At 36.7% G+C, this 288,358-nt stretch overlaps 2 protein-coding genes across 10 annotated transcripts; both read right to left on the reverse strand.

Moving 5' to 3' along the window:
- Window positions 1-35,530: 35,530 nt before the first annotated feature.
- TTC21B (tetratricopeptide repeat domain 21B) lies at window positions 35,531-99,628 on the reverse strand. Of its 3 annotated transcripts, none has more exons than XM_037523449.2 (29): window positions 99,513-99,628; window positions 95,896-96,025; window positions 95,694-95,804; window positions 93,319-93,485; window positions 90,579-90,701; window positions 86,902-87,059; window positions 84,470-84,554; window positions 82,942-83,040; window positions 80,847-81,039; window positions 80,367-80,464; window positions 79,876-80,076; window positions 76,978-77,107; window positions 74,335-74,492; window positions 72,242-72,466; window positions 69,852-70,090; window positions 69,378-69,450; window positions 68,688-68,798; window positions 67,799-67,937; window positions 66,738-66,844; window positions 64,448-64,636; window positions 62,930-63,040; window positions 61,296-61,377; window positions 52,851-53,001; window positions 52,441-52,602; window positions 49,683-49,878; window positions 45,998-46,222; window positions 42,460-42,580; window positions 37,735-37,802; window positions 35,531-36,628 (listed from the first exon to the last, which is right to left on the reverse strand). In XM_037523449.2, exons 1-29 carry the CDS (start codon window positions 99,531-99,533, stop codon window positions 36,551-36,553), a joined length of 3,951 nt encoding a protein of 1,316 aa, XP_037379346.1. In that variant the 5' UTR covers window positions 99,534-99,628; the 3' UTR covers window positions 35,531-36,550. The 3 variants fall into 3 exon arrangements, with proteins under 3 accessions (XP_037379346.1, XP_054555795.1, XP_037379347.1); XM_054699820.1 differs by lacking the exon at window positions 99,513-99,628 and adding an exon at window positions 96,877-97,261; XM_037523450.2 differs by lacking the exon at window positions 37,735-37,802 and having other exon boundaries at window positions 36,589-36,628.
- A 16,948-nt stretch (window positions 99,629-116,576) lies between these two features.
- Window positions 116,577-237,444, reverse strand: SCN1A (sodium voltage-gated channel alpha subunit 1). 7 transcript variants are annotated; one of them, XM_037523452.2, is made up of 27 exons: window positions 236,625-237,444; window positions 196,357-196,669; window positions 182,609-182,727; window positions 180,456-180,545; window positions 178,658-178,786; window positions 176,447-176,538; window positions 175,321-175,590; window positions 171,194-171,257; window positions 170,610-170,751; window positions 169,521-169,727; window positions 167,455-167,739; window positions 165,859-166,239; window positions 164,470-164,602; window positions 163,387-163,625; window positions 161,106-161,279; window positions 159,788-160,144; window positions 157,566-158,048; window positions 145,404-145,524; window positions 141,972-142,126; window positions 140,282-140,455; window positions 137,905-138,027; window positions 130,199-130,480; window positions 127,765-127,818; window positions 125,992-126,129; window positions 124,687-124,791; window positions 122,582-122,852; window positions 116,577-119,817 (listed from the first exon to the last, which is right to left on the reverse strand). In XM_037523452.2, the coding sequence occupies exons 2-27, from the start codon at window positions 196,618-196,620 to the stop codon at window positions 118,640-118,642; spliced, it is 6,030 nt and encodes a 2,009-aa protein (XP_037379349.1). In that variant the 5' UTR covers window positions 196,621-196,669; window positions 236,625-237,444; the 3' UTR covers window positions 116,577-118,639. The 7 variants fall into 7 exon arrangements, with proteins under 7 accessions (XP_037379349.1, XP_037379352.1, XP_054555798.1 ...); XM_037523455.2 differs by lacking the exons at window positions 180,456-180,545; window positions 182,609-182,727; window positions 236,625-237,444 and having other exon boundaries at window positions 196,357-196,615; XM_054699823.1 differs by lacking the exons at window positions 182,609-182,727; window positions 196,357-196,669; window positions 236,625-237,444 and having other exon boundaries at window positions 165,892-166,239; window positions 167,455-167,736; window positions 180,456-180,685.
- Window positions 237,445-288,358: the final 50,914 nt, after the last annotated feature.

A 288,358-nucleotide genomic window follows, 5' to 3' on the forward strand; every position in this document is an offset into this window, starting at 1 on the left:
TAAACCCACAGAGGTTATTAGTTTTGCAAAACAAGCTGTCAGCAAAGCTGTGAAAGAGAGAAATATATCCTCTGGTTACTATTTTTCAATCTTCTGCACCCTTTCTCAGGTGCCAACCTCTCTGATTGATCCTTCACCCCTTACAGACTTCTCCAGTCCAACTCTGTTCCATAAAGAAAGGACTTTTAGGGGGAACTCCACAGATCATACTATCCTTACTCTCCACAACCACTGAACACTGTAGTCTGACTTCATTTATTTAGGTCATTCCTAAATAATATTTACTTAGGGTCTCCCAGATAGAGCACGGGATTAAGCGTCAGCACTATGAAGCAATCTGAAGCTACTACAGCACGAGTTCAATCCCCAGCCAGGGAGCTAACCCACATGGTGCAGCAGACCTCTCCTGTCTCTCCCGCTGCTCCCCTCAGCAGTGTATTTCAGTCAGTCTACCTGTTCTGTTCCCCTCTCTATCTCTGGTGAATCCTCTCAGCCCCTGCCCCATGTCTCTAGCCTATACCCTAGCTCTTGTATGCATAAATAAGTAAATCTTAAAAAAAATAATATTCACTTATCTGATGAACTCTTTGAACACTAATGATTGATGGGAGTTCAGTGTGTCAATACTGTTATCACAGGCTGTGATACAAGAAAACAGCAACTTCAGGCACAGAGAGTGAGCCTGCCCAGGTGTTGTCAGCCATAATCAAGCAGAGATAGAACCTGTGAAGCAACCCTGTGGTTTTTGCCCACCAGGGTTCTAAACCTCCATGCTGCTGCCACCAGAACAAACCAGACCCACATGTCCACACACACATACACAATCCTTTAAGATAAAAGAAAATATATCACTTAGTTCTTACATTTCTCACACATAGACTGCATCTGACCACAGAGATAATGATCCCCTGGATATAAACAACATATTTCCTTTCACATAGAGATGTTAAAAGATCACCATATTCTTGCTTTTGAAAAAAATATTTTGTTACATTAACACATTAATGAATTAATCAAGCCTCATCTGTCACAACAGTTTATAAACTGTAAGGTACCTTAGGGCAGGAGGGGAGCAGATGGTCTAAATTTTCTGTCAGTCTGCTCTCATCCTTGACTTTAAAAATAAAGTTCCTTTATTTACCTTTTTTCATTATAGTGGTGATTATTATTTTTCAGTCAACAGGTTGTGAGAGTAATTTAAAAGTAATCTTTACAGTCCCTGAAAAGAAATGTGGTATGTAAAGGGAATTCAGGCTTCTGAAAACAGGATGCTTTCAGGTAAATTTGCAACCACAACAAGTGAGGCCATAGTTATGTCTCTATTCACAATGACAGATACCTGGTAGAGAGATACTGATAAATATTATTTTAGCAGAGTTTTAATTTTATTTAATTTTTAATTTATCAAAGTAGTGTATAGGCATACTTTTTAAAATAGCACTTTACTTTTAATAAAAACAGCATGCCCTGCTCCATTGCCCAGTTCAAAAGTAGGATTTTCAACACTAGGTTTGTAATATAAATCCCCAAATTTCTCAATTACCTGTTCATTCCAGTAACTTTTCGATTTGAGATATTGTAGGGTAAGTGATTTTCAGGCTTTTCTGCCCTCCTGCCGTTAGGATTGCCCTGCCTGATAGGGCACCTGCATTTTGTTACATTGTTAGAAGTTGTGTTGTTTATTTCTGTGGGCCATGGCTGCATTATTGATATATTGCCAATATATTAAGCAGAGGCAGGAGAGAGAGAGAGAAAGAACAGGAAAAAGAAGTGGAGAAAGAGCACCAGAGAGCACAGAGTGAAGACTTGCTGGGGGCCAGAGGCCTACCAACCTCCTGGCATACCCCCCCCCCAACCCCCACACCCCTGCCTGCCTTATACCTGGTTGCTGGACTACATGTAAAAGCTCAATAAAAGCCTGAGAAAGCTACCAAGGGCCTGCAGGGCTCTCCTTTACCCCATCTGCATAGGTTCTTAGAAAACCTGCACTGCGACCATCCTGCCACTACAGATATCCAGTTGATTTCCCTATGTGAAAAACAAATATTAATGTGATCAAGGTAAAATAGCTACATTTGTTTCAAATTATAGAGCATAAAAGAAAACAAACAAAAAAAACTTATTGAAACTTTTTTCTGAGTCATGCTTTCACAGACACAGCAGAGCCTGGAGACTTATTGACTAACCTTGAACAAACCCCAAGAACAGAGCTGGAGACATGCAGAAGAGGGAGACAAGAGGTGAGGGGTCCAGCAACAGAAACTCAAAACTCCAATTGTCTGAAAAAAAGCCTCTTCATATGTCTTCATGTATGAACTGCCCTGTAAATAGTCAGTGAACTTTGTCCATAATCTTGTTTTCAGTCCACAAATTTTTATTCCTTTGTGCTCAGAGCTGGTGCCCCGAAATCTATGCATAGTCAGGTAGCAAACCCATTGCTGGTAACAGTAAGAGATGACTCATTCCTCCCACGACCACACACCACAAATACATGTCTCTCTTCCCATCTTCCCACTATATTTATAGAACACTTTGGGGTTAAATCACTGTTTAATATTTATATTATTACAACTATGCCTATTGGGCCTCCCTGGTAGCTCAAGGGGTTAAGCACAGCACTGTGAAGCTATTGGCAGCCACTGCAGCATGAGTTCAATCCCTGGCCAGAGAGCTACCCACATGGGCAGCAGACCTCTCCTGTCTCACCCGCTGCTCCCCTCAGTAGTGTGTTTCAGTCAGTCTGGCTGTTCTGCTTCCCACTCTGTCTCTGGTGAATACCACCACCCTGGCACCTCTGGCCTGTACTACAGATCTTGTATGCATAAATAAATAAATCTTAAAAAAAACAACTATGCCTATCACTCAGGGCTAAACCACACTGTGTTTTGTAATTTACATTTCATTTTTTGTCTTAATTTTTGTTTTTCCTAAACTTTTTTTTTAAAGATTTATTTATTCATGCATACAAGAGCTGGGGTACAGGCCAGGGATGTGGGGGATTCACCAGAGACAGGATTCACCAGAAACAGAGTGGGGAGTGGAACAGCCAGACTGACTGAAATACACTACTGAGGGGAGCAGTGGGTGAGACAGGAGAGGTCTGCTACGCCATGTGGGTTGCTCCCTGGCAGGGCAGGGATCAAATTCGTGTTGCAGAGGCTATGGATTGCTTCACAGTGTGGCGCTTAACCCCTTGTGCCACCAGGGAGGCCCTTTCCTGAACTTTCAGATAGCCCTACATGCTATGTTTACATACCCTCAAATTTTCTGATACTGCTTTTTAAACTCTTCATAAAATCAGACACACATTAGGGGAGCCATCAGCACTGTTTTCTTCATTAAGATAGTGTTTCTGGGACCGTTGGTCCCGCTGCACTCCACGCCTGCCTACAGTGCTGCAGCCCTGGGAATTTTCTCTGCATTTATCCTGAGTATTTCTATCATTTCCCACTTGTAATCTTCCCCTTATAATTTGGATGTTTTGCCTTCCTCTTTTTTATTAATGCTTCATTTTCAAGAAGCAAATGTTTTAGTTCTTAGGAGGTAAATGTGTTGAGGAATTGCCTATCAGAAAATATCTTTATTGTGATCTTAGGTTTGCTTGTGGTTTGGTATCGTACAGAATTAAAGGTTGGAAATCATTTTCCCACAGAATCTTAGAGGCAGTGATCCAACTGGAACATGTTGTATTGCTTTTTAACAAAATCAATGCAGTATCTTCTGATTCTAATGCTTCTCATAAAGGCTTCTCTCTTCTTTATTTTTGACTTTTTTGTTGATGAATCTTAATATACATCTTTCAGCATTTATTGGGCTAGACCCGTGATAGTTTCCTTTAATTTGAAAGTGTATCATTCAACTCCAAATATTTTTGTTCTATTACCTCTTTGATAATTTTGTATTTTTTATCTCTTCCTTGTCTATGGAACTCTTACTCATTACCTATGAAGCCTCTTTTTTTTGTATTTTCTATCATACTTTCCATTTCATTGTTTTTTTATTTGAGTACCCCATAATTTGTATTTCAATCTTTCTGTTTTTATTTATACTATTGTATTCTTTTTAATTTCAAAGAGCTTACTTTTCTGAGTATTTTTTCTTTTTTTTTAAAGATTTATTTTTATGTATTTATATATATAAGAACTAGGGTACCGGGGGTTAGAAGATTCACCAGTGACAGAGTGGGGAGCAGAACAGGTGGATCTACTGAAATACACTGCTGAGGGGAGCAGTGGGTGAGACAGGACAGCTGCACCATGTGGGTCAGCTCCCTGGCTGGGGATCAAACTCATGTTGCAGTGGCTGATGAGCTGCAAATTAATCCCTTGTGCTACCAGGGAGGCCCTGAATGTTCTTTTTAAATAGTATTATTTTCCTCCTTCAAAGCTGTAAAATTTTTTGCTGCTTCATTAAATGGTTTCTATTGTATAGTGTAATGGTTAGGACTCTGCAGTCAGTTGAAATGTCAGTACTTCCACTGACTATGGTCAATGACCTTAGACAAGTCATTTCACCTCTGTTTATCAATTTTCTCAGTAAAATAGAAATGATATGATATGCATTGCACAGGGCTGATGGGAGCAACAAATAAGATTAATATGTAACAAGCACATAAAGTGCTGGAAAATAGTAATCTGGATATAAGTGCTGGAACCTAAGTGCTAGAAAATAGTACTTGTATCCATTTCCTCTGTATTCCTTTTAGTTTTATTTTATTCTTTATATTTGTGCTAGGCACTTTCTTCCAATGTCTCTTGATTTGGGGCAGGGTGCTCATATTTAAGAATGAAGAGTTAGAGTTGATTAGTTCTTTGCATGCCTCAGGAGTTCTGAGCTCCCATGTTGGAAATCTAATTCCTGGTGTCATTGTGCTGAAGAGATCATATAATGGTAGTGAGAGGTGCTTGGGTGTGCTGGCTGTTGAAATCACCACCAGCACCCATATGAGACACCTCGACAACAACCTTGCTTAGTCCAGTTACCCTCCAAAAATATATAATCATCATCATCATCATAATTTATGATTGCTGTTGTTTTATGCCACTAAGTTATGCGACACTATATAAATAATACATAGGAGGAAAATAGGATCCAGAATGAATAAGCAAATGACCTATCAGATCTTGGGACTTCTGGGTTGTTGTTCAGAAATAATATCCTGATCCCTACAATTTTCAGGTCTACTAGATCACATCCTTTTTGATTCTCTATAGACATTTAAAACATTTATCTCTATTCAAATTCAAATAGATCATAAAATCACAGCTGGGGGAATATTAGAGCAGATGTCCCTTTAAGACAAAGCGATTTGTTTTATAAAGTGTTAGGATAATGCATAATGATAAGCCAAATACAACAAAGACAATGCAACTGCGACCAGGAAGAGCATTTTCTCCTCTTTGTGTCTAATTAGTTCTCTCACAAATCTAAATTCATTCCTGTACCATAAACGGGGTTTCAGGTAAAAGATTTCTTTGCAGGGCCTCACTGGTGGCGCAAGGGGTTAGGTCTCATCGCTATCAAGCTATCAGCAGCCGCTGCAGCATCGGCTCCATCCCTGGCCAGGGAGCTAACCCACCTGGCGCAATAGCAGACCTCTCCTGTCTCCCCACTACTCCCCTCAGCAGTGTATTTCAGTAGATCCGCCTACTCTGCTCCCTACTCTGTCTCTGGTGAACCCTTCACCACCCCCCACCACACACACACCCCTCTGGCCTACACCCCAGTGCGTGCATGCATTAAAAAAAAAAAATTCCCTTGGGCCTCCCCTGGTGGCGCAGCGGTTGAGCGCAGGGCTACAAGGCTGCCCACAGCCTCTGAAGTGCCAGTTCGATCCCCCGCCAAGAGCGAGGGGCCCACCCAAAAAAAAAAAAAAAGATTCCTTTGCAAACTCAGAAGAGTATTTCAAATTCAGGGGAAAGTGAGATGAGATAAGTGTACTAGAGGAAACTTCTCAGAAGCTAAAACAATCATTTGAAAAGAGAGACCAACAAACATTAAGGCTTGGCTTTTAGAAGTAGATAAATCAGCATTAAATGATGTGCAACATAATTTCCAAGAGTATATTTTTTTAATCTAGGGTGCAGCTTACATTGTGAAGAGGGATTCTGGACTTTGAACATCTTGACAGAGACCTTGTGTCTAAAACATATTTCTCTCAAGTCAATGGATATTGTGTAGATTTCACTGCTCATTTTATTTCCACCATTGAGAGATTAGACTTCCCCTAAAGAAGTCATTACTACAAGAAAGGCTAAAAGCATAGAGTAGTCAAGGAGATCTCCCAGGGGAGAAGGTAACTAAGCATCCAAATTCAAACACTTAAATCTAAACAGCTGTAAACCATGAAATTGTTACAGGGCAGGGAGAGGGGGCACCCCAGATCCCTGCAAACTTGCCTGCTCTAAATAGGCTCTGCCATCCGCTGCATCAACACAAAACATATGAGACTTTAATGGGAAGGAACTTTAATACAATTAGGAAACAATACAGGAAAGGCAAAGAATCTAGTTTCTAAATCAAGCACCCAAAGTTACCCGTCCCCTCGTGGGTAAAACTCCATCCAAATGGGATTGGCCCAGAGCAAGGCCCCAAAGCCTGCCACAAGTCCAAAGCATCTCCCAGTGGGGACCCACAGAAAAGGATCAGAAACCACCACACAAGCCTGGAAGGAAAAGAGCAAAATCAATATCAAGATAAAAGCTGCCATTGTCACCTCCCCATGGGTCTCACCCACATCTGTGTCACCCAGTCCACAACCAAAAGGCAAGCATAGTTTCTTCACGTGTCTCTAGGCTCCGTGCGCCTCCTTTAGGTCTCCTTGCTCTCCATCCTGCTTTCTCCCTTCCTCAGTCTCCTCTTCAGCTTCTCTCCCTGCTCAGCTCCACCCTCCATTTGGGTGGGGCAGGGAACCTGGAACCTCCCCCTTTCCTGGGGACCACCCTGTTACAAAATCAGTCATTCAAAATGTAACCATCAAATTCAGTTACTTTTATTGAAATTTTACCTTGTGGTTTTTTTTTTAATGTTTCAAAACTCTAAGTTTAAGATCAGTATTATATTAGGTTAGCAGGGGAAATTTTGTTCTAATTTTATTCAAGTACAGTGAACTATGGGAAGCTAGTGTAAGTTGCCTGGGAAATATTTACCGAAACTACTGTCATCACCATTCACAGGTTGATCTTTAATCCTTAGCAGTTAAGTAGTGCGTAAGAACATACAAAGGCTGAGTTTCAATACTTTAAATGATTTATATTCAAAGAAGAAAGCCTTCTGTCTTTCAAATCTTACATTGCCTCAAAAAGAATTCAGCCACTGTTATAGTGGGTCACCTCCTTGTGAAGTGGGTCTCAACCACAGGTTATAGTTCAGGCAGTTGTAAACTGGAATAGAGCGGTGGTTTCAAAGTTGGGCATGCTTTCGAATCACCTGGAGGGCTGGATGAGCCAGTCCCATGGTATTTGACTCAGTAAGTCTGGCTTGGAGCCCAAGAATTTACATTTCAAACAAGTTCCCAGGTGATACTGCTGCTATGGTACAGGGCCCTCTCTTTGAGAACCACTGAAAGAGAACATCAAAATTATCACTATGAGACTCCCTAAATACTGTGTGTTTGTAACTGGAGGGATTAGGGAGCCATTCCTTTTCTGAGCTTCAATTTCCTCAGGTTTCAAATGAGTATCAAAACAATCCTACTTCACAAAGAATTAAAGAGATAACTTTCACAAAGCTCCTGATCATTATCACATGTGAGAGAATGCATTCCAAATCACTAAGAAGGGAACTTGAAACGAGGCTGTCTGGTTCAATTTGAATCTAAAGCACCAGATAAGAGCATCAGACAGAACGCTTCACCAGTTCAAAGGAGGGGACAATTTGTTCCTCCCTATTGTCCCCACCACCTAGAGGCAATGAGACATGTTTTGAGAAATAGTGCCAGTGCAGTAAAATCAGGTAGTCAGGCCAGCCTTACCTTCTTCCTAGAGTCATGCCCCAGAGCAGCCCCTTTGTGATTCTGCCAGGTAAGAAAAAACAAACAAAAAAAAACCCTAGAAGTTCATGAAGATTAAAGCCTTTCCTTTTTTGATAAAGACATTTGGCAAGAACCCCATATAGTTCAAAAAGCATTAGTCACTGAAGGATCTAAATCACTGGAGAACAGAGAAACCTGTTGATACAAGTTTCTTGTCAGGCATGAGTTGGGCTGACCAGGCTGGCTCGTCTACTTAATTTGGCTGTTGGTTCTCAAAGATGTTGGCTCGTCTACTTAATTTGGCTGTTGGTTCTCAAAGATGTAAGCTTTTAGAGGCATGCTTAGGTCATGGGTACATTTAAACATGTCAAAGAACCAATTTTGACAATATTTTAACATTCAAGGATAAGATTTGTGTGCATTTGTCCATTTTATCTATAAAGAGAATGAGCAAAAAACTGTGGTGTGCCTGGGACATTGTAGGTGCTCAATAAATAAATAAATAAGAATGCCAATGAAAACCCATGAAATGATTTATGAAATCATAGTTGGGAAATTTTAATATAAATGGAAAGTATGGTAAGAACTAAACAGAATAACAAGAAATAAATCTATAAATTTATTATGTTATTGAACATAATTTGAAGATATGGCCAACATATCTAGGAAAGACAGTAGTGCCCCAGAAGTCTGCAGAGAGCAAATCATCCAGACCCACCTTATCACTGCGTTAGTGTTAAGACATTGTTTCTTTATTGCTCAAATCAGTTTCTCTGTTATTTACAGTGAAAAACATCATACTTGATTCAACATCAACACATTTACTTCCACTAACCAAAACTCTTTTCAATAACTAGAAATGCATTTATCTCCCACTCCAGACACTTCTTTCTATTTTGGAAGATCTAGGAAGCCCAATTAGTCATCAGAAGTTTCTCTCCCCATCCCCATGTCTATCACTCTGCCTACATCTAGGTCTCTATCTCTCTCTTCCATAAAGGTGGAATCCTTTAAAAGAAATGAGATCATTTCCTAGAGGATTTAACTAAGCAAGCCTCCAGAAATCTTACTGAAATATTGCTACTCAGAGAGTGTCTTTGTAGTCACTGGGGAATTCAATGAACTCCAGAGAAAGACTTTTTTCCTTCCTGAGAAATGGAAGAGACATTGTCCTTGTCTTCCTTCTTTGTTTCTATAAATCATCATTGTTTGACAATTTTCAAAGAAAAAAACAAACATTACTGAAATTTATGTGGAACCATTAAAGTCCCAGAAAAACTATCACAATCCTGAAAAAAATAAAAATAGATACACAGACCAATGGAATAGATTGAGAGCCCAGAAATAAATTCACACTTATATGGACAGTTAATTTATGACAAAGGACCCAAGAGTATACATTGGAGAAAAAGGTAAATCTCTTCAACAAATAGTGTTGGGAAAACTGGAAAGCCAAATGCAAATGAATGACATTAGACCACAATTTCGTACAATATACAAAACTTAACCTAAAATGGATTTGAAGACTTTGATGTAAGATCTGAAAACATAAAATAATAGAAGAAAACATAGGCAAACACTGAAACATTGGCTTCTGTGATGTCTTTGGAGATTCAACTCCATCAGCAAGGAAAATTAAAAAAAAAATGGGATTACATCAAATTTAAAAAATCTTCTGTACAGTGAAAGAAAATATCATTAAAACAAAGACATAGAACATAAAATGAAGACACTCTATTGAATGGTAGAAAACATATCACTTATTAACAGGGAAATGCAAAATTAAAACCAAAATGCAATACCTCCACATACCTGTGAGAATGGCTGATAACTTAAAAGGCCAGAAACAACAAATGTTGGTGAGGGTGTAGAAAAAAAGGAAACTTTGTACACTTTTGGTAAGAATGTAGAGGGTACAGCCTCTATGGAAAATGTTATGGAGATTTCTCAAAATACTAAAAACAGAGCTACAGTATGATCCAGCAATTCACTACTGGGTATCTACCCAAAAAATACAAATACACTGATTTTAAGTGCACTAACTTTAAATGTCCCTGTGTCCATTGCAGCACTATTTACAATGGCCAAGTTATGGAAACAGTGTAAATGCCCAACCTAACTTGACAGCATTAAGAAGCTGTGGTATATATACACACAATGGAATACTATGAGGCTTTACACCAGATGAAACCTTGCCATTTGACACACATGGATGAAACCAGAGAGGGTTATGCTACCAGAAATAAGCCAGAGGAGAAAAACAAATACCAATGGCTTCATTCATATGTGGAATATAGAGAAACAAAATAAAGGATCAGATAAAATGAAACAAAACAAACCTTAGAAATGTGGCTGTAAAATTGAGGCTATAAGATGAGGAATGGAAGGTGTGGAGAAAAGGGGGGCAAGGGTGCCTAATATACTGTGGTGGAGGACCATAGGTGTCTTTGTGGTGGATGTAGTGCAGTAACATACATCTGAAGAAATGGGAACCTAAACAACTAGATCATATACAGTGTTATAAAGCAATAAAAATGAAATTATAATTGTTGAAAATAATGTAATGTGAACCTTGAATATAAGCAGGGAATATTTCTAGTAGTCACATTTGAAAAAGGGAAAAATAGGTGAAATTAAATTCAATGTTTAATTTTTTAAAAAGATTTATTTATTTATACATACAAGAATTAGGGTACAGGCCAGATGTGTGGAGGGTGAGAGGACTCACCAGAGACAGAGTGGGGAGCAGAACAGGCAGATGGACTGAAATACACTGCTGAGGGGAGCAGCGGGCGACTCAGGAGAGGTCTGCCACGCCATGTGGGTTGTTCCCTGGCTGGTCGGGGATGGAAACTGTGCTGCAAAGGCTGCGGATTGCTTCACAGTGCAGTGCTTAACCCCTTGCACCACCAGGGAGGCACTTAATGTTTAATTTAATGCAATATATCTACAATATCATTTTAGCATGCAGTCAGTATAAAATTGAGTTAATTTGTATTCTTAATTTTGTACTTCCACAATCGATATGTATTTTATACTTACAGAACTGCTCAGTGTGGGTTAGCTATGTTTCAAGTGACCGATACTGCAGTTATAAGAGGACATAAATTTCCTTTATTCCAGTTAAAATATAGGATACATCAACACATAACACTTGATTATTAACTGTATTGCCTTGTTATTGCTGACATCATTAAACTAGTGTTATCCATTTACTGCAATGTCATACATGTCAGAGTTTCTAGTACAAGTCACAGTCTTATTAGGTTCAGGGAAGGTCACTTCTCTTTAAGGAAATCCTTGTTATTTTTTACTAAGTGTAACTTTTACAGTTATTAGATGAAAGTATTATCATTCACCATAGAAACTCCTACTTTTAAACTATGTATTTTTTGGGCCTCACTGGTGGCACAAGGGGTTAAGCACCACACTATGAAGCAATCCACAGCCTCTGCAGCACAAGTTCGATCCCCAACCGGCCAGGGAGAAACCCACATGGTGAGGCAGACCTCTCCTGTGTCTCCCGCTGCTCCCCTCAGCAGTGTACTTTGGTCAATCTGCCTGTTCTGTTCCCCACTCTGTCTCTGGTGGATCCTCTCACCCCCCACACCTCTGGCCTGTACCCCAGCTCTTGTATGCATAAATAAATAAATCTTAAAAAAATAAATTATGTATTTTTTAAGAGTCTTTTTTTAAAAGATTTATTTATTTATAGACATAAGAACTGGGGTACAGGCCAGAGTTTGGGGGCTGATTCACCAGAGACAGAATGGGGAACAGAAGAGGCATATTGACTGAAATACACTGCTGAGGGGAGCAGTGGGTGAGATAAGGGAGGTCTGATGTGCCATGTGGGTAGCTCCCTGGCCGGGGATTGAACTTGTGCAGCAGTGGCTGCGGTGAGCTTCGTAGGTTGCGTCTTAACTCCTTGCGCCACCAGGGAGGCCCTAAACTATGTATTGACACAGAGTAAACATGAGTGTATGCTTATTCCTGGTATGCAAAGATACTTAGACCAAAAGTAAAACTTTGCTGGTCCCCCCTGGTGGCGCAAGGGGTTACGCACAGCACTGTGAAGCTATCCACAGCCTCTGCAGTACAAGTTTGATCCCCCACACCTCTGGACTGTACCCCAGTTCTTGTATGCATAAATAAATAAATCTTTAAAAAAAAAATGTTCATCCATCTGCCAGTTAGTAAGGTAGCAAAGAAGTCATGGTGTTTTTAGGGCATTTGGGAACCTAAATGAACCCTTGCAGGAAGGAAAGCTCCCTACTGGGTGGAACTCACTGATCCTTTGAGACTTGTGAGGCTTTAAATAAACTCAATGATTCCTGAATAAACACCAGGCAACCAGTGACCATCCTACCCTGGGGAGATGAATCACAGGGTGTGGGGAGGATAGCAAGTTCCTGGGAGGAGCCAAGGGTGTCTGAGGTCCCTGGAAGGAGACTGTTGCTGAGTGATGGCTCTGGGGCAGAGGAAGGGCTGTGAAAGCAGCTGTCACCCAGAATGGGCAAATGGTAAATCTAATCAGTGACCTGCACCTTGTAAATTTAATAATTTTACCCTTCAAATATCTTCCATGTAATTAATACCAGAGCCTGAAAAAAGACTAGGCTAGGGGGATAAAAAGAAATGGATTTTGAAAATACAAATATAGAATTATGCTTTAAAAAATGTTAGGAGTCCAGGTAAATATTATTAAAAGTAAATCCAAGAGCCCCTCACATCCTAAACAGAAATGCTCAGGAATTTACATGTATCTGCAGTTGGAAGTAATGGTGGAAAAATTACCATTAGATTCTCTTCCAGGACATTTCTGATTTTGTGAACCAATCATAATTGGATCAGAAATAAAACTGATCTTAGGACAAACGTATACTTTTTTTTTGCTCTGTACAGGAGCATTCAAAGCCCAAAGCCTCGAAATCCATTTATCACTGCTCTTGAAAAAATTCTGTGCCTTGAAGAAAGGGTGACTTTCTATAATTTGTCCACCAGGAGAGGGAGCATTTTGATAATTCACACAAAGGCTTTGCTAATGCAGGTATTGCTTGAACTGATTGACTCAGACCTGGATCTCAGCTGAAGTGTCTTCCAATACCATCATGCCTGTTTCCAATATGACTCTTACAATTCAATTCTATAAACTCATAGAATCATGGAATTTAGAACCATTTTCATACCTTAGAAATCATTCCTTCCAAATCATTTCATAGATGAGAGAATTGAGACATAGAGAAGTGAGGTTTCCTTGTTTAGATAGCTTATAATCATACTTTTTACTTAATGGAATAACATAATTTTTATGAGTTTCTTCATAGACCTGGTTTTCACAAATGCATCTCTAAAATTTTCTCTATAATCTACTTACTGATTGAGGTTTGAGCTATAATTTCAAGTAGGCAAGTGAAAATAAAGGCAATTCTGTGTGCTATTTATTTCATAAAATTATCTTTGGTCCTCAGTGTAGACTTTAACATTCTAGATTTTTAACTAAGATGGTGTGAAAAAAAATGGTGTGGTCACTCTCCAACCAATGGTGTGCAGGTTGTGGGACCTGCATGTTCAGGTCCAGGTGAATACCCACCTCAACAAAGCAGAAAACACTAATGGGGGCTTCCCTGGTGCTGCAAGGGGTTGAGACACAACCTCTGAAGCTATCCGCAGCCACTGTGGCATGAGTTCGATCCCTGTCCAGGGAGCTACCCACATGGTGCAGCAGACCTCGCCTGACTTGCCTGCTGCTCCCCTCAGCAGTGTATTTCAGTTGAACTGCCTGTTCTGCTTCCCACTCTGTCTCTGATGAATGCTCTTATGACCCTCACCTCTGTCCTGTACCCCAGTTCTTGTATGTATAAATAAATAAATCTTTAAAAAAATAAAATAAAATGTAAACATCTTCAGTATAATTTTCTAGTTTCACAGTAAATGGAAATTTCTACCTGTAGGTGTAGAATCTCCAGATATCCATCAACTATTTTACTGTGATGTAAGGTTCACCTGTGCCCTTGGATTGTGAGGACACGGTGTTATTTATACAAATAGCCTCAAGCTCCCATATGTTTACACATTCAGTTTCCTTCTACTGGTATCTTCTCTTTCAATCATTTGTCATTACTTCCTGCCGTGACCTGTTTTTTTTTAGCTTTTTCACCCTCCACTGGTCATCCCTGTGTGGAACACAGCCACATGTTCTCTAGTGCAGAAATAATCCACAGCTTTTGTGAGAAACCATGCAAAGAGTTGTTTTCTCCCTACTTCTGGGTGTGTGCATCCAAATCAAATACCTAAGGGAAATTCTAAAGGCCAAATGGTATTTAGAGAAAGGAATCCTTTATGTACAAGTTAGTTTCAATCAAACTGTCATAATTTTCATTAGGACTTTCCTGTCTACTAGTAGATATTTGTGTCCCATTGGAGTTCATTTCATTCTACAAGGTGATTAACGGAAAACAAAAGATAGAATGCTAGTAGTATTTATTTTATTGTGCAGCTAGCTTTGTTTATTTTCTTTTATTAACTCCAAAATTTTCAGAGGTTAATGACACATGAATCTTATTTGTTCCTAGTTAAAGCAGGAACAAATTTTCACACTGAAAGATTAAAAATTTGTTTAATCTGAAGGGATAGGAAAAGGAAAAAAATCTTCGCAGACTTTTTTCTCATTGGAATGCTACTCTGCAAATGCATAGAGCAAACCTCATGAATAAGGCTTTGTCTACACACTCAGCAGCAGAATTGTAACAAAATTATAGTAACCAGCTTGTCTTTGGAAGTCCTCTCAAGTGACCTAGTAGCATGACCAACAGTGCTTACACTGACCTGCAATTCCACAGCTTTCTAAACACCAAAAACCATGCCCTGTTCGTAGTAGTTTCTTTATAAATACTTCTTTTCGCTAATCCTCAAATTAGCCTTGCCTTTTTTTAAAAAGATTTATTTTTACTTATTCATGCATACAAGAACTGGGGGGTAGGCCAGAGGTGTGAGGGGTGAGAGGATTCACCAGAGACAGAGTGGGGAGCAGAACAGGCAGATCTACTGAAATACACTGCTGAGGGGAACAGTGGGCGAGACAGAGAGGTCTGCTGTGCCGTATGTGGGTTAGGTCTCTGGTGGGGGATCAAACTTATGCCATAGTGGCTGGCAATAGCTTGATAGCGCTGAAAATTAACACCTGTGCCACCAGCGAGGGCCCCAGCCTTAACATTTTATCCCATTCTAAGAATGAAAACAACAACAGCAAAAACAATAATAATAATGATTTGGACTCATCTGGTCACTATGAAAGGAGATACATTGATCTACCCACACTAGTTACAGCAGCTGGGTAGTAAAACCAATTCTGAATTGGTCTGTATTTTCTCAACTTAGAGGCTCCCTTTAAAATCAGCCTCTATTCCTTTTTTGCAAAAAGTGCAGGTGTCATTGTTGAGAAAGGGTTGGGTGTCTGGACTCTGCCCATGTCAGATACAACCAACCCAAGCAAATGACTGTCACAACAGCATGGAGACAACTGAATGATTTCATGAGTGATTCTCAGTATATGATCACAATCAAGGGGTACAAAGGAGCAACACTTAGAAGTTCTCAACAGCATAACCAAGAAAATTGTGGCCTCCTACTGTCACATGCTAATTCAGTAATGTCTTCCTCAAGTATTAATGGAAGATCCTTTTTCAAAGGTTCACAGGTTGTTTTCCTCACAGGAATGAAAAATGCTGTAAGATTATATTCTAATACCTATCTTCATTTCTCTAATATTATTAAATAATAATTCAAGTCAACCCTGATGTCACACTGAAACAATATTTCTATGTAAATCTAATATCTTCACTACACTTTCAAGTAGTAGATAAGATTTTATCACAAATCGACAGGCAATGGAAAATCCCCAAAGAAAGAACACCATTCCTTAAAATGTGAGAAAGCATTCAGTCATATTTCTGAGCAGAACATTCAAGCCAAAATCATCAACATGTGATAGGTGATAATGGAAGACAATTGTCAAAAATAATCAAATCAATTCACCATTTGTGGGAGAAATAAAATAATCCATACTTGATGTATTCTATGATACAATAAAAGCCTTTCAATAATTGCATATGTAAAGAAGAAATGCATATATATCTATTTCACTTCTGTTATATAAATAAGAGGAACTATGAGGGCAATTAAAAATTAGTTTAATTTTTAAACTTTATATAAGAAAGTCCAGTGAAAGTCACTTTTATAATATGATAATAATTAAATATCTGGAATTCATTAAATCCAAGAAGTACTACATCCTTATGCTCTCCACCTTTTTTTAAAAAAAGATTTATTTATTAATACAAGAACTGGGGTACAGGCTGGAGGCATGGGAGGGTGAGAGAATTCACCCGAGACAGAGCGGGGAGCAGAACAGATAGACTGCGGAAAACATTGCTGAGGGGAGCAGCAGGCGAGTCAGGAGAGGTCTGCTGCGCCATGTAGGTTTCTCCCTGGCCGGCCAGGAATCAAACCGGCACTGTTGAGGCTGTGGACAGCATCACAGTGCTGTGCTCAACCTGCTTTCCACCTAAAAGGTCTGCTTTCCACCTAAAAGGTCAACAATTAATTCACATTATCATGATTTATTTCACAAATTGTCTTAATTTAACTCTTGCAAGATTAACTTGTCTGCAACTTCCCTTTAGTATTCTAGGACTCAAAGTTCTTCCTGGATTATTGGAAATATTGGCATTTTTCTCTCTTTAGATATATAGGAGGAGTTATTTTTTTAAAAGATATATGTGAAATTTGAGTGGACATCAGTTATGCTTATTTTAAATTGGAAGGGAATGGAGGGAAAATACTCACCAAAACATTACTGTCAGGCGTCCTTGGTGGTGCAGGGGTTAAAGTCTCAGCGCTATCAAGCTATCACCAGCCACTGTGGCATGAGTTCGAACCTGGCCAGAGAGCTGACCCACATGGCACAGCAGACTTCTCCTGCCTGGCTTGCTGCTCCCCTCAACAGTGTATTTCAGTAGAACTGCCTGTACTGCTCCCCACTCTGTCTCTGGTGAATCCTTTCTGCCCCCCACCTCTGGCCTGTACCCCAGAGGTGTGGGGGGTGAGAGGATTCACCAGAGACAGAGTGGGGAACAGCACTGGCAGATTGACCAAAGCATACTGCTGAGGGGAGCAGTGGGCTAGTCAGGAGAGGTCTGTTGCGCCATGTGGATTGCTCCCTGGCCGGCTGGGGGTGCTGGAGAGGCTGCGGACAGCATCATAACCCGACTTAACCCGTTGCATCCCAGGGATGCCCAAATAAATCTGAAAAACAAAGAAAGAAAAAAACCATACGTGCCATGCAGAGTCTTCATTTAGTTCATTTTACATTTTCTTTTTTTCCCTTCTGTAATAAATAGAAAGAAAGTAAATCTTTGGCATTCCAGGGAAACGATCTCTGAAGTGTAACCTCCATCAGGTTATTTAGATGCAATTGTCTGATATTATCACACTAATAGTAAAAAATAGTTTTTTAAAAAAGCAGATGAAAAGGAAGAGTTTCCCTCAGTGGTCTAACTGAATCTCATGATTTAGACTCTGTAGGTAACACCTCAAAGACTTGAACACTGAAAAACAATGAAAATACTGTATAATCAACTAGGACTACATTTTTTAAAAAATCACAACAAAGTACTTTCATATCATAAAAGAAATTATTATCACGAGGAAAGAGAAATATCACTGTTGGATTTAAAATGCAATCAGAGAAAAAATTTTAAAGAAAATAAAAAATATCACCATCCTACACCAGAAAATGTTAAAAGCACAAGGAAAAACTTCCAAAGGAAATATAAAAAGCTCATAGATGAACAAGCATTTACACAATCCATTTCAAGATGTACACTTTGCTAAATAATCTGCAAAATTAGAAGAAGAAACTGATTCATTGTAGAAATGCACTATCTGAAGAGTACACAGTGTTCAGAAATTCTGTTACTTCTTTCATCAGAAGCAATATGAGGTTTGTTTAGTAAGGATGGCAAGTGATTTCTTTTTTTAAATAGGAAGAGGAGAGAGGGAGAACCAGTATCAAGGCAAGAAACAGAAGGAGGCGTCCACAATATTTATTTCTAGTGTGTAGAGGGAACTATAATGAAGTGCCATTTTTTCCCCTTCAGGTAATACATGAGTTAAAAACTTCCAGTACAATGATGGAGGAGGGGCCTCCCTGGTGGTGCAAGGGGTTGAGATGCAACCTATAAAGCTATACACACTCACTGCAGCACCAGTTCGATCCCCAGCCAGGGACCTACCCACATGGCTCAGCAGACCTCTCCTGACTCGCCCACTGCTCCCCTCAGCAGTGTATTTCAGCCCGTTCTGTTCCCCACTCTGTCTCTGGTGAATCCTCTCACCTCCCACACTTCTGGCCTGTGCCCTAGTTCATGTATGCATAAATAAATATTTAATAAAAAAAATGATGGAGTGCTATGGGTGTCTTTGTGGTGGGAGTGGTGTGGTGACATAGATCTGAAGAGGTATGATCCTATACTCCTAAATCATATATTCCTAAATCATATAAAGCATTGCAAACCAATGTTACCTCAAAAAAATTACAATTAAAACACATATCTCTGGGGGCCTCCCTGGTGGCACAAGGGTTAAAACACAACCTATGAAGAAGTCCGCAGCTGCTGCAGCACAAGTTCAATCTCCAGCCAGGGAGCAACCCACACGGCGCAGCAGACCTCTCCTGACTCGCCTTTGCTCCCCTCAGCAGTGTACTTTGGTCAATCTGCCTGTTTTGTTCCCCACTCTGTCTCTGGTGAATCCTCTCACCCGCCACACCTCTGGCCTGTACCCCAGCTCTTGTATGCATAAATAAATAAATCTTTAAGAAAAAAAAAAAAGAAAATACCTATCTCCATGACTGCTGATAAAAGGTTGCTTCTACGAGTGATGACCTCTTTAAGTACTATTCAACAGCTGTTGTTGAAATTTGGCTCATGAAAAAGCTGCAGTTATATTTTTCATGTGGCAAAAATGCATATTGGTTAATGATGAATGCCTTACCATTGTTTTATTTCACATGCATGTGTCAATAATTTCATCTAGCAACAGTGATGATTGTCTTTTTATGTCTCAATACATCTGATATAAATTTATTCTCCCATCAGTAATAGTAATTCACCACAGAGATCATGAAGCTTTTTGTAGGAAACAATGTTAAGTGTCAGAACTTTTCTCCTGGGAAGTTGAGAAGGGATTGCAGAATTCAGCACCTTCTTAGGAGATTCAGATATTATCCGGAGGTTGTAAAATCATTCTCCTTTTGAGACTCACTAATCTCCCCACTGATTTTTTAATTAATACAAGTAATATATATATTTTTTCACACATTCCAACAAGCTTCTAGAACATTGTGTACATATGTCAGACTCACCAAGCACTTTCACTAACCCTCATTTTGGTAGGATTTGTACTTAGAGATCTATATCTGTATCTATACACACTTTTTTTATCTTATGTCAATGAAAGATTTATGCCTATTCACCTCTTGGTTGTGATCATCAGCATAAGCTTTTCTGGGGTTAAGGGTCTAGACAGGCCATGGGATAGAATGAAGTTCACTTTGACTTATTTTCTTAGGAGTTCTAACAAAAGCTAAAACACCATAGATCAAAGCCACACATTGACAGAAATATTAATGGCAACATCAGGTCTAAATAAATTGTTCGGGTCTTTTGCTCAAATGTTTGACTGTTAGGAAGACAGAAGAAAGAGGTTAGGCCAAAACTATAATTTTTAAGTGCTTCATCACTATCTATGCCAAAGTGTAAAAATTGACAAGATCATCTTCTTACAGGTAGGCCTTGCCATCACAACAGGATGCTGTGGTGGACTTCCTCTCGCTATGCAGGAGCAGGAATTCTTTCCCATATACCAGGAATAATGAATTCCTCTCCAGGATTTGTCCTGGGTCTTAGATTATATCCCCTTCTTGGGTTGGGGGGAGGGATAGAGGCAGCCTGCATTCAGCACAGGGTTAGAATGAGGTTGCCTAATTTTTGAGACATGATAAAAATCTCAGTAATCAAGACAATCTCTTAATGGCTATTTTTAAAAATAAAAAATACAAAGATTCCATGAGGATCAAAATATCAAAATTTTAAATAAAGCATCGGTAATGACCATTTTCTCCTTTTGCTTTAAGTTCTGATGGGATCCACGTAGCACTTTTGCTGGTCCTGACTTTATTAAAATTTTTTTAATATTTTGTTGATTGTGTATTTTTACAATGATTTCGGTTCAAAGAAACAGTGCATTAAAATATCATGTACTGAGTATTTTTTAAAAGATTTATTTTCTTTATGCATACAAGAACTGGGGTACAGGCCAGAGGTGCAGGGGGGTGAGAGGATTCACCAGAGACTGAATGGGGAGCAGAACACCCAGATCTACTGAAATGCACTGCTGAGGGGAGCAGTGGGTAAGACAGGAGAGGTCTGCTGAGCCATGTGGGTTAACACCTTGGCTGGGGATTGAACTCATGCCATGGTGGCTGGCAACAGCTTGTAAGCACTGAGACTTTAACCCCTAGCCATGAGGGAGGCCTCTATCCACTGAGTATTACACTCAGTGTAACATCACTGAGTATGTTGGCATCTCAAAATTTTGCCTTTGAGGTGGATCTCACCCTAGTTTCAGTCTGACAGGTGGCACAGTGCCTATCTTGTTGGCCCTACAGAGGAACGATGCTGAGGGGCTCTCCCAAGAGAGTTCCTACAGAACCAGCTGAAGTCTTTCTTCTATCTTCATCACTGCCAAATCCTACTTCCCTCATTCTTCTTAGTGTTGTTCATGTAGATAGAGCACTCAGGTAGACAAATTTGTCTCTGAGTCTGTTTCTTCTAAATCATCCCATAGAAGAGAGGTGAAAACAGAAGGCCAGAGAGACTGAGGGGGTTGCTCATGTTCTCAGAGTTCCTATGAGGCTGGATGACTAAAAGCTGGTGTTTCTCATCAGAACATCCTATCAAGTGGGACCAGAATTTGGGACTATAGTCAAATAAGTCAAAGATCAACTCCAGCTGCCAACAATCCCCAAGCACTCTCCTGATTGAAATTCCTAATTATGGATGGAAATTAGGCTCTTTAGTACCCAGGAAGTAAGTCCTAATTATGTCAAATGCTGTGGTAGACAGAATGATGGCCCTCAAAGATGTCCATAGCCTAATTCCCAGGACCCATGAAGATGTTGTTAACTTATATGGCAAAAGTGAATTTGCAGGTGTGATTAAGATTGCACTGCATTTCTAAGGAGATCCAATATGGACACAAAGGTTCTTATTAGGAAAAGATGGAGCCTGTAAAGTCAGAGAAGGAAATATGATGAAGTGGAGTTCAGAGCCCAGAGAGTGTGATCATGAGCCAAAGAATGTAGGCAGCCTCTGGTGGCTAGAAAAAGTGAGAAGCAGACCCTTCCCTCGAGCCATGAGAAGCAACACAGCTGTGCTCCTGTGCCACTATGCCACTAGCTTCATAAGACCCATCTTGGACTTGTGAACTCCAGGAGTCTAAGAAAATAAATTCGTGCCATTTTAAGTCACTCCTTTTGTGGTCATTTATGACAGCAGCAATGGGAGCTCACATAGCCCCTGAGGCAGCATCTCTACCCTAACTTTATGGAGTCATTCACATTGCTCTTAGTTGTAAGGTATCCCTAATGGAAATCAAACAGAACTGCTAAAGAAACATTTAACAACTTCTCAGTTGTATTTTCCTTTTAATTAAAAAGAACTTGGATCTGTGGAAGGATTGATGACTGTTCTGACTCCAGATGGTCATGTTCTGATGACAGATGGCAGTCCAGGACAGGAGGGGCCCATCTACACGAATAAAGGAGAGAAATGATTGATAGAGGAAGGCTAGCAAGATCCAGAAATTCTGTAAAGCATATTCTTTACTTTTCTGATTCTTCAGTAGTAACCTTTGAATTGTGGAAATTACATTCCATGATTTTAATATAGAACCAACTGTTTTTGTTTTTCCTTTCTTTCCTCACTGTACCTGAAGAGTTGAGTTTATGCTCCTCCTGCATTTGAGCTAAAATAGGTCTTTTTGTTGTTTTTGATTAAACATGTGGGTTTGATGGATCATCAAGGTTTAATATAAAAAAGCTGAATATTGGAGAGATTTATTTGTAGAATAAGAAAGAGGGCAAAAACTTTGGCTAGAAGCCAGAATAAAAGAATTTGGGGCACCAAAAATGTCTTGAACAGAAAAAGATGGGAACAGGGCTTCTTGTAAGCAAAGGAGTGGTTCTATCGTGGGGACAGATGAAGAAAGAGGAAATTAACATGTATATATGAGTCGGGGGTAAGGGAAAAGGAGCAAGGAAATTATAGCAGAGCAGATGGCACCTTGAGCAGCCTTTGTAGTGATATTCTTGCCCCAAGTATGTGCCAGCAGGATATGATGCCAGCGATGTCACGGTAGCAGAGTCATCCTGAGAAGGCTTAGCTTTTATACAACTGAGCATCTCCTGCTCCTGCTGCTTGGGACTTAGCTATACTTGCCTTCTGTCTGTCCTGCAAATTTCCACTCTGCCAGTGAGCATCGTGTTTGGAGTCGCCACGAAGAATTGATGCCTATTCATTTCCTAAAATTGTGTTTGGTTTTTATCTGACTTATTGTGAGTCCAAGAAATGGGCTGTAATGTTACAGAGCAACCCCGATATAAAATGGGTTGTCTGACTGGCTCCTCACCACGTGCTTAAAAGGGACTTATTAATGCTAAACTGCAGACACACACAAAAGCTTGATAAAAGGTTTATTTACAAGGCATGGGGAAGTGGAGAAATGAGTAACTCAGGGAGAAAAAGAGGGAGATAAGTTTGTAAATGCATCCTACCCATTCAGCTGAACTGGAATCCCAATGGCCCGTCAAACTGGTGAAAAACAGAGCATGCAGCGTGGCCAAAAGGGCGACCCCCGGCCACATGGTCAGTTAAATACTCAAACCAAGAGCCTAGTTGTGTAACTCCACCCTCAGGTCCTCACAACCTTCCCTTTGGTAATCATGGGATTTGTAGTTCCCAGTGTCTTGATGGAGTGGGGGTGGACTCTACAAAGCCTGTATGGAGTTTGCTCAGGACATCCTTTCCCCCTAACAGTAACCTTGGGAACCAAGTGGAAACTACCTGGTTTGTCCCTCTTCCGACATTCCAGCAACCCCCTGTCATTTATATGAGCTGGGGAGATAATGGTTTCCTTTTGCATGATAATAAAATAATGTGTAAATATAATAGCAGTTTTGTCCAGAAGCAGGAATAGAAAAGTATGGGTCTTGTTACATATCAACCTATTCTTTGGAGTAATTTCCTAATCAATATGGAGGGTACTGCTCTTTATGGCAATTTCTTCTCTGGTTTGGAAAAGTCTAGGCCAACTTGTTGAGCTTCTCAGCAATAAAGGCCTTTACTAAACTCTTGGTCAATACTGAAGTAGTACAACCCTTGATATGTCCTGGACTGGGTTTTTAAGACTTCTGACAGAAAGAAAACAGACAGAAGTATTATGATGTTGAGCAAATAATTTGAAATTATTTGTTGAAATAACATGTAGAAAATTACTTTATCAATGAAATGAAAATTGAGTACTTTCTCCTTTAGAGAGCTGAAATTTGGGCTTTTAAAAATGTAGTTGCCAGCTATTCTAGAGCTTCAGTGCCCATCATTTTGGTAAATGTTAGAATAAGTGCTGTAAAGGGAGAATAAAGGATCAGATGGTTTGTCTGCAGTGAGGCCTTTGGACCTGTCTGCCTGGCAATCTCTGTCCATACAGGTAGACCTGGTAACCTGTTTGACTGGGTGGCCTCCCTCTGGCCAGGTAGGGGAAACTAGGAGTAGGAGCTGCATATCAGTCTCTGTGTATGGCTAAGCCTAGAGCATGGCAGGAATGAAATGTCTGTGAGACCCGGAGTAGAACATGTTTGCCAGGTATGAAGGCATTGCCATTGCTTGGCCCAGAGCCTGGTGTAGAACAAGTCTTCAGTCAGTAATTGTTGAATGACTTGATTTAGTAAATGGGTGGACAGATGAGTGAATAGTCATGCAGAAAGGAGCAAAGGAAAGTATGAGTTCAGCCCACATTCCAGTTCTAGTTTCTTCCTCCCACTTAGCTCCAGTCCTGGCCTTAGTAGGCGCTACCAAGTCTTTGAAAACCAGCGTGTAACTCAAGCCATCATATGTTGGTTTCAATCACTTGTAAATTTATAATCACTAGTAATGGGGAATTTTGAATCTATTTTGAGAGAAATGTGAAAAAAAAATACATCTATAGAACTTATTCTCTGTCTTTATATGTATTTGAGTGTACACACATGTGCAAAAAAGTCATGCACATGTATATACACAGATTATGTATATGTGAACATATACACAAACATATATAGACACACATTCACATTCCAAATGAACTGAATAAATTAATCTATGTCCTTGAACTCTGTCCCTTATATCTAAAATGTAATTAGACTAAATGATCTGAATCTTTAAGAGGGAATGTTTTCTAGGAACTATGTCAATGATTTTCTGGGAAATCACCAGAAGGTTTTCCATTGCCAGAAGACAGCTCAGGGAGGCCCTTTGGGAATTCGTATACTACTCATGTTGTGCCATTCCTGAAACAGTTTGGCAGCTCTTTGGGGAAATACATTCAGATGCAGCCACACGTATTTTTAGCTCCCTCCATAGCAGTGGACTCTAGTCTGATTATGGTGACTAAGGGTGCTGATAACATCAGTCTGAGTAGAAAAACAAAATTTGGCTATAAAAAGCAGGGAGACTTCTCCCTGTGAATTTTGCTGCAGGCAGACCAGAAGGAGTGCCAAGTCAGAATGGATGGAATATTGGTGAGAATGACACACAAAATTGAAGTGTCCCAAAGGTAGATAACCTGCAGTAGTACCCAATCCTGGCTGCCCTTTTTGTGGCTGTAACTGCAAATCCCTTTTCCATCAAGCACAATGCTGAGCCTATCATTGGTGTTCAGTCAGCACTGGGTGGCTGAGGCAAATTCATAATAAGTTATTAGTGTTTGGATGGACCCTTGTTAATACCAATATATGTATATATGAAATATGTGTGTTTATATTTATAAATTTATTTCGTGCTATCAAAAATACTCTATTTAGTCTTATTTAAAATATCAGGATCTCAAGACTCAAACTCCTAATAAGTGGTAGAGGATGCAGAGTCACTTGTCCGACTCCAAAGCCCACTAAGCTAAACGCCTCTCTTGTCTCCGCCACAACTGGAGGCAAGTGAAGGCACAAAGCATCTTGCTTATTTATATGAGACTTAACTACAATGATAAAGACTCTCTGTAACCTAATATTGATCTAAACCATGATGTTCTCCGCAACAGCATTGTCTGCCTCGAAAATAAGATTAGGGGATCATAAACAGTTCAGAAATTCGTATGAAAGTACTTTTGCAATGTGTAAACACATGCGTGTCTAGCTGTGACTTTCCCTTTGTATTTTCAGGGCAACGTATCTTCCATAGCTCTCTTCTCTACATCTCGCATCTGTTCACGTGGGTTTCACTGGCAAGTATCATTGTCTCCCTTCTCCTCTGTGCCCTAAGGTAGGCCACTTCTGCCACCCACTGAAGTTCAGTTCTAAAAAGCTAATAGCTTTCGGCTAATAACGGCGGGGTCAGTTATTTTTTCAAGATATTTGTGGGAAAAAAGAATAGAGCAGGTTCTTCCCAAACGCCTGATTTCTAGTCGGCATGCTGCTTGAGTCCCGGTCGAACACATTTCAGCCATCCTGTGCCAGAGGAGAAAAACACCACCCCTGCCTCACGTCGCTATGGTAACTGATGCTCGGCAGGCAGTGGCAGTTTCAGTTAACGTAACTGGCTTTTAGAACTTGAGGGGAAAGTATGCTTTCATGCTAGGGAAAGGGATAGACGAGTGGCTTAATTAATGTGTTTCGATTTAACATAGGGAAGCAGGTCACTTCCACTGTTTGACCATAGCTTGTGTAGCTTCATTTTGTATCTGTATCTGATCTGAGGCATCAAAGGATGGAATTTGTCTCTCATCGTGTGTGAAGTGCACAAAGTGGGCAGAAAAGGAGAGACGGGTGTTGTGTTGGACCCTTTGCGGAAGGTTTTTCACGTTATAAAACCATCTCAGCTTGAGAGTGTATAGAAGAATTGCTTCCTCTTCTGCATCCACAAAGGAGGCCTGAGATGTGTTGCTAGGCAACCTCACGCTGAGGACTGGAGCGCTTTGAAATTAACATAGCTGACCTCGCCATCATCTCTGTAGCTCTGCTATTCGAAACCATTTTGTGAGGCCATAGGACTTGAGAAAATAGATGTGAAATGTAAATATAAAAATAAAGAATAGGGGAAATCTTACTTTTTCAAGCAAAGACCAGTTTTCACTCAATGAAAAAAGAGCCGTTTGAAAAAAAATAGGTTGAGGCAAATATGGTGCAGTTGCTATAAACCAGAAACTTATATTTTGAATAACCTAGGAATAAAATTTTCCTCACCACATTGCTAGAGATATTTATAACTGCCATTACACTATCACAGCAAAGGGTCTGAAAATACTCAAGTGTAAACAAAAAATGAATCAGTCTTTGATAATATAGGCCTATTACGTATTTTTAACAAAAAGCTCAACTCGCAATTTTCAACGCATGATGTTTTGCTTAAGCTGTGGAGTCCCTGCTCTCCTTCCTGCATCATTCGTCTGAGACTGGCTGGTTTGGAAGGGATGGTATTTCTTTTGCCAGTCGATGAATATTTAGAAGGAAACTGCAAAGCTGGTGTATGAAGCAGAGCATGCAATCTTGTCAGCAATAAATTATTTCACTTGATTTTTAAAATACCTCTTACCACTGGGAAATGCTTATGGTAACATTTTAAGATAGGTTGTTAAATGTATCAATGTTAAAAATCAACTGAAACTGGCTGTGTTGTGGGAGGTGGAGGACAGTAAACAAATCTTGAGCTCTTTTTAGTAGGTTTGTTTTTTATTCTGCATTTGGGTGCAGCAATTCTGGAACTATTTTAGAGGACCAAAGAAATGAGCAAAAATGTTGAGGTTGTTGGGGTACGGGGGGAAGAAGGGACAAGCAAATAACAAAGGCGCGGGGGGGACGGGGGAAGGAGGGGGGGGAATTCTTCCTAATAGCAATAAGCACCCTTAGCACTCAGCTTCTGATCTCTAATAGCAAAGGAAGCCAGGGTCTCTCAGATATATGGCGGATGCCAGGACTGGGCACAATAATTAAAAGTTGAACCTGGGATCTCTCCTTATGCTAGAAAGTAGGTAAGTGCTGGGGAAAAAAAAAAAGAAAGAGGGCCTCCCCGGTGGTGCAGCGGTTGAGCGCTGGGTTGCGAAGCTGCCCGCAGCCTCTGCAGCGCCGGTTCGATCCCTGGCTGCTCCCAGGCCACCAGAGGAGGGTCCCGCATGGTGCGCCCACCTCTCCTGCCGCCCGCTGCTCCCCTCAGCAGTGTACTTCGGTCCTTCTGCCTGTTCTGCTCCCCGCTCTGGCTCTGGTGAATTCTCTCACCCTCCTGCACTTCTGATTGTACCCAGTGATTGTATAAATAAATAAATCTTTAAAAAAAAAAAGAAAGAAAAGAATGATGAGGGCATGTCACAAGCACACAGGAGCCAGCCTGAAAGAATTCCTGCTGGCTAAATCTGAAATGATTTGAGCTCCAAAATATTTAAGGATATTACTGAATTATGAATCATAAAAATGTAGGAATTCACAAATCCATATACTAACAGATGAATTGAATATATAAAAAAGCAAAATAAAATAAAAGTGAGGGGCTCTTGCTTACATAAAATGCTGAAGGCTAACTGACAGGTTCAGGTAGAGAAAGTGGTGCTGTTAGAACATTTACCCTTCACAACCATAATGGTAAAGATTAGATCAGGCAAGAATCACACTAATATAGGGGACATTTTTGAACAGGAGCACAATGGGAAAGATCCGCTCATAGGTTGGTTATCAGTTGCAGGGGAAAAATAACTATGTAATGGAAAAATTTGACTGAGTGATCAAAATAAATGGAACAGTGAGGGCAGATGGGCATTGTATGATACCTGGGGCCACAACATCCAACATCACTTGGAGATGACAGGAACACTCAAATGAAATAGAATCATAGGAAATACCAGACAAAGCCTAACTGAGGAATGCTCTACTAAAAAGGCAGGGACAAAGGACTATGTTTTTCAAAAATGGCTATATTATAAAAGAGAGAGAAAGGCTGTGGAAATGCTCCAAATTAAACAAGATAAAGGAATATGATAAGTAAACTCAATACCTAAATATGTGCACAAGGAGAGGAAGCAAAGTAACATTGCACTTTATAAGCACTGTTGTTGTAAGTGGAAAAATGCAATGTCTTAAATAAAACTATTTAAAATTGGCATAAAAAAATAAATAAACTCAATACCTGATCCCAGAGTGAACTTGACGAGAGGAAGCTGATGCTGTAAAGGACATTGGATCAATTGGCAGGAAAGATTAGTAGATTAAAAGTGTTATCATGTTAAATTTACTGAAGATCATAGCTCTTCTGTGATTATACTGGAGAATATTCCTATTCTCAGAAAATACACACTGAAGTACGAAGGAGCACAGGGGCATGTGTGATGTATGCAACTTATACTCAAAATGTTCTGGAAAAACAAGTGTCTGTATATATTTGTGTGTGTGTGCACATAAATAGATATATAAAAATTTGTGTACATGTACAGAGAAGTAACAAATGATAAAGCAAATGAGAGAAAATATTAACAATTTTAACAATATTTTAATTGATATCTGGGTAAATGATTTGTGCATACTCTTTGTACTTTTCATATTCCTGCAACTTCTGAAAGTTTGAAATGATTTCCAAATGACATGTTAGAAAATTCAACCCCCCAAGGAACATTTTTCTTGTTTGGGAGGAAACAAAGCAATCTTCACTGGTACTATAAATACTTGGTATTTTAAGAAATCTATGAAAGCAACAATAACCCAACACATTCAAAAAGAATTTACTTTATAAGAAGCAGTAATGTGTTTAACACAGAGAAGTGACATCAGGGTTCAGACACACCTCATTGGTTCCGCTTTTCCCCTTGCCTTTTTGTGTGGTATGTGTTCAATCATTTTAACTTTGCTCTTGGGTTTTCTCAATATCCTGGACTTTCCCCTACCCCAAATCCTCCTTAAACTATCCTTTGCAAATGTGTGAATTAAGTAAATGTGAAAAAATGGCCAGAATTTTTTTTAAGAGATTATGTATCAGGAAGAAATCTTCATTCATTAATTAGAGCAACTTCAAGTATTTAATTGAAAAGAGCATTGATATAACTGCTTAGCATTTTAGCATATTTTTTGCTCCATAGTTCTAATGCATAGTGTGTTTTTCAAAGAAAGCTTAATCTCTAACTGAAACTGGACATAAACCCCATCCATTATAAATGAGGATACTACCAAATACATCACAGCGCTGTTCTTCATGTTTCAAGTGTTTTTTAAGGTTCTTACATCATATACCCATTAAAAATAAAACTAGCCTGCCTTTGGCGGAAACTGAAATAGTAATTACCTTCTTAAAATACCCTATGTTTTTTTTTAAAACAGAGTTTCATTTACATTGCCAAAAGATTTTGTTTAAAGAAAGATAAAAATAACATACACACTATTTGAAAACAGCCTGGCTTAAAGATTGCCATAGATTCTAAGGTTATCTCACCCGGAAGGAAGACATTTAGAACCTGCTCATTACTCAGCTTTCCTCATTTATGGGATCAAATTGCTTTAATGGGCATTATGCCAGGCTCATTTATGTGCACTGGAAGGCAGATTGTAGAGTGAAGCATTTCTCTAGAAAACATCTGGTTCTTAAGGAGTGTATTAAAAGGTGGGTAGCACTCTTTTTGCTCATAACTATGATTTATGATGTTACAGTAACCCCCTCTAATCTGGCAGGCAGACATCCAGCAACCACAACCAGGAACCTGGAAGTAAGTGAAAAATACTTCAGCGCCCAAGGAAAACAGAGCTTGAAAATTCCATGCATGTGAAGGAGTGGTATTGCCCTCAGGTCAAAGTCCATTCTATTTATTATAAAAGTATGGCAGCCAATTAGCATAAGGACTCAGAGGCCACCTTTATATGCAGGGCCCTCTTCCACACTTGTTTTGTTCCTTTACTCTCCATACAAAAATCACACTCCGAATCTTCCAAAGGTTCCCCAAGACTCTACCCTTTCCCTGAGCAGGCTGTCCCCTCTTTTTCTTACATCTGCACTAGCTGCTGGCTTCTCCCATAAATAATCCAAGATGCTTAAGTAGTTCCCATGGTTAAAAAAACAAAACAAAATCTTTCCGTATCCCTCTGTAGCCACCACTCTATCCCTCTTCCCCTCAGTCCTTTAGCTAGACATTTCCTACACTGTCTAGTTCAGCAGCTGCTACGCACAGGTCTGTCACTAACACCTACAACGAGACTGTTCCCATTAGAAAGGAGGCGCTCTTCCCAGGGCTGCATTTGTGGGTGCTGGCTCTCAGCCTCTGTGGGCTCCCTGCTGAGCAGGTGGCACTGCTCAGGACACAGGAGACTCAGCACACCTTGTGACCCTGTATGATTTCAGTTGAATCCACCACCTTCTTCATTTAATTTGGTAGGGTCATTATGAAAACTGTTACTAAAACAATGGACTAAAAATATGGACAATGGATTTGGTCCTCATTTTTTCCTGAAGTTGCAACAGATACTGTAGGTAGCTCCTTAGTAACTCCCATGTCCTCCTGTTCCTACTGCTCATGCAATAGTACCATTTTTTGGTCTAGTGTTTTTCTGACTTCTACTTCCTGAATCTTTTTCTCTGACAATTGAAATGCATCAGATTACCTTTTGTATAAACAATTATTAAAGTGTGGGTATTAAGAGCAGTAAGAAAGTCAACTTTTACTTTTTTTTTACACACTTTTGCTCAGCAAAACAAACAGCAAAAATCAAGTTTGAGAAGGTAGTCTCTAAAAGAAGGAAAAACTCCTATTTTTAGTGTATATGTTCATTGCCATTAACTTGTAAAATGGCAAGACACACAAACTCTGATATTTCACATGACCTAGATATAACTGTTAAAAATTGGGTTAATTTTATTTACTTTTGTATGTATCTACATTTATGTATCAATTTATATATTCATTTTTACAAATGTATTACATGAAGTTATGATTCCTGCTTTTTCACTTATTATTTTGTGAGAATTTTAGCAGTTAATAATCTTTTTTTAAAAAAAGATTTATTTATTTATACATACAAGAACTGTGGTACAGGCCAGAAGTATGGGAGGTGAGAGGATTCACGAGAGACAGAATGGGGAGCAGAACAGGCGGATCTACTGAAATACACTGCTGAGGGGAGCAGCAGGCAAGAGAAGAGAGATCTGCTGTGCCATGTGGGTCACCTCCCTGGCCGGATCAAACTCATACCACAGTGGCTGGTGATAGCTTGATAGTGCTGAGACTTAACCCCTTGTGCCACCAGGGAGGCCCAGCAGTTAATAATCTTTGAAAAAAGTTAAAAAAACCCCAACTCTTTAAACAGTAAAACAGTTTTTGATGACTACATAGTCCCCCATTATTGGGTAAACTTCTATATTTTGGAACACTTCATTTATGTTGAATGTTTTGGTAACAACCAAAAAAAAAAAAAATCAAACGTTTGGCTTTTTTAAAGCAAAGCACTTTGGAAAAATTCCTGAATATCTCCTAAGATAAATTTCTGTAAGTGGGATTACTCAAAGGACAAGTTCTTAATTCACACCAGCAATTGCCCTTCAAGAAGGCCACACTAAATTTCTACCAGCAAAAGTATGAATGCCATGGTCTCTTGTGACCTTTGCTAATCTTTCAAAACAAAACCAAAACCATTTGCTACTTTATCAGCACTGGCACTTATGTTTTCAGGCTATTCACGTGACCTCTCTCTTCACAAACTGGAATAGCTCCTATTAGTCCTAATTGGTCTTTCCGTTTCCATAGTGATTTCATTATCTACTTTTATCCTAGTGTGAAGTTTCAACCTAGCTTCCTCCAGGGTTCAGGTCTAAAACCCTTCCAGATTTGCTGTAGGTTCTAGGCCTGTGGGGAAGAAAATTATGTTCTCACTGGACCCAGTGTAACATACTAGCTGCAACTACTTCCTTACCATGAACAAGAAAAACATCAATGCTTAGTAAGTACTAAATAGTTTTTAAAAGATATAACAGGATAGTGGCTTTAGATTGTGTACCTGGACTTGGACAAAGCCTCTCAGGAGGTGATAATAAATAGATAATGAAGTGAAAAGAAAGAGTAAATCTTGAGAGGGAAACTTAGAGACAGGAAAAGGGGGTGTAGTGTAAAGAGCAGGAAGAGAAGTTCATTCAGAGAAGGGGAAGGTGAAAAGTATGTTCCAGATGGCTGAAATGAGACTATGCTTGTAAAAAAGTGCATCATGATTTTTGGTGACATGAAAGAGAAATAGAGAGGGAAAAAGAGAGGGAAGAAAAGAAGAAGAAAGAGAAATTGAGGGAAGAAGGAATGGGAAAATGAGTGAGAATCCTATAGGTGGAGCTGTCTAGAGCAACTTGTCCTCTTTGTCTAATCTTGGACTGCATTTTCTCTTTTTTTCTGTGTAGGTTCTTCTCAGTGGCAATTACTCCCTGGCCCTCTTCTACTTATAATAAATAAGTAGAGCCATTATTTTTTAAGCACCTAAGTGAGTCAGATTCATAACAAGCTTTATATATGTCCTCTCATTTAATCTTTACAACCTAAGGCAGGTTTATTATCCTTATATGCTTCTCAGATGAGAAAACCGAGGCTCAGGAAATCTATATAACCTGAGAAAGAAGAAACATCTATTAAGTGTTAGAGTCAAAATTTTAAACCGAGGCCGGTCTGACTTCAAATCCATGTTTTTAACTGCTACAGTACACTGCTTCTTGCTTAGATTTCTCTTTGAAAGTGTCTGCATCTGTAAGAACTGTTCATTCTACTCAATTCCTCTTGTTCCTCATCACTTGTGATATTATGCGACAGGCTGCGCCTCCCATGCTGTCTCTTGACATGGTCCGGGCATTGGGGGAGACCCCTGAGAAGCGGGGAGTTCCTGTGCTCACTGGAAGAGGGAAAGTTGTACTTCCCAGAAGAAGGGAGTTCTTGCACTTCCCAAAGAAGATCTGAACTAGGGAGTCTCCATGGCAACGCCTGCTAATGCTCTCCTCTTTGTTCTTGGTTAATGCTGAAGTAAGTTAGTTATTAATTGGCATGTGAAAACCTAATTCGGACCCAGGTGACAATTGGCTTATTGTTCTTACGCATGAACTATCACCAAAGAAGTAAAAATTGTTAAAGATATAGTTAGGATAGAAATGCCCTGGCCCTGATAACTATGGAGAACAAGCTGCCCTGAACCAGCTGTGCTTGGAAACCATAGCCTAACCTGGGGGGTACCTGTTTGCGGCAACAGTACATCTCCTGGTGTATGAGAAAAGTTAACAGTTCGCAGGTTGTGTGGAGATTAGGTATTTCTAGTTAAAAGTTAGATTTCTGTAGAACTAAAACAGTATTGATGAGGTACTTTAGATCATTTTGAAGTAATTGATAATAGGCTAGATTCATTGAGTACTAGGGAATGGGTTAATATTAGTAATACAGCATAACAATGGACTTTCATGTCTACTCCAAAATTAGGAAGGCTTGACAGGATGATTGATTGTTACTGAACATTGCACTGTCTTAGACAAATGATTATGTTAGAAAAAGAGTTGTACCTAGGAGAGTAATTGTCCCTGTTGATTTTCTCAATCAGATTAAGGAACTGTCCTTTTGTAGTATGAGATCAAGTGGGTCTTTGTATATTCATGAGAAAATATGTAATGATTGTCTCTGTTCTGCTTTGATGCTTATGCTGATGTCATCTCACCGCTTACCTCAAGGTATAAATAAAGACCCGCTGAGACTCTCAGTAGGAGATACTTGCACGAAAGAAGGTATCTGTGTCTACCTCACTCCTGCCTCACTCCACTTCCCCTCAGTCCTCCGAGAGAAAACTTGGCCAATGCCGTCCTCTCTTCTCTGAGACCCCTGACACAACTTCTAGCTGGAGCTGTTCTCCAGCAATATTACTTCTTGTAATAGAACACTTATTTTTATCTGCTAGTCAAATGCAGACAAAAGAATTTTTCCTGGAGCCTCCCGGGTGGCGCAAGGGGTTAAGATGCAACTTATGATGCTGTCTGCAGCCACTGCAGCACGAGTTCGATCCCCCGGCCGGCCAAGGAGCTATCCACATGGTGCAGCAGACCTCTCCTGGCTCACCTGCTGCTCCCCTCAGCAGTGTACTTTGGTCAATCTGCCTGTTCTGTTCCCCATTTCGTCTCTGGTGAATTCTCTCACCCCCCACCCCAACTCTGGCCTGTACCCCAGCTCCTGTATGCATGAATAAATAAATCTTTAAAAAAAGAGAGAGAGTGGGCCTCCCCGGTGGCGCAGCGGTTGAGTGCTGGGTTGCAAAGCTGCCTGCAGCCTCTGCAGTGATCCCCGGCCACCCGGCGAGGGTCCCACATGGTGCGCAGACCTCTGCCGCCCGCTGCTCTCCTCAGCAGTGTACTTCAGTCCTTCTGCCTGCTCTGCTCCCCGCTCTGGCTCTGGTGAATTCTCTCACCCTCCCGCGCTTCTGACTGTACCCAGGGCTTGTATAAATAAATCTTTAAAAAAAAAAAGAGAGAGAGAATTTTTTCTTACAGACAGTCTCGGAGTTGAAGGTATCTTAAAGATACCCTATGGGAGGGTATTTTTAAAAGAGATCTCTAAAATTGCCTGGCCCGGTATGGAATCCAGATTCTGACACTTTTTCTGTGAATTTGGGTATTTAGTTTGAGTCTCATCTTCCTCTTCTGAAAAATGAGAGTATTATTTCTCTGGAGAACTGAGTGAGAATTAATGGGCATAATGTAAAGAAAGTTCCTAGAATAGTAACTAACAAATGACAGGTGCAAAATAAATGGTTAAGAAATAAAAGCAAACCCTACATTTTATATACAGGAAAACTGACTCTGACATATCTTGCTGGGCAAACAGATATTCTACTTTCTCCACCCAGTTTCCATGATTCTAGTACTCCACAATACAAGTTCACTGGCAGCTAAAGGTATCCTGTTATATGATGTTCTTAACAATAATCCTTTCAGGTGGAAACATTTTTTTTCCCACTGAACTACAGAGAAAGAGATAATCCATTGCAGTTCCAGAAATGCAAACAGGGAGAATAATATTTATATAATAGGGTGACAGGATCAATATATTAAGACATGTGGAAGTATTTTAACAGATATGAAGTATTTGTTTACAAACGCTATTCTTAAAAATTTTCATGAACATTTTCATAAACAAAAGGTAGGTAAAAAACACTGATTAGAACTTTATAACACAGAATTAGAATTAAAATGTCTTTGGAAAACTGGAGAAGTTATCACAAAAAAGAGAATGTAGGTCAAAAGAAATAAACATAGGACACCAAAAAAAGCAGTGACTTTAAAATATATTGTGTTTATTAAAAATTGAAATGAAATCGAAGACTGTGATTGTATTTTAAAGAAAATGAAAGATGTAAATGATGTTAGAAATAATGCTAAGATCTGAGTTTATTAATACTAGGTTTAATTTCATGTAAAAGAGTCTAACTGCTATACCAAGGTGGTATTAGGCATAGCAGAGTAAGTAACTGCTTTTGAATGATGTGCATTGTGAGTTCCTGCTGCCCAAAATTTGTTGTCACCCTTTTCTATTAGATTATAGTGTCTGAAGTTACACCAAAGACCTAGTCCTGGGGCAAAAATGAAATATTCTTGTAAAGGTTTACCTATATAAGCTGATTTCAGGTACTGATATTAAGGTCACACTGGTATTGAGAGTAGCAAGAATGAGTTCAACAAAGGGAAAGGACACTCACAGCTTCTACTTTTCAAAAAGACTTTTTTAGGAGAGTCATACTTTTGGCAATACTATTTCATCAATATGCTGCCTCAGGAACACGCCTTAGTTTTATAAGATAAACCATGTCTTTTGAGTTCCAAAAGGAATACAAACCATAACTTTATAAAATCTTCACTAAAATCTGTTTTCTTTTCACATATCATTTACAAGGAAATTTACTCAAGCCTCTAAAACAAAAGAAAATGTTACAAAATATTGAACAGACAACAATAACATTTTACACACATTTCCTGAAATAAAGAATATTCCTCAGAAAAGATCAGATACCTAATTACCTCGATTTTAACAACATATTCTTTATATAGATGGGTTATAGTCTCGAGCACAGAGACACCAAATAAACCAGCTCTCAATCACCTTCTCCACAGAAAACATCCATTTGACATAGCATTTCTCTTTATATATGCAAGAGCAGCCTCTGCTGGAGAAAGAGAACTATGTTCCTATTACAAAGTATTAACTCAAACCTATTTTGAACTGGAAGAACTCAGATTTCTTTCATTTTCAAGGTCTTAAAGATGTACGGGCCTTATCAAGTATATCCTTTCTGATTTTTGGATAAGTTGGATGTGCTTCAAGAACCTGTAAAAAAAGCAAAAACAAAAAACAAAAGAAAAAAATGCAAGCCACACTAAAATAAAAAAAGCATAAGAACTTGTAATTACTTACCAGGAACTGGGAAGTTACAAAACTTAGCAGAAATGAACATTGCATTAATACTACAATGCAACAATACTTTTTAAAGATGACATGAAATAATAATACCTAATTATTGTAGGAAAAAATACGTACCAATGATATAAAATATATTTGCAATTTAGCTATTGATATACGTTATTTAATAAACAGGTACTGAGTTATTTTTAACCATTAACACATATCAGATTTAACCATTAACACATATCAGATTTAACTGGAATGATTTTGAAACATACACATTTACAGGCCTACTGAGTTTCATTAAAAACAAGAATTCCACAAATGATCATAATGTATAATCTTATGTTAATGTACAGCTGTAACCTTATGTGAAATATTGATGTACAGAGACTCTGATCAATAGCAATCACCAAGGTATTACTATAATGAAGCTGACACAGCTATCTGGGATAAGGGACATTACATAATTCTTTTCTAAGTAGTCTTTTTTTTTTTGGAGTACCTAAGTTTAACATAAAGCCTTATATGGAATATCAATAGGCCACTGTATATATTAAAAAATTACAAATTACAAACTGTAATATTTGTCATTTTAGTAAGGGATCATTTAGTCGGGTATCAATTTGAGTGACTTCTAAATATTCATTAACTTATGAATCTGAATTCCCTAATTAGCAGCTTTAGACACACATTCACAAGAACTTCTATTCAGAACAATGGCTTAGAGACTCTAATAATCCTCAAATATCTTCTGATTTAAAGATTAAGTCTCATTTAACATATTTCTCCTCTATTCTGATTTAAATTTACTAGACATCTTGTTTTTGAATTAAAATTAAAAATTTATGATTGGCTTAAGCAAATTATTTTCTAAACTTCAAAAACTGCTAATGTCTCTAGGATATGTTTGATGAGTCATTTAACCAAAACGGTAGATCCTCTATCTTCATTCTTGGAATTTTGAGAGTAACTAAAAGTAGGGCATTATGCACCTGAAAAATTTTAACAAATCTAAATTTAAGTGTTACCTGGTGACATATGTCAATTGCATCCACGTATCTTTTTGCTTTTAAGTAATTAAATGCCAGTTTGTATCCTGTTAAGACAAAACACCACAATGATACAGTACTATTCTTAAAGCATACTGGCTGCTTGCATTACTTTTCTTTGTCTATGCTTTTGTTTGCTTATTCATTAGAGAACTCATAACAGAGGATGGTGACCATACAATGATGGAGAAATGATGAGATAATAAGAGGATGCTTACATGAAAGGAGAATAGGCAAGAAAGAAAATGAATTTGAAAAAAAGGCCATAGTGGATATACTGTTGTGTTAGATTCTATCCCACAGATGTGACTGTTTCAACTTATTAAAAAAGTCTCACTTATTTCAGATTATGATAAAGACTCATCATAGGGCAGTTAATAACATAGCTTATTCATTTATATTGTATTGATTTATTTAGCACTTAACATGACAGGCAAACTGGTTCCTACTATCATGAAGTTTATATTATGAGGAGGGAAAAAAGTGCATTTCTTAAGTAATTATGTAAGTAAATGAACAATTTCAAAACTGAGATATATGCTAAGCAGGACCCTGTAACAAGTCTTGGAAAGGTATAACAAGAAACTTAGTTGGAGAGGGTGGATGCCAGATGATTTTGGAAAACTGAAAGATAAACATAAACTAGGCCAAGGTGGTTATTACTCTGTGATTCGGAGTAAAAGTGTAAAGACCAGTGGTGGACAAACAAATAGGCAATTGCATCTAGAGTACAAGGTGAGTGGGCACAGCAGGTTAGAGAGCAGCCCAGAAGGGAAATGATTAGTTATAAGATACTCCAAATCAGTGATTAGCAACAATAATCATAATTACTGATACTGAAAGGTCATGCTCCAAATACAAAAAATTCCAAAGAAAGTTTTAAGACGTTTCTTAAATGATTATTATTCTGCTATGAGAATGCTCTAAGAGTAAGCAAACTAAGGAGACAAGAAAAATGGCAGTGTACTCAATAAGATATAACATGACATAATATTTCAATTTACCTCTAAGAGATTTGAATAGGGAAATCTGAACGCTGCCCTTGGTCTCTAATCAAAGTTCTAGAACAAATTTTAAACAAATGTTTGAAAAGAACTACTGGGCAATGTAATCATGTGGTAGCAAAATGTGAAATACGAATTATGTCTTCGATACACACGTACACACATGCACATAGAACTTTCAAATATAAAACAACAATCCTCAGAAAGGTAAACCTGACATCATTATGAAGGAATTTTAAAATGTACTAACAAGTAGTTTGAGATATTTGAAAAGGAAAACAATTTAAGATGTCATTCCAAAAATACTTTACCTGAAATTAAGAGCCAAAAAACCTTGATTTAAGTTTTGGTTTCTGCCTTTCTGATTAGCTTTGAGACATTAGGCAAATCATTTGAGCTGGTTAATTTCAAGTTCCCACATCCCAAAACGGAGATAAAAATTCCTTTCCCCAAACCTTGTAATTCTGAAGACCAAATGAAATACTAAAAAATGTTAAAAAACTTTGGAGTAGCACACAAATACCAGCAATTTTTTTCTGTGCAAATTCTAAATTAGAAGTACAAAGTATTAATGTCTGAAGAAACTTGATAGATGATTTTGTTTAAAAATTTTGAGAGGAAATAAAGGACTAGAAATGTCAAAGAACATGTGTACAGCAGCTGCATTATACCTGTCAAGCTTGTAAAAATTCAGCTCTGTAATCAGGAGACAAATGAGAGAAAGGGAACATGAGAAATTAAATAGTCTAATGACTGTCATTTAAGCTGAGACTGTGTGTGACGGGAGAAACATGAATGTGTTCTCTCATTGAACCTCAGTTGCTGTTCATTGAGAACACTGTAACATTACTCAAGCCTGAATCCCATAGACAGAATGTGACCATGATTTTTTTTAAGTATATCCTGACAAGTGAAAAACTATTTGTATTATTAACTTGACCAGGCAGATTGGGGGTGTAATGGATGGAATGATAATATTAATAAGGAAACTAAAGAATCAAGAATCTCAGAGAAATGTTTATTTACTAAGGAGAAGTTGGAATCACTGATAAAAAACATCTATAAAATACAAAGATGACTCAATGAAAAGAAATAGTAATTTGGAATCTCTATATTTGCTGAAATTTTTCAAGGAACAAAATATTTAAATAATAACTTTTAAATGGGGCCTCCCTGGTGGCACAAGGGGTTGGGCACCGCACTATGAGGCAATCCGCAGCCTCTGCAGCGTGGGTTCAATCACCGGCCGGCCAGGGAGAAACCCACATGGCGAGGAAGACCTCTCTTGTCTCGCCCGCTGCTCCCCTCAGCAGTGTATTTTGGTCGGTCTGTCTGTTCTGTTCCCCACTCTGTCTCTGGTGGATCCTCTCACCCCCCAACCCCGCATCTCTGGCCTGTACCCCAGCTCTTGTATGCATAAATAAATCTAAAAAAAAAACTTTTAAATGAATCTTTTCTGTGGAATAAACTGTCAGAATTACATATATTTTAAAGATGCTAAGGAATTTTCACTCTACAAGCTGACTTTATTCTGTAAGATGGACAACACCTAAGAAGAAAAAATGCTATTAACAAATTTTACTTCCTGTGCTCTATACAAATCTGGTCAAACAACAGGCTCCTGAAAAATACAAGGTAGGGGGAGTCCTAAACTGACAGCATTTAGCGTAAAGATTACCTGTCTGAGTGCAAATTAAATCTGAGTCCATAGTGTGACATGGCTGCTAGAAAGACAAATGGCATCTTAGGCTAAACTAACAACCACTAAGTATACTTAAAAAGGAGCTTCATTACACATTCAACTATTTCTTACATCATTCTTAAGAACTTGTTCATTTCTGGTACAACACAACAGGATTAACAAGGACAAATATAACGTTTTCCAAATTAAACTTATCTGGCCATGGAATCTCATACTCAACTCTTTCAAACCACCCCCACCCCCCCCACCATTTTACTTACAGAAATAGTTATTAATCTCATGAAGTATGAGAAACATTATTTTAGTTTCCAGAAGAGGGCATCAAGGAAGGTAAAAGACTCAAAAGTAAGTTTCATGCTTTAATTCAACTTCTATAAACTTTAATTCATTTTTATACTGTTGTTAATTTTTGGACAATATTTAATTTCTCCCCTCAGGTGTAGTTCCCATAGTTCTACCACCCAGCACTTCTACTCCTAGAAATCTACTCATTGGACACAAAAACACTAATTTGAAATGAAACTTGCACTCCTATGTTTATTGCAGCACTACTTACAATAGTCAAGATATGCAAACAACATAAATGCCCCCAAATAGATGAATGGATCAAGAAGATGTATATATACACAATGGAATACTACTCAGTGATCAAAAAAATAAGTAAACTCATGCCATTTGTGGCAACATGGATGGAGCTGGAAGGGATTATGCTAAATGAAATAAGTCAGAAGGAAAAAATAAATATCGGATGGTTTCACTTATGTGCAGAATATAGAGAAACCGAACAGAAAGTCAGGAAAAAGACAGAACCTGCAAGGTGACCACAGCTCTGAGGCATACAGGAGGAAAGGAGGAGGGAGAGGGGTCAAGATAGGGAAGGGAAGAGCACAGGAGACTGTGGAGATAATTCAATCTTTTTTATTAAAAATATGATTTAAAAAGAAAAGAGTGGCCTCCCTGGTATTGCAAGGGTTAAGACGCGACCTATGAAGCTATCTGCAGTGACTGCAGCATGAGTTCCATCCCTGGTCAGCCAGGGAGCAACCCACTCAGTGTAGCAGACTTCTCCTGACTTGTCTGCTGCTCCCCTCAGCAGTGTATTTCCGTTGATTTGCCTGTTCTGTTCCCCATCCTGTCTCTGGTGAATCCTTTCACTTCCCCACACCTCTGGCCTGTACCCCAGCTCTTGTATGCATAAATAAATAAATCTTAAAAAAAAAGAAAAGAGGTTTTTTCTTAAAAAAAAAAAAAGAAAAAGCAAGTCTCAGAAAGAATGGGAATGTAACTGAGGATGGTTTGAAAAGAAGCCTTAGGAGAGTTTGCAATTAGAGGGTCACTTATGTAACAGGGAAAGGACTCTGTTGATTGCTCCAGAGAACAAAACTGGGCATATTTCAGCTCAATATAAAGACAGAGCAGAAGAGTATGGGGATGAAGTCTCTCACAATGTGTGCTGAGGCTAGTCACTAAGTATATTCTGGATGCCACCTTGCAGAAATCATTTCTCAAGTTAATAGTCTACCACTGGAACAAGATCATGCTTGTAGATGTTTAGGAGGATAAAGAAAGTCCACAGTCAAATTACTATGGGAAACATGTCCCCTCTGTGATATCCATAACAATATACATCAGGGTTTAAAAGCATGGAGGAGTTCTTCAGTGAAGAAACCTGTGGAACTTGAATCCATGCTTTGTCTTCCTAATTTACTTGATAGCACTGCCATTTTGGAAATAGCAGAGGGTGAAGGGAGAGAAAGGGGAGGAATTTAGTGAGATGTCCTCTGAGGGGACTCAGGAGTTTGAATCTCAGAAAATTATACATAATAACTATTAGTAGTCAATAATCTACTATGAATATAAATTCTAAGGAGTGACAAAGAAAGTTGACTCAATGTATATTTTGTTCTTAAAAAGAAAATCAAATGCATATAAGTGATGATTTACAAATAAAACACAAATTTTCCTGTGAAAATCTAGTATTTAATATGTCAAACTCACCTACTGCTGGATGTGTCTGATTGCCATGTTTCCATGCCATCTCATAGTTTAAGGCAGCATCTGTATATGCCTGCTCTTTTTCCATAATATATCCCATATATTCATGAGCTTTGCAGCAAGACTGAAGAAAAATGGAAGATGTATCAACAGATTTAACTTGATAACCACTTTACACTTGATACTAAGATATTTATAGGGCGCTTATAATTACAGCAACCAACTTCATTAACTTATTTAAATGGCATATAAAACAGTTTTCAACCTTGGCTATGTAATCACATCATCTATGGGACATAATAAAAGGTTCTGTTGCCAAGTTCCAACCATAAACCCATAGAACCAAGATTTTTGGGTGAGAGGCAAAGACATGTATATTTTACACATGCACCTATATACTTTTTATTACAAGTTATATCAACACATAAATATAGAAATAATGGTATAGCGAATCTAATCAACCTAGAACTTATCTTCAATAATTAACTTAGGGGCCTTCCTGGTGGTGCAGGGGTTAAGACACAACCTATGAAGCTAACTGCAGCCACTGCAGCACGAGTTGGATTCCGGGCCAGCCAGGGAGCTACCCACATGGCGCAGCAGACCTCTCTTGACTTGCCTGCTGCTCCGGTCAGCAGTGTATTTCAGTCGATCTGCCTGTTCGGCTCCCCACTCTGTCTCTGGTGACTCCTCTCACCCCCAACGCCTCTGGCCTGTACCCCAGCTCTTGTATGCATAAATAAATAAATCTTTAAGAATAAAAATAAATTAACTTAGGACTAATACTGCTATACTTCTACCTCACCTGGCATTCTGTATTATCAGAAAAAAATACAGATATTATATCATTTCATTCATAAATATTTCAGTGTTCCTCTGTAGGAAAGAAAAAATACCTCTCTAGGTATTTTCTGGGAAAAAATACTGAAAATGCATTTAATACACTTAACCTAACTACCAAACATCATAGCTTGGTCTAGCCTGCATTAAATGTGCTCACAATACTTACATTAGCCTACATCTGGGCAAAATCATCTAACACAAAGTCTATTTTACAGTAAAGTATCGAATATCTCATGTAGTTTAAGACAACCCCAGAAAGTTGTCTTGCCCTCTCCTCCCAATGCGCAGCTGGCAGCCTGCAATCCTGCAGAGTCCTCACCAGAATGCAACCATGCTGGCACCCTGAACTTAGACCTCCATTCCAAAATTGTGACAAATGAAAATTCTGTTGTTTATAAGCCACCAGTATATGGTACTTTGTTCTAGCATCACCAGTTAACTAAGGCAATTACTGAGATTTTAAGTACTCCTTTAAACTGTGGACCCAAAGTAAGTATTTTATTTGTTTCTCCCTGGTCTGGCACTGTCACAGATGGCATGTTCTTCCACCATGAGGCACATAATATCAGATTCTCTATGATATTATATCCATTCATTTATTCATCAAGATTGGAAAATGGTAACATTCCATCAATTTTTCATTTATTAGCTGGAAAATATCTATAATGAGAAACATTTCTTTTTCTACTATTACCCAGTAGTTCACACAAAAAGCCAAGACAAATGCTTCACTGTTTCTCTTTATTTGCCAGATTTAGAAATAATGGTCAGTGCATTAGTACATTTCAGTGGTGACCAATGAGGGTTTTTTCCTTCTTATTTTGTTTTTGTGAATTCATGGATTTAAATATATTTGGGATGTTTTGATTCAATGCATTTATTATTCTTATTGATAATTAAAATGCCACAACTTCAGCTAATGGAAGCATCTTCATGTTGGCTCCTGAGTACTTGATATAACTCTAATCATTTTTGATAGCTTCCTTGCCATCTGGTTTAACAAGATGGTCTAATGTCATCTTGTACATTTCCTGCCCCAGATCTGGAAGATCTCCATTTTTTAATTTTATAATTCAAGGTTTCTAATCTTTAGTTCCTGAATTTTCTGCTTCCAATATGAGCATGCCCAGTCAGCAGGGCTGACACTTCTAAAGTAACCGTCATGTTTAACCATGCAGCTTACTGCTGTCAGTGTGCAAGCAAACTGAAATTCTGTCTGCATGGAAATGTTAAATCCCATGCAATCTTGCTTAATCCCACATTAGCACGTATGGGCTAACTACTAGCAATTTAGATTTTTCAAAGCCTATTAATGAATATTCTGCTTTTTAAGGTCAATTTAACCTAAAAGTAGATGAAACAGATCACTCAGAATAGTCTATAAATTCATAAATGGCTTGCTGTTTTAGGTTCTAAAGATTCTAAGAAAATAAATTGTATTAGATTATCCTCTTTAAAAAGGAATCATTTTTTTCACCCACAGAGTATAAACCCGAATCTCTATTGTAATTATGATTCAGAATTAACTGATATGAATCCATCAAGACAAATATCCTCAAGTTTCCAAGCTGACTATAATTCCTTCTCAACAAATAAAAAAATCTTTACTTAAAAAAAATAAGACATCCTTTTTTATAATTAAACACTAAAATGCCTATTAGTAGAAAGTTTATATTTTAAGGATTTTAATTTTGTACCTAAATATCTTTAGGTACAAACATATTTTTGTTAATAAACAAATCAAATTAAATACTAAGAATACTTCTCCCCACAAAATGTATTATGTACATTGGATTCTAATATGTGCAAACAACATGCAGCTACAGTAAATTCAAGAATATTTCTTTTTTTTTTAAAGATTTATTTATTTATTTATGCATATAAGAGCTGGGGTACAGGACAGAGACACGGTGGTGAGAGGATTCACCAGAGACAGAGTGGGGAACAGAACAGGCAGATCCACTGAAATACAATGCTGAGGGGAGCAGTGGGCGAGTCAGGAGAGGTCTGCTGCGCCATGTGGGTTGTTTCCTGGCCAGCCGGGGATCGAACTCGTGCCGCAGAGTGCTTCCTAGTGCAGTGCTTAACCCCTTGTGCCACCAGGGAGGCCCCTCAAGAGTATTTCTTAGTTGAGGGACATATGTCTGTAGTGATCTTTTGCTATTTTCATTGGTTCTGGGATGACATGGGTAACATTCCAAAAAATATCTTCTGTTATTTGGAACACCACAGCTGAAACTTGAGACTGCATAAATCTCTAATTTCTCTTTTTGTTAATGTGTATTTCCTGATTACGTTGAGAATAAACATTTAAGGGCCTCCCTGGTGGTGCAAGGGGTTAAGATACAACCTATGAAGCTATCTGCAGCCACTGCAGCATGAGTGACCCCCGGCAGGCCAGGGAGCTACCCACATGGCGCAGCAGACCTCTCCTGACTCGCCTGCTGCTCCCCTCAGCAGTGTATTTCAGTCAATCTCCCTGTTCTGTTTCCCGATCTGTCTCTGGTGAATTCTCTCACCCCCCAACACCTCTAGCTTGTATCCCAGTTCTTGTATGCATAAATAAATAAATCTTTGGGAAAAAAAACATTTAATTTTCCAAAAAGACACAGAAATTCTTAGAAATGGACCAACACTAATCCATTTATTATTGAAAACTTACACAACTAACGTTAACAATAACTTTTTAATCACCTACCCTATTATGACGCAGGCACCGTTTTAAAAGTTCTTCTGCCATGTCATATTTTGCTGATTGAATATAAATATCAGCAAGTAGCAGCCAACTCTTCTCAAAGTCCTCTGCATCAATAGGATTCCAGTTCATTTTTGCAATCCGTTTCAGCTGGTTCCTGGCTCTTGGAGTCTGTTTTAAGATCATATAAGCTGTTGCCATTCCCAATAGTGCTGGAATGTGATCCTTCTGTAAGAAAATAAAATTTTAACCCCTGGATACAAAAACATAAATGTCCTATGTTTAAAAGGAAAACACATGTTAAGTAGCAAGTGCTACACGAAATAAGAATTGCCGGTGTATTTTATTTCTGGCTCCACACAGATAACTGTGAAAGTCATTATTTAACACATCAAGTGACCTTAAATTTGGGCCAGGCACCATATGGAATCAAGATAATTCAATAAGTATCTAGATACCATAACCACACATTTTCAGACAATTAAGGCAACTGATTGGCTGTTAAAGTTTTGTATAGAAACAGAAATCAAACAATTTCTTTTTCAGTGGAATCCTAATTAAGCATGTGAATTTCAAGTTTAGTATGCTGGTTCCTTAGTTCTTTCACTTAAAAAAAAAACAGGAATACACAATACAGGAATAAAATTATAGTCTTTATCTATATTGACAATAAGTGCTCCTTTGCACTCCCTTCTCATTTTAGTCAAAAGCTTCATCTCCCAATAAGATTTGACCAATAAAGTATTACAAATGAGGCATGCAATTAATTATTTGGAAATTATATGAAATAAACTCATGCCTTAAAAATGATTTTAGATTTTGTGTCTGCAGCTTCTTGATAGTGTCTATAAAAATGGTCTTTTAGACAGAGTTCAAAGTCAGAAAAAAGCCACTCTGAAATCAACACGCTAATAAGAATTGGTATAAAATGGAGGCCATTAACAACCTATTGAGAAAATCAACTTACCTAAGCAATAATGTGTATGTCCCTGAAAAAGTTACAGTACATCTTAATTTTGGAAAGGGACTGTAATATTTTTATAAAGAAAAAAACTTCAGTTTAAAATACAAATAAAAGATGAGAAAATATGATTTAGAAATTACAATATTATGCCTATAATAAAGGTAAGGTAGCAAGTTTGGGTAGCTAATAAGTAATTTTGCAAAAGGAGAGTAGAGTGGAAAAATATTGAAAATCCAACACTATTCATGGTTCCAAGTCAGGAAAAAGACCCTGAATAGAACATCTCATTAGAGGTTGATGAGATCAGCTTTTAGGAATATAAAACTACAGTACCGTGGCTGTAATTCTATGTGTAGCCATAAATTTCTAGTATATCATTTGTTTCCCTAATTAAGGAATGGCAAAAAAGTTTGAGTGACACATCTGATCAAGTGATAGTAGATTCTGTAGCTACATGAGTATTATTATCAATTATTGAGCACCAGCCTCACCCCAAGCGTGCTAGAGAGAACTGAAAACAGAGGCTTTCTATGTCTTTGTCAGCCAAGTCCAATACAGCCCAGAAGAGTTCTGTTTAACACTGCCCACGTTTATTCACATACTGAAAACATCCTACACTATACATTTAAAAATAAGCTTCTTGATTTTAAAATCACACATCTTGAGTTTCATTAGAATGAGTCAATTCCTCCCAGCTTCATCACTCCCTAATGCACTGAAGAATAGTCTCTAAAACTGCAAAACTGATTTCTACCATCAGCATTAGCCCACGGTAGCTTTTCTGGTGCAAACATCCTAGCCAGGGTCAGCCAGTTTCTCTCTTTCCATCTCATTCTCTCAATGCTGCAGCGACCTCTCTTTCTATCTCAATCTCTCAACCCTGTGACTTATGATCACAAAAGGACTATATAATGCAATTGAAAACAAGATACTTTTATGGTTCCAGGTGAGAGGAAGAAAGCAAGTGGAAACATGTTCCTTGGGTTTAATGTATCTTTTACTGGCTCCTCTTGGGACATCCTGTCACCTCTTTTTCAGTCCATCTGAATACTACATCATGCTGAGAATTTACTCTTTGCTTTCCTGCCTCTCCATACCCTCCCTTAAAACCAGAATGCATTTCTACATCTCTGCCTGTGAGAGTGTAACTTTGCCTGGCACTTCTTAGACCATACCATCTCCACAAAAGGTACCTTCCTTACACTTTCTCCTATGATACTTTTATTTGCATTCTAGGACAGAATGTAATACATTTTGCTTTGTACTACAGTCACTATGCATGTCTCAGCTTCTCTAGATTGAAGAAAGGCACTAGACATTGTTTATTTTTGTGATTTCCACTGGGCTCAGCACCACTGGCTGCTTAATGAATATTCACTATATTTAATGTATGCAGCGTATGAGTTAAAAGAAAAACATAACATTAAAATTTGCTGTTTTTGAAATTTCAGTTCATATATCAGTCTTTGGAAAGTATAGTCAGTAAGGATTTAAGGATAGTATATTACTAATCACATATAAAGAAAGATAAAAAATAATGCACTCGCCCAAAAGAAGTTGCCCGTCTTTATAGAAAATAATGGTGATGTCACTCACTGTTTTTGTTGGTCTTTCAAATATCATGGCTGACATTCTCATTACATGATAGAATGCCACTTTACAACATTTGGTAGCTTTGACACCTTACTTGAAATACTGCTTCATTGTGTTTTTACAGATTTTCTTAGTTTATGATGGTCCTACTGCTGGTCTCTGCTCAATCACCCATTTGCTGTCACCCGTCTGCTGCCACACAGACAATTTGACAGAGCACTAGCCCTGAGAACATTACTTCAATGTCAGCAGAAGAGCTCTGCTCTAGGACACTCGTACCCCAACAGCATTGGGGACTGTGGGCTTCCCAAAGGCTTCAGAGTCTTGAAAGGCAAGGAGAATGGGTTAGAGTAGGAGGTTTTTGGTAGTATAATGCACCACTATGACCTCTGAACCACAGCAAAACTCTGTATATCCTCTAAGAAACACAAAGTTAGGAGTCTTGGGTGGGCTACAAATACTGTTGAGTGGAGGAACATGAAATCCACTGAATATCAAGCAATTGAAGAAATACTGCATTGTGTGAGAGAAGGAAAAAAAAGACTACCAGAAAGAGAGAAGGGAGGTAGATCTGAGTGGGGTAAAAAGAGAAGAAAGCCTTGATGTAATAACAGCAACAACACTGTTGTTATTACCATTATGGCCACGTTTTCTCAGTGTTGCTAAGGAACTCCATTATTTGCATGGCTGAATTATAAGTTGTCGCTGTCAGTACAGATCTCACATAGCCCTAAGTGTTGGAAAAATGTCAAGTTCACTTAAGTGAGAAGGGTGAGATCACAAGGCAGCCAGGTATTTATTTTTATTTAGTAAGTTAACCTAGGTTGCAAAACAAAACTCTTGAGAGGATAAAGCTGTTCCCTTGAGAATTAAGTTATGCTCTTTGGAAGAACTTCCTTTCTCTAATGGAGATAAAAATATCAATAACACATCAAAATAGTAACATTGTTTCTTTTCCAACAAAGGTACACTGTGTAAAATTATATCAAACTGTATCTCTAATTTTTAATAATAGCAAGTAATTACACTAATTTTCAGAAAACTATTTTGAAATAGAAAACTATTTCAAATGCATATTGTGTACAACCAAGGAAAGATAATGCATGAAGGTGATAAAGAACATCTACTAACCTCAGAGGTGGCTATTTCAGTAAAGGTGTTCAACGCTTGCTCAACATTAGATTTCTGTTTGGTAGCCATCAGGCAATAGTTTTCCATTATTCGAAGCTGTACATGACCCTGAACAGTCTGAGGTTTTAGTTCTTTAAGGAGTTTTTCTGCTGTCCTTACTGCTAATTGCACAGATTCTTGCTTCTCAGTTGAATTACTGTTTACAATTAAAAAGAAATTTCCATGTCTATTACTCATGAAGTAAAATTCATTGAGGTTAGAATGAACTCTAGGGTACACTGGTTTCTTTTTTTGTCACTAATTTAAAAGTAATCCTTTTTGAAGAATGTCATATTCTCTTTGAACACAAAGTGAAACACAGTTATAATGCATTTTTAAATGAAATTAATATATTTCAATAAAACACCATTACACATTTAATCACTCTAGACGAAAGAAAAAAATTAGACACTACATGTGCAAGTGTGTTCATTTCGGTGAATACAAAATGAGAATCAGGAAAAGTAGACTCAGACAATTATCACCTATTGAGAAAATGCAAGGGAAGAAAGGAGCAAAAAGTAACTAGCTTTGTTGAAGAACACCCCTCCCCTCCCCAGCTGCCCCGCCCCTTGCTAATAAACACTGTGTTACTCTCCTCAATCTATGCAGAATCCAATTTATATATGAGAAAACTAAGATTCCAACTGGTGAACCAACTTGCCAAAGGTCACACAACTAATAAGGTAAATATTTGATTTTAATCTAAGCTCATTAGATATATAAAGTATACTTCATTTTCATCACCCAATTGCCTATCAGATTCTCAGAAATTATATATGTCAAAAGGTCATAAATTTCAAGTATAATAACAATTTGAATATAGCAATGTTCTTATTTTTCTTTAATATTAACTAATTCAACGGAATTTAAACTCTCAAAAGCCCAATCATTGAGCCATTGATTTTTTTTTTTTTTAAAGATTTATTTTTATTTATTTATACAAGCACTGGGTACAGTCAGAAGCACGGGAGGGTGAGAGAATTCACCAGAGCCAGAGCGGGGAGCAGAGCAGGCAGAAGGACTGAAGTACACTGCTGAGGGGAGCAGCGGGCGGCAGGAGAGGTCTGCGCGCCATGTGGGACCCTCCTCCAGTGGCCGGGGAGCAGCCGGAGATCGAACCGGCACTGCAGAGGCTGCGGGCAGCTTCGCAACCCAGCGCTCAACCGCTGCGCCACCGGGGAGGCCCGAGCCATTGCTCTTTTTTCTCAGGCCTTAGGCTTCTATTTTCTTTCAAACATTTTTAATGTTGGCTTCCTTCTTCAAAGTTCCTATCCTCTGGATCCTGTAACACATCGTTTCTCTTTGTACTGTAGTGATTGTCTTTTTCTAACCTTCACTTCTCTATCAGTCCCTCCAAACGTTAGCATGTCTAAAATTTTACTCCCATTTTACTTCTATTACATTTTACTCACAAAGAGACCATTCATGGGGTTCCAATTATCTACCATGAGCACCTGACTCCCAAATCTGTATCTCTACTTGTGACCTTCCTGCTGAGTTCTAGCTGTGCATTTTCAACTGCTCGCTGAAGATTTCCATGGGGACAGTCTTGAGTTACATAATAATACGTTACCTGAATCTTCCTAAAACAAACATTAAAAACATGCTATTTCCCTGCTGTAAAATTTTCAATGGTCTCTATCATCCAAGCCTTAAAATCTGCTATTGAAACCTCTCAGGTTTTAGTTTTCTCTCACGTTACCCTGACACTTTGTACTGTTAACGATTTCAATGATTTTGCACAACACTTAATATCCATTTAAACCACTTGTTTAGTTGGAGTTGAGTGATTTCAGATATCATCTTGTCTCCTCAGTAAATTACATGCTCCTGAAGGCAGAGACCACTTCTTTCACATCTATGTCTCACACACCCCCACCAGGCCATGCCCAATTCTGAAGACAAGTAGCAAACACAGGTTTATAACCATTTGCTAGCAGTGCACCACAGTGGCTGATAGCAGGGCCTCTGCATCCAGGTAGAACTCAGCCCACAATCGTGCATCCACCATTCACCCACTGAATCACATTAGACACATTAGCTCTGAGCTTCTTTCACAATATTATTATAGGGAATAAATAAGAATGCATATAAAGTAGTCAGCACAGGGGCTGGCAAACAACTACCATTTGTTAAAGACTTAACTAATACTGTTTGGAAATTTTTGGCTAAAATAATAAAATTCTGTAATTTATACTATCTTCTTCAGAGCATGTCTATCCTTATTTAGGAAACCTAAAAGTGTTTCATCCTTGTTTCAGAGAACAGTTATTCTAATCGTGTCTTATTCATCTGACCTTTTATTATTAGTGTTATCCTAAAATTTAGCATTTTTTTTTTAAAGTCAATTTTTTTTTTTTTTTAGATTTATTTATTTATTTATGCAAGCACTGGGTACAGCCAGAAGCGCCGGAGGGTGAGAGAATTCACCAGAGCCAGAGCGAGGAGCAGAGCAGGCAGAGGGACTGAAGTACACTGCTGAGGGGAGCAGCGGGCGGCAGGAGAGGTCTGCGCGCCATGTGGGACCCTCCTCTGGTGGCCGGGGAGCAGCTGGGGATCGAACTGGCGCTGCAGAGGCTGCGGGCAGCTTCGCAACCCAGCGCTCAACCGCTGCGCCACCAGGGAGGCCCAATTTAGCATTTTTTTGGTAAGATATCCTTGCTTATTATGCCAAACAACTGTTTCCAAAAAAAAGAATTTGTCAAACACTACTTACCCCAGGTCTTTATCCAGATTTTCAAATACTTCACCTCCAATAGTTTCATTATCTGGATTCAAACAGATTTCTATCATGTTATAAAGGGCATTTTGGCCCCAGTCACTATCTTTCCGAGCTTTATTAAAGTGTCGAAGAGCATCATTTGGTTCTCCAGTGTACCTTGTTATATGTAAAAAAAAGTCATTTATTTTAATCAGTTACTACAAATTTTAATTTGTTTATAATCTGTAACTATGATTTTGTTTGTAATTTGTAACTATGAACATATTTTTAAAATATAGATATCATTAGATACATTTTAATAAAAAGAAAACCTTACTGAATTTCTTAACATAAAGAAGAGCTTATCCTACTTTAGCCACAATGAGAAACAAAATTATGTAGGATATATTTGCCAATAGATTTACCAAAGATGTAATCCTTTACAGTACTGAAATCCTGGCTCAAATTTTGCTCTGGAGTTATGTTTCTCAGCCATTAAAAAAAATCTTGGAACATCCTCGAGTTTTCCACATCTTCTTAAAAGATCAATTAAACGAGATAACGTCATATAGTTATCTGGAAACAAATAATATTTCAGTTATTGGCAATATTTTATAGCTTTTGTTTCGATGGTTATCCTTATTTCCTTAGTATCCTTTACTTCAAATAAAGAGTAATTTAAATATAAGTGAAGAAATACCTGAGCAATTTTTAGTCCAGAGACTACATGGGTAAATGGATTATCTAAATGATAAAGTTTGGACTGGTCTGGTCACAGTGAGAAAGGGTTGTATACAGGTAACTCCATAAAAATGGACATTTGTTGCAAGTGCTTTTTCAACAGTTCCTGAGATAAAAACCTTCTAGAAACAGTCTCTGCATAGATAATCTAAACTCTCACTGCAAAATTCAGGAAGATTAGCTTAATTACATGGAGTAAGTCTATCTCGGAGACCTATTTTCCCACTTACTGCAGCCAGGAAGAGGTGAAAACAATACATTTTAATATTTGGGGTGGGCAATTAGAAATTTCACTTTAGAGTTTCCTTTAGGAAACTTATAGTGTAGACACTAACTTACTGTACTACAAACTTAACATTAGTGCCAATATTTGAATCCTATTTTATTTTCTACTAAGGAAAAAGAATTGATTTAGTTACTTGATTTTAGGTATTATTTCCTAGAAAACCTTCTACTCCTAATTCTTTACAGTTCTTTCTCATCACTAAAATACTAAGGCTTTTTTTTTCAATTAAAATGCTACATTATATTAGTTTCAGAGAGTAAAACATAAATTGCTAGATATTAATATATATTATGAAATGATCACCACAGTAAGTATAGCTAACAGCTATCATCATACATATAAAATATGTTTTGAGGATAATTTCATATATTTTTTAAGTTTGTAAAAATGATAATTTACAAAAATATGCATAAATGAGACACAAGTAATATAAATAAGAAAAATCTCACTCATTACCATTAGCTAGATATAACCACCTTTTAGTAATTTCCTTTCATATATTTATGAGTGAAAATCAATCTATAAATATTTAACACTAAGCAAAGAAACTCGTTACTTGCTTACACAAATACATAATTGGAGTCACACCTGGGCTTTCAATTTTGATTCAACATTATTCAGTGAACATTTCCCAAATGTCACCACATGTTCTTCAAAACATGATTTTAATGGTTACATTAATATTGTATTTTATTGATGGCTTGCTTATATTTAACTTTTTTGTAATGGTATTTTTTTTAAAGATTTATTTATTTATGCAAAAAAGAACTGGGGTACAGGTTAGAGGTGCAGGGGGTGAGAAGATTCACCAGAGACAGAGAAGTGAACAGAAGAGGCAGATTTGACTGAAATATACTGCTGAGGGAAGCAGCGGGAGAGTCAGGAGAGGTCAGCTGCACCATGTGGGAGGCTCCCTGGCCAGGGATTGAACTTGTGCTGCAGTGGCTGAGGATAGCTCCATAGTTTGCGTCTTAACCCCTTGAGCCCTGGGAGGCCCTGTAATAGTATTTTTTAGGTGCATGAGTTCTCAAGTTTCAGTTAGCACAGAATACTCACCAAGGGATTTATAAAAACTCTTATTATATAAGCTATTCTGATCATTTTCATAGAGTGAGTCCCCAGAATTAAAACACACACACACTTTTTAAATCAATTTATGTTTTTTAGAATTATTTATTATTTATTTTTATGCAGAAGAACTGGAGTGTAGGCCAGTGGTATGGGGAGTGAGAGGATTCACCAGAGACAGAGTGGGGAGCAGAACAGGTGGATTTACTGAAATACACTGCTGAGGGGTGCAGTGGGCAAGACAAGGAGAGGTCTGCTGCGCCATATGTGCATTAGCTCCCTGGCCGGGGATAGAACCCAGGCTGAGACTTAACCCCTAGGCCAACAGGGAGGCCCTAAAACAATTTATCTTTAAGTCTACATTCTGAAAAAAGAAAAGATGCCATATGATCTAGCAATTTTACTTCTGGGTAAGTACCCCAAATAACTGAAAGTAGGGAGTCAGACAAATCTCTGCATATAAGTATTCACAGGAGCATTACTCACAAAAGCTAAAAGATGGAAACAAACCAAGTCCATCATGGGCAAATTGATGGACAAAATGTGGTATGCACATACAATGGAATATTATTTAAAAAGGAAGGAAACTCTGATATGCTGAAATATGGATGAGCCTTGAAGATAATTACACTAAGTGAAGTGGGCAGACACAAAAGGACAGCTACTACAGGACTCCACTTATATGAGTTACCTAGAGTAGTCAAATTCATAGAACAAAAAGTTAAAGTGCTGGTAGCCAGGGATGGGGGAGGTGGGAGTTAGTGTACAGAATTTATTGGAATGATGAGAAAATTCTAGAGATGGATAATAGTGATGGTACACAACAAAGAATATGTAGTTAATGCACTGAACTATACACTTAAAAAGACTAAAATGGTAACATTTATATTTTGTATGTTTAACCACTATAAGAATTATTTTAAAAAAGAATCTTTTTTAGTACTTTGCATCTACTCTATTATATGACGTGAAAATAATCCAGATTGACCTTTTGCCTTTTTTGACCAATAACCTTGGGTCTCAAGATTTTGTTCTTCCTGCCTTTGGTTATCACTAAAAAGTAGAACATAATAAGAATATGGCTTCAGAAAAGCAGGATTGAGTTATAAAATAAATAAGTCATGGGGATGTAATATCTAGCATGGTGACAATAGTTAATAATACCGTATTGCATATTTGAAAGATGCTAACAGATGAAAGTTCTCATGACAAGAAAATAAATTGGAGCTATGTGTGGTGAAAGATAGTAAATGAATTTACTGTGATCATTTTACTCTGTGTGTGTGTATATATACACACAAATGTCAAATCATTCTGCTAAGTACCTGAAACTAATATAATGCTACATGTTAATTATATATTAATTTAGAAAAAAGAAAAATAGGATTTGAATACTGACCTTGTCCTCTAGTTGTATGAAAACAGGCAAATTACAAAATTCTCTAAATCTAGGAGTATACTTACTTTCTTAAATTAGGATTATAATACTTAGTAGTGCCATGGAAACCAATTAAAATAAAGGCATTGCTAACATTATAAAAAGTCAACATAGGGAGGCCAGTTCCTTTAATAATTATTCCTTATAATATCACTGAAATATATTAATTACTAATTCAAGTTAGAATTACCACTGATTAAATGATATTCACTTGTCTTTTGACAGACCCTGAAATTTGACAGAAGGCAAATTTCTACACTGAAGGAATCCACTGAAAACTAAAATGTATTACATTCTTAAAACAAACTTAGTTAATATTCATTAATGGACAGTGAGAATGTATCAAAATAAGTATAGAGTGATAAGAAAGGAATGAAGTGCTATGGAATTGTAATACTCAAATTCTTCTTTGCCTGGGGAAGCAGGAGAGGTTCCACACAGGATCAAATCTTTGCGCATCATGAAGGTTAGGAGAGGACCTTGCTAGATAGGGCATTCCAGGAGACAGATGGCATGTACAAATATGGAGCAGAGAAGAATATGGGGAGTACTAATTAGTTGATGCAACTAGATATTGAAGGGAAAGATAATTTGGATGGCATTATTATCAAAATCATGGTATTTTAGAGTTTACCTTGGAGAGCCATCCTAAATTTTAATCAAAGGGATAGCTGTTGACTTTCAGAATTTTTTTTAAAAGATTTTTTTATTTATGCATACAAGAACTGGGGTACAGGCCAGAGGTGTGAGGGGTGAAAGGATTCACCAGAGTCAAGGTGGGGAACAGAGCAGGCAGAATGACTGAAATACACAGCTGAGGGGAGCATTGGACAAGTCAGGAGAGGTCTGTTGTGCCATGTGGGTATCTACCTGGCCGGGGATTGAACTTGTACTGTGGAGGCTGCAGATAGCTTCATAGGTTGCATCTTAACCCCTTGTGCCACCAGGGAGGCTCGATTTTCAGAATTAATATGATAGTCCTGTGATGGACTGGAGCAGCAAGAGCCTAGAGTCTGCAAGATTAGTTGGGAAATTCTGCATTTATCTGGGTGAAAGGTGAGTTGGTTTTAATTAGAGCCGTGGGCTAGAAGACAGATTTGATGTGATAGCTGTTAAGCAGATGTAACTGATGGGACATTTTAACCAATTAGTGTGAGGAAAAGGGAGAACTCAGGATAACTTAGAGATTTTGAGAGATAAAAGGTGTAATCTATCAAAAAAGCAGTAATTAGATCTAAAAGGAGAATTTTCAACTGGCTAGGTTAAGTGGGACTGTACATTTTTGAAGTAAGCTAAAACAGTCTTAAAAGTACAAGATGTGCTACTGAGGATGACCAATAGCACAAGTATAAAATTAGTTCAGATGTATAGGTTTGATAATGATTCTTGAAAAATAGTTCTGTGGGTAAATGTGCAAAGTCCTATTAAAAGTAAAGCATAGGGGCCATCCTTGTAATGCAGGCGGTTGAGCGCCGCACTGTGAAGCTGTCCGCAGGCTCGGCAGCGCGGGTTTGATAGCGGCCAGCCAGCGAGAATCCCACATGGTGCAGCAGACCTCTCCTGTCTCGCCCACTGCTTCCCTCAGCAGTGTATTTCATCAGTCTGCCTGTTCTGTTCCCCACTCTCTCTGGTGAATCCTCTCACCCTGCCATGCATCTGGTCTGTACCCCGGATCTTGTATAAATAAATAAATAAATCTTTAAAAAAAATAAAAACAATAAAAGTAAAGCATAGACTACAAGACTAAAAACATAAAATATCACATAGATTATAAAAACCTCACATTTTTAAATGACTTGGTATTTTGAAGACATTTGATGATCCCTTCAACCAATTAACATTTACTTTGCACCATCTATGTACTGGACTGTGTCTGAGGCTAGGGATATAAGAATGTGATTCTATCCCTGCAAATTAAGGAATTTGCCCATTATGTAGATGACAAATACAAACATTTTTAGCAAAATGCTAAAAGTGATAAATAAGTATGGATGAAGTGACTCATGATAGGGTGACTAACCCATCCCAGTTTGCCTGAGACTTTTTCTTTTAGCACTGAGTCCTACACCCTGGGAAATCTATCAGTTCTGGGCAAATCAGGGTGGACTGTCACTCAACCCAGCATCACCTAAGGCATCTTACAATGTAGGTGGTGGTCTTTCTTTTCTTTTTGTTAGGGGTGGGTATATTTTAGATTACCTGTGAGGCAAGACAGAGAGAAGGGCAATGTACCTTATGGCAAAAGGAAAAAGACCATGCAAAGAATGTCATTTGGTATTCTGGAGTTATAAGGTGATAATCCTGAATTTATAAATAATTTGCTTTGTTTACAAATACTCCAAATTAATCAGTCTACTAAGGCAATTTTATGTGGTTGGGAAAAAATATGCTGATGTCAAGTAACATGGTGAGATAAAAACTCATGTGAAAAATAAGGGCTTCTTTAAGTCTTAAATTTGAGGGCACTATTGCCATTGCTGGCTTAAAAATATTCACAAGGGAAGGTGTCTATTTCTTTCTTTTTTTTGTGTGTGTGTGTACTTTTTTTATTTTATTCAATGCTATGGATTTTACTTTTATAATTTTAAGCTAATGTTAAAGACCAATAGTAAAAGGTAAAAGAGAATATATACAGTGAAATAGAAACCATCCAACTCCCCTCTCAAAAAGAAGTTACAGAATGTAGTTTCTTGTGTAACTTTTGAAAGATATTGTATATATTTTTTAAAAAACACATTCTTTGGCAACTTGATTTTTCCGATTTAGCAGTATATCATGGAGATGGTTCTGTTACAGCATCTTCTGAATTGCATTTTCTATTTAACGGCTGAATGATATTCTCGTGCTAGAATATACTACGAATAGCTCCTTTAAACTTCTGCTTTTGTTGCAGTGCTAACATGTATTTCTTTATACATATATAAATTTACAAAATAGGCAAACACTAGAAGACAATAATTACTGGGTGAAATCATTTGCACATTTTAAAATTTGAGTGATTTTACCAAATGACCGGGAAGGTAATCTATTACTTAAGTAACCAGATTGGACAGTACACTCAAAGGGACATGTTGAAATATGGGGACAGCCTGAGAGAGAATGAAAAAATTATGTGTATATCACCTTAAGTGTCAGTTCAGAGAAAAGGACAAAACAGAGTTAGAGAACACAAGGTGGAAATGATAGAAAGAAAAAAACTTAGGTCTCAAGAAATTAAAAGTAAGGTTTTAGCACCTGAGGTGGGGAGATGGGCATCCTATTTGACAGGTGGTAGGGCAAATGCCAGTACTCTTTTTAAGTAGTACTTACAAAGTTACAAACATTTTGCTTCCTTAACATTTTCCATATTTAAACAATGGGTATTATACAGAATATTCATAAGCAAAAGATATGCCATGTTTTAAGTACTTAATAGCATTCTTTTAAGTAATATCTCAGTATATTGTTATGTACTGCATTATATTATATTTTATATATATAATATATATGGTAGAAAATAAAGAAATGGTCTGAGGTAGTCCAAAGTCAGGAGAAAATGTTAAGACATAATAAAAAGAAGTTACAACACTGATATCACCATAAAAAGTCAGGATTTTTTTCATTTCAATATTTGCCCTAACTGGGGTTTTTTATTGATAAATAGAAAGTAGTCTCAAATTCAAACTTTCAAAAACTAAAAACATTAGTAAATACAACATGTGGAATAATCTGGTATTTTGTCTGTACAGCTACCTCTGTCCACGCTGCCCCATCCAGTGGCTTTTGTGAAGGGATTAGGGTTTAAAGAATTGAATGAGAGATCGAGGATGTCCTCTGAGATTTCAAATTATTTTTAGTAACACATATAAGTAACCTAGTACATGGTTTTCACCTCTTCCTCTCTTCCCTTTCCTTCACCTCCATCCCTCCCTGCCACCCCCCCCCTTTTCTCTTCTCACTCTTCTTTCCATCTAATATTCATGGGGCACCAACTCAGGCAGACACTGATCTAAATCCTAGAAATAGCTGTGAAAACAAAGTTCCTGCTACTTGATGCTTATATTTTACTATTTACAATTTTTCCTTTCCTTTTTACAAGGGTGATATAAAACAAACAAAAAGCATAATAAAAGGATCACAAGCAATAAGAGGTGTTATTGACGCAGGATGCCGGGGAAGGACACCCTGAGGAAGAGGCAATAGCAGAACAAAGACATGAATAGCACAAAGTAGCTGCCATGAGAATATTTAGGAAAAGCATATTCCAGGAAGAGGAATAGCAAGTTATATTTTCAAGGCAGTAATCTGCCCAAGCTGTTGGCTGCCTCCTAGCTATCGTCCCTTCCTTTCACTATCAGAATTCTGATTTTACTCAACACGGCACTGTGTTTAGCTAAAAGATGACTCTTGACACTATCTTTCGTAGTCATGGACGTACCCTTAGAAAAGGACTTTTTAGGGGCTTCCTTGTGGCGCAGGGTTTAAAGGCACAGTGCTATCAAACTGTCGCCAGCCAGTGCAACATGAGTTCGATCCCTGGCCAGGGAGCTAACCCACATGGCGTAGCAGACCTCTCCTGACACGCCTACTGCTCCCTTCAGCAGTGTATTTCAGTCAATCCACCTGTTCTGCTCCCCACTCTGTCTCTGGTGAATCCTCTCATACCCCGCAACTCTGGCCTACACCCCAGTTCTTGTATGCATAAATAAATGAATCTAAAAAAAAAAAAAAAGAAAAGTGAAGGAGAAGATTTGGAGGGAAGGAAAAGATCAAGCACTCTATCTTAGACATGTTAAGTTTGAGATTCTCCTAGACATGTGAATGGGGATGCAAACAGGCAACAGTGTATATGAGTTAGGACGAGAGATAAACGTTTGGCACAGTGAACACAGGGAGAAGCTGGCTGCAGAAGGGATCACTGGCCAGGGAAGGACAAAGGCTTGGGAGTAGGCAGGAGGTGACAGGAGGACTGAGGTGTTCTCTTTCAGTTTGCCCATAGTTTCTCAGTGAAGTAGGAGTCAAGGTTTTCACTTGAGGGCAAGGAAGGGGGAAGTGCTATTAGAGGCTCCTGGAGATGGGAGAAAGTAAAAAAAGTTGGAGTGAGTGAATTCATTAGAGAAATACAAGAGGATTACAGGCAGCATCTGAGGGCCCATTTAGAGTCTGAGGTCCTAATTTAAAATGAGACCAGTTAAAGGTGCTGTATTTTCCTTGGAACCATTTTAGTTACTCAAGTGCAGGTGTGGAATAAGCAGAGAGTTGAATTCAACAAGGGTTGGGGTTTTTCCAAGTATAACAACTGAATAGAGGAGAACGGGGGTTGACTGCATTAGAAAAATATGATCAGTGGCTATTTACCTGGTTTGCGTTCTAAAAGCTGCTGTAAATGAAACACTGCTTGTTCATAATCTTGTTTTCTGAACATGAGATCTGCCATCATCTGTAAAGGTAAAAGCTGGTTCTAAAAAATTGCCATATATTTTACAAAGCATATTCTTCTTATTAAGATTCAGTGCTATGAAAACATGTAGGAAAAACATTAGGAGGGTAGAATTTTATAAAAAGGAGCCAATTGTACAAATTCAAGCACACCTTAGGCAAAGTAACACTGAGATCAGTATAACAAGATAGCCAAGGCTGTGAGACAGATTGTTCTGTTCACAAAACTATATTTTTAGCAAAAAATATGCTTCAAGTGGTTATTTTGAAAGCAGAAATTTAAAGGAAATTGCACACTCTATGTGCTATCATAGAAAAGATGCCTCACTGGATCTGACTAAAATGACAAGAGTGAAAGTAAAAAACAAAGCACTCAATATTTTATTTTATTTTTTTAAGATTTATTTATTTATGCATATAAGAGCTGGGGTACAGGCCAGAGATGGGTGGGGGTGAGAGGATTCACCAGAGACAGTGGGAAACAGAACAGGCAGACTGACTGAAATACACTACTGAGGGGAGGGAGCAGTGGTTGAGACAGGGAGAGGTCTGCTGCACCATGTGGGTTGCTCCCTGGCCAGCAGGGGATTAAACTAGTGCTGCAGAGGCTGCAGATTGCTTCCTAGTATGGTACTTAACCCCTTACGCCACCAGATAGGCCCCACTCAATATTTTAATGGAATTAAAAATGAACAAAATGTATTGAGATTTTCTTATTGTATGCTTTAAAAGAGACTTCTTATATTTCTTTTCTAGACACAGCAATAACTTTCACATGAACCTCAAAAAACTCTCATTTATGTAGCTGTTTGAAAAGCTAATGAAGACCTCAAGCCAGGTAAAAATGAGAAAGAAAAGCAAAACTAAAATTCACAATCTGAGAATGATATTTGAAGTTTATTTCTGTAACTCCACAACTCCCACAGCAACTTTTAAATTAGCCCAGCATGTCTGAATAAGTACTCAAAAGTTTTTAGCAAATTATAGCTTTATCACATGGACTCCACATGACCAAGCATCCTCTTAGGCATAAAGAAAAATTAACTATGCCTAAAAGGGCAAGTAAAGGCCTGACCCAGATTGACCATTCTTATAAGTAAAATGTTAACAATTCTTGGTCTTTATTGATAAAACTAATGTTAAAAATGTTATTTCCTTCAAGAGTCAACATAAGTCAGACCTCTCATCTAGTATCAGTTTTGCTAGGTAAAATTTGAAACATCCACATGGAATATAAAACACAATTGGGGCCTCCCCAGTGGTGCAGCCAGTTGAGCGCAGAGCTGTGAAGCTCTCCACAGCCTCTGCAGCACTGGTTTGATTCCCGGCCGGCCAGGGAGCAGCACACATGGTGCAGCAGACCCCTCCTGACTCGCCCACTGTTCCCCTCAGCAGTGTATTTCAGTCAGTCTGCCTGTTATGTTTCCCACTCTGTCTCTGGTGAATGCTCTCATCCCCTGCACCTCTAGCCTGTACCCTAATTCTTGTATAAATAAATTAATTAAAAAAAAAAACACAATTGACTTTATAGCACTGAAGTCTCTGAGACTAACCATGGCGGCAGCTTCATTGTCCTGGTCACTCTGTAGAAGTAGAGCACAGTGCCGCAGGCAGGAGTCAGGATCGTCTTGTGCCAGGTATAATCGTGCCAGCTCCAACATTATCTGTAGAGGAAAAGGGTGAGATTTATCAGAAAACTGTAAGGAGCAAGAAGTGAAGGAGGAAAATATCTGGATACAGATAAAACTTACTTGACCAACAGTTACTGCAATAAAAATGCCAAGCATGATAGGCAAACACTACAGGCACACATCTCTATTTGCTCTTACACTGGCCAAAAGTGGAATGAGGGGTAACTCGAAAAGTAGACAAACACAGAGCATTATGAAAGTCGTGCATCAGTAGACTCAATTCTAGTCTACACTTCTCTCTGGTGATACCAAATCTCTTTTACCTCGCTAAACCTGTTTTCTCACTTGTACAATAAAAAGCTACAAACAGATCATCTTGCAGAGAAGTTTCAGATTTAAAACGAGATTCCAATTCCTTTAGACACCACTGATCAAGGTACCTCTTTGGTTATGGCTTAATAAAGGTTATTTTTGCCCTTCCTCTGAAAGATAGTATTAATTTAAAATTTATTGGTCTTAAATTTTTAATTCAAATTATGGTTGCTTTTGTTCTGTATCACTTATTTTTTTTTAAGATGACCTAATATGACCTACTATGTATTTATGCATACAAGAGCTGGGGTACAGGCCAGCTGGGGGAGGGGTGAGAGGATTCACGAGAGACAGAGTGGGGAGCAGAACAGGAGGACTGACGAAATACACTGCTGAGGGGAGCAGCAGGTGAGTCAGGAGAGGTCCGCTGCACCATATGGGTAGCTTCCTGGCCAGCCGGGGATCGAACTTGTGCTGCAGAGGCTGCGGATTACTTCACAGGTTTCGTCTTAACCCCTTGCGCCACCAGGGAGACCCTGTATCACTTATTTTTTAATTCACTTATTAGATACATAAAAATAAATTTGACCACTTATCAATATCTAAGAGAATGACATTTTAGTCTATATAACCAGCCATGGTTACATACATATTTTTATATAGATTTATATATACAAATTTTATAATTTATATATTTAAACATTTATATATTTTATATATTTATATAATTTATATATTATATATTTAGTCATATAACTTTTCTATAAATGTTATCTTAACATTTCTTCTACTGTTGTAGGTAATTCAATCCCATCACTCCTGTATGTCTAGCATTATATTCATATACCTGAGATAGAGAAAGTGATTACAATGATTATTAAAGAAGATTCATATTTAAAAACAAAGAGTTTACAGATTTACATTATTTTACTTATTCCATATTAATTTTAGGCTAATATTATTAATTTAAGGTACCATATATTTTGAAAGATTTCTAGAAACACTATTAGTTTTTTAACTTGTGTTTAAGTTTAAGTGTCTGTAAATAAGGTGGTAAGAATTTTACATTTGGGGAAATAAGATGACATCTGGAATAAAAGGTGCTTAACATTTTATAGAAGTACTGACCTTATTATCTGTTTCACAATGAACAAGAGCCTCTCTATAAAACTTAATGGCTTTTTCATAGTCTCGCTGAGCAACAGAATGTTTTGCAATCTCTGCACAAATTTCAGCTGCTAAATGTTTCTGTGCAGGAACTGCATCTGGCTGTTCCATCTGAACACGTTTTAGTACCCGAGCTTGTAATTCTCGAGCCTAGAAAAAAAATGAAAAAGACAAAGATAAAAAGGAACTGAAATAACAAAAAAGTGATTAAACAATTCTCAATAATTTCACATATAGCATAGTTTCACAGAAGATTTATTTAAGCATTATTCATCATTGGTCTACCAAAGCCTGATCCAAAGAAAATGTCTTAATTGAGGCCTTAAATTATGTACTTGTTTGCAACCAAAGTATTTAAAATTACGGAGTCTTTTCCTACAAAGAAGCTCAGTAAGAAGGAAATGCAACCATGCAACAAACATTTGGAAAAGATGCAAACATGCTATATTTAAATAAATGAAAAATTTCAGTTTATTAGGCTAAATAAAGTGGCATTTAAAAATTATTAAATAAATATTATTAGGTTTCAGGCAATAAGTATATCCATATATTGCTGATGGATTATAAATAAACCTAATTCTTCTGGGGGGCACCCAAGCAAAACATGTTAACTGACTATTAGGGACACAACTTAAGAGGGAAAAAGGAAACAACATCAATAAAAAAAAAAAAACAAATAATTTGGAAGCAACTGAGATGTCCAGTGAATGGAAAATGGTTAGAAAATTGAGGGTGTTTACATATGATCCTAGGGGAGTTCCTCAGGGTAGAATATATGGTAGTTGGTAAAATTGAATGAGTCTTTCTACCCACATGTCTAGTTTCTGAAACACTGAGACCTTCCCTTAATAAGTGACAGAGAACTATCCTTTAGGCTTTCATAATAAAACTTAACTTTGAGCTTGAGATAATCATTCACTAATGCATTCATGCATTCACTTAACAAAAAGTAAATGGCCACCATCTGCCACACATTATGCTACATACAGGGAGCCCTTCTGGGGATGCTTGTCAAAATGTTGGTTGACAATTGGTATTTGATGAAGATGATCTAAAGTTGAGGGTTTTTTTGAAACCATGGGTCACATTTAGGGCATCATAATAAGCATTACCTTGGAAATGACAGAAAAAAGTTAGAAATATTAGTGCATATAGCATTTGAGAAAGGTTAACATAATTTGATAAAATCTTTATTTTGGTTATATCAATGTGTTTGTGTACATTTGTGTGTACATGTATATGCATGTATTTGTGTGCATGGTTTTGCATGCATATATACATACACACACTCTCTCATGGTCAAAAAACTCTAAATAATTAGTTTAAATAGAATGACTATTCCACCATCTGGCATAACCAGTTTATACCTGTCAAGTCAGCTAAATTAATACTGCTTTCTTTCCTTCTTAAGCATCCTGGCTTGAATGATAAATTACATGGTCATGCTAGGTCTAAAAGACATATAATTCATTTTCTAGATAACTTGAATTTTATTTTCTGCATCAACTAAATCTCTACAAAGTCATCAGCTTTGCTTCCTAAAGAAATAAACATGAGTCAGATTTTCATGTTATGCTTTGTCATTTTCCTAAAGATAAATAATCGGGGGATTTTTTGAGCAAAATGACATTTCATAAAAGAAAGCTCAATTTCTCTAAGCCCATTTTTAAGGGTTCAGCTAAAATATGCTTGACTCCTGATCACAAATTGTAAGAAAATAAATGTGTTTTATTTTCATGGAGTAAATCTGTGGTAATTTATCACATAGCATAGTAAAGCTAATATGACCTACTATGAGCCTAGCATTTATGCCTACAATCACAGACATTCTAATTTTAACTTAAAAATAGATAACAGCAAATTGTGTAGTGTTTTAGGGCTGGAAATACTAGTTACCATGGGAGCAGATGACTGGAAGGACACCTAACCCAGTCTGGGAGATCAGGTGAGATTTGAAGAAGAACTACTGGTAGATATACACTTTTGAGTTTGGAAGAAAGAAAGGAGATGGAATGGAGAAGATATGGAGAAATGCATGGGAAGGAAAAATGGTGTAGGATACAATTGCTTGTTTAGGAATTAGGAGAAAAAAATGGCTGGAAAGATAGAATTTACAACAGTAAATCTGAATTTGTATATCCTAGAGGCATTATTTTCTGTGACAGGTGAGTCAAAAGAAATTAGCTTTCTCTTTACATGTGGCATATCCCCTCTGCACCCCACCAGCACACTCACAAAGAACTGCATTTACCTGTTGTAATGAAGTGATTGCATCACTAGGTCTTTCCATTTTACTATAAATTTTTGCTAGAAGAACTTGAGAACGTCCATCCTCCATTAGAGATGACAGTTCATTTACTATGAAAGAACAGAACACATTGGGAAAGTATATTCATTTTAAATAAATGTTTACAATTTTGTACAAGTTCTAAAACTGGCCTTTAGAAAGAGTGATTTTGAAAAGTGGTGAATACAGTTAAAATTTCTCCATCAATTAACTGAAGAGTGATCAAATAAAAAAAAAGATTAAGGATAAAAAACGGCTAGAAGAAATTAAATAACTGGATAACAATCGGAGGTTTTGCTTAGACATATATGAAAAGATAACAATGCAACAACATAAGAATTTCCATTTTCTTTCTTAAATGTACACAAATTTCTGTTTATTAAAGTTATTGAAAAACAAGATAGAGAGGGAGCGGGAGGAGGGAAAGCAGAGTGTGAAGGGGGTCCAATGCACTATGGGGGAGGACTATTGGTGCTTTGGCAGTGGATGTGGTGTGGTAACACACACTAGCAGGGTGTGATCCTATACCACTAAGCCATACACAGCACTGTAAATCAATGTTGCCTTAATAAAACAGAATAAAAAAAAAATGTCTACCAGTGAATGAAATACAAGTACATTCATTATAGCATGGTTTATAATATCAAAAAAATGGAAAACTTTAAATGTCCAATAGTTGGTGAAATGTTAATAACTAATGGAGTTAAGGAATATTATGATGCCAGTAGGAAGAATGATGTTAATGTCCTGACATCAAACTATATTTTGCACATATTATATGTGGGAAAAAACTGCACAGAATAGTAAAAACAATATATTTGAAAAAGGAAAATTATGCACATTACACTTATATATTTACTTATGTATATTATACATTAAAACACAAAAATTGGTAGTGACATTCTGATAAATGAACTATTATCACATATGGAATATTGAGAATATATATACAAACATATACAAAATAAAACTAAAATAGATTGGGTATATCAGGTACTTCTTTCAAATCATAAAGACTTGCATACCAGGGTCATGAGCTAGAGCATGTTGAAGAACTTTTTCAGCTTTGTCATACCATTTCAATTTTAACAAAAGCTCAGCCAGGTCATAGCAAAGATAATTTTGTTGTCCACTTTTCAGAGCCGCTTCATAATAAGTGATTGCCTAAACAAAATCCATTTCAGTTAGTGAAAAAGACATTGAAATGGCTTTCAAGCACAGATATTTTACATATTACAGACTTGAATCATATACATAATTGGAAGTAACCTAAGAGAAGATTATGCAAATATCTGCACTGTCAGAAAAGTATGTCATTTTTCTTAGAAAAACAAAATATCACACAAGGCATCTAGCATTTCTTATGATAATTAAAGAAAAGTGCTTGATAAAATTTTTTTACTGGTTTTATTCCAGAGGCCAGTGAAATTTATTGAAAGCAAATACTCTGCAAGCTACTGTATATATGATCAATAGTTATCAGGAATAGACCTGGAGTATATAATAATATATAAAATCCATTATCCCTACTGAAAAAAAGAAAAAAAATCTGTGGGCATATGACTTACTATCAACAAAATGAATATCTTTTATGCTCTGTCTTTACACTAGGTCATATAATAAAAGAGATGTAACAATATCAAGTTTATCATAACTGATTTAGCAGTGCTAATTCAGGCAAAAGATGAAGCCTGAAGTAAACTTGACAGTCCAAACAATTTTTGCAAAATGCAGCAGAAACGTATGAGACACTGAGAAAGCCTTTAACACAAATTCTAGTTTGTGAGTTCAAATTTGAAGTTACGGTGTTTACAACCACTAAGATACAAAAAAATGCTTGCTGAAGACCTCTCATTGAGTGGGATTTGAAAAAAATTGATGCAATAGATGGTTTTCAGACTATAATATACTCACCTTTGAATAGTTGTGAGTTTTGACAAGTGCTTTCCCAATTTTGGTAGCCAATGTTCCATCCTTTGGGTTCTGATTTAAAGCTTGCTCATATGCTACTATGGCTTCTTCAGGCTAATGTTGGCAGATGCAAAAATACAAGTACTATTGGATTCCAGTAAATGGCAACATTTCTATAATTCTTCATTTGGAATATTTAATGAGACTAATAAAGCACCTATGCAAGTCCAGAAACTAAATTTCAGAGAGGTGATAGTAGCACAGTTGTAACTCATTAGTATAATCCCACCCATGTTAACTGTGCCCTTGTCTTCATAAATAATACTGTGAGAATTAAGAGACAATTTCTTGACTTTCTATTTCTGCAAGTCATTATAAAACTCAGAAATAAAAGCCAGAGGATTGCCTCTCCTTTGAAGAAAACATAATCTTAACCAGTAGCGATTTACATCCTCCTGATTAAAGGAGATTCTTAACTTGCTGTTGACATCATCTCTATTTTAAATAGCAATTGTGCAGAATTACTGGATCTCAATTTGATGAAAAATTTGTAATGGCTGCCTCTTATTTATTGTGATGACTAGACCTTAGACTATTAAGTCAATATTCTTTTAAAAAATTCCTTTTAACAAAATGTTACACTAACCACAAAGAATTCCCTCCCCCCTAAATTTAGCACCATAGGAAAATTACCTCTTGAATATTCATGTATGCATCACCAAGGAGAAGAAAAGAACGAGGACTGGGCATTCTCTCGGAAATTTCTCTGGAAATCAGACCAACTCTTTAGTATGTTGAATACAAATATTTCTTTCTTAACCAATTAAATAAAAGAGAAGTCCATCTATTTCAATTAACTAATACTTTTCAGAGAACATTCTACATAGGCAATAGTGTAATACAGTAAAAAGGTAACCCATTCCCCAGAATGTTTATGTAAGATCAAGTATTTTTTTCAACAAACTCTCCAGTTTCTGAAACACATGTAACAGAATCTTAGGAGAGTAAATAACTTAGGTGATTGTGATTGGTGGGCGGAGGAAGCAAGAACACATTAAGAAAGGAATCTATAAAGTATTAACAAAGCTGTTGAAAAGAAATATAAATACAGGAATTAACTTTAAGAGTCAAATGTATCAAACATAATGGGCTGAATCAATCACTTACCTGTAACAAGTGATATATAACATTTTCTCTTTTCTGTGCTTCAGATATATATCTGCCATCTTTTCCTTGACCTCTATGAAATAAGGCTGTTCGGATGTGACATTCCTAAGCATGTTTAAAGCCCGTTCGACATCTCCTTGAGCCAGAGCTAGGTCTGCGTTAGCAATAGTAACACGTAGTTCTTCAGATGTCCCAGAGAATTCATGGATGGCATCTTGTAAAACCTTTGCTGCCTCATGCTGTAAAGATGAAATTAAAATAACATCCTTTAAAATATTCAACAAATTACTCTAGAAATAAGGATTTTCTACCAATAAAGAATGAACAAAAATGATTTATGAAGTTTGGTAAATTTTTGAGAAGTACAGAAATTTAAAAACCAAGCTTAGAGAACAAATTCAGATGATAAATATTGGTTAGCCATAAAGTGTTTTCAAAACTAGAACAACAGCAGTTACTATACAAGAGTCACTGTTACTATAATTCAATATGCATTTACTCTGTACCCAGGATTGTGTCAACCCATTCATTTCCCACAATATTCCTGAAGAGGACCTCACTGGTGGCACAAGGGGCTAAGTCTCAGCACTATGAAGCTATCAGCAGCCACTGAAGCATGAATTTGGTCCCTGCCATGATGCAGCAGACCTTTCCTGACTCAACCGCTGCCCCCCGCAGTAGTGTATTTTAGTACATCTGCCCGTTCTGCTCCCCAGTCTCGAGTGAATCCCCTCATCCCCCCACCTCTGATCTACACTTCAGCTCTTGTATGCATAAATAAATAAATCTTAAAAAAAAAAATCCTAAAGACTAGTGACCTTTATTACCCCCACCCTGGAGTTAGGAAAACAGGATTTAAAGAGTTAACAAATGATAGAACCAGAATTCAAACTCAGGCAGCCTAACTGCAAGATCTATGTGTTTAGCTATTTTCATTACTGCCCCCTTGATGGGATCCAGTCCATTCCCCCATGGTACCCACTGACTCTTTGTCAAGCAGGAGATTACTCTGTTACCTCTGCTAGGAAAACTTTTTTTTATATCTCAGCTAAACATACTACCTAGTTTCCAAATCTGTATCTCAATGAGTCTAAAATGTCATTAAAGGTTCATCTCAACTTTACAGATAAGATATTGTGATTTTAGGGCCTCCCTGGTGGCGCAAGGGGTAAAGTCTCAGCACTATGAAGCAGCACAAGTTCGATCCCTGGCCAGCCAGGGAGCAGCCCACATGGTGAGGCAGACCTCTATTGTCTCACCCACCGCTCCCCTCAGCAGTGTTCGGGCCTGCTCTGTTCCCCGCTCTGGCTCTGGTGAATTCTCTCACCCTCCTGCGCTTCTGACTGTACCCAGTGCTTGTATAAATAAATAAATAAATCTTAAAAAAATATATGAAAATGAAAGGTTAGTGACTCCTGGAACCAGAATAATCAGATATAAATGACATTACATTCCTCCTTTTCTACAAGTTTTAATTTTTCTCTCAGAATCATATGCTTGATTTTTATCTATCAATTATCTGTATTGTTATTTTTTAAAAGTACTTCATTTTATGATGGTCCTGTGAGTTCACCAAAGCAGTAGTCATCAAATGGTTCTTTTGTTTTCTCAACTATTAGAATTTCAAGTTGGTACTTTCATTTTATTCTTGTAGTTTTTGTATGTGTGCATGTGTGTGTGAATCATTCTAGGAATTACCTTATTACCTTTGGTAATAATATATTTAGTCAAGGTAATCATATATTCTTGCATTAATCAATAAGATTGCGTTATTACTATGTTATGACATATACTAATATACTAATATGTTATATTACATATATTATAGCTTTCATAACATATTATGCATATATTATACATCATTACATTTCATAGTAGTTAACATTAAGTCCAGTGATACAAAGTCATTTATGGACAAATATGTTTATCTCCAGCATCTTGCAAAGTACAGGCTTTGGTGCAAAGTAATGAGAAATAAATAAATTTTTAAAACTTTAACATTTGGTGAAGGGAGTAATTTAAAATTTTTGTTTTGTACTAATGTATGTACTTTAATAACAAAGTTCAGATCTGTGTCACTGAATTAAGTGTTGACTTACCTGGGCCTCCCTGGTGGCACAAGGGGTTAAGACGCAACCTATGAAGCAAGCCACAGCCACTGCAGCACGAGTTCAATCCCCGGCGGGCCAGGGAGCTACCCACATGGTACAGCAGATCTCTCCTGACTCACCCACTGCTCCCCTTAGCAGTGTATTTCAGTTGATCTGCCTGTTCTGTTCCCCACTCTGTCTCTGGAGAATCCTCTCACCGCCCCCGACACCTCTGGCCTGTACCCCAGTTCTTGTATGCATAAATAAATAAATCTTAAAAAAAAAAAAGAGTTGTCTTACTTGCTCTCCATTTAAGCGATGGACCTCTACCAACTCCAGAAAGATTGATAAACGATGGCTTGTATCAACTTCAGTTTTTTTGTTTTTTGATTTCGAGGGAGCTCCAATTCTTCTCATTCCGGGTAAACTCATTGCCATATGCAGAGTTTTAATTGCTTCTGATATTTCTCCCATTTTCTTTTGTGACTGAGCTTTTATCAAATGATATAAAGGAAATTCTCTTACCTGAAAAAATAATATTTAGAAATATTTCCTTGGAATGCTAACAACATAAACACATAATTTAGAATCCATCAAATAATCTACCTGTGATTATAAACATGACTGCTATTTCTGTCTTCTTATTAACTTACTGACTTATTTATTATTGTATTAAATCAAATACAGGAGGCCTGCCACTCTGGTGTTCTCCTAGATGGCAAGTTAAGTGCTTCTACTATGATAGAAAAGAAAACTCAAAGTTTATAATGCTACCATATGTATTCTCAGGAATTATTTGAGTGATCAGAAAAGGAATTTATCTAGGAATTTCACTACACCTTTATTTTTTAATGTTCACTGTATGTATGTCCTCTGTAAGGCTTTGGTTCTAACTCTTAGTATAAACACTCATGCTTATTCTCTTCTCTCTGAGATTTTGATTCAGTGGGGTAGGGTACTGGCACTGGGCTTATGATAGACTATCAGTATTGAGAAACTACTTTTCTAAGAAGCAGCATTATCTTGTGTAAACTGTAGCTGTAACTTGAATTTCCAGCCCACTTAAAGGTTTTCACCGAGTGGGCTCCAAATTGTGTGAACCAAAGCAAAAATTTGAGGATCTCCTCCGTGACCTTGGATAGTTCAGGAAGCAGGTGGACCTAGGATTTCACCTACTCCTAAGGAATATGGGATGTAACATACAGAATACCATGGATAAAAACCTACACGCTTGCCTTATTTCATCATGCTTCACTTTAATGCACTTTGCAGGTACTGCTTTTTTTTATAAATTGAAAGTCTGTGGAAATCCTGCATGAAGCAAGTCCACTGGTGCCATTTCCTAATCTCATTTCTTAATGTGCTCACTTCCTAATCTCTGAGTCACATTTAATTAAGTCTGCACATTATTTTTGTTTTTATTTTTTTTTAAAAAAGATTTATTTATTTATTTATTTATTTATTTATTTATTTATTTATTTATTTATACAAGCACTGGGTACAGTCAGAAGCGGGGGACGGTGAGAGAATTCACCAGAGCCAGAGGGGAGAGCAGAACAGGCAGACTTGATGAAGTACACTGCTGAGGGGAGCAGCAGGCGGCAGGAGAGGTCTGCACGCCATGTGGGACCCTCACCTGGTGGTCAGGGATCGAACCGGTACTGCAGAGGCTGCAGGCAGCTTCGCAACCTAGCGCTCAACCACTGTGCCACCGGGGAGGCCCTATTTTTGTTTTTAGACATAATACCACTGCACATGTATTAGACTACAAAATAGTGTGAATGTAACTTTTATATGCACTGGAGAACAAAAAATGTGTGTAGCTTGCTTTATTTTGATATTTTTTATTGTGTGGTCCTGATTGAGCCTGCAATATCTCTAATGTATACCTGTAATTTGTTTATATCCTCAAACCAAATATTAATTTTGAAAATGACAAGGGGTTCCTTTGATGATAACTCTGGGGAAAATGTCACTAATACAAAAATTCAAGAATGAACCAGGCAATAAAATAAATTTCTTATATATAAGAACATTTGGCATACTACTCTAAATTTTTAAATTTCAATATATACTCACTATTGCATTTAATGTTCACTCTAACTGCAAGGTATTATTATGTGAGTTTTATAGAAAACTAAGGTTTATGTAGAGATGGGGGGAAAGAGCTGACATTGACGTTGTCTTGTGTTGCTAAGAGTAGATAGTTTTTTAACTACACAACAGTTGTCTCTATTTTTCCCCCTACTGCTTGAATCTAAAATTGTTCCCATTAAAAAGTGCATTTATCCACAAAATACAAGCTGAAATAAAAAAATTGTTAAATATGTAAGCATTTTCTGAAGGTTCATGGAGGCTGGTAAGTCTTACTCACTTGAGTCAGGACTACTTACGTTAAAATTATAGCTCAGACAAAGTTCAAGAGACTGGGAACACAATTTTAATTTTTCCTGAGACAAATAAACCTGAGCCAGTAGGAGATGAGCATCTGCATAAGAAGAATTGTGTTCTAGGCAATGTTGCAGGTTATTATACGCCGCTTCAATATCACCTAATGAGGGAAACAAAGCACCACTGTTATAATTCAAATGACTAGGAGATGGAGATCTGAGAGAGAAGAGGAAGCAAAATAGCTTATGGATGGCTCCAGTTTTTGAATTTAAGGCCCTCAATTCATAGAATGTGATTTAATCTCTACCTGTACTAATTAGTTTCCTTTTAGTCTGCATGAGAATATACTTGTAAGGCCAGTCCTTGGTCATAAGAAGCAAACCAGGAAATGACAGTATGTAAAAAGATCAGTCAAACACCATTACTGAGAGACCTATAAATTTACCTATATTTTTGTCAAAATTTTTTTTTATTTATTGCTTCAATAACATGAGTTATATAAAACATAGAAATTTAAATAGTTAGCATGTTACAGTGTCAGTTACATTAACAAAAAGGATTTAGTCCAGTAATCATTCTTGACCAGAATTTGGCAAGCCTTTGTTCAAGTTTCCTGGGAGAGAGCCTCTAAGCCTTGGAAACTCCAAAGTGATAGGAATGTATTTATTTGTGATCTTGATGATCTATGCTAACAATTAGGGGCAGGGAAGACCTGTTCTATCACAAAGACTACCTACATGATTAGAGGCTTTGGGCTTTGAGTTAGGCGATATTAGTTTGAGCTTAGGGGCTTAGTGAGGGCTGAAAAATGAGTTTAATCACATGTCCAAGCAGTCAATTCATGCTTATATAATGAAACCCTAATAAGAATTATGGGCAAAAAAAAAAAAAAAAAAAAAAAAGAACCCTGGGCATTGAACTGAGAGTGAATTCCCCTGGTTGCTAATGATGTACATATTGGCAGACCTGTATGTGGTAGAAAGGTGCTGTGTCCTGACTCCACAGGAAGCATCACATTTGGGACCCTCCCAGACTTCACCCTATGCATTCTTCCTTTTGCTGGTTCAGATGGGTATCCTTTTGTCATAATAAAATTCTAATCATAAAATACAGTGCCTTCCTGGGTTCTATTAGTCTTTCCAGTTAATTATCAAACCTAAGGGGATCAGAGGAACCCCCCAATTTGTAGCCAGCTAGTCAGTGTGCTGGTATCCCTGGGAACCCCTTAAGTTGTGGCTGGTGCCTAAACTGATGACTATGTGTAGGACTGTGAGGTTTAGTCCAACTGTAGGTAGTTAATTTCAGAAGTCATTGTGGTCCGCTAGTCAGCAAAAATACTGCTACTTAGACATGTGCCAGAGCTATTTAAAATTATTTAAGGCACTATTTTTATAAAATGGGAGTAATAAATGAGAATTTCATGCCTAGAGACTTTGGCAATTCAATATTGCTATACTAGACTTATTTATATAAAATTTCAAAAATAAATAAAGAATATTTAATAAATAACCCAGACTACTTAATCATTTAGTAGGTGATATCCATTCTAATTGGGAAGAAAGTAGAAATATGTGGTGCAACAGACCTCAGTTAGAAAAAGATATTATAGAGTCATTTCTTACAACTAGATTATTTTAAAGATAAAAAAACTGTTACGATACACTGTTTTTTTAATAACAATTAAAGCTGAGATTAAAAAAAAATTAGCAAAGTCATTTCCTAACTCTCTCTACTATGTAGCAGAAGTAACTGTTGTTTATGAGACTATTATGAAGTTGATTTGTACCTGTGGGACTTTACAAACTTTTGCATAACATTTAGCCAACAAAGGTACATATCTGTAACAAACATATTAATGAACTACTTTTATGTATCTACTCATACATTTGTGTGCTAAGCTAAGGTTATAACCCAGGTTATTTTTTTCTTAGTTATATTTAACAAGTCACAGAAACTAGACAGGAACTAATCAATAAATACCATAGGGACTGAAACCTGGTAAGCATCCCCTATGGTTATGCCAACAGATCAACAACTGTGGATTTATGACCATAAATTGTTATTGCCAGTCTTAAGTACCATCTGATGAACTTTTAAAAAAGTAGCACAGTTGTATTTCCCAGTAAGTCTTTTGAATCACAAAAGTTTATGGTAATTTTTTAAAGAATTAAATAGTAAAAGAAATTATGTAATTTTATTTTGGATTAAAACTTCTTATTTGAGGGCCTCCCTAGTGGCGCAGGGGTTAAAGACACAGCGCTATCAAGCTATCACCAGACACCGTGGCATGCATTGGATGTTCGATCCCTAGCCAGGGAGCTGACTCACATGGTGCAGCAGACCTCTCCTGTTTCACCCATTGCTCCCCTCAACAGTGTATTTCAGTAGATCTGCCTGTTCTGTTCCCCAATCTGTCTCTGGTGAATGCTCTCATCCCCCACACCCCCAGCCTACACCCCAGTTCTTGTATAAATAAATAAATCTTGGAAAAAGTAACAAAACTCTTTATTTGAAAAAATAAAATAAAATCCCTTATTTGTACACATGTAAAATGTAGATTTTATGAGATTATTTCCAATATATATGGAATGCTTATTTACTTCTTCAACCTCTGAAAACAAAGGTTATTTTAAGTTATTTCCTACCTGACAAATACTTTACTTTTGCAATTAGGAAGATAGCTTGCAGAAGACCTGGTACAGTTCTTACTACAGTCTCCAGAATTGAGGTACAACGTCTGAGAAGTGGAGAAAGTGGTTGCCCAGGACTTGCAGGCTAAACAAAACAAATTAGCACATTACTTTATAAATTATAATAGCATTTAGCTAAAAATAAATGCATATTAATTTTAATGTAAATAGCAGAACTTTGTTTTTCTAAAATTTTTCTTATCCTATTTGTTCTCCAATAACTTTTCTGTGATCATACTAATGCTAATTTATATTCCTGGGATCAATGAACAATGTAAGTAATGGCTTTAGTTCAGCAAAATAATTATGTCACTATTATAAAATTACTGATTTGATAACATATGAAAGGAGCATATCTGTTCAAAGACTTTATCAAGGAAACCTAACTTTTTAAAGGATATATAACTGACAGAGTTTCTCAATATAATTGAGAGTCAGGGCAATATGAATTCTAATTCTATACATGCCTTGTGACTTATAGACTTATTCAATTCAGTAACTTTCGCTACTTTCTGGTCTCATCCAAACATAACAGTTATGAATAGATTAAGCGATGGAACTATTGTACAAGAGAGTTCTTATGAATCTTCTTTTCTAATTATTTCTCAGAAAAACAGCATTGTAAAGGTTAGATAATCATGGTAATAAAGGTCATATTATAGGAAAAACAGAATGTCAGTGGACTAGGGACCCAGTTACCACTCTATATTTTTTACTCCACTTAGTTTACTTAAACCCAGCTACAAGAAAAATTCTTTTAAACTGTTGAACTATATCATACTGGAAACCCTATTGCTGCTTCCTACTTCACTCAAAATTTAAGGCAGACAAACTGCAACTGATCTGGTTTCCAGTGCTAAGACTTCTTTCTCCCCTTTTCCTCATTCTGTCCCAGTCACACTCATTATCTTGTGTTCTTAATGATGCCTTCAAATTTTGTTCAAATTTTACCTCTTAATGAGGCCTATCAGATCACCTAATCTAAAATTACAGCCCCTGGTTCTGCTGTTTTCTTAAGTGATCTTCTAAGATACTATATTATTGACTTGATTATATTCCTACTAGTATACATAAAGGTTACAAGAGAGCAAGGAAATACTTTGCTTTTACACAATTATTTTCCTAGCTCAGTTTCCCAGCTCAACAAACTCTAAAAGCATTTGTTGAATGAATTCTGAATGCTGAGTGAATACTGAAAATGCATTCCAATTTCTAAGCAACTGAAAACAGACCAGGACTGGGGAAAGTGTTATCAATCAAGGTATGATTCCTGCAGGGGTAAAATAAGAAAAAATTATCTAAGTCTGGAAAAAGACATGATGATTAATAAAAAAATCAGTTCCCAGCGAAAGGTTATTATCCCCCTTTCCTTGTTAACAGTTACTGAAGCTGTAGATCAGAGATTGCTGACAACTATGGTTTTAGCAAAAAGTATCTGATAGCGCTTGTCATGATATCCCTGTGTTGAACTGTCAGTTGAATATAACGAAGTTAAGTCATCTGCTTACTCTCTGTAATAAAGAGTCTGATCCACTCTGATGTGTTGACCTACATCAATTTGGAAAGAACTCTCTGGTAGTACAACACATGCTCCCATCGCTTAGTCTATTCATAACTGTTAATGTTTGGATGAGGCCATCTTGATTGTCTCAGAGCTAAATAAAGGAGATGATGAATGATAATAAGGATCCATATAAAAGAGATAAGAATCCAAAAAAATGATGATAATCTGGAAGGAGGTGAATCTGTGAAGATAAAATTTAATAGTGATAAGTGTAGAGCCATAAACCTGAGTCCAAAGTTGCAAGTAACAGTTCTAAGACTTTAGTTAATTGTTTATTCAAAAGGGATCAAAAATGTAACTTGATTCACAAAAAGAATGCTGCATGGATATCCAGAACTGGTGAGGAAAAAGAATCTGTTCTAGGTATTGCAGGCCAAACTCATATTTGGAATAGTGAGTTTAATGAAAAAAGAAAAAAAAAAAGGGCTTTCCTCAGGCTCACCACTGTTGTCACATAAAAAATAAATGGTTAAAAATCTGGAATTGTTTATGAGGACAAGAAAACTAATTTCCAAAACTGGAAGATCTGTTTCATGAATGAGGAATGATCCTTGCATTGTTTAAGTAATTCTCTGTCACTCCAGAGAGCAAAAGGGGATCAGTAAATGTGGGTGGCATTTTTTAACACAAAGCAATCTGACTTAACCTAAGAAATGCAGTTTAATAATCATAGTTACACAAAAAGAATTGAATTTGTGAGAGCATCCAGAGATTGTAGGCACGTAATAAAGATGTTACAGGATATATTCAAATATAACATAAGTGAATTAGGTGACTTCTAATAGTTATTTGAATTAAACATTTTAAGATTTTGGGCCTCCCTGGTGGCGCAGGGGTTAAAGACAGCGCTATCAAGCACTGCTGCATGAGTTCGATCCCCATCAGGGAGCAACCCACATGGTGTAGCAGACATCTCCTGCCTCACCTGCTGCTCCCCTCAGCAGTGTGTTTCATTCAATCAGCCTGTTCTGCTCCCCACTCTGTGGTGAATCCTCTCACCTCCCCTCACCTCTGGCCTGTACCCCAGTTCTTGTATGTATAAATAAATAAATCTTTAAAAAAAAAAACATTTTAAGATTCTATAAATTACAAATGAGTATTTGTAAATGGATACAATCATTAGTTGACAGCAGACATTATTATAAATATTATGACTAAAAACCAATTTCAACTAATATAGACAAAAATCCTACCATTTTAGGACAGTTTAACATGTAAAAGTTAATTTATTAACACCTTTTATAAAATATCATATAAAAATTATCTTTGAAAATAATTTCCAGGCTTACCTGCATTGGGCAGAAATTCAGATATTCTGTAATAATTTCTAACAAAAAATCAGGATTTAATTTCTCAAAATACTGTATGCCAAGAGGTAAATCTTCTAACTGTGAAAAGTGGGTGTCCAGGACATCATTTAACAAATTAATAACTTCCTCTTGTTGTTTATTTTTCTTCATAGCAAGAACTGCATGTAGATAGCTTAATTCCTGGGGAAAAATAGATTTCATAAATTACTTATCTCTACTTATTTTTCAAATGCATAAGAAGTGCTATTTATGTGCAATATTTGTTCAAACTTAAATATGAGTTTGGAAGGACTTTCAGAATCTTGTAGAATATTTAAAGTATAATTTTGCACAGGATAGACCAATAAATGCAAACTTATCAAAATCAGTATATAGAAGTCTTTTAAGTCATTCCTAAATCATAATATTTAAAATTTGATATTTTATAAACAGTAGCTAGGATCTAAATCTGATAAAATAAAATACCATACCGCAGATTTTCCAAGAGACTGCTGAATTTCACTAAGAAATTCAAGCTGCTGATCTGCATCCTGTAATTGCCCGTCTATTAATTGACAACGGATAAATCCTAAAACCAAACAAGACAATTAGCCAAATTTACATAACTGCAGGTGCCATTTCTCCCAAAATGCATCAGTTTTAGATTAAAAAAAAAAAGAAGAGAGAGTAAAGAGAAAAAGAAAATAAAGTGGAGAAATTTGGACCTGTATCAAATCATCTACTAAAGAATTCTTAACATATATGAACTAACTCTTAAGTCTATTTCATCAAGATATTATTTAAGAAATAAAAAGTTATTTTTAAAGATTTTTTTTTCCTATTGCTGATAATGGAGAACAGTTTAATTTTAGAAAACCAGAAAACACACTTTCTTATTCTTCAATGGTGGTATTAAAAGCAATTTTTACTGGCATCCTTATGAGAAACATTTATAGACATAGTTGTCATACCAACTAGTGCAGGGACACTAGTTTCATCAAGTGTCATGGCAGTCTTAAACCACTTCAATGCCTCTTTCACTTTTCCTTGTAAAATCATTTGGTGTCCAAGTTCTGTAGCAAATTCTGATTGCTGAGGATTTAAATTAAAAGCTCTTTCTAGTAATGTTTGAATTTTTTGAAGAATGAGTTGACTACGTCCACACTAAAAAGAAAAAAAAATGTTATTCTAGAACCTTTCTACTCAGATGAAAAAGGTATTTTTTCTTTCTCTATGAAAAAAAGTGAAATGACTTAATAACCAAAGAAAAATACTGTTATTTATTATTGAAACAATGTTGCAAGAAAGTTTCCTAAACTATCAGACTTAAATATCCTAATGAGTAATGCTTTTTAAAAATAGCTATCTTGGGGCCTCCCTGGTGGTGCAACAGTTGAGTGCTGGGCTGCGAAGCTGCCAGCAGCCTCTGCAGCCCTGGTTTGATCCCCGGCCACCACAGAGGGTCCCACATGGCGCGCAGACCTCTCCTGCCGTGCCCCTCAGCAGTGTGTTTCGTCCATCTGTCTGTTCTGCTCCCTGCTCTGGCTCTGGTGAATTCTCTCTTACCCTCCCACACTTTTGACTGTATTCAGTGCTTGTATACATAAATAAATAAATAAATAAATCTTTAAAAAAAATAGCTATCTTGAAAAGTCCACTTACTATAATGATGTTGCTGCACAAGCATATTTTTAGAACTATTTTTTCAAACAGTCTCATCACTGAAACAGTAGACTATGTAAAAAATATACACATTGTATTTGCTTAAAAAACTATTTGAAAAAAGTTTTAAACTGAATAATAGGCGACATACATATTGAATTAAACACTAAGACAGGGATCTGCTTTCCCCTAAGGGCAGGTGTACCACCAGTGAGAATATTAGAAAAGATCATGCCTTAGAATCTTCTTGAAAAAAACTCCAAAAATATTTCAAGAAATTTGTCAAGGCTGTTAAAATAAGTATATTTTTTGAAGACAAAAACTTTTAAGAATAAAACACTAGAGGCCTCCCTGGTGGCGCAGCAGATGAGCGCTGGGTTGCGAAGCTGCCCGCAGCCTCTGCAGCTCCGGTTCGATCCCCAGCTGCGCCCCGGCCACTGGAGGAGGGTCCCACATGGCGCGCAGACCTCTCCTGCCACCCGCTGCTCCCCTCAGCAGTGTACTTTGTCCATCTGCCTGCTCTGCTCTGCTCCCCGCTCTGGCTCTGGTGAATTCTCTCACCCTCCCACGCTTCTGACTGTATCCAGTGCTTGTATAAATAAATAAATAAATAAAAATTTAAAAAAAAGAATAAAACACTAAACTGCATGAATTTTTGTAAGTTGATCAACACAATGTGTATGCCCATAGGTAGATAAAATACCATCCTTAAGTCAAACTTTTGTAATGGCAAGCTTTTTCCCTCAATTTCACACAATATTTGTTTTAAACAAGAAGATTCATTTTATTCATTATTACATATAAGTTAATTATTCATTAACAAATATAAGTTAGTAGCTTTCATTTTTTCTTTCAATTTTATATTTATTATTTTGCTTATGTGTACTTTTTTCTTTATTTTTTCTTATTCTAATAAATGTTTAATCCTCTCATTCTAAGTATTGATTATGAGATTCTACTTATTATTCTATTTTATTAGGGATTACCTTCTTTCTATTGGATGCTTGTAATAAAAACATCTTTCCTATTATGAAAAATGAGATGTTATTTCACCCACCAAAATATTCTCTTATCCAATTTAAAACCTATTTTTTAAAAAGAAGCAAATACAAAAATAATCCTGGTCATAAATCCTAAGTACTGGTTAAAATAAACCACTTCCTATTTGTTTTATAGGAAGGAACTTTCCTGTCCTCATAGGTTCAACTAGTGCCACTTAATTCATGAAGCTTATAGTCAGAAACCACATCTCCTTTGAACTGCCTTCGTTAGCAATGTATCACATGTTTACATATAAATGTTTTTACTCTAGGCCATATGCTCTTTGGTACCTCAACTTTTATGACTTATTTTATATTCCCAGCTACAGATAACAGAGCTCTGATACATTGGAGGCATTCTTACAGTTCTGCTGAAGGCTATTGTCATAGTAAAATAAAGTTGAGCATTCTGTGGTTCCATGATGTCCAAAGCATTTCCTAAGTTTTCTAGCGTGGTAGAAGCCTAGAACAAAAGTATGTAATATAATTTTAAAATAAACTAAGGCAACAAGAACATAAATCATAACAGATACTAATAAACATTATTATTATTTTAAGAGATCTTTGTTTTTACAAATACCCCCTTCCAATTATTTATGTTGTAAGATGTATAAGGAGGTCTTTTAAAAAAGCTCAATTAATTACATAAAGAATTGAGTTTTAGAGTGTATTTCTTTAATATATGTTATTGAATGAAAAGTTTGGGGGGGGAAAAGAAAACCATAATATTCAATTAACTCTACACAGGCCAAGTTCCCTCTCCAATAATTAGTTCATGACACATGTGAGCTGCGAATGTGGCTCACATATGCACAAATATTAGTATTATTTGAAGATGTAAGTAATTTCAATGCCTGGAAAATTTACTCAAAAGTTGCTTCTTCTAAGATTCTTTTACTATTTCTGAAGTATTTATTAGGCATTGTCACAATTACCAATTTAACCAAAATAAACACAATCTAAATCTATGATTTGTTGTATTATTTACTTCAGACTGAATTTTGGCATTCCATAATCCAGTACATAGTCAATGTGTTCACTACCAGAGAAACATGTACCTTATTACAAGGTCCAGCGTGATTTTATCATAACCCTGTTTAACTTATGCAAATGCAATTAAAATGTGTATTATTCATATATATTATTACATGGGAAATGATTTTATTTATTTCATTTTGGGGTAACGTTGGCTTATTGTTGTTTGTATTTTGGCAGTATAAGACCCCCCCACTTTGTGTGATGTGACTGTGGTGTTCCCAGCACCGAAGTACCCACAGTCCACCTCCATTGTACTTCCTCTCAACTTGGTGTTCACCCCTCTCTCCCTATCCACTCTGAATGTCTCAAATCTATAGTCAACTTTCAAGTACTAGTTTTGAGTTTGGCTTTATCGGACTCTTTTTCTGCTTTCTGTATATTCCACATATTAGTGACACTATCTGTCACCTTTCTCCTTCTAACTTATTTCACTTAGCATAATCCCTTCCAGTATCATCCATAAATGGCGCCAATTTATCTCTTTTGGTGGCTGTATAGATTCCATCGTGTATATATACCACATCTTGATACACTCATCTGTTTTGGGGTACTTAGGATGCTTCCATAGCTTGGCTATTGTAAGTAGCACTGCAATGAATATGGGAATGCAAGTTTCTGCATGGGAAATTTATATTGTAAATCATAATGTAAGGAATTTTCATGGGTAATTTTAACTAGATGACATTTTTGTTTAACTTGTTGATGTTAGACGCTCATCTCTTTACTAAGGGATATTTCTAGGAATCAACTAAATATTACCATATATTCTAAAAGAGTTTCTCAAGGCTCTACTGTGTGCTTACAACTAAGTACATGTTTAATACTAGAAACATAAATAGCATAGTCCAACTTACCTTCTCTAGATCCCCCTCCCGACACAAATAATAAAGAGCCAGCATTCTTAGAGCTTCCACATTTTGATTATCTTGAAGCAGTAACCTGCAGAAAAATATTTCACTTAATGTTAAAATAAACTTACATATTTTCTTTTAGTTGAGAGCCTGAAAAGTTGATTTGCCAATCTATTTCACTGTCATTTTCATTAGTGAACATTCTTTATGAAGCTTATCAACTTCATTACTTAAATTAAAAAGAAACTATAGATTAATTCCTAACATATTTAAAAAGGATATGTAGAGATTGTACCAGTTTCATGAAATTCTGTACCAATCCTGAGTAAAATATTAGCTAACTATACCCAACAATCTATTAAAAGAATAATTAACCTTAAACCAGACAGATTTATTACAAAAATTCCAGGAATGTAAAGACAGGTTGAGAATTAAAAATCTACTAATGTAATTCAAAACATTAAAATAGACACGTCATAAAAACGAATTAGAAAATACTGTGGAAAAATATACTACAAATGATAACAAAAACAAACAGTAAGAAATTTGCAAAAAAACTATAAAAATTCCTATCAAGCTTTACTCAAGAGTATTTAGAAAAGGAACTGATGGAATGGGGTAACAAACTAAGTTTCTTATCAGGGATGATGTGCTAAATGGAAATATTAGTCCATTTTTTTGACCCTTTCTGAATATGTGCCTTCTGCCATATAATTGAGCAGTTATCCCTACAAATGTTGGTGTGTACTTAACTGCTCATTGACTATGGACTCAGATGTTTTTCATGCATTGGCCGGTGAAATGTGGACAGGAGTAGCAGAGTGCCATTCATAGGCATCACATGTTTCTACATGTCCTCTTACATCTCTGCCATGAACATGAAATGAGATTACTCTGGTAGCTGCTGCTCTTTAGCTTAGCCCCAGGGAACAACACTTATTTACTGAGTTGCATTCTTTTTTTTAAACTGTATTACTTCAAATTTTTTTCTTTATTGAGGTAACATCGGGTTACAACACTATATATGAAGTAAGTATGTAAGTTCACAATGCTTCAGATGCACATTACCACACCACACCTACTACCAAAGCACCCACAATTGCTGAGGTGCATCTTTACTGGGGCAATGAGGTGCCATACCACCCAGCTCATATAAGTTTACAGCAGAATCCCAGATAAGCCTGGTCCAGATCAGCCAATCCTAGATGACCCAAATGAGCATGAGAAATAGTGCTTATTATTATATGCCTCATAATACTCATTTTTGGTTTAAAAAATTGTCCCTAAGCAATCTATAGATTTAATCCTAAGTCTATAGATGGGGTTGACTGCAACTCAAATCTATACATTGGATTGAATGCAACTCAACCTAAAACAGGATGAAATACTGGTTTCTCTAACTTAAAAAAATAACAGAGCACAAAAAAGAAGGGGGAGAAGAAGAAAGAGAGAGAGAAGGAAGGAGGGAGAGCAACTCTCCACTGACTTCACATTTCATAAGAAAAACTAAAGAAAGAAATCCTTTTTCAGAAGGAAAAAAATCTTTACAAAAAAAACAAAACTTTTGAGTTGGCACCTTTGCTCCCTTTCATCTTTCCATATTGACTTCATTACCTACTTTTGTAATCCTTTCTACTACTCTAACAAATAACATATTCTACTTGCTTTTCCTCCTCTTTGCATGGTGTGCTCCCTTTGTTCAAATGCCATGTTCTGGGCCTCCCTGGTAGCACAGGTGGTAGAGCGCAGCGCTATGAAGCTGTCCGCAGCCTCTGCAGTGCCAGTTTGATACCTGCCAGCCGCGGAGATACCCACATGGCACAACAGACCTCTCCTGTCTCACCCACTGCTCCCCTCAGCAGTGTGTTTCAGTCAGTCTGCCTGTTCTGTTCCCCACTCTGTCTCTGGTGAATTCTCTCACCCTCCCGCACATCTGACCTGTAACCCTGTTCTTATATAAATAAATAAATCTTTAAAAATAGATATTAAAAAAAAATACAAAAAACAAATGCCATGTTCTTAGTGAGGTCTTCCCTGACCCATTCATAAGATAGAATCCCTCCTCCCCACTTCCTACTGCATTTTGCTGTTTTATTTTTTCTCCAAAGGATGTGCAACTTTCTAAAATATTACGTAACTTATTTGCTGTCATTACTATATGGTTCCCTTCATTAGAATATAAGCTTCATGAGGGCAGGGATATTTGTCTGTTTGCATGAAAGTGTCTTAAAATCAGTCCTCAAATATTTATGTAAATCAGTACATTCCACTTTTATGAACAGTGCAATGTTATGTTTTTCCTCAATTCTATCCCACTTGGAAAAATCAAATTTAAAAAAAATCTTATGGTAAACAACAGCAGCATAGATTTCTTTTTTTTTGGAAAATTATACCCATATACAAAGATACTTGCATCATGTATATTTTTACTTAACCTCTGTGCTGTCTCAACTGTCTGGTCCCAATCCTGCAAGGCTAGCTGTAATTTCATTTTCTTTACAAAGGCAGGAAGGAAATTTGGAAAGTTCGTGATTATCTGGTTCACAGTCTCCAGAGCACCTGAGTAATTCTGGCGCATCTCAAGGCATTGTGCCTAATAGGAGAGAACAAAGGGCCATCAGATGGAGGTAGGTCTACTAAGGCTCTTACCACAGGTATCCCCACACAGGTAGGATACTAGTTTTTAAATTTTTCTATATTTTTGCTTTCTTACTTTTCTTGTAAGTCACAGTTATCACCTTTATAGTGAGAAAAAAACATTTCTAACATATTACATACCTAACTTGCTATGTAATTTCTTATCAATGCAAAGTTTTAAAATATCACAGAACAATAGAAATATTTTATATAAGTGACATTTTGTTTTAAAATGCCCTTTAAATAACTGAGAAATATGATTACTAGGATAAATACATCTTAATGTTTTTAAAAATGCCATAAAATAAAGAATGCTTCTTATTTAGAACAGAAGATATCTTTTAAGATTAAAATATTTTTAGGATATTTGTTAAGTACCATCTAAAATTAAGAGACTTAAACATTATTAAAATGGCCATCCTACCAAAAGCAATATACCGATTCAATGCTATTCCAATAAAAATTTCAATGTTATTCTTCAAAGAAATAGAATAATTATTGATGAAATTCATATGGAATCACCAAAAACCCCGAATAGCCAAAGCTCTCCTGAAAAAAAAGAAGGGAATGGAGGCATCACACTCCCAGATTTCAGGCTATACTACAAAGCCATAATCATCAAAACTGCATGGTATTGGAACAAGAACAGACACACAGACCAATGGAATCGAATAGAAAATCCAGAAATAAACCCACAGATTTATGGTCAACTAATCTTTGACAAAGGAGCAAAGAATATGCATTGGAGCAAAGAAAGTTTGTTCAATAAATGGTGCTGGGAAAACTGGGTCGCTACATGCAAAAGAATGAAGCTTGACCACTACCTCACACCATACACAAAAACCAACTCAAAATGGATTAAAGAACTAGACATAAAACCTGAAACCATAAAATACATAGAAGGAAATATAGGCGAAACACTACGGGATATGCACATCAAAGACATCTTTACAGACACATCACCCAAAGCAGTGATAGTGAAGGCAAAGATAAACAGCTGGGACTACATCAAATTAAAGAGCTTCTGCACAGCAAAAGAGACAATAACAAAAACAAAGAGAAACCCCACCAACTGGGAGAACATTTTTGCACACAACACTAATGATAAAGGACTGATGACAAAAATCTGCAAAGAGCTGATGAGACTCAACAACAACAAAGAAAATAATCCAGTCAAAAAATGGGCAGAAGAGCTAAAAAGAAACTTCTCTGAAGAGGAAAAGCAAATGGCCAACAGGCATATGAAAAAATGTTCAACATCACTTGTAATCAGGGAAATGCAAATCAAAACTACCATAAGATACCATCTTACACCAGTGAGAATGGCCCATATTAAAAAAACTAGCAACAACAAATGTTGGCGAGGGTGTGGAGAAAAAGGAACTCTTCTGCACTGTTGGTGGGAGTGCAAACTGGTCCAACCACTATGGAGAGCTGTGTGGAGATTTCTGGACCTACTGAACATAGAGCTTCCATATGATCCAGCAATTCCACTCCTAGGTATTTACCCAAAGGTCACAGAAACATCAATTCCAAAGAACACCTGCACCCCTATGTTTATAGCAGCACTATTTACAATAGCTAAGCTTTGGAAACAGCCCAAATGCCCAAAAATAGATGACTAGATCAAGAAGATGTGGTACATATATACCATGGAATATTACTCAGCATTCAAAAAAGATAAACACATGCATTTTGCAGCAACATGGATGGAGCTGGAAGGGATCATGCTCAGCGAAATAAGCCAGAAAGAAAAAGAAAAATACTGGATGGTCTCACTCATAGCAGGAATCTAGAAAACTTAAATAAGGGACCAGGAAAATGAACAACTATAAGAAAGTGAAAATCAAAATCAACAAAAAACTATGAACCAGAGACACTTTTGGAGGGGGGGGACGATGGGAAGGGATTGGGGTCAAAATGGGGGGGTTGCAATTGTATGGGGAATATAAAAATAAAATTTATTATTTAAAAATAAATAAATAAATAAAATTAAGAGACTTTATACCTTCAAAAAATTTACACCTAGACAAAACTTAAAATAAGCAAAAAACAGCTCCCTTTACCTCAGTATTTTACCTAAGGAAATAATTACCATACAGAAACATACAGATTATATTTATGGAAGTATTATTTGCAAGAGAAAATGAAAAAACCCAAAATGTCCACAGATAATTAAATTATAACATATCTGTTTAATAAAATTTTAGGCAATCATATAAAGTGATTATGTAAATGTGTAAATCTGTATTAACTAACATGAAGAAATGTCACATATAATAGTTCAAGTGGTTGGTTATCTCCAGTAATGATATTTATTTTATATTCAGATGCTATGACAGTCAGAAAAATTATTTACAAAGTTCATCTAATACTTCTATAGTTAGAAAATAAGTAAAATTATAAATACATATTTACTTTAAAAACAGATAATGATACACATTTATCACCTATCATATTTTTTAAAATTTACTTCTATACCTTTAGGAATAAATTTAGTTCTGATATGGCTCAGTTAAAAATGAGCATTCAATCTCAATCAATCTATAATATTACTATAATATATTGTTTTTGCTGAAGCAAAATTTAAAAACATATTCTGGAGTCCAGAAGGCATCAATGGGTTTAACAAAAGAGTCCATGTCAAACATTTTCAACTATCAATGATTTCTGACTCTTTCAGCTGCTCACCCCTCACAATGTAAGTCACAGCATGTTTCTTCTCTTTTCATCGGCTGCCTAACCATCTGATTCAAAACTAAAGCCAAAGGCTTTACAGACTGTATCCTACCTCTTCTCATGCCCCCACACCCGCCTTATTTCGCTGTCATGTTCACTTCATTCAGCTCTGGTTGTCTGGCATTACGGCAAAGCCTTGCATGCCTTACAGGACTGAACTTATTATAACCTATATTTGTAATATTTTCTTGTATGTGCCCTAAAGGCTTCACACTCATCTCCTGTAAGTCTTTGTTTAAATGCTACTTTCTCTGATTACATCATTTAAAATTGCAAGTTCAGACCCTACATCTACATGCTCTACATCTCCCCATTTCCTTGATTTATTTATTTCTCCATCACACTGGTCACCTTCTAATACATCACATACTTAATTATTTTGTTGTGTCTCCACCAACAGAATAAAAGCAGGAAGTTTTATTTTACTCAAGGTACCCCATAATGTACTGTGATGTCTTACACATATTAGACACTAAAAAATTTGCTGAGTAAATAAGTATGAACCGTCATCATCTATAATTAAAACCAATGTAGGTTTTGGGAATTTGGTATGGAATACATTTCCCTAGTTTACTGATCACTGGCCTATGCAAATGCAAATCTTTCCTATGGTTTAGAGTTTAAAAGAAAAAATATGTGAAAATTAATCTTTTTTTAGCTACTTCATTTTGTTAGGTTTCGGGTATATTGTGAACATACTTTAAAACATAATTTATTTAGCCTAACTCCAACTCACCTTACCCAGCAGAGCAAAAATATCATTTCCATCCTGTAATCCCTCTTCAAAATATCTTAGTGCCTTTTTAGGATACGGCTCTTTTCCTCTTGTAATATCAAGCCACGCTCTTAAAACCTGTCCCTGTAAAATAAATAATTCTAATCATATTTTCATTTCTTTGGGAAGGAAATAAATACCAATAAAAGAGGTAAACCTAAAGTCATTTTTTAAAAATAAGTAGTTTATCAAGTAATTTTATGAACAATAAAACTTTGTGCAATAGCATTACTTTTGAACCACTGCCAGCCTAGAATCTTGGGACTATATTATGAATTCCAGCCTTTACTATTACTAGGATCTCAATATAAATACTAAGAAGCTGGTCAAATATTCCATTAACGCTAAATAACCAGTATTCTACCTGATGGCTTTGCTAGTAAATTAAACATGAAAAAAAAAAAAAGATAAATAAAAATCTGTTACTTCTTTCTTTAGCAAAAAGACCAAATGAACTAAGATGAAATAAATAAAAATGTGTTGCTTCACATAAATTAAAAATAAGATAATTTGGGCCTCCCTGGTGGCACAGCAGCTGAGCGCTGGGCTGCGAAGCTGCCCGCAGGCTCTGCAGCACCAGTTTGATCCCCGGCCGCCAGCGAGGGTCCCACATGGCGTGCAGACCTCTCCTGCCATGCCCGCTGCTCCCCTCAGCAGTGTATTTCGTCAGTCTGCCTGTTCTGTTCCCCACTCTGGCTCTGGTGAATTCTCTCACCCTCCTGCGCTTCTGACTGTACCCAGTGCTTGCATAAATAAATAAATAAAAATCTTTAAAAAAAAATAAGAATTTGGCAACTATCTCCTTAATCTCTATGACAAGTCCAGTAAGTTTCAAATGAGATGATAAAAAAAATCTCAAAAATAAAAACTGAAGAGGTCATGGATGTTTACTTTCAGAAATGTTAGTGGGCTAATGTAGTTAGGGGTTATATGAGTGAAAAGATAGATACAGGTAGGTTATTTTTCTTTCTAATATCAAATTAAAAGATGTGAAATCTGCTCTTCTGCTAGGAAATATCCTGGTTAACTCATAAACTTGCATTTTTCTAAGACTATTTACTTCCTTATATTTCACTTGAAAAGACAGATAATAATACTAAAATAATTCTTCTCACTTTAACAAAGTCCTTATTTGAATCAATTACTATTTCTTGTGTAGATGATTTCCAACCTATATTTCTATACCAATGTCATTTCTAAACTTTTCTTTTTCCAAAATTTCATCTACTATATCCATTTCACTGCTCCACCAGACATGAAATGTACCATGTCTTAAGCCAAATAATATCACCTCCCTTCAAGATTATCATCCCAGTGTATTCTGTTCATGTTAAGTGACCTATGAATTTTCCAGGTTTATAACCTCAAAGAGATACCCTCAATATCTAACACCTCACTTTTCCCCACTATTTATAATCAGGTGACAAGTCTGTGGGTATTTAAAAATTCTCAAACTCATACTCATTGTACACTATTTTAGCATAGGCCTTCAAAATCTTCTACTAGAAAGTACTACCTTTTATTTTTCTTTTTTAAAGATTTATTTTAGTTATACAATAGCTGGGTACAGGCCACAAGTGTGGGTGGGTGCCAGGATTCACCAGAGATAGAGCAGGGAACAGAACAGACAGATAGACTGAAGTACACTGCTGGGGGAACAGCAGGTGAGATAGGAGAGGTCTGCCTTGCCATGTGGGTTGCTCCCTGGCTGACCTGGAATCGAACCCGTGCTGCAGAGACTGCGGACAGCTTCACAGCGCTGCACTCAACCTGCTGCACCACTGGGGAGGCCCAAGTACTACCTTTTTTGGTGCGTTCTGTTTTCTCCTCAGGTCAGGTGCTCTTGTAAAGCATTGGTAAATTAATCTGAATTTGCACTCTAATAATCACTGTCATTATTGAAAACCTTCAATGATCTCTCAATGCCAATTGAATGAGATATAAATACCTGTACCTATAAGTCAAGATCCTACAAGTTGTATTTGATCCTACAAGTTGTGTGTGCTCCCACACAACTTCCAAGCTTTTCTTCCACCTTCTTCTCACATATGTGCCCTGTGTTCCTGTCAAGTGTGAGTTCTCATTATACCCAGAAGCAACATGTCTCCTTTTTTTTCCTTATTTCCCTCTATTATCTCCCATGCTGAAGACTCTACTTTCCTTTGTTGAAACAGTATCTTTCTGGTTTTCACTCAAATGCGATTTCCTTCACTAACACTAAGATGTGATCTCTCCTTAAGTACTTATTATAGTATAAAGCATAAAGCAAGCAAACAATAAACTACTATTTTCCTGAGAAGTTTTTTGTCACACCTCTTTCATACCATTTGTAAATTTTCTCACAATAGTAGCCCGGTCTGTGCTCCTATTAGGTGATCCATTCGTGAAAGCAATTTATCTTATCTTTATGCTATTAACAGCACAAAATAATGGTGCCTTGTATCTACAGCAGTTCAGACAGGAGTGTAGGAGGGAAAGATGGGAGGGAAGAATCTTTTCAAGATATAATAAACAGCATGAAAACAAACAACCTTAGAGAACCACAATTTTACATAATAATAAAATACTAACTTAAAGCTGCTATTTATAAAGCAAGAATAGAGTGGGCAACAACAAAGAATTAAACAGCAGATCCTTCTGAGTACATGAACAACATTAGCTTCCTTTAATGTTACTATTTCAAAGTAAGAAAATCAGTTACCTCTTTGCTACCATTTGATATTTTTATCATTCTGTCAGTATATTCTCTCGCCTTATCGTGGCGACCAAGGTGCCACAGAAATAAGCCTGCATGGTACAAAACATTTGGTCCTGCTCCTTTACGTTGTTCCTTCACCTTGGCATCTGATTCCAGAATAGCTTCTCTATCTAGGAAAGAAAAAAAGGGCATTAAATGAAAATTAAAGTAAAGATCAAGTGTTTCCAACAGGTTAGATGATTAACAGGGCAGATAATTTAGTTCTTTCTATAGCAGCACTGTCTCATAGAAATAAAATAAAAGTCACACATGTAATTTAAAATTGCTCAGTACCACATCAAAGAGGTAATAAGAATTTATTTTTAATAAAGTATTTAACCTAATACATTCAACTTATCACTTAAACACATAATTGACAAAAAGTTATTAATGAAATATTTTGGTTTTTTCTTCTTACTAAATCTTCATTATCTGGTATATACTTTACATCTCAATTTAGATCATAAATTTCTCTAGAAATATTTAATTTGTACTCAAACTTCATAAATCTTATAGTTGAAAAGGCAAATCCACACACTTGTTCCAAATACAACTTTTCTAATAATTGGATCAAATATTGGTTTTAAGTTTAAAATCAAATTAAAAATCTGGTACCCCAATCAAAACCAGACACATTTCAAGTACTCAACAACCACATGCTTTAGTCACCATACTGCATATGCTGCATACTGCACTTCTATAATTCATATCATTTCCAAGATGTAAATGCTATGTATGTATGCAAATATATTTTTTAAAAGATTTATTTATTTATACATATAAGAACTAGAGTGTAGGCCAGAGGTGCAGGGGGGCAGGAGTGGTGGTGAGAGGATTCGCCAGACAGAATGGGGAGCAGAACAGGAGGATTGAGTGAAATACACTGCTGAGGGGAGCAGCGGGCGAGACTGGAGAGGTCTGCTGTGCCATGTGAGTCAGCTCCCTGGCCGGGGATTGAACTCATGTTATAGTGGCTGGCAGTAGCTTGATAGCACTTAATCCCTGTACCACCAAGGAGGCCCCAAATATTTTTAATAATAATAATGATTCTGAAATTATACAATGTTAGATGCATATTCTGGAGCAGTATTCATATTTCCCAACTCCTTAATCAAACTCTAAATAAACATCCAGTCTACTGTCACAGGTCAGTGAAAAGATAGTATAACTGTTGTTTCTTACATAGTTTAATACTGACTACTCCCTTAAATAGATGGCATGTTACTAATAACTCTAATCACTTCTGTTAAATCTACCATGAGTATGTGTTTAGGTCACTAACATCAATTAAATCTAAATCCTGGACCCAATTAGAATCAGTATCAGCTAAGTAATAAGGAAAAGCAATGTCAAAGTTAAGGATTGTGACTCTAATAGACCATCTTCCTAGAAATGGATGCTAATAACTCTTCTAACTCTAATGATACAAATTTAAATGTAAATGTGGAATTACCAAGATACAAATTTATGAATTGAGGAAATAAAATTATTTCTGGAAGGCTACATTTCACTTGGCAATAAGATTCCAGCTGCCCTGTCCCCAATACCCACTTGAACACCTTCAGAAGTTTTCATAAAAAAGTTATAACAGGGGCCTCCCTGGTGGTGCAAGGGGTTAAGTCTCAGCACAATGAAGCTATCGGCAGCCGCTGCAGCTGCTGCACGAGTTTGATCCCCAGCCAAGGAGTTAACCCACATGGCACAGCAAACCTTTCCTGTCTCTCCCACTGCTCCCCTCAGCAATGTATTTCTGTCAATCCGCCTGTTCTGTTTCTCACTTGGTCTCTGGTGAATCCTCTCACCTCCCTGCACCACCTATAGTACAGTTCTTGTATGCATAAATAAATAAATCTTTAAAAAAAAAGTCATAACACAAACAGAACTCATCAGTGGAGGAGCAGGCATTATACTAAATATCTTCCAATAGATCAGACCCTTGGGGAATAAACACTTAAAAGTAAACACTTTAAGAAGCTTAAAATACAGAGGAGGTAAGCTGCATATAGCTCTATATTTATATTTTCACACAACAAGTTGTAAAGTTGGCCACTGCAAACAATTTATGTATATTCCTGTATTGTGGCTGTCCTTAAACAATCCCTGTGTTGTAAAGAAACTTCTGCCATAGGATATAAAGAATATGAAGTAATATAAGACATACTTCTCATGCCTCATGTATTTATAATGTTGTCAGGAAGATAGAGCAAATATGACATAATTAGCATCATAGAAAAAATATAATGCAGCATGATCAGATTGAATGCATGGTAGTTTAAAAAAAAAAAACAAAATGAATTAAGTAGGAAAACTGTCCTAAGCATTGTATTTAAATACTGTACCTGGGTTAGGACTCATTCTGTGGGTGTATATCAGTGCAATTAGAGAACAAAGTGATACATCTTGTTTATTTTTAAGAGCTTCAAATTCTCGAAGAGCTTCTTGAGTTTTACCTGAAAATCAAGATTATAATGTGAAAAATTACTCTTACTGCAAAAGAAGAATTTAAAGCTTTACATAACACATTTAATAATGAGCACACACCTTCCATTAATGTACCATAGGCATGATAAAACCTGAAGACAGGGTCATTGCCATACCTCTTCTTTCCTTCACTGGCAACAAGTAACACATGATGGAAATATCTTTCTTGACAGTAATAATTAATCAAAGCCTAAAAAGACACAAAACTAAATGTTAAAAAGATTCAAGTGTTCTGCTGTACTCTCAGGAGCAGTTATTATACCAAAATCTCGAATAATCGAAAACTAATAACTACTTTCTTCCAAGTGTCTTAGAACATTGTTGAAGGTTTTAATACTAAGCATTCAGAATACAAACACAAAATTACTGAGATAACTCAATGTTTTCTAGTAATTGAAATCTTTTTTCTAATTGTCAATAATACTAAAATCAGCTACTTTCACCTATTTTCTTTGCCCACATTTTCTTAAATAGGAAAACAAAAAGTAAGAATTTAAAAAAAAAAGCTGAGGCTTCCAATCCCAGGCTTTCAGTTTCTTTTTAAGGAAATCTTGTTTCTATTTTGTTTGTACGGCCCTTAAAGTAATGAGCAATTAAACTCAGCAATTTATTGTCAAATATTATCTTGTTTTCTAAGTTCTACAATACAAAAACTGTCAGTAAGAACAGATTACCTAAAAAAATTAAATGGAAAACTTTTTAAAAACTATATTTATATTTATAATGGAGAAAAAGATCACGAGATACTAAATTCTGAGGTGGTGGGTAAATAATTTACCCAGAATCACATCAAAGGCTTAATTGCTAACTGAATTAAAGAAGGAAGCACATTCACCGTCACTGTGAGACACCTAAATCACCTCCATAAGCCAATTTGGGCCATCATGCACCTTCCTACTGTGACTACAGCAGGTTCAGCAGGAGTGAGGACTCCATGAAGCACTGACTGACAGGACTAAAACAAAAGCATGCTTAGACAGCTCCTTTTGCAGGTCTATTGTATCTGGAGAGGTATGGTTCATGTGCTGCTCTAGTACCAACCATTAGGCAAATATTCTCTAAGTTTCATTCTGCTTCCGTCTTTGTGGCTAATGCACTCTGGTCTTCTTCTTTGCCATCTTTCTCGAAAGTGTGATTCATACTCCATCTCCAACACCCCAAAATACATTGAGATAAACTGCAATTTTCTCACAAATGACCTCTCAGTTTGCCACAATTAAGGACTCTTTTAATATTGTCATGCTTGACTTCTGTCCAGCACTCGGCATCTGAAACTCTTCTGAAAGGCAGTGGCATGGTATCATAAAAAGTACATGGATTTAAAGGCAAAAAAGACAGGTTTAAAATTTCTGGTCCGTCTTACAGCCCCTCAGTTTGCCCATTTATAAAACGTTATTAGTCATTTATAGGTGATTTTAAGGATTAATTAAGATAGATTGCAAAACTCAAATTCTGGACAAATAGAGTTCCAGTGAAACCCATTTTTTTATGAAATAAAAAAAATCATGTGTCCAGCCAAGACCTCTTGTCTACCATCCAGATTCACCTTCCATTTGTGCTGCGACCCAAGCCAGAAATTGAGTTACGGAATCTTCCTTTCTCTTTTGCCCAGTCCCCCTTAGTCTAATAGATCATTAGGGTTACTTGTTTCTTCCCACTCTCCAGACCTATTTACTACTGCCCTGGTTCCAGTTAGATTGTTCAATCCAATAAACATTAACTGACTAGAGCCTGGTACTGGGTAGATGGGAAAATGAAGGTCAAAAAGACATAGGTCCTGTCCCACAATAATAGCTCAGGTTTCCAGATGAGGCTAGACTCAAAAGACTAACTGAAATACAATGTAGTAGGGCAAGAAAAGAGCTTACAAATTGCTTTAGGAACACAGATAAATGAGGTCGGAATGTGGGAGAATGGAAGAGTAAAATTAAGGAACAGATTCTTGGGGACTACAGGACTGACTCTAGATTTACAAACTTCTCACTCCCCCTCCACACACATACACATTCTTCATATTCATCTTTCATGACTCTTGAAGAAGACATAAAAATCAGCCAGGCAGAGACACTTCAACAACACAGAGGTAAGAAACCAACAATGAAACAGGAATGAAAGGACTAAAAGTCATTCTATTAGAGCAGGGATTGGCAGACTGTGGTCTATGGGTTATATCTGGCCTGCTGCCTGTTTTCATATGACCATTCAATGGTTGAAGGAAAACAAAGAAAATTTTTTCATAACATGTGAAAATTGCATGAAATTTAAATTTCTGTGTCCATAAAGTTTTATTGCAACTAAGCCATGCTCATTTAAGTATTGTCTATGGCTGCTTTCAGGCAATGACAGTTGAATGTGACAGAGACTCTGCAGCCCACAAAGCTAAAACATGTACTACCTGGCTCTTTACAGAGAAAGTTTACCATTCCCTGTTTTAGATTCTTCAGACAGTGGCCACTGGATGACAGGTGAGAGAGGAAGTCAGAGCTAAGAAGGGCCTCCTCCTATTAAGAATTCAGAGTTGACCCTTCAGTCTAAGAGAGGAAGAATCATATAAGAGTTTTCAGCATGGAAGTGTTTTTATTAGTTTATTTGGGTGGCAGGGTGAAGGACAAATTTAAGAGGATGAAAACAAGTTTAGCGGATAAGTGAAAGTTTCACAGAAAGACAATATAAATTCTGACAAAAAAACAAGACACCCCTGTTGATGCCAATTTGTCCTCCATTCACTTACCTAACACAGCACATGTTTTATTTAGTTGCTTACTGTCCAACTCCTCCTTCCCAAATGCAAACTGCAAGACTAGAAAGATTTTCTTAGTTTTATTACTGCAGAGCTTACCCTCCGCAGGGTTTAGAAAAACATGGAGCAGTAAGAAGCAGTAAGAAGTTGTTCCAGTAAAACATGGAACAACAAAAAGTAGTTTCCTTAATTAAGGTTTCCCCCAGCATTTGCTGGAAAATGTGTTTAGGCAGGGGCTATCAGTTCTTCTCAGCATTATCTCCAGCTTCAAGTGGGCACACAGAGAGACCTCTATCCATATTTTTGAATGAGTGAATCAGTGAATAAACGAATAGAAAGATCGTCTCCTAATAAACTTTTATTTTCAAGTCTCCTGTCTTTACCTTTAGATCATTTCTTATGTGAGCCGTCATTAAATATTTGCTAAATGGATGAATCAGAGAGAAACAGAGGCCATCACCCTAAAATAAAGACTCCTCCACTTTCAAGTCCATGTCTTGAAGAGTTTCCATACATCCTTCCCATGCCCCTCATACTTTCCAACGAAGGAGACGAACTCCTCACTTGCTTTAAGTCCTTAGAAATCGCACCTAGAACGGTGCAGTGCGCATCTTACACTACCCAAGCTTTTGCAGCAAACAGGATATAAAAGCAGAACCAACAAGACAGGATAGACAAGCACACTAACGGCAATTGGCAATTTGGAAAACCGCGCTGGGGAGGGGCTGCCCGGGGTCTCAAGCCTCCACCGCAGGGCCCACGGAGGTGACCAGCTGATGCAGGCGACAGGCCGTGGGGCCAGGCTGGGACTCGGCGCCCCGGGGCGGCGAGGCAGGCAGGGTAGTAACGGCCTCGCGAAGTCGGCCCGCGCTCTCTCCACGCCCCCCGGCCGCTCGCCACCCTCCAAAGAAACCCAGATCCCGGCTCCACCGCTCACCTTCAGCCCCTGCGAGTCCATGGCGCCCTCGAGGTTGGGGCGCGGGCCCCCAGGGCGTGCGCCCACCGCCGCCAGAAGAAGACCTGGGCGTCCAGGGGCCGCGGCGGAGGCCCAAGCCCCGCTCGCTGCTCGGAGGCGGTGGGAGGGGCGGGGGCGGGGGCGGGGCCGTGCCGCCATTGGTTGCCTGCGGGAGGGGGCGGGCCCTCGCGGCAGGGCTTGCGGGGGGAGGAGCTAGCTGGGGGGCCGGAGGGAGGAGGGAGGAGGGAGGAGGGAGGAGGGAGGAGGGAGGAGGATGGGGGGCGGGGAAGGGGAAGGGGATGCAATGGCTGGGGAGAGCGAATGGGGAATGACCTTAAGAGGACGGTGGGTGAACGGCCCGAGGTGAGGAATTAAGGAATAAAGGCAATGGGGGAAGAAGAAGAAAAAAGCGCAAGTGTTTTTTTTCTTCACTGGTTACAAAGACAGACACCATTTTCTGCACGTTTGTGTAGAGGCAGGTTCCCGCAATGCGGATATTTGAAGGTCTGACCCGCGCTGGGAAAAACCTGAAACTTTAAGGTGTAGTAGTTGATTATGGCCACAAGGTGGCGCAGAAAATGACATGTTCCTAATAGAAATGGGGTAAGCTGCTTGGGCCATCCTTGCAAGCATTGTTGCTGCAATCCAGGGTTTGTTATTAGAAGGCACATTATATTAAGTTTTTTTTACCAGCCCTGCTAATGAGAGGAACACATCAGGCAAACAAAATATTTTTGAAATGATAGTGCAGATTTTATTTTATTATTATTTTTTAAAGATTTATTTATTTATGCATACAAGAGCTGGGGTACAGGCCAGAAGTGTGGCGGGGTGAGAGGATTCACCAGAGACAGAGTGGGGAACAGAACAGGCAGATTGACTGAAATACACTGCTGAGGGGAGTAGCGGGCAGCAGGTGAGTCAGGAGAGGTCTGCTGCACCATGTGGGTCGCTCCCTGGCCTGCAGAGGATGGAACTTGTGCTGCAGAGGCTGCCCACAGCTTCATAGGTTGCGTCTTAACCCCTTGTGCCACCAGGGAAGCCTCTCTTAATTTAGTTAATGTGATTCAAAGTTGCCTTTGCATTTACATTTTATCACATATTCAAGAAGTTAAAAGAAAATGCTTAGAAAAAGGTAGTTCCAGTGAAGACAAAAGAAAGTAGACCAAAAAATAAAACATATATCATAATTCTGGGCATTGGAAAGAACTTTAGGTATTATTGTCCAGCCTCCTTTATTTCTCATTTCCTGAGAGGTAAACTAACCAAGATTCCATATTTTTACTGATTAGCTGAAGAGAGAATTGGTGAGATGAAGCATCTGCTTTGACATAGTGGACAGAAGGACTGCTGCTGCCGGCCAGGCAGAGATTGTCATCTTCTCTTTGGGAGGGGCTCACTCTTTCGTGGAGTGCTTTGTTCTGCAGTTGATTTTGGATAACTGTTTGAAAGGGACTGGAGATTCTACAGTGGCCCTCAATCTCCCTATCTTTCCCTATGGTCTGCACCCTAAGACACTAACAGCAGTTTGACACTTTGCTTGGGTCTGTGCCTTGGCGCCTAAGGATATTTAACCCCTGTAGTTGGGTTAAAGGCTATGTTAATCACTTCTACCCCAACCTCCAGCTCTTGGCATTGTGTGAGCCAGGTTTCTGATGTCGTGGTGCCTCCTTTCCAGTTTTTCTATTCTTATCCTCCATCAACACCAAGGAAAAAAGGAAGCAATGTAAGTTCTAATAATGTTTTATTTTATCATTCATTCATTCATTCGTTCTTTCACCTATGTGCCTATGGGAGAGAACAAAATTCTGTCCTTACCCTCCTAGCATTAAGTCTGGTAATATGGATAGACATTGAACATTTAACTATCCATAAAAGGAAATGAATAAATTACAAGTAGAAACAGCTTTAAAGCTGTTTTAGATAATGTAATTAACAAAGAGACTGTTCTCTGCAAAGATTTTAGGGATTAATGTATCAAGAATAAAGTGAAATTTACATTTGCTATATAGTCCTTTCACTAAATTTTTAGTGAGTAGGTTCTCAAGTTCATCTTCCATTGCTTGTTTTCTCTTCCACATGCAATTTTTAAATAGTGTACATTTTGATCCATTTAACAAATAAGACTGAGCAAATCCACAAAGTGCTAATTAATGTTAAGGTTGTGTAGATTCAGCAGCAAACAAACTCCTTGCCTTCATGGAGCTTACATTCTAGTTGACATTGATTTTAATGTAATTCCACTCAGTGCTTTGTAATGCATGAACAAATTCTAATTATTTCTAAGCCCTGTGTTTTGAAGATTTGTTATATTTATTAAGGTTCTCACAATTCCTACAATGGACATTTTTTAGACCCTTGTATACTTTGGTTTTTCTTTTAAAATACCTGGGCCTGTCATATATCTGATGCTAAGAACTTATGATAACATGAAATTTACTTCTTGATCACCTGAAAGTTTTTCTGTTTAAATACCGGACAGGGACTTAACAGGAGAGTTATTTTTCTTGGCTTTATCTTGACATTTCATCTAAGCAAAAGCACAAGAGAGAAGACAGAAAAATATATTTCAAAAGTCTGTTATATTGAAATAGAAATAATGAATTATTTAAATGTTTATAACTATGATATATAGAACATTTTGACAAGGTGCCATCTGCCTTTCCTTCCACTCCTTTAAATAATATTTTTTTTTCTGGTTGACAGAATAAGAACAAATAGTGGTGACTGTCACTAATAATGATAACATCTGCTTAAGGTGTTATTAAGATGAACAGTACATTACTTCAGCTCTTACTTATGCAGGTCCAAATTCACATCTAAATATTTTAACCAATATCAACTTCACATTTCAGATCTTCCCAGATATTGTTATTTCTGGGTATGTAATAGCCAGAAACCAGAAATCCTTTCTAATTTTCATCTTAAGGTAGAACAAAATAAGGACTTAGCTTTCTAATTGTCTGATTCTTGGTAACTTTGTTTATGCAGTGTTTCCACGTAGTCACTAGCACTCCTTAGAGGCAATCCATGCTAATGTAAAATGTTGTGTTTGCGAAAATAAAGCAACTTCATGCCCAGTAGACTTGAGGTGATGCAGAGAGTGTGGTCTTCTTTGGGTATGTAGAATGTAATTTTTTCTCACTGATCTGCCTTTTCAGTCAACCGCTCCCTTCCCAGCATCCATTTCAGCATCTGTGTTAGTAGCCACTATATAGAGCCTCTACTTCACCAAATTGCCCCTTTCCTGTTTGGGGTTCCAACGTGCTTGCTTAAACACTTTTTATTCTGCCTTCTCTCATTGACTTCTTTGTCTGTAAGAAATCAAGCCAGAAGTTTGTCAGAGTATCACAGTGATGTCCTTGGTATTTGCTCCACCCTCTAGTGCTCTGAATTGTCTCCCTCACAGGAAGACAATATTTCTCATTCAGATGCTGCATTTCTGTTTCCCCAGACAGTAGCCATGGTTTTTTTTCCCACACATTCCACTCCTGGTTTCTAACGGACTGAATCCTCCTCATCAGTCTTACCACTTGTCTGAATTGACTGAATTAAAACAGTTGGAACTCACATCGTGGGGTCCCTGCTCATTACCCCATTTACAGCTGGCGTATGTGTGGCAGTCTATGTTTTATTCCCAGTGTTTAATTTTGAGAATTTTCAAACGTACAGAAAAGTTGAAGCATATAATTAACCTGCTTAAACTCATCACCAGAGAATGTTTTGGAGATGCTATTTTTTTATTGCCCTTCATATTTTCAGTTCACCTTGTTTCATATAGACAACTAGGCCATTAGAATTTTTGTGCAAGGCAGAAGCTAAAGCCTTTAGAACTGAACTGCCTAAAATGGAGCTGCTAGTCACATGAGCCAGCGTCTCTGAGGCAAGAGAGGGAGGCATAGTCACCAGAAACAGACACAGGAACATAAAGCAGTAAGGTTCTGGAATCAGCCCCCTGATCTGTGGTCTATGGTGTTGCGCCCAGATGCGGGCAAAATTTCAGACAGGGGGTTGCATGTTGTGTCCACAGAGCTGTGTCTAGGATATAGACCTCAGAGGTCCAGTTTTATTTGGACAATTGGGATGTCATCACAAGCTATGATGGACTGGAGAATCAAGAAACTTCTCCGTTTTCTGAACACCATGTAAGTTTCTTGGATTCTGGTTGATTCTAGGCAAAGAAGGATGTTGTCATACTGACTGAGAATTAATTTCCTGGCAATCCGGTGAGAGTGAGTCTCAGCTTTGATTTTATTAGATGTGAAAAAAGAAATAATAGAAATTTAATAAAATAACAGCACACTGCTATTTATTTGTATAAATAAATGACAAAATAGAAAAATAAATAATAGAAATTTCTTATACATGTGAATTTGGGGACTGAATTTCAAACCTACTAAAATATTAAAAATTATCCTCAATAATTATTTTAAATACAGTGTATGAGTACACACACATGCACACACACTTAATTTTTTAAATAGTATATGTATTTTTGGCCACTGGGGGCATTGTTGTCTCATGCATAAAACAAAGATGGCTTTAGAGCAATGGTTCTTAAACTTGAGCATACAATAGAATCACTTAAAGGGGGCTTCCCTGGTGGCACAAGGGGTTAAGACGCTACCTATGAAGCTATCCAAGGCCACTGCAGCACACATTCGATTCCTGGCCAGGGAGCTACCCACATGGCACAGCAGACCTCCCCTGACTCACCCACTGCTCCCCTCAGCAGTGTGTTTCAGTTGATCTGCCTGTTCTGTTCCCCACTCTGTCTCTGGTGAATCCTCTCATACCCCCACACCTCTGGCCTGTATCCCGGTTCTTGTATACGTAAATATATAAATCTTCTTAAAAAAAATCACTTAAAGGGCTTGGTAAAACACAGATTGCTGGGTTTCCACTTGCTTGGTAAAACACAGATTTCTGGGTTTTCACTTACATAGGATTTAGTTCAGTTTAGCTCAATCTGAATTTTTAACACATTCCCAAGTAAGAAGAAGCCACTGATCTGGGGGCCATGCTTTGAAAATCATGTCTGCCCACCTGTGACTATGCAGGTGCTTCCTTTTACCAACTCTCTCCTGCAGGGCAGCAGCTTCCTGCCTGCCCATTACCTGTACCATACTGGGACTTCTCTTCACTGACCTCCCTCAGTAGAGGCGGCTCTCCTCAATGCCGCCTGCCTGCAACCATGGAGGCCTCTCTCAGCAAACCTGTCCCTTTTGGGGCAGCTCTTCTTGCCTGCTTGTGTCTATACAAGTGTCTTTTGCCATCCTATCCCTTTTCTAATAAACCTGCTCTTTAGTTATGAAAAAGGAAATCATTGCTTTCATAAAAATGTTAAAATATATTATGACTATTTTTGACTAAACTTGCTTCATTATCAAAGTGTAATGGATACTCCCAGCAACCTGAATTCTGTGCTCATTGCTGCCTTAGTCTAGCAAAATAAAGTGATTGTGTTAGAGGGGAAAGGATGTTCTGAGCTAATTCCACACAGGCTTTGTGGACTCCACCCCCACCCCAGACCAAAGCTATCAAGACATCGGGAAAGACAAATCCCATCACCACCAAAGGGAAGGTTGCTGGGACCTGAGGGTGGAGATAAGCAGCCGGGTTTGGTATAAAACCAGACCTGTGAGTCTTGGGGGCTCTGTTGGCTTCTCGGCTCTTGGCTCACTGCCAGCTCTCAGAGTGCCATTTGGGATTCCATGTTGTTGGAACAGGTAGGACACATTTAACACTTTATTTCCCTCTTTTCTCCCTGAGTTGTACATTTCCTCATTTCCCCTTCCCTTGTAAACAGACCTTTTATTAAACCTTTTGGGTGTGCCTGCAGTTGAGTATTAATAGTTCTCTTTAAAGCGCGCTGGTGAGGACCCACAGTCAGGCAACCAATTTTATATCGGGGTTGCCCTGTAACAATTGCACCATTTGGAGATGTCAGGATTTAATGAAGAGCTCTTTAGGAAGTCTTAGTTTCTTTGTAATTGAAATTCATAGTGATATATAATACAGTGGGAGGGGGACAGTCACAATGACTTCTGAGACTAAATTAGTGTAGGGCCAGACAGAAATTTATCCCCAAACTATGGATATCAAGATTTGCACCCAAACATAACAATTCCTGAAATCCAATAATTCATTGCGAAATTACAATTCAGACATCAAGGAGAATAGACTTGTCAGTGTAATTCAGAGTTAGGTTCTATTTCAGAGTGGCAATAGAGTCCGGGATGCAAGCATCCTGGTGAAATGGAATCTCCCACAGCAGAAAGGAAGGCACTTCCACAGAGTCCTAAGATCTGAGTGACCTTCTGCAATGTCTATGATATTTACTCAGCCACACAGTTATTACATCAGGCTCAATGTGTAATAACTATTCCTTCTCATGGGAAATGGTTTTTATATTAAAAGTCTAGGAAACTAATGTGAAGTTTACTTAATATAATGTTAATTGCTGTAATTTATTGTTTTATGCCACCAGAAATTGGCTTTCTCTCAGAAAAATAATGTTTTGAAACTGGAGTGGATGTTGAAAATTCATGTGTTCCAAACCTTTCACTTTGTAAAGGAAAATTCAATGTTCAGGAAATTTAAATAATGAGTTGAAAGTGTTATAGCTTTTATCAGGTCTCTGGAAGAGTGATTCAGCAACGTAGCATGGAAAGTTGGAAAGATTAAATAAGTGTTTTTATTTTATTTATTTCTTTTTTAAGATTTATTTATGCATACAAGAGCTGGGGTACAGCCCAGAGATGCAGGTAGATGACAAGATTCACCAGAGACAAAGTGGGGAACAGAACAGGCAGACTGACTGAAATACACTGCTGAGGGGAGCAGCGGGCGAGACTGGAGAGGTCTGCTTCGCCATGTGGGTCTCTCTCTGGCCGGCCTGGGATCGAACTCGTGCTGCTTCATAGTGCGGTGCTTAACCCCTTGTGCCACCAGGGAGGCCCTAAATAAGTGTTTGTAATTCAATGTTACATGTAGTAATAACTCATAAAAAAATATACACCAAGTTTTAGGAATGTTTGTCTTTGGGCTTCTTTTCTGCTATGATATTTTGTAGTACTGATTTTGTTTCAGTAATCATGTTTTGATATTATAATAAAAAATAATAGGGAGGACCTCCTTGGTGATGCAAGGGCTTAAGCACCGCACTATGAAGCAATCTGCAGCTTCTGCAGCATGAGTTCGATCCCCGACTGGCCAGGGAGAAACCCACATGGCGAAGCAGACCTCTCCTGTCTCGCCTGCTGCTCCCCTCAGCAGTGTATTTCAGTCAGTCTGCCTATTCTGTACCCCCCTCTGTCTCTGGTGAATCCTCTCATCCTTCCCCCCGCCACATCTCTGGCCTGTACCCCAGCTCTTGTATGCATAAATAAATAAATCTTAAAAAATATATAGAAATAAATATTTATAGAAATATTTATAGAAATAAATATGTTTATTTCTATTTTAGAAATAAATGTGGCAATCTTTTTTCATATTTTAAAATAAAACTGTATTGTGGAATGATGTGCTTCTTTTAAGTTTAGTTTGATCGTAAGTAATTAAAATTTTCTTTACCAATCACAACATAGGTAAGAATTGCATAGCATGAAGTAGACTAATAGCATTTGTCATAACTCTTCATTTTCATTCTTGTTAGCCACTTTTTAAAGATTTATTTATTTATGCATAGAAGAACTGGGGTGCAAGCCAGAGCTATGGGGGTGTGAGAGGATTCACCAGAGATAGTGGGGAGCAGAGCAGGTGTATCTACACACTGCTATGGAGAGCAGCAGGCAAGACAGGAGAGGTCTGCTGCACCATGTATGTTACCTCTCTGGCTGGGGATTGAACTGAGGCCCTAGCAATGGTAATAATGCTGAGACTTAACCCCTAGGCCACCAGTGTGGTCCTGGTCAGGCATTTTTAGAATAATAATGTGATATCCAGAAGCTCCTAGCATCTGAAAGATGACACTGAAGTGCTTGCTGCGGTGTGTTGGGTTAAATGGAAGGAAAAAAAAAAAACAAAAAAAAACCGGGGGCCTCCCCGGTGGCGCAGCGGTTGAGCACTGGGTTGCAAAGCTGCCTGAAGCCTCTCTAGCACTGGTTCGATCCCTGGCTGCTCCCCGGCCACCGGAAGAGGGTCCCACATAGCACGCAGACCTCTCCTGCCGCCCGCTGCTCCCCTCAGCAGTGTACCTCGGTCCTTCTGCCTGCTCTGACTCTGGTGAATTCTCTCACCCTCCCGCGCTTCTGACTGTACCCAGTGCCTGTATAAATAAATAAATAAATAAATCTTTAAAAAAAAAGAATTAAAAAAAAATTTATTTACTTAGGGCCTCCCCTGGTGGTGCAGTGGTTGAGCGTTGGGCAGCGAGGCTGCCCCCAGCCTCTGCAGTGCCGGTTCGTTCCCCGGCTGCCGGCGAGAGTCCCACCAAAAATAAATAAATAAGTAAATAAAATAAAATGATTTATTTATTTATACAAGCGCTGGGTACAGTCAGAAGCGCAGGAGGGTGAGAAAATTCACCAGAGCCAGAAGCAGAACAGGCAGGCTGATGAAGTACATTGCTGAGGGGAGCAGCGGGTGCGGCAGGAGAGGTCTGCGGGCCATGTGGGCGGGTTGACCGGGGATCCAGCCAGAGCTGCAGAGGCTGCAGGCAGCTTCGCAGCCCAATGCTCAACCATTGCGCCGCTGGGGAGGCCCTGAAAAAAAGCATTATTATTAGTATTACTAACTTTATGATTTTGGTCCTAACATTCAACATGTTGTGAAGGATGCTTACAGTGCAGTTTGCAACATATATACAAGTTGGTACATTGTTCTTATATTAAACTTTTTGAAAAAACACTATGCAAGTACTGTTCTACATACACCCTATGAGCTGGACATGATTCCTGTCCTGAGAAATGTTATGGCTATAGAACTATTTGTCTCAGAAGAAATGTTTTAGAGATGAAAAGGTAGAGTATTCTTTGTTGATCCCTGTTTCAAGGAGAAATGCCTATACTTAATTCCACTGTAATATAAAAATGGAAAATACGAATGTCTTTGATCTACACTACCCAGTTTCAGGCATTTATCCAACAAAAATACTCACAAATTTCATTAAAATATAGGGGAAAAGATACCCATTACAGTCTTGCTAGCTATAGAGCAAAACTGGAAAAATCTATGTATCCATCAATAAGTGGTTAATTAGATCTATAGAACGGAACACTATATAGAGGTAGATGTATATGTGCCAAATGGAAATATATCCAATACACATTCAGTGAAAGGTCAAGTTACAGAATAGCATGAAAATATTTTGTTTATAATAACAAATGAAGAATTTGTTTGAATATTTATAAAGCAGTTCTGTCAGTTATTTAAGAAACTGTCCTAAGAGGAGCATGAAATAATATTTTCTACCTTTCCATACACTTCTGTTTTTTTTCTTAATTAATGGACATGTATTATTTCTATAGCCCAATTGAAAACACAGTAACAGATTTCAACAATGTTTATAGAGCTGATGCAAGCACCTATGAATCCAGGTCCTGTTCTCCATCATGGATTTTTAATTCTTATGTTTATTATAATATTATTTGAGTAGAAAAAAGATTCCATAATCTTCAAATCTTGTCACTGGCCTGCAATCTGATGACTGTGCACAAAAATGTGCAAAGAACCAGCCTGTTTGTTAAATCCTTTATCCCTGTGCAGAACTGTTTCACTCTAGAGAACAAAATGGGGACTGTTCTTAATTTCTATAAAGCTGTGTATGAGCTGAAGTGTTTCTAATGTCAGGACATGTTTTGTTTTAGAAGATCAAAATGCAAATGCTGAGGAGTAAGCACTTTTGTTCTATTTAAATTAGCCGATCTTACTGGGAAATCTTGGGGCATAATAAAGCCCAAAATCAAGCTTTGCAACTCAGGAGTGCTATTTGGTGGTGTCAGCACATTCTGACTTCTGAGTATTTTATTGATTGAAAATTATAATCAAAATTATAATCATGATAAGTTCCCAAAGATTTTGAATCTTACCAAGCTACTTATTACTAAGCCAAGGTTTGCCAGATCATAAAACTTTCCTAAAGTTTTCTTCTCATTCTAGCAGTACAACACTACAGACTTTTCTGGTGATTCTGATCTAATTTGAGGTGGTACTTAAAACTGTATTTTAAAATATTGCCCTAATACCTTTATAGAGTTAGATGAGTTTAAAAATAAATAAGAAAAACCTCTAAGATGTTGAGAAGCAAGAGAGTTTATATAATAAACCTGAACACTTGGAGCCCATCATCTTGAAGTTACCCTTAGACATTTAAGGAATAGAGGCATGATTTGGACAAGTAAGGCATCTGGTGAGAATGTCATGGAAATACCCAGGTTTTGGTGTGGGGGAAGAGTGTCATAAAGCTGTAAGACAAACTGATTAGTTTCATTCTAACTTTCATGCAATTAACTGCCTAATGAATTTTACTTTAGCAAGTCCTAAACCATTGCAAATAGGACAACCTTGCTGCATTTGAATGATGTCCTCTTCACTCTTTTCTCTGGAAGAAGTATTTCTATGTACTTTAATCATTTTCCATAATTCATATCATTTAGCCCTTAAATATTTGTATGTTCACAATCTTATAGTTACTGTAACTTGCTTGAGCATCTCACCTGTTTCAGATTATCAGTCAATATAATTCAATAGAAATTTTCCCTGAGGTAGGACGAACGACTGCACTTACCACTGAGGTTTATCAAAGGAACAATCTGTTTGGCTTTAGAAATTTGTGTTTTCCATGACTGCAAGGATATACTGCTGACCTAGACATTTTTTCACCATCCTTGATGAAAGATGAACATTAATAATGCAGATAAGAATCAGGCCAAGTAATGTTAAAGAGAAAACAAGGTCCAGAAGCCCTAATTCCTTTTAGAGGAATAAATTTAAAATGGCAAACTCAATAGTTTTACTATAGAAAGAACAAGGTGACTATTATAAAAGCCTAAATTTTGAAGTTAAAAATCAATTTATGAACTCTTAAAGCTTGTAACTATTTGTCTACATACACAACTATACCTATACCTAAACTTCTATCTATGTTTCTTTCTTTTTTTAAAAAAAAGATTTATTTATTTATACATACAAGAGCTTGGGGTACAGGCCAGAGGTGTGGGAGGGTGAGAGGATTCACCAGAGACAGCGGGAAACAGAACAGGCAGACTGACTGAAATACACTGTTGAGGGAGACAGGGGACGAGACACAGCGGATGAGACAGGAGAGGTCAGCCTCACCATGTGGGTTGCTCTCTGACCAGCGGGGATCGAACTCGTGCTGCAGAGGCTGCGGATTGCTTCATAGTGAGGTGCTTAACCCCTTGCGCCACCAGGGAGGCCCCTATCTATGTTTCTTTAGTGGTATTAGAGAAGTAGTGCATGTGTACTTAAGGAGCACATATAAAAATGTATTATATATATCTTAAATATAGTATCTATATTTTATTTGATATTTTATTACTGTATATATTTAATGTTAGCCATCAGTAGATAAGTAATATAAAACATATAATATATAAGTAATGTAAGTATATAAGTATAAGTATATAAGTAATATAAAAAGTAATATAGATAATTTAAAAAAAACTATTAACTAATTTGTTCATTTCCTAAATATCTACTGAATACCTTCAATGCATGAAGCACTATAGGGGTACAAAAGCCAGCCTCTGACTCTCAGACACCATATAGTATATTCTTGGGGCAGAAATTGAAGATGAGTATCCTAGGAGGAAGAAACCAATATTTCAAACCCCAGCTTCAGACAGTTTAAGTGCCATCTTTCAGATGCTAGGACATGAAATTACCTCACACATGTCATCTGAAAGATGACACTGAGGTGCTTACTGTGGTGTGTCCTGGTTTGCCTACAAAAATCCTGTTTGATGCCCATTGTTTTAGCATAGTCTTTATGTCTCCTGCTTCACTCTCAAAAATGTCTCAGTTTGGACATAGATATCAAAATCCCAAAGAAATTCAGAGGTGAGAAATTTCTCTCCTAGTAGTAAGGAATAAGAAAGCTGACATTGAATTCTGAGGATAGTTCTTTTCCAGTAGGTAGAAAGATGAGAAGGGGATTCAAAGTTTACCTCTCATCATTGGTTTCCTGTATCTTATAGTTGCTTAAATTATATGCCTCCTTTCTGTTTCTTTTTCATAAAGTCAAAATCTGCTCTATCACCTTCATTCTAATTCATTTCTTTTACAAATGTCCGAGTGGTTCTTCATCACCATTGGCTAACACCAAAGACCCAACATTAGGCAGCTTCATCATCAGGCTCCTGCTTGTCTCATAGTCACTGTCAAAGCTTGCTTTTCACTTGAGTATATTGAACTATTGAACGTTGTGCGCCCTCTGGACATGCCACTCTATTTCTCATTTTCAAATGAGTCTTTGATCATCACAATCAGGGAAAATACTCAGAGAAATTACTGTACCTGTATACTGCTGACCTGTCTGCTTTACTTTTCTTTGTTTTGTTTTTAAGATTTATTTATTTATGCATACAAGAATTGGGGTACAGGCCAGAGGTATGGGGGGTGAGAAAATTCACCAGAGACAGAGTGGGAAATGAAGCAGGCAGGTTTACTGAAATACACTGCTGAGGGGAGCAGTGGGATAGCAAGGAAAATTCTGCTGCGCTATGTGGGTAGCTCTATGGCCAGGGATTGAACTCGTGCTGCAGTGGCTGCAGACAGCTTCATAGGTTGTGCCTTAACTCCTTGTGCAACCAAGGAGGCCATGACCTGTCAGCTTTAACTTGTGTTAACTTATCTGATTCTCATAGAATGATTAGTCCCATTTTACAGATGATAAAATTGAGGCAAAGAGGGAATAAGAAATTTTGAAGATTGTTCAGCTATTAAGTAGAATAGCTGACATTTGCATCCATGCAATCTTGCTCTAACATCTGTTTTTGACCAAAATTCCATAATTTTTTTGCCTGCCCTCTTATTCATCAAAACCAAGGTCAGAATTATCCATGATAACCACCCCTGAATCCCCCAATAGAGTTACTCATCCATTCCTCTAGCTATTCTGTAATTTGTACTTCTGTCTTTAGCTGAAGAAAGAAAAACCCAAACAATAGCTGATATATAGGGAAAGCAGTTTTATTTCTAGTCTTCTTGGTGGTTGAAAGGAATAGAATATGATCATATCAGTTTTTGTCATATTAAGTTGGAGGTGATAGCCAAATGTGCAAGATTAAAAAAGTCCAACAGAAAGTTGGAATTATAGCACCAGCTCAGTTAAGGGGTTGCTGCTTCAGTATAAATCTAAAAGGAGAGAAAACAAATTAATAATCTGTAAAACCAAAGGATCACAAATTTAAGGAAAGAAATAGATTAGTTTTGTGAAAGGCAAAGAAAGATGCATTTTATGAAGAAGGTGATGATGACCATTAATATCAAATTCTGAAAATTCACCAAATATGAAAAGGCTGAATAAGAATCATTGAATTTGGCTAACTGTAGACTGGTGGGAATAGGAACCAAATTTGAGAGCATTAAAAAGAGAAGGTGCTTTGGAAAAATAAGAATCAGTATTGCTCTGGTACTTGAATCTGTGAAAATCACAATTTATTCCAAACAGCTTACAGAAGAAAGATGAAACCTGTATCTTAATGCTTTCCAACAAAAATACACAGGCATATTATGGCAAGTTTAAAAGGGTTTGTGATCTCATTAAGTGCCTAGTGAACAAACTCTGTTTCTCTAAAACTATATTTTTTTCTTGAAGAAGCTATTCTTAAAAATATAATTTCCTATAATTGTATGTTAAGAATTTTCTGGTACCCCTAGCCTCATAAATAAAGTTTAAGAGAACCCTCTGTAAGAGAACCATCCCTCTGCTCAAGCATATGCTGCAGTTAACAATTGAATAGCTCTGTGAATATCCTTCTAAGTAAATGTTGTATAGAGCGATGAAACTTATGATAACTGGAAAGAGAGCACATACAGCCTTCCTGCATGGGAGTAGCTTTCCTAGATAAACCTTTCATAGTGGGCCCACCTTTTCCCAGTCCTTTCCTTATAATGTCCTTGAAAAGATAATAGCCAGCGTGGAATTTTGCAAACTCAAAGTGTTTATGTCAACAAGATTTTCACAGACAACTTATCTCCTAAATATTTTTGGAACCTATATTTCATTTTATCTTCTCCAAAAGTGAATATGGTGCAGGTAGAACTCTGATTTTATGAAATAATTTTTTAAAAGAAAAATATAATGGGACAGTGATAAAGATGCATCAGCATTGGGCAGTTATTTTTTAAGATTAGAAAAACCCAATTTTGATATACAAAGTCAGACAAAGAGGATCAGTCAAGATGGAGAGAAAAAAAAGTAAAGGAAAGGGGACTAACTCATGGAGTGAAGTGTTGGAGCTTGTGAAATGAAAGGGGTAAATGATCCCTGGAGAGAGATGAAAGTAGGGAGAGGAGATAAGGGAAAGGTGGGGAAGGCATAGAGGGAGAGGAGAAGAGAAGGGCAGGGGACAGGATGAGAAGGGGGGAGAAGAGCAGAGAGGGGAAGGACAAGATGGGCAGGGGAGACATAATTTTCATTGGAGAAGAAAAACATTGTGGGAATTCTTGACAATGTCTTCGCTGGTGAAATAAGAGCAAAGTTATGTGCAAATATGAGACATGTGCTCAGGGGATGGTATTGGACTTGAGCAACATCCAGCACTCAGTTGGCATTGCAGAGATTATCTGTGATAGTAAGAATTTCTTGGGAATGTAATTTTCCCAGCAATGCTTGGTTGCCTGAAATATTTTCTGCTTCTTGTCCCTTTTCTGCCACATTGATTAAATCAGTATGACCTGGCAACTCTGTAGATTATTGTGTGCCAGGAAGAACAGTACTACCAGTTGCACCTGATGGAATGATTTGAATGCTTTAATAAACTCAGAGTGATTCAGAAACATCTTTTCTTACATAATAATACAAAATTCCAGGGCAGACATGAGAGGATATGCAATTATAGGACATCTTTGCTGCATTTAATATAAAAACTTTAGTTCTAATGTCTGAACTTTCTGGCACATACATACAAACACGAATTTAGGAGGCTCAATAGGAGTTGTCTATCCCCAAGGGTCCTATATGCCTGATTTCATATACCAGTAAAGTATAAAATGGAGGGTCAGCACGAAGTTACCAATTTTTAATTTGTTCAAATAAAATATTAACTTACTATCATCTATTTTCTCTATTACTTCTAAAACAGCATTTTAACAAATTATTTTAGTCTAAAGAAAATATTCATATCAATATATACTTATTGATTCTTATTTTATTCTGTGGGTCTTAATACATAACTATTACTTTAGATTTTTATGGTCAAATTGCTCCAGTTTTAACTGATGGAGTCCCCTTTAACTTGTGGGTACAGACCTGACCCACATTCTGTCAACATTAAATTACTTCTTTGGCACAAAAAATATTACGTAAATAGTACTAAGATGAATGTGATAGTAAGTACAATTATGTTTCTCTGCTTCTTTTTGTATTTGAGAAGGTTATCAGTGAATACTGATGTGGATATAGAGTATAAAAAAATCTGCAGGAACTATTCTATACTCTTATTTATGTTGGTGGGAAGTAGAAAATTCTTTCCAGTTACTAATAAGTAAGAATGAATTGTCTTGTTGTGTTAAGGCAATGATGTTATAAAGACATGAAGTTTGTAACTTGTGGAAGAATGGGAGGGCCACTGCCCTTGACTGCTTGGTTCCCCTCAAGGCCAAGTTCTGCCCTCTGGCTTGAGGACTGAGGCTGTGCTGCACTATTTCCCTGTGAAATGTAAGTTTCTTTCGAACTTTACTGCTGGATCACCCAGTAACTTTTTCATGATCTTTGTGAATTCTGTGCCAAAGCCAAGCTGACCCATGGCAAATTGTTGCCTCTTGTTCACTTTCACTAGCCATTTGATTTTAGTTAATCAGGCTGGAGACAGCTGGCACAGTGAAATGAGGCTCTGGAGAGGTTTTTCATAAAGGGGGTCATTTAAAAATTTGTCTGTAGAGAAGCACTCCAAGTTCATCCACAGGTCTAAGGGCGCAAGATGGGGACTGACAACAAGATCCCAAAAAAGTAACTCTGGTAGTGGGTCTCCCTGGTGGCGCAAGGGGTTAAGCACTGCACTATGAAGCAATCCACAGCCTCTGCAGCATGAGTTAGATCCCCAGGCGGCCAGGGAGGAACCCACATGGCGAGCAGACCTCTCCTGTCTCGCCCGCCTCTCCCCTCAGCAGTGTATTTCAGTCAGTCTGCCTGTTCTGTTCCCCACTCTGTCTCTGGTGAATCCTCTCACCCTCTGCATCTCTGGCTGGTACCCCAGCTCTTGTATGCATAAATAAATAAATGTTTAAAAAAAAAAAGTAACTCTGGTAGTAGGGGGCGGGGTTCTGTCTCATTGGAAGTATGACTTTCTGCTGACGAATGCAGCCATTTCCAGTCCAGAGCACACACAGAACAAGAGGGAATTGAGGAATAAATATCCAACTTTACTCTTCTCCTATTGTTGCTTTCCTGAGGGAGTTTCCCATTGGCCAAACCAATAGGAGACTAGAGGGTAAGAAAACACATTGATGTACTACATAAAGTTACCCTCAAACAGAGCAGGAGGAAGCATACAAAATGATTCTGGAGGAGCAAACACAAGATCCCACTCACATGTAGCACCTTTTAATTGTTTTAATACAGATTTAAGGGCACTTTCAAGCGGTCATTCACCATTGCTGATTCCCATACCTCTTTTCTCCCTGGAGTGTCAACTTACGCTCTGGCATAATAGACAACCTTCTCCTAATAGTTTACACCCCCCCCCATCCCTGCCTCCACCTGCAACCCCTGGGAGGTCATTCCTCCAGTTCCATTTCTACTCCAGATTTTCTTGCTAGCAGTCCATTAGGCCCATGCGTGTGCAGGTGTGTCTGCATGCAGCTCCCCCTCTCTTCTCCCCAGTTTGTGAATAAAGTAACCGGGCAAACAATAAAATAAAAAAATGTATCTTTATTAGTTTTGCACATTTTTAATGTTGGTTAGCATCATTTCGGGTAATAGCATTTTCCAGCATGCAGTTCACGAATACAGTTTATCTAAGTAGTTTTAAGAAAAAAGTGGAGCCTATGGTTTGCGTCTGTAAGAAACACAAATGTCTGATGTAATTGACTATTTAAGTTCACTACTCTCTGTTCTTGTGGAAAAAAATTGTGAAACCCACATCATGTTTGGAGCAATCTAGAGCAGCATGGCACCAAAAAAATGAAAACATAAACATAACTTAGACAAAAAGGGACAAAATGAAAAATAAGCACAATCAGTTAGTGCAGATACTACCAAAAATGTAAATAAAATTTTATACCTTTTTCCAATTGCAAAGCATGATTTGGATGTGAGTTGTGAACCTATTTTGCCCCTTTAAAATTATGAAATAATCTAAAATTAGCAAATATAATAAAAAAGCAGAAATCTACAACTACCCAGTCTTGTTTTCATTTCTTATTTAGCAAATTTCTTCCATGAAAAAGTACTATGGACAGAAAGTAAGAAAAGTGATTGTGATATCAACCATAAGATAGTTTCCTCTTCATATTTATGTACATAATGCTGAAAAATAAAATAAATGACTTTTTACAGTATTTATATTTGCTTATAAAATTCTAAACACATTTTTAACAGGTTAAGCTGTGTTTTTTTTAAAACATGTCTGTACAGTCTGACTATACACCATATGTTATCCACTTAAAATTTAAAAATAACCAAAAAGCTGTTAAAGTGCTGCAAACTATTGCTTAATGACTTAAAGGAATGAGATCTGTTGAACAATTTCCTTGACTTTACCACTGACATATGGTTTCTCATAAATGAGAGTCTGAGCAGTGGGAGGAACCAGATACAACAGCATGGTAATATAAACATGCATTGATAGCATCCAAACTATCTATAAGGGTACAGAATACATTATATTACCTGTATAAAGCTTGCACTCTACATTTCTTGTGGTACATATTTGATGCAATAAACACTGTGCTTAGGTCATTATTTGTTTGCTCAAACGTGCACCACAGGGTAAAATGACTATTTACATAATAAATAGCATTTCATTAACATATACAGTATCAACCTTGCTGAGCTGAAGATGGCTAAACAAAGTGCAGGATTAAGCAGAAATTTATAAAGGATTCTTTTGGCCAATTCAGTTTTCAGGGGGAGGCAATGCTCATTAATTATATTTTATACAATAAACAGAAACAGAACATTTATGACTTCAGACATTTGAATGAAGTTTGCACCTGCAAAGATTTAATGGTAAACCCCCCCCCCTCCCAAATGATGATCTACTTGGTCTAGGGGCTGGATCTGACAAAACAAGAGCAGCAAAGCACCTCCAATTATCACCTAGTTATCCCTCCCAAAAACATGAATGGAATTTAAGAACTCATTGTTTTCCTTGTGACTTTTTTTCATGCATGATCTCTAAGTGTAACATGCCCCCATGCAAACCAGGTCTTTGTGCAGATGGGAGGGCCATGAGATTGCTATAACCCCGGTGGCATACCTGTTAAAGAGGTCCTTTAGTCTGTTTCCCAACAGAAACCCTGTTTACAAAAATAGTCACGTATAATAAACAACATATGGATTAAAAAAAAGATGAATCCACTAACAGATTTTGTAAAAATGTGACAAATGTGGCAGTTGAAATGCAAAGAGTGGATACAATTACTACACTGAAGTGTTTTATGTTAAATAACCCCCAAATTATAGGTTTACACCCCTTTGTACTGGTCCCTTCAGTCTGAATAGCCATTTTGTCTCTTGTCTTCAGCAGTGTCAGCTGGTAGTGAGAACAGTAACCTCCTGTCAAGGTCATCTCCCCTTTACACAGAGTCACAGTTTTCTGACAAGGGGTCACTGTCTTATTGTAGGCACTGACCTTAAATAGATTTGTGTAAAAACAGTCAGTTTGGCATTGACCTCCTAAAGGAGTCCTGTTGACAATATACATCACCTTCACAGGCTGTAAACAATTTGCCACCCAATTATTTTGATTTGTTCTCATTTATTTCCCTTTGGCTTTTTCATCTTTGCCTTCTTGCTCATGTTTTTCCACAATTGGTTTTGTTACCCGATCATAGGAGGGTGGACAAGCTGCTGTGGACATTGTCAGATCAGTTTTTTCTGTAATAGAGTTTTCATTTATTCTGTCAATTATCATGTCTTCTTTTACAAGAAGATTAGCCCCACCTTTGATTTTATTTTTATTATACGTAAATGAAGCTTGTTTTACAGTTCGCTTTAAAAGGTGGCGCCTGTAAGCACGCTGAATAATAACAGCAGATACCTCCTCTTGTTTTCGTTTTAAAGTCGTAGTAATTGGCTGATAGGACACTTTTGATGGATTGGAAGCCATGAACCGCTCTTCCATCTGTACTCGAAGAGCATCCATCTCTCCACTCTCTCCCAAAACCCTCTTTGTAAAAGCAAATAAGATGTCAAGACAGTGGATTCGGTCACCACTTACCATGGGTAAATCCATGGCGATAAGCTGGAGTTTGTTGGGTTGTGGCAAATTGAGCGGGGGTTCAAGAGCGGCTGCAAACTGAGATAGTTTTTCAAATTCCATGAACTGAGTAGCATCTGGGTCAAACTTCTCCCAAACCTCATAGAACATCTCAAAGTCATCCTCACTCAGGGGCTCTGCGCTTTCTTCAGTGGCAACACTGAAGTTCTCCAGGATGACAGCGATGTACATGTTCACCACAACCAGAAATGATATGATGATGTAACTGACAAAAAAGAAAATCCCAACAGATGGGTTCCCGCAGTCTCCCTTAACTGAGCTCCCAGGGTTATTTTTATTCGGGTCACAGTCGGGAGGGCCACTGTTGAGAATAGGTGCTAGCAATCCATCCCAGCCAGCAGAGGTGGTGATCTGGAACAGGCAGATCATGCTGTTGCCAAAGGTTTCAAAGTTGAACATGTCATCAATTCCCACTTCCCTCTTCACATAGGCAAAGTTGGACATTCCAAAGATGGCATAGATGAACATGACCAGGAAGAGCAGGAGACCGATGTTAAACAACGCAGGAAGAGACATCATCAGAGCAAAGAGCAGAGTGCGAATCCCCTTGGCCCCTTTGATGAGACGTAAGATTCTGCCAATCCTGGCCAGACGAATCACTCGGAACAAGGTAGGAGACACAAAATACTTTTCTATCAGCTCAGCCAGAAACATACCTGTGGAGAAGAATGAGAACACCAACCAGTGAATTTATCCATTAAAATAAATCTCAAGGGCCTCCCCGTTGGCGCAGCGGTTGAGCGCTGGGTTGCGAAGCTGCCCGCAGCCTCTGCAGCGCTGGTTCAATCCCCAGCTGCTCCCCGGTCACTGGAGGAGGGTCCCACATGGCGCGCAGACCTCTCCTGCCGCCCGCTGCTCCCCTCAGCAGTGTACTTCGGTCCTTCTGCCTGCTCTGCTCCCCGCTCTGGTGAATTCTGTCACCCTCCCGCGCTTCTGACTGTGCCCAGTGCTTGTATGTATCAATCAGTCAATCAATAAATTAAAAAAAAAAAAAAAACACTAAAAAAAAAAATAAATAAATAAAATAAATCTCAAATTTCTGTTAAGGCTCCACGTAAAATATAAGAGTACAGAAACTCAGTTATATAATCTTTAAGTTGTCATACATGTATTATGTACACATATATATGACATTATAAATAAGGATTAATTTTGACATTCAGCATTAAATTCAACTCAGTACTTGCTATAATCTAAATTGTGTCCTAACCAAAGTCATGTTAAAGTCCCAATTCCCCAATGCAATAGTATTTGTAGATAGGACCGTGAGAAGTAATTAAGTTGTAATGGGGTCCTGAGAGCGGAACCCTTATTTGAGTCCTTCTTTTTTTTTAAGATTTATTTATTTATTTATACAAGCACTGGATACAGTCAGAAGCATGGGAGGGTGAGAGAATTCACCAGAGCCAGAGTGGGGAGCAGAACAGGCAGACTGACGAAGTACACTGCTGAGGGGAGCAGCGGGAGGCAGGAGAGGTCTGGGCGCCATGTGGGACCCTCGCTCGGTGGCCAGGGATCGAACTGGTGCTGCAGAGGCTGTGGGCAGCTTCGCAACCCAGCACTCAACCGCTGTGCCACTGGGGAGGCACTATTTGAGTCCTTCTAAGAAGACAGTCTAGTGTGCTAGCTCTCTGACCCCCAGCCATGTGACAATGTAGCTTGAAGGCAGCTGTCTACCAGTCAGGAAGAGTGTTCTTACCAGAGACCAACCACACTGGCAACTTGATCTTGGACTTCTAACTTCCAGAACTATGAGAAAATATATGTCTAGCAATTAAGTCCACCAGTTTTTAGTAATTTGTTATGGCAATCTAAGCTAAGATGATATCAATTCAATTTTTATAGTGTTTTTTGTCTCTGAGAAATGTTTACAGACTATTTTTAGTTTACATGAAATCTCAAGCTGAACTACAGAAAAAAAGTTAGAAATTCTTATCTGTTTGACCAGTAGTGGCCAATAGCACACATTTATATTACTACATTTATTATTGCTAAAATGGTCAAAGCATATATCCTCTTTTCAGTTCTTAGCCAAATAAGCCATATAAAATATCTGTAGTTTTTTGTTGTTATTGTCATATCTCCACAATCTTAATGCTTCCTAAGCTTCCACAATATTATTCATCATGTTGTGATGTGTTTCTAAAAGCATCCAAGGCTGATGCTCTTTTTGGTCTCCTGTGTGTGATACTGGTTGCTCAGTCTTCCTCTTAAGTTTCTTTCTTCATTTGCCTTTTAAATAATAAAATAATGATTACAATGAAGAAGAGCTCAAGAAACCAAATGCCCTGAGTTTCATTGCCTCATTCTGTAAAGGGTAAGCCCTTAAGTGTGAGTATGTGTGTGCACCTCTGTGTGTGTGAGAGGGAGAGGAGAAAGAGAGGGGAGAGAGAGAGGGGAAAGAGGACAGAGGAGGGAGAGAGAGAGAGAGAGAGAGAGAGAGAGAGAGAGAGAGAGAAGCAGGGAAGAGAGAGAGGAGGGAAAGGGGGAGGAGGGGAGAGGACGTGATGGAGAGGGGAGGAGGAGAGATAATATTATGCATTGTTGTGGTAATCAAAGACTACAAATACCATATGAATCTAATATAAGGCCAGTTTCTTCAGATGGGGGATAGTATGAAAATCTGCCTAACAGAGGTGCAACATATTGGATGGTAAAATGTTGACCCACTCTACCATCTGTTTTAGGGAAGAATGAATACTTCAGGCCCACAGATAAACTCCTTCACTTCCCTGGAGCTGGAGTTATATCTTCAATGAGATGAGCTATTTACTCATGTTGCTGTCCTGTATTTCAGGCTTTGACATGTATGACTGATGAAATATATCATGCCTCCTTCCCTTGTGCATCATCATTATAAACCCATTCCAAAATAATCTAGAAAATCTATACCTTTACCCTTAAAGAACCTACCATACCAACCATATCAAAGAACCTACCATATCAATATCAACATGGAGTTATCAGCATGTACACATGTGTACATGGAGTTATCAGCATGTACATGTGTACATGCTGATAACTCCATGTTGATATCTCTCATGCAATGTCTCCCCTAAATTTCTAGATTCTCTTTTCAATAGAACCAATGCAGATATTAGATAGGCTCTTCAATCTCAACATGTCAAAACATTTTTTTATCTTAATTAACAGAACCTTTCAAGTTCAAATAAATGAGACTTTATTATACTGACAACATGAATAGTACCTAAAATGGATGTAACAGGATGTGATACTGTTTATATAGTAGAAGTCTCATTTTGTTAAAAAAAAAAAAACACCTAGATGAAATACATCAAAATATTCACAGTGGTTGTCTCTGAGTAGCAGGATAACTTCTAACCTAAACTTGTTAGTTTAAGCTTTTACTTTCATTTAGAGCTTGACACATCAGACTAACACATAACACTTAATACTTACCTACAATGGAGAGAATAACAACTACAAAATCAAAAATATTCCAGCCTATGGTAAAATAATAATGGCGGAGGGAGATCATCTTCAGTACGCACTCTCCAGTGAACAGCACGATGAAAATCAAGTTGATACGTGACAAAATGATGGTCACATATTCGCTCTGGTCATCTGTTTCTACCATCATTGTGACCATATTAAGACAGATGAGAATCATGATGCTTATGTCAAAAACTTGTCTGGTTACGAAGTCAAAGACCATTCCTTGAAATTTGTTCTGTAGAGACACAGACATGCTGTTAAGAGAGGAGATTTTCTGTACATATTAGCATCTACATAAGTATTTTCTGTGCAAACTGACTTCCTAGTATTGTACTACTGGCCCTGAATTTTATCAAATGTGGTAAGCAGTACATTTTTTTTTAAAGATTTATTTATTTATTCATACAAGCACTGGATACAGTCAGAGGCGCGGGAGGGCGAGAGAATTCACCAGAGCCAGAGCAGAGAGTAGAACAGGCAGAGTGACGAAGTACACTGCTGAGGGTAGCAGCGGGCGGCAGTAGAGGTCTGCGCGCCATGTGGGACCCTCGCCCGGTGATCGGGGATCGAACCGGCGCTAAAGAGGCTGCGGGCAGCTCAACCGCTCAACCCAGCGCTCAACCGCTCAACTAGCGCTCAACCGCTGCACCACCGGGGAGGCCCCAGCAGTACATTTATTTTTAACTTTAGTTATTTAAATTTCTATTTATCAATGTGTATTCTACAGGCTATAAAATCCTTTGCAAAAGGGAATCTCTGCTAAGAAACATTGCCTGCGATAAACTTCTCTCAGAGGGGCAAACTGCACATTAACATATTAAGACTATGAGAAGTTAGAAAACCTGCCTAATTTTGTTTTACAAGAATTTCTCATGATCAGAGATGGCCAATGTAGCCTTTTTTTTTTTTTTAAGGATTTATTTACATTTCAATATTTTTTTTCCAATTTCTTTTTCCTCAAAGAATTGTTAAAGGGAACTTGGGAACTTTATGTATTTAAAGTTAATATATGACAATATTGATATTCTTCTAATCTTTGACAATGTAAGATACAGAATGCTGAGTCTAGACAAAGTGATAGTTCTTATACTTTGATACCAAAAAATTACATCTTTTGTCACTGATCTGTGGATGTGCTTCTAGTTCTGCCACTGATATCAGTCTGGTCACTCTCTGGCTCAATTTCTGGGGCCACGGAGGAAATCCTCCATCTTACATTTTTTCTTAAACACAGTGACTAATTTCTACTTCCAGTGAAAGGACTAACAGCGGAAAGTATGTATTTTTCATCATCTCCCCAAAGGCAATTGTCGGCTAGCATAATATGACTATTCACTAGTATTTGCTTCCCTAATGCATTGCACCAAAGGCATTATTTTAACCTTACAGATCATCATCATAAAAATCAATGCAGTGTAGGATAAGACTTCTCCATTTTACATCAGTTGTTTGATTGGTTCATAATGGAAATATGAGAATTATTACTTTTCGAGAATTATATTTGTAGATATTAGTAATTTCTAACTTTATAGCCATATATATGAATAGTAGTTTCTAGAATTCTTTTTTTCCAATCATAACACTCACTACTACTAATGAAAACTGAAATGAAAGGAAGGTATTATTTCATTCAACATTTCATCACCTTCTTAATCTATCAGGAAACTGTGTGTATTCTAACCCCATCTAAAGGTTTATTCCTCTCCCTAACATTACTCAGCAACTATTCTTGACTTATATGAGTGACTTTTCTTTGTTTGTGTATATCACATTGCCTATGTGCCTTTTGACCATTTAGTTTGGACTCTACTTGTGTGATTCTAAATTCCTGGATGGTAAGAGTTCATTTTCTGTTTTCTTTTTCTTTGTGGTCTTTCTCTTCTTAATTTTTTTTTTTTACTCTTACCACCAAAGGTATGAATTAATGATGCCATAGGTATGAGTTAACTGGAAGAAATCTTTGCTGCTGGAAATAACTGCTCTCTCTGCTGTATGAAACACATGCAAGTTTTGTGTGTGCGTGTGTGTGTGGGGGTGTGTGTTTTCCCATATCATTTGTGATTTCTTACTCCTGGTCGAGGTATAGGCTTTTGTGGCTTTTTCGATCCTAATTTTTTCATTGCATTATAGTATTTCTTCTGTTCTTCTGTCATAAAGATGTCTTGACCTCCAAAGTATAGAAAAGAAAAATCAAAACTGGTTAAAACTATGTCGCTTGCAGATAACTTTTCTACATTAAATTTAAATAATTATATAATAAGAAAACATACTAAGCAAATGAAGCAGCAGCACACAAAGGAAGAAATAAAAATAAAAACACTTAAAATATGTTCAAACCTACTAGCAATAAAAGATCTAAGAATTGAATTTAAATAAAATTTTCATCTATCAACAATTATTAAAAGACAAAGAGAATGTTTGATGTTAGTTAAGGAGCAGTGACCTGGGCACACCCAGGTATATTATTTTAGAGAAATAAAATATTTTACTCTGGGAATTTATCTTAAAGAAAAACTAGAGACTTTTGGGGCAAAAGACTTTTGACAAGGTACTATTTAAATCATTAAAGATTAAAAGTGACCGAACTCATCAATCTCTGGAGAAGCATTAAGTAAATTATGACAATGTATATATGAAAACTTTTTAACAAAGAGTGAAAACACTTATGTTAAGACAAAAGGATTTATAATTATAGGTAAAATAATTTTAATAAAAAGGTATATGTAGCAAAAGCTTGAACAAAAAAGCATACAATGTGAACAGGGTTTACACTCAAGTTAGTAATTCTTTACTTTCCACTTTGTCTACAAAGTACACATATAATTGAGCTTTACAAATGAAAAGTAATAAAATGAACAACTGTGCAATTCAAGACTAGAACTAGTAGTTCACAGTGAGATGTCAGGGAGAATAAAGTGGGAATATGTAAGAGGAAATCACAAAGAAAAAAATATGAAAAGAAACACTAGAAGTTTATATTTAGTACCTAAATTGTTATAAAAATTTTAAGGGTTTAGCTTGTAAATATATTTTCAGGTGTGGAAGTTATAGGGATAAAACAAGTTGATTTTCAGTAAGAGACATATACCCAGGTTCTTTTCTAATTATTATCTATTAAAAGATAGAAAATGTGATTTCTGACTAAAAAAAAAAGGTTTTGTGATTTTATGCACAGGAATATGGAGCACATTCTTGATTTTTCTATAACCTGAAAAAGATGGGCAATTCGTGGTGGGTGGAGGGCAGGGATGATACAAAAATAGATTTTAATATATATTCCCATTTGGTTTCTGAATTAAAGTATTCATCTAATGGAGAAAGCACTTCAAATATTTTATTATCTTAGTGAGGGATAAAATATTAGAAATACTTATCTTCTTTTTTTGTTGGTTGAAATTATCAATGATGACACCAATAAACAGGTTCAAAGTGAAGAAGGACCCAAAGATGATAAAAATAACAAAGTAAAGATACATGTATAGACTTTCCTCATACTTAGGCTGGAGTTCCACCTACCAAAGCAGAATATTTTATAAAATATTAGAATATATTTTCATGCTGGAAGTTATTGGTGCTTTTACATGAGAATAAAAAGAAAATTTCTAGTAATGCTTATGCAGTATTTTTTTTCTCTGAATCAGTTATCTCTAAAATATTTCTGAAATTAGCCATTAGAGATGTTTTCATGTAAAAAATATGATTATGACAATTTCACAGCTATTTTTTCTAACTACAAATACAACTGTTATCTTACTATTTGGACAGAAGCATACTGTATTTAGCATTTTTTAAGGTACTGAATTTTAACAATTTAACATTATTAATGACTAGATAATGGTGGAAGACAATGGCTGCCTTGTTGTTGGGTGTGGTGTGGTAACATATACCTGATAAGGAGTGCACCTATACCTCTGAACCATATGCATTATTATAAACCAATGTTACCTCTACAAAAAAATTATTAGTGAAAAAGTTTTACTCAGTAACTATGTTACTATGCTAGGAAACAATCATTCATGCCTGCATGCATTTATTTAGCGAACAACAGTTGAGTTATTTTGTTAGATGTCTGGCACCACACACTTAACACTACAACATGCACTGAAATTTCAGATTGAGTAGATATAATTGAACTCCATAAATCCTGAAATGATAACTTAATATCGAGATTGTACTTACAGTAAATTAACATTGACTTGTCACTTAGTAAATGGGCAATGGAATTATGAGAGATAGTTCCCTAGTAGATTTATGTTCTAGAGACGAGAGTTAAAACCCACCAAATACACAAAATAATAAGTAACAAAGTGAAATAATACAACTATGGAGGATATCAGAAAACATTTAAGATAAAACTAAAGTCACTCATGGGAAGTGCATATCAAGAAAGATAAAAGTGAAGTTCAGTTTAGAGATTCAGGGGACAGAGGTTATTCTTTATGCTGATAGATCAGAGAGGTGGACTTCAAAATGGAAAGATGAAGGCTGATAGAAAATACTAAATTTTACAAACTTTTGAAGAACAGAGTTGGAAAGAGCATGAATTTTAGTTCTTGAAGCCTGAAAGAGGCTGTTGTAGGAGATAGCAAAGTAGGTTGTTACTTTGGTGACATAAACTTAATGGAAGCTGCTGGCCATAGTGGAAGTGGTAACAACTTTGGTAAATGCTCCAATTAAACTTATGGATGCTAAAATCATAATAGAGAATGAATTTGAAAAGGATGACTACATAGATCTAAGGCTGCCTAGGTAAAATCCTTAACTTCTCATATTATTTAATATGGAAGGTAACTATGTATTTCAATTACTAATGGCAACAATGTTTCTTCAGATTTTCTCCAGTAAGCTAAAATTATTATTATTGATTATATAATTAGTATATAAAAAGAAATAAAATAGAAAAATATTTTATAGAAGGCTATCTTTCAGTTCATAAATATATGACATGTATCATTTTAGTTTGGCTTTCAAGATAATTTGATTTATCTTAGTAACATCTTTTTAATAAACATTCCTTTATTAAATATGATTTGAGTCATACTTTAAAATCAAAATAGAATCATTCCATTCAGTTGTTATGCTCTGTTGAATTAATTTTAGTACCTCTTCTATATTATAAGGAGACTTAGGGTATGAGGAATACTTACATTTCTGGAATCAACTGCTGCATACATTATATCCATCCATCCCTTAAATGTGGCCTATTAAAAAGAATATACATGTTTTACTTTGGAGTGAAAATGATTCAGACCTGATGTTAAGATTCTTACTGATATATTTTTAAAGGAAACTTTTTGAAAGACATTTCAAACAAATCTTAAATGGGCTTGTAACAAGTCTTTATACTTTGGGAACAAAATGAACAAAATGGTCATTTCTTATATCCTCCTGTTTGATAACCAATTCGCAAATATTTTTTCATTTCTCATGGAATCACGCAATTTAAAGTGCTATCAAAATTTGGTGGAATACTTTTAGTAACTTTACAAATGCAATTATATTTGAAAATGTTTGTAATAGCAAAACAATTACAACTTAGATCTGATGATCATCTGCTGAAATCTATCTGCAAGGTAATAAAAGTGACAGAAAGATTTAAGATTTCTCTTGATTGTAACACTTTTAAGTTCATAAAAGTAAACAAAGTCAGAGTTGCAACTATGTTTTTAAGAAATTTGATTATAACATCCAGAAATTATCCTTTATTTTACTTTCTTTCTTTCTTTAATTTTTGATGACAATGAGTTAATAAGAGTGGGAAATACTACACTAGCCACTTGACAGTCATAGATTCAAGGATTCCAAGTCTAACAACTTACAGTGATTTGTTATTTGTCCTCGGGCTAAATATTGCGCACTGCAGGCCCAAGAGGCCTCTTAGCCAGTGAGCAAGGTTAGCTAAGTTTTTCGCTACTGCATCCCAACACTTCTTCATTTTTGTAACACTAACATTTGTGAGTGATGGATATAATGATAAGCATGTAAGGGTATCTATGATAGTAGTAAAGAGAAAGTAATGATTCTTAGCCAGAACATGGAAAGCTTGTGTATCTAATAGAGGGAAATACTGAATGTGTCAAAGACTGAGGTCAATGATAAGACAAGTCCACTACACACTAGGTACAGCAATAAAGAGGTGATTCAAGTAACCATTTCAACAAGTTATTAACCAACATAGAAGTGATTCTATGTAAAGGAAGAATAAAGTAGTAACATTTTATTTTTTTGTCGGAGAATTTATTTAGTGGCTTTGTGCAGGACCGTCTTCCTCCATTTTCAGAATTTTCACCCTCCATTTAAGGGACGGTTTGGATTTTTTAATTTTTCTTTTTCCAATTTTATGGAGGAACTGGTATGTTTTAGTGATATTTACAAATATGGTTATTTTTCACCAAATATGGTTATTAGTTAAAGATTAGGATAATGCCCAAGAAAATATAATGTGTCTACTATAATATTTGTAAGAAATCATACTTGCTGGATTTTTTAAATCCTTATTTTAATTGCATGAATATTAAGAGTAAGTAAGAAATGTTTAGAAGAAAAATAAGAATTTCCAACAAGAAGGTGGAAAGAACTTGTAAAGGAGTCATAATACAGACACTTCTGAAAGAGATGCAAGAGAGTTTGACCAATATTGGTTTCTCTGCTTGGTAACTGTTCCAGGTTGAACACTTGAATATATAACCCTGGTAAATAGAAATAGACTTCTGCTCTAAATATTCTGTAGAAACACAAAGGAAGAGCTCATACAATTTTTTGTTCATTTTTTAAGCTAAATATTTATTGACCAAAACAGAGCAGTAATTTTAATGTTTTACAAACAATCTGGAGTCTGGTTTTATCCATGGTTTTGTTGAGGCAGCTACTGCCCAAAGTCACATGAAATGCAAATGTTTAAAGGGCTACCACTTTTGTATTCTTATAAATTGTGAGTTATCTTTGTGTAAATTAGACTTAGGGTCCTAGTAGTGAAAACATTAATATTTATATAAGCTAGACTCAATTTATATTTCCAAAAGATCATCTGAGGTGAGAAAACAGCTATATGTGTTTTGTTTCTGTGTTCAGGTACTATCCTGTTCAGGTACTATCCATTTCAACATGAAGATATAATCCTAAAACCTAAATATCATTCCCCAGCCTTCAATCCAAATGATAGACCTAACTCAGTAGCAGCTAATTCCCACTTATCACTTGCAATCCAATTAGGTGTGTTAAGCACATATTTTGGGAGGATGAGACATCAGTGAAACAAGCTTTCCAAATGTAATAGAAATAAATCATAGCACACTTATTGACTTATTAGTCAACTTGTTCGTCTGGGGTGGCAGACCAATGTGGGGAGAAAGAGAAAAAGACCTTTAGAAAGAACTGAATTATCTGGTCACTATTGATTATGCCTGCACTGCTTAAATGTATTGAAGTTTCCACCCATTTGGGCTCATAAACTTGTACTAATAATTTAAATTAGAAAAAAAGAAGTTATAAAATATCTTCTTAGTAACTTTAATAATTGTATATCATTACTTTATTATTCCAAACAATAAACAAATTTTAGAGAAAAGAGTGTTCACTTACAACTTGAAGCAAAGAGAGATACCCAAATCCTACATTATCAAAGTTTACTTTCACATTTTTCCATCGGGCAGTCTCATTTCTTTCTATTAGTTTTAGGCAATCGGTATGATTATTCACTTCGCTGATGTCAAACATGTCACCAGTTGTGGTGTTAACACAGTGGTAGAATTTGCCAGCAAACAAATTTACGCCCATGATGCTGAAAATTAGCCAGAATATAAGACAAACCAGAAGCACATTCATGATGGATGGAATTGCTCCTAAAAGGGCATTCACAACCACCTAATACACAAATGGAAAAAAAGAAAAGTCAGAATTCTTGTTGGTTAAAAAAGGAAAGACATTCCCCTAGTAATATTTAGTCTTTCTATTTTTTTAATTACTATCACGACTACTCTAGGATATTTTAAAGCAAAGTGAAAAAAAATCTTAAATCCATTTTATCTCAGGCAATAGAGTTGGGGATTCAAATATAAACAATATAATAAAGAAACCAAAAAAGTTTAAAAAAAATAGAGGGATAAATACTAAAAGGTTAAAGGAAAAGCAAAATTAAGAGGAATTTGCTGCCAGATGAAGTCAGAATATTTGTTGTTTATTAGAAAAAGGAGAGTAGGAAATCCTAATACAGAAGATTAACTCATTTTAAAAAAGTGATATATTAAAGAATGAAACTGAAATATTTGGACATGAGTTGATTTGATCAAGATATTGCAATAAATTAAAAATTCAGATGTATAAGTATATTATTTAATACCTAGTATAATTTTACCCTTAATTATTCATGCATTGCTATGACTAATAATAACTTTGGCATAAGAAGCGAGACAATTTAGCATTATGTATTTCATTAGATCATCACATAGTTTATTTCAAGCTCCAGTCATGTCAGTTGTTTCATTTACTGAGTTTAATTCAATAAACTTATTTTAAATGAAACATAATAGAAATCAGTTTCTTAGGAAAATAAGAAAAGGAGGGAAGCCATATTTGGGATCATAGTTCCCAAATTTGATATGATCACATCAAGTTCTGTGCTGAACAATTATCTATTCTTTTTCTGTGGAAGCATTCCTCCCAACTCCCACCACTTAATTGCATCTCTGGATGACAAATTAAAAATTTGAGTTTTATACTTGGCAACACTGTGGGGTCGACTGTCTTTGTTTCCTCTTTCACAGTTCCCATTGGAGCTGCACAGGAGTAGCTAAGAGGGAAGATATGGACAAGCCCTAAAACATTCACAAGTAGTAGATGACACTGCAGACTTGAACATTAAGAGTTAAGTTTCATTCTACCTACATGCCTCTATTGTTCGGGTCAATCTGATCCAAAGTAAATAACAGACATTAATGTATCCTCCATCTGCTATTTTATGTCAGTATAATTTTAGAACAATTTTTCGGACTGCCTATCCAAAAAAAAAAAATACATAAGCCAATTCTTCATGATTCTAAGTCCTATTTAAAGTCTGTAAGTCTAGGCCTTCTGGGGTTATAAAACAGTGAGATATGTGGACCAAAAGAAATAGCAAAGCCACTAATGACAAAGGTGGGGAGGAAGAGCATGAAAAATTAAGTCTGTTGAGTTATTCAGACAGAACTGGGTGATGTGGTCTGTGCAAGTTTACCAAAGTGGCACATTGGCGCCCACCTTATCTCATTTGGCTCTCCGCATTAATTCAAATGAATGAATAAATCCTTACTGTAAACCTCATTTTAAATGTGTGGATGCACTTAGATTTATTTTGGATTCAGAATTTGAAAATTCAAATAAAAAAAACTATTTCCCTCCTTTTTCTGAATACTTTTGCATACTATCCAAATAAAAAGCTGTTTTTATTGTGCAGACAGAGTACATGTGAAAATGCCTATTTTCTACCTACAACAACCAATTCAGAGCAGGACATTGGTTATCTATGTCTATTTCTGGAATTTCTTTTCACATCAGTCTGTTGGTCTCACACTTATTTCTTCAAAACCTTTCTCCCCTCTGTCACTTTTCCATTTTCACAGTCACCTTTTTATCTCTGGCCTTGGTTAGTTCATACTCGTACCATTGTCAAATTTCCCCACATCTCACTTTAAAATCCCCACTGATTATCAAGTATTTTCTTTAGCTTGCTATTCAAATTATCCCACAATTTCCACTTCCAATTTTTTTAAAGGTTTATTGATATATGCATACAAGAGCTGGGGTGTAGGCCTGACGTGCGGGTAGTGAGAAGATTCACCAGAGACAGAGTGGGGAGAAGAACAGGCAGATTGACAGAAATACACTGCTAAGGGGAGCAGCGGGGTGAGGCAGGAGAGGTCTGCTGTGCCATGTGGGTAGTTCCCTGGCCGGAGATGAAACTCATGCTGCCATGGCTGCAGATAACTTGATAGTGTTGAGACTTAACCTCTTGTGCCACCAGGGAGGCCCCTCCACTTCCAATTTTATCTTCCCTAGCCATCTAGCCTTCCTGTCAATGCAACTATTATAAATACCATGGGCTAGTATCATTGCCAGAGAACTGAGAGGTCATTTCCTTTGAATTTCCTTCTCAGAGATCACCCCATCTGAAATACCCTTTCTTTTCAAAAGCTTTAGTTCAAGCAACATTTCTGTCATGGAATCTCACTTTATGTTGCCTGAGACCCCAGTTTAACTTCCAAAATAAAGACGAGTATTACCGTTTTTCGATTCAAGGATCATAATTCCAGTGCTGGACAGATCTGTAGAGTTAATTTAGTACTGTACCCTCATTTGGAAAATGAGACTAAGGTAAGTTCAAAAAGTAGACTAGAAATAGTATTTAGTGCTCCTTCCACTCTGCCTCACTAATTCATAGAATTGCTCCCACTTATCTGGTACCCAGAGTTCTCTGTATTAAAGTTAATTGCATTCCTGTAATCATGTCAAAATATACTTATAAAAATATGCATATATATTTTTATATTCTCTAGGGCTTTGAGTGTCTTGAAAATAGAAATAGAGAATATAGAAATAGAGAATACAGAAATATAGAGAGCTTTGAATAAAGGAATACAAAAATGGTTGATTAAATGAATGAAAGAATGAAGTAAAGGTTAGTTTAATATTTACTGATCAAAGCATAACTTGTAAATGTTATTTCTGGATATGGGACAAAGTTGAATACATTCTGAGAAGTTCACTTTGAAACTGGGGATTAATTTTGCATTACAATTAACTCTGTGGAATTCATGATGCAAGCAAGTGGAATTCATGATGTGGTTTGCAGCAGTGCTATTCAGGATGTGATTTGCAATGTGGGTATACATTTGGCCCAGGGATGATGCTTATTTCTACAAAGATAAGAGAATTATATCTTAGAAACCATTCCACATAATATTGGGTAATTTACTATACAAATGTCCATTCATATTGAAAATTTCATTAAATTAGGTAATGGAGGATCAGAGAAAGAATTGTTTTTTCCCAAGAGTTGTTTGAGCACAGAGGGAGGTGTATTAACTCTTCTGAGACTCTAAGGAACTGTGGTAATTGGTTCCCATGTGGTGAAACCACTAGACAGAACTGGCCTAAGTAAATTACAAAGAACAGACTGCAGTTTCAGCTGCATAAAAGGAGATGTCTAAGAAAGGAACTATCTTAATGAATTAATACCAGAGGATGCGTCTTCTCGCAAGTATTTTGCAGAACACAATCAAATAGAATTTTTCCGTACTAGAACAACTCATTCTTCTAGAAACTCTTTTCCATTTCTGGTTCATGATCTACATTTTAATGAACCCGACACTAAATGAGGGATTGAAAATTAAATATGCAAATTAAAATTAGGATTTTTTTATACCCGCAGACATGTTTTCTTGTCTTAGAACATCAAATTGCCTTTGAACTTCAAATCAATACTGCTCATGAATTCTAATTCTTCTCTAATCAAAATACAGAAAAAAACTAAGTGAATTAAAAATTAAAAGCAGGCAAAGTAAAATCATACATCTTTCACTATAAAGAGGAACATTAGAATCTTATTTAAATCTAATGACTATATTTGTATTGTGGAATTTATTTGAGGTAATTATTTTTGAAAGATATGATACATTAGTTATCCAAACAATAATTCCAACTTTTCCCTCCCTCAAATATAAAAACTTTCTTAAACAAAGTTCCTAAACTTCAAGAACAAACAAAACGTAATTTTTTTTTAAATTTAAGTCTTCATTTTGATATCTTCCAAGATGCTTAGAATCGAAAGTGACTTATTCAAATCGGAAAATTTATCCATTAAATTCTATCTTTTTTTTTGAAAGATTTATTTTATTTATTTATGCATACAAGAGCTGGGGTGTAGGCCAGAAGTGTTATGGGGCAGTAAGAGGATTCACCAGAGACAGAGATGGGGGTAGAAAAGCAGGCTGACTGAAATACACTGCTGAGGGGAGCAGCAGGCAAGACAGGAGAGGTCTGCTGCGCCATGTGGGTCACCTCCCTGGCTGGGGATAGACTCGTGCTGTAGTGGCTGCAAATAGCTTCAGATGAAACTTAACATCTTGACTATCAGGGAGGCCCCATTAAATTCTATCTTAATACACATGATGCTTTTGTTTTATTTTTAGGTGTGTGTGTGTATACCTCATGCAAGTGAATCACATTAATTTTTTTTCCATCTAAAACACAAATCATGTGTATTTACTCAATTCTGAATATATTTTGCTTTGTTAGATTTTAAAGATAACCCTTATGAACTTATACTTACAACATGATAAAGGTCACACAATTATACTAATTTTAGAAAAACTACCTAGCATCAGCTCATACATATCAAAAAGGCAATGAATCAAGCTGGAAACTCACTGGCAATTCTCAGGACTCAGACCAACATAGTAAATATCAAAGGTTTATGCCTCAAACAGCACCATTATCTGGACAAGTTAAAATGTTCACACAATTATTCTACACGTGGGTCCTCCACCCTCACCGGTTGGATCACCTCCCCTTAAATGGACAAGTCGGTATACACATAACTAAATCATACTCAATGAAACTCAATAAAGATATCAACAGTTGGGGATCAAATCCACAGAGGGCAAATTCACAGAGGTGTATTGCTCAAAAGAAAATTTAAGACAATTGAAAATAGGGGGTTAGAATGTAAATACTGTATTTTCCCTGCTGTGGTGCAATAGTACCCTTCCCAACCCCTCCCTCACCCCACTATACAAAGTCACAGTGAAAGGATGAAAGGTAGCAAAAGGGGTAATACAGTACCCATAATAAAGGGCTGAGGGGAGGAACCAGCGCTCCACCCCATCCAAGTTGGAGCAAGATTATCCTATATGAAATAGAAATATATAGTTTATTATTAGTTAGAAATCTGATATGACAGAACATTTGGTGTTACTTTTTGTATATGATGCTTTCTGTCTGTTTCCCTGTCAATTAAGACTTGAGTTCTTTGAAAAAGAAGGTATTTAATATTTCTTAGATTAGGAAATTAGAAATACAAATTTAAATACAAAATTTATTTTACTCTAGATAATCATGACATCAATTCACTCAGTTTAATTTTACAAGTTGAAAAATTTGGACTGGAAATTTGAAATACAATTAATGTTTAAAAGCTGTCAGCCAGAAATGTGCATAAAACATGCAAAACAGAAAGTGCAACGTGATGATAAATTATTTGCTATTCTCTAACTTCTTATCAAGCACTGTACAACATGCTATATTTGGTAATGTTGCATAAAAGCACATGCTTTGAAAGAGTGACAAAACAAAAATAAAATGAGTGTCTGATTTGTGCTTTGACACAGCTATTGTGATTTTATGTTGCTAAGAATTAAATGAGAGTTTCTGAATATATTTAAATCTCACTTCCCAGTTATAATCATCATCATTATCTCTATCCATTCAACATCATGCATGATTATATCTTTTACAAAGTCAAAAAATCCAAACACTAGAAACAAAAATAGAATTAATCCTTAGATTATTTTGTCTCTACAATGCCAAATAGATCTTGAAATGATCAGCCATCTTAGCATCACACACATACTACCAAGAGGCAAGAAACCATATTCATAAATGACTTAAACAATTAGTTCATTTCTTATCAGTATTTACAAGTTTATATTTTTAAAATTCTAAGTTAAAAAATTAATGTCTTTTCATGATATAAAAAAAGATTGATGATAATTGTAAATAAAGTTATTTTGGTAAAAAATTAAAGGTAGACCCACAAGAACAACATTGTGCTGTATGGTATGAAGGGTTATAAATGGGAATATCTGCCCAGTTGCCTCATGGATTTCATATTTTCAAAAGATCAAATTTGAAATGTTTATTACAGCTTCAGATGTTTAGGACTGTTCAGACTTCAAAAGACTTAAATGGGATTACTTTGACTCAGGCCACATATCTTCACGTAGAATACATAAAAAGAAAAATTTTCTCCAGAACTGAAGCTATCAGTCTGACACAAAGAAAGTGACATTTTAATTGGAAAATAAACTTAATTTTCATATTACCAGAAGAGAATTTCAAATAAAATGTTAGTGAAAATGTAAGGAGATCTGTGAGAACTAAAATAAGACTATTTGTATATTACAGTGAGTCCAATGAAAAAAAATATATGTGTTAGGGAAAATAAAGAAGTATTATGCTCTTAGAAAATTACATTTATACTAAATTTTATTTCAGAAGAACATATAAGATTTCCATAGAAAATGCAAATGGAGGTCTGTAATACAAGCTTAGTATTTATAAGTGTGATTAAACCTTAGGCAGCTAAAAAGCAATGCTTTTCTATTGAAATCACAATTTAGAAGCTTTGCTTTGGTTAATAAAATTTCTAATTTTGAAAAAATGGAATGAATATATTATATATTGTATCTAATAATGTTTCATGCTTTTGAAAAAGGCACAGAAAATTATAAGTTAATGGCATAATTTCTAATCTGTTATGAATTATAAAAAATAGTTTATTTCCTTAAAAGAACAATATTGTGACTCTGATAAATGCAATATAAGTTATGGTTCATTTATGAATCATCTATGACAACAATTAAAATTATATTCTCTCTTCATTATGTTATAAAATTTTTACTTCAATGCCATATAAATGCATGGATTTATATATTATATTTTAGTATTACTCTTCATATAAATAAGGACAATATAAGGACAATACATTTACAAACTGAAGCTATATTAACATGACTTTTTAAAAAGTTTGAAATTCAGTTAGTATTAAATATCTAACCTTGATATGCTCAAATAATGCAAATTTTGGCATTATACAGACAAAAATATTGACAATTGTTAATTTTTTCCTTTACACTCATATTTAGGTACATGTATGATTTATACTACTTTCAATACAATTAACTACAATTTAGATCATTACAAATGAGAAAATGATATAGAATTCACATTTGTTAATATCATTACACTTAGTACTTTAACAGTGCATCTCCTTTTCCTATGTACGTTTGTAAGGAAACTCCCAAAGTAAATTAAGAAATAAAGTCATTTTAATGAGCACAGCAGATAAATGATGGAGGGAGGCCTCCATTCTCTTGCATATCACCTAGAAGTAAATATGCAACAGATAAAGGATAAAGTAGCAATTTTGCAAGGATTTGCCATTCTTTTTGCATGCATGGGTTTCCCCCTTTAAAAATGTAATTTAATTTAATTTTGGCTATAAACAATACTTCAGGTTCTTTCATTTTTCTTACCCTCATCCCTTCAAATCTTGATAAGGCTCTTAAAGGTCTCAGAGCTCTTAGTGTCCTGAGAGATTTGATGGCACCAAGTTCTGAGTAACCCAAAGCATTCGCGGTTAAACTGACCAATGAAACCTGCATAAAAATATACATATTTTATATAAGTAAAATAAAATTACAAATAATAAAAGGGAATTGTTGTCGTCCCATTTGTTACTATGTAGTACAACAAATACAATTTTTGCTTATAATCACATAGAAGATGAATGGTTGCTTATTTTCAGTAAGCCTTTAGAATATAAAGATATACTTCCAGTTTGATGCAAAAAAGTTAAGATGTTAACTAAAATCTAGTTTAATAAAAAACCTTAAGCATCATATAATTTTCAATTGATCTAACTTATTAGTGGAGCAATTCATTAAACAAAACTAAATAAAAATTAATAAAATAAATCACAAACCCCACAAATAATAAGATACCATTGATTTTTATTTTATTAAGTTGCTGCTGACTGTAGCCCTTTGCCTATGGCTAATGATAAAATACAAAATCTATTTTATCAGAAAAAGAAAAAAGTCTACCCTGTGTTGACATTTTCAACTAATTGTAATCAATATAGAAATTAATATGCTAAATCAGCTTTGAAGATGATTTTGTCTTGCTAATAAAACCCTGCTTTTTTTACTTGTTTAAAGTTTATTTCTAGGTAAATAATGTAACAGGAAAATTCTAACATGAAAGTTCATCAAATTTTCCTAATTTGAAATTTCATAGTAAAAATTTATAGTAAAAATTTACTAATTTTACTAATGTATAGTTTCTGCTCTAGTACTTAGTCCAAAATGGCCTAATATTTATCAAACAAATAAATCAATTAGTTCATCTGGTTTGAATGAAATCGTCAATGATTATGAAATAAACATTTTAGGTGTCTTTTCTAAATAAAGAATTTGCTGTAATTCCATGTCCATGCACAGCTACAAGTTCAAGGTGTGTGTGTTTTTTTCAAAATTTTTTTCTATTTTTACGTATTAATTTGATTTACATTTACAATACTTTTTACATTACTTGAGATGTACTATAATTACTTTTGTCTTTTTTTAGAGTGTTACACTGATCTTCATGAAACAAAATAGAACAATGAAAAATAAAGGCATTATTGCAAAATAACAAAATTTCTGTAGAACTCCTAAAATATTTCAGAAATGGCTATTAACAACAATTTGAGGTATTTCTTCCATTAAAAAGTTCTGACATATAATAAATAGAGAAAAAAGCGGAGTCAATTTTAAAATGTTTAAATTAGATTTAAAATCTAGTGTGAAAATTGTGAATTGAAATCTAACTTCTATGTGCTTGAAATCTCAATGTTACAAACATTGTCTCCTTATTTGATGAACCAATTATTCTTTTGAGGCTTATCTCAATTCACTCTTTTTATAGGAACATTATTAAGCTTTTCAAGCAACTTTGTCTCTACCTTAGTTCAGAATTAAAGAAATAGGAGAATGCATGACTCTTACATCTAGAGATACTTTCCACAAGAAACTTGCAGAGTCCTTGTGGATTATTATTCTTTGGGATAATTATCCTTTGCAGATTATTATCCTTTGGGAATAAAACTATTGCTTATGAAGTCTGTGATATTTTGGACTTTTCTAGTCTTTTCTAAAGATGAAATTATGCCAAATTGATATGTCAGGGATAGGAAGTATCCATTGGGCTACAAATTGTTTGATACCCTACAAGCTTGTGTTAAATCTAGTCTACATGGAGGGAAACTCCTGTGATGGCAAGAAGCAGAGTTCTTTTCCTATACTCTGTACATCTTACTTCCTATAATGGAATTATAATCTACATAATATCCTTTTCAAATCTATCCTTTAAAAACTTAGAGTAGAACGAGAATTTTAAGACTTGATAGTAGTTCCCACCATTGTCACTGCATTCAATGCCTCTCATGGTTTACATACTAATTATCATTTTGCAGGGTCAAGAATCAAGTAATCTACTCTGACACATAACCAACCAGTGGTGGGGTTAGAATTAAAAGCCAAATCTGTCTGATTTACAATATAAGGAATTTAAGTATCATACCTTATTTCACCACTTTCTCTAAAACCTATTGATATGTTTCAGCTCCTTATCCTAAGTAACCACCATAAATTTCAATTCTCCAATAGTAAAATCAGCACTAAATTTGCAGATTTCTAGTTAATTACAACTTACTTACAAAAATTACACTATCATTCAGGGGATTAGTTTACTGTTTATTTAGGAGTGTGTCCTAACCACACAACATAGTGGTCAGAGATTCACTATTTTTGAATTAGTATATAGTTAAGACAAAGACCCTGAATGGAAGGCAAAGATATGAAGGATACCTACATCAACAATTAAGAAGTCCAGCCAACACCAGGCATTGGTAAAATATGTTTGATAGCCGTATGCCACCCATTTTAGAAGCATTTCGAGAATGAAAATATAAGTGAAAACCTTGTCAGCATATTCCAACATTGTCTTAATTGTTTTTCGCTGATCAATATATATATCTTCAAATGCCTGTAAAGAAAAGTTATATATCTCAGTTTTCGAAAGCTAGTGGTCTATTTTGTTCTGATTATTTATATTTTTCTGGTTTTACATACAAATATATGCATACACACATACAATATATATAACACTTCATTGGACTAGAAGGGCAAAGGAACTGTATCTATTGCTAGTTTTCCCCCTTAAAGATATTTTAATTAATCAGGGGAATAGTAATATTCTTCATTGATACTACATTTGTAAGAAAGAAGTAAAAGCAGAATTCTAATGACTTGATTTGTCCAGGAAATAGTAATTGATGTCATATCTTGATGTAGTCACCCCGATTTGAAATTTGAAATAACCTATTCCTTTTGCTTGATTTCTTGTGCTTTCCCCTCTTGGCTTTTTTTTTTTTTACCATAGAAAAGAGATTGAAGAAATAAGAAGAGAACGTTTATACTTTTCATAAAGCAGATCATCACGTTGCTCAATTTTACTATGAATTGGATTCATCTGACCCACTTTCACCTTCGTTTTGCTGATAGTTTATATTCCTCAGCAGGGATATGGTGTGACATGATGGTTAAATGAAATTACTTCTCATTTAGATGCAAGTGTGTATTTTAATATGAAACTTTTTTGATACTTTACATTTAGGGATACATTCTTTTCAGTAGTGATTGAAAGAGTAGTTCTTAACTAAAGTGACAGAGAAAATTTATTTCCTCAGAGAAATATACAGAAAAATATGGGCCTATATTTGAATTATAAAGTTAAGCTAATGAAACTTATTAATGTTTCAATCAGACATGCTCATCTGTCATCTATCTATATCTATCTACTATGTATCATATATCTTATGGTTTGATATTGCATTTTTGACAATGTTTTTCTAAAATGCTATCTGATAGTCTTTTTATTTTGTAGATGATTTTCATAAAAATATAAATTGATTCTGATGAAATGAACACTGTCATATCAAGAGAAACCAAACCTTAAGTGTATATCACTTAGGCATGCTGCCCAATATTTATCGTTACCAGCATTTATTGTTTCCTGAGTAGCACAAGGATACAACAATTTGAAAGGAAGAAAGAAATTGTCCCTAAAGACTTATTGACTCTCCGTGAAGAGATAATAATAATAATAGCACTTAGAAACAAAATCCATCATAACTTAGACATTTCATATTCCTGATCACAAAACTTCCATTAACTACACTGTAGTTACAATGCTTATTTTCCTGTTAATATGGATAATTGAATATTCATATTCTTTGGTTATAATGAGTAAGCTGAAGGGACAAGTTTTCTGGGTTACTTTAATAGCAAAACAATAAACCATTAAAAACCAATTGTATATAAAAAAAGTAAATCCAGAAATGCAGGGTTATACATTAAGTTCTATAACCTGGAAGATATGGAATGGGGTAATAAAAACGCATTGGATAATAAGATAATGCAATAGAAAGGATTAATAAATCACCCATATTAGAAGACGCTAAAGTTTAGCATCAGAGCACTTTTGCTTAATGTTCACTTACCAGAGCACCGCTACTAAGGAGAATCATGAAAACAATAAAGGTTTCAAACCAGTTATGTTCGACTATACGGAAGCACGTTCTTCTCAGATTCCACCATTGCTTTCCTCTGCCTTCTTCCACACTGACTTGACAACATTTGAATCTTCGAACACAGCCTGCAAGTATAATACAAGTATAATGTTCAAATAAACGTAGGTAAATTAACTTCTGTTGCTTCAGTAATATCTCTTGGTGTGTCCTTGATTTACCTTCCCATTACTGTTACAATCTCTACCTTGCTAAGCTAATTCTCTAAGCTTGGGGTAGTAAGAGCATTTCATTAGTTGTGTGAAGTTGTGAAAATTATTCAGTCTCCATAAATGATTCTCTTTTCAATAATATGTTTTTTTTTTTTGCTTGAAATATGATTGTCCAAGAATAAAACCTTGCAAATTACAAATAAATGTCAAGTATCTTTGTCTTATACTATATCACCTTATTGTATTCTATTGAAGTCACTCTAGAAAAGGACTTTAAAATGGAAATAAATAACAGAAAACTTCCCTTTTAATGAAGATACAAAATAGTAAAATAGACCTCTCTCAACAATCCTAGATTTTTTTCAGATTTATTTATTTATTTATACAAGCACTGGGTACAGTCAGAAGCATGGGAGGGTGAGAGAATTCACCAGAGCCAGAGCAGGGAGCAGAGCAGGCAGAAGGACGGAAGTACACTGCTGAGGGGAGCAGCCGGGTCTGCGCGCCATGTGGGACCCTCACTCGGTGGCCGGGGAGCAGCCGGGGATCGAACTGGCACTGCAGAGGCCGCGGGGAGCTTCGCAACCCAGCGCTCAACCGCTGCGCCACCGGGGAGGCCCAATTCTAGATTGGTTTCTATTTAGGTTTTCTTGTGGTGCTCTTCAAAGAAAGCTTATGTAACTGTCATTATTAATTTAACTACTAACGTGTGATTTGCATGACCCTGCTTTAATTTGTCATTTGCCTTCCTTGCACTGTTTCATTCACTTAACATCAGAATTTAATCAACATATATTATGCCTCAGGAAAAATATTTCAGGTATGTTGGAAGAAAAGGGGCAAAGAAAAGGGAAGGAGGGAACGGAAGGACAAAGGGCAAGAAGGAAGACTGTAAGATACATATAACAATTTAAAAGAGAACGCAGGGGCCTCCCTGGTGGCACAAGGGGTTAAGATGCAACCTATGAAGATATCCACAGCCACTGCAGCATGAGTTCAATCCCCCAGCTGGCCAGGGAACAACCCACATGGTGCAGCAGACCTCTCCTGACTTGCCCACTGCTCCCCTCAGCAGTGTATTTCAGTCAGTCAGTCTGTTCTGTTCCCCACTCTGTCTCTGGTGAATCCTCTCACCATCCTTTGACCTGTACCCCAGTTCTTCTATGCATAAATAAATAAATCTTAAAAAAAAAGAGAAAGCATTCTCATAGGGCAATATCTGGTTAGTTATCAGGTGAATTCAATGGAGATAGATAGATAGATAGATAGATAGATAGATAGATAATTTAAATATTTATTTTGCATAGAAGAAGTGGTATATACACCAGAAGTGCAAGGGGTGAGAGGGCAGCACAACAGAGACAGAGTGGGCAGCACAACAGGCAGATTTTTACTGAAAAACACTGCTAAGGGGAGCAGCAGGTGAGGAGAGGTCTGCTGCAGCATATGTGGGTTAGCTCCTTGGCCAGGGATTGAACTTAAGCCTTCCCAGTGACAGCACTGAGACTTAACCCAAAAGCCACCAGGGCAGTCCTTAAATGGATATATATATATTATTGCTGTTCAGTAGAAAAAGAAGCTTTTGAGAGTTCCTTTCTAGTTCTACATGGGATGCTACTCAATTCATGACTTCCTTAACCAAGTCAACCACATCCTAAAATAAAAACACCATGGTCAGACAAAGGTGGTTTTGAGGACTTTGAGTGATGTATATAATTTTATAAAGGAAATAGAGGAAGACTAAATAGATATGAGACCTATAAGGAAGAGAACACTACAGAATATGCAAATACATACCTTTTTCAAAACTTTAATTCCCAAGAAATACTAGCCATAAGGAATACAAAGCACTTAGACCTATTGTCCACACTGTGCCAGGTTCAATAGGTGCTGTTCAGGTCGAGTATAGAAGACAGTGCTTATTTCCTGTTTCATCCAATTAATCTTAGAAAATATTATTGTTAAAAACTAACTTTTTGTAATTAATTTAATAGTGAGAAAGCTATTTTTTTTTTAAAGCAACAGTAGTTAACTTTATTGAGCAGTTTGCTAAGGGCTATGTAAATGTTTTCTATTTTAATAAACAAAAAGTGATTCTTGCAATAACTATAATTCTTTTGTCCCTACAAATAAGGATATAAAAGCTTAAAAAGGTTATTAAATGATGTCATAAAACTAGAAAATATCTGAGCCTGTGAAGAAACCCGAGATTACATTTAGTGCATTCTCTTAGCAGTAAGTGTTTGATCAGAAGGATTTATAAAGTAATGTCCAAGGTATATCTTGCTGATCTTCATGATTGTTTTCTTAAGTGTAGAAATGTGTAAAATGATAATTATTTTTTCAATGCATGATACTTTTTTATAATTAAAATCCTTTTAAAGTAATCAAGTAAAAATCATTCCTATTTTAAATTTCAATCATTACACCAACACGCTCATTTACTATTGTTAAATTCTATATTTGGGAATCATTGAAAGTGATGGCTATTTTGTTGGTCAGAACATATAATTGAAATAAGTGCAGAAAGCTATTTTTAAGGCAAGTTGTATCTATGAGAATTTTGACTATTGTTTAAGATGCCAATTTATATGAAATCACAATTTCATTTAAACTTATAAGTCACTAATTTTGATTATGTTAAGTATTTTTTCTCCATGTTCATGATCCCTTACACATAATAGGCAGAGGAAAACCAAAAAATAACAATAGAGTTAAATTCTTTTAGTCAATTAGAATATTAGAAATAATTGAAATAAATATTTACAAAGGTCTGTTCTATTCTAAATGATCCATTTTTTTTTTATAGAGGCATGTTTTTTAAATTAATTAATTAATTAATTAGTTTGTTTGTTTGTTTATACAAGCACTGGGTACAGTCAGAAGCACGGGAGGGTGAGAGAATTCACCGGAGCCAGAGCGGGGAGCAGAGCTGGCAGAAGGACCGAAGCACACTGCTGAGGGGAGCAGCGAGCGGCAGGAGAGGTCTGCGCGCCATGTGGGACCCTCCTCCGGTGGCCAGGGAGCAGCCGGGGATCGAACCGGTGCCTCAGAGGCCGCCGGCAGCTTCGCAACCCAATGCTCAACCGCTGCGCCACCAGGGAGGCCCTAAATGACCCATTTTGGATGATCAATGGTGAAATGAAATTACATAACACAATGGAATATTAACATGAGGTTCATTTTCTTTTACCTTCAGTGAAACAAGCTTCCGGTTCAAGTGTTTCTTCAGGTTCCACCACCGGCTGTTCTTCTGCAGGTGCACCAATGTCCACGGTGCTGCCTTCAGAGGAGCTACTGCTTTCATTAAGTTTCTGTGCATGAGATGGACAGAAAAAGCAAATCACTTTCATTTTGGTAACTAGTAAATAGCCTAGCAAGAAAGGATTAGTACTACGAACTATTTTGGATTCTCCTTGAAGAGATTTTAAGTTGAGAGTAAAAGAGGGTTTGAATAAGAAGAGGAAATAAGGGGACATTGTATTAATTTACCATAATTCCTAAGGTAAATATGAAATCAGAATGAAACATTATGAAGTTACAAATAGCCATCAGCAAAAAGTACTAAGCAAATCACTGTCCTATGAATTAGAGAAATACTAAAGGAGGGAGGAAGGGAAAGGGAGGGTGGGAAAATTAACACTTGTTCTCAATTTATGAACGATGAAACTGTTACAGAGCAATCCCAATGTGAAATGGGTTGGCTGACTGTGGGTCCTCACCCGCACACTTAAAAAGGATTTATAATGAGACTCAACTGCAGGCATACACAGAAAGGGTATTAAATGGTTTATTTACAAAAAGAGGAAAGGAAGAAATGAATAATTCAGGGAGAAAGAGAGAGAGAAATTGGTGAATGTGTCCTATCGGTTCTGCTGATCTGGAACCCCAACAGCACACTGAAAGTTGGTGAAAAACCAAGGACCCCCAAGGCCCACATTCTGGTTATATAAAAAACTTGGCTGCTTAACTCCACCCTCATTTCCCAGCAATCCTCCTTTCGTGATGCTGACATTATGGGATTTGTAGTCTTCGGTGTCTTGGATCTCTTTGGTCTCGGGTGGGGGTGGGGTCCGTGAAACCTACTTGTGGAGTTTGTTCAGGACATCCCTTTCCCCCAATGAAACTAAGGCCCAGACAGGTTAAGTAACTTAACAATGTCATATAATTAGTAAGTGAGAGAACCAAGATTTCAGACAATTACTCAAGCCCCAAATCCTATATTCTGTTTTCTATGCTATCATATCCTTGAAAAAAATTTACTTTTATTTATTTATGCATACAAGAACTGGGGTGCTGGGGTGCAGGCCAGAGGTGCAAGGTGGGTGAGAGGATCCACCAGACAGAGTGGGGAGCAGGATAGGCAGATCTACTGAAATATACTGCTGAGGGGAGCAGTGGAGAGACAGGAGAAGATTGCTACCCTGTGTGGGTTAGCTCCCTGGCCTGGGATGGAACTTGTGCCACAGTGGCTGGTAATAGCTTGATAGCACTGATACTTTACCCTTGCACCACAAGGGAGGCCTCTATACTATCATATTCTTTGTAAAACAAAAGGACTAGTGGATTTACACACTTAACAATTCTTCCATAAATTTGAAAGTGAAACTAACACATAGAAAAAGTATCAAAATGAGCTAACAGATGAAGAGAATCCACGATTAAATTTTAAGGAAAAACCAAAAACAAAAATAGCGTTCACACCTAAACCAAAAATGGAATTTTAAATGATACAAATATTCAGTATCTTCACAGAAATTATTTCATTAATTGCAATAAGCTGTAAATAACAGTTTTAAATTTTACTTACAGTAATTCTGCCAACCTAATTATATATTTGTTATTAAGCAAATGTCATAATAGTGATTTATGGGCAAACAATAATAAAGCCCTTTGGTATAGTATTATTTAACTCAAAAGGGAATTTAAAAAATTACTTGCAACATCTTTAACATTTTTTGATAAATCCAGATTTTGCATAGTATACTTTTCCCTCACAAGTCTAGCATAATGCCCAATACCATGTTCCATATAAAACTGTATATCCACTACTAAATACACATGCTAGTCACCTAGGTTTCAGTTTTTAATTAGCAACTGTCAGTACTAAGGAAAAAAGATAAGGACCTAAAATAACATAAAATTAATCCTATTTTATGCCTGTTGACTGCCTCCCTCAATACTCTTCCTTGAAGTGTCTTGCATGAATGACAAAATGAATTGATTCCTTTTTAATGTACAAAGTTACCCCAAGTCTCAGGGGATCAGAGTTTCTCTAGATGAGAGGACTATTGCCAATATATCCATTCTTTAAAATTAGCTGTTCTGTTTTATAATACTTTTAAAAATACTTTCCTTTTAATGCATACAGTTGGGAATCAACCCATATTTTTGAAGTTTTAAGATGATTTAAATAGCAATTAAATACCCATTATTAGTATTCGAACAAAAGATCTGCTATTGAAACATTACCAGTCTAAACAAGTGATCTTCTAGGTATGAACAAATAAATTGTCAATCACTTCACAAGCAACGTAGTATATTTCACAGTTTGCTTGAACTACTATAAGAAAGTAAAAGCACGCCTAACATTACTCAAATTCAACATGTTCTCAATTAGTAATGACCTTTCTCCCCCATTCTATACCTACTCTCTTAAATAAACTCCTTATTCTGGTTGTTTGTAGTATTTTTTTTTTAGCATCCAGACTCAAGATATCCTTGTTTACTCTTAATCTTTTCAAATACTGGCAAATTGATTCAATCCTACCTCTCGGCTAACTCCTCTCTTATTTCCAGCTTCCAAATTTCTATGAACTTTCTATTTACCTATCATCTCTCTCTCTTTTTTAAAAAAGAAAAGATTTATTTGCTTATGCATACAAGAGCTGGGGTAAAAGTCAGAGGTGTGGGGCGTGAGAGGATCCACCAGAGACAAAGTGGGGAGCAGAACAGGCAGATTGACTGAAATACGATTGCTTGATAGTGCAGTGCTTAACCCCTTGCACCACCAGGGAGGCCCCTTATCATCTCTCTTTTGAAGAACTATAAATGATCTCCATCATTTTAGCCTGATTATAGAATTCTGCAGACCACAAAACTTGCCATTTAGTAGGTGACCAATACCGTTTAGCAAATGAAAAATGGATGAATACCTCTGATATTACTACCAAATGAAGGCTTGTCTAAAATTTAATTTTTGAACCAAATCTCCAAAATTTTATTTTCAAAGCTGTGCTGTAGTTAAGATGAACTTCTTGGTGTTCTCTAACTTTTGCTTATAGTGGTTACTTTCCCCTTACATTGTGGAAGGATACATATTGTTTTTCATTATAACCTAATTCCATTCTAACTGACAAATTAACCATGCTTGGCATTTTCTCTGTAACACAAACTGATGACCATGGTGTTCTGAAGTTGCTCAGCTGGTTAGTTACACTCCAGTACATTTCTACTTTCTACTGGTACATTTCTACTTTCACCATACTTATCAAGAGCATTATGTTTGTTTTTAAATCAATCTTTATCTTTTCAAATTAATGTAATTGAGTCTTATATTTGATAAAATTATTTTGAGAAGAAAGTTGCTGAATTAATAAAAGCTAAGTTGGAATTATTGCCTATTTCCAATAAAGGCAAATTCTCCTCCCCTATATATGTCCAAGTAAAAAAAAAATTTGTAAAATTGGGTATAAAAAGTTGCAGCAAAAGTAGTGGAGGTAAAAAATTCTAAAAGGGTACTATATGCTTAGTCATCAGTGTACTTCAAAATTTAGAGAAACAATGTTTTGCAGATGATGAACTGTACAGTTACATTCTTAATAATTATGTGAAAATTCAATAAACACCTTGCAATTAAAGGTGTGTATACACCTTATGACAAAAGAGAGGTTTCCAACCTACGTTCTACAGAGATTGTGGCTTCATCCTTAGGCAAAGGTGAGGGCCACAGAGGCACATTCTAAGTAGAGCGGTTCTATTATATGTTTCAATATTTGTACATTTTTTGAAAACTATATAAAAACCACTTAAAAATTACAGTTGAACAAAAGCCTGGGAAAATGCATGTCCAAATTTTATTTTAGTTTCTTTTTTAAAAGATTTACTTTATTTATGACTGTATAAAAGAACTGGGGTGTAGGCCAGAGGTGCAGGGGTGACAGCATTCACCAGAGACAGAGTGGGGAACAGAACAGGCAGATTGACTGAAATACACTGCTAAGGGGAGCAGTAGGTGAGACAGAAGAGGTCTGCTGCACCATGTGGGTTAGCTTCCTGGCTGGGGAGCGAATCTTGCCACAGCAGGGGCTGGTGATAGCTTGACAGCACTGAGACTTTAACCCCTGTGCCACCAGGTAGGCCCCTTAAAGCTCTTTTTAATGTTACTGCAAGAAAAAAATAAAGCTTTTTTTTTAGATTTATTTATTTATGCATATAAAAGCTGGGGTACAGGCCAGAGGTGTGGGGGGTGAGAGGATTCACCAGAGACAGAGTGGGGTACAGAACAGGCAGATTGACTGAAATACACTGCTGAGGAGAGCAGCAGGCGAGTCAGGAGAGGTCTGCTGTACCATGTGGGTTGCTCCCTGGCGGGTGTTAGAATCGTGCTGCAGAGACTGCAGACTGCTTCATAGGTTGAGTCTTAACCCCTTGCGCCACCAGGGAGGGGCCTAAAGCTCTTTTTAATTCAACATGCTGCCTCTATGCATATTGCATTCCCAAACATCATTGTTAACAATTATGCATATTTTTATTTGCATGTTTGCAGAAGATAAGCATAAATTATTATTATACAGTAACATTATACATATGAGTTCTATAGGTGATAGGACTTACGTAGCCAAGCCACATCTGTTACTCACCATTTCTCAATTGATTATACCAAGAACTCTAACACAGCCTATAGACTCCAGCTGAGCATTTCTTTATTCCCTCTGCTGTCAGAAACCGGTGCCATCACTTAAAACAAATTACCTTCTGACTAAAGTCTACAAAGATTCCCCATCATTTCTCTGGTAACCATCTCTTTTTTTTAGGTTTTTCACTTATGTATTACCACTAACTTTCTTAACATATAATATTTGCCAAATGTATTAATTTTCTACTGCTGTGTAGCAAATTACTGCAAACTGAGCAGCTTAAAACAACTTTATTATCTCACATTTTATGTAGGTCAAAAGTTTGGCACCACATAGCTGCATGCTCTGCTCAGAGTCTCGCTGTTTTGAAGGCAGTGTTGGCTAGAAACACAGTTCTCAACTGAGGTTCAGGATTTCTGCCATCTTTTAGATTCGTTTCCTTATAGTTCTAAAGGACTGAAGCCTCCCGGTGGTGGCCTGTTAGTGCTTAGCCTGAGACCATTCAGAAAGTAAAAGCCACCTCCTTCCTTGCTATGTAGCCCCCATATGTAGTTTACCACATGGGCATTTGCTTTCTCAGGCCAATCATTGCATCTCTCTCTCAATTCCTTTTATACGACTGGCGGCAGAAAATTCTTTGCTCTTGAAGCCCCCAACTGATTAGGGCAGGATCTCCCAGGATAATCTCTCTTTTGCCATAACTATATAATCGCAGGAGTGCTATTGACAGAAAAAAATGTACTTATTTTCTACAAATATTTATATTTTTTGCTCCTTAATTCAATTTCTGTTTAGGAGGAAATTCCTTAATTCCTAATTCCTTAATTTTTAGAGTTAGAAATTAACTCTAAATAAAGTGAAAATCAAAATCAACAAAAAACTATGAACCAGAGACACTTTTAGGGGGGCGGGGCAGGAGGGGAGGGATTGGGGTCAGAATGGGGGGGCTGCAATTGTATGGGGAATATAACAATAAAATTTATTATTTAAAAAAAAAAAGAAATTAACTCTAAATAATATCTGCTACTTTGAATTTACTAAGCTAAACTTTGAAACCCAGTAAACATTAATCTATATAAACAATCATGAGTACTTGAAAATAAGAATTCTTTGCAAACATAATTTTTGAGATAATATACATATTGTATTTATATATAAAATATGCATAATATTTTATATATTATTCAAATTATAAGAGTTCTTATTTAACTTTCTATCACTAGCAAAGGGTTATATTAAAGTCCTCATAACCATTGTAATTTTAGTAATATATTCTTAAGTTTCTCATTGTTAAAAATCTCATTATTGAGGGGCCTCCCTTGTGGCACAGGAGTTAAAGTCTCAGTGTTATCAAGCTATCTCCAGCCAATGCAGCATGAGTTCGATCCCCGGCCAGGGAGCTAACCCACATGGCGCAGCAGACCTTTCCTGTCTCACCTGCTGTTCCCCTCAGCAGTCTATTTCAGTAGATCTACCTATTCTCCTCCCCATTCTGTCTCTGTTGAATCCACCCCTCATGCCCTACCTCTACCCCGTACACACCTCTGGCCTACACCCCAATTCTTGTATGCATAAATAAATAGAAGTAAATCTTAAAAAATTTTCTCATTAATGAGCCTCTGATGTATTTATTTGAGGTAATAGCACTGACTCAAAAAGGGTAGGAGAATACCTTTAGATGAGTGAAAAGAGTCCATCTACATTAATATAGGAGATATGAGTTCAGGTAAAACACTAAAGAAATTGCTTAAGAGCCATACTAAAATATTCTCAAGCAAGTATTCTTATTGATTTAAGAGCCAAAAAGATCAATTAATTTTTCCTTTTTGCTCATAAATTGAAATTGAATCTCATTTTGAAATACACCATTCACATAATAAAGCAATTGATTCTCATTCCTTTTTAGACTAAGTAGTCTATTGTAAAATCCATTTTAATGTTTAAGTCATAATCAACCTTTCATTTACTAATTTCCAAATATGCTGGTTCATTTGAAAATATGTATATTTTCACACAATTTTCAATAGCTAAATTATACACTGACTTGCACTGTCCATGTATTTTTGGCAGGCTTACTTAATAAGTGAGCTGAGAGAATGCAGGGGCCACATCTATCTGAAGCATCCACTTTGCCTTGTACACCAGGGCATTCAATAACCACTTAATAACTAAAACCCTGATGCTAAGAGCATTTTTCCTCCTCAGTAGATTTATGTAACATTTCTTGCTTTTAAAAAATGTTTTCTACTATAGAAAATTATTTTGACCTTGAGGGTGAAGCAAAATAAAGCAAACCAAATAAAATACTCTACAATATTTCTTTAGAATAAGCCACTGCTTTTTCTACTTTTTTGACTTGATTGCAGGATGTTTATGCTTTTATTTAAGACTTGATTTGTTACAGGGACATTATTTCTAAGATCTATAGGATTTCAATTTATTATTTTTGAAAAAGATTTCTTTTCAAAGGTTGTCATGTACTATTTTAAAGTTAGGCAGTTTACTGTTGTTTTATATATAAATGCATATATATATTTAAGATAATGTATCTTAAATCATGTAAATAAAATGCTTTACAACCTCAAAAATATTATTATTAATATTTTATTGTGTACATTGTGCATTAGTAAATATTTCTAGTGTTCACTAAGCATATTAAAAATTAAAATGACCTCTTTTAAAGTCTTTCAACAAAGCAACAATATCAAAGGAAAAGACACTGTACTGAGATTTAGCATTTCCACAGAGCAGCTAGAAAAGTCAAATATTTACTCATTAATTTCCACAACATACTAAAAATCCAGATGGTATTTTTCATCAAGCTATATGTTGGAAGGACAATCTTTACTAAATTCGCATTTACTAAATATTGAGTTGTTCTTATTAATTGTGAAATTTAGTGTTAATCAAACTCTTTTCCATGTTATGGATTAAGGTAGAGGAATATAGTCTCCTTATATCCTTAATTCTGCTTTGAAGAATTCTTCAAATGTTAGTTTTTGTATTATTGATTAGATATAAAGGGACAAAAGAAACATTTCATCACATTTTGGGTCAATAGAAAATTATTATAATAAAAATAAACTAGAAAACAAAAAAAACTATAAAATTGCATTTATAATTCCCAAGATAGAAAACAAAACTATAAGTTGAATGAGTAAATTTAGTTGTCAAATTCATTTTGCTGAATTGAGCAAAGTCTCTAGTGTTCTTTTGACATTAATTTGTAATGTTAAACAAAAACTTATTTTTAACAAATATTTGACAAATGTCTACAGGCAAGGAGACCTATTTAATCATAATAAAAGTTAATAGTTCTTTTTTGAGGGGGCCTTCCTGGTGGCGCAAGGGGTTAAATCGCAGCACTATGAAGCTATCCGCAGCCTCTGCAGCATGAGTTCAATACCTGGACAGGGAGGTGACCCACATGTGTAGATCCCCTCAGCAGTGCATTTCAGTAGATCCACCTGTTCTGCTCCCATTTTGTCTCTGGTGAATCCTCTCACCCCCCACACCTCTCGCTTGTACCCCAGCATTTGTATGCATAAAAAAAGTTCTTTTTTGAGTCAGCTAAGTTGTGTGTCAATGACAGTACTCTTTCTATGGACTTTAGGCAATTATCTCAACCTCCTTAAGCTCCAGTTTCTAATTTGTAAAATAGCTTTTACTTTACATGATTGTTGTAGGAATCAAACAGGATAACACAAGGAAAATGTACTGGCTAAAAATAATAATTTTTATAAAAGTTTTTTATAGTTATGGTTTGTGTATAGTTTGTGTATAGTTACGGTTTTTATAGTTATTGTTTCTGGTATTTGACCTTTTTATCCACTAAAATTTTAGTGCATACTAAAATAAAGTAATGACTATAACAGACCTGCCCTCTTGGGTTCACTATCAGATGGAACATACACATAAGCAAACACTTGCCAAATGTAGACAGGGTTAGTATAGATATCGTGAGCACCACCTACTGGAGTCAAAAAACAAAACAAAAACAAAAAACAAATCAGTGTAGATGTAAGTGATATTTGGGACAAGGAAAAAAAAATAGTTGGATAGAGAAGGTAAGTTAGCTGAAAAAGATAGCATAAAAGTGTGTTCTAGAGAAAGAGAGAACAGAGTCTGATAATTCATAGGGAGTTTCAGGAAGCCATAGATCAATGTAGGTGGATGGGAAGAAGTGGAGAGTCCTGTTACATGAGGCTGGAAAGGTCAGTGATGGTTATTTTTTGTAGAACATGTTTAAAGCATTTTAAACAGTATAGACTGTGAGCAATGAGTACCTAGTGAAAGGACAGAGGAGAATTTTGATCATATATGCTTTTTAGGGAGACCACTTATTGTGTGGAGACTAGACTAGTGAGGGGAATATTAATGTGAGAGACCCCTTTGGAAGCTGTGGCTGTAAAATTGAGACATGATTGAGTTCTGATATTTGGTGGAGGCATAGAAGTGGACAAAGATGGGTAGTCTCAGATAATGAAATAAACATAAAGGAGAAGTCTGGATTCACTGACTAGAAGGCAGTATCTTCATGGAGAGTAGTTGCTATCTCAGATAACTATTAATTTGATACATACAATTGAGAGAACAAATAATAGTCTATTTAATGAATTAATATATATGATATAATATAAATATATTTAATAAATATTTTATATGTATTGTGGAGTTAAGATGGGTAAGACATGGTTAGTATTTTTCCTGTCCTCAAAGGCTCATTAGGAGTGCTTCCTAATGATTCAGAAGATTCCATTATGAAAGAAACTTTCTTTTTTCTTTTTTTCCTAGAAATTTGCTTTTTAATTGGAGAAATAATGATTTTGCAGTCTTTTGCATGGTCTCAGCAGTTTTGCCCAGCTTTCAAAGTTCTTCAAAATTGGTCCAAGCCACCAGTCTTAATTATTAATTTTCAATGGAAACTCATATTTCTAACCAATTCATTATCCTTACTGCTGTCTGAGACAAGAATCTTTATGAGGTTTTAAAACAAATTTCTCAGGTTATTTGAATGTGATTTAAGGGTTGAGGTCTACTGGCACTTAAAAAGCTGATGAAATATGATCCATGCTATACTTTTCATGCATTTGAGGACCAATAGAGGAAAAGTATAAAAATAGATAGCCCCTCAAGTTTGTCCAGAAATGGGGGACAGTGATGCATGAGTGTGCCTTATGGAGGAGGAAAGACAAATACAGACCTCCATTCTACTATCTTTCTTCATACCAGTTTATCCTGGTGTCCTGGAAACAGAGACAATCTCCTCCGTGCTATGCCTGCAGCTGCATTTCCTATGATTTTATACCCCAACAACACCAAAGTACTAATTGTCTCCAAACACACCCTGCTGCTTCGTAACTCTAGGTTTTGGCAAATTTATTTTTTCTGACTTGAATACGCTTCTGGAAAGGAGTTGATCAAGTCAAGAATTTAACGAAAACAATTTAAAAATTAACCAGAAGATATAAAATTTTCCTCAGACAAACATGTAAAACTTGTTATGAGGGAAGAAAGCAAAAAGCAAAAAAGGATAAACAGTGGATTATGTTACTAGTCAGATTAGTAGAAATAGTAACTTATCAAATAGTTACTCTATGTCAGGAACTGTGCTAAGCAGTTCACATTTCCTATATTATGCTTTCAACAAAGTTTTAAATAGGTAATATTATCCCATTCTTGGATGTGGAAATTGATGACCAGATAGTCAGGTATGGTCACACAGAAAGTGGTTAAAACTGAATTATATAATGCAATATTTAGCTCAGAGAATAATCTGTTACCAACATTATAATTGTGCCCTTACATGTCCAAGAACAAGTGCTTAGAAAATGGATAATGAAAAATGAGCCTTTGTAATTTTAACCCAAGGCATTAAAATAATTTCAATAATGACCCATTTTAGATAACAGTCATTATTGAAATTCAGGAGCAGGAACATTAACATATCAAATGAAATAGGTCTAACAGAGGTCATGCTAGGTAACCTATTGAATCAATAAAGTAAGTCATAATATGGAAATCTGTATTTAAAGGTTGAAAGTCATTTTTATAAAATGCAATTGTGTGTGAGTGTATGTATGTAGGAGTCACTTTTTTAAAAAGATTTATTTATGATTACAAGAACTGGGGTACAGGCCAGAGATGTGGGGAGTGAGAGGATTCACCAGAGACAGAGTGGGGAGCAGAACAGGCGGATCTACTGAAATACACTGCTGAGGGGAGCAGCAGGGAGACAGGAGAGGTCCGCTGTGCCATGTGGGTAGCTCCCTGGCCAGGGATTGAACTCATGCTGCAGTGGCTGGGGATAGCTTTATAGGTTGCAGCTTAGCCCCTTGAGCCATCAGGGAGGCTCCTGTAGGAGTCACTCTTAAAATACATGCACACACAAAATCATGGCTTATTAGTAGTCACCATTATCCAGTACTCACTGGCCTGGGCTATGATATTTGGTATGGATGGTCTTTGTAATAAAATACCCTCCTTTTTAATTCAACAGATAGTAGGCAGTTGTTATTTATATTCATCAAATATTTAAAGTACATAGTATAAGTATTTAAAGTAAAATATACAATACAAGAATGAACCCTAATATAAACCATGGACTTTGGGTGATAATGTTGTGTTTACTGATGTAGATTCATCAGTTGTAATAAATGTCCAACTCTGGTATGGGATATTCAGAATGGGGGAGGCAATGCATGAGTGGGGTCAGGTCATATATGGGAAACCTTTGTATCTTCCTCTCATTATTCTGTGAACATATAGTACTCAAAAAAGGTACATTTTTAAAAATAAATAAAATTTATACTGTACAACCTAATGGACACCTTACCATTTTGAGACTTTCACACAATAAATGGGATATAAAGGTTTTGTTCTACACTTATTTTGAATCACTTTCTATGCTAGTTTTAACTTAATACTTCCAAGTAAGTTGTTATGGAATGAATCGTTTCCCCAAACTTACTATGTTGAATGCCTAACCCCTAATGTGACTGTGTTCAGAGGTAAGGATTGCGAGGCACTGATAAAGGTTAGATGAAGTCATGGGAGTGGGTCATAATCAGATAGGACTGACACTCATAAGAGGAAAGATACCAAAGCTCTTTTTCTCTCTGCAGGTACATAGGGAGAAATAGCAACGTGGGGACATGGTAAGAAGGTAACCACATGCAACCCCCCACAATAAGAACGCCCACAGACCCTGCTGGAACCTTGATCTTAGACATTCTATTCTCCAGAAAAGCAGAAAATACATTTTTGGCTGTTTGAATCACCCATTGCATTCGTTACTAAGAATGAGAAAACTCACACATATACTATATTTTCTTCCATTTATCATTCATTTCCATGGGTTTTAATCTTTGATTCATCAGTGAAATAAAGTTTTGTATGAGGCAAAATAATATACATGGAACATATATAATGATAATATAGGCAATACATATAGGCATTACATATATTTTTATGCCTACACATCTATAAAATCTTACCTCTTTGCTCTCTTCCAGATCTGATTCACTACTGAAGTCCTCTGTGTTTAAATTTTCAAAGTCAGATTCTCCAACAGCAATTGGTACAGTCACAGTAAGACTGGGATTATTTATGAATGACATATAATCACTTTCGTCGATAATGTATTTTTCAACACTGCTCCCAGTTCCTATTCCACTTGTGGTTCCATTAACATCTTTAAGGTAATCCAGATCTTTCCCAACTTCTGCTGTATGATTAGACATACAATTGTCCTTCTTATTGTTTAGATCATCAAGTGGCTTGATTTCATCTAAGATCTTTTGTTTTCTAACAAAGGATTGTTGAATAAATTCATATATTTTTCTCTTGACATAAGCAATGCCCTTGTGCATCCTATCCACGGCAATTTGGAGATTGTTCATTTCATTATCATCATCAGTGGCTGCAAGGTTGTCTGCACTAAATGAGCTCAGAAGCAAGGCCAGAAATAGATTCAGGACCTGAAAATTAATACAAACATAATTATAGTTTTACCCCAATGTAAAGAAATACAGATTGAGATCACTTGCGAAGAAACCATGAATCCTAACTATATGAGAAAGAAACACCCCAGCATAATGACTAAAATCTGGGTGACCTAGATTTGTGGTATGTTTTAATATTACATGATCTGCCTGGGTCTCAGGTGTTTCCACTTCAAAAATGAAGAAATGAATGAGCTGACCTAAGGTTTAGCTAACTTTAAAATTATAAGGGAACAGATTTATGTATGTATTATACAAGAGTTCTAAACTTAAAAATCCTTAGTGATTTCAATTATGTATCTAAGTGCATTATACAGCTTCTTTATTAACAAGTGGAGTTATTGAATTGATTATTAACTGAAAAATAACCATTAGAATCTAGAATGAGAATTAGGGGCTTAACACAGACAGTGACCCTTGTTTTCGTAACCTGTTGTATTTTTCATACCCCACTGCTGACTAAAATAAGATCTACCTATAAATAACAGCTAATTGTTTATGAGATTAGCACATTAATATAGATAGCTTTTGGAATATTTTACATATTTCTATAATATAGACAGTGATGTTCCAAACTTAATAGAAAGAAGAATAGGATACCCATTTGGGTAATTATAGGCATTTGTCATCCTTTGTTTCAACTTTGAGCCACTAGAAATTTTTTTTTTAAAAGATTTATTTATTTATTTATACAAGAACTGGGTACAGTCAGAAGCGCGGGAGGGTGAGAGAATTCACCAGAGCCAGAGCGGGGAGCAGAGCAGGCAGAAGGACCGAAGTACACTGCTGAGGGGAGCAGCAGGCGGCAGGAGAGGTCTGTGCGCCATGTGGGACCCTCCTCCGGTAGCAGGGGAGCAGCCGGGGATGGAACCAGCGCTGCAGAGGCTGCAGGCAGCTGCCAACCCAGCGCTCAACCACTGCGCCACCGGGGAGGCCCGCCACTAGAAATTTAACCAATGTTGCTTGGCTAACATATCTGCTGTATGACAGAGAGTGACTATGTGTTATATGCCATAAAGTGGCAAGGAAATAATAAAATCACTAGGAATACTTAAAACACCACTTTTAGGGCCTCCTCAGTGGCACGGTGGGTTGAGCACAGCACTGTGAAGCTGTCCGCAGCCTCTGCAGTGCAGGTTCGATCCTGGCTGGCCAGCAAGAATTCTCACATGGCGCAGCAGACCTCTCCCGTCGCGCCCACTGCTCCCCGTAGCAATGTGTTTCAGACAGTCTGCCTGTTCTGCTCCCCACTGTCTCTGTTGAATCCTCTCACCTCCCAAGCCCCTGGCCTCTAGCCCAGCTCTTGTATAGAAATAAATAAATCTTTAGAGAAACAAAAACAAAAACAAAAAAACACGACTTTTAATCCTATGCTGGCAAGTGAGATTGAATTTAAAGAAAATTTCTGTAAGTTTTCATTCATATTTCTCCCTGCTTTGATTTGTAAAATGTTACTAGTATATGCTTCTACGGTTATCTTCATTATGATATTCTATTGGAATTCACATAAATGATGAAATGATTGACCAAGTGGAGATAAATATAAAAATGATAGGTTCTCTGCTATACTGCTGTGTTGTAAAAATGGGACTATAAATATACCTAAGCAATCCACTTTTTAAATTAAGAATCACAGTTTCTGTTTTGGACAAAAATGATCTCCATTCCATTATGCTTGAATTTGTTTTTGAAATACATGTTAAATGGGAACTTACCACTAGGTTTCCAATCACCATGACCATCATGAAGACAGTAAGGCACATGGCTTGACCTGCGACCTCCATGCAGTCCCACATGGTCTCTATCCACTCTCCACACAGCACACGGAACACAATCAGAAAGGAGTGGAAGAAGTCATTCATGTGCCAGCGTGGGAGTGTACAGTCACTGGAGATCTTGCAGACACAATCTTTGTAGCTTTTCCCAAAGAGCTGCATGCCTACCACGGCAAAAATGAAGACGATGATAGCCAACACCAAGGTTAGATTTCCCAGAGCTCCCACTGAATTGCCAATGATCTTTATCAGCATGTTTAAAGTTGGCCAAGATTTTGCCAACTTGAAAACTCGGAGCTGGGAAAAAAAAAAAGTTACTTTAAGTTAGTATGACCTTTAAATCATTAAGTTGATTAAATTTGAAAATGATCTTTAAATCATTAAGTTGATTAAATTGAAATGATTAACATTGAATGTTTTTCACTATCTGTTGTCTTTGAATCCTCTCAAGATCACAGCTAATTTTTGGACCCCCTATGGAGTTGCTAGTTCTTCCATATTTTAACCATATAAGTAATTTTCCCCAAGAGTGAATCTTTAATCATTACTTGGGGTTCAACTCTCCTTAATTTATTTTGTGAAGGTGGTACTAAAGGCATACCAGACCTGACACTTACGTTAACATGTGAATTACCATGGTCTCTGCTGAAAGGAACATCATTTTGAGCCCTGTTGTAAGTGGGCTCCTTAAGTGTGTTAAATTAGCTAGATGTGCCTGCATTGAAAAACTTGGAATATTTCCTATGACTTTATATTTCCCCTGATTTGTAAGCACATACATGTTAATCAATGGGCATATTAAATAATCCTACAGGTTTTTTTCCTCTGATTTTGGGAAGGAGCTTATTTTCCAGAAGTAGAATTAGGAGAATTTCTGCATGCACATATTGCATATGCATATCATCCACTACTACAAAGGATGTTTATATGGTCAAGTTACTAATAAAAAAAATACATTTTCACTAAAAGTATTTTCTTAAATCCATAAATATTAACTGTAGTCATCTCTAGAAACAATTTGTCAGAATGGCAATCAAGTAATAAAGGTTTGGAATAAACCTTTATCCCTTTGGAATAAAGGTTTTTCCAAATGGGAATGTCTAAGCAGGAATAATTTTTTACATGTAGTTTTGACAATGTAAATGTTAAGCAAAAACTTAAAATGTTAATAGTTGTGTAAGAAAATCTATGACTGTAATGTGCAAGAATTCTGATTATTAGAAAAATTTGTGTTGCTTTTTTATTTTTCTTTTTTTACCAGTCGGAATGAACGGAGAACTGATAATCCTTCCACATCAGCGAGGCCAAGTTCTACGAGGCTCAGCGTCACAATAAAACCATCAAAGATATTCCAGCCTGCTTGGAAATAATAGTAAGGATCCATGGCAATAATTTTCAGGAACATTTCTGCTGTAAAGATCCCAGTGAAAACCTAAGATCAAAACAAAGTTACTGTAATTCCATCAGAAAATGGTAAAAGAGAATAATGTTTGCTCTCAGAAGGATTCTATTACTAGTTTACATTTGTAAAGTAACTTATAGTTGATGAAAAGCTTTCATAGATATTATTTCATTTTATCTTCATAGAAGGTCTATTAAGTGTGTAATGTAAGTATTAACTATTACTTTACTGATGAGAAAACAGGTCTTCATAGGGTGCAATGACTTTCCCTTCTACATACAACTAGCAAATGGCAAAACTACTGAGTATAAGTCTATTGTTAACGAGAGTTCTTTCCATTACATCAAAATGCCTTTTCTTCAGATTTCATACTGATAAGATTGTGCCCATGAACATTTTTATTTATCAGTGTTTATTCCCATTTCCTTCAAATCAAATGATATTATTATACATTTGTATTTATTATTATAATATGTACTTTTACTATTATCAATTTAATTTTCACATGAAAAAATTATTTCCATAGTATTTTAAAACTATAGAAGTATAAATACTACAATGTAATTTTTTGTGTTTTGTTTTTTACTATCAAAAATCCTAAACCTGAAAACAAAAATCATGTAAAATTAATACATTTTTAAAAGATTTTTTTATATATTTATGCATAGAAGAATTGGGGTGCAGGCCAGAGTTGTGGGGAAAGGATTCACCAGAGACAGAGTAGAGAGCATAATCTACTGAAATACACTGCTGAGGGGAGCAGCAGGAGAGACAGGAGAGGTCTGCTGCACCCTATGTGGGTTAGGTCCCTGGCCAGGGATCAAACTCAGGTTGCAGCAGTGATAGCACTGAGACTTAACACCTAGGCCACCAGGGAGGCCCAAAAACACATTTGGATACATTTTTTAGAGACCACTTTCTGCAAATATAAGCTAATATTCCTAAATTGTGGCAACTGAAAACAAATTAATAATTTATGCTTTTTTAAGTACAGAAAAAAAGAATTAAGTGGTAAACCTCACCAAAAATGGTCATGCTAATCAAATAACACACAAAAATATACTAGAGGTTTTCAATATTTTATGCTTTTGCTATAGAATAGATTGATAAAACAATATATGCCCTACCTAGATAGGAAGTGGAAAAATTGGAGACATTTTTGAGTTGTTAAATTATTGCTTATAATGATGATGATGAAGCATAATAAAAAGATCTGTGATTTTAATTCAGTCTTTTATGGGCAAGGAAACTGAAAATATATCAAAAAGTATGTCCCTAAATTCTCAACTGCTTCTGTATCTTGGAAAACTTATAAATATCAGTATTAACTTTTCAAGTAATATTGTAGGTTGATGCCTATTGCTCTTTTTCAGTTTTTTTTTAAAAGAGGCACGTATTTTATTTATTATTTGTTTGTTTGTTTGTTTATACATGCACTGGGTACAGTCAGAAGTGGGGGAGGGTGAGAGAATTCACCAGAGCCAGAGCGGGGAGCAGAGCAGGTAGAAGGACTGAAGTACACTGCTGAGGGGAGCAGCGGGCAGCAGGAGAGGTCTGCGTGCCATGTGGGACACTCCTCCAGTGGCTGGGGAGCATCCGGGGATCGAACCAGTGCTGCAGAGGCCGCGGGGAGCTTCGCAACCCAGAGCTCAACCGCTGCGCCACCGGGGAGGCCCTCTTTTTCAGTTTTTACCTTGACATCAAAGACAATTTTTTTTCAAGCACTGGGTACAGTCAGAAGCATGGGATGGTGAGAGAATTCACCAGAGCCAGAGCGGAGGGCAGAGCAGGCAGAAGGACCGAAATACACTGCTGAGGGGAGCAGCGGGCGGCAGGAGAGGTCTGCGTGCCATGTGGGACCCTCCTCCAGTGGCCGGGGAGCAGCCGGGGATCGAACCGGTGCTGCAGAGGCTGCAGGCAGCTTCGCAATCTAGCGCTCAACCGCTGCGCCACTGGGGAGGCCCAGACAATTATTTTTGGCAAAGGGAAGGGTGTACTAGCTGGACCTAATTTCCATCTTTTGGCAACTAAGAAGTAGGAAGCTAAGAGGTGGAAAAATGACTATAAGCTATCAAATGTCAATAGTTTCTCACACAGAAGATTTGAAGATGACATGTTTACCTTCCAATAAGCTTACCAGGTTTCCTACTGCAAGCACATTATTGAAATGCGGCGTCATGGGGTAGTGCTCCATGGCCATGAAAAGCGTATTTAAGACAATACAGATGGTGATCGCCAGGTCAACAAATGGGTCCATTACAACCAGGTTGACAATATGTTTCACTTTTAACCAATATGGTGAACAGTCCCAGATTAAGAATATGTTGGAAAATTTATACCAACAGGGTGGACATTTCTGCCTGGATTCTTCAAGTTCTGGGTAAAAAAGTAAGGACAACCACAAAAAGATGTATTTTATATGTATTTACATACATAAAATTTATTTGCTTTAGCTCCACTGGCTATTTTTTTGAGTAATCAACGCATTTCCATTTGATATAGAGTAAACCTTTTTTGTATTTGATTTAAAAAATTATATAATTTACTCTTTATATTCCAAAATATATTTCTTTAGATATAAGATATACACACAAAGCAGAAGTAACAAAGAATAGTTTTCTCCCTTATGCACTGATAATGTGGCTCAATACTAGGCCTTAAATTAACGAAGTCTTAATAGGAACATGGTTGGGGTGGTGTTCATACTATATATAATCCTATGTTAATATCTGGCTATGCTGTTATACTCAGGCTATAAGAGATAAGTAGGGATTGGGATTGATGTGTGCCAAGAATCATCTTTTTAATTTGTGTGTGTGGGTATGTGAAAATGACCTACTCCCCCTCCCTCTTACCCGATCCTCTGCAATCTTGAGAGTATTTAGAATGATGTTGGAAATCCTAAACTAAGTGGAACAGAGAGATGTTGACTATGGATAAAGGGATTGGAAACCCTTAACAGAAATGCTTTATTCTGCATTTTCAAGAAGTTGCCGTACAGAGGAAAACATTCTTTAGCATTCCCATGTCATTGTGTTTAATTAACTTTTTTAAAACTTCCTGAACATATGAGTAGGTACAACAAATAATAACTCTTAAATAAGACCTATTATATTTTCTTTAGAAGGCACTGTTTCCAACATACAAAATAGAAACATTTGTTTCAAATGAGACCATATGAGTTCAGTGAAAATAAGAAACAGTGGAACTTGTTACAAACCTTCTACTGTATTTGTTAAAATGCTAGCTATACTCATTGCTCTTTGCCTTTGGGAAGGATCTTCTAGAAAGTCCATGGAAACATGGAAAGAACTTGACCTTCTCTTTCTCATCTCAGTTTCAGTGGTTGTTCCCTGTGAAGAAAATGCTAATGTATTAAATGATTAACTTGAGCAAAATGATTAGCAACCAACCAGATGTGACACAGTGAATTCCACAAAACGCATGCACCATGCACTTTCACATTTAATTGGCGATGGCAGATATTGCTGACTTATTGTATCATTAACCTGGAATATCCAAACTGTTAACCATTTAGTCATACAGCAAAAACTTGAGTGTTTCAAGTCTCTGATTTCATAACTTTAAGAATCACGATGTAATTTTGATGTATTTGATAAATCTCTTAAGAAACATAATCTAACATTTATCCATGTTTCTGTACTAATGGTATAACACCAATTGAAATGTCATATAAGTGATCAAGGCATTTTATTTTGAGAAGGTAACCATTTATTTTTAAAGGACTATAAATGATTACAACACACGTAGCTGCCATCTCATTTTCTCAACAGAAGACACAGATGGTCATTGACAACACAAACTGTATGTTAAAAAAAAAAAAACACACATGCTGTATGGACAACAGTTTCATCCAGGGTACCAAGCAATAAGTCATCTATTTCTGACTTAGTCATGCCTCATCATGCTGATATATTTCCAAGTGAGTTAACAGTCTACTAAGAGGCAGCATGTGTTTAGAAATTTGTTATCCAGGTATACATTCACAAACACATAACATTCCTTTGTACACAGACAATTTGTTTATCTGTCTGTATTAATATTTAATTTGTGTCTCTTCACTTAGATTAGTTTGAGAAGACCTATATCAGCATTTTCTTAATAAGACATATATGAGTACTAGAAATTTTAAGATAACATGAAGCTATCTATTTAGGCACAGTGTTCTCAAAAATCTTCTAAACTAAAGCAGTGCTATATTGAAGAACAGGTTGGAAAGATTTATTATACACCCTTTATGCTTAAATATAGGAATTATTCATTTACTATTATATCAGGGCTTTAGAAGATGTCCTACTATCTAAGTTCGGCATGGGTATATAGCAAATCCTCCAACTGGAGGTAGTAATTTGGTATTATGTCTAATTTATCTTCAGCATGTTTAATAGGTAAATGCATTCAGGTGTTATGCATGAGTGTTGCGGCTTCCAGTTATAGTTGGTCAGTCTATTAAAGGTATTACAAGATGCAGATGCATTCACAGCTTGACCAACCAGGAATCATTCTCAAGGGGTTCCATTCTGTAGAAACACTGGCTGGTACAGCAGTAATGGGCCAGCCATGCCTGAACTATTTAAAACTTCCTTACATTGTCATCAGTAGCTGGCTTATCTATTATCACCTCTGGCAGAAGCTGTCCAACAGGCGATGTAGGAACCGAAGGTCCACCAACCAAGGAAACCACACCATTGCAATCCACAGTGCTGTGCATCTTCCCATTGGCTGGAAACACTGCCAGCATCCGGGACGACCTACTGGTCTGACTTAGGTTACTGTTCCGTCGTTCTCCGTGTCGTCGGGGCACAAACAAGGAGTCTCTCCGGCTCTCGTTATCTTCAAAGGTGCTGTGCTCATCATCTGCAAAGTCATTTTCTGATCCCACATCCTTTGCTCGCCCTCTAAAACTGAAAAGGCTTGTTCTGCTATTTCGCCTTGGAGAAAATAGGGAGCCACGGATGCTCAACAAAGACTAAAAGTTTGAAACAAAAAAAAGTAAAATCATTTTAGTATGACCACTTGAAATGTGCCTTTACTGTGCAAGATTTAAGTCGAAGGCGATCTCAGCATTATTTTTATAACAGAATGTGACTCATTCCTCTGATTAACATTCTCATGTTACATGCATTCAGCGTAATAGGTATTTTCTAGCTCTTGAGATTATGGGGCAATCATAACTCAAAGATATTGCCAAAACAAAATCCTGAACTGCCATTGTCATGTTCTAAAGGCAACAGTACATCCTTACCATGGACACTGTAAACACTGACCTTAATAAGACCATGTTGTTTTTACTGCTCTTTATTTGGAAGAGATTCCAACACTTTTCACAAATTGCTTTAGTCTTTCTAAAGTTACAGTAAGTCTATTATTACTCTTGCTTCATCTATAAGGCACAATATTACTGAAACAAAGTTAAGACTTTTGAAATTCAGGTGCTTTTCTTTTTTCTTTCTTTCTTTCTTTTTTTTAAAGATTTATTTATTTATGATTACAAGAACTGGGGTATAGACCAGAGGTGTGGGAGGTGAGAGGATTCACCAGAGACACACGGAAAACAGAACAGGCAGATAGACCAAAGTACACTGCTGAGGGGAGTAGCGGGAGAGTCAGGAGAGGTCTGCTGTGCCATGTGGGTAGCTCCCTGGTTGGGGATTGAACTTGTGCTGCAGAGGCTGCAGACAGCTTCACAGCACTGCACTCAACCCCTTGTGCCACCAGGGAGGCCCCAGAGTGATGTGCTTTTCGATAAAGTATACCATGATTAATATTTCAGAAGTGTGAATGATGGTTTATAGAGAATTTAGGAAAACAAAACAATAGAAAATAATTAAAAGAGTATCACTGATCAACTAGTCTCATCTTTATATCTTTCCCTATATACGGCTGAGGATCAGAAGGATTTAATGTCATTAGTTTTAGACAAGTACCAGAAGATAGTATCAGGATGAGAAACCAGGTGTCCTACGTTTTAAATCAGTTTTATCTCAACTACATCAAGCTGTAGATTTATATGTATGCAGAGTACAATTTTTTTCATGACTAAGTTAAAAAAGGATGGGTTTGATTGTTATAAAGGGTAGCAGTCAATTCAGGTCATAAAAATTCCTAAGTCCATTTTAATTCTCCCCCTCTCTTTGGTCTTCTAATTTTCACCCATGCATCATTTATCTCAGCAGTGCCATACCTGGTGTGGGGAGGAGTACCTCTTTTCATATGTCAATCTATTCCCTTCAATGGAGAAGCGAAACCCTTTCCTCCTGATGCTGTCTTCAGATTCAGATTTATGGAATTCATCCTCATCTTTTTCTTCACCACCAGATTGCTCTTTCTGTTTTCTTTTCTTTCTCCGATTTCGTCTTTCCTTGGCACTCTTGGAACTCAACTTAGAGGCTTCAGATGAGCTGTCTGAGAGCCCACCTGTTGCACTGGGTTCTCTGGAGTGCTCCGAGGCAGTTACAGCTGCTGCCTGCTACATTGAGGAGAAGTAGTTTGAGCATGGTACTAGGTAAGATGTTATCATTAAAAAAAAAAAACAAAAAACAAAAAAAAAAACTGGTTCAATCATGGGATTTCAAAATGTATTTAGTTGACTCAAGCTGAGCTTACATGGAAGAAGCTCTACAAGTGTAAAAGGGAATTTTTTTTTCTCTTTCCACCTATGAAAGCTTTAGAGTTCATTTGGTTTTCCATATGCTAACCCATATTATGTTTGTATTATGTTTTATAGACCACATATTCAAAAGGCCAGACATCAATAAGAATATAGATCGACATTAGTTTTGGGGATTGATTTACTCTAAAAATTGGCAGTTAATTAGCATTATATTCTTTTCTCTGAAAAAGAAAATGGAACAGGGAAGTAGAATTGCTGAGTCACTTGATTATATCCAAAGGAAGGAGGAATGAGAAAAAGATCTGAGGTCTTCTCTCCCATTATTGAAACTGATTTGTCTAATACTTCAAAATATTATCAAATTTATGCAAGATGATAAAATCCCTTCCTCACCCCTCCACAATATGGTTAGATATCTAAAAGACTCCACTAAGGAGGGTCCTTAGTTTCTGCTAAGCAAGATAAGTTGTTCACTTCTCCAAAAACCATCCCCACCTTCAACTTACCACTGGTTCTTGCTGGCCATGTGGGCATGGAATGAAAACAATGCTTTTTGATCACAGCTCATACTGGTACTAAGTTGGCACTTTTGATTATTACCATTATTTCATAGTACCTTCAATAAAGGGACTCTTGAAAATAAATCAATTATTTTCAAAGTAACTTACTTTTTTAGTAAAAACGAGTTTGTATGCTAAACAGAGAGTGAAGAAAAATGGAAATGATAGGAGAGGCATTTTACAACTTGTTATATTACAAGTACTAACACCTCACTAAAAGAACAAGGAATCCTTAGATTACCTCCTCGTCATAAGATTGGTGACTTTCGTATGCCTATTGCATATACCATCATTATCAGAGGTCATTACATTATTTGATCACATCCTTATTTATGTAAGAAAGGCAGTTAAGCAACCACATTAAAAGTCAACATGTTTGGCTTAAAGAAAGGAATAGACTATCTTCTAAAAACTAGCTGAACACTACTGCTAAGAAAACAATCCTTAGGATTTTCTCATAATACCCCTATACTCAGTCAGTGAAAGAGTCTCACTTCAGAAAACTCAAAAAGTCACAACTTTTCTTTTATTCTAAGAATTTTTTTTTTTAAAGATTTATTTATTTTTATTTATACAAGCACTGGGTACAGTCAGAAGCGCGGGAGGGTGAGAGAATTCACCAGAGCCAGGGCGGGGAGCAGAGCAGGCAGAGGGACCGAGGTACCCCGCTGAGGGGGGCAGCGGGGCGGCAGGAGAGGTCTGCGCACGCCATGTGGGACCCTCCTCCGGTGGCCGGGGAGCAGCCAGGGATCCGAACCGGCGCCGCAGAGGCCGCGGGCAGCTTCGCGACCCTGTGCTCAACCGCTGCGCCACCAGGGAGGCCCCTATTCTAAGAATCTTAAGATGACTAAGATGAGAGATTTCTATTGTGGTCAATATTTGAAATATCTTAGAATAATTAAACTAAATGATCTACAGATCAAAATGTAGAAATCCTTAGTCATTCCATATCACCAGTCTGTTAGGTACAGTAAAAAATTTTCTCTCTCTTACTTTCTTTCCAATATTTTTACAACAATCAAAACAATAAAAAGGATAAGACTGTGAGACAGGGTATATTTGAGTTGGTAAATTTACCTGCGCTGCCTCCTGTTGCTTTTTAAGCTGCTCGAGCATCTGCTGAAATTCGGCTTCTTTCTGTTCTGCCTCTTCCAAGGTGGCCTGATTCTGTTCCTCATAGGCCATGGCCACCACAGCCAGGATCAAATTTATAAGATAGAATGAGCCCAAGAAAATGACTAGCACAAAAAATATCATGTATGTTTTGCCAGCAGCACGTAAAGTCTGGAAATAAGAACATCAGAATTATCATTCAATATTGTTTTACTGATGGCGTCAACTTTCAACTTGTGTAGTTTGCTGGACTCTGATATAAGTAATAATTAGGTTGGTCATAACCCCTGCTACTTCTTTGACTTTTTCTTTATCCTCATCCTCTTCTTCTCCCCTAACTCATAATTCACATCCAGATCCCTGGGATGTGATTTTTGGATTCACCAAGAATAAAGCAGAATCATTGAAATACCATGGAAGAGAACAAAGTCACCTTCCTACAAATGGTTTTTTCTTTTTAAAGATTTATTTTATTTTTATACAAGAACTGGGGTACAGGCCAGAGGCATGGGAGGGTGAGAGGATTCACCAGAGACAGAGTGGGGAGCAGAACAGGCAGATTGACCGAAGTACACTGCTGAAGGGAGCAGCAGGCGCGACAGGAGAGGTCTGCTGCGCCATGTGGGTATCTCCCTGGCTGGCCAGGAATCGAACCTGCATTGCAGAGGCTGTGGACTGCTTCACAGTGCTGAGCTTAACCCACTGTGCCACCGGGGAGGCCCCCTACACCTACCTACCACCTCACCTACCACCTGAGGGAAAAATGCTTGATGGGGTCAATGGGGCTGAAAAGAGGATGTACCTTCTGCTTGGGAGATCTGTGTTTAAGAAGGATGAAAAATAAGTTTTTTACATAAGTGGAAATTGTTCAGAATTGCCATTGGCATCACCACGCCTAACAGTTGTTAAAATCAATAGGTGAGAGCAATTGAAATTCCTGATTTCAAGTTCTGCTCTTTCCATTATATTATACTGTGTTTGGGATTTCATAACTAAGTCTACTTTCTTGTATATTTCTTTTTAAATACAGTGTATATCTCTTCAGAATCTCACCAATTGATAAAGATTTTCCCAGAAGTCCTGAGTCATCAGTCGAAATAGGGACAAAAATGCCCAACTGAAGGTATCAAAACTTGTATAGCCATAATTGGGATTTCTACCAGCTTTCACACACATATATCCTTCTGGGCACTGGCTGTAAATGGGACAAAAGAAAGGATTACAAGACACTGTGCTGTCCTTTTATTCTAGCAATAAGTTATGACCTGTCTAATCATGTAGATTTGCTACCTCAGAGGATATAAGTGTAATTAATAACAAAAACATTTCCCAAATTTTGACTTACTATAATTTTAATAGCCACCTGATGTCATCATTAAAATATATCACAGCACTTCTAGTAACACAAAACTATTTCTGTTGCTAATTGACATTTTAATGTATTCCTATTTCATTTTCTCTACTACTCATAGTCCACATATAATTGTCTAAGGAAAATAGCATTAAACTATTATTTCTTAATCATTCTAAATTAATATGAATAAAATTAGTTCACTTTTATCTGTCCATTTCTACTAAAAGAGAAAAAAAATACATTTATGTGTATTTAAGTGCAAACACACAAATTATTGGCTTACCCTGCATCAGAGCTGTTTCCACAAAGTAGTGCATCTAAAAAACCCTCCAGGAAATAATGATATCCTGTTTGGGAAAGAGAAAGTCATATGACAATCAGTTGCTCTTCATTGCAAAATGAAAAGATGAGGCTCTGTGTTTAGACTTCATTGAGTAATTTTATTATTATTTTTTAAAATTTATTTTTGTATAGAAGAGCTGGGGTATAGGCTAGAGGTACGGGGAGTAGGGCTGGTGAGAGGATTCACCAGAGACAGAATGGGGAGCAGAACAACAGGTAGATCTACTGAAATACACTGCTAAGGGGAGCAGCAGGTGAGACAAAAGAGGTTTGCTGTGCCATGTGGGTAAGTTCCCTGGCCTGGGCTGGAACTCAGGTCATGGAGGTGCGCTGTCATGGTAATCGCACTGAGACTTAACCCCTAGCCCATCGGAATTGGACTCTCATTGAGTAATTTTAAATATACATTTCATTGAAAGGCACAGATTTGCCCCTTCTTCCCTAAATATGAGATATTATACCAAGGGGATTGCATATTTAATAGTATAAAGCATTTATTTATTATAAATGTAAATTAGTGATAAACACAGATACTAACAATATTTTAAAAAGGCATAAGTAGTTTCCCATCACCATGATGAAAAATAAAAATTTCATTCTGTAAAAATAGTTAAGGATGACAAAGATTTTTTGTTTTCTCAAAATTCACATATTTCAAAATTAAGGGGTTATGTTGCTTCTAATTTTCTCTCCTATATTTTAAACACTACTTATAAATGTTTAGTCATTAACTATAGTTTATATTCTACCAACTTCCAGGATATATCATAGGCAGCTTATAGTAAATAATGCAGAGATCTGCCAGCTGCTAAAACATTTAAATAAAAAATAATCTTAAATACTAAAGTTTAAATAATTGCTATAGGTGTACATTACATTATTGCAAAGTTTTCTGTTTCTGGTAAACTCTTAGATTCTTTCAATATCCACTCTTTCAATATCAATAATTCATTACTTCCATGAATTATTCCTTGATATTCTCTAATTCCTTCCCAGTAAGGATTGGCAAAACAATCTGTAAAGTATACATTTCCATCATTATTTCTCTCATCCTATATGGTAACATTTTATTTAAAAGTATCGTCCTTCCTTGAAAGTCTAATCACTATTTCCACATTTACATATATGTAGTACCTAATAGACTTTCAATAAAGTTTAGTGAATGAAAAAGTAAATATATGATACAAAAAGAAATGCAAGGAAATAATTATTGTTGAATTTCATAGAAATATTTTCTAGGTGCTAAAATTTCATAGAAATTTGTCCTAGATAAAATTTTGTAAGGGATACATAATCACTAATGATAAATATTTTAATTTCCAATATGCATAATTCTTTGAACACAGAAAGGAAAATCAAGATAGGATTTCTTAACTTTAAATTAAAATTATAGGGTCTCCCTGGTGGCACAATCAGTTAAGACACAACCAGTTAAGACACAACCTATGAGGTTGTCCACAACCTCTGCAGCACGAAGTTTGATCCCTGGCTGCCCAGGAAGCAACCCACATGGCACAGCAGACCTCTCCTGTCTTGCCCACCGCTCCCCTCAGCAATGTATTTCAGTAGATCTGCCCGTTCTTTTCCCCACTCTGTCCCTGGTGAATCCTCTCACCCCCCCCCATACCACTAGCCTATACCCCAGCTCTTGTATGCATAAATAAATAAATCTTTAACAAAATAAATTAAAATAGACAAAGTGAAAGTAATGATGACTTCTAAATGAATTTTTGATATCAGGTATTTGTGAATGAAATTTTGTCCACTGAATTTAAGGATCTATAATCTTATTCTGAAGAAAATATAACTGTTAGTCATCATGCCAATTTATTGTTAGTTTTTATTTATTTATTTATTTAAACGATTTATTTATTTATTTGTTTGTTTGTTTGTTTATTTATTTATTTATTTGTTTATACAAGCACTGGGTACAGTCAGAAGCATGGGAGGGTGAGAGAATTCACCAAAGCCAGAGCAGGGAGCAGAGCAGGCAGAAAGACCGAAGTACACTGCTAAGGGGAGCAGCAGGCGGCAGGAGAGGTCTGCACACCATTTGGGACCCTCCTCTGGTGGCCAGGGAGCAGCCGGGGATCCGAACCAGTGCTGCAGAGGCCGCGGGCAGCTTCGCAACCCAGCGCTCAACCGCTGCGCCACCGGGGAGGCCCTATTGTTAGTTTTTAAACCAAATTTGCAATCTTAATTAATTTATTTTAGGATGAATTTGTTTATTTTCATCATGCCAATTTTTAATTTTAATAAATTTAATTTCGTTACTTTTAACAGCAAACCAATTTGCTTATATTTGGTTTAAAGTAATCTTCTTCACTGAATGGGATTTTTTTTATTTTTAATTTTTAGATTTATTTATTTAGGCATACAAGAGCTGGGGTGCAGGTAGGAGGTGTGGGGGCTGAGAGGATTCACCAGAGACAGAGTGGGAAAAAGAACAGACAGATTGACCGAAGTACACTGCTGAGGGGCGCAGCAGGCGAGTCAGGAGAGGTCTGCTTTGCCATATGGGTTGCTCCCTGGCCGGCTGGGGATAGAACTCGTGCTGCAGAGGCTGTGGATTACTTTATAGTGAGGTGCTTAACCCCTTGCGCCACCAGGGAGGCCCAATGAATGGAATATTTTAGAGCAAATCATAAGAAAGATTTTTAAGGCTGAAAATGACCTCTGGTTTTTTTTTTAACAAAAAACTATGAAAATAATTAGCCTAATAAATTTTCTTAGTGAGAATAACCCTGACATTCTCATCCTTATTGTCTCTTAATCTTGGACTAAAAAAAAAAAATAAACCAGATTTCAAGAAATTGGTGACAGCAGTGGATATATTGATAACTTATGAAGTTAATAAGAGATACTTCATTTATTGTTCTGACATTTTTCTTAAGGCATTTTTCTAACATTTAGAAATCTTTCTAACATTTATAGCTATAAATTATTTGTTGGAACGTCATTACTATCCTAGAAGAGTTAATCTGTATCAATCCATGGTATTTTCCAGGTCTATAACTATAAAAAGACACTATGAGTTTTTAAATTATGCTTTCATTACTTTAAGAATTACCAAATCAGCAGTAACCTTTTATGACTAATATTATTTGTTCCACACAACCAGTCACTAAGGTTTTCTTTCTTCTTCAATTTTTTCATAAGTATTACTCATCACCTTAAAATAATAAAGATACAGCTATATTTAAGCATATTTAGGGTCCAGATTTTGTATATCTAATATTTTCCATAAAGGATATTCCTTTTCCCCATGAATCATGTTCTAAATGTCTCTGCTTTTGAAATATTGCTCCTGTCAGATACTAAAATTAAAGAGTGAAGATTTAATGTATTTTTATTGTCATTTTAAAAAGAGAAAAGATTTTAGGCCAGTTATTTTCCCATCCTTTTAGAGTAGACTAAACATTCAACTATTTTGTCTAAACTCCTGAAATAAAGATAAACTGACTCCCCTAACTTGTATACGTTATCTGATACTTTTTGCTATTCTCCCTTAAAGTTCAATTGATTCTAATTTCTTTCTCTTTGATGTAATGCTACTTTTCAAATATAAGAATACTTTTTATCTTTAGGTCTTACTTGATTTCCATAAAATGACCATAAAAATAATCAACAAGTTTATAATCTCCCTGAAGCCATGTGTCTAAACCATTATTTCCCCAGCATCCTGTACAATTTCTGGTACATAAACAGCATTCTGCAATTAATGTTTAATGGGTTATGCTTACATAGCTTTTCAGTTTACAAAGAGCCTTCACATATTTTATGTCATTTGTCTCAGTCACCATGACAATATACAGTCACCTAAGACCTTAGGAAAATTTCTTTTTAGCCAAGTTCTTCAATCTCCCATATGGTCATAAAACAGAATATAACATTTAGGATTCAAAGTTAGAATGGTTGCCAAAAAAATAATGAAATGTTGGCACAAACCATTGATAAAGTGATTTAGAGATTATAACCTGTTATGCAATCGTTTAAAAATAAATTTCCATGATAGATGGAGGGCTAATTAACAATAAAAAGAGACAGCTACATAACAGTAATGCTTACTCGAATCTTGAATATATGATTTCCAGTCAAACTCAATGAGAGTTTCATTTATAAGTGTACCATTGTAATTCATGGTAATGTTCTTCTCTATACTGTGCTCCTCCAGGGAAGCATTGGTAGGAGGCCACTGTACGCATTTATTCCGTAGGTTGCCCATGAAGAGCTGGAGCCCAATGAGCGCAAATACGCTCAGACAGAACACGGTCAGGATCATGACATCTGAGAGCTTCTTCACAGACTGGATCAGGGCCCCCACGATGGTCTTCAGACCTGAAAGAGAGAGGGCTATGACTATGAAGACATAGAACAGAACATTTGAAATAACAAAAGCTGGACACAATTTTTTTTAAACATAGGTTCTATGCATGATTGCTATGTTACAATACTTCCTGGAAGGCTAAAGAGCCCACTGAGATGAACTCCAGACATCTAATGACCAAACAATGAAGTGAAGATCCATATTCTGTTATATTGAGAGAAAATAACAGGCCCCTCATGGTTTCAAGAAGAAAAAGGTTTGTTATTTCCCCCTTTTGTTAATAAAACCTGCCCATACTTTCCTTGGGCTCAGTTATTAGCTTTATAGCAAATACTTAAATAATCATTTTTATATTCCTATTTATAAGTAGAAAAGGTTTTGCTGTAAAACTGGAAGTGGTTTGGAGTATAACAGCACTTTAAGGTAACAAATTCTCCATGCAGACTCATGCTATTGTTGTGTATTCCCTGTTTGTTAAGCATATTAAAATTGACATTGATGCATAGTCATCAATGCCTATGATGAACAAGAAAGTGAAGATTGGTACATTCAATGGAGAATAAATCTCTGGTACAACTGACATGGGGGAAGGAAAACATGACATCAGTAAGTACAAATCACATAGATCATATTTTACAATGCCTCGTGCAAAAATTGTTAAACTCCAAGACTAATGAAAAATATTAAAACAAAGCCTTATTTACAAATAGTAAGAATCATAATCTATGAAACACCAGATTTTGCTTGTTATGATTTTGATTGTTTTGACTTTTATGATTTCCAATTTTCTGTAATGCTGAATGTCAAGCAGAGACTGTTCCTGAACAAACATGATGGGTAAGCCCCGGTATTTAACTTAGTTCTCACCTGGAATGACTGAAATTGTTTTCAATGCTCGGAGAACTCTGAATGTTCTCAGCGCTGAGACATTGCCCAGGTCCACAAACTCTGTCACATATCTGTAATAGGGAGTTCACACACAAACACAATAACAGGATACAAAGAAAAGCTGTAGGTACTAGGAGCCTTATTCTTTACACTAATTACATCTTACCTGGAATTACAGAAATAGTTTCAAAGCTCTCAAGACTCTGAAAGTGCGAAGAGCTGAAAAATTGCCTAGGCTTACAAATTCTGTTACATACCTGTAGAATTAAATCAGAGTTATTCAAGATTTAAGCAGGATTAATATTATTTGCTCGGGTCTTTTATGAAGACCTTCTTGATAATTTTAAATGATAGTATTGTAAGCAACAATTTAGAAATTCAAGTCTATTGCTACGATTTTCTTTTTTCATAATTTAGGCCACTCAGTAGATGTAAACTTCATAAAATATACAATCCTATTGCCATTTTGGAACACATTAGTATCAACATCGCGTGTAACCTAAGAGAATTAAGTAAACCTATCATAGTTCTTGGCTAAAGTTTTGGGGTTTTAGATAGAAAATAATATATGAAATCATCCAAGAGAAATATAGGCATGAAAAGGCAGGTGGCCTTATTGCCTACTGTACCTGAAAAGTATAAATCTTACATGAAAGTTGGGTAAGTAAAGAACAATACTTTATGTGATAACTGCTGTTTATTCTTATCAAACAGTAGTACCAATATGTCTTCTTTTGAGCTGTGGTCAGGGAGAGTGACGAAGAATTGGTTCACCCTGACTACAGCAATTAAGATGAGACAGGTAGCATTTGAAGCCCTAAGAATATCAGCACCACTTCTCCTCCTCCTGCCCTCCTCACACAGCTATAGGAGGCCATAAAAGTCAGTTTGGGAAGGAATTATGAGGGCAAGTGGTTTTTGGCCCACCTTCCTCCACACTCTAGTTTCACCTACACCTGAATAGCCTTCCATTTCTTTCATGAGTCTTCACTTCCTGGGGAAGCTTAGCACAGAAAAAAAGACAAAGATGCAGAAACTATGTCTGTAACTGAGTGTATCTGGAAAGGAGAGAAGGAAACAAAGGTTTATGTTGAGGGTAAAGAAAGAGACGAAGTCACAAAAGGGAAAGAAGTGATTGGGAGAGAAACAGGAAGAAGCAGAGAAACTCTGTCTGTTCATGTCTTAAAAATTAATTTGCTAATGATATAATAATTTAACATATACATAAATACATAAGGCATTAAAAATTATGTCTTAAAATTAAATTTCTAATGAAATAATAATTTTACATAAATACATAATGTGTTCAACATCTTTTTACCTATTAGCTTCATTTGTCAGAATGTTTTGATGTTGGAAAATGCTCATTTTCTACAAGTCTATCAAAGAAGCCAGGGAGAGTGTATATGGGTAAGATCAATGAAAACATATGGGATACTACTTAGTGATCGAAAAAGACAAACTCACACCATTTGCGTTAACATGGATGAAGCTGGAAGGGATTATGCTAAATGAAATAAGCCAAAAGAGAAAAGACAAATACCAAATGGTGTCACTTACATGTGGAAAATATGGAAACCAAACAAGGTCAGGGAAAGACAAAACTTTAAAATCAACCTTTGAAAGCTGATCATAGAATTGAAACATCTCCAGAGGGGTAAGGGAATGATGAGAATAGGGTGGACAGAGTACAATGGATTATGGTGGTGGACTATGGGTGCTATGGTGGTGGGTGCACTATGGTAACTGAAAGGAGAGAGCCTATACTTCCAATATACTAACAAGGATGTAAATTCATGGTATTACAATAAAAAATATTTTAAAAAAAGAAAGAAGATGTATGAGGACAGGAGAATTGATTGTGACTGTAATATTGAAAATTCATTTTCATAGATGTATTATGAATACACTGGTGCTTTCATATTAATGTATGTATATGTTATGAAAAGTAACATGTATGAAATATGCTAACAGATGTTTGCTACATATGAAAATTGTAATTTCAGCTACCGCAACGATTTTATCACAAAGTAAAACACCACTTTGACCTCTGTTGTGTTAAATTAAAATCCAGAACTTAAATGTATAAATCACAACAAAAAGTCTACAGTTAAAGCAAGCATGTTCTTTAAAAGCATAAGCACTCCATAAAGCAAACTATATTCTCTTTTGAAATAAAGAGGCACTTACGCAAATGTGATTACAGTGAAGTCGAGCCAGTTCCATGGGTCCCTCAGGAAAGTAAAATCTTCTAAACAGAATCCCCTTGCAATAATTTTTATAAGTGATTCAAAAGTGTATATTCCTGTGAAGGTGTACCTGGAGATAAGTATCCAAAAATAATAAATAGTAATTTTCTTTCATGGCATATCAATTTCTTACCACTCTGTCAGTGAAACAGGTGAATACTAAGAAATAATCTAAGCATGCTGATGTTATTTTCAATGAAATAAAACATAGTCCTAAATTTAAACCCAACTCCCCAATACATTTAGAGTTGATTTTAAAGTGTCTGAAGAACAGAATGAGAAATACCTGCTGTATAATGTTTACTAGTTAGGTCTGAAATGTCTTGGTATTGACATAGAGAGCCTTCTGAGAATTATTCAGCACATATTCATGATAGAGCTGCCATAACATTCAATAATATTGCAAAAGTATAAAATGATTTTCCTTTAGAAAGTATAACAAGCAAAAATAAACTCAGTTTTAGCCATGTTTCAAGAATGACATAACACTGATAAATTAGCAAGTCTTATGCTTTCCCTTTCGACAAGAGATAATACATTGACTTACTTGGAAAAAGATTTTTATTAACATTAAAGTGGATAATTCAAGGATCACAAGAGGTGAAATTTTTCTTTAGAAAAAGACATTATGTTAATTTAGGAGTTTAGACATTTCCAAAGTTTAAATCCCCTACTTAGTTTAAATCATTAGAAATCTGGATGTTCCTAAGTAGATATTTAGATACTTCCAAAGTTTTAACCTTCTGCTCAGAAACTAGGGTTGCCTGAAGACCTGTTAGGGCCTCACAAGTTAACCTCAACATCTTGGGAATTCATTGTATGTAAATTTTACTATTTTCTTCAGAATCTTTCTCCCTTTTCTGACTGACTCCAACCTGGAAGTGTCCAGGAAGGGAAGAGGTGCTTGTGAATACCTCTGTGGTTGTTGTTTGAAGGGTCAGCAGCCACAGAGATGGAGTGGTTACAATGGGGGGGAGGTGTCGACAGGGGTAGCAGCCACTATTAAGGCTAGAAGCATTATCACCCTAAAAGGTGTCACAGAACAGAGCACAATCAGCACTTGCAACTTCTGAAAAAGTTTCTCTGACTTTCACTTCAATTAGTTTCACCTTTGGTCTTCTGAATTTTCATGTTCAACTTCGAGGAACTATTTTCAGTCATTTTTTGGTGACCATTCTTGATATTGATGGAGAACTGACATGAAGTGGAGGTGCCTAATGGAAGTGAGAATTTTGTGGGGCTCAATATGTCTTTATGGCATATGGTACCTGCCCTGATCCCTAACTCACTGAATTCACCTGAAATTTGACTCCCATTTTGGCTTCTTTCTGCAATTGCTTTTATCACATTTGCTTTGGCCACTGTAGATCCTATAGGAAAATTGGGGTTCAAAAATGATGGACTTATGGTAACTACTGAAAAAGAGCTATTAAATTCGTTATCAGCAATCTGAGGGCCAGTGAGTATTTTCTTTTTGCTGTGTAATTGCATTTTGTAATGACTGTAAATAAAAATGCTCTTCAGTTCTATTTAAAGGGAACATTAAGTCATGATTTCAAAATCCTCAATACATATATATTGATATAGATATATCTATACCTCTATATACCTCTATATAGAGGTATATATATTTATATACCTCTACTTACCTGCAATAGAGGTATATATATATATATATCTATATCTATACATACACATATACTCACATAGTAGTGGTTTAAAATATAAGTTGAACTTACTCTACATTTTTTGTCCAATCAGGAGGGTTACTCATTGTCATAAACACACAGTTCGTCAAAATAGTGCACATAATTAACATGCTGAATAATGTAGGTTGTTGTTAAGGAACATACACAAAAATCTAAATTTGTGAATTAAATTATGTAAACTAACAGCAAAGCATTTGAACTGCAATTTAGGCAGGGCTGTGATGTGTCCATTGTGGACAAGTCATCTAATTTTTACATTTCAGTTTCTTCATCTATAAAAATGGGTAATTATATCACCTCACGATTTCAGTATAGATTAAATGAAAAAAATATATGAGAAAAATTTGTATAAGTAGAAATTGTTGCCTTTGCTACTATTATTAACCCAGTATGTTTGCCTTCCAAAGAACTTAAATGGGTAAACTGCAGGCAACCTAGAGCTGTATAGTTTTGGAGCAGAAAACAATTACTTCAACTAATACAGGTAATTAAAATAGTAACTTGTTGAGGAAGGCACATATCTGAATTACTGTAATTTCTTAAATACATGTTATGTTATATATTTCAATACATCAAAAACCTTATGTATTCAAAGTACAGCATGGTGCTAAGAGTGAAGTTACTCATTTTGAAATGAGTTTATACAAATACAGAAGGATTGCATAATATTGAAAGTGAATATTCTTGAAGGCCAGGAATTAATTTGATATGAATGTAATTAAAATTCAACATAAAAGAGATCTTAGGCAAGTTTCAGCCTCTCTGTGCCACTAAACCTCCTTATGTCTCTATTTACTGTTCGTAATGGCGCAAGTGAACTAAAAGCCTAATTTGTTTGAGGTGCAGATCAAATGAGTTAGCAGGTGAAGTACTTGGAACAGGATATGTATTATTAATAAATATGATCTAAGTATTAACTAATACAAATGAATAAGACACTATGGAATTATGGAGTTGAAAAGGACCTTGTAAAGCAACTAGTTCAATCATTATATTTTAGAAATAACAGAAATAAAATCTGAGGTCTGGAGAAATTAGATAACTTGACCAAGATTTAGAACACATCCAATATTCTTTTCACTATAGTTTACTGCCAAAACAAAAATTTTCCGTAAGTGGAAAAGAAAGCTTTTATCAAATGACCACATGATGGCACTAGGAACACAAACTAGGTTAAGGAAATGTCCTATAAATGTAAAAATCCTGAACATAAGATATTTATCTTTCAAATAATTTAATTTTAATAATAGTATATCTATACCACTAAGGAATTTCTTGCTATCATCTGAAGAGTATAATGACTTTCTACATTTTAAAACCCTTAAAAAAAAATCAGGTAGTATGAGCTTATGATAATTACAGCATTTCTGTATTTGCTATTGCCAAAGCCATCAAATGAGACATAATTAGAATGAAGTTTTTCATCAATGAATATGAACAGATGAATTCAGTTGCAGAGTCCTTTTTTAACATCAATGGAGATCACAAAGCCAAATCCCTAAAGACAATTTAGAAATAAAATCTCATCTTCTTTCATTAACTTTCAGTCTTTATTAAGCAATCAGGTTTGCACGGCAGAGTCATAATTCAATGACAAATTTGAGATTCAGCCAATATTCCAGGACTTCCTTCACAATTTCATTAGGAAAGTTTAAGAATTAGCTAAGCCCCTTGACATTCTCCTACAGATAATAAACTTAAAGGTTTACTAAAATGTCTTATATTATAGATATATCTAAACTTGGCCTGGAAGTAGATTTCTTTGTTTTTATATCATTCATCACTTCAAATTATAGATAATGACAAACTTTGTACAAAGATGGTAAAGATAAATATGGCTATCTTATATTAGATTTGTAGGACTCCATATATAACAACTGTTTTTAGAAAGACTTATTTAAAGACTTTGGTGTATATATATAATATATAATATATTACATATATTATATAATATATATTTGAAAGCTACATAAAATACATGTAATATTAAGACTTTACAAGTTTTAGCAATATCTATGTGACCTAAAATACCTTAAGAATAAGCTTGTATGACAAAAGAAAGTAAAAATGAGAATGACAAAAGCTACAGAATATGGACATTGCCCAACTTAATTTTATATTTAGTTACAAAGCACTTATAGATTATGTACAATGAGTTAATATTGATCACTTGAAAAGGATATGAATGTACCAAAATCTTAATAGCTATTTTCCTAAGAGGATTGAAAGGAGTTAAAATGTACAGGGCTGAGGTGGCACTGAACCGGAAGATGGCCTTCCCTTTATTCAATACTATAAAAGTCTGCAAGATAGGAACACAACATAGAAGTATAAAAGCATAAACCATTTAAACTATATTGCCTACTTCTGTAATTTTTTATAATGAATTATTTCAAAGTTTCCACTTTTGATGTGCACCATGAAGATAAACTATCACTATCACTTACCTTTTACCTGCTACTTACCTGCAAATTTATGTACATAAGACATTGGGCCAAGAGAGTTTATTTTATTTTCTTAACATTTTAAACTTCTGAGTTATATAAAACTTTAAATGGGTATATATTTCATTTCATTCTAAAAGTTTTAGGATACTACATCCCTTTATAGAGTTTTCTGTTTTCCCAACTCAAATATTGTGAAATTAATCCTGTGGAATTCAAAATCATTCAATAGAACTAATAATATTTTTGAAATAAATGTTTTTCCATTTATGTTTATAAAATAAGTAGTGGATCTTCTATTTGTAATGGAAAATAAAAACACCCAACTTGGGTTAGATGGATATCACTGATTTCTGAAGGCCACATTCCCTGGAGAGTATCTCTTGAACAGGAGTGCTAAATTCTGTGCTGGGATTTCTGAGTTAGCTGACACATTGAATTCTAATCCCAGTTGACATCCTATATCAGGCAATGCTTTCTTGGTAGAGAGGAAAACTCAAAGTCCCTGTAGAACTCTAGGACCCATGAATGTGAATGATTTCAAAAATTAGACATGCTTGAAAGCAATAGCAGTGTGCAGACAAAAAATAAACAAGCAACACACAATTTCAGTTTCAATAGCTTATCAAGGATTCTGACTCAGTGTTTCTGAAGATGTTTTCTTATATTCAGAGAGACCCAGAGGTGGGGGTGAAGCCTTTGGTTCTGTAAAGAACCTACCCTGGGAAAGGAACATCAAATCTTTCTAATTTAAATTCTTCAAATACTCTGTTAGCTGTAGGAAAGATATCCATGTCATTGTATGACATGGCAAGCATTAACTTTACGTTTACTTTCTGCTAAGAATCATTGGTAAGCGTTTATCTCCCCCTATGCTCAGTCATTAGTCTATTTCTCATTTTTTCCTTTCTACCTTCAAGGTTTTCTAAATTTTGAAGTAATCACTCTAAAATATTTATTGAGCATTGTTTGGAAATAGCGATTCTGGGGCCTCCCTGGAGGCCTTAGCGCTATCGCCTCTGCGGTCTGAGTTGGATCCCCAGCCAGGGACCTAACCCACATATGGCACAACAGACCTCTCCTGTCTTGGCCCCTGCTTCCCTCAGCAGTGTATTTCAGTAAATCTGCCTGCTCTGCTCGTCACTCTGCTCTGCTCCTCTCTGCACCTCTGGCCTACACCACAGTTCTTGTATGTATAAATAAATAAAAACAAATCTTAAAAAAAAGAATGAAAATAGCAATTCCTTGCTGGTATGTGTAGAGTGCTTTAAATTAGGGCTATGAAAGTGTGGCCCCCTTAGAGGTGCTGGTCTGGCAGCTGTTCCAGGTCTGTGACAAGACATTGGTTAATAAGTGTTTAGAAACCTGTAAGGCAATTTGACAACCTAATTTCATATCTGCTGACTTTAATAATAATAATAATGCAGGATTTATTTTGTGGATCAGTTTTTATTTTAATTTTCTAGAAACTGATTTTACTGTATTTTATAAAAGAATGTTAACTCCTCCTTCGCAAAAGAGTTTGAAAAAGTATTGTTCTAAGTCTAACTTTGATTCATTATCTTCTTTTTCATCTTTGAATCACTATGAATTCAGAATACAAAAAAAACTATATTACCAAGTCCATTTATAAGAGAGGAAAGTTTCACCTTTGCTAACTGGAAAAGCAATTACCTGTGTCTACAATACTTAGTCCCCCTTTTCTCTGATTCATTCAATGCTCCTGTCCCTAAATGACATTGTGAGATCATCGTAAGACATGAACAGACTTGTGCAATGTGAATGCCTTTGCCCTAGAGAGTACACTCACTCAAGGACACAGAAAGGCCCAAGTCCACTAACTCAGTACTGAATATAATCCACCCTGTAATGTTTCTCCAAAAATAGGCCCAGTAAAACCTAATAACAATAACGGGGGCTAGGAATCACAGATGTTGTAAAAACATAACCTAGAATATATATTTTTAATTTAACAGTCTTCTCATTTCAAATAATATATGAACTAATCATAAAATAGATACTAGTGATTCAAAGAGTTAATGAGGACAAGGTTACAGTTCATAGCAGCTTAAAGCATGGGCTTGAGAGGGAGGTCATTGAAGATGGTACCAACTGTATATAGCTTAGTGGACTAGACAAATCGCTAGACTCATTCTAAGAGGATGGGTCTACAAGAAGAAAAGTTTACCTATGTCTCTGGCTATGAGGCCACCCTTCAGCTTACACTAGGAGCAAAGGTAAATAAAGGAAGAAAGTAGAAAGAATGGAGGAAGAGATGGTAAAGCAAAAGACTGAGTAGCAGAAGCCAAAAGAAAGGGTGGGGAAAGGTAGGAAATTTCTTCCCTGAGGACCAAAAAGAAAAAGAAGCAACCCTTAGAATCTGAACAAAGGGGGCCCCTAACTGGGAATTCAATGATCTAGAACTCAACAAGTTGAATTTAATGAAAGCCATTGCACCCTAAATCTTATAAGTACTTCTAAATCTAAAAGTCCTCTGACATATAGGAATTACTATTTGACAGAAAAGTGAAAGGCAGATGGAGATGATTCTCAATTGTTCAAGCCTTAGATTAAAAACATCTATTATTTTTAGGGTATATTACCTTTATTGATTTATAAAATTCAAAGTATGTGGAAGACAACAATTTTTTAACTTCATATGTACAAGATTTGCATAAATGTATAAATGCTTATTATTTGCATTTATAAATGGAATTAATGAGGTTTTACTTTATAGAAAAGCATGTTCTGCAAGACATATAGTTAGCTAAGACATCCTTGCCAGAGGTCCCCAGGAAGCTGACACTAAGGCTAACATTAAGTGACCATTTCAGAAGATTTCTTCTGTGAAGACACTGCTGAACTGTGTGTCTCTGTCTACAAATTTCACAAAGGTCACTTTAAAGCATTTATGGGTTTATTTTAAACAGTCTTTCAATAAAGCTGAATTATGAGCAACCCAATATGTAGAATATTAAAAATGTTACCACTTTTTGTCAGTAAGTTCTATTTATAACTTCAAATTTACTTTTTTTGCAACTGATCTAATGTCTACTTCCTCATCTGTCTTTATCCATCCTCCTTATATTTGCTTGCACATCTAAGAAGTCAAACATTTAGCTTATAACTGTTGAGAATCAAGAAAAGGATAGTTGCCCTCAAGGAATCTCCGATACATATTTTTCCAAATAATTATGCTGATGGCATTGAAGAGAGAAGAACGTCAGAAGCGAACGCTGTTTACTTACAAGTAAACAAGTAACTCAGAATTCTTAAACAAAGAAATATTTGCCTTCTCCAATTTATAGATGAGTTCAAAAATGGAAGAATTCAAAGGCCATCCAAGTTATTACTGTATTTTAAGCTGTATAAACAAAATAATAAGTAGCTTTAAGCAAATCAAGAGTTATGCACTTCTTCCTCTTTTTTAAAAATTTATTATATTTTTAAAGATTTATTTATTTATTTATTTATGTATACAAGAACTGGGGTACAGGCCAGAGGTGTGGGAGGCGAGAGGATTTACTACAGACAGAGTAGGGAGCAGAACAGGTGGATCTACTGAAGCATACTGCTGAGGGGAGCAGAGGGTGAGTTAGGAGAGATCTACTGTGCCATGTGGGTCACCTCCCTGGCCAGGGACCGAACTCGTGCTGCAGTGGCTGCAGATAGCTTCATAGTGCTGTGTCTTAACCACTTGTGCCACCAGGGAGGCCCATTTTTTTAAAATTATGGTAAAATATATAACACAAAATTTACCTTAAACACTTCTAAATGTACAGTTCAGCAATGATTTTTTAAAAGAATGTATTGGATGGCTAATATAGTGAAGTAGCTCAGCATCCTTTAAATCTAGTAGCTCAATAAAAATTTCATTAACACAATTCCTCAGGATAATTTTTATTGCATTATCAATTCAGTACAAAAGAAAAGATTCAAAATTGGTAATGGGGGAGAAAAGGCTGATAGGGTAGCTTCTACCCTATCTTCTAGATTTGAAATGTGTTTCTCTTTACAGACAAAGATTGTAGGACATTGATGAAATAATTTTGAAGCGAATAATTTTGTACCTAGTAACAAATTTAAAAATGTAGCACTGGGCCTCCAGAACAGCAGTTGAGTGCTGGGCTGCGAGGCTGCTCGCAGCCTCTGCAGCACCGGTTCGATCCCCAGCCACCGGCGAGGGTCTCACAAAATGTAGCATTTTTTACTAATCTAGAAATAAAATTCTATATCTGAAATGTCTCTTAAAAGAGACATTTATGGGGCCTCCCTGGTGGTGCAAGGGGTTAAGCACAGCACTTTGGAGCAGTCTGTAGCCTCTACCTCTGCAGCGTGGGCACAATCCTGGCCCGCCAGGGAGCAACCCACATGGCACAGCAGATGTTTCCTGTCTCACCCGCTGCTCCCCTCAGCAATGTATTTCATTCAATCTGCCTGTTCTGTTCCCCACTCTATCTTTGGTGATTCCTCTCACCCCCTGGCACCTCTGGCCTGTACCCCAGCTCTTGTTTGCATAAATAAGTAAATATTTAAAAAGATACATTTATAAGGGATATATTTATAAGGATGTAACTTCATATATTGGTCAATTGGGCTTGTCACTATCTCTTCATAAAGTTATCAAACCAAGTAACATTTATTGGGCCCCTACAGTATGCTGTATGGGATACCTGGAAAATAGCACGAACTGTTTTAGGTCCAATTGTTAATTTAATTCATTTTGATGCAAAAGATGTTTATTCACTACAGCACAATATTGCAAAGCTCTGTGCTATGATTTACAGGGAAAACAAAGATAAGTAAATTGTGACCCCACAAAGTTTATGAACTAGTGAATGTTCAATTATCTTTACTATAGAGAAAATGTAGAAAGGTAAATAAAGGCTTCCCCAGACAAGGGCTCTCTAATAGAAATATGTGAACTACAAATCTGAACTACATATATGATTTAATATATTTTAACAGTCATGTTTTTTAAAAAAGTAAAAAGCAGGAGAAATTAACTTTAATAATGTATTGTTACATCCAGTATATCCAATATATCATCATTTGGAAATAAAATCAATATTTAAAATTATTGAGACATTTTCCATCTTGCTTTCAGACAAATTTCATGTCTTCAAAATCTGGACTCACTAATGTCAAGTAAAATAGTCACAGGTGACTGTCTACTTTATTGAGACCACAGAGCTATATGTGAACCATTCATTGTACTGCTAGGTCTTACCTTAGTAAGTCTTGCCAAATAAAAATAAAAAGTTAATTGGTATTTAACTGCTTAACAATCTGGAAAGTAACATTAGAAAACTACAACTAGATGGGCCTCTCCTGGTGGTGCAACTGTTGAGCGCTGGGCTGTGAAGTTGCCCGCAGCTTCTGCAGCGCCGGTTCTATCCCCGGCCGCTGGTGAGGGTCCCACATGGTGCGCAGACCTCTCCTGCCGCCCGCTGCTCGCCTCAGCAGTGTACTTCGGTCCTTCTGCCTGTTCTGCTCCCCGCTCTGGTGAAATCTCTCACCTTCCCGCGCTTCTGACTGTACCCAGTGCTTGTATAAAATAAATAAATAAATCTTTAAAAAAAGAAAAGAAAACCACAACTAGGTTTTGTTTTAACTTAAGAGATTATCAAGAGTGCAGACTCTGGAGAGAGATGCCTGGCTCAAAATCTGGTTCTAGGGCCTCCCCGGTGATGCAGCGGGTTGAACGCAGCGCTGTGAAGCTGTCTGCAGCCTCTGCAGTGCCAGTTCAATTCCTGGCTGGTCAGGGAGAGACCCACCTGGCGTGACAGACCTCTCCTGTCGCGCCCGCTGCTCCCCTTAGCAATGCTTTCGGTCCTTCTGCCTGTTCTCCTCCGTGCTCTGTCTCTGATGGAGCCCCTCTGGCCTGTACCCCAGTGCTCGTATAAATAAATAAATCTTTAAAAAAAAAAATCTGGTTCTACTGACTTCCAGCCCTGAGATCCTGGACAAGTTATTTAACTGTGCCATGACTCATTTGTCTCTTTTGAAAATGGGAATACGTATATTTAGCTCACAGAGGTGTTGTGATTCCAATTCAGTTGAGATTCTGAGGCCAGTATTCTGTACTTTCAATATAGATTCAGGTGTTTCTGCAATAGTAAGACTGTGAATCTGTTTTGTTAACAAGGGATTTTAATAATTCCCCAAACTATCAATGATAAAGTGTAACACATGGATGAAAATTAACAAGTAATATTAAAAAGGAAAACCAAAACCGACTCACTGGCAACTGGGTAAAAACTAGTGTTAGGAAGCTGCTGAAGGTCAGCTCCAGGCACAGTAGGAGCTCTGGGCATGCGCACACGCATCCATCATGGAAAAGACAATGTGACCACACCAGCAGGCAAAGAATGCAAGGGTTGCAGGGGAAGGTTGAAATTCAACCAATCACAGATTCATAAACTTCCCACCAATCAGAACTGCACTGACTTAAAAAATGCATTTGCATAGAGTAGAGGAGAGTGTGGTGTGGACTCTCCCGTTCTTTTCCAACCAGGTCAACTGAACACAGGGTTCCAGTGCCCCTTGGATATAGGTGTTCTTGGCTACAGTTTCTTGGTCTACAAAATCCTCCTTGATCTAACTGCATAGTCAATAAGGAGACAACTATAATAGTTTGCTAGGAATTACTGTCTATGAATCTGTACTCTTACTACTTAGTATTCTTTTCTTGTCTCTGGGGTTTTAGGAAGTAATTTGTTTAGAATTTATTTTTCCAGAATAGACATTGAATTTAACAAGCATATTTTTCCAGTTTCCTTTTCTAAATATGTCCACTATCTTCTCTTTCAATGTAGAGGCAATGTTCCTTAAAGTAAATAGTTTAAATCTAGGTCTAACTTTTATGTTTATGTAAAAATTATCCCAAAAATGCCAATTGATACACTGATTTCAAGTTTACAATATTTGCCTACTGTTAAAGTAAATATACTGGCAAAAGCAAGTAACAGAGGAAAGTTAGCAATGATCATAAACAATATAAAAATGTAGATTATGTTATTGGTTGATTAAATTTACACCTTCATTTCAAAATTTTTAAAATGCAGTATTCCACTTGTACTTACAGTTTCAGTGAGATATTTGAAAGTGTTATCTGAAATTCAGAACTTATTTTCTCACAGACAGAATATATATATATATATATATATATATATATATATATATATATATATATATTCTTTTACACACAGACCCAGAAGCCTTAATGTTACCTGATGTTACTGTTTGCGAAACAGAACTTGCATTAATGTGGGCTTTTATCACCATGTATAGTGTGACTCTGAAAATGTCAACAGTTCTAAGTTGGGCTGCAAGATACACATCTTTTCTCTCAATGTTGCCCTGCAGCCAGATTAGGAAAATTCCCTCCATCTTCTGCTGGAAATGGACTTGAACTTTTTTTTCACTCTCAGCTACTGACTTTCAGCAGAGAGGGGCAAAATGACTTGTATGGCAGAAATTTGGGTGTAAACAAACTGCATGGAGTGGAAAGTCCTCATAGTACACATTTTGGGGGACATTTCTCATTTTGGGCCACTTCCATATAATCTAATTCTATTTTTTCCTCTTGTGGGCTCTCTAAATGGCCTCACCTTCTCCTCTGCCACTTTGTTATTTGTGGATTCAGGCCATGATTTCCCTCTTTTTTCTAAGCCACTGGGGAATGGAAATCTTTTTGCAGTTTCTCAATCTACTCTGAAGTGAATATGTAATATTAAATTTTTTTTCTCTCCAGGTGTCTAGTTTTCTTTTTAGACTAGAAGTAATTAGCCTAAATAACACATGGTATATGCATGCCTGTGGTCCACAAACCTTTAATATAATCTTCACTTAATTACACATGTGGTCTTTAGGCCAGAATCACAAACCAAAATGTCCATCAAAGTTGGTTGCCTTGAGTTACCTGACAATTTTTGGTATGCAAATAAGCAATGCTGGATCTGATATTTTAAGAGAAATCCTAAATGTGCATGAGGTTATGCATGCAATTTGCTGATCTATAAATTTCAAAAACTAATTAAAAAATCCATATACTATTACATGAGTCAAATAAAATATATCTGTGGGCTTGATTCCTTATGGTCAGATTTCTATCTCTACTTTAAGTTCATGCAAAGAAGAACTTGTACTCAGAAAACAATCTGTGAAATTGCATGACCCCAGGCTTTAGTTGGGAATGGTGGGAGCAGGGTCAGTGCAGGAGATGACCCCATAGGCCTGCTTAGGTGGGATCTCATCAGCTGAGTTGTTTATGCTTCTGTATCTACCTCAGACAAAAAAGGAGAAATTACAACTAGAGATGAAATGATATACCTGAGTGTCAAATATTTCTCAACCTGGATCTTTACCCCACGCCATGACGTGGTGCACGATTACATGTTAATTTTTCATTGACTGGAAAGGACCAATCCGAGGCCCAGTTTTATTGAAATTTGCTGTGTGAGAACTTTGAACAAATTATTCCATGTCAATATCTACATGTGAAGGGAGAGTATTACAACATTAACTTCAGAGTTTTGAGAATGAAATGAATAGAGCATGTGAATACCCTTAATGAATTCTAAAGTATCTTATAAATACTAGGATTAAAAGGTTAAGATGTTTGTGTGCCTTGTTCTCAAATATGTAAGTTTCACATTGGAACTTAAAATTCAGTATTGTCCCTCCCAAATTCATATTCAGAAAACAATGCTATTAGCTTGCTCCCCTCTGAATCTTAAATATCATACCTCCAAAACAGATTATGCTTTCATCTGTTAGTCGCCATATTCATTGTCAAAAAGCTAGACCAAAATCAAAATCAAAAAGCAACTACAGGGCCTCCCCGGTGGTGCAGCGGTTGAGCGCTGGGTTGCAAAGCTGCCCGCAGCCTCTGCAGTGCCAGTTCGATCCCCGGCTGCTCCCCAGCCACCAGAGGAGGGTCCCACATGGCGTGCAGACCTCTCCTGCCGCCCGCTGCTCCCCTCAGCAGTGTGCTTGGGTCCTTCTGCCTGCTCTGCTCCCTGCTCTGGCTCTGGTGAATTCTTTCACCCTCCCGCCCTTCTGACTATACCCAGTGCTTGTTTAAATAAATAAATAAATAAACAAACAAATAAATAAATAAATCTTTAAAAAAAAAAAAGCAACTACAGACCAGAGACACACTACAGTGGGGGGTGGAGGGAGGAGAAGAGGGGTTAGGGTCAGAAAAAGGGGGTGGGAATTGTATGGGGAATATAACCAAAATGAAAATGCATATATTATGCAAAAATGAAAAATGATGTAAGGATTATATAAAATAAAATAATTTATAAAAAAAGGGGACCATGTCACTTCTTTACCAAAACCTTTTGAGCATTCATTTTGTCCTTAATCTTCATACTTTTTAAGATGCACTAAAATATGCCTTTCGTCTAACCCTAAGCCCAGTTGTCCAAATGCATCTTATCAGCTTCTTAAATTAAAGTTCTATATATTATGTCTTCTTATAGGCTGCTTCCTTTCTCTGAAGACTTCTGTCTCCTACCTCTTTCTCCCATTCAGATTCCAATTTAAATGCCATTTCTTTACAGACGTACAGAAGTTCTCTGAATGTGCCCTCTTTGTAAAAAAAAAAAATGGTGCTTATTACCCTATTAGAATCAGGTAGGAAAATTAATTTTTTAATTATTTTAGAAGAAGTTAAGACCCACTGAGTCTAAGATTTTAGTTTTTACAAAGACAGAGGATGATCTAATTGAATAGAAGTAGTGATGTGACAAGTCAGCTTCAGGAAATAATCCCAGTCTAGAAGATAGCGTATGGTTGAGTATGAGTAGCACAACATGAGTAGTGGGGGCAGGGAAAGAACTGTGTCCTGATGACACTGTTTTAGAAACTAGATTTTAAGATTAAAAATCTTTCCAATTCATCACCTTCCCTTCCTCCCTGCTTCTTTCCCTCTTACCTCTCTCCTGACTCCCTTCCTTCCTTTTCTCCAATCCCTTTCTCTTTTAAAAATAGTTTCGGTTGCATTTGGTTACTTTCAATTGAAGGATCTCTTACAAATGGAACAGATACTCAATGAATGCTAATTTTTTTTTTTTTTTAACCAATACCATCATCTTGGAATCATTTCTTGGACAGAAACTGGGAGGTGACAATGAAGAAAGGGGCATAAGGATGAAATAATGGGGGGAGAATAAGAGTTGGATGTCAATGACAGTACCATGGAGGCCTGGGAAAGCCTGGGTGACTGGTAATTCTAGAGGAGCCAGTAATATGCAAAGAAAAACTGTAAACTGGGGACTGCCCATATGACAACTTGTGAAATTTACACTTTTAACTATCATTGACTTTTCTGACTTTCGATAAAATTACTTTTGCAAGGAAAAGTCCTTAATCCCCAAACAACTCTCTTTACCACTCCCACCCAAAAAACCCCAAAACAAAACAAAAAATACAACTGAAAACTCCTATAGCAATGTCAGAACAAGCAGGGATTTGAAACCACAAATCCATGCATGATCCCTCTTGCAGACCCAATTAAAAGGAATAGGCATCTTTCTTAGAACAACTGATAAAAAGAGAAAATAGCTGTTTTTAAATGATCCATGAGACAATCAAGTAAATAGCACATTTTTAAATGGATACATTTCTGCATTCCATAATTAACAAACATCCATTTTCACCACAGATCTAAAATACCTCATTCTATTTCAAGTACACTGTCACACTGTCAAAAGGATATTTCCTTCCATGGTACTAATGAGTCATCTGTAATTTTAAGAAGAACATGAGAAAGGAGAAGTTTTCTGTAACAAAGAGTGGGTGAAGAATTTGAATGTATAGCCAAATGGTGCAAAATCAACCCAAGCTATGAAAGGAAACTGTGAAAAAAAATCTGTCAGAAAAAAAAAAAAAAAAGGTGTGTTCGCAAGCTAAGTGTGCCTTGCCACACAGCTAAAGTAAATAAACAAACAAAAGAAACCCAACCTGGAATGATATTCTGAAGACCAACTGCATCAGAGCTAACATGGTATGGAAAATTCTGTCATGATATTCCGATAGCAATGCTATTTTATTCCTTAGTTCTTACCTTGGACCTCAGAAGGCTTAAAACACCTCAGGGTCTGGAAAGCTAATGCATCCATGTGCAAGGAATGTTCATGAGATGGTTACTACTATATCTTTGGTACCTACCATAATATCAAACTACTTTCATAACCTTAGTAGAATTTTTGAACATTATATAATTTGTACATTTTAAACTGGGGCAACAGAGATAAAAATATGTGGGCATATGCCATCTGAAAATATACCATCGGTAATGACATTTCCATAAGCTCCCTGACATTGCAGAAGATCACAGGAAACTTCAGTGTGTGCTTTGTGTTATTTCTATTTACAGAATTTCTTACATACCCACCACTTTCTTTTAACATAAAACATAAGATAAAGAATAGACTCTGCAGCCATTGTGGTAGGTTTGCTTTGTTGGTTCTGTATATTATTAAGAAAAAAACTCAAAATTTTTTATCAGGACCAAATGACACATTAATTATTATGCTTGTGTGAAACGTTGGGAAGTCACTGGCCTGAAGATGTTTGCATATTCTGACTCATATCCATATCCATATCCTCAATATCATGAACAGATGGAAAATAAAATTATGCCAATCCTTTCAAATACTTAAATGAAGGTCTTAAAAATAAGGTAAAATACCAGTTCTAATGGAATGATTAGTCAGCCAGATTCTTGTGCTGACATAACCCTTATAAACTCTGTTAGGTTCACGTTCAAACTTGCCTTCCACATCTTCTGCCTTTATCATTAAATGCACATTGTGTGAGAAAGGAAAGCATGTTGGCATTTTGGAACAAATCACAATGTGCAAGTAGAACACCCCGTTAAGAGAAATATTGTTATCAGGAAAGTGTTTTCCCAAGGTAAAGCACATCCATCCCTTTCACACTGAACTGATGTCAAAGTCTTCAAATGTTAGTCATTCCACAGCAATACAAATGAAACTTTTCGCAACACTGAAATCCTTAAAAAATAAGATAGGGTACTCAGGACATGTGATTGAGCAATGTGCTTGAAATTTCCTTCTGCTTTTATATATTTTAAACTTTATTTGGTTGCTTGTACTCTGTTTTCTAATCTTAAATTTTCTTTCATAATTTACTTCAATATTGAAAAATACCCTTAAATTCTGAATTAATTTGTTTTTGTTAAAGTTTGAGTATTTAGAGAATTCTTAATTTTTTTTAAATAACCTTACTTTTGCTATCCCTTGACTAATTTTATTTTAGTGACTTGGATATCTGAGATTGGCAGGGTGATCTTAAAACAATGCAGAACACACAGAGTACTCTTGGCATAGAAATGTCACTAGGGAAAATGCTTCTTAGGACAAGATTTCCCACTGATGGTTCTGTATGATGTTAAAAAATCTGAACATAGTGCTAGTCATCCATTTTTGAAGCTTTTACTTCTGGAACTGTAACAGTCAATGAGAAGTTATCCCAAATCCATTATCCCAAAACTATACCAAATCCACATAGTAAACATCACCAAACTTAGGCATTTGACAATGACTAACATCATACAGAACCATGCTAGCAATAAGGAATCCCTAAATGTTTGTGGGGTTTTAAGACTCATATCCAACTAAAAAATTTCATTTACTTGATTAATTACAATCTTTGTGCCCTGCCCTTTCACTGAATTCACAAATATATTATGTCAGGTAAAAAAGAAAGAAAAGATAATTAAATGTTGTAGATTAACTAATCTTTAATCTAAAATCAATATATCTTTTGGATTTGATGTTTTTCTGTGCTTTTCTTCTTAGTTTGGGTAAGCCAAGGTCATAATGAAATGTTGGGTGCTTAATAGCAGGTATTCATTTCAAGCATGGATATAGAAAAGGCAGGCATTCAAAACTTTGTTACAGGTTCTTTAGGATACTACTTTTTTTGAAGTCTTTCCAGTATCAATACATTTCTATAAAAAATCAAGAAATTTAAAAATATTTATATAGGATCATTCTTTTGCAAGAAAAATTATCTTCAAATAAATAACTGATTCATTATGTATAACCCAATCTAGAAATCAAAAAACTTGTGGCATCAAACTTTGTTCCATTAGAAATTACTAATATTATTTGAAATTTTATGACTTGTAATGATTTTAGGATTTTCAAGCATAAAAAAATAAAGTTATATAGTAAATACAGTATCTGTGGAGAATCATTTAGTTCATTAAATCAGCTATTTACAAGAGTTACATTTTATTCTAGGTATCCCTTGTGGTGTATTTGAAACAACCCCATCTGTTGTGATGTAATCAATTTATTGCTTACTGGTATACAAGCAAATGTGTTTTATTTCTTAAATGAAAGGATACTTAAGACTGTGCTAAATCAGCATGTGTTGGTGCTATAACAGTCCAAGGTATGCAGTAGGCAATTAGCAGCAAAATATCCCCGATAAAAAGCACTCACTTTTTTATTGATATAGTACGGGTCCAGGTCCTCCAGCGGCTCCGACACCATCCCTGGAGGGATGTCTCCATAAATAAAAGGAAGATTCTTTCCAGCTTCCAAGTCACTATTTGGCTTTGGGCCATTTTCATCATCATCTTTCTTTTCTGGTTTGGGGTTCTTAGCCTTTTCTTCTGCAATGCGTCTTTCAATAGCCGCAAGAGATTCTCTGGTGAAGTAGTTGAAGCTGTCAGGTCCTGGTGGTACAAGCACTGTTTGCTCCATCTTGTCATCCTGCACATTTTAATTACCATTTACTCTGCATATGAAAGTCCTAGAGAGAGAGAGACAGACAGAGAGAGACAGAGAGAAGATATTTTAAGATGATAAAGTGAAGATCTTAATATCTAAAATGCTTGTCATGAAATATGAACCAGAAGATTAAAATTTTTGTTTCTAACAAAATTAAATATAATTAGTTCATAAAAATTCTTTTTGGGGGGCCTCCCTTGTGGTGCAAGGGGTTAAGCATAGCACTATGAAGATATCCGCTGCCTCTGCAGCATGAGTTCAATCCCCAGGCCAACCAGGGAGAAACCCACATGGCAAGGCAGACCTCTCCTATCTCATCTGCTGCTCCCCACAGCAGAGTATTTCAGTAGATCCGCCTGTTCTGCTCCCAATTCTGTCTCTGGTGAATCCTTTCACTGCCCTTATCCCCACAACTTTGGCCTGTACCCCAGTTATTGTATGCATAAATAAATCTTTAAAAAAATTCTTTTTTGTAGTAAGAACATCTAATATGAGATCTACCTTTCATCAACATTTTAAGTATACAGTGTTATTAACTCCAGGAATGATATTATACAGCAGATCTCTCTAGACTTACTAATTTTGCATAGCTGAAACTTTATACCATTGAATAGTAAGTCCCTATCCCCCTCTTACCAGCCTCTGGTAATCTTGTTCTAATTTCTGCTTAACAGACATGTTTTTTATCTCAGGTTTTATAAGTGTCCCATGTTTATTAATTCTTTTGCATTAACTAACAGGAACTGTGCCATAAGAAAGTGGTGCAAGTATAGCCTCAATTAAAGTACATTAGGCTAAATACAACTGTGCCCCTAATTGGCTGTTCACTCTGACAGCCATCCAGAAGATGAAGCTGTATCTCCATTGAGGCAGTGGTTAGCTTAGTCAACAGGGTAAAGTGGGGAGCGAGCTACCTCTGAAAAGATATAAAACTCAACCCTCTAGTTCTTAGGTGAGGCTCTGGGCCAACTGGGTTGGAACAGCCTGCTACAACCAGTCACAATGACCAATCAGGTAGTCCCTGCTGATCTGACTGGTCTTCATCTATTCCGAAACAGTGACAATGAGGATGGTGACCTGCTCATGTCATTAGCCTTGTCAGAGTTGACTTGTTTGAATACACAGAAATGGTTCAAGATTGGACAAGTGCCAAAGATATGACTAAGAATGAGAACGATGAGGTTGGAAAGTAAGTGACTAGGTTGGGCCACATGTGGGAGAAGAGAAATGTAGGGGCAGGAAGAAGGGAGATTCTCTTATTTCAGGAAAAATAAATGATCAGAAAGAAGACAGGTGTCATAGGCTCAACAGGAACTGAAGTGTTTCTTCACTAAAGCAATAATGATATTCTTGCTGATTTTCTAGGTCTATAATGTTAAACATATTATGAGGACATGAGGCAACTCTCAACTCCATATAGCAGAGTCAGACCTGATCTGATGCCAGAGGCCAAATCCCAAATGTATTGTTTTAAGGCATATTTAATATGAGCTCAAATTTCACAGCTATTACTAGGCCAAAACTTCCCAGAGCCCCAGCTACCACTTGGCCACAAATCTTATTTGGAGACTGCATTAACTCATTAAGGTCAGCAATCTATGATACAGTTAATTACAGCTTTGGTGTATATGAACTGCAATAACAAAATTGCAGTCATAACTATTTTGTGAGGAGTCCTAAAGGGACCTCGAATTTCACTAAAGGAGGTTCCCATTGCTTTGAGGGTGAGGGTCATATTTTTCAGTGGCTGATGGAAAAAAGAGATTCCAGTCTGAATTTGTACCATCAGTCTGTTTACTAGCAAAACTTTCAGAAGTTCTCTCCTGCAGTCAGTTCAGAGTCTAGAAGAATAGGAAAATTAAATCAGTAAACTTAAGTCAATGGAAAAGGAATGTTTTACTTTAAAAGTCTACTCTCCTATAAGATATTAGGAAAGCAGTGGCATTTATTTAGTAGGGGGGAAAAATTTAGGGATAACAAATATGGTATATTTTCTTATAAAGGAAATATAAGACATAAATATATGCACGGTTTTTTATTTTTAACTAATTCATGTTTTTGATAGAAAATATGTGTAAATGATATAACTTCAAAACATTGAAAAGAAAATACAGTGATTCTTCCTTCCACTTTGTTCTCCAGCAATAAATTCCTCCCAGAGGTAACCACTGTTAACTGTCTTTTCCAGATATGTAATAGGTACATATTAACTACATGACTGTGTATACAGTCATGTACTTACATATTCTGTTTAAAACACATCACACAGTATCTTACTATGTAAACTGTTCTGTACTCTGCATTTTATACTTAAAATATATAACATATATTAGAGCTTATTCCTTATCAGCTTTTACAGATTCAACTCTTACTTTTTATCAGTGACATGGTTTTCCATTGTTTTTATGTACCAAATTTACTTAATCAATTCCTCAGTTATGTGTCTTCAGGTCATTTCCAAACTTTTGTTATTATAAATAAGGCTGTAGTTTATATATTTTAATGGCATACTTTCACATAGGTGGATATATTTACGGTATTAATTTTTAAAGGTGAACTTGTCTGCAAAAAGTAAATCTTTTATTTTGATATTACTACAAAATTACTCTCTAGGAAGATTGTACCAATTGATTCTCCCTACAGCAATGTAACAAAGTGCAGGTTTATCTATATCCTAATCAGGTAATGTGTTATATTTTTAATCTAAGATTGAAGTCTAGGATTTAAGGTGGGATTATATTATATTCAGAAAAGTTGAACTTTTTTTTCATGTTTTTTTAAACGGGGATTTTTTTTTTTAAGATTTTATTTATTATTTATGCATACAAGAGCTGTGGTGGGCCTCTCCAGTGGCACAGCGGGTTGAGCACAGCACTGTGAAGCTGTCCGCAGCTTTTGCAGCACGGGTTCGATTCCCCGCTGGCCAGGGAGAGACCCACCTGGTGCGCAGACCTCTCCTGTTTCGCCCGCTGCTCCCCTCAGCAGTGCTTTCCGTCCATCTGCCTGTTCTGCTCCCTGCTCTGTCTGTGGTGAATCCTCTCACCCTCCCGCACCTCTGGCCTGTACCCCAGCTCTTGTATAAATTAAAAAAAAATCTTAAAAAAAAAAAAAAAAAAGCTGCGGTACAAGTGAGAAGATTCACCAGAGGTAGTGGGGAACAGAATAGGCAGATCTACTGAAATACACTGCTGAGGGGAGCAGTGGGCGAGACAGGAGAGGTCTGCTGTGCCATGGGGGTCACAGCAGATAGACTCATAGTGCTGCATCTTAACCCCTTGTGCCACCAGGGAGACCCTTTTTTCATCTTTAAAAGCCACTTTTAATTTTCTTTTTGGTGACTGCTTATTTAAAAAAAAGTCCATTTTTTCTTTTTCATATGTAGCACCTTTTAATTTTTGTGAACTTTTCAATTTTGTGAGGTGAGACCTTTTTAAAAAGGTATATTTTTTGACTTATGATGAATAAATTTTAAATTAAAAATTTAAAAATATTAATGAGATTGTCTAACTCTAGCTCATGTTTGGCTTCTAGAATTTGTGTTTTCTTCTTGCATTTTTATAGTTTAATTTTATAAATTTAAATCTTTGTTCTATTTAGAATTTATTTTTATATGGAATAAGGTAGACATTCATTTGTCCAGTTGTCTCAACATTAATTTCTGAGTATGTTTACTTTTCTCCACCAATATACAATGCTACCATAGGATGTGAAAAATGTAAAAAATAGTATTTGTTTATATGAACCTGAAAGTCAGTAATGATCTTTACAAGTAATCCTAGATGTATTTGCATTAAAATCAAGAAAAAAAATCCAATCCAATTGTAATTTAACAATTTTCTGCAGGTAAAAACCAATCCATAAATATGAGAAATAATCACCTTATTTAATAAGGATGAAGGAAATATGATTAAGATTATAATTATTTGCACATTATATGACTGTATGCCTAGAAAGCTCAATAAAAACACCTGAAAAATTCTTACAAGAGGCAAGAGCATGAAAGTGTTCGTATTCTAAACTAACATAGGAATTTGACCATAGAGCTGAGGCATAGAGCAAGGAGAAGGAGGGAGAGGGGCCAAAACAGGGGAGGACTGTGGCAATGGATCACTGGTAATGTGTTGGTGGGAGAACTGCGGAGAGGAGAAATCAAATTCTGTCCAAAAATAAACAACAATATAAGTACCTTTATCTAAAAAAAAAAAAAAAAAACCAAAAAACAGTAGACTTCATTTATAGAAACATTTATTTTAAACTACAGTGGAAGAAACTAGATGCTTTCCCACAAAGATTAGTCTTAAGGGAAGGCTGGCCCCTCTCATAATTTTTTTCATTGTACTAGGGGAAAAAAGCAAAGTAAAATTTGTGAGTGGAAAGAAAGAGTAGAGGGGGGCCTCCCTGGTGGCGCAGCGGTTGAGGGCTGGGCTGCAAAGCTGCCCGCAGCCTCTGTAGCACCGGTTTGATCCTCGGCCACAGGTGAGGGTCCCACATGGTGCGCGACCTCTCCTGCCGCCCGCTGCTCCCCTCAGCAGTGTACTTCGTCAGTCTGCCTGTTCTGTTCCCCGCTCCGGTTCAGGTGAATTCTCTCACCTTCCTGAGCTTCTGACTATACCCAGTGCTTGTATAAATAAATAAATAATTCTTTAAAAAGAAAAAAAAAAGAAAAAGTAAAGGAACAGTATGACATGACCAATTATTGTGAGTGAAAGAAGAATTAATGTGGGTAAAAGAATAAGGGGGAAACTTACAGGATGTTTAAATAATAAATGAAATGATGCATTCTAGAGATCTCAAATGATAGGAAAAAATGGGGAGCTAAATCAGTACTATTAGAATATTCCTTTAGTAATACTACACATTCTGTGGGGGGAGGGGATTTACAAGATCAGAAAATCAATAGTGCTAATATTCTCTGTTATGTTACTTCTAAGAGATTCCTAATTCATTACATTCATTACTATAATAAATGTTCTACTAGTATGAGGTTTTGCTTCTGGACATTTTATATATCTCTTTCCCGTAGAAGATTACAAATGTATTACATTTTGGACTTGAGTAAGCATTTGATCACAGCCAAAAGACTTTTGTGCTGAAGCAGCTAGGACTAGTGAACAATATGGTTTTGGTTTCCTGTATTGTGCAGATGGAAAAGCATCATTTAAAGTAACCCTAATTCATCAAGTATCATAGTTGTTATTTCTTTTGGCATCTGAATTTTTCCACTCTAGTAAAAATAAATGCAATAGCTCAGAATGAAGCCTTTCTTTTCACTGTGACATTTCACAAGAATTTCTTAAACATGAAGATAATCTTACAAATGCTTTGTACTTGAAGAAACTTGGTCTTACATGAGTGAATCACTAAGCAATGTCATCTTTTGGGGAACTTCTCCATCCATGACAACTTGAGCCTGTATGGGTAAGTCTTCTTAACTCTGGATTTTATTAGAAAACCCTTTCGGCTTTCATACACCCTTCAAACAAAATTTTATAAAGCATAAAAGTGATAAACACTTAGAATCATCCCGTCCAGTTCCCTCCATGTTGTTGTAAATGGCAAGTGTTCATTCTTTTTCATTGCTGAGTAGTATTCTATTGTATATATATACCACATAGAGGACTATGTGTAACTTGGTGGTAGGTATGGTACGGTAACATACATCTTTTGAGTGTGATCCTATACCTTCCAATCATATACAATGTTATAAACCAATGTTATCTAACTTAAAAAAAATTAAAATGATATTCTGTTTTATATTTGTCCTAGTCATATGTTTAATTTTTCTTTGTTCAGAATCTGGGTAAGAAAGAGGGGCTGCTTAAAGTTCCCCCATATCCACAACTTTACATTCTGATGCCTTTGTGAATTTAGATGAGAAAGAGCTTAATTGAGAAAACTCATGAATTTTTTGTTGCTGTTCAGAATGTCCCCCAAATATCATATATTTATTTTTTTTAAGTCTAAAAGTAATTTCCCCTCTCTACATGCCTCGTACAATGTGGTAACACAATTATCTCATCATCTATTCTACTATCATTATGATCTATTTGATTAATCATTATTATTTTCTGTCTTATCTGGCCCCAGAAGAGGTCTATAGTGAGAAAAAAAAAATTGACTAATGAACTAACTAAACAGAAAGCTGTATATGTTCCCAGGTTGTATCTTTCAAGTTTTTTTTTTTTTTACAGATAAGAATGTGTATGTAATCTTTAATGTAATAGTACTTTGATGTTGGTGGGGAAAAAGAGTCTACCAGATAGGTTTTCAGGCAGAGAAGACTTAGTTTGCCTCAATCTCTGACCTTCTAAAAGGTTAAGTAAGTTATTGAAGACATATAAGTAATTTGTTTTAATATCACATAAAGATAAGTAAATCATAAAATGAGGAAATAGCAAACATTAAAGAAAAGCTAGAGATCTAATCCATCCCTTTCATTTAAGAGAAAGCAAAATGAATAAAGGCAAAATTGAGATTTCCTTGTTTAGAATTTGTGTACTTTGTGTTTCCAAAATAAATATGGAATTTGTCCAGGGCCATACAGGTTATCAGAGGTAGAACTGGAATCAGAACTTCTATTTCCTGACTCCCAAATGAGTGCCTGTCAGTTTACAATATGTAAGACATAATTTCCCAGTACTTACATATTTTAATCTTTAAAAATGTATTCAAATAAAATACAAGTAGCCATGTTAAACTAGTATACTCAATGAATTATATTCCTTAGAGAAACCCAAACTAAGTCTAGTAAAATGAAGTATTTTGGCAGAAATGTAGGCTGTCTTCACAAATCAGAAAAATGGAGATACTAAGGAAAAAAGATCACAATATTTAATTTTGGAAATCATATTAGGAATTTGGAAACCTATGGATGACATTTCCATAGTCAATTTATATTTTACTTCTCTAACTTTTTTTATGTCTTGCTAAACTTTTTTTATGTCTTCCAAATATACCTAGAATGCAGTGTTTTGTTTTATTTCAACATACAGCACTTTTTATCATAATCTGCATTAACTTTGTATTATTAACTTTGGTTATTTCTCATTATCACTGGGCAGATCACTTTATATATAATTCATCTGCCCCACTTCAATCTTCCCAAATTTCCTAACATCAAAAAGCCATGGTTACACAACATTTATGTATTTTGACCACCTTATAATAAATAATTTAAGGTGGGAAAAATTCATATCTGCAATTCTGTCTTTAGAGTGGTTTGGTTTTCATGCTGAAGAGAAACCAAATAAACTCCTGGCAAAGTGATTGCCAGCTCCTTGTAGCGTCCCTTACTATTCTGGGGACATAGCCATATGGGCACTGCAATTCGTGAGGAAGTGTTTCAGTTGATTTTGTGGTATTTCTGCCACCCACTTTACAGAAGAATGTTACTGCCAATAATAATAAAAATAGGTAAAATGTTATTCTGACAGTTGTGATCTCACATAACTATTTTTTTTACACCCAGGAAATTGCTTTTTACATAAAATTTTATAGGCCTAGGAAACACTGTTTTATCATCTCTGAAAACAATTTGATTTGACAAGTTTATCATAAAAATGTTAATTTCATGTTTTTAATAATATCCATTTTTAGTAATATTATTGGGATTAACAAGCAACATTTCATCCATATGTTTCAAACACATAGATTCTTTAAAGCTTTACTATCTACCCTGAATTTTCATGTTATATGCATACTACATTTAAAATAATCACATGTTGAACACTTGTACATCTATTTTGTGTACATCTATTTCAAGAGTATTTTTCATGATATCCTAGTATTAAACTATGACATGCAAAATTCACTCAATCCGCATTCAACATCAATTACTTTGTTCAAATACGTCACTTATTATTTTGTTGAAGTCTATATTTACTTCAGATACTAATACAAAGTTAATGCAGATTATGATAAAAAGTGCTGTATGTTGAAATAAAACAAAACACTGCATTCCAGGTATATTTGGAATCAAGAAATGTATAATCACTTTTTATTAATTAAATTGTGCCATTATATCTTACTATGTATTTATAGCATTAGTATGTAGAAAACAAAATAAAACCTAATGCTACAATCCCATCAGTTGTATTAACTTTAAATCTATTCCTGTTTGGCAATATGCTTGAAGTAGTATTTAGAAACTAATACACACACACACACACACACACACACACACACACACACACTGACTCACATACATTCCCACAATGTGTTTGACCGTACATATATTCTTGTAACCCACAAGATTGTACACTTGGCCACAGAGAACTTTCCTATTCAAATTTAACACTCTAATAGATATTATTATATCTTTAATCCTCCTTTTCTTTGATTGATGATTTTATATTTGGCAAAGTAATCAAATGCCATGTGACTGTCACTGGGCCCAATCTTATGGGCAATTGCTATTCAAGACTATGCTTATAAATTATACCACCAGTTCATTTCCTGAATTCCAGAAACCTCTCAACTACTGTCCAATGCAAGACATACCTTGCACTAAATGTATTCCTGAGCAAAATGATGCTTTGACAGTATGAAGTGCTGTAATATTATTTGGACTGAGAGCCTTAGCTATTAGAAAATTCATCATGTGGTAGCATAGCTTGCTGAAATATAATATCCATGTGCTCTGCTTATAGTTTTCCTTTATCATTTCAGGTAAATTGAACTGTGAAGTCTTTACTACCTCAGGAATGCTAGTAGAGCAGCAAACAGAGCTGCCTGAAGTCCATGATTTCTTTTTTCCCTTGGCAAAATCCTAGACGCATTGTAGATAAGATGCTAAAATGTCCCAGAGCAGTGGAGAAAGTGGGGGACAGTTGCAAGGGTACATTGTGAGAGTCTCTAGACAAGGAAGGAGACTAGGTAGTTCTCCAGGTGAGTCACAAAATCCCAGTAGGGCACATCTAAGAGGCCAGATCCTTAACTGGAAAGCTCTTGATCTTACCAAAGACACCAGTACACTAAGCCTGGCAGAGCAGCAGGTCTGATTGTAAGGGGTGAAACAGGTATTCAGTGGTATTCAACAGTGTATATGTTCAATTATTTGCTTTCTGTGAGGGGATTAGACATCTCCATCAATTGCCATGTGACTCACAGTTCCTCCTGATAGGCGGGGTTTCTGGAATACACTTCCATTGTTCCACCTTGTCTTTGACCATGTGATTTTCTTTGGAATGCAATATAAGTCAACAAACAGTCTTCAATCAAAGACAAGTTTTTAAGACCGTGTGTGGTTCCACACAGCCTGTGCTTCTCCCTCTACTCTGGGAATGACATGTCTCAAATAGGGGCTGCTGACTCAGCCTAGTCCTGGAACAGAAAGACATGAATGGGGCTGCCAGGGTTAACCAGTAGTCACTAACACACCTGCCAATCACTGAAACTTCAGGCTGTTTAACACAGCAGAGCTAACTAATACATCAGCATAAACTACTAATCAATGACCAATCTGCTAAGCAGACCAAGAAAAACTAAGACAATGCAGTATCTCAAATCCAATTTTTGACTGAGATTCCATCATGCTTTTTTTGATTAGACTTTGTTCTGTCATGAAAACCATAAGTTTCATTAGGATGTTTTTTACTTACGGAGAAGGGAGTCATAAAAGTAAGATGGTGGAGAGCCCACATTATAAAATTTGTGAAAATCAAGATCATTTCTTGAAAATCATCAAATAAGGTAATTCCTCTGAACAACTGTGATTAGTCTGTGTCAAAAATACAGTAATGTTCTTAATTATAAACAAGTTCTTTAAGTTAAATTCTTTAGCAAAGAACTCATCCATGTTAGAGAATTAATGCTCTTAATTTGGTGGGTAAGTGATCTGGGATTTGGAGGAATATACTGAGTAGAAGTCTAACTGTTCATGGCTTTTCTCCGAGTGTGAAATGAAAGCACTGAAAGTCCAACGTGGGCCTCCCAACTCTGATTATCTGGGAACGAGTGAGTAACTGCCTATGTATGGCAGGTTATGGATGAAAGGATTAGTTAAACAGCAGAAAGTACAGTGGTCAGTCCTTTTCATACGCTCACTCGTCTCTTTCATGCTGGCTCATCTTTCCTTCCCATCTTTCTTTGATTTTTCATGTCTTTTCATTCCCTCAGCGCCCCCATTTCATGTCTGTTGCTCATCTTCCCGGAGTCTGTTCAATATTATTTGAAAGCCTATCTAAAGCCAATTTAATATAAACCCTACTAAAATACAGACAGAAATGAATGCATTATTCTTGCTGCTCTCTCTGGGGCAAAGAAAGTCATTTGTGTGGATGGTATTGGTAAAGGTGGGAATGATGTAGCAATAAGTTGCAGTCCGTGGAAATAGTGCCAGAATAAGCATTTCTCCTTTTATTGCTGTGGAAGTAATGGAGAGGGGGAAAAATCAGGCTTACTTGATACAATTCTTGTGGCAAGAAGGAAAAAGCCAGAGTTAACATTTTAATATATGATGAGTATTGTTACAAACTGGTTATACATACTCTACAAATATCTACTGGGAACCATTTTAGTAAAATAAGGCAACATTTTCAGTTAGTCTATAAATCCTTTTCAGTTAGTCTATAAGCCCTTTCTGGACTCACAGTGTGCATTAAGCTCTGTTCTTTAGAAAAATTAAGCACATCTGTTTGGCAGGAACTTTACTGAATGTCTAGGGTTTGTATTCTTAACTCATAGTTATTTTATAAAATGATTTTGACCCTTCACTCTTTTGAGTGTTGCCTAAACAACTCAGGCTGTGAAACAGTTCAAGGGAAGTCTTTGGGGGGCTACAGCCAGAGGGTGTTCACTGGGTGTTACATGGAAAAATGTCCTGGAGGGTAGAATTCTCTTCCAGGGTTCTTTCACTTAATTGGAAGTTATTCTTCTTACTCAAAGAAATTTCCCTGAAAGCCCCTAATCACAAAGGAGAACTGTCCGAGGCAAAGTTGATGTCTGAGGACACAGCACAGAACAAAGGGATTGTTTGGATAAACACAACTAGAACTACAGGGAGAAAGAGATGACAATGTAGGGCAGGGCGCTGCACACAAATTAACCACCCTGCAGGATGAGTATCTGCTCTTTGAGGTATTCATCGGTCAGAATGTTCTGAAGACAATGGGAACCTCTCTTAATTATGAGGAATGGAGAGCAGAAGTGGCAGAGCTGCAGAAATTCAGGTGGTAAAAAATCTGCATACAAAAAAACTGAACACTGAACAATTATGGGGGAAGAAATAATATTTCCTGCAGTTTATTACTAAATACTCTTGTTCAGAGAAGAACCACATTGGTACAGGGTATGCTGAAAGAACTCACAGAAAATAGATCTTGAAAGATTAAAGACAGGGATAATTTCCTGATTCAAAAACTCACTGATTAAATTTTCTGTATGTTATTTGTCGTCTATGATGTAAATTCTACTTAAGTTATTACACAGAATTATACTTGAGTTAGCGGCTTTGTCATTTCAGTCTATAATGTAAATTTAGTCATTCTCATTATAATCCTTTTGTAGTGTAAGAGTCGGGGTTAAAAGACTCTGTAGGGATGGGTATAGTTTTATGGAGATGGATTGCCCAGCAACTGATGATTATCACAGATCTTTAGAGAGCAGACACTATCATAGGCCTATCACATCTGTCATGGTCGTGTCTCACCAAGCTCCACTCCTGTCTGGGCCTGTGCCACATGTCCGATCAATCTGGTTCATTCCTCAAATATTATTGAATGCATACCAGGTACAAGGCACTGGGCAGGGGTGTGAAGGAGATAACTTGGCAAGGGTAAAAGAATAATGTGGGCAATACTGCCAGGTAAGAAAAGTCCTTTCGAATATTGCCTTATGAAATAGGCTTTAGACCACTTGGATCTAACTTGAGAATTAGGCATTCTGATCTTTTATTATCAGCAAACCATGTTCTTATTATTTTTTAAAGATTTATTTTTATTTATGCATATAAGAACTGGTGTGTGGGCCAGAGGTGCGGGGGGTGAGAGGATTCACCAGAGACAGAGTGGGGAGTAGAACAGGTAGATCTACTGAAATACACTGCTGAGGGGGGTAAGCAGGTGAGACAGGAGAGGTCTGCTTTGCCACGTGGTTTAGCTCCCTAGCCAGGGATGGAACTCATATTGCAGTGGCTGGTGATAACTTGATAGCTCTGAGACTTTAACCCCTGTGCCTCCAGGAAGGCCCCACCATGTTCATATTATTGGGCAACAACTGTATTCACAGTCTTGCACAAAACTATCAGGCCAAAATTCTTATTGATTTTTCTCTAATTTAGATGCATATTTTAATGGGATGTTTAATATTCAGCCTCCATTTACCTCTATTCTGAGATTAAAACAATGAATCCATTGATCAGAAATGCCTAATTCTCAAAGTCAAGGTCCAAGTTAAGGTCTTATAAGAGCAAAAGCCCCTATATATGTGTGACAACAAACCACAAAGCTAATGCATGTGTGGCACTCTTCCCACCTAGCCATTTTCACAGAGCCATTCCCTTTTTTCAAGTGTCAGCAATGAAGAACTGCAAAGAGACAGTTAAAACTAAAATTCCCAAAGAAAAAACTGCATGCTTTTTGGATCCAATTCTGTTTTCTCATCTCAATATGTTTTCTAACATTTCTTAAGTGCTGAGAAAAATTTCCTTTTTGTTATCCACAATAGCAGGTGGCAGCTGAAATTGTTCGATTAAATGTTTTGTTAAAACCTTATAAATAATTTAAATACTATTATTACATTCAACCAATGTTTATACTCAAATTGTCTTTCTTTCTGCTTAAATTCACAAACATTTCTCAACTGCTACTCCAGAAGAGTCCCAAAGACCCTGGACTGAGCAGGGCATAATTATTTTATTTTTTAAATGTTAAAGAGTTGCTTAGAAGATTGCTTGATTTGTTGTGACACCTGCTGTTCTTTTCTGGGTTGGTGTTAGATGGAGAGAACAAAATAGTGTCCAAAGAGTAATTCAAATATTGGGAGTGGTTTGGCAGATTTGAGGTAAGGTAAGCCAGTTTTGTACCATGAAAGATATAAGTAACCACCGTGATGATTTTAAAATATCTAAATGGGGTTACCAGGAAAAAAATACATGACATCCAATTAAATGTGTATTTCAGGTAAACTTTGTTTTTTTTCAGTCTAAGCATATCTCATGCAATATAAAAAAACTCACTGCTTTTTTAAAATCTAAATTTAACTTGACATACTGTACTTTTATTTGCTAAATCTAGCAACCCTCAATCTGAAAAAAGGTTTCCCTGCTAAAAAATTCTTTTCATATTGCCTGAAATTGAATCAATCAACATTTGCAGGTCAGTTAACAAGTATTTTCTTTTAAAAGACAAATATCTCTGGAAAGTATGAGTTGTTCATACATCAGTGTAAATAAATTTGATGAGACTGCTTCCTTCTCAATGTCTAACTCATTTCTCAATAACAAACTGGGTCAAATCAATCAGACTGAGAGCCTGAGAGTTGTCTTGTTGAGAACAAATAGAAGTGTGAGGGCCTCCCTGGTGGCGCAAGGGGTTAAGCACCCCACTATGAAGCAATCTGCAGCCTCTGCAGCATGAGTTGGATCCCTGGCCAGCCGGGGAGCAACCCATATGGCACAGCAGACCTCTCCTGATGCCTACTGCTCCCTTCAGCAGTGTATTTCAGTCAGTCTGCCTGTTCTGTTCCCCCCTCTGTCTCTGGTGAATCCTCTCACCCCCCGCATCTCTGGCCTGTACCCCAGCTCTTATATGCAAAAATAAAAATAAAATAAAATCTTTAAAAAAAAAAGAAATAGAAGTGTGAGTTTGGATGGGAACTGCTAACTCCAGTGGAAGGATACTGTGGATGGTTTTTGGTGGGGATTTCCTGAAGCAATCATCAAAATGCCAGGGAGAAACTACATAAAAGAATAAAATGAAGGTAGGAGTGCCAAAGAAAACTCACTTATTTCTGAATTTTTCTTGAATACAATCCTTAACTAATGAAGGGAGACAGTGGTTTATTTCACAAAAGTTGAAAATGGTAAATGTTAGGGGCCTCCCTGGTAGTGCAGGGGTTAAAGTCTCAGAGCTATCAAGCTATCGCCAGCCACTGCGGCATGAGTTCAATCCCTGGCCAGGGAGCTAACCCACATGGTGTAGCAGACCTCTCCTGTCTTGCCCACGGCTCCCCTTACCAGTGTAGTTCAGTAGATTCGCCTATTCTGCTCCCCATTCTGTCTCTGGTGAACCCTCTCCTCCCACCTCTGCACCTCTGGCCTACACCCCAGTTCTTGTAGACATAAATAAAAAAAATTTTAATAATAAAAAAAGAAAATGGTAAATATTAAAATCAGTGGCAAGCAGATTTTCACAAGTGGTGGTGGTATCACAAAAACCTAGTGAAAATATCTGATTGACTGCATATTTTAATTTTCAAAGAGAATAATTTTCTTTAGGGAAGAAGTAACCATCACTAAATTTTGTCAATAAAGAATTATTTTGCATTTATTTACAGGAAGAGAAGAATATCATTTAAAGGGTCGAATGTTTTATAGTGCATCTTCGTGTATGTCTGTGACTGGGCCAGATAACCCTAAAAGGGGCTGTGCTTCCAAGGTAGAAAATTTCTTTTTTCCAGATAGTGGCTATAGATTTTCACTGATCTAAAAATACACATATTATCCAGATGAAGGCCTATAGTGAGGAGTTCAGCCTGTTACCTTGAAACAGATCACATGCTATATATAGTCAGGTTTCCTTTATTATAAGGAATGGCAGAAAGAGATTTTCCTCAAAGGTCTGGGTGGCACACATTTCCACACCAGTGGCTTTTCTCCTTTATTGGTTTTATCATTTTATTGTTGACTCATTAGGTCCTACACATGCAAACTCCACAAGGGAAGAGAGGGAAGGTAAAGGTGATGACTAGGAATGAAACTGCTAACCCTGAACACCCATAACATGTTATGGCACATTCGTGTGAGTCAAAAGTCTACCTTTGAGAGATAAAGCAGTTGTCTGTTGATCTCACAGGCAATGCAATATACTCCTAGCAAAAGTTAATAGACGAACAAGAATTTGGCAACATTTAGGTCTCCTAAACAGAATTATGTCATAAAGTCTTTCTTCCCCAGTTACCACTTGCACAGCCATATTGCTGGGAAGGAGGCAGATATTTTCTTACAAATTATAACTGATATATTATACAGTTACCAAAGTTAACAAACCTCTTTTTACCTTCCAAAACACCCAAAAGAGTAATATGTATTTAATAGACCTTCCAAAGTTTTGGGTTAATTAAACAATTGCTTATAAAATTTCATAGTTAAAGCAAAAGCTCCTAACCCTATTCTAAATTAGTAAATCTAATACTTACCGATTTATTCAAATCACTATTTATTACTCCTAACCAAATAATACAAGTTTAAAATTTCATTTCCCTGGGATTTTGTATTTTAAAATAATACAATTAACCAAATTAATTCAAACTACAATTGCATTCTATTTCAGCTACTGACATAGATTACCACAATCTGCATGAAACAGATGTCAGAACATAATGGACTAACCTGCACTGTATTTTTATTTTTTGCCTTTTTATGAACAATGACTCTCATGGGAAAGGGAGCTAAACGGCTGACTGGCTGAGGGGGGAAAGTTATACAATGCTCAGCTTTGCAGCAGCATATTAAAGCAGCAGAGAGATGCTGCAGGGAGGCTGGAAATAAAACTGTTTCTTTCTGGAGAAGCACTGCTTCCTCTCAGCTGAGATGAAAAAGAGCTCTTTTTTCCTTTTCTTTCTTTTATTCTTTCTTTTAAATATTAGCTATAAGGAAATGCATTTATCTTAGAAAATTGCTTAACAATTTTTAGAAACCAGAGGCATAGCACTTTGAAACCTTTTCTTCTATCTAGTAACCAAAGCAGAGTATCCTTGAGGGACTTAGATGGCACTGATTTGAATAAAGAAAATAATGATAAATGTATTGCATGCTTATATAGTTTGAAATTCATTTTGAGCTCAGAATTGGGTTGTAAAAGCATCAGTGACACTTAGCAGTGGTATAGGATAGTGCTGAGCTGCAGAGAAGGGACTGGCTGGCTGTTAGCTTGGCAGGCCTTACTCAGCACTCCAAGCATTTCATAAACTGGTAAATCTTGCAGGCATCAGAGGCAGTCGAAACCCTTTCCCCTGATGCTCAATTATTTGTTTTGTTCTGCCAAAGAAGGCAGAAAAGACAACTTCAGTGTGAAGGGGAAAACAAATTGTGCAAATATCCAATAAGAACTAAATCAACTAAATCTCTTGAGTCCTATGTTCTCCTCCAACTCCCCTAGAAATATAAGCATACTCATTCTATGCTCTATCATTATTAGAGAAGCAAATAGTGTGCCACACCATGTTTAATAAATGTTTTGTTGTTGTTGCTAAATGAATGAATAAGCAAATAAAGTCATAAGCAATGGTTTAGCCCAGGCCCTCTGCTCAGTGCACAGGTCAAGTTAAGTGAATATATATATATATTTTTAATTTGTGGGATCTAAAATAATATAGCACATTGCTTATAGTTGTCTAATAGACACTGAACTTGGAGCATATAAACCACTGCACTCATAAAAATCAGTGGGGAGATTTTATTCTATTTCTCTAAAATTTTATTCAGATTTTTTTACCTCACTGTTAATCTGTACACCTGAACCAACACCCAAAATTTAAATAACTCTTTTCAAACATGTTTGCAATACTTGCAAAAGTACTACCGCCACTATTTCTTCACCAATTTTAAATTTGAATTTACATTATTAATCAGTGTATATAGAGTCCAAGGTCCCATCCCAAGACTTTGTGTCAAAGATCTGAAGTTGGGCCCAGAATCTGTATTTAAACCACTTGCCCAGATGTTTATTATGTAGGGCTTATACTTGGTCAATGGGCAAGTGTTGAGAAACAATGGAATAGAAAAATGGACTATGCAAGGCATCCCTTACTAAAATCAAAAGCAAGTTTTTGATACCTATGGAATTGAGTTAATTCATAAAAGTATTGGTTTATTCATAGAGATGAATCCATGATTTAATAATTCGAATGTTGGAACAGTCATTTCTGATCTGGAGATTTATTTTTCAACTATAAAAAACCTTGGTGAGATCACTGATTTTAAATAAGAATATGTTGGCTCAAAAAATTGATATACTTTAGGTGCTTAACCAGCTTTCACTCCATTATTGAAAATTGTATTCCAGTTGTAACTTATGCTATGAATCGACGTACACAGACATCTTGTACAGCCTGTACAAGCTGTACAGCTTATACAGGGAAACTTCCCTTCTTATAAATCAGGATACTGGTCACAGGGGAACCAATACATAAACTTTACCAAGCCATTAGGATTTTCTTTCTGGAGAATGTTCAGACTGGAGTAAGTCTGACTGAGTCAGAATTATGTGGGACAAGGAACTGATTGATCTGGAGTTGAACCTGGGGAAGAGATCTGGCTATGAGCAAGCAATAGAAGTCTGCCAACACAGCAAAAGAGAAGCAGAAATAAATAAGCAAGAGAGATTTAAAAAAAATGTAAGTGAGCATGCAATCACTCAGAAAGATTGGGCTATTTTGATATCGTTCCTAAGTTCTCAGTTCTAGGTCTGATTATTTATGGCTTAGTTATGGTTTGGTCTATGGGATTTCCAATGAATAACCCATTTTACTTATACTAGTTTGAGTGGATTTTTATTCCCTGAGAACAATCACTTCCTCATCACCCTTCCCCCCGCCACCTCATAAATGAAAACTCACTTTGCATGTAACAGGTTCTAAAAAATTTTAACTGTCTTCTTTATAGAGGAGACAATAGAGTGAAGTTCAACAGAGTTAACTATTATAGACGATGGAGCAACCACCTCCAGTCAGAAAGGAACTCTGAGATCTAATTGGGCTCTACTCTTTCACAGTTTAGTGTTCTTATTTTAAAAGCAAAATATAGGAAGCAGGCTCATATTTTTTAGAAACATTTATTTTCTCATGGAGAAATTGAGCCCTCCCACTTTTTCATAAAAGTAGGCTAGAATTTTTCCAGGACTTGAGCATAATTTCAGACATAGTGCCTGTAAGTCTGAACTAAAATTTTGGCCAGAAAAAGATAACTGTTTTTTTTTTTCATTTATTTTTTAAATATATATATTTTTAATTAATTTTTTTATCTTATATATTTTTTACATCATTCTTCATTTTTGTACAATGCATGCTTTCTCATCTTGGTTATAGTCTCCATGAAACACCCACCACCAATTTACCTGTGTGCTATCACCATAGTCCCTTATGCTCTTCCCACCCCTGTTTTGATCCTATTCTCCTTCCCCCGGCCACTCCCCACCTCCCAGGGTAGAATGTCTCTGGTTTATATTTATAGTTGCCTGTTGATTTGGATATTTACTTTATTATAATTTACTTTTTTTTCCTGATCCCTTATTTGGATCCTCTACATTCCTCCTAAAAGTGAAACCATCTGGTATTTTTCTTTTTCCTTCTGGCCTATTTCACTGAGCATGATCCCTTCCAGCTCCATCTGTGTTGCTGTGAATGGCATGTGTTTATCTTTTTTGATTGCTGAGTTATATTCCATTGTGTATATGTACCACATCTTCTTGATCCAGTCATCTATTTTTGGGCATTTGGGTTGTTTCCATAGCTTACCTATTGTAAATAGTGCTGCAATAAACATAGGGGTGCAGGTGTCCTTTTAATTTATTATTATACCATAAACATTTAAAAAATGACACCTGTATGCTGTTAGATATGTCAAAATGGGCTACCTGAAAATAGAATATCTGATACTCTTAATGAGGTGAATGGTTGAAAAGGGTCCTTTTAAATGATCAGTGTAAATCTTCTAAAACAATTTCCAGAAGGAGCAAGTTTTAGTGCAACTGACATTAAGTTGTGGCCAGAATATCAAACTGAGCCAAATATATTTTCCACATAAAATCAGTAATGTTTTCATAAAATCTTTGGACAAAAAAAAATAACATTTAAAATATTGCATCTCAAAATTCAAATAACTTTAATATAAAAATATTGTAGTGTTTTTGATGCTTCAAAATAGAGCCAAAGGCAGAAAATAAGTTGGAAATGATAAAAATACTAGAAATTTCTATTCAGTTGGCCTAGGCATATAGTTGGACATTTCATACCATAGAACTAAATTCAGCAACAAAAAAAGGATCTCTAAATACCCATTACCCAATCAATCATATAACAGAACTGTCAAATCATTAACTGTGCTCAGTTACAAGCAAGAAGACATAGGGCTATTGGAGATCTGCAGTGTACTCTCCTTTAATTATTCATTTTCCTGTATAGATAACAGGGCCTACCTACATGATCTACAGTGTAACCACATTTCCCCTTTAGCTGTTAAAGGCACAAAACTGAATTCAGAACCAAGGCAAAAATCATTATTTTACTTCAGGGTCTGGCAACATCTATTTCACCACTTCTTTTACCTTATTTAGTCCTTTTTATTCTGATTTTTATTTTATTTGATTTTGTAAATCAGATGAAATCATTTTTAGAAATAGGAAATAAGCAAATGAAACCCTCCCTTACTACAGGTTATCCTGATTTATCTTTCCATAGAGATAAAAACAATTCAATCACATTCAGTCCTGTGATAAAGACACTTGACAACAGCTATATCTACATTTGGCTTTCTCTTTTCCAAACTGAAAAATTTTCTTTTAATCCTGTATGATGGACACTATAATTATTTGCAGTGTTTTCCTTTCCAATTTATGTCCAACTTCACTGATCTGCTTAGACACTCTAACAATGGTAACAATGGTAACAAGAAGGACATAAAGATGATACCTGACTTTCGGATACATTTCCCTTAGTACTGTGTCATTTTTAGTAATAGGATATCTTTCTTTATTCAGCCTGTATCTTTGTAAAAATCAATTTGACATTAAAAAAGGATTGAAACTATAAAATTGATCTTTGCATATAAAAATATCCTATGATCCTTTTATTTTCCTGCTATTAATCAGAAACAACAAATATTTATTGACTTTCTGTTAAACACAGGGCCTTGTTGATTCCAACTTGTGACTATTTTTTAATACTTGTTATTTGTATAGTTTGTTCTTGATTAAAAATGTACTATGCCTTGACTGAACATTATACTAGCGTCTTTCTTGCCTTAACGAACCAATTTCTAAAAGCTTCAAGGTTATTTGGTCTCCTCTTCCTATATCCCTAATAGCTATTAATATCATTTATTACAAACCACTGGAATTTTTATTCTCAGTTCAGTAATAATTCTTTTATTCTCAAAATCAGTAATAATTATTAAATAGTAATAGTCTCTGGATTGATCTCAGAGTGCAATCTAATGCATTTCTTCAGGATATCATGGAGTCATTGTTAACCATCTTGAATTATATCAACACTACCCTAACAATATGATATACACGAATAATTGCAGGAAGTCAGATTTAGAATTAATATAAAGTTTCCGAGAATCATAATGCTCACTCCAGCTTTAGATTCACAATGAATACATGCCTTACACACATTCACACCATAAACTCTTTTAAAATTATATATATATTTACATATCTATATACACACATACATATATCTGTGCATTTATATATGGCAGTATCATACCCAGAATATTTGATAAAATGCAAATTCTTTCCGAGAATCCTTTACTACAGTTAATATGTATTGCTACCATTAACAAACAGTGAAAGTTCAATTCTCATGTGGTAGTTCATCTCAATTCTGATATAAAAGTTGGCAAACCATGAAAGATTGTGCAGTGATATGCAAAAGCCTCCCTGAAACAGAGATACATGATATCTATTACTTTTTTGTTGATTAACATGACATTTTATACTTTGTCACAGAAGTAAATTAAATTGCTCTGACACAATTTCTATTCACAAGGTCATAGTGATTTTTATCTGTATTATTCTACAATAGGTAACTATAAAATTCAATACATGTTTAATTTTTATTGTTTTGTTTCTTGATTTTTTTAAAAAAATATTTCAAGATATTAAGTTCACATGAAGCAAGTTCTAAAGGTTTTCAGTCACTTTGATCAAACACAGATGGCATGGAGTTTACCCCTAAGACAAAAACTAATTGTATTCACCATTAGTGTTGAAAATCTCCTAAAAATATACTTTTTCTCTGTGTTCTTATTAGTAGTTTGCACAGATATAAAAGTAATTATACTTTTCTTCTACTTTTAAGTTCGTTCCTTTTCTTTCTAGAAGGGAATGATAAAGTTTAGAAATCTCTCTACTGCATCCTTTAATCCCTATTAGTGTCTCCTTTCCAAATGTCAGGTTTAAAAGAGCTTCTAAAGACAATTTGACGTGTGAGTTCATCTAGACTTCAGTTAGAAGCAAGATATGAAAAAATATGTGGGATAGTCAAAAGCCTTTGTCTTCAGTTCTTGATTTCATGTTGTGTTCTAGAGACTTGGAAAAGAAAATAATTTATTTTCAGATAGCGTTCACCGTAGAAATATTTATTTACAGTCTGAATTGTTCAAATTGTTTTCTTTTTGATTTCATACACTTAAGAAACATGTATGCATATGTGTGATATTTATGTATATATGTATATGTTTGTACATTAAAATTACTATTAGAGAACTATATCCACTGAGTTGGCAAAGTGAATGTGAGATGTGTAAAGCTTTAACTCATTAAAGTTACATGAAAGATAAATCTTATTTTACTTTATTCCTTTATAATTGAAAGAACCTGTAAGAAATTTGAACTTTAAACATATTTGACAACCAAACATCTTTTCTATTTCTATACTTTAAGGTACTGACATTTCAAGTTTTATATCAGTACATTTTATGAACTAGTAGCCAAAAATTATATTACTACCCTAAATTAGAATTACTACATTCCTAACCAGGAATCTACCTGGCCAGTCCTTAATTCAGTATCTCTATTTCAAGTTAAGAAAAAAATGTTTGCAATTTATTCATAAAATAATGACATAAATAAGAAATATTTAAGTTTCAAAAAGCTCAACAAATGATGAAATAATCTAATTATATTATCTGAGTCAATGCATTAAAAAAAGAATCACTCTTTAAAACTGAACAGTTACATTATACTTGGTCATATCTTCATTAATTTAAAGATGAAGTCTGACATTTTAATGTGACAGTTATCTCTAGGGAAAATATGTAAAACACATCACTCATAATGAAATTTATATTTTCTCTAAAAAGATTTTGAAATAAAGAAACAAATTTTGTTTACAAAATATATAGAAAATTTAGACAATATAGTATTTATAAATATAACTTGCTGCTATTCAGATAAATAAATTCAAATTCAATAAATAAAGCTTTAGATATTTTGATGCTGACTATTTTGTGTATATTGGAAGATATTTATACCTTAAGGTATAGTTTAATCTGTTCAAGAATAAATAATTATTGGGATCTCCCTGGTGGCCTAGGGGTTAAGTGTCAGCACTACTACCACAAAGGCCCACTACTATGACCTGAGTTCAACCCCCTCCAGGGAGCTAACCCACATGGCACAGCAGACCTCTCCTGTCTCTCCAACTGCTCCCCTTAGCAGTGATCTGCCTGTTCTGCTCCCCAGTCTATCACTGGTGAATTCTCTCAGGCTGTGCACCAATGGCCTGCACACCAGTTCTACACAAAAATAAATAAAATCTTTAAAAAAGAGCAAATAATTATTGAGTGGCCTAACAGTTATCAAGCCTGATTTTGAGTTTAGGACACACATATATGCAAGAGAAGGTTTCTGTTCAAGAGAAGCAGACTAACTGCTAGAAGAGAAACACTTAAATAACAATAGATTACATTGTTGTGTTAGTGTAAGAGGTAAGTTATTTATGAAGCAGAGGAAGCAGAGAAAAGGTCAGAACTGATCCTTTCACAATAGGAGTAGAAGCCTCCTAAGTAGGTGAAAGCTGAAATGGGTTTTATTAAAAAAAGGAAATTTGGCAGGAAAACAAAGGAAAAATGCTAAGGACATGTAACAGATGTAAAGTTATTATGATCCTTTGGATAACTTAAAAAAAAAACCTAAACAGAATGTTAATAGTATTAAAAAGTCTCTGCTCATTCAGTGCCAAGCACTATGCTATGGACTCCGTGAACATGAACTATGTAGACTTTACCCTACAATATTAAAATATATTTATTATTATTATTAAGATGAGAAAATGAAAGTTGGAGAAAAATATACCTTAATCTAAGTGATTCAATATACAGCTAAGAGCTGGGATAGGAATACTGATTTGTCTGACTCCAGCCCTGATTCTGCTATATCAGATTTACTGGAAATATATCTCTGCTCATGGCATAGTGCCTGGTACTATGCTTATAATATCTGCTGAGTGAAATAATGAGTGAATGATTGGGTATCAAACTCAATTATGTCAGTTAATTTCATTGGTGGCATTTAAGGACAGTCAAGAAAAGAACTGAGAAGAGATGTACAGATTTGTTGTAACATTCTAAAGAAAACCATGAACACAGGTATTAGTCAATTGCTAAACTTTGAAGAAAACAAGTCATTCCCATTTTCTAGAAGAGGAAACTGGGTAAGAGAGTAAGAAAGAAAAAAATTGTCAAATTTTAAATTTGTCAAATGTTAAAGCTTAATCTAGTTGGGTAGGAACAGAAAAGGGTCCACTGAATTACCTGCATGTTTGCCCTTTGTCACCATAATGAAATACAAAATTTCCAGAGTGCTAAAAATATAAAAATGATAGTGGTAGTTTAAAAAATGTGAAAATCAAAACACTAAAGTTTATAAAAATATTCTTATTGCACTTTATGTGTAACAAAAGTAAATCACAATCATGGTAACTATGAAATCATAGGAAATAAACAATTAAAAAATATGTGGATAATGAAAACCAGAGACACTAAATGAGCCATCTTGGAAGCTTCTATCACACTGAAGGCCAGATGTAACTCTAGGTAGAGAGAAAAGGAAAATTTGGATAAGAAGGGAAAGATATCTCATTCTATGTTGCAGCAAGACTTAAATACAAAATCAGGATCCCAGAGAAAGTGGGTGTAGAAAAGACAGCAGAATTGAACACAAGAAATTGTTCAAAATTCATCTAGCTGTTTTGGTGAACAGATACACATCATTTCACTTCTTTTGACCATTTCTTCATCTACAAAATGTGGGATTGAACTTCACAGGATACGAGTTTCATAAAATGAGAGACTAGTATACCTATCATCTCTAAGGTTCCACTTAGCACCCATAACCTTTTAATATTTTATACATCTTCCCCTTAGAAAAATCTCTGTTAAAAGTAAATTGAGGTGCATTTTATGTACACCTTAAATTATATTTCGTCTACAAGTGAAATTTCTTGATCAACAGACTGTAATGGAAAAATTTCTTCCTCTTTGAAATGAATTGGCCACTTTGTCTTGCCAGTATGCTGTTTATTAAAAAAAAATGCAGGGCTGCTTATGAGAAAGGAAACAATTAATATTACGGTCCTGAGAAAGTACTTCCTCAGGGAATGCAAATAACAAAAAATACTTTATCTGTGGGCAGCACTCCTAAAGGGAAATGAGATAATTTCTTAGCTTATTTCTGATATGTTTCAAAGAATCTCAATTAAGTCCTAAGGGGAATATCTAATGTTTTTTATTTTATTTTTGCATAGAACTGGGGTGTAGGGCAGAGGTGCGGAGGGTAAAAGGATTCACTAGAGACAGTGTGGGGAGCAGAAAAGGCAGACTAACTGAAATACACTATTGAGGGGAGCAGTGGGTAAGACAGGAGAGGTCTGCTGATGCACCATGTGGATTAGCTCCCTGGGCAGAGCTGGGGATCGAACTCGAGCTGTAGTGGCTGCTGCAGATAGATTCATAGTGCTGAGAGTTAACCCCTTGAGTCAGCAGGGAGCCTCCCCCCCCACTTGATTTTTTAAAAGAGTTATGCTATGGAGAAAAAATGACAAATTTCCTTACATTAGTGTTTTGTGATCATTTGCTAGGTCTACCTCACCACTATCTAAGGGGCATTCTTTAGAAAATGATGGATAATTTCACTTTTATCTTTTTTTTTAAGAAAGCAAATTTATTTTAAATTTATTTATTTATTTATACAAGCACTGGGTACAGTCAGAAGCGTGGGAGGCTGAGAGAATCCACCAGAGCCAGAGCCGGGAACAGGACAGACAGACTGATGAAATACACTGCTGAGGGGAGCAGCAGGCGAGGCAGGAGAGGTCTGTCGCGCCATGTGGAACCCTCCCCGGACCAAAAGGGTGCTACAGAGGCTGTGGGCAGCTTCGCAGCACAGCGCTCAACTGCTGCACCACCAGGGGAGGCCCGATAATTTCACTTTTAAAAAAGATATCAGAATCAAAGAACTTGTAGTCTGTTATGGTTTTGGTTGTTTAAAATAATCTCCAAGCCTCAGGTTAGCCAAGGCAGGTAGACAGACCTTCAGGAGAAGTGGGCATGTCTGTGGGCATAAGTCCAGGAGTGTGTTATGCCCATGTTGGGAGGGCTATGGCCAGTGGTCATTGGGCCCTTATCTGTATGTCAAGTCACATGCCCCAATTGAGCATGTGCTGGGGAAGAATATCTTCTGATGTCTACACTCACACACACACACACCCTCCCTTCACAGATCTTTAATAAACCAGGTAAACAGGAGCAAATGAAATAAAAATGTAGCATTTAAATCCAGGAAAGCAGCTCATTACTTCTGCAATGTTCCCTCAGTGATCTCTGTTGAGAAAGATTAATATCACGCTCATTGTACAGGACAAATGCTTAAATGGCATAAATGTACTATGGCTGGCTAGGCACCAAAGAGTGAACTTGGACCTGAGAGACAATAAAATGTTAACTGGCATGTCTTATACAGTATTATTCATAATTATTTTTTATCACAGGTCATACTTCTTAATAGCTACATGTATTTCATTTATTCATCAATCAGATATTTATTATTCATTGTATCCCAATGCAGAGTCAAATTTGCTGTCATATAAGCTGTTAATCCCTTCATCTACCAGCATTTCCTCAAAACAAATAGCAAGTCATTTTTGAATCCCTGTAAGCATTTATCTACACTTCTTGCATTACTTGCTGACTTCTACCTCCCATTATATATACTTATGAATATGTCTTATTTCTGTTATAGTCCACAAGCACCTTGTATCACTATACCATGCAAAGTGCTTTACTCATTAGAGTTCCACAATAAAATAGTCGATGAATTAATCACTAAAATGATTGGAATAACAATGCCATCTTCCAAGAATGAGAGGGGCAAGCATAATAATTCAAAACTCAAAAGCTGCACAAAAATAAAATACAGAACTTCGTATAGTAAAGGACACTGTGGGTGAAATTGACATAATTTATGGGGGGGTAACTCCATTTTATAATGAGCAGATAGATTTCTTAATATTAATCATCTGGTATAAAGTAAGAACAATTGTTCTTATTCTGATTCATTTTGAATAAATAAGAGAAGGCAAGAATTTTTATTAATGCATTGCTTTCGATTAGCAACTTATTAAGACATTGATCAATGAAATTTTGATAAAGATGACAAAAAAATGAATAGGAGAAGAATAATTTTTCCAACAATTAGTGCTAGAAAAATTAGATATCCATGACCAAAAGAATTTGGAACTGTGTATAGGGCCATACAAAAGTAATTACAAATGAATCATGAATACAAATGTTAGAGCTAAAACTATAAAATGTTTAAAAGATATGAGTAATTCTTCATAGCCTTAGGTTAGGTAATAACTTTTTAAATATAACACCAAAGGCATAAGTGATCAAAAAAATGATAAAATGTACTGTATAAAACATTACTTTTAGTTCAAAAACCAACATATAGAAAATAAAGACAACCCACAGAATGGGAGAAATTATTTACAAATCAGATCTGATAAGGGAGTATATGAAGGACATATTTATTTTTTAAAAACTCGGACAGGTCAGGGCCTCCCCGGTGGCGCAGCGGTTGAGCGCTGGGTTGCGAAGCTGCCCGCAGCCTCTGCAATGCCGGTTCGATCCCCGGCTGCTCCCCAGCGACCGGAGGAGGGTCCCACATGGTGCGCAGACCTCTCCTGCCGCCCGCTGCTCCCCTCAGCAGTGTACTTCGTCAGTCTGCCTGCTCTGCTCCCCGCTCTGGCTCTGGTGAATTCTCTCACCCTCCCACGCTTCTGACTGTACCCAATGCTTGCATAAATAAATAAATAAATAAACTCAGACAGGTCAATAATAAAAAGACAAATGTCTAGTTTAAAAGTGAATGGAGGAAGGGGCCTCCCTGGTGGTGCAAGGTGTTGAGCACCGCACTATGAAGCTGTCCCTGGCCACCGCAGCACGAGTTAGATCCCTGTCTGGCCAGGGAGCAACAGACCTCTCCTGTCTTGCCCGCTGCTCCCCTCAGCAGTATGTTTCAGTTGGTCTGCCTGTTCTGCTCCCTGCTTTGTCTTTGGTGAATCCTCTCATCCCCCGCATCTCTGGCCTGTGCACCAGCTCTTGTATGCATAAAATAAATGGATAAATCTTTAAAAATTATTAAAAAATAAAGCAAGTAGAGGATTTAGATGAATATTTGTCTAAAAAAATGAATAGCCAAATATGCATGCTGAAATTAGTAGTCATAAGGGAAATGAAAATCAAAACCACAATGTGATATCATATCACACCAAATAGAATGGTTATAGTAAAAAAAGGTAATAACAAATGTTGGAGAGAATGTAAAGAAATCAGAAGCCTTATACATTGCTGATAGGAATGTTCAATGGTATGACCATTTCAGAAAATATTTTCATTCTTTCTCATATGTTAAACTAGATCTATTGTCCTACCAGGTATGTAACCAGGAAAAAGAAATCATATATCTACACAAAGTCTTGTATGGGAATATTCATAGCAAACTTTTTGTAATAGTCAAAAAGTGGAAACCACTTCAATGTGTACTAACTGGTGAATATGGTAAATCCATGCAATGGGATATTATTGGGCAATCAGAAGGAATGAAGGACTGATATGCTACAGCATGAATGAAGTTCAAAAATACTATGAATGAAAAAAGCAAGACACAATATTGCATAAGTACATTCTTAGAAAATGTCTACAAAAGACAAAAATGAAGTAGTGGTTGCCTAGGAATGAGAGGATGGAGAGTTATTGGAAATGGGCATTAGCTATCTTTTCAAAGTGGAAATATTTTATTTTTTATTTTTTTAAATAATAAATTTTATTTTTATATTCCCCATACAATTGCAACCCCCCCATTCTGACCCCAATCCCTCCCCTCCCGCCACCCACCCCCCAAAAAGTGTCTCTGGTTCATAGTTTTTTGTTGATTTTGATTTTCACTTTCTTATAGTTATTCATTTTCCTGGTCCCTTATTTAAGTTTTCTAGATTCCTGCTATGAGTGAGACCATCCAGTATTTTTCTTTTTCTTTCTGGCTTATTTCGCTAAGCATGATCCCTTCCAGCTCCATCCATGTTGCTGCAAATTGCATGTGTTTATCTTTTTTGAATGCTGAGTAATATTCCATGGTATATATGTACCACATCTTCTTGATCCAGTCATCTATTTTTGGGCATTTGGGCTGTTTCCAAAGCTTAGCTATTGTAAATAGAGCTGCTATAAACATAGGGGTGCAGGTGTTCTTTGGAATGGATGTTTCTGTGTCCTTTGGGTAAATACCTAGGAGTGGAATTGCTGGATCATATGGAAGCTCTATGTTTAGTAGGTCCAGAAATCTCCACACAGCTCTCCATAGTGGTTGGACCAGTTTGCACTCCCACCAACAGTGCAGAAGAGTTCCTTTTTCTCCACACCCTCGCCAACATTTGTTGTTGCTAGTTTTTTTAATATGTGCCATTCTCACTGGTGTAAGATGGTATCTCATGGTAGTTTTGATTTGCATTTCAAAGTGGAAATATTTTAAAATTAGGTTGTAGTGAGTGTTGGATAACTCTGTAAATATACAAGGAATCCTAAATTATTTAAAAAGCTACACCTCAATGATAACTATGTAAGTAATGATGATTGTTTGATTCTTTTCCTTTCTTGTTTATGAAATAAAATGTCTTGACCCTTTTCTAATTCTTAAATTTAAAATCCACTAAAGGACTTTAAGCAGTTGAGAATTTTATAGAAAGAATAACAATAACTACAATATTTGGTTGATAAAAACATTTCTTAAATAATTTGTTTTTGCCTAAAATCAAGAATGACTGTTTCTCATAGAATGTCTATGGCTTTACATTGGTCATTATGAAAAAGAAAAACCTTTGTTCTAAATTTAAGGTGGAATTTTGACTCCTATTATGACCCTTCATGGCACAGTACAGAATTTGCATTGAGGCCAGAAGAAAATACAAATATGAATGTTGATTTTCTTGATAGTAATATTGTCGCTTAGAGATAGCATATAATATATTCAGAATCTCAGAGAAGTAATGAATTCTTTTTCAAAACAATGCTTTAGGGGGCCTCCCCGGTGGTGCAGCGATTGAGCACTGGGTTGCGAAGCTGCCTGCAGCTTCTGCAGCGCCGGTTCAATCCCCGGCTGCTCCCCGGCCACCGGAGTAGGGTCCCACATGGCGCGCAGAACTCTCCTGCTGCCTGCTGCTCCCCTCAGCAGTGTACTTCATCAGTCTGCCTGTTCTGCTCCCCGCTCTCATGAATTCTCTCACCCTCCCAGGCTTCTGACTGTACCCAGTGCTTGTATAAATAAATCTTAAACAAAAAAAGAGTAGATATCTTGGCACCTAGTCTTATACATAGTAGGTTCTCAATATGTATCTGTGAAATGAAAAAATGGATGATTAAGGAAATTATTTCTGCTCTGACCAACTTCCTGACTGTTCTACTCTAAGAATCAATCAAGCTGTGAACATCATTATAATGCTAAAGAATTTTACCATCAATGTTTCTTCTCATTTGTCCATCAGATTGAGAAATGAGCATAAATGCTAATCATAAATATAATGTGTAATAATAGATTAAAGGAATAATTAAGACTAGTGGAATAATGTGGAGTAATTAAAATTACATTTTTGGGTTATTTGGGATGGCAAATTTTTGAATTATTTGGGATGGCAAATTTGGATTATCTGGATTATTGGGATGGTGTTAAGACATAACACCCAATAACTACAAAACTGAAAGAAGCCTTGTGATCTCATGATGCAAATAACAAAAGTAAAAAGAAAACATTAAAATACTAATAACAATTTTTTTTAAGATTTATTTTTTATTGTGCATACAAGAACTGGGGTACAGGCCAGAGGTAAGGGGGGTGAGAGGATTCACCAGAGACAGAGTGGGGAACAGAACAGGCGGATTTGACTAAAATACACTGCTGAGGGGAGCAGCAGGCGAGACAGAAGAGGTCTGCTGCGTCATGTGGGTAGCTCCCTGGCCAGGGATTGAACTCGTGCTGCAGTGACTGCAGATAGCTTCATTGTTTGCATCTTAACCCCTTGCACCACCAGGGAGGCCCTAACAATATCTGAAGTATAACTCAAAAAAATAATAAAAAGGAGGTAATCAGATTTCTCAGACATTAAATCAACTCATAAAAGCTAAAGATAATAATAAGAAAAAACACATTCAGAATAACTTGAAAAGCCGGGCTTAAATATAGCATAGGTAGGCAGTCATTTCATGCTTCATAAGCATATTTTTGTACAAGTGGTATTTGCCAAAACATTCTATAAAGTATGGATTTCTCAGGAGCTAAATGATACCCTGAAATTGTTTTTATTTTGTTTCATTTTCATTTAGCAAACATCTACTGAGTTTGGGCTGTCCCCAAAACTGAAATAGGCAGTGGTGAGGATACTTAGTACCGTTGCGTCGGCAACAGACATATTGCAAAGATACACAGAATAGTAAAGGGAGGCAGAGAACGAACACAATACAGTGCTGCAATCGGGGTCTTGTTCCTGGTACAGCCACAGCACTAAAGGATAATGAATCATTTTTGGAGAAAGAAGAGATCATAGCTTTTCAGACTGAGAAAGAAGCAGCAGCAAAGGCTTGGAGACAGAAACAGCTTTGGATATCTGCAGAAATGCAATTACTTCTACAGGACTAATAATAGGGTGGTTAGGCCATGGAGAACAGATACACCCAGACAACTCACAGAAGCCAGCCATCCTGAACAAATTGGGTTTTTACCCCAAGGCAGAACTTACAGTTTTAAACTACGGTGAAGATTTGACATGCCTATTAATGTCAGTGGTGATTGTATAAAGGGCAGATTCTAAGTAGAAGTTGGTATTTCATAAAAGGCCAAAAGAAAATTCTTACTTTGGATGATGAAAATCCAAGTAAGAGTGTCAGAACATTTATCTTTTATAATCTCTATTTGCTTTGAAACACTTTTTGCTCACTTTCACTAGAACTTATCAAACTAAAGTGATGATATGTGCAGTTCATACTACAGTCATGGAAAACTTACTAGCATGTGATAGACATTGTCTCTATTCAGCATTTCAGGGGACTTAGTTACCTGCATTGTAATAATCTCAATGAATGCATGTCTCATCATAGTAGACATGAATGTACCATGGAATGTGATGAATTGAATTCATCCTTGTCATATAAATTTTTGTTTTAGAATTGTTTATATTGTTAACATTATTGAGGACCCCAAAAAACTTAGTTTATATGGGTTGTTTATTGAAATTAAAAAACAAAAAATTTAAAGATATTTATTAATTTACATATAACAATAACAAATAACATGTTGATGAAATGATATTTGAGGTGAGAAATAATCAGTTACAAAAGAGTTAGTCTAGCACATTTTGGATCTATTATCCAGGTATGATTTTGTATCACTTATCCATCACTCATTTGTAAAATACTAGTAGACTGAGTTTTGCAGTAACTTGAAATATTGAAACATTTCATTATCCCTCTATTAACATCACCACTAATTGCATCAGAAAATCCTTTTAAGTTTTGAGCAAAGCTGTTGTCATGGCGATAAATATAAGCTTTCCAAAATTGTAATTTTTTTTTCTTGAAAGTTTAAATGCTGTCATTGGTAACAAATATTATCAGTTATTTATTATTCTTGAAATGACAGGCTCACTTCATTCATTTTCCAAAAAACTGTCTGAGAAATATCCAAATCTGAATAACTACAATTTTTCTGTCAGTCATTCTCTCAAGTGAAAATGGTATTCCATGGAAAAACAACTGCACAAAATGCTTTCTTTGAGTGAATCATCATACTGTGGTAGGTGGCAAATAGTCTTTATGTAGGCATACTTCCATTTCATCACACAGATCATGTAACATACTTGTTGGTGTGTGTAGCTGAACTACTTTTTACTCCTTTACCAAAAACATTTCTTTAGTAAAATGAGCTTTTAATTAATTTATTTGGTTTTATTGGGGATGAAGTGATGAATATAATGACTACAAGTATAGTTTGATATTGCTATTTTGGTAAGTGTTAAGACGAAGAATTTTAATTGATCAGTAGAATTAATAATATGGTCTAAAAGGCAAATTTTTTTTGTATTTTTATCAAAATAATTTTGACCTGATGGACTCCCTAAAAGATTTCAAGGGAACTCAATGGGTTCTGTGGACCACACTTTGAAAATACTGCTGAAAACATGTTAATGACTTTTCTATTTTTGGATTATATTCTATATGTATCAAACACACTGACAATATGATTGTGGAAAATATTTTTCAAAAACCTAGTGAGGGGAGGGAGGGTTGGAAATGAAATGCAAAACAGAGGATAAAGCAAAATGTCTACAAAGGGAAAAAGAAAGCATAAAGAGTAAGAAAAAGTTTGGTCCTAGAGAAGAGAGCTGGAATTCCATTTTGTTACTTTATAGGGATTCTTACAGAGACCAACCACTTATTTTCATTTTCTTGGCTTACTGATTTTTTTATCTAACTTGTTAGCTATGTTCTGGCTTCCTTTTTGGAATTTCTTCACTCGTCTTCATTCATACAGGTTGATCTATAATTCTCTAAATGCCTTAAATATTGGTGTACAATCTTCCAGACTCTTAAATCACCTGAAATCTGAAACGCTGAGGCCCACAAAATACTGAAATTATGGTACTTTGGACCTGAAACCAATCTGTTGCCTCTTTGGTTTTGTACCAACACACTGACATACATAGCCCAAAATACCACTGGCCTTATTAAATGGCGTATCACATTCCAGGGTAATATCAAAACTGCTGCTTGGTAGCATTTGTTAAGTCTCAAAAGAACTCTTTCCAGGATTTCCAAATCTACTGAATTTCTTACATAGTGTATTTCATGTGTCAGAATTCTCAGTTTTCCCTCCTCTGTAAATATATAACTGGAAACCCTGAACTGTGGTTTCCTTTATTTATTTGATACTTTAATTTTTAAATTATTAATATTTTCTTTAAAGTAATCTAGATATTGATATCTAAGACATCTATTTCTCTTCACAGAGATGCCTCCCTCAACACAAATAATATCACATTCCACAATTCAACATATACTAACAATGAGTCACCGCATTGCCATCTCATCCTGGAGAGCAGACGCTCTTAATACACTTATGTCATCATTCTATTGTACACTCTTATAGTTCGATTTTGCCAGCTTAATGAGTTTTATTATAAGTAGTTTTAAAATTTTTATACTGACTGTGTCAGAATTTACATATATTTTAATTGATTTTAGTGTTCTCAACCTGAAGTCAATTTTGATGAATAAAAGTTCACTGTAAATAATAGAAACTACATAAATATGACCTCCATGAATTTTTGCTGAGTTCTAACGGGAAAATTAGATCACCAAATCAGACAATTTGGGGGACAGCACCTTTTGACATTTAAAAACTAACTTTATAACGAACTTCTAAAAGGTCATCTATTGTTATAGTTTTTTAAATACTATAACTTTATTAAACAATATTTGTGGACGTTAAAATATTCAGATATTCAACTGTTTCTGCAAAAACTTTACACTGAGTTTATGATTTTTATTGGCGATCTAATCAATATATTTGTACAAAATAGAGTCAAGCAATTCCATTTGAAAAAGAACATACACTTTTATTCTGATTTTTAAATCAACCTTTCGGAGGATTTGAGTCAAAAATGCTTTAATTTATAAAATAAATTATTAATACTGATAATTTTTATGTAGCTTTATGGGGGTCATTTTTAACACCTTGAGTCCATAATAATTTCTTTTTAATTTGGTGTAATTAGCTTATATTGCTTTTGTCATAAGAAAAATAAAGTGTAATTTCCTGTTTTTTAAAAACAAATTTATAAAGACATCATATGTAATCACATAAGCCAGAAATTAACTATTAGTTTTTCTTCACAGCTTTTTCCTAAGCAAAACCCTTAGTTTAACGATTGTAAAAAGTCTCATGATATATGTACTCATTCTTCTAACACTGTGTTTGTAGACTGTTTTGTTTGGGTGGAATTACACTTCCTGAATGGGGCATAGTTTGATGGGACTGTCAGTCAAGGAACCCAGTTGAAAGAATCAGTTTCATAACCCAACCTAGGACAACCAGTTGCACACTTACTAGAATTTTAACTTTTAACCAGAATGACCAAGAAAAAAAGTCTGAAAGCAGTTGAACTGATTCATCCTAGGAGAAAAATAGCTTCCTGCAAAAACTACCCAAAAGTTCAAAGTCTGGACTACCTGTCATAACTTTTTTTACTCATCACTTTCTCCCTAGATTTCAACTCTGAGCTGCAGTACATTCCAAGACATTATTTTTATAAACCTCATTCACTTTCAATTGCTTTTTGACATATTTTGAAAATAATTATTTTATTTATAAATTTACCACGAATTTTCAATTTTTAATATCCCTTTGGAATCATTTTTCTTACTGAAATAAAGAGCTTTAGTTCAGAAAACTTATAGATAGGAGCAAAAACGTGACTTTCCAGTATGCAAATGGTAGCAGAATCACCACGATTTTGCTCTGCCCACTTGTTATTCAACGTGCCTTTTTAAATACAAATCAAATTAATTGCCTTTATTGGATTATTAACAAATACAAATACACAAGTGACTCCTTATATCCAGTGGGAGGAAAGCATGAATAATGAAAGTCCACCATTAGTATAAAAACAGTTTCATCAACAACAAATAACTTAGCAGTTTCAATCTTCTTTGCCATTATTTTAGCTGTCATCATCAGTGCAGCCAAAGACAACAGCCATGTGCAGAATGTGACACCTTCACAATCACATGCTAAAACCTCAACACCTAGCACCTCAGAATGTGAATGTATTTGAAAAATACTTTAAGGTGATGAAGTTAAAAACGAGGCCATTAGGGTACCCTTATTACAACTTACTAGTCTCCTCTTAAGAGGAAATTTGGGTATAAAAAGAGGTATTAGGATGCCCACATACAAAGAAAAAAACATGTGAGGACAGAGTCAGAAGGCCACCATCAACAAGTCAAGGTGAGAGGCCACAGCACAAAGCAAGCCTGCTGACGCTCTGATTTGGGGTTTTTAACTTCCAGAACTTCGAGAAATAAATTTCTGCCGTTTAAGTTACCTGGTCTGTGGTGTTTTGTTCTGGCATCCCTAGCAAACTAACACAGCAACCAATTGTCTTAGAATGGCACACCTTTATCTTGCGTTCAAGTTTCCCCTCAGTGGGAAACAAGAGAAACAGATTAGCGGCATATATCAATATTATAAAGAACATGGGCACTGTTTGCATGAGTTCCAGAGAGCACATGTAATACAGTAGAGATATTTCTTAGAAATAACTAGTAATCTTTCTCAAAAAATAGTAGCTCGTTACTCAATTGTACATCATTAACTTCTTAAATTTCCAGTAGAGTCACAAATGAATGTGCTTTCAATTATAATATGAAAAATTTTGATATTAGTTAGGTCAAAAATGTGTTTAACAGTTAAGGATATATGGGTCAATTTTGTGATACTTTAAAGTTTGGGGAATGCTCAAGAGGGCATAGATACACTTAAATAAGGCAAGATTAACAAGACAACTCAAGTGGGAGGGAGGGGCGTGGAATATTGTTGCCTTTTCATCAAACAGTATTGGGACAAATGGATGCCAGGATGCAAAAGAATGAGAGGAAATCAGCACCCTACTTCACTTTATATACAAAAAATGACTCAAAATGGATCATAGGCCTCAAAGTGAGAACTAAAACTCCAATACTCATAGGGAAAGACAGGAATAAATCTACATGACCTTGTATTAGGCAATGATTTCTTACATAGGACATCAAAGACACACATGACAAGAGAAGAAAGTTAAAGCCAAAGATAAGCGATATTTCATCAAAATAAAAGACAAGGCTGTAGACACGGCACCAAAGTAAACACAGCCACATGAGTAGGCAAGGGTTTTTACCGCTTCCTGGGACAAACTAAGAAGCAAGATTTCTCCAAGTTTGAAAAGAAGCTCACAATTGCTAGAGAGAACTACGATATTGGTAGTAACTAAGGGGCTGGGAGCAAATAGCCAGGAAATAAGAAGACAAGCCATTAGAATGTGAAATTTGAGGGAATAAAAATACAGTAACAAAAGGTCTAATATAGGGGAAAAATGAAAGGTTGATTTTTATATTTTGCCATATTATTTTGAAAACACATTCCTTATATTCATTAAAAAAAATACATTGTTGTTCTCCTCAGACCCCTACAGTGCCTGGCCACTCTGGGGATACAAACCTGGTTGCACCCTCAGGGTCTGCTCTCAGCCTACTCCTCCTGGGCTCGGTCATTCATGGGGAAAGTCCTCATAGTGAGCACTACTGACTAGTTGACTGGTGTTGCTTTTTAAATTTTAACTGCTAGCTTGCAGCCATCTAACCAACAATCTCATTCAAATATTGTTATTTTATCAAATAGTGTCCTGTAAACATCTTTGGGCCAATGATGTTGCATTCTAGGAACTATCGCATTTTCCACAGAACTTCACAAAATTTTCAAACTTTTTTTGTGCATGTGGAAATGACTGGTTTCCTTTTTTAAACCTACTAACTTGTCACTATTTTATGAGATTTATGTTTAGTGACATTGCTCATGGATTTTCTTTTTATAAAAGGGAGGGATACTTTGAATCCTAAATGTACTTGAGGAGGCCCCACAGATCCTACTGGTCACCTAGTTCCTTCCTTTTGTTCTGCTCTCAGGATGACTCACAAGGCAGGTGCCATTCCTCCAACATGTGACCAGCTGTGCCTTTCAGGACCTCTGTGCCATCTTCCATCCTACAGCCCAGAATGCTCTTCTCTAACTCATTAAAATAAAAAATAACTTCTTGGCGCTCAACATCATTTTCTCTCCTCATGCCTCCATCTACACCTATGGCCTTGCACTGCTTTATTTTTTCTCCAAAACACATAGTCACTGTGACTTCCTTACACATGATTTGTCAACTGTTTAACTCCACTATCGGACTGAAAGTTCCATGTCAGCAGGGATTTTTATTTCACTTACCATTTTCTAGAACCTAAAATAGGGAGGCACAAGTGCATTTTTAAATTAATGAATGGGGTAGTTTTAGGGAATAATTCTAAACTGAAGTATTTTAAATTTTTGACATGTAGGAGAGCAAACAAATTATATATTGGTGCCGCGAAGACTGCACCCACCTAAATCTGTTTACAGGGCAGAAGAGGGGCACCCCAGAACCTCTAATACAAGTCCTGACTATGCGAGCTACATTGTAGCTCTCTGATCACACAGGTAGTTAAGAAACAGTCCGGAAGACAGACGCCTCAATGTTCAGGTTCAAGTTCAGGCTCAGTCCCTTCTTGTTTAACCAAGGGCAAGGTTAACCACACTGTGCCTTGGTTTCCTCATCCATAAGTTGGTGATTACCTACTTCATAGAATTAAATGAGAAGTGTATTTGTAAAGTGGCTTAGAAGAGTGACTGGCATCCAGAAAATTCTGTATGTCCTCTTAAATAAAAGAATAAATAGTAAGATAGGTATATGGACAAAAGGAAAAACACAGTTTGGGGAAGTTGGGCTTAGTTTTTTGTTTGTTTCTCTCCTCCCCCCCCCGCCCCGCCCCCACCAAGATTGCTCTGAGAATAAATCTTTTCTCAGCCCCTACTTTAAAGAGCAGAATGTGAACAGCTGGGAAACAGGCTCAATTGACTAATGAGAATTTCAAAGGAAAGTGATTACTTCATAGCTCACAGCCCATTGACCCAGGTGGAAAGCTGCTAGAGCATCAAATAGCCTCCCACCACCACCCACCACCCCTATAATCTCCTCTTTCTCCTCCCTTCCCCCTTCCAAGGCAGTGGGGAGGTCAGGCCTTAAGTTCCAGGTGTTTGCTGAGAGGTGGTAAGGGGTTAGGCCTCCAATTATTCAGGAAGAAAATAATACCTTTTATGGGCCCCTGGGTAAATTTTGGAGGGATGCTCACACCAAGATAAATCCATAGGGACTGCCTGCTCTATAACGTTCTAGAAATACCACCAGACAGGCCCTAGATTTTTCCTTTCCTTGTCTGTCTTACCCGAAGAAGGTGCTCTTATATTTTTCCCTCTGTGAATCCATCTCTGGGTTCCCTGATATTGTCCTCTACACAAGGAGCTAGAATGGTTTTTACTGGATTCCTCTGTGAGCTTCTGGAATTTTCATTCCTGTGCCGTTGGCAATGAAGTTTTCTTCTGGGTTTCTGGTCTGTCCCTTTGCCCCTGGTATCGTTAGTCGGTAATGTAGATCCAGACTGAGATCCCCAGTGCCTTATTGGATACTGTATAATTAATTAGGCCTCCAATTGTGCCCTCCTTCCCTCCCAAAGAGGGAGAAACCCTTCTGACCAGGCCTTAAAGCAAAATGGCCCTAATAAATAAGGCTCCAGATACCAAATTTTCCAGCCAGAGGGGGCTCTGTAAAGGGAGGCTATTAATATGGGCAGCAAAATGCCACATGCTATTTTTCCAGTATGAGCATTCAGGATGTACTGACCTCCTAAAGAAGTATTTGAAAAAAATTAAATAAAGAAAAACAACCAGACTAACAACTGAAGAGGATAGAGGCAAAAGCTACACAAGTGACTCGCAGTGAGTTTCATGAAAACTAATTCCCTAGCTGGGTTTATGTGCTATAACCAGCCACTTTTCTAGTGGTTTATAATGTTACCTCACCCTCTCCACGAAATTGTTTTCCGGTAAATCTCTGTGGCCATCCATTCCTGTCTACACATTATGTTCCTAAAATAGACACCATCTAAAAATCTCTTCAAGGAGCTTGGTGGAGGAAGGCCTAAATTGCAACACTGCTCCTGGAAGAGGGATGTGATGGGCTGATGGCAGCAGACACCAAGGAGAGATTTAAAGGAGTTTCTCACCACAGTGATGCCGCTTCCAAAATACATGGATGAGGGGAAAGAAAAGTGTCAGACACTGGTGAACGTGTAGAAACTCCAAGTTACATCACATCACCCTGGCAGGCCAGGTATTGCAGCAAATGGAAAAGGTAAGCTACCCCCTGCCCCGGCAGGAGGAAGCAAAGCAGGAATCACCAACCTCAGCATGGAATTTTCCTATTTCTGTTTGGCATCATCCTCTTGGGATGATTTAAAGTGCTTTATGGAGAAATATGTTCTGTTACTACACTAGCACATCAGAAATACCACGTGAACCTGTAAATCCATAGAAGATGGAGCCACATTTTATAGGTGTGATAGCAACAGCGTTTGGCAATTTGCAAGTTTGCTACTGCGACTCAGAAATATTTAGTTCCGAGCACATATGGACAGAGCATTATTACCCTGCTTTGGCTTTGATCATTTCACCACAATTGAAAAAGCACCTAGCCCCAGTCTATTTGAACTTATTTAATAAAGAGGGGTGACAGTGACAACTCTCAGTGAATAACTGAGGAGAACCAAAAGAAATGAGAAGTCAACGTTGGGGGGGAGGGGGCGGGCTTTAAACACATACCTCAAACAGGTAGGAGAGAGGGAATCCAAGATAACAAAGGCCAAAGACGTTTGAAAAGACTTCATGTCCACCCAGAGATATTTCTCGTGCTGCTTGGAAAAGCAAGACGGTTCACACTAGGAACCGAACAGGCTCTGCAGTATCATTGCTGATAGTGACCTCTGTCTAATTAAAAGTAGCTCAATCTTTCCCATTTGGCGTTCCGAGGAAGAGGGGATTGTTTCAAGTTCCCTTTTTTAAAGTGCGGTTCAGCAAGAGTTAAAGGTAATCAATCGTTGTCCCCTTCTCGCCCGCCCGAGGCTTGAAGCATTTCTCCTAAAATCCCAGCCTCTACGGGAGGCTGAACACCCCTGCAATGCTAGGCTCCAGCAGCAGTCCTGCTGCCATCCTTCTTCCTGGGGGTTAACACTGAGATCTAATTTTTGCTCCATCCTTTGGAACAATATGACCTCTATTCACAGCCAGCTAGTCCAATTCTAAAGCACCGGTGAAGGAGGGGGCTTCAAAAGGAGACCTTGAGCAGGGTGAAAGCAAGCAAAGGCAAGAACTGGCCAGTTTCCAAGCTATTTCAGGCCAAAGAATCCCATGTTGTATCAAAATGCTGAACTGCAAAACAAACCTGATTTCAGTTCATGGAAGGTTGAGAGGAGGGGGAGGGGAAGGGGAGGAGAAGGGGAGGAGAAGAAAGGGAGGAGGGGGACCATTGGTCCTAATTCACATACAAACGTCGACTTCCTGCTCTGTCCAGACTATTTCTACGGACTCTTTTTCCCCCAACAAAATAACTGCAACGACAATGCCTAAAATTGCAATGAAACAACCAGATGGCTTACCTGATAAAAAGGAAAATCACCCATCTGCAATGAGGAACAGCATCTCCCAAAGACTAGATGATAACAACGTGTCTTCAGTTGCAATTGTTCAGATTCCTTCTTGCAAAAGGTGAACAAGTATTTACAAGAGCTGCAGTCTCACTGGGGCAGTACACGTATACCCAAACACACACACACACGCACACATGCACATATGCACCAGAGACCTCTGCAGTATCCTCTCGGCTTCATCCTCGCCTCCCTCTATGGTACCTAATACAAATCAGCAAATAGCTTGTTAAAAAAAAAAAAAAAGAAAGAAAAAAAAAAAAGTCTAGAGCACCTTACATTACATCGCCATCTAGTGGCCAAATGTTAAATATTTTCTTACCCTCCGGATTTATGTTTTCTTTCTCAACCTCCTTAGCTCTGGCCTCTTTCTTTTGGCTCTCTTACTGGTGGCTTCCTCTTGTTTTTCCTTCATTCTAAATTACTCTATACAAAACATCTGGTGACTCAAAGGCGAAAATGCTCAAGACGAAATTTAGCTATTTTCAAGTGTAGAAAATAACTTCAGTGTTGTTTTGCATTCCTTTTAAAATTTGTTACTTTATTCCTACTGTGAGTTGTTGCTATCTTTGAAAGTTACAGAACTGTGACTAAAATTCTGCTTGTCCTTTTATTCCACCAGGAGAAAATTGGGTGGCTCTTTGTTAAGTATCTCTGACTTTCCATTGGTGAGTTACTTGAATTTTTTCTCATTTTTAATATTGTTTTGTTTTAATAGTAGGTTCTGTATCATACTGAACAGCCAGAGAAATGTAAGTGTTTACTTCAAATAAAACACGAATGAGCATGTCTCTGAGTGCTTCAATGAATACTTATATTTTCTCATCTTCATCTATAAAATCAAAATTTTTTCCCTAGTGTAAATGTCTATGATTTATTATCTTTTTTACTATGTTTCCCTGTCTGTATACATGATCTTAATTATAATAACATGCTTTAGTAAGCAAATATATATATTGAATACAATTAAGTATTACCTATTGATACATTTATGAAAGCTATCAGGCTTTTCTAAGACAATGGAGAATCCAAGCTAAGCTATTTATAACTCCAGGAACTGACAGTTGAACTTTCTGTTATATATTGTATTTAAAGCTAAAACAGTCTTTAAGATTTGGTCATGTATAAACTCACAGTTAACTATGTGTAGTTTGGTCATTTACTGTAAATTTCATCCTAGTACATTTCTTATTTGACAACCATCACTCACCCTCTATTTAATTTTTCTATTCCTAACTATAAATGGTGCAGTAGATACTATTATAATATAATTATATTTATTCCCATTATACCTGTTGAGAATACTGAGACTTTTGCAGCCTTTGTGAGATTTATTCAGGGTCATAAATAGCTTGCAAAACAACAAAAACTAAAGTTGTTAATCCAAAATCCATTGTTCTTTTCAGTATACCCAAAAGTCTACCTGTCATTCCTTGTTCTAGAATGAGAGAGATTTTTATCTCTTTGTTCACAAAACATTTACTAACCCTTACTTATAAATTACTCATTGGTCCATTTTCTCATTTATAAAAGAAAGAAGTTGAGTAAGATCATTTCCTGTTCTGGCTGAAAATCCTGTATTTTCACAAAAACCAATCAAAATATGATAAATACATTAGTTAAAATTATTCAGTGTCTAGGAAATAGTAGAGTCAGACTCTGGTAGAGTCAGGTCAGTGTTGAAAGAAGTGGAGAAACAGATGAGTAATATTTGGTAAATAATTACTAGGATGTTAGGGATGAAGGAGAAATGGGAAATATGTGAACAGGAAGCATTTTTCATTAACAAATTCCATATGAATAGTACTTATGGTTTAGATATATAATCATAAAAAAATAAGAACTCCCCCTCCCCACCCCTTGACCACATTTTAATTCCTTCTAATTACATATTATAGGTATCAATTTTTCTGAGTATCCTTGTAACAGTCCTGTCAAAAACTTTCCCTGTGTCTTCCCCAAAGGTGAACTACCCTCCTAGTTTAAAAGGGCCAGGGTGGGGGCGGGATGTATCCCATTCAAGGAACTGTGACCTTTGATTCTGGAGTCTAGGGGTGAGGGGGCAACCTTTCCTGCAATGCAGACTCAGAACCAGATGTGCTGCGATATTGAGAGAAAGGAACCATGCAGGCATAGAGGTAGTGACAAGAGGCAGAACCAGAATACACCCAATGACTTCTTATTCCTAGTTCCAACCCTTCCCAAAATCCAGACACTTACCGAATTTGGGGGTTCCATGATAGGTCAAATAAACTACACATTTGCTTAGTTGAACTTGGTTTCAGTTGCTCTATGGAGCCCAATTCACTCACTGCAGGATCTAAATACTCTAGCCCTTAAAAGTTACCAAGTACTGCTCATATTCTGTGGCTCTGACACCTCATGTGTCAGACCCATGGAAAGGCACATTATTATCACCACCCTTCAGCCTCTATCTTTGATCACGATCTTCACTTTTCTTAACAGATCTTCTCTTATTCTGTACATTGACAATTCTACCAACGGTTTAGGTATGTATTCCTCCTTCGTTCATGTTCTTCTTGTTTTCTCAGTAGATAGAATATGTTTTCTTTTATTAATTACAAACAAAAACCTTTACATTTAATTTTGTGAAATGTAGTTATTTGTTAAGTGGGAAGCGGTAGGCATAAGAGAATAAATGGCTGTTCTGATACAGACATTGAAAAAAAGATGGCCAACTTCCCACTTCATTCCCATACAATGAGGTTTAAAGAATAACTCACCATTTTGTACACAAGCTATTTCCTTCATGAGAGTTGAAGCACTTTAACCACACCACTGACTTTAAACATCCCTCATCTGTTCCTCATATAAGGCCTGATATACAGGTAAGTTATGAGATTTTGATTAAATTAGCATAGTGTATGCTTCAAATCACGTATTCATAAAAGATGGCAACAGATACAACTTCATCTGTACTGCCCTATGACACTATTGCACTTGTCCCTTTTGACCTTGTGCTGAGAGTTTTAAGTATGTAATTTATTTATCTCCCAGATTATAAACTCCCTGTGGAACAGCTCTATATTATTTTTCTTTGTATGGTGAATTAATTAATTGAGGTAGAATTTTCTCTTTCACCCTATTGTGTTGCTACTTTCAAAGAATGAAAAGAAAATGTGTTCCTTTTCCCTTCAACATGAAAGTTAATCATCCCAGGAGATCTTCTGTAATCTTTTTGCAGATGGCAGAAAGAAGGTATGCATTTCCTGGGGGCCTCCCTGGTGGCACAAAGGGTTAGGTAACAGCACTATGAAGCTATCCACAGCCTCTGCAGCATCAGTCGGTCTCCAGCCAGGGAGTTAACCCACATGGTGCAGCAGACCTCTCTTGTCTCGCGCACTGTTCCCCTCAGCAGTGTATTTCAGTAGATCTTCCTGTTCTGCTCACCACTCTGTCTTTGGTGAATCCTCTCACCGCCACCCTCCCCCTTCACCTCCGGCCTAAATGCCAGCTTTTGTATGCATAAATAAATAGATCTTTTTTAAAAAAGAATGTATGCGTTTCCTGGGGGTCTCCCTGGTGGCACAAACGGTTAAGACGCAACCTATGAAGTAATCCACAGCCACTGCAGCACAAGTTCAATCCCCAGACAGGGAGCTACCCACATGGTGCAGCAGACCTCTCCTATCTTGCCTGCTGCTCCCCTCAGCACTGTATTTCAGTCAGTCTGCCTGTTCTGTTCCCCACTCTGTCTCTGGTGAATCCTCTCACTCCCGCACCTCTGGCCTTGAATGCAGTTCTTGAATGCATTAAAAAAAAGACAACTCAACATCACAAGACTGAAAAATCAATGCGATTAATGTCTAAATATTATTTAGTATTTTTCTTGCATAGAAATAAATGTTATTAAAATATGTTATTAATATGTTATTAAAACATGCCGCCTGATGTTCATCTCTTAGAATTCTCAACTCTTTTTTAGATACCGTATAAAAAAAGTTTATTAATTAACTTGGGGCACAGGCAGAAGGGAGTCATCCTTGATATTTGGCCAAAAATTTCCTAATGTAGGGGCCTCCCTGGTGGCGCAAGGGGTTAAGACGCAGCATGATGAAGCTATCTGCAGCCACTGCAGCACGAGTTCGATCCCCGGCTAAGGAGGTGACCCACATGGCTCAGTAGACCTCTCCTGTCTCACCCGCTGCTCCCCTTAGCAGTGTATTTCAGTCAGTCTGCGTGTTCTGTTCCCTGATCTGTCTCTGGTGAATACTCTCACCCCCCACATCTCTGGTCTGTACTACAGTTCTTGTATGCATAAATAAATAAATCTTTTTAAAAAATTTCCTAATGTAATGGCCAAGTCATCCTATTTTAAGTTCTGGATTCCCTTGCTCAGAGTTATAAATGACAATAGTTTTTTTCCTGTAATTTGTTTGGAAGTCTAGGCTCAGCCAGTCACATGAAGCTGGACTTACCCTGAAGGAAAGGGATCAGTATACTAGTATCTGGAGTAAAGTTGAGCACTGATCTGACCTTGGGGTGGTGTCCCAGAGAATGTGATGATGAGGCAACATGGACTGTGGGGATGGCAAGCCCTTCTGATGGAATAGTGAGTGATTCCAGCACAGACAGCAAATGCCAGAGCCAGAATTTGAGCTCAGAGCTATTGTTTCTGAATCCACAAGGCCACTGTATTATTACCTGGCCTCGAATTGTGACTTTGGCCCTTGTGACTAGAAAATGGAATTCTAAAATACAATACAGATATGATCCCACAGTAAATATAATTTACTACTTGAGGGCTTTGCTTTTGTAGATGGGAATTTCCCAGTACCTTTTCCATATATGCAGTGTTCTGCAAAGATTTACTATGAATTTCTTGCTTACCTCCAAGTATTTATTAACATAGTGCCTTCAGCAGTCACTATTTTAGAACTACAAACAATTTCCTAGCAAAAAATAATGAACTCTTATTACTTCTCAGGTTAATTTGTCCTTCTGAAGTTCAGCCAGATATGAATGGGGAATTCACCTTCCATTAGATAAATAAATGCAGAAACAGTAATTTAAAAAATCCTCATGAGGACTAAAGTCAACTAGTTTTTCCTTGAGTTTAAAGTCACAACTTCTTGATATCACAAAACAGGCCTCTGGTTTCAGAATATCTTGTAGGCATTACAAGGCATTACATTTGAAACTATTGTAAAGTTTATATAGCCTTCCCCTTCCCTCATACACAAATCAACTATTTTTTCAAATATAATGTCGGATTATTAGAGGTTGCTCTCCTCCCCTCACATGGAATTTGCAGAATTAAAGCTAATACACACTTAGATGTTTAACTCACAGATTACTGCTTTTTAAATCACCTATAATAGAGTCTAAATCATTCAAGTTGTTTTTCTGATGATTTTATTCTAAAATGTTTCTCAAGTGTCTATAGAATCATTGTGTTTATTGATACACAGAAAAATATTTTACATTTTATAAAACACTTTTGAATGATAAATCCATCAATGACCTTTTTTTTTTTTTTTTTTTTTAAAGATTTATTTGTACAAGCACTGGGTACAGTCGGAAGCACGGGAGAGTGAGAGAATTCACCAGAGCCAGAGTGGGGAACAGAACAGGCAGACTGACAAAATACACTGCTGAGGGGATTGCCGGCGCTGCATAGGCTGTGGGCAGCTTCGCAGCCCAGCACTCAACCGCTGGGCTACCAGGGGAGGCCCCATCGATGACCATTTCTAGGGATACAGTTACCTCTTGTTGGGAGATTCACTGCAATTTCCTTTCAATTACATAGGCAGCTACTGCTGTTGGAAAAGGAAATAATGGTATCTCGAAATTGAATAAGTGGGTTCTATGGACAAATCTGTTTTCTCACAGGGGAATTAAATATATGAATATAAAACATTAAATGTAAAACATTACATTCGTAAAATGTGTGAATATAAAACTCAGCACTACAATATTGGTTCAAAATAGCTATTAAATCACAAAATTACTTTTTATCTCTATATGTAATGTTATTCTTCCTTTATGATAAAACCATTCAAACAAGATTTTAAAAAACCACTTTAGTGTTCTATATAAATTTTCAATTTTTTCAATCCTCTGTTACTTGGGGACCTGGTTTATTTTTGTTCTTTTTTTCTTCATCTAAATTTTGAGCACATTTTGAATATTTATATTGATGAAAATACCATCAATGTCATCTTTCATTTCAAGATATTTGCCTTTTCCTTAAATATGCCAGGAGCTATCACACCTTCATACTTATGCTTCCTTCATTTCTGCTCCTGGAAAGATTTTCTTTGACCACATTCCCCTCCAGCCTCTACCTGTATGCCTCACCATTCCCTGACCCTGGAACTAGGGATTCTTTGATCAAGAACTATCTCTTATTTTGTTATGTTATTCCCAAACATATTCCAGTTTCTGTGACTGAATTAAGGTATTTTCTGAAGATGAATTTATGATGTCTACTACTGGGTAATGATGAATCAAAATTCCAGAATGAAATTCCACAGGATTTATAAGAAGAATAAAGTAACATTTTAAACCTCATAAAAGAGAATGTCCATTGACATAAATCTTTATTGCTGCTTTATATAGACATTTCAGATCATCAGTGAGGAATTGTGGTGCCAGAAAATTCTGAGTTCATCCAAATGAATGTTCTTATATTGAATATGAAGACAGATGTCAAAAACAGGAATGTGACTTGTCCAAGGTCACATAGCTAGTTTCATACCACAAAAGTCCATTCAAATTTTTTTCCACAGCCTAACTATGAAGGAAATTAATATTGAGCAGGTGCATCAGCACATTAGAAGCAAAATGGAAGTGAGTGGAGTATTTCTAGATACGCCACAATTGATTTTCACTCATGTTTTGACGGAGAGATGGATGTAATGGAGTGTATGGTTGCAGTTACTGTTTAAGAGGTGATGAACTAACCAACATTGGTTTTAGCAAAGGATAAAGAAAGTGCTGTCCTTCAGTCTAGGTCCACATACTGATCTTAAATATTAACCACAAAATGTTCAAGCTCAAGGGCATGTGCACAAGGTACTTAGAGTGTGGCCTTGGCAACTTTCAGGAAAACAGAGAGCCCCCAGAAATACCAGGAAACAAATGGTCTTAATGTTCTATAATTCCTTTGAAAAATCAAAGTGTAACCTAAAAATATATTTTCTGTTTCTATAGGCTAATAAGCCATATTTATTTGGTAGTTATCTTTCACATATGAAACAGAATTTAATGTTTCACATGCCTCTTTATATATTAAAAAAGCTTCATAAAAAAGCTTCTTGTTCGGGAAACAAGATCAAACTAAATCACAGTATATAAAGCATTATGTGCTGCCACAGTAGGATAAAGAGAGAAAAGAAACAATAATGTAAACAAAGAAAATGCACAAACAATAATAAAAAACTGAGCTATCAAACTGGATTCTATTTTGTGCCTACATGTGATATTTCCCATCCTCTTGGGTTAGTTAAAATAAATTCTAAAAAAAAATATGGTTAAATATTTATATCAGCTTGCCATTCTAATATAGTTTCAAATTGAACACATCACTGGTCTCTATATCAAAGGGATTCAATTAGATTTTTTAATGAAGAGGACTTTCTTTACACTGAAGGAAATGCTGATGTTTATGTAGAAAACTTGTGATTTACAGAATAAAACTGAACTTTACCGTAACTCAGCATAAGCAAACATGTCATTCCCTAAGCCTTTAAAGAAATCTTCCAGGGGCCTCCATGGTGGCACAAGGGATTAAGTCTCAGCCCTATGAAGCTATCGGCAGCCACTGGAGCATGAGTTTGACCCCTGGCCAAGGGACCTAACACACACAGCGCAGCCGACCTCTCCTGTCTGACATGATACTCCCCTCAACAGTGTATTTCATTCAGTCCACCTGTTCTTCTCTCCACTCTGTCTCTGGTGAATCCTCTCACTGCTCCACGCACCCTCTCCCCTCTCTTGTATGAATAAATAAATCTAAAAAAAAAAAAAAAAAGAAATCTTACAAACATCTTTTCCTTTTCCTGTCCAAAGGCAGAAAGCGATTAGGAAATATATGCCTTTCACATATCTTTAAGCATTTAGTCTTCAGAAATTCACTTATAAATTCACACAAATTACATGTGACTGTATCTCTTCTTCTCTTTACCCTTGGGAAAAACAAGAATTCCACTGTAGGCCAAATCATACACACAGGACCTTTGGGCCTGCTTCAGGGCTTTAAACTCTATATCAGAGATGGGCAATTGAGTGGGGGTAGGCATTTGGAGGACTAGATGATAATTACATTTACCCTAAACCTCTAGAATGCCTTGTTAATTTTGGGGCCTACGAACTGAGATGTTATTCCTGGGGTTGCTCCTATTCGTATCAGACAGTGGAGCACTGGAGTCTTACTGAACCTGGTATCAACTCGACCTCTGGCACACCCCATTTCTATGAGCAATCCTTATGCCTGGTCTTCTATGGTTGAATGAAAGACATATTTCTCTACTGACTGTGGGAAGTTAAAATAATAGAACCACTATCTCAATATTTCCCATGACACTTGATACACAAGGAAACTCAGAAACAATATTCTATGCTTGTTTTCATTCTCATTTGGTCTCTTGGAAGTCTTTTACACCTGGTTGTTATCATTACATCTAAATAACTTTCATTCTCCCTCTCTGTGGGAAGAGCAGACTGAATTAGCAGGAAAGGTCTACTTCTGGGTCTGTACCTCTTTAATTAACTCAAATGGTATATGAGCATTTCTGTATCAACACACTTGACTCATTTTGCAACTAAGCAAAAAATAATGTGGGCCTTTCCACCATCTCAGCAATAAGGAAACTCAGAAATCATTTGCCCTACTTTGTGTGGTAGATGCTTCTAAGATATCTATCTATCTATCTATCTATCTATCTATCTATCTATCTATGAGCTCAGCTAGTTTTTAATGTTACAGCTTCTCTTTTCTATTTTCCTAGTCCTTTCCTCTCTCTAAGAGAGCAGACTTTTATTTATATCTTCCTTTGCCCCAAGTCTCCTTTTCTCTAGGGCATCACAACAGGACTGTCTTTACATGAAACATCTATTGCTTTAAAATTTCACTTTGATTCAGTCAATATCAAAGAAATAGACTTAATAAATCCCTTTTGTGTATAAGTATAAGATGAAGAGCATCAATATCTGGGTCTCAATGAACAGGAGGAGCTTCCAAATTCTGGTGAGAACTAGAAATTTGGAAGACCTCACACAAGGTTTACCAAAGAATGCAGCTGAGACACAGGGCAAGCCAGGAATTAGGCAGTTTTAGGGACACTGCAGGAGGAGACCTTGGAGAATTGAGGAAGGCTTCAGAGATAAGGGCAGCAAGAGGAGTGTAACTAATTCCACCTGGAAAAACAAACATCCCAGGACCAAGAACAACATTGTTATCGCTGGCCTTGATTTCCTTCAGGTGATAAAGGGAGGTAGAGATTGGGGAAATGGAGAGTGGTTTAATTTATGGACAACTTAGAAGGGCAGCTGTTTAACTTCAATGCAGGGATGCCCATCCAGAGAACTGGGCCATAAAGATAAAGATGTAACAAATGGAGAAAGCTGTTAGATAAGGAATGTGAAGATCCCCCACTCAGTAGCAAATTAAGTGAGACAGCTGAGAACTAACCAATCACAAAGACACTGGTGGAGCTTTAGAATAATTAGGGAAAGAAGGTATATATTCCCTGAGACACAGCTCCACTTTGGCTTCGTTGCCCCTCCCAGGCCTGGTTCCCTGGCCTGGGAGTCCCACTTTATTTCTCTTCTTTTTCTCCTCAATAAACTTTTTCTTTCTCTAAACAAACTTGTCTCTTCTCGCTTGCTTGCCTGAGCGTCTGCAAAGTTCCTGCTGCGGCTTCGTGAGACACCAACCCATTGGGGTCTAGTGGCTGGGACTCAGTGCTGCCCCTGCAGCCTGGGATCCATTCCTGGCTGAGAGACTAGGCCTGACAATTCCAGTATCACAGCCACTTTATTAGGCAGGAAGGTTTTGTATAGTAGGAAAATCCTTTAATTTACTGCTAATGTCTGCTTGGCCTACCCTCAAATAAAACCAGAAGACAAGGACTTGTGTCTAACCATGGAATCACTGTTGGTGATGGTCTTTGAGAGCCCAGTCTTTCCCTGACTTGCTCATTCCCATATCTACCTAACATTTCACCATTCACACATTCCCTTCTCTGACTCTACCTCCTGCAGCTCCTGGGAAGGAGACCCTTTTCCCATGGCTGCAGCTCTTGCTGGGCTTTGAAATGCTAATTCCTTCAAGTGCCCATTTATCCTCTCCACTGCTGTATGTCTCTGGGTGCTTTAATTGTGTTGTTTGGACTCCCTTAAACTAGCTCTGCATACCACTCCTTCATCATACTCTTCATATTAAAACTTCCATTCCTTTGCAACCAAAGGAGAATGACTTGCAAATTCTACCAGATGTGACTGGCTGGTGGGAGCTGGGTAAAAAAAGCAAAGTATCCCATCTTATCTTTAAAAACACTTCTTTCTCTTTGTTTATGAAACAAAAGGATGAATTTAAACTATTTTACAGAGATGAACAAAATCTTTGTAACAAGTTCTGTTTAATAGTTTAACTCTTGGGACAGTGCTTAAGATACGGTAAATACTGAAGAATATATATATTTTGATGTTTAATTCTATTTTCATGTAAATTCTAAAAATGACTTAAGAGGATAATTAATAAATATCAGGACCTTGAAACCATATAGCAATTTCATAAAATAGATACTAACATTATTATCACCATTTTATTTTACGTACGGTGAAATAGAAATTCGGAATGGTTGAGTAATTTAACCAACATTACACAGTAAGGAGATGATTAAGTGTGGTTTTGAGACTAACAATCTGTCTTCAAAGTACCCAACCTTACCGTAAGTCCATACTGTCTTATTTTATACAAAACTCTGCCATATCACTTTATTAAATCATGGTAGTAAGTGCCTGGGCTCCAAGTTCAAAGGCAAGCAAGTAGGAGATGACACAGCTGCTCTTCAGAGGGCTGGATCCCATCACATTATGCTCATACAGAACACAATGGAGGAAAGGCCATTCTAAGGGTGACCAACCCAAGATAGCTTTTAGGTGCATAGTACATTGATGACCTGGGTTTCTGCCAAACACATGGGGAGCGCTGGAGAGATGGGGCTGGTGGGGTGGGCAGTGGCAGATGGCAGTCTTTCTTTCGTCCTTCTTGATTGTTTTGAATTCTTTAATCTTCCACAGAATGTGAAAGGATGTAAATATGCTTAGAAATACTCTTATCAAGTCAACAAATAAATGAAACACATGAAAAGTAGACCAGAGAAACTTGTCTCAATCTGGCAGCGTTTCAGTCCAGAGTCCACATTTTTCTAAAAATGGAGAGGTTAAAAAAACAGAACTGACAATTGTGAACACTGATGATTAGACTGCTTTAACAAAGCTTCATGTTGCAAACATTATACTCAGTGAGATGTTTTTTTCAGCTCCATTTCTAAAAACAGCTGCTTTCTGGCTCTGCTTGATGTTTGTGAACACACAGACCACACCAAAACATGATTTCTCTAAGCCTGAAAGCTTTTTCAGAGGGTGTCAGTGAACTAGCACCGGCAGCAAGGGCTTCTCTAGGGAACTTGTGAAAATGCAGAGCCTCAGGCCTACTCCTTCCTGATAAAGCAGAATTTACATTATAATCAGAGTCTCTGGTGCTTGGCATTGTTTGAGAAGCAGTGCTGTAGAGTACTAAATCGGTGGTGACCTTCATGTGACCTCAGTTCTTACACCTACCCACTTCTCTCTGCACCCAGACACATAAATCAGCCACTGCCCTTCTTAGTATTCCCATCCATTTTTGAATGGTGTGCTAGTATAGACTGTCAGCTTCTCTTCCCCTCTTCCACCAAGCAACTCATAACCTACCCTTTAAGTAACATTTCCAAAGTCACTTGTCCTGTGTTGCCATCTAAGTAAAAATTAACTTCCCAGGTTCTCTTCCCACAGACCCATTCTGCAGAGGCAATCATTGGTAACAATTTACTTTTTTTTCCCCTTTATTTTTGTTTTAAAGATTTATTTATTTATGCATACAAGAGCTGGGGAACAGGCCAGAGGTCGGGGGGTGAGAGGATTCACCAGGGACAGGCAGATTAACCAAAATACACTGCTGAGGGGAGCAATGGGCCAAACAGGAGAGGTCTGCTTTGCCATGTGGGTTGCTCCCTGGCGGGATGGGGATGGAACTTGTGTTGCAAAGGCCTCTGATTGCTTCATATTGTGTTGCTTAACTCCTTGCACCACCAGGGAGGCCCGGTAACAATTTACTTTAAATCATTTCTGAAACTTCTTGTGCATCTCCAAATACCTACAATACATATGTTTTATATCTCTTCTTCCTGAGAAATGACATCATAAATATGTTTTATCTGTATAATTTATCTTGAATTTCTTCCCTATTATTATGTAAATATTATTTTGGTGTGGAAGTGGATGGATACGCCAAAATTAATCTAATTGGTTTCAATTAATAAACAACTATGTGGCTTCCAATGTTTTTTGTTGTTGTTATTTCAAATAATACAGGTAAACATCACTGAACAAACTTTTTTCCACTTGTACAAATTTTTCTGTAAGACACTTTCTCAGGAAATGTACGAGTGGAAAGATCTATGCCTTTAACTTCGTAGATATTAGTAAGTTTCCTTCCAAAGGTGTGACACCAACTTACACTCCAGCAACAGCGTAAGATACCTGTTTCATGCACCTTTCCCATCACTAGGAATTATCAAACTTATTCCTTGGTTAACTGGAAAGTGAAGTTAGGCCATGTATTGACTTCACATAAAAGATGTCCATAGGGGAGCCTCCCTGGTAGCGCAAGAGGTTAAGACACAGCACTATGAAGTAATCCTCAGCCACTGCAGCAAGAGTTTAATCCCCAGCGAGGGAGGTGACCCATATGGCACAGCAGACCTCTCCTGTCTCGCCCACTGCTCCCCTCAGCAGTGTATTTCAGTAGATCTGCCTATTCTGTTACCCACTCTGTCTCTGGTGAATCCTCTCACCCACCCACCCCACATCTCTGGCCTGTACCCCAGGTCTTGTATGCATAAACAAACAAATCTTAAAAAAAAAAAAAAAAAAGATGTGCATAGATTTCTCCTAGAGAAGCACAAAGGTGTGAAAGAAAAGTGTCCTCAGAGAAGAGGAGTATCATGGACAAATGTCAGGCTGATTTTGAGCAAATGGCTCGAGTTTGGATAAATGCGCAGATGGTAGAATCACACAGGGCCCAGCACATTTGACACAGAAGAAAGGATGGACCAGTATTCACAGGAAGTCAGAATAGTTTTGAGAAGTTAAAAGCAAATATTCATTTTCTAATTACACCTATTGGAAGTAGTCATCTATTTCCTGCCAGGGCACTGAGTAATAATAGTGGGGTCTTTATATTTGGCTTATTTGCTCCCTAAACTTGCTGTCGGGCCTCCCCTGGTGATGCAGCGGTTGAGCACTGGGCTGCGAAGCTGCCCGCAGACTCTGCAGCACCGGTTCGATCCCCGGCCGCTGGCGAGGGTCCACATGGCACGCAGACCTCTCCTGCTGCGTCCGCTGCTCCCCTCAGCAGTGTACTTCGGTCCTTCTGCCTGTTCTGTTCCCTGCTCTGGCTCTGGTGAATTCTCTCACCCACCTGCGCTTCTGACTGTACCCAGTGCTTGTATAAATAAATAAATCTCTAAAAAAAAATTCTCTCTTTAAAAAAAAAAAAACTTGTTGTGAACAAGGTGGGTTGAGTGTGGGATGGTTGGCTAATTGTCAGGAGGATAACGTTATATCTAGAAAACAAAACTTTTCCTTCTGATAGTTCATTAATGCTGACTAATAAAAAGTTTTCTCCAATACTTTACTAGAAACTATAGATTCGAAAGCAAACACTCACTATTGCTGCCAGTTTTCTTTCTCTAATATTAGATAATCACAATAATATTCTTTGGGAAACTTCATCTGAAAATTGATACCTGTCCTATTTTCCTTGTATCCTTAAATGAGACAAAACACTGATAGCCCTTCCTCACATTCTATTTTACTGCTCCATGTGCTAGACATAGAAAAATAACATCACTTTATCAGAGAACTATAACTTCGTGAAAAAAACAAGAGGCTTAAATTTTTCACTAGCCAGCATTTCATTGAACAAACTCTGGATCATGAGAAATATGGACACATGAAATGGATCTATTGAATTTACTCATCTCTGATTTGATTGATCTACAGTTGATCATAGTCCAGAAATTATCATTTACACAGAATATTAAAATTAGAAAAAAAATTCAAGGACTTATTTAAGTTAGACTCTCAGTTGTCAAGGACGTATTTAAGTTAGGCTCTAAGTTTGACTTTGACAAAGTCTTGTTTGAAAATGTCTGCATTTCCTACACTTCTTAAGACTCTCAATGGGTGATTTACCCTGATAATATACCTTTATAAGAACAGGAATTAACATTTTCAAAAAACAAATAAAAATAAATAGACTTAATGGCTGGCTCGTTATTTTAGTATACTGCATTTCAGAAAGTATCTTAGGGCCTCCCTAGCACTATGAAGCTATCTGCAGCCACTGCAGCACAAGTTCAATCCTGGGCCAGGGAGCAACCCACAGGGCGCAGCAGACCTCTCTTATCTCATCCACTGCTCCTCTCAGCAGTATATTTCAGTCAATCATTCTGTCTGTTCCCTACTGTCTCTGGTGAGTTCTCTCACTTCCCCTGCACCTCTGGCCTACACCCCAGTTCTTGTATGCATAAATAAAATAAATCTTTTTTAAAAAAGTATTTTCAGGGGCAGGATGCGAGAATCCAGATATCTATCCATGCCTGGTTTGCAGGCTCTGGTCATCAGTTCTGGACACACTGGTACTTTGAACATTAGTCTCAAGTCCAATATCTTTCAGTCCCTGATGTGATATTGATATGAATGTCCTATATGCTCAGAAGACACTAGGAGGACATTTTAAGACAATCTGATATATTTGGGAATGTATGATGCCGAATATTATAAACTATTCTCTGAATACTTTTAATATGTGAAAAGCACCACATTAAGTCACTTGGCATACATTATCACTTAAATTCTGACAAGGAGGGAGTATGTTTCTTAATTAGCAACTGAAGAAACTGAGATTTTCAGAGAAATGCAATCAATTACTTATGGTCATAGGTCTAACCAGTGGTGAGAAAGGAGATTATTACACAACAAACGTATACTCTTAATTCTACTGGAACAGGAGGGTAAATTGAGCACTAACACTCTGAATAGAAGACTCTAATATTAAACTGAATCACAGCTTCAGAAAAAAAATGGAATTCATATATATTATCAGTTTATTTAGAATTAACTGTGTTCAATATATGTTTAAGTTAGCCTCTATTATTGAATTTTTTTCTGTGCTACTATTCTATAATGAAATAAAGTTATGTTCTTTCTGGTATCTACTTTAAGATTAAATAGAATTGGAAGTGACTGTGTGTTCTGGATGTTGGGAAAATAGTATCTTAAAAGGAAGAATTCATACTTGATGTTGGAAGTAAATTTTTCAGGCTGTAGAAAAGTTTGAGAAAACTTCTATGTTGAATCCAAAAGACTTTTCTCAAGTTAAATGAAGAAAGTAACATGATTGAGAGTTACAAAGAATTCCAAATGTACTATATCTACAAATGAATCTAACTCTTCTTTTCAGAATTTGAGCTTTCCATTTAGATCTCATTTGCAAGTTGCTGGGGTTCCATTTGACAAGATTGAATAATGTTATGTAACATCCAAAATATAACTAGATAACAATGATAATTATTCAACATTCTTTCAGTATATATTTATCGAGACTCAGGATATGCCTCAATATTATGCCACACGCTGGACGTAGCAGTGAATAGAGGTGGTCTATTCTGTGTTTCATTTTGGTGAAGACAGAGGAGGTGGCTGGGTGAGTGCAGTAATTCTGCTAAAGATCAGGTTTAGGTTAAATCAATTCATGTGATCTTTGAAGAAGAGGATAATCCAGTCATCTTGGAGACTTTGAGAGCTTTAAATAACATAATTCATGCGACTATTACTAGTATAATAAATGATGTATGGAAATCTTTCCATAATTATTTTAGTAACAATATAAAGAACAAGTAATTAAGTATATTATACAAATAAATGTTTGTCAGGAAAAATATATTAATCTTAGAAGTAAAGCATTAGACATAACAGCATTATCTATACTGTCAGTATAGATACTTTTAATTTTAATTAAATAATTTTAATTAAATCAAAATACTTTTAACTTCAAATAAATATATTTCCTTCATTTTAAAGTATTACCTTCATTTTAAAGAATTCTGAGTGATTGGTGTCTTTTGACTTTGGAGCAGGATGATTCTTAAAATAGGTATTTGTCAAAAAATCCACTTAGAAATAACACTCACTAGTGTGTTCAAACTATATATGCTATTAAAAGCTTGCCTTACAGAAGAGTGGAGAAATAAGTGGATTTGGCATCTGAGATCTTGAGTTTTTATTTTCTGATTTGTAAAATGACAACAGTGATTATGAACTATCTTATAGGGTTGCCACAGCCTCAGAAAGTATCATGCCTATGAAATTACTTGGAAATACAGATATTCAAACACATGTTTTCCCACTCTCCAAATATACAGCTCTTCTATGAAACTTTTTGACCTTTTGTAAGTGGAAATGACATAAACCAAGGAAGTATTACATTGATTTGTATTAGAAAAGAAGTTGTGAGTGTTCTAAACGTACCCCCCTTCCAAAAAAAAAAAACCCTGCCAAATAACACATAAGACCTAAAATAACACTCACATCGAGGAAAAGCAGAATGATGTGATTAATGCACAACCTGTATAAAGTATTTTCCAGGAAAAGAGTTTGGCATTGCCACGCTCATTACTGGGGCACATGCTGCCTCTTTCTTCTTTAATGGCAGCTGGGAAAGAAATGTCGAATATTGTTTTTGTTTTTTAACTTTTGTTATAGAAATGAAAGTCCTCTTCAGATTTCTTTTGGCTAGCAGACAACAGTTACTAATGAAGATCTTTCATAATGCAAAAGAGTATATACAAACTTTCAAAAAGTGGGGAATATCTATATAAACTATTATATTATTTTGATAAATCAAAATATGGCTATCTGGTACATTGTCCAGACCTACATCCAAGTCCCTTAATTTACATATATCTTAGAAGAACACTTTGTTTGAATTTGTAGTACAGTGTACTGAAAGAATTTCCAAATTTCTAACTCTTGAGAAGTGTGTGTTTGTGTGTAGGTGGTAGAGAAAGAGGGAAAGAAACACATTCTTAATGAAATTTGTTAAACCCAAAAAATGATTGGTCTAGATAAATCTCTAGTGATAATGAGTGACAGATAGAATCTGGGTCACTGTTTTAGCATCATGAGCTAGTATACATGGAACCAGGACTCCACAATGCAGTGGGCAATATAAAATGTTAAGTCCCAGAGAAGTTGCAAAAGGGATGGAATTGGTAGGTATTTGAGCAACCCATATCTCTATCTGCAAGGGGACAAAAAGACCTTAGCTTATATTTGGGTTAAACAAGTAAGATATTTATTTATTTATTTATTTGTAATTTTTAAACTGCCTGCTCTCTAAAAGGAGAAACAATCCATTTCTTCTATTATTTAGTATAACTGAACTTTATGTAAAGGAATTCATCTAGGCCAATGATGTTCAAACATGGGGAAGGAAATGGCAGGACAAGAGGGTTGGGAGGGTCAAGTTTGCCTTCAGGGGCATGTGCTGATATTTTGATTGTCACAAGTGAGGTTGCTCTTGGCACCCTGTGGGTAGAGACCTGGGATGCTGCTCAACAATACACAATTTATAGGACAGACTTCTCAGTAACAAATATCTGACCCAAAATGCCAATAGTGCAGAGTTGGAAAAAAACAGATATGGGCCAACCTCCCATTTACAAATAAGACTCTGAACATCAGAGAGGGACAGTGACGCATGCCAGGTCACACAGTGAGCAAATAGAAGAGACACGTCCTTTAAAGCTAAAAATGGAACTGTTGGAAAATAAAGCTTTTTATGAACAAACTTAGACTTAAGATGTACTAAATAATTGCATAAATCTTGAAAACACAGTAATACTTAAAGCTGCAAATCTAGGTCACCAGAAAAAAAAGAATTTAGTTATGTAACATACAATTGATGACATGTAATAAAAACTATTTTCATGATATTGAACCAAAGTACTGTCCAGCATAATGATTCTCAAACTTGAGCATACTTCACGGTCACCCAAAGGGCTTGTTAAACGACAAGTGGCCCTGCCCCAACTCCAGATGTCCAGGCCCAGTAAGTCCAGAGGCTGTATTCCCAGGTGAGGCTGATGAGCTGCTCACATCGAGGACATACTCTGAGAACCACTGGAATCACACTTGGTAGGGAATCAAAACAAACTGGCCTAATATTTTAAATATTTAAAAAAAAGCAATCTCATCAAAATAGCAATCTCACTTTAGCACAGATTAATTAATGCTAACTCACACTTAAAGGATTATAGTCTACAGATGGCAGAACCAAAACTAACTTTAGACCTCATTTAGTTCTAATCCCTTACTTTAGAAATGAAGACATTAATGTACTTTTTCAAGCTTCATTACCAGAAGAGGAATCCCTTTTAACAATAGCCAATAAAAAAGTACTAAATGAAAATGCTTTATAGACTATTTGAGTATTGACAGTATTATCCTAAATATATAAAGGCTCAAAGATTGTAAGTACAACTAAATTTGTATTCATTATTTTTAACATTTATGAAGAATGTTCTGAATGCCAAACCTAGTATAACCTAGTTTGACAGGGCTCTTATGCCAAGTTAAGTCTATTGGGAAAATGCCTTATTGACATCAGTAATATAAAATCAGGCCCTGAGGGACCTTAACTGTCTCTTCAAATTATTTGGGAATACATGTACATGTTTAATCAATTAAATATAGCATAAAATGATAAGCAGTATATAGCCATGATAAATAACCATTGTGCTACTTTTAATCATGATTAAGAGAGTAAAAAGTATCCCAAAGAATTATTTCAGTAATACCCATTTTCCTCCCTTTAATTTAATAAAAGACAGCCAAATACTGAAAAACTACCTGTTTACCTATTAAATATGCTCTCAGTAACCTGCCTTAGTCAGTCTTCATTTAAAACACCAAATATGATTGAATATTCAATCTTCCATTTAGCTCCTTGACATCATAAAGACAGTTTACACAACCTTCATTCTCCTAACTCATGACAAACACTTCATTTGCCAAGGACACACAGAAAGCCAAACCCTCTCAACTGCACTGCATCGGTCTTCAACTTTTTAAAACATGCACCTATCTTTTAAATCAGGTGCCATCTGTTGTATCATCTCTGGTGAAACCTCATTAAAATTCCTTGCCAATATCACACTGCTGCCGCAATCTTGCCCTGCTACTTCTCCAGGCTTTTCTGCAGCATTCAAGAAGAGCCTGCTATTTTAACCAATTCCCATGCCAGGACACAGTGTGAGAATCTAAAACAGAATTAGTGCTACCCTGTTTCTACTTTTACTCACAGAGTGAATTACTGTTCGTGTCAAACCTAAGATCAAGCCTCCAAGTCCCCTAAACACCACACAGTTTGAACCAATGCAGTTAACCCAACATCATTCAGTGCCAGTGTCCAATGGCGCTCTTGCTGCAGTATTCACCTTGGAACTAAGTAGGCAGGATACATTATTTGTAGAAGTCACATATCTGCCAGGTTATGCCGTCTCCACTCTCATGTTATCACAGTTACAGTAGAAGACAAATACAGGCAAGCATATAGCTCATTTACCAGGGAAGTAAATTTGCACTCAGACAAGGGCAAGATCTGCAGTAAATCTCTTATATCTAATAATGCTTTCCTGCAACACCTCTGAGCAAATGGATTGTATTCAGAGTTTAAATAGTCAAATCAACATTCATTCCTGGAATGTAAGAGATGGTGCTTCATAAGCAAACCCTAATATTTGATTGATTTACTTCCTAAGAGTCTTAAAGCGAGGATTGCTAGGAGACTTACCATGCTTATTCAAGCATGCTGACAGCACGAGAATCTTTTAGTAATTTCTCCCTGCACTTCTCGGCATGGCTGACAGGCATCTGCCAAGATTATAGTATATAAACTACTGAATCATGCAAAAATATTTACCCCCAAAAGGTGTAGTAAAAGCTCAGCTTCTTCCAGCTTCCATAGCCCCTGAAGTATTAATCTGAAGGAACAGTTGCATGAGTTTGCACAGGCCAGCACTGTGTCTCCTACACTTGACCTAGACAGCCTTACATAACGAAGCATCGGGGCTGGGAGCTCGCTGAATGTCATCACCAGCAAGAGTAAGAAGTATTGGCAGCAGCTAGCAGGCGGGCGGGCTGAGAGTTTGCATGGAAATCATGAAGTCTTTCATGTCTTCATCTTTTGAAATGTTTTGGGAGGAGAATTAAGAATAGCTCAGAAACTGGTCTTGTTCTTTATGTAGGAAGAATGACCAAAAGCATAAAGCCAAATCTTCCAGCAAACGCAAGACACTTCTTTCAGCGTTTGCAGTAAGCCTTAACAGAGTGAATCACTATCTGTAAAGTACTGTGCATGACACCTAAAATGAAGGAAATGGTAAAGCAAAATCATGACTCAAAAGCTGCCATGGAGAGCTTTTGTCTACGTTTAACTCATTGTGGTGAGTAGAGGGGAATATGTGGCTATGTGATGAAAGTGATAGTTGGAGATGTGAGTTGTTTAGCTGGATGATAACTGAAAGATTTGTGAAGTGTTCCTGTCCTTAAACATCTTGTTACACACAAGATCATAGCTTTGTTTATCTTATATATCAAATTCAGAATGGGGTGGGTTAAAATGGATGTGCTTAAAGTATTTCAATTTCAGATATTTTCATGAACTAAGAAAGCTGGCACCTCTTGGTGGTGGTTTGCAGAAAATTGTCAGATGTTTTTGCTATTTCCATTGTCTGTACTGAAAAGTAAAATCTGAATTTCAGCATTCAGATTTTGCATATAATGAATCTTTTTTTAGACTTTGAAAGCAGTTTCTCAAATGCAGCAAGAGGATCACTGTGCATTTGAAATATGCTTTGTTACACTCACTCCTAGATAGCTGGGAGATACTTTTAAACAGTAAATTAAAAACAATGTACTCTCCACCTAATTTTCATTCAATTATCTCAAATGTGTACAATGCAAGTTATGTCCTTAAAGGCTAGAATAATAAAACCAGTCCTATATTCTAATCCTGAGTACATTGATAGGGCCTTTTGATAAGAGATGGTTTTATATTGCTTAATTATATATAAAACTGTGATTTGATATATAGGATGTGGGCTAACATGTTTAATTCCCGAGGCAACAGAAATAGAGAAGAAGCCATGCATCATTTAAAAATAATTTTAATGTGCTGCTCTTAGCTAGGAAACTTGACTACTAATGTATCACACGGAGAATAGAGCAGGGAAATAAGAATTTTAGGTCTATAGAACAACACAATGATCTAATTCTATCCCATCATTTAACCCCTATGGGAAATGAGGTAGAAAGAAGTTAAATGGTGTGCCTTAGGTGACACAGAGGAAGAGGTGAATGGAAAGTGGTTTTCCTGATACTCACCGACTTGTCTAGAGGAATAATTGTCCTTTATGCTGTATTACGTTTTGATTGTCATATGGAAAAGACAGAAAACAAAGGGGAGTAACACTACATATCTGCTTTTAGCAGTTCAGTTTTGGAAAAACATGTTCTATAATGGATGGAATGAGAAATTGGGTTCAATGATTTCTCACAACTGCAATGAACATACTGGTGCAACACTGAATTCAAATTTCAAGTTATGAAACAGTTTTTTGAACATTAAGCGATATGTACCATGTTGCAGTTCAGATCGTTCTATTTTATTAACGTCAATTTTGGTGCTATGCTATCTGTCACTTGGAGAGCTTATGTACACAGAATGAACAGCTCATATGCGCCAAAAACTTGAATATAGAATGTTTCTTAAAAGATTTTGTCTTTTTACTTTCAAGTAAGCTGAGCCTTTTGTAGCTACCTATTTTTCCTCCCTACATCCTGCCCCAGCACAGTGTATACTGCGCTCTTAATAAATGCTGAATGAGTAAGTGGAGAGGTTAAATGCATTCAAAAGGATCCATGTATGCAAACTACGTATGGTATAGCTTAGTAGAGTCATTTTAAGGACTTGGAGGACTTTTTTAAAGGGATGTATAAAAATGACTTATGAATATTGGTAATTGCCATCATAAATGAACACTTCTAAAAGACTTGTTTGGAAACTGTTTTTATTTTTTAAAAATTAACATTTTCCGTAATATCTAATTGGATCCATTTGGTTAGGTTTGGCAGCTCATAGGAGATAATTCCATTTTCACTAGGTTTAATCAAATAGAAGTCTTGTTTATCTCAAGTGACGTTAAGTCCAGTCAAGTGACATTAAGGACAAGTAACATTAAGGTAGGACTTCACAGTCCTGGCAGACGCAGGGTCCTTAGGGACTGAAGCTCATTTTCCTTCCTCTTAGCCCTGCTTTGCAGTGATTTTCATCTTATTTGGTGCTTTGTGGTCTAGAAGGACTGGCTCACCTATAGCATCCTGACTACATTCCAGGCTAGAGGACAGAAAGGGCAAAAGGCAAAAGGCACTGCCAGCTAAATCATCTTTCTCCCAGAGCTTCCCAAATCATCTAGAGACTTAATTTATGGCTTATGGGTGGTAGCTGTGATAAATGTCACTTCTCCTGGCTGGCATTTTCAGTAATTATGGTTTTTTTTTTAAAAGATTTTTATTTTTATTTATTTATGCATACAAAAACTAGGGTGTAGGCCAGAGATGCGGGTAGTGGGGGGGTGATGAGAGGATTCACCAGAGACAGATTGGGGAGCAGAATAAGTGAACCTACTGAAATACACTGCTGAGGGGAGCAGCAGGTGAGACAGGAGAGGTCTGCTGTGCCATGTGGGTCAGCTCCCTGGCCGGGAATAGAACTCGTGCTGCAGTGTCTGCCGATAGCTTCATAGCGCTGACTTAAACCCTTGTGCCACCAGGGATGCAGCACTATGTTTTTAGTAGAGCCCATTGCCACCCCCAATAAAGCTTGGGTTCTGTTTTGAAGGCAAAGGGGTCTGCTTCCTCCAACATCCATTCTCCTTATAATAGAGTTTTGGTAGTTCTGGTAAAATCCTGAAGCATTCAGTATGATCCTCTAGTTTAAGCTGAATAAGGGCTTCTCATTTTATACCTGTTTCTTCTGTGGAAAAAATGATCCCACTTTGCAATAGAATGTTTCTTAGGTAACAGATGGGTTTATAACTATATTATAGTCAGACTGATGCAAAGAGATAGTTGTAAATAAATTTTTCAGAATGGAAAAGAGAAAATAATTCATGTGCTATATCATCCCATATTCACTAAAAAATATGGTTGTCCAAAGTCATTTCTTTCTGAAAAGATTCTGACTATGAAGGAATAAATGGACACAAAATTAAAACTCTAACCCTTGAAATTTCTGCAATTGCTGAGCAAAATGGTGTCACATTAATTTGGGAAAGAGATTTTAACTCCTTTTTTTTTTTTTTTTTTCAGTTCTTCCTGTTACCTTGCTGGAATCACCTAGTCTGAAATGCATGTGGTTCCTGCTGAGAAGGGTTTTAATAGGTAACCCAATTAGATTACAAGACTAGTTCTAATCCAGAAGCTGTCCTTCATCTTGGGATAAGAAATAATACTGGTGTTTTTTCCCTTCATTAAATAGGCTATTTACTTATTTTTTTTTATTGAGGCAATATTTGGATACCCCCATCAGGTATTACCACTGTAGTGCACCCATCACTAACTCACCCACAGGCCATCAACATAGTCCACTGTGCTTCCTTCTCTCTTTGTTATTGCCCCTCACCAGGCCCTGCTCCACTTGGTTCTTCAGTTCTGTAGTCAACAATTTAAGCTTGTCTTTATCTGACTCTTAGTTTAGTTACTTTATATCCCACATATTAGAGGCGCCATCCAATATTTATCTTTCTCCTCCTGACTTATTTCACTTAGCATTATCCCTTCCAGTTCCATTCATGTTGTCACAAATGTCATGAGCCTGTCTGTTTTGATCACTGTGTAATATTCCATTGTGTATATATACCACATCTTTTTGATCCACTCATCTGTTTTGGGGCTCTTAGGTTGTTTCCATAATTTAGCTATAGTAATTAGAGTTGTAATAAATATAGGAGTGCAAATAGAGCTGCAATAAACATAGGAGGGCAAGTTTCCTTTCAAAATAGTGTTTTTGAATTTTGGGGATAGATGCCTAGGAGTGGAATCACTGGGTCAAGTGGCAGATCAGTTTTCAGTGTTGATGCCTCCATACTGCTTTCCATTAGGGCTGGGTCAGTTTGTATTACCACCAACAGTGTAGAAGGGTTCCCTTTTCTCCACATCCTTGCCAGCACTTGTTGTTTCTGGTCTTTTTGATATGGGCCATTCTCACAGGTGTGAGGTGGTGTCTCCTTGTGGTCTTTATTTGCATTTCTCTAATAATAATCACTCATAGTGAAGTAAGAGATTTGTCTTAAGAGAAGTCTGATGTTATCCCGATTGGGCTACCTTTCTAGGTTATCTACTTCTTCTCACTTGCCAGCGTCAATATTCTTTCTTTGTCTTGAACTCTTTTAAGTTTCACTACTATATGTTTTAGTGTCAGTTTTGATTGATTTAGGTATGCCGGGGTTCTACTAGCTTCCAGGATTTGTACAGGTATTCCCTTCTCTAGGCTTGGAAAGTTTTTCTCTATTATTTCTTGAAATCTGTATTGTTTTCCTTTCTCTCTTCCCCCTCTGGTATGTCCATTATTCTTATGTTGCCTTCTGTCATGGAGTCAGATAATTCTCAGACTATTTCTTCTTCTTGTTGTTTTTTTTTTTTTATTTCTCTCTTTCCTTCTCTGCCTGTATTGCTTGGAATTTGATCTTCAATTACACTGACTCATTTGTCCACATGATCTATTCTACTTCTGAAACTTTCTCCTGAAATTTTCATCTCTTGTATTTCTCTTTTTAAATCCTGAAACTCCATTTTTTATCTTATGTAGAGCTCTATTTTCTGTCTTCAATTCATTGATTTTATTTCTAAGGACATGCATTTATTTGTCTTTCTGAATTTTCTCCCATTTCTTTGAATTTCCTTATTGCCCATACTGGCATTTTTCTAAAGGATCTGAACGAGATGGCCCCTCAAATCAAACACTTTAAACTTGTAGAGAATTCCTGGCAGACTAGTAGACTATGATTTTAAAGGAATAAAAATGGCATTCTTAGTTTCTATTAAATTTAAATTTTATGTGGGAAGCAGTTGATCTGAATCCAAATTACAATTTATGGATCCAAATCACCTTGAAATAACCTATTTAGAAAAAGATTGATTATTCCATTAGTTTCTGCTTCACTGAAAAGTCACATGGGCCATGGTATTAATTTCTTTTACAGGAATAAATAGGGAAAATTCTTTGATGAAAAGCAGACTATGTTCAGCCTGACTGGAGGCAACAAATTAGTATGCATTCTGGCAGGTATGTGTTTTATAAGTTCCAAACTCATAATTTTTTTTCATTTCTCTATAAATTATTTCATTTCTATTTTAATGTCCCATTTTTGCCTAATGACATAAAATTCAGTTACTTCTAGGTCAGCTCAATTACTTTTGTACATTTTCAGTTTTCTCAGGTCTGACTTGGTAAAATGTGAGATTTTAAATTTTGCCCTCTCTGATAATGCGAGAAACACTAGTTTCAGCAGTAAATACACCCAAAATTGTCTTGGTGGCTTCACACAATGAAATTGTTATTTTACTATGCAAATTTTTAAAAAAGATTTATTTATTTATGCATCCAAGAGCTGGAGTACAGGCCAGAGATGTGGGGGGTGGGGGTGGAGTGAGAGGATTCACCAGGCAGACTGACTGAAACACACTGCTGAGGGGAGCAGCAGCGAGACAGGAAATATCGGTGCCAAGTGGGTTGTTCACTGGCTGGCCGGGGGTCGAACTCATGCTGCAGAGGCTGTGGATTGCTTCATAGTGCGGTGTTTAACCCCTTGAGCCACCAGGGAGGTCCTGCAAAGTTTTATTTAATGGTAGTTCCTGGTTGACAAGTAGCCTTCCAAGTGCTTGTTCATGGACCCCCAATCTTTCTATCCTTTGTCTCCTCTTGCCTCTAGATATTCAGAGTCAGACTAGAGATGAAAAAAGTGATCATTGCGAATTACACCTTCCTCTTTAACTGAGACGTAATACACATAGCTGGCTTATGTTTAAATGGTGAGAAATAGTCATACGACTCGGTAAAAGGTTATGATATGTCTGTCTCTGGACACCCACTTCTCAGATATGTATTGTGGTTACTAAGCTATTTCTGCTTTACTTTCATATGTGCAGTTGAAGTATTTTTAAAAAATCATCTTGTGCTAATTTTCATCTTTTGAGATTTGAGAACTAAAATCATTTCATTTGTGTATGGAAGATTTATTTCTTTGTGTTAGTGGTATGATTGATTATATTTTATCCCTTAAAATGGAACCACATCTTTTTGGTTCTACATACAGAGATCAGGGAAACAGTATAATTTTCAAATTTTTGCGCTATAGTACCTCGGTTTCAGGTCTTTACTGTATTTTAAAGTACCTCAATGATTCCACATGCTAAGAGAAACATGGCTGGTCTATATGAATCTTGAAAAGATCATTTCTTAACCCATTGTGATCATAGTATCCTGCTAACATCTTGGATATCACTTCTGGATTTCAGGTGCAAAATGAGAAAGACAAGGGGGTAGGGGGAGAGTTGATAGCAGGGAAGAAAAGTTCTCAGAAATCCTCAACAGACTTCTTCCTGTGCCTCACTGGGCAGAATTGTTATATGGTCACTCATAGCAGCAAGAAGGGTGGCAGGAAAGATAGCTTCTCAGATGGGATTAACAGATATTTCAAAGTTGGAGTTCTCTTAATAAAGAAGAGAGAGATTAACAGTGTCTGCCTCAACATTAATAGTCAAACTAATTAGCCTGAAGTGATTAGAAACTTGTTTTACACTTCCCAGAGGGTTTAATATCAGTGTGGGATGTGTGTGAGAGAGTTGAGAGGGCAGGGAGGAGAGGAAAATGGAAAGGGAAAGAGAGACAGAACAAAACATGGAAATGATCTGACATTATATGAAATTAGGGGTGTTAAAAGACACAGAATAAGTTCTAGAAACAGAAAATTCCAGAGAACTTTGAGATGAATCCCCAAAGAGTTAAAAATATAAAGACCTTTCTGGAGAAATATATTAGACATAAACAGAAACATAGGCAAGTGGTGTGAAAAATACATACCTGGAGCAGGTTAGTTTATAATTAGTGCTCGGGAGCCTGTGTTGGAATTGACAAACTTGAGGCTCGCTCAGTAGGTGCAGTAGTGACTTGAGTGATATTTTTTAGAAAGGAGCTGGGATAAAGCAACGTACTTAAATGATGTGACAATCCAAATTTCAGTTTGTCCATCTAAACATATGGGCAATTAAAAAAAAAATGATCAAAGTTTTAACAGACAAGCCAACAAATGAAGTGACTAAGGTGGATGGTGGTTAGCACCGAGGAGGTTCTCTGAAGCTATAATCAATGTTCTACACTGCATCAGTTGCTCTGAATCAGACTTCCAGTCACAAGGAAGGAGGAGAGATAAAAGGAGGGAGGAAGAAGCGGGAAAAGGAGCTATGAGAAGGGGAGAGAGAAAGGGGTCTTAATTGACGCTGAAGATAAACATTTAGGCAATTCAGAGATGTTTCATGTAAATTGGTTCCATAAACTAATGGCTAATGAACCAAGGTGTTTGTGAATATATAATTTTGCTTTTTCAAATTTTCAGCTTGGATTGTCTTCAGAGCCTCCTAGAATATATGTTAAATACATGTTCTATTTAGACTAGCAAGAAAATAAGCTGTTTTTTATCCCAGTTACCTCTCTTTTTATTAAGCACACAAACACACACTCCAGAATCTCTAAGCTTTCATCTACCAGAAATGCACTTTAATTTAATTTTTTAAAAAATTTTTATTGAAATAACATTGGTTTACATCATCGTTAGTGTTTTGGAAGTATGGGATCTCCCCTTTCCCATGTAGTTATCATAGAGCACCCAATACCAATATACCCATAGTCCTCCACCATAGTCTATTGTGCCCTTTGTTTTTATTTTGTTCTAACACCTTCCTCACCCACTCCTCACTCTGGTTGCCTCAGTTTATGGTCAGTTTTCAAGAGTTAATTTTTAAGTTTGGCTTTATCTGACTCCTTGTTTGGTTTCTCTATATTCCCCATGCAAGTGACACCATGTGGTATAAGTTTTCAAATAAACAAGAGAATCATCTAGGTCATTTTATGTGTGTGGAGGGAGGATGGGAAGAGATGGATACCTGCGAAGAAGAGCTAAGTGTTCAATTTTGGTGTTTTCTCTTTTCCAAGTTGATCCCAATTGGGTTCTCAGAACATGCAGGCCCTGGTTCGTTATCTCATGTTCATTGGATTATCTGGTTCATTAGATTATCTCTAATGTAGCCCTTAAGTCCTGGTATGACTGCACTAGCTTTTCTTTTGAGAATCCTCACATTCAATTTCTAGTCAATCTTCAAAGCCTTACTCGGGAATTCATTCTAGATATATGAACAATTCTCAGACCAAATCAAAAGAAAACAATTTACTTTCTTACCCACGGGTTTTAGTCAATATTCCAGTCTCACTGAATTGCTTATATAAGAAAACTTTATGCTATTTCATGTCTCTGTATATTTACTTAGATTGTTCTTCCTGGTGGGGGTCATTCAATTCCCTTTACTCCAATTATCCTGATATCATTGAAATCTATTAGGTGTAAAATGTTTTTAAAACATTTAAATGTTTTTAAAAAGTATATTCTGATTAATCCCATCTAAGTGGAAATTACTACTACTAGTTGAGATAACAACATGGCTTATACTATCTTAGGGTGCTTATATTACACTTTATTAAATGTTTTTCTCACATATAACCATCCACAACTAACTGATTAACTTGTAAAAACAAAGACAGTGACTTATTCATCTTTGAATTTCCAGCACCAAAATAAAACCTTCCTGAGACACAGTATACATGCAATAATGTTTATTGCAATAAAAAGTTATGATTAGTGAGAATTAAAATAAGTCCTACCTACTTTAAGAAAGTTCAATATATCTAAACCAGATGTATTAAATTGAAAGTAATAAGAATGATGATATATCTTATTAGAAAGATGCTTTATTTTATAAGGGATCACCAAATTTTCATTGAAAACCTCATTTAATGGCTATCTTTAATAGTCAGTCTTTCCAGAAAGAAATTTTCTTAAAATAAGCAATGTATGTACTTCAAAACTGTATTTACAGCAATGGTTGGACTTTTTTTTTTTTTTAAGCAAATGATAGTCTGGTTATTATAACAACTCTGTTTTGACTATTTGCTACATATTTCATTAAATCCCTATTAGAAATTAAAAGAAATTATTCTCTTTTGAGAAGCTAAGCCATGGTAGTCTATTTTAAAATACTCTATAAAAATTTGGGCCTCCCTGGTTGTGCAAGGGGTTAAGACGCAACCTATGAAGCTGTCTGCAGCCACTGCAGCACGAATTTGATCCCCAGTCAGGGAGCTACACACATGGCACAGGAGACCTCTCCTGAATCACCTGCTGCTCCCCTCAGCAGTGTATTGCAGTCAATCTGCCTGTTCTGCTCCCCAATCTATCTCCCTGCATCCCTGGCCTGTACCGCAGTTTTTGTATGCATAAATAAATAAATCTTAAAAAAAATAAAATTATAGAAATTGTATCTATTTTTAATAGCTTAAAATTTAAAGTTCATATATTGGTTCTATTTGGGATGTTTCAGCTTCCAAAGTTCTTCTTTTTTAATTTTTTTAAAAAAGATTTGTTTATTTATTCATATAAGAACTGGGGTACAGGCCAGAGGTGTGGGGGTGAGAGGATTCACCAGAGACAGAGTGGGGAGCAGAACAGGCAAATTGAGTGAAATACACTCCTGAGGGGAGCAGTGGGTGAGTTAGAAGAGGACTGCAGTACCATGTGGGTTGCTCCCTGGCCGGGATCAAACTCATGCTGCAGTGGCTGCGGACAGCATCACAGGTTGCGTCTTAACCCCTTGCACCACCGGGGAGGCCCCCAAAGTTCTTATTATTATGTTATTCTTATAATAACCCGTCATAGGGCCTCCCAGGTGGTGCAAGGGGTTAAGTGTTAGCACTATGAAGCTCTCTGCAACCACTGCAGCACTTGGATCCCCAGCCAGGTAGGTGACCCAAATGGCACAGCAGACATCTCCTGTCTCACCTGCTGCTGCCCTCAGCAGTGTATTTCAGTCAACCCACCTTTTCTGTTACCCACTCTGTCTCTGGTGAACCCTCGCACCCCTCCACACCTCTGGCCTATACCCCAGCTCTTATATGCATAAATAAATAAAATAAATCTTAAAAAAAAAACCCTGTCCTACATATTAAGCAGACTTCACTTCCTAGCCCTACCTCTCCTTTCATTAAAAAAGAATGGGAAAGAGTGCACCAAGACTGCTGACTCTTTCTTTCTAATTAATTAATTTACTTTTGCAGTTTAGGTTTCCTCAGAATAGGCCACTGTTCGATTTGTGCTCAGTAAAATTTTTAGTGTATCAGCAAAGCAAGTAGTCAACAAACATTCTTGTGCTGCCCCGTATAGCTTCTGCAAAGTCCTTAGGCATTTTAGTCAGAATTCTAAATTAAGCTATTGTATTTGGATCCCATATTTAGATATGCTGTCTTCAAATAGCAAGTCTTGGCTCCCTCATCCATTTTGATGTGAAAGTTTATAAGGACATGGAGCTATAAACCAGCAGAGTTCCTTCTGCTTAAATCCAGAGTTCTTCCGGGAGTAGAGAATTAAGCCTGTGGATAGTAAACTGGGTAACCCAGATCCATTTGTTTGTTCTTTAAGTCTCATCTCATTCCCACCCCTGCAACTTTTCACTCAAAAGAGACTTGAGGGCCTCCCGTGGTGGCGCAGCAGTTGAGCGCTGGGTTGCAAAGCTGCCCGCTGCTGGGCGAGGGTCTCACATGGCGCATACACCTCTCCTGCTGCCCGCTGCTTCCCTCAGCAGTGTATTTTGTCAGTCTGCCTGTTCTGTTCCCCGCTCTGGCTCTGGTGAATTCTCTCACCCTCCCGCGCTTCTGACTGTACCAAGTGCTTGTATAAATAAATAAATAAATAAATCTTCAAAAAAAAAAAAAAAGAAAGACTTGAGAAAATTATATGACTTGTCTGAGGCCATTAGCTGCTTGATTTTAGGACTTGGTCAACAAATAGTTTCTTGACCAGGTCAAATAAATGAAATACCAATGAACAACAATAGTCTCTATTTTTTGTAGATATCCTGGATTATAAAACATTAAAGTGTGTTTTGGTTAGCAAAATCTTTACCATGTTCTTCATATTTTAGTGACATTGTATATACTAAGTCATCCTCCTTCCCTTTCACAGTTGAAAGCAGTTGATGAGACAGTTGGGCTAATGGCAAATAAACATTAATGATAATTTATATCTTTAAGAAAAGGTACATAATATTTTACAAAGCAAATTCATGTATTTGTTCCCTTAGATATCTAGATCATTACCAGATCCACAATAAAGTCAATAAAGTAGTTACTTACCTGAGTCTATGACTCTATAAAGATAGAGCCCAGGATGCATCTCAGGTCACAGAACTCTACATGCAGTCTTCTTTGCAATACATTCCACCACAGGACTACTCTAATCAAGTGTAGGACTACGTGGATGTGAGGGATGTTAAGAATTCACTCTGCTGAGTCAGAACTTTACCTGCAAATGACAAGGCTTTTATTTGAGGTCTTTAGGTGACTGCAATATGGCAGTATCTCTTAGCAAGACTATGCAAGTGCTCCAAGGTGGGAAATAGCAAGCTTTTGTAGGCTGCCTCCCTCAGGTAAACCAACACAATTCTTTTTTTTTTTTTAAAGATGTATTTATTTATTTTTAAGATTTATTTATTTATTTATACAAGCACTGGGTACAGTCAGAAGAGCGAGAGGGTGAGAGGATTCACCAGAGCCAGAGCGGGGAACTGAGGAGGCAGATTGAGGAAGTACACTGCTGAGGGGAGCAGCGGGGCACGGCAGGAGAGGTCTGCACTCCATGTGGGACCCTCACCGGGGGCTGGGGATCGAACTGGTGCTACAGAGTCTGCGGGCAGCTTTGCAGCCCAGCACTCAACCGCTGCGCCACCGCGGAGGTCCTACCAACACAATTCTTAAAAGGAGAAAGTAAAACATGCAAAAGGGAGGGATGCCTGCATATCTGTGCAGAGTTAGATTGCCATCTTTGAGGTTAAGATTTGATAGCACTTTATCAATCTTTACGGAAGACTTGTGTTTTCTCAGAATTGGACTCTCTAGAGTCCTAACTTCCATGGAGGGGCAAGATTTCACTTATAAATGGGGCCAAATGCATATAACCACACTATGGATTTCCTGGGGCCTGGGGAGGTGAATCCACATTATATAAGAATGCAATTCAATTGGCAGCAAAAAGGGGCAGGGTAATGACTCCCAATGGCAACGTCTGAGAGAATCACATAGTGGGTGGCCCAGCCATCCATCTGCAGGGAAGGGAACACCACTTCTCAGAGCCAAAGACATTGACAACTAATGCCAAAATCTGGGGAAGGCTTTTGGACTACAGGTATGGAGTCCATAAGCATCTCAAATTGCCTTAGTTTCAGTGGCTAAATTTCCAACCCTTTTCAAGCACACATTATTCTGACCGTTTATTAATTTTAACTTAAGCAGTTGTTCGACAAAGCAAGGTTTTGTGTGTCCTTGTCTGGTGAAATTGTGCTCATCATTGTCTTTAACAAATTGTTACTTTTTTTTTTAAAGATTTATTTATTTATGTATACAAGAGCTGGGGTGTAGGCCAGAGATGCCAGGAGTGAGAGGATTCACCAGAGACAGAGTGGGGAACAGAACAGGCAGATTGACTGAAACACACTGCTGAGGGGAACAGTGGGCAAGACAAGAGAGGTCTGCTCCACCATGTGGGTTGCTCCCTGGCTGGCCAGGGATTGAACTTGTGCTGCAAAGGCTGCGGACAGCTTCATAGGTTGTGTCTTAACCTCTTGTGCCACCAGAGAGGTCCACAAGTTGTTACTTTTTAATTCTAATTCCCTCTATCTCCGTTGTCCCACCTCTCCATTAGTCAGGATCATCACTATATAAATACATATGATAGATTGATAAGCTTGATATAGGCTTCTTCTAACTCTCCAATGCCAGCTGGTTTGTTTAGGGCAATATATGAAGTCCTAAATTGAATTACTAGGTGGTATGTATTAGGCATGCATTAGTTTACTCTCCTAATAACCTCAGATTCTGTTCTGGACATTCCTTTATTAATTATAATTTTCATGATTTCTTATGAAGTGACCTTCACAGGTAAAAAGTGTAACCCTGACAGTGCCATAGAGAATCCCTGTTAACATTCGGGGCTCCCCTGAGACTCTAGGAAGAGAATTTCATGATTTCAGAGATGGGCTCGAACTTGCCAGACCCAGTGATGAACAGATATTCAGACATGCCAAACTCTGTTATTATTCTGAGTAACAATTAATCCCCAGATGATTTTTATTTTGGGGAAGAAAGTCTCAGAAGTGATTAGTCAACTAGCTGAACAGCTGCAAATATCTTCAGATTAGAAAACATTGCCCTTTTTGTAGAAGACAGGCAATAGGACTTCAAATGGAAGCAAATTTCACACATCCAAAGAATTACTCTGTCAGCAAGCTTAATTAGGTAAAAAGTTTGCCTCTAATTCCAGGCTCAGAGCACACTAAATCCACTGATCACAAGATTTGGAGGATACAGGAAGCCTGTTTTACTATTGCTCTACATGGCTAGTTTGGCAAATAAAGAAGCAGATAAAATTTGACTTTGATTGGTGCTCTTTTTTTTCTTTTTTTTTTAAAGATTCGTTTATTTATACATACAAGAATGGGGGTACAGGCCTGAGGTGTTGGGGGTGAGAGCATCCTCCAGAGAAAGAGTGGGGAACAGAACAGGCAGATTGAGTGAAAAACACTGGTGAGGGGAGCAGCGGGCAAGTCAGGCGGGATCTGCTGTACCATGTGGGTAGCTTCCTGGCTGGGGACCGAACTCATGCTGCAGTGGCTGCAGACAGCTTCATAGGTTGCATCTCAACCTGCTGCGCCACTGGGGAGGCCCTACATGCGCTTTCTTTATTGATATAAAATAATTTTTAAAATGTAAAATGTTGGGCCTCCCCGGTGGTGCAGCAGGTTGAGTGCAGCGCCATGAAGCTGATCATAGCCTCTAAAGCGCAGGTTCGATTCCCAGCCGGCCAGGGAGATTCCCACAGGGTGCGGTAGACCTCTCCTGTCGTGCCTGCTGCTCTCCTCAGCAGTGTATTTCGGTCAATCTGCCTGTTCTGTTCCCCATTCTGTCTATGGTGAATCCTCTCACCCCCACACCTCTGGCCTGTACCCCAGTTCTTGTATAAATTAAAAAAAAAAAGTAAAATGTTAAGTTGATATGTAATTTTGTGGCAACTACTTAATTATGAGTCTTTAATAAACAATAACATTTGAGATATTGATATATGCTAATGAGTTAAAAATGCATAAGTCATTTCATTTAACACAAATTTATTTTACAAAACAGCAGAGACAATATCAGCCATAAGAACAACATGTCTTGATTTTAGTCTCTCTGTAATCCTAGTTCCCTAGCATTCAAGGCAAACTTTATAGGGTAGAAATGAGAATAATAATGCCTCTCTCATAGGCTGGCCAAAATTCTAGTGGGAATATATAAATTAGTAACTACGCATGTATGGATAGTAAATATCCCTCTTGCTGCCCTCACATAAGCATGGGGATTATCATCCCTTGTCTTCCACAGAATTATAATTTTAGCCAAGTAAACCTTTAGAATAAACTAAACAGAAACCTTCTCATTGAGTTTTTGTTTTTTTTAAACTTCCTTTTTAGTCTCACTACTCTATTACAGGGAAGATGGGATATCTGGGAGTATCCCTAAGAGAAGGCTCACTTTCAGCTTGTATGCTAATCAATGACCCACTGATTGATTGACTTTTTGAAGTATCCTTGTTTCTGATGTATATAGTCATTTGTTGTATCTTCACCCTAGCTAACAGCAAAGTTTATTGATTTCCTACTCCCATGCCTCTCTTCTGGAACATACTACTCAATCCATTTGCAACATTTAAGGTTTGAGGTATATATGATATTAGACCATATGATCAGTGTTGAGTGCTGGAAATAGAAAGCACATTGAAATTCCAAAGAGAACATGATTATTTTTTCCTTTGGTGATCTGAGATATCTTTTTAGGGAGTGTGGGATTTGGATAGAGAAGTGGAGGTGAGGCTATTCCAGGGAAGACTGTGGAGAGAGCAGTGTGATTAATTCTCCGTGAAAGGGGCCTCCCTGGTGGCACAGTGGTTGAGGGCTGGAATGCGAAGCTGCCCGCAGCCTCAGCAGCGCCGGTTCAATCCCTGGGCACCAGTGACGGTCCCACATGGCGCACAGACCTCTCCTGCCGCCCACTGCTCCCCTCAGCAGTGTACTTCGTCAGTCTGCCTATTCTGCTCTCCGCTCTGCCTCTGGTGAATTCTCTCACCCTCCTGTGCTTCTGACTGTACCCAGTGCTTGTATAAATAAATAAATAAATCTTAAAAAATAAATAAATAATTCTCTGTGAAAGAAAAACAGAAGTGGAATATTCCATAAAGAAGGAATAGGTCAGTTTATCTGGAGCTGAGTGTTTATGCATTATCATGATTAATCACAGAAACAGTTGCCAAGCTTTCATCCTAAAAATATTCTCCAGGAGAATTCATCAAGTCCCATTGCCTATTAATTTATGTCAATGCATTTTATTTAACATCTTCAATGACAGAGGACAATGACAGAATGAAGGAAATAAGATGTTCATTAGAGGAATGATTTATATGTGATATTTAAAAACTAAGCAATGCCATTGCCCAAGCCAATTACAAGTCTTGGAATTTCTAAACATATGACTTGAAATTTTAACTTAGAACATACCAATTTTTATCATTCTATGTTTACTATTTATCCAGAAATTATGAAATAAAGCAATGTAGTGCTGTGGCATGTGTTTTGATTTGGAATTTAAAAATTTGGTTCATTGTCCTACTTTTATCATTAAATATTCTTTTTTTTGTATGACCTTGAATATATTTCCCATCTGTTAATCTGTATAACCATGTACAAAATAATGGGGACTAACTTAAATGCATTTTAATTTCTACAGATTTTAACACTGTATATTTTCCCACTCCCCCACAATCTTTTATTTTTACTCTTTTAAAAAGCCACATTCATGATGACTAGGACCTGCACTATTCAAATGGTTTCTTTTTCTCAGGTAGCAAGATAATTTTCAAGGCTACATAGCAACTTTTAGCCTGGATAAATCTTAATGTCAAAACCAACTTTCTGAAGACATTTAATGAGATGAAAGATGATTTTAAAAGAGGTCATTCTCTACCTGATTTCAGCTTGCAAGGAATTCTGAAATATATGTAATTTGATGTTATAGCACTTACTGCTTTGCAGTTCTAAAATGTATCCACACATATATTGCACTTGACCTAAATGACTTTTTTAAAAAGATTTATTTTTATTTATTTATTCATATGAGAACAGGGGTGCAGGCCAGAGGTGCAGGGGGTGGTGAGAGGATTCATCAGAGACAGAGTGGGGAGCAGAACAGGCAAAGTGACTGAAATACACAGCTGAGCAGAACAGGCAAAGTGACTGAAATATACAGCTGAGGGGAACAGCGGGTAAGACAGGAGAGGTCTGCTGTGTCATGCAGGCCAAACCGAACCACTGCTTTAGAGGCTGCCTATAGCTTGATAGTGCTGAGACTTAACACCTTGTGCCATTAGGGGGGGCCCAACCTAAATTACTTTTAAAGATTTATTTATTTATGCACACAAGAACTGGGGTACAGGCCAGAAGTGCGGGGAGGTCGAAGGATTCACCAGAGACAGATTGGGGAGCAGAACAGGCAGACTGACTGAAATACACTAATGAAGGGAGCAGTGGGCGAGTCAGGAGAGGTCTGCTGCGCCATGTGGGCAGCTCCCTGGCCAGCCAGGGATTGAACTTGTGCTGCAGTGGCTATAGATAGCTTCATAGGTTGCATCTTAACCCCTTGTGCCACCAGGGAGGCCCCTAAATTACTTTTTATGAATGACAATATATTCAAGTCTTTCCACTGGAGCTGGTCACCTTTATGAAATGTGTGTGGTAGGGCCTTCCTGGTGGCACAGGGGTTAAAGACAGCACTATCAGGCTATTGCCAGCCACTGCAACATGAGTTTGATAGTTTGATCGCAGGCCAGGGAGCAACCCACATGGCACAGCAGACCTCTCCTGTCTCGCCCACTGATCCCCTTAGCAGTGGATTTCAATAGATCTGCCTGTTCTGCTCCCCACTCTCTCTGGCGAATCCTCTTAACCCCCTCACCTCTGGTTTACACCCCAGTTCTTGTATGCATAAACAAATAAGTTTTTTAAAAAAAAATAAAGAGTGTGTGGCACCATCTCTGTTGAGGATAATTCACATGAGGTTAACTGCTGATGGATGGTTACCCTATTTATGAGCATAGATAAAATGTCCTCTGGTAACATGACCATTGTGTCTCAATTCCCTAACTCCCACTCTGCTATAAAAAAAGATGAACTTTTGCCACTTGCAACAAAATGGATGGAACCAGCAGGGATTATGTTAAATGAAATGTCAGAAGGAGGATGGCAATATTGGACACTTTCATTCATATATAGAGTATAGAGAAACAAAACAAAGGCACTGATAGTACTGAAACAAACTCTATTAGAATTGAGGCTGGAAGAAGGAGTAGGTGGAAACAAAGTGTTAAGGAGGCCCAATGAATTGTGGTAAAGGACTATCGGTGCTTGGGTGGTGGGTGTGGTGTGGTCACCATATCTGAGGAGGTGTGAATCTATTCTCCTAAATCATATGCGATATTGTGAAATAATATTACCTCATTAAAAAATATAAATAAATAACCAAACATACAAACAGAAAAGAATCTGATATTATCTCTTCCAACAGAAGTCATGGGGGGGTTCTCAGAACCCTTGCAAAAAAAGCCCATGCCAAGTTTCCACATCTTCAGTGTCTCACAATCCTGAGAAACGCTTTCAGACATTTTCATAAGCCTGAATCCAATATGGGCATGTAATTCTAGCTACACATAAATAAATAAGTTCAGTACTAATAGTACATACACTTTTTGTTGTGAGGTAATTTTGTCCTAAATGCCTACTGCTATGCATTTTTAATTCCCTCCAGAATAAATCGAAGCTTTCCTTTACAAAGTGGTTAATGAAAGATTAAGCCCTTCTGTTTTTCTCTTTAATGAAACAAACTATACATCTTCCTTAAGGTTAGACAAATAGGAGGCCACAAAGCCAGTTTAAATTTTCTAATTTTACTTGTTAATATTAAGGTTTATTATATAAACCAAAGTAAGACTACTATCATTAAAAAATATAATTCACAATAAACTGTGTTGAATTCACTTGAAGTTAGCCATGAGACAGTGTCAAAATCATAGCAGAACAGTTAGATAAAATTCTGGTTTTATTAGCTAATAACACTGTGACTTTCAGAAGTTGCTTAAATTTTCTGAGACTTTGTTGTCATCTGTTGAATGGGGACCATAATCCAAAATGACCACCCCCATTTGGTGGTTACAATTACTACCTCCAGGATGACAACCCCACATTTCTATTTCTTGTCCAAATCACTTTTTTGTGCTCCAGTTCCTGACATTTGTGTGCTTTTTAATCATCTCCACTTACTCTCTCCAAAACTATACATTTCCAAACCTAAGTGTATCATCTTCCTCCTAGCATTAAAAAATACAATAACAGGGCCTCCCTGGTGGCTCAAGGGGTTAAGAACCTCACTATGAAGCAATCTGCAGCCTCTGCAGCACCAGTTCAATACCGGCCAGCCAGGGAGAAACCCACATGGTGCAGCAGACCTCTCCTGTTTTGCCCACTGCTCCCCTCAGCAGTGTACTTCACTCAATTCTCCTGCTCTGCTCCCCGCTCTGTCTCTGGTGAATCCTCTCACCCCCCTGCATCTCTGGCCTGTACCCCAGCTCTTGTATGCATAAATAAATAAATCTAAAAAAAAAATACAGTAACATTGGCTTCTTTTGCTTTGTTTCCTATCTCAGGTATCCACGTCAGAAATTTGGGTTATAGCTTGTACTCTTCTCTGTCTAACATTTCTCACAACTAATCACCAAGTCGAACTCCATTTACTTCTGGGAATCTTTCAGATCCACCTATAATTCTCCATTCTTACTGCCACTATACTACTCAGGCCACCATCATCTGTTGCCTGGATTTTTGCAACCAGCATTCAACTGTACTCTCTGTTCTAGTTATGCCACTCTCTAATCTGTTGCTCATATTGTAGCCAGACAGATTTTTTCCAGCTACATGTCTGATTGTGTCAATTACATGCTTAAAATTTAATCATTCTAACATGGTTTACACAATGTATCCCTAACCTGCTTTATTTACAATAAATAAATAGTCCAAGACCTCTTGAGGACTCCAGTGTTTGTTTAAGTGATGCAGTCAACCACTCTCAGTTGTGTTCCTCCTTGGGACTTTCCCTCAGCTGAAGAGAACCTACTTGATCAAGGCCATACCTGTCCCAGGATAGCCTGCACTCAACGACAGCTTCCTTTAGGGGTATAAAATTCTGGACCTCTTATCCCAATTAGAGACAATTCTGAAGGTCTATCCCAACACGAGCTCCCTGTGGGATTAGCTAAAGACCTTATTGCCACCATGTCACCGACCAACTTCTTCCCTGCATACAGAAAAATCAGGCGGTAGGCTACCTTCACTGACCCATTAATGTTGATCTTGAAAGCTTTCACCTGTGACTTCCTGAGTAAAAATTTCAGGCTCTAATTCCCAGCAAGCCAGCAAAACGGATGCAAGATTCACCCATGGATTATTTAGCATTTCAGCCGCTTATTGTGTCCCTTTGCTCTTTATCCTTCATTCACACTGTTCTAATTTCAGTTCTTCAAATATATAGTGCTCGATCTTTGGGCCCTGGCACTTGTTCTTTCCTCTGGTCTGTCTGAGAACTTCCCTCAGTCATTGATTCAGTCTTTACCTGGACCTGCTTCGTTTTTATTTTTATGAGTTAACACTGGTTTACATACTGTATATTCTTAAGGACAGGTTCAAATCTCTGCAAATGAATGTTACCACAATACTTCCACCACCAAAGGGCTAATAACCCTCCATCACAGTCCAATGGGCCCCCTCTACCCTTTGCACCCTCCCTCCTAAGAGACTAGTTTTACAATCAGAATGCAGAAGTTTGGGGTTTTTTTCCTGTTCCTTTGCTTTGTTTATTGATATTCCAAGATGAGTGAATTCATACAAATTTTAGTAATTGAATGCAGTTCAGTTTTTTTTGTTACTTTTTCTCCCCTTCTCCAACACACATCCGTTTTCCTCATAATTTGCCCCTCTGTGATTGCCTCAGGCTGTTTTCTGCCAACCTTGGCTAAGACTAAAGCATCATCCTTGAACTTCTCCTTAATGAAATATTGATGAAATACTGTAAATTCCAAAGATTTACCAACATTTCCTAACTGAGCTTAATACTTTTAAGACTTAGTCATTAAGAAAATAGTAGCCAAAAGGAAGAGAAAAATGAAGGAAGCTTAACTGGGAAGCAGTTATAGTGGTTTTCGTTGATTGGAAATTTATTGGAGATTTTTAGTTTCTGATTTTGTCTTGTTTTGGTTTTGTATTTTCCTACTTTCAATATTTCTTTCTGCCCTGCAGATGTATTTATGTATTCAAAGGACAATTTAAAAAATTAAGATATTTTATGTTTGAGTATTTTATCTATTAGCTATTTTTCTCAAATCTACTTATACTATTATTCCACAAGGTTTTTTTTTTCCCCATTGTTATATCTGAAGTGTCAAAACAGAACTTAATAGGTAATAAAAAATGTTTGAATAAATAAGGAAAGAGGTTTATGGAATAGGTATTTCACTCATTTCCAAAAGATCATTTTATCTTACTATATTTCTGCCATTTTTAAGAAGGCATTTTTTACCACCCTAATCTAAATCCTACATCTCTTGCCTAAATAGCTGCAAAATTTTCTTAATTATGATCCATGATTCCTCACTTGCCCTTTTTCTCCTTCAACTAGTCAACAGAATGATCTTTCAAAAGTGTAAATCAGAGTGTGTTATTTCACTGTACAATGCATGTAGAAGAACACTCAGAGCCCTTATCAAGTCACGCAAAGTCCTTCAGGATCTGAACTCAGCTAGTCTCTGGACTAATTCCCCACTGTTCACACCAACCTTCTTTTCCTTCAATAGCTTGCACTCATTCCCACCTTAGTGGGTTTGTCCATACTATTCTTTGTCTGAAATATGCTGACTCTCAATCTTTAAATGACAATTCCTAGTCACTCCAAGGTTTGTATTAGATATGGCCTCCTCATTTAGGTATTTCCCTGGAAATTCAATCCAAGTAAGCCTTCTTCTTCCCCTTCTCCACAGGTATAGCCTCTCATATCTTGAGCCCTTGATTTCTTTCATCATAGAACTTGCCAGTACCAGAAATTACCTTCTTCATTTATTTTTGAAACTTAAAAATTTATTGGGGCCTCCCTGGTGGCGCAGCGGTTGAGCGCTGGGTTGCGAAGCTGCCCACAGCCTCTGCAGCACCAGTTCGATCCCCGGCTGCAGAGTGAGGGTCCCACATGGCGTCAGACCACTCCTGCTGTGCTCCCCTCAGCAGTGTACTTCATCAGTCTGCCTGTTCTATTCCCTGCTCTAGCTCTGGTGAATTCTTTCACCCTCCCGTGCCTCTGACTGTACCCAGTGCTTGTATAAATAAATAAATCTTAAAAAAAATTATTTTCTGATGCCCCCACCCACTACTTTAAACACTCATAATGTGTTGTCATTTGTTATCTCTAAAGAGCATGTAAAACTTTCTGGAATTTAAAAACACATTAGTGTTTCTACATTTTGATGTTTTCTATGTCTAATAGAAGTGCCTAAGTCTTCAAATTGAAATGATCCTGGGTTTGCTTTACTTGAAGGAAAATACTTGAAGTATTTCTCTGCAGAATGAAGACTGAGATTCCCCAAGGCAATTTCAGCTAGTTAATTGCTCCACCGGGGTCTAAAAGATTTCCCTCCCACTGCTTGATATCATCAAATAGTAAATCAAGAGGTACTGACAACTTAGGTGAATGATGGCTGCAACCTAGTCCTGGTGCATTTGTCTGAAAAGGGGTACTAATGACCACCTGGGGAAGTCAGTCCACTGCCACCAGAGAGCTCTTTCTGGAGTTACTGACCTGTCAGTAATCCCCAGAAGCTTTCAAAGTTACTTTGAGATTTCTGTTTCTTCTACACTTATGTGCTCACCACACACACACACACACACACACACACACACACACACACCCCTACATACACATACAAACACACATACACACACACACCCTAGTTAATTGCCCTGAGGATCACTATAAAAATGCTTTTCTTACAAGAATGAACATTATATTGTAATAGACTTCCTCACAGAATTTATTTTCCTGTGGTATAAAGTATTGTGGAGAGTCAGTTGCGAGCCTCCACATTGGTTTAATATCTGCACATGGAATTAAAAACAGTTTAATGTGTCCTTCAGGCCAATTCTACCACTTCCTGGCCATCTGCCAATAGCAATATTCATGTTAAATAGCATGTAAATATTTCACCGAATTTTCATCTGGAATCTCTTATGCTTTAGAGAGAAAATAAGCACAAGATATTGGATATTTTTTATGTGTATTGGATGAAACATTTAAATGTAGTTGTAGGGAAAGCATAACGTTTGTATTTCTTAACTACTCTGTATTTTTTCTCTCCTTTAATTGTACACAGACTAGAGAGAGTTTCACTTTGCAGTAAAACAGGTCCCTTGTATTTCTTTCTATTCCATGACTAATTGATAGAAAGGAGAAGCCTGATATGAATCTGTCTCCCTACCTAATAATAGGAAAGCCATAAAAATGTCTTATTTTGTAGTCCCTTTGCTTCAAGAAATAATTTCATGCAATTTAAATCACTCCTCAGCAAGAGATTAACAAGTATTTGTGTCATTTTTCAAAAAATACAGTTCTAAATATTTAATAATGGATTTAAAGATTTCTCGTGTTTAGATATGCCTGTCTCTCTTTGCCTGTGAAAATGGGACTGATTCCTTCTTGTTTCTTGCATTTTATCAGGAATATCAAGCCTGACTCATTGGTTCATGACACTGTTCCAAGTACTAATAACTTGACCTTTCTTGTCTCTACTTCTTTATGTTCCAGTCACCCCTCTACATTTTTGTCTAAGTTTATTAGAATCGCTAGTAAAATAAAATACCTTGCTCAGTTCTGAACAGATTGTGTAACCAGAATCATTCTTTAAAATGTGTTCGTACTGAGACTAACTCTCTTCATACTAAAGGGATCTTATTTTTTCAATAGTTGTCTTTTCCTTTCTAAGAAGACATAAGAGCTTTGGACCATACTCCTAAAAGTAATTAGAATCTTCTTATGAAGTAACCCTTGTATCTAATTAATATTCTTCAGGAAAATAGAAGCAGTTATAACTAACACAATATGAGAAACACATACTTTATAAACTTCATACAACTGTGGCTAATTTCTTTTCAGATTTAAGGCATTATTTTTTTCCAAAATAAAATCAGTAGGTAAATATTTTGAAGATATAGCAGTATATCCAAATACTGAATTTTTTTTTTTTTTTTTATATCAGCTTTATTTATAATCACCAGACTAGAAACAATATGAAAGGTTCTCAACAGAAGTAAGTAGAAAATATAAACATAACATTCACAACAAGGACTACTACTTTGAAATTTAAAATTCTACTATAATCAGTCCTTTAGCATCATTGTTGTGTGCAAAAATTTTCTTCCAGTCAGTGGGGCTTCTCTTTGTTTTGGTTATTGTGTCTTTTGTTGTCCTGAAGCTCTTTAATTTGATGTAGTCCCAGCTGTTTATCTTGGCCTTCACTATCACTGCTTTGGGTGGTGTATCTCTAAAGATGTCTTTTTTTTTTTTTTTTTTAATAAATTTATTGTTATATTCCCCATACAATTGCAGCCCCCCCATTCTGACCCCAATCCCTCCCCTCCCACCCCCGCCCCCTAAAAGTGTCTCTGGTTCATAGTTTTTTGTTGATTTTGATTTTCACTTTCTTGTAGTTATTCATTTTCCTGGTCCCTTATTTAAGTTTTCTAGATTCCTGCTATGAGTGAGACCATCCGGTATTTTTCTTTTTCTTTTTGGCTTATTTCGCTGAGCATGATCCCTTCCAGCGCCATCCATGTTGCTGCAAATTGCATGTGTTTATCTTTTTTGAATGCTGAGTAATATTCCATGGTATATATGTACCACATCTTCTTGATCCAGTCATCTATTTTTGGGCATTTGGGTTGTTTCCAAAGCTTAGCTATTGTAAATAGTGCTGCTATAAACATAGGGGTGCAGGTGTTCTTTGGAATTGATGTTTCTGTGTCCTTTGGGTAAATACCTAGGAGTGGAATTGCTGGATCATATGGAAGCTCTATGTTTAGTAGGTCCAGAAATCTCCATACAGCTTTCCACAGTGGTTGGACCAGTTTGCACTCCCACCAACAGTGCAGAAGAGTTCCTTTTTCTCCACACCCTCGCCAACATTTGTTGTTGCTAGTTTTTTTAATATGTGCCATTCTCACTGGTTGTAAGATGGTATCTCATGGTAGTTTTGATTTGCATTTCCCTGATGACAAGTGATGTTGAACATTTTTTCATATGCCTGTTGGCCATTTGCATTTCCTCTTCAGAGAAGTTTCTTTTAAGCTCTTCTGCCCATTTTTTGACTGGATTATTTTCTTTGTTGTTGTTGAGTCTCATCAGCTCTTTGCAGATTTTTGTGATCAGTCCTTTATCATTAGTGTTGGGTGCAAAAATGTTCTCCCAGTTGGTGGGGTTTCTCTTTGTTTTTGTTATTGTCTCTTTTGCTGTGCAAAAGCTCTTTAATTTGATGTAGTCCCAGCTGTTTATCTTTGCCTTCACTATCACTGCTTTGGGTGATGTGTCTGTAAAGATGTCTTTGATGTGCAAATCACGTAGTGTTTCGCCTATATTTCCTTCTATATATTTTATGGTTTCAGGTCTTATGTCTAGTTCTTTAATCCATTTTGAGTTGATTTTTGTGTATGGTGTGAGGTGGTGGTCAAGCTTCATTCTTTTGCATGTAGCGACCCAGTTTTCCCAGCACCATTTATTGAACAAACTTTCTTTGCTCCAATGCATATTCTTTGCTCCTTTGTCAAAGATTAGTTGACCATAAATCTGTGGGTTTATTTCTGGATTTTCTATTCGATTCCATTGGTCTGTATGTCTGTTCTTGTTCCAATACCATGCAGTTTTGATGATTATGGCTTTGTAGTATAGTTTGAAGTCTGGGAGTCTGATGCCTCCATTCCCTTCTTTTTTTTTCAGGAGAGCTTTGGCTATTCGGGGTTTTTGGTGATTCCATATGAATTTCATCAATAATTGTTCTATTTCTTTGAAGAATGACATTGAAATTTTGATTGGAATAGCATTGAATCTGTATATTGCTTTTGGTAGGATGGCCATTTTAATAATGTTTATTCTTCCAATCCATGAGCAGGGGATGTCTCTCCATTTCTTTGTGTCTTCTTCTATTTCTTTTAACAGTGTTTTATAGTTTTCTTTGTATAGGTCCTTTACCTCTTTTGTTAGATTTATTCCCAAATATTTGATTTTTTTTGTTTCAATAACAAAAGGGATGGTCTTTTTGATTTCTTCTTCTTCAGATTTATTGTTTGTGTATAGGAAGGCTACTGACTTTTGCGTGTTGATTTTGTATCCTGCCACTTTACTGAACTGATTGATGAGTTGAATTAGCTTTTCTGTGGAGTTTTTGGGGTTCTCTATGTATAATATCATATCGTCTGCAAATAGTGATAGTTTGACTTCTTCTTTTCCTATTTGGATTCCTTGGATGTCTTTCTCTTGTCTTATTGCCCTGGCTAGGACTTCCCAAATACTGAATTTTTTTTAAAGCATTTCTAAGACCTTTGTGCTTGTTTGGGGATGCCTGAAAAATAACTAAGCAGTTTATCTTATCCATTGTATGTTTTCTTAAATTTAATTCTATGCAAACTAGTTGCCACTGGGTAACAAGGATCCACATCGGGCACAAAACTGCTATATTTTGTTAATTTATTCTTTTCCCCCTTCACTGAAAAATAACTACCTTTAACAACAAAATTCCCATTCATTGCCAACATAACCTTAATGGAGGATCCAAGTAGCCAGGAGGCCCGGATCCTGGAAGCATCATTATCAGGCAACCTGCCCATTCTCTGCACTCATGACTAACCTGATTGGGCTTCCTGTCCAAAATCTCATACTCACACTCTGTGGCCAAGTCTGTCCCAAGGTTATAGCCTAGGTATATTATTACAGTTTTAAATAGCACCTTGCTCTGTGCTTGTTCCACCTGCTTTATGTCTAAATTGATTAGAGAATTCATTCATGGAGTCTTGATTTATGAAACCTCATCATTATAGTCACTGGACTGTAAAATACAGTTCTTCTAGTTGTTCTTTACTTGAAAGTCTAGATTTCATTATTTTTAATTTTGGTAACAATTCTAGGAATCACTTTTTATCTCTCCTCATTTTTTTGTGCAGTTTGTTCTCTGTTGGTCAACAAATGACGTTGGTAGGATCTACTAGATTTTATCTCTCTGAAGGCTCCTCTGAGACTTGAGCAGCATGAGCACAAATCTAGAAAAGCGGTCAGAGCCTGTTTGTTTCCATGCTGGTGCTCTGATGGTCTTCTATTTAGACCTTTATAGTTTTGTTCATACCTTTTTGTCTAAGTCCTTTGCAAATCATCTTTATAATACAGTATTTTCCCTTTAATTTAACCAGACTTGATTTTATTGCTTGTAACCAAAGGGTGCTAAAAAATATGTTGCTATTTTTCAGTATAAGTCTGAATTGCATCCATAGTCCTTAGAGTTTGAGTCAACATATTTTTTCTCAATATGTACCTCAGGTAAATTTTGCCAGTTTTAGAAATTATTTCAGAGATGGACCTGTTAACAGCTTACATTTTAGGTCTAGTTAAAGAGAAGAGTAAATTAAAATATCATATTCCTAAGAGTGTAACAAGTGTTTGTTGCCTATAAAAAAGATAGTTTTAGGTTGTATTAACGGTAGAATATAAAAGATCTACATAGGGGCCTCCCTGGTGGTGCAGGCAGTTGAGCACAGTGCTGTGAAGCTGTCTGCAGCCTCTGCAGTGCCAGTTCGATCCCCGCTGGCCTCAGAGCAACCCACATGGAGAGCAGACTTCTGTCTCGTCTGGTGTTCCCCTCAGCAGTGTATTTCATCAGTCTGCCTGTTCTGTTCCCCCTCTGTCTCTGGTGAATCCTCTCACCCTCCCACTCATCTGGCCTATACCCCAGTTCTTGTATAAATAAAATAAATCTTTAAAAAGAAAAAAAGATTACATAGACATGCTGAAGAAAGTTTTAATTTTACACTCTGATGAGGTTTTGTTAGACACTACGACAGATAGATAAAATGTTAGTCTTAAGTAAAAACAAAACCACAATAAGATGACATTAGGCAATCATATGATTCATTGCCAAATGAGAAATAGAGATAACAAATGCGGTGGTGTCAGAGGAGACTGAGACATCTGTGTGTTGGAATGATGTAAAAAAGTTTCATAGATGTCTAGAGAAGATTGGACTGAACTGAGCCAAGAAAGATAGTGTCTGATAAAATAGTGCTGTTAATTTAAGTTTATCTCCCACATGCAATGCACACCATGCTAGAAGGACAGCTGCAGAGAGAAAAATGAATTTCCTGAACTGACCTTTGGCATGTTGATACCTCATTCCTTTTACATCCTTCCATTCAACTCTCACCTTAGCACTCTGACTTTCTGTTTGCTCAGATCGCCAGATTTGGCATCTCATTTGATCATATTGCAGAGCTCTCGATCTTTCCACTTTACTTGAAGATTGAAAATTGCCTCCTTCCTCTAATATTGATTTTGGAGTATCCTCCTGGTAATGCCCTTCTTCAATTGGCTTCTCTCCTGATACAAAACTGCCCCTTTGAACAGCACCTCCTGATTCATGCCAAGATTCTCTCCTTTACAGTCCCCAAAGGTTATATTCAAATAACTAAAAAGACTTCGATAAACTGAAGGAAAGAAACTCCAGAGTGATAGTGTACAGGCAAGATTGCATAAGGTCAAGGGGCATTGCAGAAAAGTGTATGATATATTCAAGGCAGCAGTTTTGACTAATCAGGGTGACAGGATTGAAAAGGGAAATAGAGCAGGATTAAAATGATAATGTAGGTTGGAGTTTATAAGAGCAATAACAACAGAATAATCAGTCTGAATTTTATCCTAGAGATAATGGGAGCACACTAATTATTCATAAGAGGCACCATCTATCTAAACATTGACTGGATTTTAGAAAAATTAATTTGGGAAGGTTATGCCCTAGTAGATTCAAAACAGGGGACCATTGCAAAAACCAAGATATAAAAGGGATGAGGGCGCTGGTTAGGATAGTGATAGACAGGCATGATGATGTTCCTAAGATAACAAATAGTTGTTGCTGTGTTGTGCTAATGTGAATGAATTACCCATGATTATTCTGTAGGTTTTGAAGCAAGTCATGATAACACGAAAAATGATTCTTACAGTTTATCCAAGCTAGTTGACAAAAAACAGTCTTATTAGTTGTCAAAAATAGCCTATTCTTCAAATTCTGAGATGCAGACACAGAAAATAATCAGTATTGTCATCAAAGTGGCAACATAGAAGACTTGAGAGTCTGTCCTTCTAAAAAGATCAACAATTAGACAACTAATCATTAATAAAAATAGTTCTGGGAGAGCTCAGCAGTCTACTTAAGAAATGTTAGTAACACAGTGGGACAAAAAAAATCTGTCAATAAGACACAAAAGAGAAGGAAAAATGTTTTGTCTTACCTGCATTATCCCACTCCACATGCCAACAATACTCAGTATCAAGAAGAAATGCCCCAGATAGAAAGAGCTCTCCTTCTGAGGAAAGGAGTTGAGAGTGTCTGTCTTTCCCAGACTTGTAGGACCAAAAGGATACACCTCAGTTTCATCAAAGAGATACTGGCATAAAACTGACATATAGATTAATTGAACAGAATTGAGAGCCCAGAAATAAATTTATGTACATATGGTCAACTAATTTTTGACAAGGAAACCAAAAATACTCAGTAGGGAAAGGGAAATGGTACTGGAATAACTGGATAGTAACATGCAAAAGAATTAAATGTCTTACACCACTCACAAAAATTATTCACTCAAAATGAATTAAGGACAATCAAAAAGTAGAATTAATCACACTAAAATTTTCTTCACAGCAGAAGAAAGAACAAAATGAACAGGTGACCTACAGATTGGGAGGAGATATTCACTAACTATATATCTGACAAGAGTTAATATCCAAAAGCTATAAAGGACTCACACAACTTAATAACAAACAAACAAAAAAAAAATCAAACCAACAGTATGATTTAAAACTGGGCAAAGGAATAGGTATTTCCCCCCACAAGAAAATATTCAAAAGGCAAACAAGTACCAAAATAGTGTCCAACATCACTAGTGATTAGAACAATGCAAATCAGAATCACAATGCGATATCCTCTCACACCTGTTATAGTGATCACCAGTACAAGACAAGAGATAGGAGGACATATGGTAAGCATGTGGAGAAAAGGTGCAGTGTTGGTGGGAATGTAAATCAGTGTAGCCTCAATAAAAAACAGTGTGAAGGGTCTGCAAGAAATTAAAAATAGAACTGCCATATGATTCAGCAATCCCTCTTCTGGGTATATATCCAAAGGAAAAGATACATTTGTTCTTTCATGTTTAGTGCAGCATTATTTAAATTAGCCAAGACATGGAAATAAACTAAATGTCCATCAATAGATAAATGGATAAAGAAAATGTGACCTGGACCTCCCCTGGTGGCGCAGGTTGTTGAGCGCAGCACTGTGAAGCTGTTTTCCACAGCCTCTGCAGCACCGGTTCCATCCTGGCCAGCAAGGGTCCCACATGGCGTGGCAGGCCTCTCCTGTGTTGCCTGCTGCTCCCCTCAGCAGTGTATTTCAGTCAGTCTGTCTGTTCTGTTCCCTACTCTGTCTCTAGTGAATTCTCTCACCCTCCCACGCATCTGCCCTGTACCCCGGTTCTTATATATAAAAAAAAAATCTTTAAAAAAAAAAAAAGAAAAATGTGACCTCTCTCTCTTTCACATACTTTTGAAATCTGTGAAATTAATACTAGATTTTAAGGAAATAAAATGTATTTTTGTAATGTAAGGTGTTCTCTCCAATACATCAGCCAGTGCAGACA

Source organism: Talpa occidentalis, unplaced genomic scaffold (assembly GCF_014898055.3).
Source record: "Talpa occidentalis isolate TD23 unplaced genomic scaffold, MPIMG_talOcc4v2.1 talOcc4.3, whole genome shotgun sequence".
Classification (NCBI taxonomy): domain Eukaryota; kingdom Metazoa; phylum Chordata; class Mammalia; order Eulipotyphla; family Talpidae; genus Talpa; species Talpa occidentalis.

Coding starts and splice junctions, on each gene's coding strand:
- TTC21B (XM_037523449.2), bottom strand. CDS start 99,533: ATGGACTCGCAGGGGCTGAAG. Junction 74,493..76,977: donor AAAAGTAAAGTATTTGTCAG/GTAGGAAATAAC, acceptor TTCCCTCATTAG/GTGATATTGAAGCGGCGTAT. Junction 52,603..52,850: donor TGTAAAGGATTACATCTTTG/GTAAATCTATTG, acceptor ACATATAACAAG/GTACACTGGAGAACCAAATG.
- SCN1A (XM_037523452.2), bottom strand. CDS start 196,620: ATGGAGCAAACAGTGCTTGTACCACCAGGACCTGACAGCTTCAACTAC. Junction 142,127..145,403: donor GGAAGCTTGTTTCACTGAAG/GTAAAAGAAAAT, acceptor TTATACTTGCAG/GCTGTGTTCGAAGATTCAAA. Junction 127,819..130,198: donor ATCTCTCTTTGCTTCAAGTT/GTAAGTGAACAC, acceptor TCTTTTTAATAG/GCCACATTTAAGGGATGGAT.